The 275,965-nt window shown below is 49.1% G+C and overlaps 1 protein-coding gene across 10 annotated transcripts; it reads left to right on the top strand.

The window, feature by feature from the left end:
* Window positions 1-57,046: 57,046 nt before the first annotated feature.
* PCBP3 (poly(rC) binding protein 3) lies at window positions 57,047-268,583 on the top strand. 10 transcript variants are annotated; one of them, XM_060100337.1, is made up of 17 exons: window positions 57,047-57,211; window positions 138,847-138,885; window positions 213,789-213,924; window positions 235,587-235,739; window positions 241,318-241,472; window positions 243,459-243,482; window positions 244,657-244,689; window positions 245,051-245,167; window positions 246,011-246,142; window positions 246,943-247,071; window positions 250,133-250,207; window positions 253,122-253,163; window positions 262,427-262,505; window positions 262,942-263,001; window positions 265,826-265,878; window positions 266,662-266,831; window positions 267,972-268,583. In XM_060100337.1, exons 5-17 carry the CDS (start codon window positions 241,404-241,406, stop codon window positions 268,006-268,008), a joined length of 1,020 nt encoding a protein of 339 aa, XP_059956320.1. In that variant the 5' UTR covers window positions 57,047-57,211; window positions 138,847-138,885; window positions 213,789-213,924; window positions 235,587-235,739; window positions 241,318-241,403; the 3' UTR covers window positions 268,009-268,583. The 10 variants fall into 10 exon arrangements, with proteins under 10 accessions (XP_059956320.1, XP_059956316.1, XP_059956312.1 ...); XM_060100333.1 differs by lacking the exon at window positions 235,587-235,739 and having other exon boundaries at window positions 262,430-262,505; XM_060100329.1 differs by lacking the exon at window positions 235,587-235,739.
* The last annotated feature ends 7,382 nt before the right edge of the window (window positions 268,584-275,965 follow it).

Genomic DNA, 275,965 nt, shown 5'->3' with positions numbered 1-275,965 from the left:
TGGCACAAAGGAGCGTGAGCCATTGCCATTGGCCAAGTCTGGGAACTGGCCCAGACCAGCAGCACGGCCCCTTGGGGAGCAGGACGGACAGCACCCTGGGACTGGGACAGGAAGGGTGGGCGCCCATGGCACACACAGGTGTGCACAGGTGTGCAGAGAGCAGCTGCCCCTGAGCAGGCCCACAGTGAGGATTGGAGCTCCGTCCCCCAAGTCCCTCAGGGACCCTGCGCTGGGCCTGGGGCGGGGTGGGGGGTGTCACTGGCCCGAAGGGGTCTCAGGCGGGCTCAGCCCAGCTGGGGCTGCAGTGTCTGGCTGGGCCATGGTGCCCAACAGCACCCCATGGGCATTGTCACCAGGAGGCCGCTCCTCCGTGGGAAGAGGGAAGGGCTTCCAGAGTCCAGGATGTGATCCTGCTGCCAGGAGCAGCCTGGACACCAGGGCACAGGGTCCCAGAGGCCCCACAGGTGCAGCTGGCTGGAAAGTGGGATTGCCAAGCAGAGAGATGTGCAGAATCAAGTGGCTTGGGGCGAGCGGTCATTTTGGAGGATGGATCTTGTGCTTCAGTCATTGTAGATTTAAGTGGTTCTCTTGGCTTTAACAGTCTATTCGTCAGATGTTTACGTTCCGGCTCCACGCAGGATCGGAGTAGCTGCCACGGGGTGACAGAGGGAGCAAGAGTTGGTCCCTGGGGGGACCCATGGTCGGGAGGGGTCAGGAGGGGCCCGGCAGCGCTGAACCACAGCCTCACCAGCCTCAGGCTCCAGTCATGCCTGCTCACAGAGATGTCCAGGGTCTACTGCCCCACAAGACCCCTCCCCTCTCAAAGGGGAGCTCAGACACGCTCAGCAGTTGTAGTGAATGACAGCCCCCAGCCCATACCTGGCCCACCCAGCCCTGTCCCCCCACGACGGGGTACCCCAGCCTGTCAGCTCCAGGCGTCCCCAGCTCACCACCTCCTGGGACCACCCCCCCCAGAGTGTATCCCCTCCCCCTTCCATCCCCTTCCCTCTCCACCACCGGGTAGAGCCCCGCACCCCAAGTCGAGGTTGAGATAGCAAGGGGCCTGCTCACTGCTCTCCAGGCCAGCCTGCCGAGGTCCCAATCCGGGGCACGACTCTCCCTGGGAGGACTTCAAGGGAGGCTCATCTTTGGGGGTCCATGGCGCCCAGCCTCCCAAAGGGCTTCTCCCAGGCTTCGGGGGGCAGATGGTGGACTTCTCCCCGCTGCCAGCTCCTGCCCAGGCCCCTCGGGCTCTGCGGGGACACCCTGGCCTAACCCAGGGAAATGGTCCATCCCCGAAAGGAGGGCCCAGGGACGGGCTGCGGGGGTGGCCTTGAGCTGCGCCGAGGAGAGAGTGCAGAAGGAAAGTGATCCTCACAAACCGGAGGAGCTGACTGTCTTCGACAGCAAAATGCCCAACAAGGGGGGACAGAAAGGAGACAGGAGCCAAGGTGACCCGGGCTGAGTGAGACCAGACTGAGAGGTGTGGGAGCGTGGAGAGAAGGGGTGGGGGGAGAGAGATGGAGAGACATGGAGAGACCGCAGTGGGGGGACCAGGATGTACCGGTGGTGCTCAGCGCGGGAGGGACACAGGGCCCTGGACCCGCCCAGCACGCCTGGGCCGCCCCAGGCTCAGGGCCCCTTGGGGAGCCTGTGGCCTCTGGCCTGGTTGGCGAGTAGGATGGACCGTGCCTTCCCCCAAGCCTCGGCCTCGGTATCATGTGTCACCTCTGGAAGCAAGGCTGAGACCAGATGCCAGCACACAGAGGCACACGCACACATGGGCACACACGCATGCCACAGGCACCCCAACAAGCACCTTCTGGAAAGATTCCCTCAAAGGCACCCAAGGACGCAGCCACCACAGGGTCAGGCCAGGGGTCCGGCTCTCGCCCTGAGGCACTGGTGCATGACGGATCGGCCCCGAGTGTCCTGCGGCCCCGCGTCCTGAGCATCTGTTCAGCCCTCACCAACGAAGTGTGTACTGCGGTCTCTGGTGCCCAGAAAACTTGGATGAGGACTTCAGGAGGACTGAGGCCACTCACAGGAAGAGGGACCTGGGAGTCAGGGCACCTCTGAGGCTTAGGGCCCACAGTCGTGGGCAGCATTGCTTTCAGATGGAGACCAGGAATGTCTGCGCTGGGGGTTCAGGACGTCAGGGAAGGGGCCTTGTCCTCCCCCAGGGGTGTAATGGATGCTTGAGCGCCCTTGGCTCCACTCCAGGGTCACGGAGCCTCTGGCTGGCGGGGTTGTGTCAGGACAGGAGTAAACAAGCTGAGACATGTCAGCCAAGGTGGGTGTCGGGCTGTTGGGAACACAGGTCTCTTTGAAGGTGCACGTGGTCCAGGGGGAGGTGGGGGAGTCATCGCCCCTTGGCTTTGGCCCGTGGATGACAGGCGATAACAGGCGGAGGTCTGAACTATGCACTGAGGTGGGACTTGCCCTGCCCACTCCTGCCTCTCACCCAGACCCCACCTGGTGCAGAAGTTCTAAGAGTCATGGTATTGCACCGGGTACAGGAATGTGCAGGGAGGATGCGGCCACATCCAGCCGTGGAGGGGACGCTGACTCCTGTGGGCAAACTCAAGAGATCCCCATGGAACATGCATAGTGAGTGTGTGGAAGACTTAAGTCCCACTGTGAGCAATTTTGATCCTATTTTTTATATAAATTGCAGTATGCATAGCGAGAATAGACACTTTTCCCCCACAATCCCATGGAAAAGTTTAAAAGATGACCCAAAATCAAGCTGCAAATCAAAGCTCAAACCAATTTCAAAAAATGAAAACTCGCTTAGGCCATGTTCTCAGATCTTAACTTCATAAAACTAAATATAAAGGATACCAAAAAGGCAATCAAATCTGACAGGTTGAAAATTTTCAACTGTTCTTCCAAGTGAGCCACAGGTCGAAGAGGAAATCAGGCTTCTGTGGATAAACACCCGTCACCAACGTGGGTGGGGCCTGGACAAATGGCCCCAGGAGAATTCTCTGTTAGATCATGTTCATCATTTCCTGGCTGTACTATTAAAGTTAAAGAAACATAGCAGTTAACTCAGAAGCTAGATCAAAAATGGGACAAAATGAACAAAAGAAAGTAAAAAAAGAATGAAATACGGAGAAAAACAGAAATTCATTAACTGGAAAGCAAATAAAACTTGATTTTTTAAAAATCCAAAAGAGAGCTCCTCAAAAAATTAAAATAACATGGCGTAGGGAATGCTTGTCAAATGCTTGTCAATTTGACCAAGAAACACAGTAAAAACAAATGTCCCCGTTGGGCTGGAGGACGGTGCTCACAGTTGGGGGTCTGTGCACAGCCCCTCCCACCGAGTGTGACAACTGAGGGAGACCATGATGTCTGGCAAAACCTCAGTCTGCAGAGACACTGCCTCTTCATTTAATGCAGTTCTGCTCCAGATCTCAGGAGGAGCTGTCTGTTTTATGAAACTCGGCAAATAAAATTTAAGTTCATTTCTAAGACTGAATAAGACAAAATAGCCAAGGAAACTCCAAGGAGAAGGGCCCTTCATAACTCACTTCCACACGGCAGTGGTGTTAGCAGTGGGTCCAGCCCGTGGAGGGAGCAGGCGAGGACCCCTGGCTGCTGCTCAGGTAGGGGTCCCCAGAGCCAGGCCCACGTGCCCCCCGGGGCACACCGGGAGATGGGGGGCCCCAAACCAGGAGGGTGGCTCAGACCAGCGGGAGGCATCCCCTGGGCCAGGTGGGCAGGAGGGCAACTGGGGGACACTGTCAGAATGCGGGGGAGACGGGGACAGGGAGGGCTGGGGAGACGGGGACAGGGAGGGCGGCGGGGTGCGGCCAGGTGCCGCTGTGTTCAGCCCCAACCACTCGTGGCCACCCCTGGAAATCCCAGCGCATCAGCCTGGGTTCTGCGGAGAGATCGACCCCAAAGTGCAGGAGGGATTCGGGGGTCTGCAGCCTGGGAGGGCGGCCCTGGGGCTGAGAAGGGGCGGGGGGGATGGTCTCCGTGGGAGATGCGTGTAAGTCACATGGAGTGCACCTGACTTTGCCCCCAATGCACCTCAAGGCTCCAAGGTCACCTGGACTGACCTGCGACCGAGGGCCAGGGTGCCAGCGCCCCGTCCACTTGGCAGCCCATGCTCCTGGCTGGGGAGGGTCCAGGCAGTAGCCCTCCCCATCACCCAGGTCTGCTCCCTGCCCCAGCCTCTTGTTCCCTCGGACTCCCTTGCTCACCACCCTCTTTTCCCGAGGCCTGTTTCCCTGTCAAAACAAGCTGGGGCTGGACCCCCAGGAGATGAGGGAGTGAGATGGGGGTCCCACGACCTTTCACACACTTAGGGCAGTGCAGGGTTTAAAGAATCAAGTTTATTAAGGTGCAATTCACATGCAATAAGTTGCAGTGAAATAAATTGAAGTATGCAGTTCAATGCCTTCTGACAGCACCCCGCCCACCTTTATACCCACCCGGATACAGAACACGTCCATCCATCCAGAGAGCCCACAGCCCCTTCCCAGCCACAGGCAAGGGCTGAGCTGCTTCCCTCAGGACAGGGTTTTAAGGGCAGAGGGTTTACTCAGGGTCGGCCGTGCACTCAGCACTGCTTCTAGGAGTCACTCAACTGTTCTTTCCTTGTTATTCTGAGTAGTTTTCATTATATGGATCCACCTCACGTGTTCATCCTTCATTCCTTGATGGACGTTTGGGTTGTTGCCAGTTTTAAGGATTATAAATAAAAATGCTTCAAACATCCATGCATGAGTTTTTCTGGTGAATGTATATTTTCGCCCCTTCTGAGTAGATGCCTAAGAGTGGACTGTAGGGTCTGATTGTGGGTGCACATTTAACTTTGCGAGAAACTGCCTGACTGTGTTCCGAGGCTGTACCATTGCCCCGTCCACAGCCCTGTCAACACTGAGTGATGTCACCTCTTTAAATGTCAGCCTTTCTAACAAACTGTCGTGATATGGAGCACGTTCCCATGTGTTCATTAGTAGTTTATGTATCTTTAAGTGCCATTCAAATCTTTTGCATATTTTAAAAAGAGGATATTTGTCTTCTCTTTGGTGAGTTGTAATGATTATTACGTATCTGAATACCATTTCTGTGTTAGATACATAGGATATTAATATTCTCCCCCAGGTGTGGCTTGTCTTTTTGTTTGCTTAAGTATCCTTTAAAGAGCAGAAGATCTACTTTTGATGAAGTCCAGTCCATCCATTCTCCTTTCATGAATATTGCTTTCTGTATCCTGAGAAATATTTGCCCATCCCATGTCTGGGAAAATTTTCTGCTATGTTTTCATGTATAACAACCCAGCACAACATGAGAGCCGTGAGTTCAGTTTTATTTGGGGACTTACTGAGGACTGTAGCCCAGGAGACAGCCTCTCAGTAGCTCTGAGGAAACGCTCTGAAGAGGTAAAGCGGGGAGGTCAGTATATACGTGATTTTGGTGAAGGCAGTATGTGCAATCAAGCACATATCTCGGTAGAAGGTTGCTGCTGGTCACGAGGAGCAGATGCCTGTGTTAATGGATTTACTGCTTTTCTAGGTATAAGAAGATGCAAGAATTGGGTTCATAAAATTTTCTCCTGAAAATATCTAACCATCTGACATCCTGTTCTTCCAGTTTTCCCAGAGCCCTTCACCCAGAGCACCTCATTCCTGATCTCTGCCCTGAACTCCTTTCAGGCTGTGTTAAAGGTCAGGACTGCAGTGGTCGGTGACCTAATTCTCATAGAACCAGATGGCGAATGACTGTTTAGTCATCAGGTTCATTGCCCATTTCAAATGAGTGTTGTGAAAATGGGTACCCAGTGGGTACCCAGCTGTTCTTGCACTATTTGATCCGAAGACTATTCTTTCCCCAACTGAATTATATTGACACTTTTGTTGAAAGTCAGTTGTCTGTGTATGTGTGGGCCTCTTTCTGGACTCTATTCATTCCCTTTGATTTTCTGTGTGTCTGAGCCCTCCCACTTTCCTCTTCTTTCTCAAAATTGTTTTGGCTATTGAATGTTCCTTACATTGTCATATAAATTTTGAATCAGTTTCTCAATTTCTACAAAATAAAAAACCTGTTGAGATTTTGATTGGATTGCATTGAATCTATAGACCAACTTTGAGAGAATTTTCACCCAAGCAGTGGGCCTCCCAATCCATGAACATGGTACATCTCTCCATTTTTAGATACTCTTTAATTTCTCTCAGCAATGTTTTGTAGTTTTCAGTGTAAAGAACATGCAATTTTTCATTAAATTAATTCTTAGATATTTTATGATTTTAATGGTACTGTAAATGGTGTTTTAAATTTTTTATCTACCTATTATTTGTTCCTAGAATACAGAAATACAGTTTATTTTTGTATGAACTTTGTATCCTGTAACCTTGCTAAGTTGACTTATTGGTCCTAGTATTTCTGGATTGCTTTCTTAGACTTTCCTGTACTCACGATCATGCCATCTGTGTATAGAGACTTTCACGTCTTCCTTTCCAATTGTTATGCCTCTATTTCTTTTCCTTGCCTTATCACTTTGATTCTCATGTGAGAACAAACATCCTTGCCTTGTTCCCAACCTCAGAGGCAAAGCATCTAGTCTCTGGTCACTAAGAATAATGTTATATGGAAGTTTTAAAAATAGCTTGTTTGCAGCCAGCGTCCACTACCAGTGATTTCCGGGCTGGATAGAAACCCCTCTTACCCCCAGATGTTTCACGTAGCGAGGGTGTCACTCCATGTGGGAGAGAAGGCTAAGGACACCAGTGCTTCTAGAGGGTGAGAGGGTTCTTCTGTGTTCTGGAAATGAGAACCAGGCAGGGCAGTCTCTGAAATGGTCACATTCCAATTCTACTTTGTACTGGCTCTTTTCCACTGGTTATTTTAATGTCTTCTGAGCACTTTCCTATTATTACTTGATATTCTTCTTCTTCTTCTAAACAGCTTCGTTGTGACTCCATAGGGATCTAAATGTCCCTCATCTCTCGTTGGACAGGCTATTTGGCTATCACTTTGCAGCAGTGACCGTCGGAAGACTTGGAGGATGGGGTCAGTGTGAGCAGCCTGGGGTTCTCGGGACGCTGTGCTGCGGCTGCCCAGGGGCTGCCCCAGCAGGGGTGCTACTATAAGAGTGCTGCAGTGGGCCCTGCTCTGGGAGGGTTAGGGGATAGGCCACGGAGGGGGGATGAGCCAGGTGGAGAGGGGATGAGCGTGGCCCTCAGCTCGCTCCCAGGAAGACGGATGACCAGCTCAGCGACCGCCTGCCTTCAGGGCTTCATGGGGAGGTGGGCGGGGTGGGGGCGGGGCCTGGTGAGACTGGAAGCCGGGGGTGGGGAGGGGGACTTGCTCCTGGGCATCAGTGCTCCCCTCCCCCACCCCAGACCTTTGGGGCTCGCTGCCGCCCACCCTCCTGCTGGATGTTTTGGGTCTGCTTGGGGGCCGGGCCGGGCCTTCTCACTGACAAGGGGCAGCGCAGTCCCTCTGCTGCTCTCTCCACTGTGTTCAAAGCATCCAAACCCTCGGGAGACAGAGGGCTACTTACGGGTCCCCTGAGACCGGGGCATCGCCTCTGCGGAGCTGGGGGTCTGGGCTCAGCCTGTGGGCAGGGCGGGGGCAACGAGATGACGAAGGAGGCCCTTCTCCAGGCTGAGGGCAAAGAAGCATGAAGTCCACGGCGGGCTCGTGCTAACGATGAAAGACTTGCCACTGGGGTAAATCACACCTCCGTAAAGTTGTGATGGGCCAGAAAGATTGTGCTGTTTAGAAAGCAAACCCTGGGACGTCAGTGGGACCCCGGCTGGGCTGCACAAGCTGGGGGCGGGGGCAGGGCTGCAGGAGACACCACGAGGCTGCTAAAACCACATCCTGACACAGGAACTGCTGTGTGTGGAAGAGGCAGAGAGCAAACTCGGGGTCACACACGGCCGCTGTGTTCATACTTCCTGTGTGCAGGGTGCGTGTAAACGCACATGCGTGAGTGTGAGTGCGTAAAGAAACTGAGAGAGCTCGAGATCCCAGGTCCAGCCCCTAGAGACTCCAGGGTCAGTCGTGCTTCCTCCCCTCCCCCTTCCCTCCCCGTTCCCGCCCCTCCCCCTGCGGCCGTCCCATCCCCCTGCTGCCAGGTGCACACCCAGGTGCTCTCCCCTGTGGATCTGAGTCTTTGTCACCTGCTGGTCCCCCCCACCCCGGCCCCTCTTGCAGCCCCAGGAGGTAGGGACTGTCCCCCCTCCATGTCCCGGGACCCAGAAGAGGGGGCACTCGGCCCAAGTGAGCAGGCGCCGCCCCAAGGCCGGGCCCTCAGGCAGAGTGAGTGTCGTTGGCGGTTCTGTGCTGCGGGGTTCACTCCTCTGTTCAGAGAAGGAGGAACCAGAACGAACCACCTCAGGAAGAGCCTCAGGCGAGTGGAGCGGGCGGCCACCGCAGGCAGTGCGGCTCTGCCTGCTGCTGTGTGTTGTGTCTGTCCTGGGGACACTTAGGGGACTCTGGGGGACCAGGCTGGCACCGCTGCCCAGGGGAGCTGCTGGAAGGGCAGGCCGCCCACTTGGAGTTCGGCCCAGGGCCAGCGCCCGGCAGTGTCCAAGCGAGCAGAGACCCGGCCCCGGGGCGCAGACCTCCTGAGGATCCCGGGTGGAGGGACAAGCGTGTCGCCATCGTCCCCAGAACAGGAGGAGGTGCCTTGCCCAGAGCAGCCCCGAGCCCCGAGCCGTTCCTTGGCTCCCTGAGCTGAGCCCCAAGTGGGTCCCCCCGCTGTGCCCCTCAGGCCTGGGCTGAGCTCGTCCCCGCCTCGGGGCTCTGCCCGACACAGGGCCTGCCCGTCCGCCCGCCCTGCGCCAGCACCCAGGTGATGGCGGGACAGGTCACGACATGTACCACTGCTTTGTTGGTTTTTACACAAGACCTGGGGCACAAGAAGCTTTTCCTCCCAGCAGAGCTGAGCCAACAGACTCTCCCACGTTGGAAACGTGCGTATTCCTGGCACCGGCAGTCTCCGCTGTCTTCCTTCGCCCCAGGGAAGGAGCCCACCTGACCTTGGGGATAAACCCTGACCCTCTGGGCTGTGAGGCCGGCGGTGTCTGCCTTGGGCGGGTGACCAGCCCCAGCCCCGGACCAGGAACGGGCCCTCGGTGCCTCGTGGCTGGAGGGCAGTGGGGTGCTGGTCCCCACAGAAGGGGCGGGAGCGGGCCCTGCGCACCCTGGGATCGTCCTGCGGGCGCCCTCTGCTCATCCCGGCCAAGGGAACCAGAGACGTCGCACGTTTAAGCTTTGTCTGGGTGACAGGTCCTGCATCAGGTTGTAATGGCCATACCTCAGGCCGCATCCCCTGCCAACCCAGCAGGACGGAGTCCCGGAGGAGTTACGGTTGCAGGGTTGCCCCGTCACACCTACTGTCTCCACCCACCCCGCCAGCAGGGCTGGGTCCCCATCTCACCAACACCCTTGGGCCTGGCTATTATTATTACTTTTTTACTGTGGTAAAATATGCGTACCATGAAATGTACCATTTTAACCATTTTTAAGTGCACAGCTCAGGGTCACTAATTAGATTCACATTATTGTGCAACTATCACCACCATCCATCTCCAGAATTTCCATCTCCTCAGACTGAAGCATCCCCATGAAACAGTCACCCCCCCCATCCCCTCCCCCAGCCCCTGGTCCCCACCATCCTGCTTTCTGTCCCTATGAATCTGGCTCCTCCAGGGACCTAATGTAAGTGGATCAGATAGCATTTGTCCTTCTGTGACTGGCTTACGTCACTGAGCATAATGACCTCGAGGTTCATCCATGTCATAGCAGGTGTCAGAGTGTCCTTCCTTTTTTTTTTTTTTTTTGCAGTACGTGGGCCTCTCACTGTTGTGGCCTCTCCCGTTGCGGAGCACAGGCTTCGGACGTGCAGACTCAGCGGCCATGGCTCACGGGCCCAGCCGCTCCGCGGCATGTGGGATCTTCCCAGACCAGGACACGAACCCACGTACCCTGCATCGGCAGGCGGACTCCCAACCACTGCGCCACCAGGGAAGCCCTGTCCTTCCTTTTTGAGGCTGCATAATATTCCGTTGTATGGATGGACCATGTTTTGTTTATCTGTCCATCTGTCCATGAACACTGGGGTAGCTTCCACTTTTGGCTGCTGTGCTGCTATTATTTTTACTCCTATTATTGTTACTGACAAATTGATAGGTGAACCTTTTTGTTAGTGTTTGAGGTTTTCCCTACTTTATTTTATTTTACTTTTAACCTACCATCCAGATTTACCAAATCCTAACATGACACCTTCTTATCATTTTCCACAGAAAATCCAGGGGGTCAGCACTCCCTAATCGTAGCCCACTCTTCTTCCCTGAAGGGCCCTGTCATGAATTCCGGATTTATAGGGCTAGTCCCTGGTTTATGTTTCCAAAACCTGGTACCCTGTTACTTGACCCATTTAAAATATTTAAGTAAACGGCTCTGGAACTGGCTTCTCTTCTACTACCTTTTCTGAAAGCAAGGTGGCTGAGACGTGCCCTGTCTGGGACGTGACCACCAGGTGGCAGGCGACTCCTGGCCTTAGGGGCCCCGCTTCGCAGGCAGCAAGGCACGACAGGCACGCTTGGGAGCCTAAGGGTTGGGCTGGATGGGGTGCCAGGCAGGCCCACTGTGAGGGCCCTGGACCCTGGAACCAGCAAGCAGGAGGCAGGCGGGGAGGGGCCGTGGGGGTGGGTCAGGAGGGGAGGGGCGTAGCGGTCGAAGTGGAGAGTGGGCGGGGTGCAGACACCCCACCTGCTTCACAAGCAGCAGTGGCCCCACGAAAGGCAGATGCAGGGACACCTGTGGCTGCCAGGTGGGGTGCAGGGGGTCAGGGGGTCAGGCTTACCATGTGCCTGCCTTTCCAGGGGCTCTGCTCAAGGCAGTAGCCAAGTGGGAATTCTCCTCAAGTCGAGGGGCCCAGTGAGGTGCTTATTCCCGCCTCTGGGAAGGAGGGTGGACTGGGCCGTCCCACCACGCTGGGCTGCTGCTTTTCATGGACTCTGCATATGGCTTGCCCTGGGGGTCACAGAGAGGACACTGGTGGGACAGTCTGTTGGCAGAGGGGTCAGTGGGTAAACAGCGCTCAGAGATATGAGATGACGCCCACCAGAAGAGTCCACGGGCAGGAGCGTCATCAGAACCTTGGAAGCGGGTTTGCAGGAAGACATGGCCTGGAAGAACGCAGGCTGGGAGTCCAAAGTGACCCTCACTGGCCCATACCTGCCCTCACCTGCCCATGCTTGTCCTCACTGACCCTCATTCAGCCTTATCTGCTCATACCTGCCCTCACTGGCCCTCATCAGTCCTCGCCTGCCCATACCTGTCCTCCCCCACCTCACCTGCTCTCAGAGACCCTCACCTGCCCATACCTGTCCTCTCTGGTCCTCACCTTGCCCTCAGCTGCCCATACTTGTTGTCACGGGCCCTCATCTGCCCTCGCCTGCCCTTACATGCCCACACCCACCGTCACCTGCCCCTACCTGTGCTCACTGGTCCTCCCCCGCCCTCACCTGCTTTCACTGGCCCTCATCAGTCCTCGCCTGCCCATACCTGTCCTCACGGACCCTTACCTTGCCCTCAGCTGCTTTCACTGGCCCTCACCTGTCCTCAATGCCTCTCACCTGTCCTGACTGGCCCTCACTGCCCTCCTGGCTCTGGGACCCTCACTGACCAGGCTCCTCCCCCCAGGGGCCCTGAGAGCTGATTGTGGGTGGGCTGAGCTGTGTGGTGGCCTGAGGGTGAGGGCACCCCACCTGGAGCCAGGCTGCGCCCTGGCTCCTGAGACCAGCTCTTTCTGCTGGCTCTGAGCAGTCACCGCGTCCCTCGAGCTGGCGAGACCAGGCCGGGGGGGGGGGGGGGGGGGAGGAGGGGAGCAGCACAGGGAGGGGAGGGGAGCGAGCAGGGACCCTGTGCGCCCAGCGGAGCCGGCACCTTGCCTGCCCCGGGTGACCCCTTGCCTCTGCCCAAGGAGAGGCCTCAGAGCTTGGCTAGCCTCAGGCCGGGGGAGGGGGGGGGGACCGCCTCTCCGGCGGCTCCTCCATTGTTTGGGGGCGGAAGGGACGGGCTGCGGCAGAGTGACCTGGTGAGCGCTCTGGCTCTTCTGCTGTCTGGGGGCAGGAGCCCGGAGCCCAAGGGCACCGGGTCGTGGGTCAGAGCCTCGAAGCAGGAAGAAGCTGGTGCAGGGGGAGCACAGAGATGCGGAAAGAGAGGCCAAGGGTCTGCTATCTGACATTTTTATGTGAAAGCCCTGATTTTTAACTAATAAACGTTTTAAATTAGTTAAAACTGATTAAAAGTGATTAAATTTGTACTAATTAAAACTAATTGAATTCCATTCAAAGCACGGAGCTGACTGAAGCATCAGACACACGGACACACCGTCTACTGGCGGGTGGGCGCCGGTGCCAGCGGGAAGGGCCTGAGCCCGGAGGGTACAAGAGAAACGAATTGGGTTCAGCCGCTACCCATTTGTCTCTCCACGTTGCCAAGTACTTAAAAGGTGCCTCACGGCCGGTTTCCCCCAGTCCTGATTGGACAGGAAACGGGGGACTTCTGGAGTTGCTGGTGGACGGGAGCAAGGCCAGACCCCTCCACGCAGGCTGCTGGGGGTCAGCCGGCCTGCCGCTGCCTGGTCCCGGGAGCGTTGCCCACCGAGTGACCCCGTCCCCCTCCATGCCCCACCCCGCCTCCCTCTGTGTCCCTGGGCCCCTGCCCCTCCCCCCACGGCTCTACCCTGTCACCCCTGCCACACTGCCCAGGCCTCTGGTCCACATGGGGTGAATCCAGGTGCCGGCTGGCAGCTTTGTTGCCCCTACCTGGTCCCAAACCCCGTGCCCCCCACCAGGAACGGGGGGGACCTTTCAGTCTCTGCTCACTCACAGGGGAGGGAAGACAGCAAGCGTGGGGGGAGGCGGGGAGCCACTGGCACGTGACCGTCTGCCCCGAGTGACCGTCTGCCCCGAGTGACCGGCTCTGGCGCTGGCCCCCAGGAGGGGTGTGGCCACAGCAGAGGAGCCGAGAGGGGTTAGGGTGCAGAGACCCGTCCCGAAGTCGCTCACGGAAGCAGGCAGAGGGATGCTCGGGGCTGGGGCAGGGGTGGGGACTCATTCTGTGTCCTGAGCTGGCCTGGGGTTGGGTCTCCGGACTGACCGCCTGCTGTGGCCCCTAGGGCCAATGGAGGCCACGGATGCGGATGGAGCTATGTGAGTGCCCTTGCCCCTCAGGTGACTCAATCCTGACTCATCTGGGGCAGGTGGACAGCAGGTGGGGATAGGCTGGCACGGGGTGGGCCACCAGATACAGGATGGCGACACTCACCCTGGAAGGTGCCAGGGCCCTAGTGATTGCCGTCTTCACTGCCCTCTGCCCTGCTGTCCTGGGAGAATCTGATGGTCCACGGGTGACAAGAGGGGCGAGCTTGTCCAGCTCAGAAGAGGAACTGGCTTCTTAGTTGACAACACGGACCCTCAGCACAAGCAGAAGATGCCGCCATGGGAAAACTGGTGCGTGTGACCGCACCCCGCTGCCCTGGGCCTCGGTTCCCTGAGGGGGAGGCCGTGAGACAGGTGTGGGCGGGGAAAGGCCTCCGGTGTCTGACCCATTACTCTTATTACTCGAAATTTCAACACCAGCTCCGCCCTTGGAAGGTGCACCCCGGGAACACCTACTTGGGATATTTTTACAGCCTTGCTTTCAAAATGAGGCTGCTGGCGATCGCCCTCGCTCTGATGAGACAGTCCAGGGCCTCCTTGCTGCCGGGGAGGTTTATGGCTCACAAGCTGGTCTCTCGAAACCCAGGCGGGCAGGGCGGGCAGGACCTCAGCCGGGTGACCCTGGGACTCAGGTGCTGCCGGCTCCACTCTGCAAGCCCCCGGCCTCCAGGCCCTGCCCCTGAGCAATCCTGAACTGAGTCCAGAGGGCGGGAAGGACTCACCCCAGCTGCTTCACTGCACTGGGGACCCCGAGAGCCCCAGGGAGACAGTGGGGATCCTGGACAGGCAGCACGAGGCCCGCACGTAGTGATGGGGCCGGGAGGCCGGCTGGGCTAATTGGAGGCATAATGTGACCACTGTAGACGGTTCCAGGCCGGCCCAGCCTCCCCTTCAGATGCTCTGACCTCCCTGGGCCTCTCTTCTCCAGGGACCCGGTGCAGGGAGGCGCTGGCTGTTTCCTCGGGCCTGGGCACACAGAGGGCAAGGCCCAGCCCTGAGTTCTCTCGCTCCCTTGGGCCAGCTGTGGACACGATGGTCCTGCTGGGGTGCGGGCTATGCCCTGCCCGGCTAGGCTGGCCCCAGCGGAAGCTGCGGGGCCGTCTCTGGGCACCTTGCACCAGACGGGCCCACTGAGGCTGCCGGGTGTCAGTGACAAGCGACCTTCAAGCCTGGCTGCGGGTCAGGGGCCCGTCCGGGTGGAGCGTGACATCGCTCAATTCCTCCCCAGTTGGGGTGGCAGCTCTCAGGTACAAAGACCTTGCTAAGCAGCTGAAACACAGCATGGAACGGCCTGTGTGGTCCACGCGGCTTCCTTCCGAGGGCATCTGGCTGTGGCCGTGCTCTGCTTGCCCTGCCCTGGTCCGAGAGGGAGCCCAGAGGGCCCGGCCGTGGAGCCAGGGGAGGGTCCCACTGTCTCTCTGCCTCTGCTCCCGGGCTCTGTCTGGCTGGAAGCAGTGAGGCGGGTCCGGGGGTGAGAACAGGCGGGGGTGGTCACCCAGCCCCCATTGTCCACCTCCAAGTGGGGCACACCAGCCAGCTTGCCCTCGGACAAGAGGATGAAGCCATGTCCCTCACGGTGCTGTCCTGTCTCTCTTGAGCCTCCTGTGCACATTTATCAAGGGAACGCCGCATTTTCAACTTGGAAAAATGACTCTCACCTCTTCAAATAGTGCAGACGAGCAGAGGACGGCCCAGCAGCTGGGCCGTGTCCCCCTCGTCCAGCCCCAGGCCTGTGCCCCGAGGGCCCCACTGTCAACCCTGGCGGGTGACACAGCCTCCCCATCAGCTCCGATACAGAACCCGCCCTCTTCCGTGGTGGTCCCCAAATCCACACTTCACATGAGGGCTGTGACAGGGGCCATCCAGACACGCCAAGATCATGGGGGGGAACCTGAGCACAAGCTGTGGCATCTACGAGGCTGGCCTGCCACGGTCCCCTGGGGGCCCTAGACGTGGCCCGAGACAGAGGAGCAGCGTACAGTGCCCTCTGCCGACTCCCACTGGGGTCCCCTCCGCCCTCCTCATGGGGGATCCTGCACCCAGATGTCCTTCCTTCAGCCCAAACCCAGCTGGGGCTCCATCGACTGTGATCCTGCCTGGACCAGCCGGGTGTCTAAGGTTTCCTGTCATCTCCAGACCCGCTCTGTCCACCACAGTGGCCACTAGCTGTGTGCGTCCCGTCAAATGCATTAAGCAGTATTTGAAGTCTAGTTCCTATGTTTCAGGCCCTCGGTCCCATGTGAATGGCAGTGCAGACGTGGGCCGTTTCCATCACCGCAGACAGATCTGCGGGCAGCGCTGGCCAGAGTCCCCCTCCTCAGCTGCCCAGACACACTCCCTCGAGGTTTGAGCCATACCAGCCCTCCCCCTGCCCCAGATCTGACGCGTCCCCACCCAGCTTCGTGCAGCAGAAAGGGCAAGAACGGACACCGTGCAGGAGGTGACCACAGGGACCTGGGGCGAAGGAGATCAGGAGCTGGGCCCTGGCCTTCAAGGTGCAGCCGTTAGCCCAGAGGTCAGTGTCTGCCGGTCCTGCCTCTGCTCCATCCCTGGGCTGTGGCTTCTCCCGGGGAGGCAGGGGTGGCAAGCAGAGGGCGTGACGGGGCCCCCGACGTGTGAGCGGGCGGGAACGCCGGGAAGGGTCCGAAAGTCCCGTGGCGCACACTGGAGCTACTCCCTGCCATTGGCTGCAGATTTAGACCCCCCCGCGAGAGCCAAGTGTGACACTTGGAAACATGTTAGAATCATAAGAGAATTAAGTAAAGTAACTTGTTAAAAAATATGTATATGTGTGGACATGTCTAGAGTAAAGTATAAGGTGTTCAGAAATAAACCCAACAAGAAATGTACAGAACATATATGGGGAAACAATAAAGCTTTCGGACGGGCCTTGAAGTGAGTAAAAGATGTGCCCGGAGCCCAGGGGAAGGCTCGGTGCCGAGCTGCCTTTCCCCCAGGACGGATCTGTAGAGTCAGTACAAGGTCCATCAGGATACAAGGAACACGTTTTCTTCAACTTGGAAAGCTGTCTCTAAAGCTCATCTCTACGGATAAATGTGTGTAACGGAATTACTTTTTGTTTGCAGAAGAGCGGCTTCAGGGAGGAGAGCGGTGCTGGTGCGAGGAGCTGGGACGGGCTGTGTGGAGGCGGCTGACACGTGTCCCCGGGGAAGGGGCAGCACTGGGGCTCTCAGCCCCTGGGAGGAAGAGGAAGGTCGACTCAAACTTCACAGCACAGAGAAAACAGCTCCAGGTGAATCGAATTTTAACATGAACCTCAATAACCACATGGATCTGGGGAGGCCGGAGGGAGAAATCACAAAGGAAAAGACTGCCGGGCGTGCCTGCATCCAGCTAAAAACATCTTTAGGTCAAGAGCACCACAAGGGACTGCAGCCCCAGGCTCCCTGGGAGCAGGTCTGCGAGGAGCCGCCAGGTGGGGCTGCCGTCCTCAGGCAGTGGCTGTGTCTGCACGCATTTGCGCATTCCTGTGTTTGATGAGCATTGTTGGGCCAACGAGGAAGAGAGGAGCGCACATGCTGAAACACGGGCACGCGACGGAGATGGCGACGGCTCAAAACAAGAACTAAAAAGAGTCACGTTAAAGTCATGAGAAGGCCGTGTTTTGACAATCCAACTTGCAAAGATTTTTTAAAAGTTTAACCTATTGTTTCAGGTTTGTTTTATTTTTTTGTCTTTCTTTTATTGAATAGGTAGTGTATTTGCATAATTCAAATGTCAAAAAGTATAAAAGGTGATGCGGTGAATGTCTCCCTCCCACCTTCCCCCTCTCTGCCTGGGTCTCACTGTCCCAGCCCCGCCCCCAACAGGCAGCCTGGGTCCAGGGGCAGAATCCACCCCAAATGTGCAAGGTGGCACACACGTCCATGGCCCCCTCGTCTTCTGCGTGGCTGCTGGCAGACTGTGTCCACCTCCCCCTTCCCTCGGTAAAGCCTGGAAGACAGCTCCAAACCCACCCACAGGAGCTTCGATTCTCTTCTGAACAGCAGTGAAGAACTAATCACCTGGAACATTCACCATTTCACTGGTGCACAAGGATATTTATAAAATCCTTTCAAGGAAATAAAGTTTGCTGTCAAAGTGGCCCTAGTAGAGGTGGGGCTGGGGGTGCATGGAGAGGTTTGTTTTAACCATGACGCCCAGTTCTGGTGACGGTGAGGGCAAAGAGCGCTGCAGGTGTGAGAACACCCACATGTCAGCAGAGAGGGCCCAGCCCCAGTGGTCAGGGATGTGTGTGAACAGAGCAGTAAGGGGACCTGCAGGATCAGGGTGCAGGTTAAACAGCGCTTTTCACCCGGCTGACTGGCAAAGTGTGGGAAACTGGCCGGGATCTGGGCTGCTGGGACACCTCGGGGGTGGTGCAGTGTGAAGTGGGCAGCCGTCCTGCAGAGGGGCCTGGCGCTGATGGTCCGCTGAAGCCCTGGGGACACTGTGGCCTCCCGCCCCTCTCCAGGGTCACTTCCCCGTGGCCTCCTTCTCCAGAGCCACTCCGGACCCAGACCGCAACACAGTGGGGCCCCAGGCGAGGGGTGGGCTCATGCCACCACCTGGAGAAGGAAGTGGCAGACGTGCCGGGTGCTCACGGTGGTGCCCCTGCAGTGGTTGATCAGCCCCACAGTGTGGATGGCCACGTGAGCCACGTGGTGTTTGTCTGCCAGCTGAAGGGTGAGATCTGGATAGCACGCAGCTTTGGGTAAATGGCTTCTGATAATCACGACTAGGTAAAAAGAAGGAACAATTAATGACCTTCTTTATGTGCTGAAAATAACAAAGAATAAAATAAAAACGTAGGTACTTTGTTTTAATCGCTCGCCATCCAGTTGTAGTAAAAGCAATTCCTGTTGGTGTCACATTTGTCCTTCCTCATGACCCTGGCACGTTGATTTTACAGGGTCCCTTTGACCAGGATTGTACATGGCGTGTCTGGAACATGGACCACCACCCCTGTCCCCACTCCGCCCAGTGGGTATGAGCTACCCCGCTGGGTCCTGTGCTAGGATGGGGGTGAGAGCACCTGTGCAGCCAAGGAAGACAAAGCTTCCAGAAATGTGCACTAAATCAGCAAGCTTTCCCTCTGATTCTAAGACAAATTATCAGGCCTGAACCAAAAGCCACTTTTGTGGAAAATGACATCCAGTCAGCCCTCGTCATACACATTCCACACAGACACACATCCCACATCCCCCACACACACCACATGCTAAAGGGAAGTCCCATAACTGTGTAAGACTTAGGATGGCCTCTGGGAAGTTTTTCAAGAGACCAGCTCTGACAACTTCCAATTCCAGTTCAGATGGACTAACAGAGCCTAGACTTACTCTCCCACATGAAACAATGGAAAAAACAGGCAAATCTAGGAAGCAACAGTTTTCAGACACTGGAAAACAGGAAGCATAAGTGTTCCCTGAGATGAGAAACAAAAGAGGTGTGACCCAGAAGTGCCCAAGGTCAGGGCAGGAGAGTTCCTGCTGCAGCGTAGGGAAAGGAAGTCCAGGCAGAGCCCACAGGTTTCCCCGTCGAGGAAAAATCTGGGAGTCCAAGAGGTGAAGGTGGGTAGGAACCACAGCACAGGGTCCTACTTTGAAATGAACTGCACAGAGGAAAGTCCAGAAATCTGCAGAGGATCCCCATCCAGAATTCAGGTGAGCACAGATCAGTGTGTGTGCGAGGACAGTACCCGAGGCCAGGGAGAGGACCGCCAAAGGAGAAGAGGGGGCAACCCTCAGAGCGCACACAGCTCAGGGAATGGTGCTCACTTCCTCCAGTCAGAGTGGAAAACCTCATAATTCATGGGGCACTGAGCAGAGTTCATGGGGCGTCCAGAGGGTTTTGCCTCCGTAAAGGAGAAAAACAACCCTTAGGCTAAAGGCTGCTCTGATCTTGCATTAAAAGTTGAAAGCAAGTCTTGAGAGAAACAAATTGTTTCCAAGTCACTTAATTGCATTCCGGGACAAGCTCAAGCATACTAATAGGAACACAAAAGCATCCAATACAGGGAAAACATGATATCTGGCATCCAACAGAAGGTTATTAGGCATGCAAAAACAGCAAGAAAATATGACTGAAAATGAGGATAAAAATCAATCATAGAAACAGGTCCAGAAATGACAAAGAAGATGTAGAAAAAAAGAGGAAGCGTGATAAAGAGAGACACGGAAGATATAAAAGACCCAAGTCAAACTTGGAGAGATGAAAACTAAAATGTCTCCGGTGAAAAATACACTGAAGAGGAAGAGCAGCAGGTTAGACACTGCAGAAGAAAAGATTAGTGAACTGGAAGATACAGATAAAAATGAATAGAAAGCAGTGAGCTACGTGACAAGTTAAAGTCCTCTAATATTGTCACCAAAGTCCCCAAAGGCACAAGGACAAATATCTGAACAACATGAATGCACAGAACCAAGAATCTCACAAAACCTCAAGCACAAGAAATATTAAGAAAATAACACCAAGGCACATCATGATCAAAGTGCTCAAAACTAGTGACAAAGAGAAAAATCTTAAAACCAGCCTGAGGGAGGAAAAACACTTTCACACAGATGAACAAAGAAAAGAATGACAGCAGGCTTCTCATAGAAACAGTGCAAATGAGAACACAATGGAGCAACGTCTTTAAAGCACCAAAGGATAACTCAGCCAAGAATTCTACACCCAGGAAAAGTGTCTTCCAAAAATGGAGGTGAAATAGACTTTTTCAGATATGCAAAGACTGGAAGACTTCACAACAGTGGACATACATCATAATATTAAAGGAAGTCCTTTGAGAAGAAGGAAAATCTGAATCAGTACAAAGGAATGAAAAGCATCAGAAATGGAAAATACATGGATAAATAGAAAAGATGTCTTTTTAAAATCTCTTAAAATATAACTGACTTCTTAAAGAAAAAAATGGTGTATTATGGGGTTTATCACAAGCATAGAAGCAAAATGCATAACAACAATGGCACAAAGCCTGGGAGAGGGAAATGGAAATGTACTCTTGTAACATAATATTACTGTGTTAAATTAAGGATGTGTTCTATGAACCCTAGAGCCACAGATAAAAGAAAAAAAAACAAGAATTATGGCTAATAAGCCAACATAAAAGATATATAAAAAAAAAGATATATGAAACTTAAAAACTCTATTAATCTCAAAGAAAGCAAAAAGGAGAAAATAACAGATGAGACAAATTTAAGATAAATAGTAAGATGATAGATTTAAACTTAACCATATTAATAATCACATTGATGATCTAATGACCAAAACATTCCAATTGGAACAGAAATTGTAAGACTGGATAAAGAAGCAAGACCAAACAATATACTGACAACAGGAAAAACACTTTAAATATAAAGATACAAATAGGTTAGAAATAAAAGGATGGAAGAATACATACCATGATAATACTATTTAAAACATAGTTGGGGTGACTCATAACATCAGACAAAGTAGATATCAGAGGAAGGAACATTGAAAGAAATAAAAAGGGTTATTCTGTAATAAGAAAGGGATAAATTCATTAAGAAGACTTAACACCCTAAGCATTTATGTACCTAATAACAAAGTGTCAAAACACAGGAAGAAAGAACTGATAGAACCAGAAGGAAAAGTGGACAAATCAACCATTATGGTTGGAGATTTCAACACCCTGTCTCAAAAACTGATAGAACAAATGGACAGAGAATGTATAAATTCATAGAAGACTTGAATGATACTATCAACCAAATTAATATTTATGTCACCCAACACCAGCAGAATATACAATCTTTTTGCCGCACATAGATAATTTATAAAAATAGACCATATTCTGGGCCATAAAACAATTCTCAATAAATTTAAAGGATCCAATTCATTCAAAGTATGTTCTCCAACCACAGTGGAAATCAATTAAGAATCAAGAACAAAACTTGATAATCTCCAAATATCCAGAAACTAAAAACAGATATCTAAATGACCCACAAATCAGAAAAAAATACATAGGGAAATTAGAGAGTATTTTAACCAGGATGAAGATGAATACACAGCTTATCAAAATGTGAGGTTTTCTTTTTCTACTTTTTCTGCTTTAATTGGACATCTTACCTAATTCCATTTATGTCCTCTCTTAGCATATCAATTTTTCTGATATAAAAAAATTTTAAGTGTTAGCCCTAGAGTTTGCAGTGTACATTAAAACATGACCTAGTGAGGTTTATCTAAGGTTAACCTAAGCCCACTTTTAGTTAACACTGTACTGCTTCATGTACAGTGGCGGTGCCTTATAGCACAGTGTTCCCAAATTTCACTCCCATCCCTTATGCCACTGCTGTCGTTTGTTTTACTTATCCATATACTGAGTCACCTAAAACATTGTTATTATTACTACTTTAAACAGTTATATTTTAGATCAATTAAAAATAAGTGTGAAAAGGATTTAATTTACCTTTATTCCTTCTTAAACACTCAGTTCTTTATGTAGATCCAAGTTTCTGACCTATATCATTCCCTTCTCCCTGAAGAAGTTAAAAAAAAAAATTTCTTGTAGAGCATGTCTGCTGACAATGAATTCCCTCAGTTTTTGTTTGTCTGAGAAAGTCTTTATTTCTCCCTCCCTCTTGGAGGATAATTTCACCAGACATAGAATTCTAGGTTGGTGGAGGTTTTTTTTTCAATACTTTAAATATTCACTTCACTCTCTCCTTGGCTGAATGTAGATGCACAAATTCTCAGCTGAATGTTAGAAAATCAAGCCCCACAGTATGTAAAAAGGAAAATACATCATGATGTAGTGAGGTTTATCCCAGGAATGAAAGCTTGGTTTAACATTTGAAAATCAATTGATGTAATTCAACACAATAACAGACAGAAATTAAGAAAAACCATATAGTCATCTCAATAGATATAGAGAAGCATTCCAGATGAATCTTAAATGCATATTGCTCAGTGAAAGAAGTTAGTCTGAAAAAGTTACACACTATGTAATTATGATTGTATGACGTTCTGGGAAAGGTGAAACTTTTGTGACAGTAAAAAGATCTACGATTGCCAGGAATTTGTGAAGAGGGATTAGGGATTGGGAAGGTGAGGCAAAGGGGATTTTTTTCTAGCACGGTTACATTATTCTGTATGAAACTGTAATGGTGGATATACAACATTATGTATTTGTCAAATCCCATAGAACTTTACAGCACAAAGAGTACACCTTATTGTGTGCAAGTTAAAAGATCATTTAGGAGGTTGGGGGATCTCAGGATGGAATCCAGAATGTGATGAAACAATCTAAGTGTATCACAAATGTGTAAAGCATCCTCACTGAGGAGGGTGGGGCACTGACCTCCTTAGGAATGACCAATGTTGTAGACAAGTGGAATCTGTAAATCCAAAGGACAAAGAAACTATGCATAGGTTGATAAAGTTGTTTCCTGGGGACATGGGTTAATAATTCTGGTACTGCTATCCATGTATACTGTTACCGAATTGAGCTTGGGTCCACTCATCTGATGCACAACAAAGCCAAACTACTGACACCAGGTTGTGGTGAAGAAAAGTACAGCATTTATTTGCAGGACAACAAGCAAGAAGAATGTGCAGCTCTTGCTCAAAAGACCCAAATTCCCCAATGGCTCTTAGAGAAGGTTTTTTTTTTTTTTTTTTTTTGGTACACGTGCCTCTCACTGTTGTGGCCTCTCCCGTTGCAGAGCACAGGCTCTGGACGCGCAGGCTCAGCGGCCATGGCTCATGGGCCCAGCTGCTCCGCGGCATGTGGGATCTTCCTGGAACGGGGCACGAACCCGTGTCCCCTGCATCGGCAGGCAGACTCTCAACCACTGCGCCACCAGGGAAACACTTAGAGAAGGGTTTTTAAAGGGAGCATTAGGGGTGAGGGTTGCAGGGAGCATGGTCAGCTCAGGGACATTCTTCTGACTGGTTGGTGGTGAGGTAACAGGGTGATATTTCAGGAACCTCAACTATCAATTTTCTGGCTCCATCATGTCTGGATTCTACGTGCTAGTGGTCAGCCTCCACCTGGTGGGGTTTAGTTTCTGCAAAACAGTCCAAGGATATTCATCAGGATATTATCTACAGCCCTTGAGGAGGAAGGAAGTGTCCTTGACTTTGTTTTATGGCTAAAGTGTTATTATTTTGTTTTGCTTGACTGCTTTCCTTTGTTTCTGCATTTTCTCACTTTTCTTTTCCTTCTTTTTTTTTTTTTTTTCCTTTTTTTTGGCCATGCCACACAGCATGTGGGATCTTAGTTCCCTGACCAGAGATCAAACCCATGCCCCCAGCAGTGGAAACAGAGTCTTAACCACTGGGCTGCCAGTGAAGTCCCTCTCACTTTTCTGATTGAATTTGGTCTTTGGAAGTCAGGAGAGGCTTAGGTGGCTAAGGCTTTTCTACAAACAAGAAACAGGGAACACAGGGGTCTGTTCCTGGGAATGCCCTGCAGGGTCCTGCTTGGTTTCAATATTGGAATTAAACAATTAAGTGGATGAGATGATGGGAGCCAAGTGTCTCATTGTTTGAGGGGGAGGTTACACCTAAGGAAGGGGAGAAGGCTAGAATGATCCATGTGGTGGTGGATTAGAGTTAGAGGCATCAGTATGAACTCATGTTTAGCTTAATGAGAATGCAGATGGCTACATATGGAAGAATGTTAGGTACGTGTACAGGCATACCTCGAAAATACTGCAGGTTCGGTTCCAGGCACCCACAATAAAGCGAACATCGAAATAAAGTGACTCACAAATGTTTTGGTTTCCCAGTGCATATAAAAGTTATGTTTACACTATACTGTAGTCTATTAAGTGTGTGATAGCTTTATGTATATAAAAACCAAAGTACGTAACTTAAAAATACTTTATTGATAAAAATTGCTGATCATCATCTGAGCCTTCAGAAAGTTGTAGTAGTAACGTCAAAGATCACTGATCACAGATCACCATAACAAATACAATAATGATGAAAAGTTTTGAAAAATGTAACACAGAGACACAAAGTGAGCAAACGTTGTTGGAAAAATTGTGGCAGGAGAATGGCTTGACACAGGGTTGCCATAAACTTTCAATTTGTAAAAAACACAATGTCTGGGACTTCCCTGGTGGTGCAGTGGTTAAGAATCCGCCTGCCAGTGCAGGGATCACGGGTTCGATCCCTGGTCTGGGAATATCCCACATGCCGCAGAGCAACTAAACCCGTGTGCCACAACTACCGAGCCTGTGCTCTAGAGCCCATAAGCCACAACTGCTGAGCCTGTGTGCCACAACTCCTGAAGCCTGCATGCCTAGAGTCCGTGCTCTGCAACAAGAGAAGCCACCACAATGAGAAGCCTGTGCACCGCAACGAAGAGTAGCCCCTGCTCGCCGCAACTAGAGAAAGCCCGCACGCAGCAATGAAGACCCAACGCAGCCAAAAATAAATAAATAAAATATTTTAAAAAACCCAAAAAACACAATGTCGAGGTGTGCTTGTATACACATGGATGAATAGACACACATATACTTCCTTCTTTGTCAGCTGAGAGGGCCTAGAAGCAACCACACCCCAGCAGCAGTCAGCATACCAGCACCCAGATCTTGGTTTCTTACACCACTTCCAATGGAAGGGACCCGGGATCCCTGGAGAAACACCAACTCTCTCGGACAGGAGCAGGAAATGCCCGAGATGAGCCTGGAGCACCTTGTGCCAGAGAGGAAGGAAAGTGATCGGAAACAAAACACAACAGCCTCCATGGATGGGTGTGTCAAGGGGACAGCGGAGCCAACCGAGGGAGCTGCCAGGGGCCAGAGCTGGAGCCGGTTCAGCAACAGAGCAAAGTCGTACTGGATCATGGCCTGAAGTATAAAATAAATACCCATGGGTCCAAACGGACGTAAATGAGTGATTGATACGGAAACGGGGGGAAGAGGGAATCTGCTCTGCGGGAGAATCCACGTGGTTCTGCAGGCACTCCATCCTCGGGGAGCGTCCCCCCTCCTTGGGTGCGGGGTGTGCACGGCGACCTCCTTCCAGAGGACAGGGGGGAAGGGGGAGCAGCTGCACAGCGGAGAGACCTGACAGACACACCTGCGCCAGGTGACCAAGGTCAGCGTCCACGGTGCAGGTTACGTGACAGCACGCACCCCGGAGGGGACGTGATGAGAAGGGCCCTTCCCCTCTGTGGTCTTCACTGAGGGACGTCCTGAAAAACGCCTGACTGGTCCTCAAAACGGTCAAGGTCATTAAAGACAAGAGGTCTGAGAGACTGTCACAGCCCAGAGGAGCTCTGAGGGGACATGATGACTGAGGGGACCTGGATGGGGTCCTGGGACAGCAGAAGGACACCAAGGAAAACTGAGGAAGTCTGAATAAACTATGACTTAGTTTCATCAATAATAGTTTATTAATATTGGTTCATTAAATGTAACAAATATAGCATACTAATGTAAGATGTTAATAATAGGGGAAATGCAGGAGGTATGTGGGAAATTGCTGTGTTATCTTTACAGTTTATAAATCTTAAATTGTTACAAAAATAAAATTTCTTTTTTTAAAAGAAGAACAAAGTATACTAGGGGAAAAAACAAGCATTGTACCTATGGCAAATAAACGCATGGAAAGGTGTTATCATTCATTTGGGAAAAGCAAATTAAAAGCTCAGTGAGATAACTCTACACCCCACTAGGAGGCTAAAGTCAAAAAAGCCGACTGTGCCAGCTGCTGGCGGGGAGGTGGGAGCACAGCAGGCACAGCTGCTCTGGGAAGCACACGGCTCTTCCTTCAAATTAACTTTCAAGATACACCTTCCGTGGATCCGGGCATCCAAACAAAAGCCTGCGTTCTTAGCAGCTTTGTTTGTAATTGCCCCAAACCCGACCTCGGCCTGGTGTCCATCACTAGGTGACCTTGAACATTGGGCAGCCGTAGGTGGGGAGGCCGAGCAGCCATAAGGGAGGAGACGGCTGACCCTCAGCGGGGGCCTTGGAGTGCCTGTGCTGAGTCATGTGACGACGCCAGACCCAAAGGTGAACGTGCTGATGACTCCATTTATGTGAAATTCTGGGAAATACAGAGTAACCGTGGTGACAGGAAGTGGGTAGGTGGTTGCCTGGGGACGGGAGGTTTCAAGGGGCAGGGAGAAGCTCTGGGGTGACTGTGTCCATGATCCTGGTTCCAGTGCTCGACTCACAAGCCTGGACATATCACATCCCACACTTTAAAAGTGGGCAGTTTATTTGTGTTCTCAATAAAGCTGTGGGCAGAAACAAGCAATCCAAGAAGTTGGAATTTTGGCTTTTTGGTAAAATCTGTGAATTGTCAGTGTTACAGGCATGGGAACAGGGATGGAGGAGGCTTAGACCACAGTACTGCCTCTTGCTTTTACCCCCAAAGTGTGTTAAAGTTCTTTCTGGGCTTTAAAATGATAAATGGACTTTGAAAATGCCCGAATCTGCAAACACAAATAATAACTTAAAGTGGCACACACTGAGGGAAACTGGGTCATTGATTCAATTCCATCCAAACTTTTTGCACAGCAAAGAGCTCAGAGAGAGTGAGTCATAATTTTTAAGACAAACACGTCTTCTGAGTTCTGTCTTTGAACATGTCTCGTGTTTAAAAAATAAGCCTGCTAAGCGCTGGCTTCCCCGAGCTCTCCGAGTGGAAACGCACCCCGCCGAGCTTCTTGGCAACACGTGGCCACCTGCTTGCCGCCCTCATGGGGCTGACCAGATTTGGTCCCCTGCGCCTGGGTGGAAATTTCCAGAGATGTCTTTCCTTCCTCACATCTTTAATTTGTCAAATGGGCCTCTCTCGCTCTGGTTGCCAGGTTCACACAGCTGCCAAGGCAAGAGCTGGCCAGCATGCCAGGGAGGAGTTTCAATCTCGGAGTCAGACCAGACCCTCTTCCACCCACATGGCCCTGCCAGCCCGTCCAGGACCAGGACCCGGACCCACAGGAGTCTGATGGGGATGGGGTCCCCGTGGCGTGCTCGTCGGAGCAAGGTGCCTGCCCTGTTCCCGCAGGGACGAGCACGCAGCGCCCCCAGTGCGCCCTCCGTACAGCCCGGGCTGTCTTCCTCCTTTCAGTGTGAGAAGCAGGGAGGGTGCGGGTGCCTGTGACTCATGAAATGGCTCGTGCCCACAGGTCCCTGTGAATGAGCTCGTTTGGGGCAAGATTCTCTTCTATTCCTGCCGCCCTGACCTTGAGGACACAGTTTATTCCCTGGGCCCAACCTTCTCTTCTTTGTCCTGAGGATTCCCCTCCAGCTGAACATTCTAGGGCTCTTTGGATCCTGATTTGCTGCTTTCATAAAGTTTAAAAAAAGAAAGGACGTTTGTTTCCTATGATGTAAAAGTAGTTAAGTGTCGGCGAAGACACCAGCAAGGCTGAAAGCCTTACATGGGTCCCTGCAGCTTTGCTTCCAGGGAGAAGAAGCAAAATCTCTCCTAGTGTGAACTGTGCAGCTGGGTCAAAAGTCAAAGGTCAGGCTTTTGGGAACACGCCAGGACACAACAGCACCAGGGGCTGTTTTCAGCAGAGACAGGAGATTTAACCTGGACTCAGGGGTAAGGGATGCAGTTTGAGAACAGCTCCTGGTCTCCTGGGTCTGAGGATGAAGAGCGAGAAGAGGTAGACCCCACCCCACCCTCAGGCCCTGGATGTGGGTGTGAAGACTGGAACTAGCAGCTACTTTGACATCATGAGGGCAGCCATCCGGAGGATAAGACTGACAGGTGGAGGGCTGCATAAACAGATATTTGCAGGGATGGGTCTGGAAACCTAACCACTTCACACCTGAAGCCTGATCTACTCTGGATTGTCCTGCCACAGGAGGCAGGACTTATTAGCAGGTTCATGTTGAGACCAGTTTGAGTTGGGCATTCTGTTTGTTGAAACTTAGAGGGTCACATCTGACACTGGCTGGGAAGTGTGTTTTCTAGAACCAGAGCTGGTTGAACTCTCAGGCCACTGAAGCTGACCTTGTGCCGGTTCATTCATACAAGGAACAATAATGCAGTAACCCAGGACTGGCCCTGCAGGGGAGCATCTCCCGTGTGATGGGCACCTGCCAAATCCTCACGGGGAGGAATTCACTTCGTGCTCCAGCAGCGTCACGAGTAGGAGCTGTAATCCCCTTCGCCTGCAGAGAGGGAGACAGGCCTGGAGGAGGCACTGGGCCGCCTGCTGGGTCCCCAGCCCCCCCACAAGCCCCTGCACAGCACACACGTGGGAGGAGGGCCGCCGGGCGGACTCCGGCATCTGTTGATGAGCTGTTTCCCTTCTCTGGTCTTTTTCTCCTTCACTGGACCCATGTAGGATGTTTCTGGAGCTCCTGTAATCTGCACATTCCCAGCACAGGTCTGTCTTTCTCTGCTTTGATTCTTTAAAGCAACACAGTTCACATTCCACCTGCATGAACAGGGCCTTTCTCAGCCCAGGGAAAATCTTCCCAGTAGGTCTTTGCTTATTTTCTCTTCCATCTACATTGTTTCTGTTTATTCTTCACAAGTGTCTACAGTCCTTACTCGTGTGGGATTGTGTCTCTAAGAACTTTCATGGCGTTTACTTTCCTCTGCGTCTGGGCGGGGGCGGAGGTGGGAGGCACCCAACTCGCTGACCTGGTCCCCACCGTGTCTCATCTGCGACCACCCCCTCAAACTCTCACACTTGAACTTCCTGGGACGTCCACGTGCACCCTCCCTCTTTACCTCCGTCTCCTGTCTTTCTGGAAGGACAGTCCCCTCCCCCACGACCGGGAGGCCTGACTGTTCCCTCTTCTGCAGCCGAGCACGTCTGGGGTGGGGTCCGTCCTGCCTGCAGGGGTGATGGGGCCTCGGGATGGTCCCATCCCCACCGCAGGACGGCTTCTCCCCCACTTCCTGGGTTTGCTCGTCCCCAACGTGGAGCAATCTCCCTGACGCAACACCGTGACGGAGGGCGGGGGCTCGTGGTGTTCCTCCGGGACAGTGACGTTGTAACCAAGCAACACCCTCTGGGGCCTTCTCGGGACAGACCCCACCCCCCATGTCCTCCACCTGCCTCTTGCCTGAAAAGAAAAGCTGTGGTCTCCCAGGCCTCCCCTGAGTCACAAAATCCTGGCTCAAGAATTAATGCTTGAACAGATGTGAACATGTAGTAACAAAAAATAGCAGTTGGGTCAGAAGAACTGGTGACAATTTAAATAATACATCAGCCATATGGCATCACAGGATCTCTAGCTCTTCTCTGAAGTACCTAGATAACAGTGTCTGACGTACATTCCTGAATAGTTTTGCAGATACTAAAATCCCCACCAGATGGAAGAAGTTGACTGCATGATGGTCATGAGCACACAGCCCCCAGACTGGTCAGAACCAGAAGGCGATGACTGAGATTCCCGGAAGACCACCCTGTGACCTCACCACCAATCAGAAGAAAGCCACACACCCTGCAGCCCTCACCCCAAATGTTGCCTTTAAAAACCCCTCTCTGAAAGCCATCGCCACCCATTCTCCTTGCTCAGCCCTGTGATTAACCTTTCTCTGATCCAAACTCCTACATTTTGGTTTGTCTGGCCTCACTGTGTGCCCGGCACAGGGACTTGGGTTCAGCAACAAAATAAAGGAGTGAGCTGGGCATCCCAGGCCACCAGCCTCGGCTGGTCACAGGCCACCACCCCTGCCACAAGCCTGCCTCTGTCCCAGGGGGGTCTTCCCGGCCCTAAGCAGCCTGGACCCCCAACCCCTCCGCCCATGGGGGTCAGATGCCAGGAGCCGCAGGGCCACACTCCCTCTGGAGGCTCTGGGAGGATCCTTCCTGCCTCTTCCAGGTCCTGGTGGCTCCAGGCGTCCCTTTCTTCTCCTGGGCTTATAGCAGGCATCCCTCTAGTTTCTGTCTCCATCTTCTCATGAACTTCTCCCTGCATCTGTGTCTCTCTGTCCAAGTGTCCCTCTTCTTATCAGGACACTCAACTCCAGTATGACTTCATTGTAGCTTGATTACAGGACTCTGTGCGTGGTGTTTCAGAGCTGGCAGAGTCCGGCCGCACTGTCGACACGTCCTGCACAGCAGTGACCATAGCCACCTGGGAAGGATGGGCTGTGCAGGACTGGGGTGAGGACACCGGCCTCCTAGCCGCCTGCCCCGTTCTCATGTGGCCCTCCCTGACCTCAAAGGCTGCAGCCCCTTGGGGTATGTCACATGCTGGGGTCCTGCTCCCAGCGGAGCCCCCAGGTGCCCCCACCTGCCCTGGCAGCAGAACCGGCAGTGATTTATGCAGAGACGAGGCATTAGCTCCCTCTCTCTGCCCATCATCCCCCAGCTGCAAATGCAGCCTGGCACGTTTGCACGGCCCGATAAAATATTCATACCCCAGCACTGCCCGGATGGTCTGATGGGGCCACAGAAGGTTCTCTGCTCCGTCAAACTGTGGAACCCACGCTGGCATGCGGGGAGGCCGGGCAGACACACCAGGGCCTCTGAGAGGAAGGCTCCGATTGGGGCAGTAGAGGCAGCCCCAGGGAGCCTCAGGCAGAAGAGGACCCACGACGGGGCTCCAGGTATAAGGGGTAGAGTGGAGCTGCCCAGTCCACAGCTGGGGTCTCTCACCCCCGCACCGCTGGGCCACCTGCTGGGGTTGGACAGCCAACCCCTCCGGCCCCAGGTCCTGGCTCGTCCCGTAGCTTGAAGCCCGGGGCTCTTCACTGAGGGTTCTGTTGGGAGACCCGGGAGGTCATCCCTGGTACAGGCCCATCTCGCTGACGCTGTCCCTCCCTCTCTGCTGCCCTGGTCGCAGACCCCACTCCCTGCTGGGAGCAGGAAGGAACCCACCCAGCTGCCCACAGCTGCCACTGTGTTGGGACCACACTGCCCGCAGAGGCCACCAGAAGGGTGAGTACATCTTCTCCCACCTGGCAACTGAGGACAGGTGGGGTGGGAATCTGCCCCCTGCACTGCTGCACGGGCAGGGGCAAGGTCATGGTGAGGGTGGGGTGAGGGGCAGGGTGAGGCAGGGGCAGGGAAGGGCGGGGCAGGTCAGGAGGGTCTCCAGCAGGGGGGCTGGGTCCAGTCCTTCCCCACAACCTGCCCGAGCACCTGCTCTCGGGGAGGGGGGTGGCTCCACGTCCTGGGGTAAAGGTGAAGGAGCCACCAGGGCTCTGCACAGGGAGGCTGCGCAGAGAGCCCTAGAGAAGACCGAGGGCTTGCTGGGGGTCCGTGGCGGGGGGTCCGCAGGACGGCCAGGCTGGGGCTGGGAAAGGTCTTGCTGGGCAGGATGAGGTATGAGCGACGGCCGCGGGCACGGCGGGGCCAGTGTGGCTGGAGGGGGCGCCTGGGCCTCACGTGGGGCCCGTGGCCGCAGGGAGGACGCAGGTGCTGACTCTGAGAACTGGGAAAACGTAGGGGACGGGGGCAGAGGGGTATCGTCCGAGTTAAGTTCTAGGAGGGTCTTTCTGGTCACTGCATTAAGGGCAGACTGTAGGGGGAGGGTGGGGGCCAGGGAGGCTCTGGGAATAATCCAGAAGCCCTGATGGGGGCTTGGCCCAGGGGTGCAGGGAAGACGTTGGCAGGGTGGGGTGTGGGAAAGCTTGGGAGACGGGCAACTGGGTGGGTTGGTGGATTAGGCTCTGGGCGTGGGAGAAAAGGCTCTGCTGGGAGCACGGGCCTTCGTGTACCGCGGGGTGAGGGCTGGGCGCGTGGAGCCGCAGGGTCCGCCGGGAGGGGTTGCAGCGTGATTCGGGCCACGGGGCTGACGCGCCCCACGTGGAGAGGTGAGGAGGGACCCGAGGCTGAGCCCCGGGCTCACGTGCAGGGCGGGAAGCGCGGGTCCTCAGACGAGAATGCGTCCGGGAGAGGGGAGGGTCAGCTGCTCTGCTGGGAGGGAGGCCCCGCCGCCGTATTTACACAGGTGACCACGTGACCCACTTAGACTCAGCCTCCCTCGGTGTCCTGCTGCCCGTCCCTCTCCTTGGTGTCTCACAGTGACCCGGGGACGCCGTGGGCGGCTTCCGTGTTCAGGTCTCTGGTCTGGTGTGGTTGGCTACCGAGTGGCGGGCAGGAGACTGTGTCCTTCCCTGGGGTCAGCCCCCACCAGCCGGCGGGTCGTCCCGCATACCTCCGTTTCCCGGCGGGGAGACCCCGACCTCCCCACACCCGTCTCCCTGCCCCTGTACTTCTGGCTCTGCTTCCGCGGTCCGGCCTTTCTTCTGGCCCCATCCTCACTCACCGCTCTGCTTTGGGAAGCCCAGGCCCTCCTCTCCGCCCCTGACCTCCAGGTGTCTGGGCGGGAACCCACAGACACGCCCGTTCTCCACGCAGCGGTGCTTGCTGTTTCCAGTATTTGTTCCAGAGAAATCCTTGCACACGTGCACGCACACACACGCACATACATATGGATGCACAAGGGACGCACGAGGATGCACATTACCATAGTGTTTGAAATAGTAAGAAAAGGGAAACCATGTCCCTTGCCTTCTGCGGTCACACCCACCTTGGCACACTTGTGGCCGTAAACAAAGCCCAGGTGAAGCCCAGGTGAGGGGTGGAGGAGGCAGCTGTCATATGTGGGACCTGTTCAAGAGCAAAAGAAACCCAGTAGCGACTTTACACGTGAAAGAGGGTGAAAAGCCTAAAATGTAAAAAGTAGCTACATAAACCTGACAACGAATTAAAAACTAACACCTGCCGTCAGATGTGGTGGTCCCAAGAGGGTGGGATGACTTCACGGCAGGAAAACCTGCCTGCGCAGACCCCGGTTTGCAGGTCTGGCTGCTGCCACGCCTCGGGGACAGTTGTTTCTGCGCCGATGAGGCCGCTGTTCCACTGAAGCCGGGCTCGTGTTGTTGCACGTCCGTCTGTCAGCTGCGAAGGGAGACGTCTTGAACGTTCTGCCCCGCTGGATCATTGCTGCCTTCGGCGCTGCGGCTTTTCCTCCCGCGTGTTGAGACTGTGAGCTGAGCTTCCCGCTGGGCTGGGAGCTACTCTTGTGGTGGGGGCGCATCTTCTGTGCAGGGACCGCTGAGTCTCCAGTGGGGCCCCGGCCTCCGTGTCCCCACACACATGCGCTAGAGCTGTGACGCGCCCCTGCCAGCTTTCTCTGGGGTCACGCATGCCTGGTCTCTCCTTCCACATCTCGGTTCTCCCACTCTTATATTTAGGGTGTGTCTCCCACCGAATCCAGTCTGACAAGCCTTATCTTGTCACTGAAATATTCGGCTCTTTCACACTTAGCTTAATTATTTGGGTTCAGATCCACCACGTTACGTTTGTCTTGGTTTTTCCCACCCGTTCCCCATTTCTTCATTGGTTCTTTTTTATTCCAGGCTTATCCTCCATTAGCTGGCCAGTTATAACTTACCGTTCTTTCAGGAGTCACCTTGGGATTACGTGTGTCTCTGACTCGTTAAAGTCTAGCGTTTGTTGTCCTGTCACCTCCTGGGCGACCACGCCAGGACCCGGTTCTCACCCCTGCCCTCCATGTATTGTTCTTCTATGTTTTGTTTTGTCTTTTTTTGTTTTGGCCGCACTGTGCGGCATACAGGATCTTAGTTCCCCGACCAGGGATTGAACTCGTGCCCCCTGCATTGGAAACGTGGAGTCTTAACCACTGGACCTTCAGGGAAGTCCCTGTTCTTCTGTGTTTTAAATCTACTTACATTTTACACACTGCGACTTATTATTACTGTTTACAACATTTGCTTCTATTTATTTGTTTACTCTTTCTCTCCCTCTTCATTCGTTCCTCAATCCCCAGGCTTCCCTCTGGGGTCCTCTTCCTTCTGCCCGAAGCACTCCCTTTCATCCGTGTGTCTGTGTTTGCACGCGAGCCTGTGTGCATGTGTGCATGTGTGTGCGTGCATGTGTGTCTGTGTGCCCCAGCATGTGAACTGACCTGTCTTTCTGCCCTGGGCCCCTCTGGCAGAGCCATGGGAGCAGCAGCAGCAGGTTTGATCAGCTCCTGGAGATCCAGCTGCAGGGACTTCTGGGCAGAGGTGGACGGTACAGGGTGGGCATGGTGGCCGCATGTCCGGCTGTTCCCTCCTGAGCAAAGGAGGGGTCCACAGCTTTCCCCTTTAGCTCAGGGCTTGGGCACTTCAGCCCACCTGGGCAGACCCCCCCCCCAGGTCCCCAGGGACCAGAGGCCCCGGCAGGTACTCTTGGACCAGACGTGTAGCTGTGGGCCAGCGAGCCCCAGTTTGGGGAGTCCCCCTTGTAGCTGGCTTGGCCAAACAGGCCCTGGCTGGGGTCTGTGCTGCAGACCCAGAGAAGCATGCCCTGCCCAACCCAGACTATTGGGATCCCGCACGGGGAGGGTAGGGGCCAGCACTCCGGCTGTGCCCTCTGATGGCCCGTCCCTCTGCGTCCCCTCCCGCACTGCGACAGTGCTCAGTTAATTTCATTTTCAGGCAATACTTTAAAAACACAAAATCCTGACGATCAGCTTCTGCTTGACAGGACAGATGATTCTGATTTGAGTGGAAGCAGCCGTGTCCTGCTCTGAAAGGAGGTCCAGGCTGCTGACAAGGACACTGCGTGCGTTTCCTCTGAAGCCTCTGGAGCGAAGGGGCCCATGAAATATTTAAAGCAAAAGTGAACAGAACACCCAGCTGTAGACTGGGCTGGGGAAGCGCCCTTGCTCCCCTAGAGCCTGTGCGAGTCTTCGGAAGATACGCTGCTACCTTGACTGCTCCCGGAAAACTATTGAGAGTCTGGCAATGATCCCCCCGACGGGATTTGTGTTGGCCGCGCCTGGTGGCGACGTCCACGCGGGGGACGCGCTCATGCACCCTGTCCCACCTCCCCAGTCCCCAGGTCCTCACTGCCGCCCCAGGCCGCCACCTGCTGTCAGCACGTGTGAAGTGCATCCAGGTCTCACAAGGCCAAAGTGTGAGAAACGGGCCTCTCAGAATCCAGCAGAAGCACTCACGTCCTCTTCTGTCTTCCACGCAGATGTCACTGTTGGCTTGACCGCCAATCTAGGCCACAGCTTGTGGTTTTATATAAAGATAGACACCCCAATTAGGGGGAAATGAGCAAAGTTTGGGAGACAAAATGGTGTGGTATCTTGTGTCTCAGACCGGCAACGTGCCAGGAGTGCACAGACTGCAGGACAGGCGTGAGTGTCCATGTTGCTTGTGGACATGCAGTCATAAGCAGTGTCTTGATACGGACACGTGTGCACATGCCGTGTCACTGCACAGCTCTAGGGCACTACAAGTGCGTCCAAAGACCCTGGCCCCTGGTGGACAACGCCACTCAGAGGACACTTCAGGGAGGCCTGTGTGGTGTAGGAAGAGCTCAGGGGACCTGGGGACACAGCGCTGCTCCCACCAGGTGCCCTGGCTTTGGCTCCAGCCTCCAAAACATGGGACCCCCTAAGGCAGGAAGGGGTCCAGACTGCCAAAGCCAGGGCACCCACCCGTGACCGCCGGCACCCATGCTCCTTCCCAGGCTCGAGCTCTCATGGGCCTCCCGCCTGACCCAAAGCAGCTATCTCTTGTAACTGAAAAGTCCAGAGCCCCCTCCCTAGCGAGGGGCCACCCAGGCCTCACTGGCTTTCATTCGGGGGCTCTGGGTGGTGTGCATCCCTGCTGGCTGCACTGAGACCCCTTCCCATCCCCTGTGTCCTGGGATGCACCCTAAAGCTCTCCCTCATGACCTCCCTAAAGGCAGCAGTGGGAGCACAGGGAGAAAGGAGGAGGGGCTTCAGGTGACTGTGTGGGGACACATGGACACGGCACACGACCGTGCCACAGGGATGTGGCACAGGGACGCGGCAGGGAAGGGTCCCAGGAAGAGCTCTGTCCTGTGTGGCCCATCCTGAGGGCGTGGCTGGTCCCCCTCCCCTCCCCAGCGCCTCTGTGGTTAGGATCCATCACAGAGGGGGGTGACCCCCACCGCACCCCCGAGGGCTGGGAGGGGCTCCTCCCCACACCGACTCGTGGCTCCCCGTGGGCCCGGCCCTGCACCACGTCACAGAGGGGGGCGATCCCCACCACACCCCCGAGGGCTGGGAGGGGCTCCTCCCCACACCGACTCGTGGCTCCCCGTGGGCCCGGCACCACACCACGGACAGCGCTGTCTCCCTTGAACTTCAGGGGGATGGAGGCGCACAGCCTGCTCTCTGTTGGGCCTGACTTCTTTCAGCCTAATCTTGGGGAGCCCCGTGAAGCTCCATCCATGCATCCCGCCCTGCGACGAACCACGAGTCACGCCTGTTTTCCTCTTGCTGGATGCTGGCCTCGTTCCTGGCCTGGGGGTGTGATGAACAGGCTGCTCTGCACACTCTTGTCGAGGCTTTCTGTGGACACAGGCACCTGTCTCTTTGGGGTAATGCCCAGAAGGAGAATTGCTGGGCCATCGGGTGGATTTGACGTCACTAGAAGCTGTCAGGGTGTCCAGCGTGGCCGTGCCGTTCACCCCCACCCGGCGATGGGTGAGCGTTCCTGCTGCACTTGGTGTTGTTCGACGTCTTCACTTCCGTCATCCTGGTGGGCCTGCGGCGGCGTCTCACCGTGGCTTTCGTTTTCATCCCTCTGCTGAATAATGACATCGGGTTCTTTTTTTATATGCTTATTGGCCTTCTGGATATCCTCTTCTGCACACTGTCTGCTCAAGTCTTTGCCAAGTTTTTGTTGGGTTGTTTGTCTTTTTCTTATTACTAGTCGTTCTTTATATATCCTGGATAGACGTCCTTTGTCTTATCTTTGTGTTGCAAATATTTTCACCCCACTATTTTCTTATTCTTAATGGTACCTTTTGATGAGCAGAAGTGTTTAATTTTGATGAAGTCCGATTTATCATTTTTTAACGTTATGGCTGTGCTTTTATCCTGCCCGCGAAATCCTCAGCAGTGCCGTGGTCAGAAGGCGTTCTCCTCCGTGTCCCCTGAAGCTGTGCCCCTCCTCCCTGGGTCCTTCTGGTCTTGGACCATCTCAGGTTATTCTGTGCATTTGCTGTAAAATAAGGGCCACGGCCCCTACGTTCCATACTGAGTCCAGTTACGGCAGGACCGCCAACTGACAGTAGCTTTATGTCCCCATCCAAGTGACTGTGTCTGGGGCTCTTCCACCATCAAGTGTGTTATTTGTAGAGTTTCTGCAGATGCTGTTTAACAGACGGAGGGAAACTTCTGTTTCCAGCTTTCTGAGGATATATATACATTTTTTTTTTTTATCACGAACTGGTTGAATTTTATCCATTTTTTCCCCTGCACCTATTTCGCTGATAACAGGGCTTTTCCCCTTTAGTCTGTCCATAACATCGGTTGATTTTGAATGTATAAAAATTCATTTCTGGTGCAACCTCTCTTAGTCACTGAATTCGACTTGCTAGAACTGAGTTTAGGATATCGTGTGGTGTTGGTGGGGACTGCTGGCCTGTGGGTTTTGGTGCCAGGGCTGTGCTGGCCCCGAAGGTGGGTTGGGTGTGTTTCCTTGTTTGTTTCCTGTGGGAGCAAGTCCTTCCTTAAAGGGAAGCTCACCAGCGACCCCCCAGGGCCTGGAGTTTCCTTTGCAGGAAGGTGTTTAATTACAGGTTCAGTTTCTATAATAGTTACAGGACTTTTCGGGGGTTTTATATCTGCTTGTGACAGTTTCTGTAGGTCGTGTTTTTTCAAGGAATCCATCCATTTCTTCTGGTGTGAAGATCCTTTGAGATCCTTGTCTTAACCTTCTAACACCCATAGGCTGTGCAGCAACCACCTTTTCGCTCCTGAGAGCAGCAGGAATTTGTGACTTTTTTCTTATTTCCTTGTCAGTTGTATTAATCATGGAAAAGAACCAAGCTGCGCTGCTGTTTCATTATTGCAGGTGGTCCTGCCCTGTCCCCTCCCTCTCTCTCCTCCGGTGTGACCTCCTCTTCCTTTTCAAGCTCCTGGAGACGGTCACACTGCTTCTCCCCTCCCCACCCCGCTTGTCCATCTGTTGGCCTCAAGGCCTCTTCACTCCAAAGTGATGTGAGGGGCAGCCGTTCCTTGGGAATCAGGGGCTCTTGCCTAGATCCTGGCGAGCAGCAGAAGCTGTGGCTGAAGCCTTGGCTGGCACAGTAAGGGCCTCGCTGCATGGCATCAGGGAGGCGACAGCGCCCTGGCCGCGAGCCCAGGTTGGGGGGGGGAGGGCGGAGGGCACCCTCGGAGATGGGCGGCGCGGCTCTGTGCATGAAGGTGGGGTGACTGAGGACGCCAGCTCGGGTGGCCAGGGAGCAAATCTGAAGCTTATTTAGACAAGGAAGACACTTCAGCTCTTCTCAGGCAGCTATTAGCTGAGAACACATCACATCAAGAGCATCAACTTTTCAATAAGCTCAGAAGTGACTCAAATGCCCTCTGACAGGGGCTGTCTCCTAAAACCTGCAAGGGCAAAGATAAGATGTAAGTCAGAGCTTTCAAAACAGCACGAAAGCTCGGGGGTTGGGAGCACCACGTGGTTTTCCAGGGAGTGGAGTTGCAGCTCTGGCCACGGCCCGTGCCTGTCCCGCCTGTTCTCAGGAGGCACACTTTGTTCCTCTTTCACCAGACAGACTACCAGTGCCGGCCCAGGACTGTCCCCTGTGGGCTGTGGAGGTAGAGGACCAGGCCCTCGAGGACTGGGGCCTGCCTCCCAGAGGTCTGAAGAGTGCAGATAGGGGAGCTTCCTCTCTGCATTTGCATAGTTAATCTTCAGCCATGAGGCAGAAGCTAGCCTTTCCTGACATGTGAACGTAGAAGGCAGGCCACTCTCAGAGGCCCCACAAGGCACTCGCCACACCCCAGAGATGAGTGGGGGTCACACGGCAGAGGTCGCCGGGCATCCCCCGCCTGGACCTTCTCTGCCGTCCATCTGGGCTCTGGTCAGTGGATTCATGGATCATACAGTATAGCTCTTCGTAAATTTCATTCCCATCGTGGACGACTGCTTTGGAGGGCAGCTGGCTGATGCATGGAAAGACAAAAACTGGAAGCTGCAATAGAGGGAAAGGCATAGGTGATACAGTAGGGGCTTCACAAGTGTGTAATTTGAGTCAGCGTAAAAGCCGAAGAAATATTTAAAGAGATAATGGCTGATAATTTCCTAAAACTGATGAAAGATATCAAACTCCAGATTCAAGAAGCACCAAAATCACCAATCAGGAAAGCTGAAAGAAAATCTCACCTAAGAACATCAATAAAGAAGTGAAAACCAAGGACAAAGAGACCAAAAGAAAGTAAAAGAAAGGATTTTCATAACCACCCAGATAACTGATAAAATTCACCCCTTGTACTTTGCACACAGAAGGGCTGTGATCCTGGGTGGGTATTGGAGGATAAAGGAGGCTGAAGATGATGAAGGGAAAGATATGGGTAAATCCAGTGACCTGGATGCATAAAGCAACAATGATAGCTTATGGGATTAAAGAATACACAGTATTGAAATCACAGAGCACAGGATTGGACTAGGGTGGGAAACGGGCAGGAAATGGGTAAAGTGCCCTGAGACCCACCAGAGTCCTGCAGGGATCAGCTGCGCAGGCGGAACCCAGAAGAGCCGCCCAGCTGACGCTCAGTGCTGTGGGCTAAGTAGTGGTGGTTGATTTAAGATTTTAAGTTCTGAGGAGGTTTGTTATGCAGCAGAGCTGACTCATACAGAAAAGTCCTCCTAGGAGGGGTGCTACTGCGACAGACACCCCAATCCTTTGGCGAGCAGAGCAGGGGAGGTGATGAGTTTATTCTTAGAGGTGGGAAGCGTGGCCGCCCAAATGACTGGCAGAATTGTGGCCTGGGATGGCTCAGAAGGCAGAAAACGCGTCTGCCGAAGCCTTTAGCCTCCGCAAGAGGCTTCCTAGGCAGGATTGGAAAGTGTCACCTGGCTTCTTTGAGCCATCAGTGGTGATGCAGGAAAGAGAAAGAGGAGATAAAGAATAGTTCCGTTTGCAAGCCAACTTGCGAGGGATCCTAGAAAGGGGGGGCTTGCTGGGTTTCACAGCTTCAGTGTCTCAAACATTCTCAAAATGGTAACTGGGCTCAGGGGTAGTCCAGTCAAGGGGCAAGACCCCTCTGAGAGGTTGCAGGCACTGCTGGACCAAAGGGCTGCTGGGAGTCGTAAGGATGTGGCCCCTCAGAGATCGGCTCCCTCCCAAGTAGAGTGAGCAGGTGTGGATTTGGGGGCCAACGCTGGCTCTTTAGTTCTTCAGTCTTTGAATGGAGAGGACCCAGGACTTTGAGCCTGAGGCCATGGTCCAGCGGGGCTGGGGGTCCTGGGAGGGGCTGAGCCCTCTACACGTGGAGGGTTGAGAATAATTCGGGGCCAGAGGGTGGACTACGGTGGATCACAGCCTCCCTGTCCCCACCTGGTTCCCGCACTGCTCTGGGTGCCCTCAGACCGCGACCTTGGCTGGAGACTTACTATGGCCAGCTGGGCCATGGCCAGCGCAACCCGTGCAGAGATCTGAAAGCATTTTGCTGCTCTGGAGAGCCTGTAACTGCCACCCGTGGCCTCTGGAGGACCAGAGGCAAGGGGCCCAGTCACCCTGTGTCCCTGCTGGTCAGCCTGCTCATCCCAGAATGGGACACAGATCACCCAGCCAATGGCCAACACACCAGCTGGCACAGAGGCATGGAGAGTGCAGCCCAGGGTGACTCGGCCAGGCCCACATTCATGAGACACACACACGGCTCATGTTCTAAACCTCTAGGTCTGGGCGGTTTGTTACACAGCAAAGGCTGCCTGATAAACCCCCCATTTCACAGGCTCCACAAAAATCAGTTTCAGGGAGACTGTAGAACTAAAAATGAGAGACAAAACCTTTTCTACAAGATGATACAGGAAACTGGGAAAGTGTATGATCAGGATGTGTATTCATGGCCTAACTCTGAAGGCAAAGGTTGATAAACTGGGCTATATGAAAATTAAAGTCTTTTGTTATTTAAAAAACACCATTAACGGCTTCCCTGGTGGCACAGTGGTTGAGAGTCCGCCTGCCGATGCAGGGGACACGGGTTCGTGCCCCGGTCTGGGAAGATCCCACATGCCGCGGAGCGGCTGGGCCCGTGAACCATGGCCGCTGAGCCTGCACGTCCGGAGCCTGTGCTCCGCAACGGGAGAGGCCGCAACAGTGAGAGGCCCGCGTACTGCAAAAAACAACAAATAAAAATCACCATTAAGAAAGTGGGCAGACACATTACAGTGTGGAGCATGGTGCTCTCAACACACATCCACAGGCTGATAAAGTCCTGCAAACAAAGAAAGGAACCGGCAGAAACATGGCAGAAGTGGTGAACAGTCACTTCTCAAAGAGGATGTTCAAATGGGCAGTGAGGCCAAAAGCCTCACCCCCCATCAGGAGAGCAAATCAAACTTGAGGGAGACACCGGAGCTCGCCGGCTCGGCCCACGCAAGAGACTGGGGGCAACGAAGCGGCAAGGACCCAGCCTCGTGAGAGGTGGGCGTGACTGCCAGCAACCCATCTGCACCCCTGGAGAGGCGCACACACGTGCTCCAAGAGGCACGGGGATATTCACGGCAGCCTTACCTGAAATATTAGAAAGTGGAAAACAACCCACATGCCAACAGCAGTGAGCAGACAAACAGAGTCTATACTCCACATGACGGAACACAGACAAGAGTGGAGGACAGTGCGGCCACCACGGCACTCGTCCTGTTCTGTGGACCACACGCCCTCCCCGTGGGCTGTGGCATCCAGGCTGGGCCCCGGAGGCTGCCACGTTTGGCAGGGGTGCTGTGCATGTTGGCCATCCACGTTCTGCTTCCTGAGGTGTGGTGGCTCCAGTAGGGGCCAAGGGTCACCCTGTCCCACACTCGTGCACTTGCCCTGCGTATGGTGCACTGCAGGGAAAGTTAAAAACATGCGGACAAGCGTGCCACCATCTCACGCCTCCAATGGTGCAAACTTTTCAAGAGTTTGTTAAGACAGGGGACTTCCTGGCGGTCCAGTGGTTAAGACTTTGCCTTCCATGCAGAGAGTGCATGTTCAATCCCTGGTCAGGGAGCTAAGAGCCCACATGCCTTGCAGCCAAAGAACTAAAACATAAAACAGAAGCAACTGTAACAAAATTCAATAAAGACTTAAAAAAAAAAAGGTCCGCGTCAAAAAAAAAATCTGGAAAAAAAAAAAAAGTTTGTCAAGACCACAAAGCGTCATGGACCCTCCTGCTATCACATCATTCGGGTGAACGTCCCAGGTGAGGGACCACACTACATGCTAAAGTCATATTAAGTAGTTTAGATCATGGAAAACACACCCAGAACACGTGTAGCTGGCACACACGTGACTAGCATAGACCCCGTCTGCGAACCCTCCACCTCGCAGCACCCCTGCCAGCTGGTCCCACACCCCACTGCCTTCCCACCCTGCACCCAGGGCAAGCGATGCTGTGTCCATCCTGTGCCGGGCTCCAGAGAGGCGGGCACACCCTCTAGCCCCCCAGCAGACATAGCCACTTTCTCCCCGGTGGCGGCACCTGCCAATAACCCGCGCTGGCCTCGCCCAGCGGGACGGCCTGGGGAAGGACTGGGTTCTCTGCTAAGATGTGCCACCCAGTTACTTCTCTCACGCAGTCACCCTCTGGCTTCCTGCTGGAGCGCAGCCTCCAGGCCTCCAGTCCCCCCTCTCCACCTCCCATCCGCCGACCCCCGTGACCCAGCCCCGCATTGCGGTTTCCTTTGCTTCTCAAGCTATATTTAAGGACACAAACATCATAAAGCACATTTCAGAAAAGTTGGGAGTTTAAATTAAAATTCTGAATTCAATGGTCGGCCAAGACATTGTCAAATTTGTGGCACTTAGGACAAGCTTCAGTTTCTGGAAATTACGCTTTATGCATTGCGACAAGCCTCTGAGAGTGGCAACTGACCCCGTGCCCCCATGGCGTGTCCCAGTGTGGTCTCAGGCAGCTCACCTTCCCCTGGGCATCTGGTGACCTCCCCTCTCCTCAAGGGGCCTGGCCCTGGGCTGGGCTCCCAGGGTCTCTGCATATCTGTGTCAGAGCCTGTGTCTCCATGTGGCTTGTGAGGGGGGCCGTGTGGAGGAGGACTCCATGCTTGCTGGGCCGGTGGGGCTGGCGGGGCTGGAGGCCTCGGGAAGGTGGCTGAGAACCCTGCTCTCCCCCAGATGCTTCCTCGGATGGATGTGCGCCCCGTCGGTGTTGACGGGTGGGTGGGACGCAAACAGCACAGGTTCGCCAGGGCCAGGCAGGGAGTGGTGTGGACAGCAGGGTGCTTTGTTCAGCATTTCTTGAGCAAACAGGGCCAAGGTGTGTCTGCATCTGCGTGGCCCAGCCTGGCCTCCTCTTCCGAGGAGCTGGGTGTCTTCAGGGGATGGACCGAGCGCTGGGCTCTCATCCTCGAGGGACCGGCCCCACTGAGTGCCCACCACTCACCTTCCTCCTGGAGGCCAGCAGCCCTTCTCCCGTGGTCAGTGCACTAGCCCCCGGGCCTGCCACGAGTGACAGTGTCCCACAGACATGATGATTTGCAGCAGTGGAAAGTTACTCTCTCACCCTCCGGAGGCCAGAGGCTGATCAGGACCGCCGGGTGGAGAGCAGGGTGTGGACAGGGCCCGGCTGCCCCAGAGGCTCTGGGCTCGCCCAGGTCGGCGGCTACCAGCCTTCTTTGACTTGTGGCCACATCACTCAGTCTGCCCTCCCTCCGCGGTCATCCCTGTCCTCCTGTCTGTAGTCAGAGCTTCCTGCACTGCTCTCTTATAAGGGCACAAGGGCATGTAGGGCCCACCCAATAATCCAGAATGATCTCTCATCTCGAGATCTTTGACTTAGTCCCAGGCACATGGCCCTTTTCCCACATAGGGTCACACTTACAGCTCCAGAGATGAGGACATGGACAGCTTTGGGTGGCCAATATCCAGGGCCTCCTTCAGGCACACCTCTCCCTCTTGGGGCGGGCACAGACCATGATTCCAGAAACTTCCTTGCTACATCCGGGCTGCCAAGTGGCCTGCTCTGTCCAGGATGGTGCGTTTCCATGGAAATGCCTTTAACTCCAGCCAGCGTCTCCTAGCCCTGCTCCCAGCAGCTCTGCCACCGTTTCAATTGCATCTCCCTTTACTTTCAACTCGTTGATTTAAAGCTCTAGACTCAGAATGGGTCCTAGGTGTTCTAAATATCATCTCTCCCATAGACTCTGTTTTACAATTGGGGACCCCAAGGCCTGGGTGGGCCGACTTTGGCCTTGTTCCAGCCTCGTGTGGTGCATGTTCTGGCACATTCTGGATGCTGGGCACACAGTCGGGAATGGGGCAGGAGCTCCCCACCAGCCCCTCCACACCCAGAGCTCCCATTGTGGAAGGAGATGAGAAAGGCAGATGGTGACGTGGACAGCGAAGGGACACCCATGGGCCATGACTGAGATTAAAGGGGTGGGGCAGGGGACCCCCCGGGTGCCCCTAACAGTCGCCACCACTGACCAACCTTAGAGGGAAGAAGGGGCGGGCCTGCTGGCAGAGATGGAACGGCCGCTTCGAGGGGCTCCTGGGGCAGAGGAGGAAAACGCCCCAATCAGAGAGGTTTCCAGGCAACCTGCCCTCACACAGCACTGACCGCGGCTGGGAGACCCCGCAGAGAACCAGCCCCATCAGCTCTGTCCTGTTGTCGGGAAGGAGCTGCTAGGGTTTGGCCACCTTCTCCCCTCTCCTGTCCAGCCTGGTCCCAGTGAACTGCCCCTCCAGGCCGGCAAGGCCCCAGGTGCGCCAGCATCCCCGGTGGTGGATGCGTTTTGTCACCCGGGCTGGGGGAGAGGCCTGGCGGGAAGCGGCGTGTGCAGAGTTTGCAAACTGAGGGTGGAGGAGCCCTCCCTCCAGGCCCCTGTCCTCTCTCCCCGGCCTTCCGGCCTTTGCTCTGGCTCGAGAGCCTACCGGACAGCAGGGCGGCGGCCCATCTGGGTCCCAGGATGGGTTCACGGTCCTGCGGACACACACACAGCTGGAGGGAGCTTCAGACAAGGAGGGCTGCCCCCAGGACACGCGCCCCCCAGCCTGGCTGCCTGGCACTTGTTCCCGGGACGGCAAATGCTCTGCCCTTAAAGCGCTTCCACACAACGTTCGTGTGTTGCTGTTTGGTTCTCCCGTGAGCCTGCAGCCCAGCCAGGACGTGGTGTCCATGCCCCCTGCTCAGAGTGGATGCCTGAGCCGTGCGGCCAGAGGTGGTGACACAGGGAGTTTTGCTGCCCCCAGGACTGTGTCCCCCGTCTCGGGGGAAGGGAGAGGAGGAGGACGGGGTGCCTAAGGCCTGGCCTCTCCCCGCTGTGTGGACAGAGAGTGTGATCTGCCCCAGACATGTTGTCCCACACAGCCAGCAAAGCGCCCTTGGGAGGTAAGTAAGCACTGTCGCGGTGTGGGCCACAAGCAGATGCGGCTGTCGGGCGGCGGTGGCGTTTGGGGCGCATCAAACCCTCGGCGGCCCCGTCCGCTTGGCCCTGCATTTCATTACTTAACTTCTCATGTAACCAGGTCGCTTGGAGGGGTACGGATTTTCTGAAACTCAGGAAATAAACATCTTTGCTTTGCAAAGCCGCTCTCGGGGCAGAGTATGTGCCAGGCAGCTTAGGAGGAAAAATAAGCTTAAGCCAAATACTTTAGTTTCAAGTGACAGGCAGCGGGGGCACCATGTGCTGTGTTTCCAGAAGCGAGGGTTTAATCTGGAGCCCTCCCCTTACCGAGACATAAACCCCCGGAAAGGATCAGTCACTTCATCCCCGTCAAAGTCATCCACAGCTTTTCCCCCTCAAACATTTTAGCGCAAAGTTTTGTCCCAGAGTAAGTGTCATTTGTCATGATGAGCAGCGCATGGAGTGACAGTACAGCCGGGGCTGTAGGGGCCCAGCTTCTGCTGAGATGACTTGCTTACCCGGCTCTCAGGACTGAGATCCTCTGGGGGACGGTCCCTCATCTGGGGACCGCTGCAATGCTGAGCTGTTAATCCCAGGGCTTAGGAGGGCCTGTCCCCAGCTTTGAGCTGATTAAAATTCAGCATTTACAGAGCTTTAAGGGAGCAGACACCGTTGGTGGTGTGTGCCTGTGTTGCTGTTGCTTTTTTTTTAAGTAAAATGCAGCGATGAGCTGCCCACCCTCAGCAAGGTCCTCGGCAGGTGGGGGAAGGTCTGAGGGGATGGACCCAGCAGCTCCTCTCCTGAGACCGAGGTCGCTGACTTCACACGTCTGGCCACCGATACGCCCTCCCCGCCCACTGTGGAAGGACCCTCGCAATACCCACGCTTGGGGCCCCGGCCCCCCACCTTGTGGCTGCAAGAGGTACCCTGGGTGTCAGCGGGAGTAGCCTCCATGCTTGTTTCTCCGCCCTCCCCAGGGCTCTCCTGAGAACTGGGAAGCCCACAGATGGACGCTAACCCAGGGTCCAGCACCTTTACGGGCACTGAGGCCCCGTGAGCTGCCAGTGCCCGCCAGCCCACGCCTGAACGAGTGCCCCCCACATGTAGGGGCTTAAAGCAACAGCAATCACATGTCCCTGTCTGCTTGGCTCAGGACAGGACGGGGCTCCTCCGGGCAGCTCCCCCTCGCTTGCACTCGGACGATGGCTGGGAGACCACCGAAGCCTCGCTCACGGCTGAGCCCAGCCCGCCGCTGGGAGGACTCAGCCGCTGGGCTCCACGGAGCTCCCGCTGTGCCCATGTGTCTCTCCGAGGCCTGTCCAGCATGGGGGCTTCAGGCGAGCTTTGCCCCTGGAGCCTCAGGGCTCCAGGGGCAAGTCGCCCAAGAGAGAGAGCTGGGGAAGCGCTGAGCTGTCCCTCCCCACCTGGCCTCAGGCATCACGAGCATCACATACACCACGCCTGGCCCGAGGGGAGTGGAGACAGGTGTCACTTCTTCACGGGTGAGCTGCCCGTCCCGGAAGGACAGCGGGGCAGGAACAGTGGTGGGCTGCGCGCTCGCTCTCCTCGCGGCAACAACCCGGGCGCCTGGGGGCAGGGGTGGGACCCTGTTGCACACTGGCAAGTTCCTACACTTCAGCCGCAGAAGAACAGGAGGCTTCAGCAGCAACGACCGTGTGCTGGTACCACCGGCTTCTGTCTATTAACTCCACCCCCACCAGCCCCCGAGACAGGGGCCGTCACTGTCCCCGCTTTACAGGCAGGGATCACGTCCTGTGCTCGGAATGAGAACGAATGACCATCATCCACGTACAACTCTTGACGTTTTGTTCTCTGCTGTTTCCAGTTTTCCTCTCAGCACTTTGTGTATTTTTTTTTAACTATTTAACTTAAAAAAAAATTCTTTAATTCGATGAGTGGTCTTAAAACTTTTTTTGATCACCTACCAATCAGTAAAAAGCATCTGAACAAATTCCCCTCAATGTATGTGATCTAATTAAAAATATGTACATGATTAGCTGTGCTAAAATATTGAATACACTACAAAACGTATACTAAAATGAGAAAGGATGAGATAAAATGAAATAAACAATCTTTCAAAATGTTCATTTATTATTAAAAACACTTTATTTAACATTATTACTAATATAAAGTGAATAAGCGTGATGCTATTTTGGGAGGTTAGTGTGAACGCTTGTCCCTTCTAACATCTTGCTCCACCTTGTGAAACCTCAATTCCAAGCTCTCCTCTGAAACGGGCTTCTTTGAATACTCAGCTGCCAGAGCTAAAGAGGACACCCCCTGAAGTATGTAAATTCAAATAAAAGAGAGCATAATGGGCTGCACTTACAAAATCATGACACTGTTTCCATCCATCCACCAAACACTTTGGTGAGATTCAGCTGGTGAATTTCCATCTTCCCAGGTACTGATAGCAGTTCTTGCAAACTAAGAGTTGCATCAGTATATTTTTAACAAATGGATTCAAAACTCACTGAGTCTTTTTATTTGGAAAAATTTTTTAAACAGATTAGAAAAAAATGTTTCTATATTTTTAAAATGAGCAAATATGAGAACGCTATCAGTGACAAATTTAACAGGCTTTAGCTACCAAGTCACATGATATCAAAAACAGTTCAAATATTGGTTTTCAGAGCACAGCACCTGTTTCTTTTAAAGGGCAGTTTTAAAGAAAATTATTTATTTATTTGGCTGAGTTGGGTCTTAGTTGTGGCACGTGGGATCCTTTGCTGCGGTACAGGCTTCTCTCTAGTTGTGGCTAGCGGGCTCCAGAGTGCTCGGGCTCAGTAGTTGTGGCATGCAGGCTCTGTTGCTCCGTGGCCTGTGGGATCTTAGTTCCCTGACCAGGGATCGAACCCTCCTCCCCTGCATTGGAAGGCGGATTCTTAACCACTGGACCATCAGGGAATTCCCTAAAGGGCAGTTATTTTAAACTCTTAGAAACCTCACTTTTACCCAGAAGGGACGGATTACGTGAGCTCTTCTGCCTTTTGTTGAAAATGCTCGACAGCACCCAGCTCCCAGGCCTGACTAGGACACGCGGGTGTGCAGCCTGTTCTGCCTCCTGAGGTGGCCTGTGAGGCCTGGGGAGTGGCCAGGTTAGCAGCACTGTCCTGCCCCGCCTGTGCTTGTGGTGTTGGTGCCGTCTTCAGGCTGTGTGTGCACGGGTGTGTATGCATGTGTATCTGCTAAAGCACTTATAAAAGCGAAGCAGCACCGTCTGTGCAGTCACGTCAGTGGGCACAGGTCACCTGGAATGCGGCCCCTCAAACCCCTCTGGCCCTAGTCTGCCCCTCCCTGTAGAACCAGACGTCAGGGGCCTGGGGAGGGGTCCACGCGGATCCCGCACCCCTGCCTTGTGGACCACACCTTGGGGCCCTGCACCCGGGGATCCGCTGCCAAACTTCCTGGAGAGCTTCCCTGGGGCAGACCCGGTCGCCGGCGTGTCCCCCAGGCCCGCGGCGGGCCAAGGGAGGCTGTTTTCAAAGTGTGGCGGACAGAACTTGGCTGGGCGGGCTGGGTCGTCCACCCCGAGGGTGGGACATGCTGCGGGGAGGAAGAGAAGCAGGTGGGAGGGGCCCAAGGCTGCCGGGGCCACAGAGGAGCCTGGGCCCCCTCGGTAACCCCCACCGCCCCGGGAGAGGCCAGGGGGCAGAGCCGTGAGTTCATCAGGCTCCTTTCAACTCGCTTTTTTGTGAGCGGACAGTGTCCGATTCTGCCGAGGCCGCCCACTCACCAGTCACCACTCCAGGCCTGTCTCTTCCCTCGTTCCCCGAGGACTGCCCCCCATCAGCTCCCGGGATAACTCTGGCTTTGACTTCTCGCTTGTTTTGGACAAGATAAAGTTTTCCTTCCTCTCTTCCTTCCTCTTTTTTCTTTTCTTTCTTTATCTATTTTTTACTGAATGGAAGATTCCTTACATTTCATAGTGCTCTCTAGTTTCCAAAACACAGGATTTCATATAAGCCCATAATAACCCCCTTTCCCCCCACCCCTATACTGCCCTTTCCCCAATCCCTCTCCCCACTGGGAACCACAAGTTTGTTCTCTATGTCTATGAGTCTGCTTCTTTTTTGTTTTATTCACTAGTTTGTTGTGTTTTAGATTCCACATATAAGTGATGTCATCCAGTATTTGTCTTTCTCTGTCTGACTTATTTCACGTGGAGGGACTTATAATGCCCTCCAAGTCCATCCATTACGCAAATGGCAGAATTTCAGTCTTCTTAATGGCTGAGTAGGATTCCACTGTATACATCTTTCTTTCCTTTGAACAAGGCTGCAAAGTTAAAAGTTTATTATTGATGTTGGCTATTCTTAGCCCAGTTTCCCTAAAGTAGAGTCTGAGGCAACGGCTTTTGCGCTAACATTCCCTAGGTATTGCAGTCCCAGAGAAGAGGGGTCTGAGGCAGGAAGGCAGGAAAGCACATCGGGGAAGTCCCTGTGCGTCAGCGAGCTGGTTGCTCTGTCTTCAGGGAGACTGGTGGCCTCCGGGACTCTGACAGGTCTGTGCAGGGGAAGGAAGAGGGAAGAGCGGGTCTGTCTTTGTTCTCTGGTCCGTCTGCCCCATAGGTGTTTAATCTCTCCCTTTCAGGCGGCATGTGCATGGGGGGGGCATATCCTGGCGCATCTCACCCTTCAGAACGCAGGCCGGGGGCCTTCATCACGACCTTGAGGAAAGGCGCTGCTGAGAGTTACTTACACGTGGCATGAAGCGGCCACCCCGTGGACACAGCAACTCACGGTGGCCGCAGTGGCAGTGACAGCAGCCCAGCCCTGGGACTGCAGGAGCCAGGCCAGGGGCTGCCAGGGCACTCCAGCTGGACCTGAAGGGGTCCAAACACCGACTCCGTGACAGTCCAGCCCTTGCAGTCCCACCTGAGGACAGACACCCTACTGATCTCCTAGAGGGCTGTGCAAGTATTAATTCTTCAAGGTGTAGTCTAGTTGCAATCTGCTAAGTTATAGACCTGTTACCAAACCAAGCAGTAGGCCCTGCTGCACAGCAAGTCCCAGGCGGCAATCGTGCCCATCACCTCCCCCTCCACCCCATTCTCCTTTGCTGTCCCTCAGCCAGAACTTGGCTAACTGGAATTGTTTGCCCAGAGGAGCTGAGCCCTTGGCTGCCTTGTCTTTGACGAGCTGAGGCTGCTGCCATCGCCCATGTATAGTTACCACACAGCCCAGACACTGAACCGGCCCCACTGGAGCAGCAAACCGAGCTCTTTGTGGCATTCAGGGCTGATGACCCAACCTGTACAATAAGCACATTCTCTGATTGCTTGTCCACTGGCATAAGAAGCCCAAAGTGGCCAAAAGGCAGTGGTGCTTCCCGTCTAGTGGAGACCCTGGCAGAAGCACTCCCCACCACTGACCAGGGAATCAGGACTCCTAACCCAGCAGCGACAAGCAGCTCTAAATGTGCCGGCGGTCCACCAAGGGCCACAGTGAGAGGGGCCAGACTTGCTTCCGTTCCTTGGTTCCTGGAGCTCGTAGTCAAGGTACTAGGGTCTCATCACCATTTACTGACCGTTGTTACAGCACAAAACCTGCATGCTAAGGATGGTGACTGAACCCTGCAGGGTGCTGGTCCAGAGCCAGCGCCTCAGCTGAGCCATTAACAAGCCTTTCCATCATTTGCACTAGGTTGGCTGCTTCTGAGTGATGGGCACATGGTAACACCAGAGAATTCCAGGGTCATGTGCCAGTGTCCACACGTGTCCTCCAGGGGGCCACCCTCCACCCCTGGCATGGCTGGGACTCGGGAATGTGAAAGCGGAGACCCCTCCGCCTCCACCCTCAAGACCTGAGCTGGGGCCTGCAGCTCAGTGACCATGAGTTGAGATCCTCCTCGGCAGGGAGCAAGAGTGGTGGGGGACAGAGCCTCCTGTCCATCAGCCGGATCACCAAGCGTGGCACAGGGGAGGGAGGGAGACCGTCCTAAGGCTTGTCTGGATGTCGGTTTTGGGTACCTGCCTTGGCACCCTGCCTACTCAGGGAATCCCTCTGCTGCTCTGGTTCTGTTCGCATGGTCTAGCATGGACCCTGGCTGTTCATCTCGGGGCGGCCGGCAGGGCACCCTCCAGACCTTGCGATGATTTCTTGGTTGCCTTGCCTTTGTTCGTGGGTTTGCAGACCCTCAACCCCCCACCTCCCTGCCCCCTTGGCTGGTAATTGGAAGGGGGATTCACAGACCCCTCTGGGAGCCAGATCAGTTTGTGATCCCTGCATAGCAAGGGTTTTGTCCCCCTTAATTTAATTTTTAATGGTAATTTCTCAACATTTACATTCTTGAACTTTCACCTTAAAATTCTCATCAGCGGTCTTTGACGGCAGGAGTAAAGTCCAACAGGGTAGAGGGCAGCGCAGCTGAGAAAAGAGGACATGGCTGGAACCCTCAGAAAATCGGGACCCAAATAAAGGCAGGCTTGGGGGGCTGGGTGAGCCTGTCCCCTCCCCCTCTTTCTGTGACAGAATAGTCAACAGTTCTATGTGTTCAAATTTGTCTCCACTGATGTTAATTAGAGATGATTATTTATGTCAACAGAAAAGTTTCACGTGACCCTCAGCAAAAAAGCAGCTGATGAAGAGTCGTTTTAGAGCCTTAGGTGTACGTAGTGCGGAGACGGAGCTGTGTCTGCAGGGCCCACCCCACTGGCCACCGGCCCCCGAGATTTCCCTCCAGGCTCTTCCCTGAGCCCCGCACGGGAGGGAGCGAGAGCACCAGTGACCGAACAAAGACAGAGTCTCCCCTTCAGAGCCTGAGGTGCCCTCAGAGAGAAGGGGTGGGACTTCGGCTGCCACTTTCCCGCAGCTGAAAGTCTTCCGAAAATAAAGTCCGGATGACGTCACTGCTGCTCGGGGAGGTGTGTGCAGATGCGCGTTTCTTCTCAGAGGAAAAACGGGGCAAGACTCTTTTGTTTACGCAAAATATCAGAAACCTTGCAAAGGAGAAAAATAAAAGTGCGCTGCTCCGCTTGCAGTGGTGGGGGGGAGAGGCAGCGGAGGGCCTGGGGCTGGGGGCCTACAGCAGCTCCTTCCCTCCTGCCCTCTCTGTCTCCCTCTGTCTCTCTCTGCCTGTCTCCGTCTCTCTCTGTCTCTTGTCTCCGTCTCTCTCTGCCTGTCTCTGTCTCTCTCTGTCTCTGGCTGTCTCTCTCTACCGGAAGTGGCTTGTTGGCCCCAGAGCCTGTGATCTCGAGCTGGGAGGTGCAGTGAAGAGCAGCCGTGACTCACTGGCTCTGGTGTGCAGGTCTGAGAGCACAGAGGCAGCCAGCCCAGCGCCCTGGGGGTGATGAGAGCGCTGGGTAAGCCCCCAACCTGTCACAACAGACCGTGGAGCACAAATGTGCTTATTTCAGGCTAACACCCAAGCCGATGGGCTGGCGTTTCCTCTCAGGTGCAAGCAAGACCCCTGCTCACCTCCGCGGTGTGTGCCCTTCAGGGTTCAGAGCCCCTGCTTCCACGCGTGCTCTGAACCCAGCTTCCCAGCAGTGGGGTACCTTTCCATGTCCACGACACGGACAGCTGTGGCTGCCGGCCCGGCCCCTTGTATCCACAGGGTCCTCTGCTGGGTGTTGTTCGGATCTGAGGGGACTGGGTCCCACGGGCATGCAGTCGCCGGGCAGCCGGTGGTTCAGGCACAGGGCAGCTGTAGGGTGTGGTCAGCTGGCCAGGCCTGAAGAGGGCGCAGTGGAGTCCTGGCGGCTGCTGCACAGGCTTGCGAGCCCTTCTCTCTCTCCTTGTGTGTCTCCCTCGGATGCTCCCTCCACGCTCCCCTCTCCCTCCCGTGCACACTTCCAGCCATCACGTCACCCGAGCTGGGGTTCCACAGCTCTGCCTGTGGGCAGGTGCAACCCTCCCCCTCCAGTTATGGGCCAGGGATGTGGCCGGTGACTGGTCAGGAGCTACTCCTTCAGCAAGCAGACGGCGGGTGGGGGCGGGCCGCGGGGCCCCCGGATCGCCCCACCTCATAAAGTCACAGTGAGATGCTACAGCAGTGAGGTGACGTAGGGCGGGAGCAGACCTTTGGTTCTACGTCCCGAGGGAAGCACTTGTGTGCAGCCCGGGTGCACTCTCCTGACCAGCGCAGCTCGTGCAGGGACTGGTTTACTTGCTTTCTGATGTTCACTCATCGCTTGGCTGTCAGAGTCACCTGTGACCCAGCCCTGCCTCCCCCAGGCGGCTTTCTTTGCTGGGACAGTGGCAGCTCTGCAGGGCAGAAGGGCCCGGGGCTGTGGTCCTGGGAAGAGGGCCTTCTACCTCTGTGTTTGTGAAGGGGATTTTAGCAGCAACTTCTCGGTCCAGCTCAGCAAACTGTGTCCTTGTGCTCAGGCTGAGCATTGGGGGTGGTTGTGATGACCATGTGAGTTCTCACTGAGGAAGCCCAGTGACGCCCCAGACCCACAGAAGACTCAGTTCGAACGCTCCAGACCTCTCCCCCTGGCAGGGGTGCTGGGGGTTGTGTGTGAGGCCACCTGGGAGGGGGGCGTCTACACATCTGTGGGGACATTGGCACAAATCACCCTGGGACTGCTTTCTGTGCTTAGCTATGTTCCCGCCCTTTTAGCCGTCTGATCTGGGCCCCCGCCCCCGCCCAGGCTCCAGCCTTGATAACGTGTCCACCCCCCCCCCCCCACTACCACCACTGTCTAGTGGCAGGGGTGTGTGTGACAATCAGGAAGCCCGAGTGCTGTGAGACTTCCCAGGGCTAAGTCTGACATCATTCCCAGCAGATGATAATTACGCGGCCCATTCCCTCCCTGCTCCCTGTGCCCCCAACAAGACACCAGGGAGTTATTTATAAACACGGGCCCCTGGGTGTGCTTCTCTCGGAAAGGACAGCGGCAATGACAGTGATCTAGAGGGCAGCCAACGCACATCCACACATCCGCGGTGCTGGTGGAGGGGAAGTCCCCGGAACACACTGCAGAATTTGACCACTGGGTGGTCCACTTAGTGGGGATGAGGCCAGGCCTGCTCCAGGCCCTGGCCTAGCTGCTGTGGCCTGGGGGTGGAGGCTGCTCCCCTCAGCAGCCTGGCTTGCAGAGGTCTGCTAATCCGTGATAATATGCTGGCGACGTGGATTGTCTCGTGTGTCAAGGGCGGGAGCACGAGGTGAGCAGCTCTTTCCCTCCCAGGGTCGGCAGGAACTGGAAATAATTGAAAGTTGTTAGGGTCCAACATGCTGTCCCCAAAACACTGTCATTACTTTCCTAATGACTAACTGTGTCTCAGAAGGCGATGAGGCAGCTGAGAGGCCGAGGCTCCTGGAGAGGATGGGAAAGTGGGCGGCTGGCAGCCTGTAATCTGGGGGGGCTGAGGGTGCTCTGCCTGCAACCCCACCCTGCGCTGGCCTCTGAAGCAAGGTCCCAGGGTCCCTCTGGCCTCTCTGCCTGCAAAGTCAAGGTGAGGCTGCCAGCCAGGGCCACCAGTCGGGACACTGAACATCCCTCCAGGCCGGGCCTCTGGGGGTCCCTCCCCTGGGTCCGAGTCCTGCCCCCATCCCTTTTGTTCACTTCCTGGCATCACGTCTCGTGGGGCCAACCCGACAGGGCGTCCCCCTCTTTCTCCTGCCGCACCCCCTCCCTACCCCAGAGAGGCCCCTCCAGAACACACGGTTAACCATGCCTCCCTGATGGGACGGAACGTGACAGGTGCCCCTGCATGGCCGAGACGGGCTCCTAGACCCCTGCCTCAGAGACCCCCTTCTCAGGAAGGCCGCACGCCCCGGGTGTGGCCAGCACGCCCGCTTCTCCCGGGGCTGCCGCCCTTCCATGGACCCACCCACAGCTCTTCTACCCCACCCCCACCTGGGTCCTTTCTTTCTTAAAGCTTGTCTTTGAATTACACGAGTGACATGTGAAGACGAACGAGCACACAGCTCTTCTTGACCCGCCCCCATGCCCTCACTGACTGCTGCCCTGCATCTGGGGTGGACAGTGTGAACTTTCTGAGTGTAGCCCAGCTTTGCCTGCTTCTGGGTGCCAGTGGGGCCCCTTGCATACTGTGGTGAGGCTCCAGGTGCTATGGTCACTTCCACAAAAAGAAGGGGTCATAATGGTGACCTTTGAGTGGGTGGGCTTCCAGCGGCCCTCCTACCACCAGGTCATCAGCTTGCAAATGAGTTCACAAAGGAGAGGCCTGGGAAATGCCTCCTGCCCCAGTCCAGGGCAAACGGGTGCCAATGGGCCCGTGAGCAGGACTGCCTGCAGAGGACAAAGCTGTGTCCCCAGGCCAGTCCCCAAGTCCTGCCCTGGTGGCCTGAGCTGCTGGGTGCTGGGGTCAGAAGTCCCACCGTCCTGGAGGTGTCTGGACACCCGGTTGACCCCTCCTCTTCTCCAAGGCCTAAGGAGGCCGAGCAAGGCTGAGGGCCGTCCCACCGCAGATCCGGGGGGGGTCCAGCTCTGGACAGGGGTTCCAGGGGAGGGCAGCATCCCAGAACCCCTGCCCGCCTCCACGGCCCGGCCCCCTGCCGCGGTGCCTGTGACCTGGCTCAAGCCCTTAGAAGCTGCGCTGCAAGAAAGAATCCTATGCTAAGGACAGCCGCAACGCAAGGATGGGACATTGGGGTCCAGTGCCTCGAAAATGACCGTAATAGAAACAAAACAAAGCATATCGCAGTCCAGGAGGTATAGAAAAAGGGTAACGGAACAAAAACACCAGAGACATTCTCTGTCCCCTCCGGTCACCTGCGGACAGGTGTGCTGACCGGGCACCTGCAAACATCTATGCGCAAGCTCACCGCGTCCTGGGTCTGCCCGGCGGGTAGGAGGGCATGTGCGGCCAGACTCAGGGATTACTCAGCGCGGGAGGGAGAAGGGACACCTGCTGAGGGACCGGGACAGGTGGGGGTCCAGCTCGCGGCAGGTGGGGGGACGGCGGGGCGCAATCCCAGGCCGGAGGACTGCCCGCTTTCACCCTCACCACGGGACCTGGCACCCTGGGAGAAGCGGGGGCGGGGTCGCACCCCGGGCGGGTGCAGTTCAGCTGGCATCTCAGACCATCCAGGCCGCGCCCCCGCCCCTGAGGGTACCCGCCCTTCCCCCACCAGTGCCCTCCTCCCCGTGTCCACACCTCTTCAGTCCTGGGCCACGCCCCTGGCCACGCCCCCGATTACTGGCCCGCCTCCTGCCCTGCCCCCAGTGGTGGCCTCATCCTGCCTTACCACCCCTCCGTCCTGTTCTGGAACCCGACCCACCCCACCCCACCTGTGGACCCGCCCCTCTCCCCGCCCTCTTCCCCGCCCCGGCTGGGGACCGCCAGCTCCTGGCCCCGCCCCTTGCCGCTCACTTCCCCGCCCCGCATTGGGCTCCTCCCGGATCTGGCCCCGCCCCCTCAGTGACCCGCCCGTGGCCCCGCCCCGCCCCCTCCACGCTAATTGGTTTCTTTCTGCAGAGCTTCCTGAGCTCCGATTGGCCGAGCCCGTCGCCGTTCCGCCGTTCGATTGGCCCGCTGCGCCCGCTTTCGCGAGGACCAGCTCCACGGAGGGGCGGGGTCAGCCGCGGCGCGCGGCGCGGGATTGGTCGGAGGCGCAGAGGGGGCGGGCCCGCGCCGCGCGCAGTGCCTCGCCTGGAGCGCGAGGAGCTGCTACCGCCGCCTCAGTCGCCTCAGTCGCCTTAGGCTCGGTCGCCTCAGGCTCCACCGCCGCCGGGATCGCCTGTCCCCACCCCCCAGCCCCGCCCCGGCCGCCCTCCCGCGGGCCGGCCCGCGGGCACGCCCTCTGCCGCGGGACAGGTGAGTGGTCGCGGGCAGGGCCGGGGATCGAGTGTGGGGGAATCGGGGTCCCAGCCGGGGGACCGGCCGGGGTCCGGGGTCGGGGGTCGGAATCGGGGCCGGGGTCGAGCCGGGGTCGGGGCCAGGGATCGGGGACGAGAATCGGGGGTCGAGAGTCGGGGTCGGGGTCGGGGCCGGGGATCGGGAGTCAAGCTGGGGCCCGGGCCGGGGTCGTTGTGGAGCCGGGGATCGGCGGCCCGTGGCCGGGTTCGGGGTCAGTGCCGGGCGTGGGGCGCAGGTCTCGCCCGACTGAGCCCCGCCGAGAGCCCCGAAGACCCCCGCCCGGCCCGGACAAACTTGGACGGCAGCCGGGTCGTCTGCCGGGCGGGGCGGGGCGGGGCGGGGCGGGAGGCGGGGTCCGGGAGGTCCCAGCGGGACTCTGGGGCGCCCCCTCCTCAAGTTAACGCCCGGGCCGCGCTACGAGCTCACGAAATGTTCCGAGGACGGAAACTGGACGCGGGGAGGATTTCAGAGGGAAGTGATGAAGTGACTTCGGGCGAATGAGGACCCCGCCTGGGCTGCCCTGTCTCCCCTCCCCCCGCCCAAATCCAGAAGTTGTAAACAAGAACCGCGCTTCCAGAAACAGGGGAGTTAACGCTTGCCTGTCAGTAAACGTCCGCCACGGTTCTGCTCTGGACTTTATGGAGCTTACGTTTCAAAACGGTTTAAGTTTCGTCGCGTCAGGTTGAGGAGAGATTTGGGGGAAAGCACGTCGTCGGCTTTCGGCTCGGGGCGGGCGGGACGCAGGGGAGGGGAGGGGAGGGGAGGGGAGGGGAGGGGAGGGGCGCGCAGAGGGCGGGGGCGGCGTCCGGGACCACGGCGCCCGCGGCAGCAGGAAGGGGGTCCGTGCGGACGCGCTTTGTGTCCCCTCTTCTCACACTCCCGGCATCTGCCTCCTTGACTAGTGTCTGCGTCTCTCTGCGACCCCGTGTCAAAGCCAGGAGCAGGTTAGATGGGGCGGGTGCGTGCTCCTCCCGTCAGTTACTGCATTTTCTTCTTTTATTTGGGGGCGAGTCAGAAGGTGTTTCTTATTGTTCCCAGAAGTGTTCCGCTCTGGAAGTATTGTTTGCTGAGAGTGTTTATTTTTTTCTTTTTGCCCGGTGGCGTTTCTCCTTTTTTTCTCCTTACTACTCTCAAGTATATAAGTTGCACAGCAAATTTGCAAGTTAACAAAAAGCCAGGTCTTAAACCTCGTGCCTAGGGTGGATTATCTTCCCCCCGCCTTCCTCTGAGGCAACGCGGACTTCTGGGTCTCTTTGGCCCTGCGTGTCAGCTAACAGCACTCCGAGGTGATGAGGATTTATGATGCGTAATTCACGAAAAAGAATGTTAGGGTAGCGGGGCCTTGATGAGAGACCTTTCCGGACTAGACAGGGTAGTAAACCGACCCTCCAGTTCACACTATTCCTCTGGCACAGGCGCGCCCACGTCCTTCCGAACTTTAACTTGCTGTCAGCGGGTGAACTGTTGCCCCTTTTCTGTTCTTTGAACTTGGCTTTAGAATTGGGAACCAAAGGAAGTGTGCAGAGGTGCTTTCCTATTGAAGAAAACTGATTTCCAGTCCCCTCGTGCACGAGAACAACTCATCATCTTAAAACGTCTTAAGAGGTGTGCATTTTGGCCCAGAGACTGTTTGCAGAACAGTGACACTCTGGAGGGATTGTTGACAAGATCCAAAGTGATCTCACTGATCCTCCCATCAGAGGAGCTGGAGTAGTTGTGGGTAGTGTGTTCAGACTTGGAGATCCACCAGAAATCAAGGGGTCTTCAAATACAAGTGCAGTCTGACTGACTGACTGACTTTGGTCACTTTTGAGTGCTGACATTTTTCTCTTGTATGTAGGTGCTGTTATTTACACAGTGAAATTTCATTACAAGTGTGTTAGAATATATATAACTTCATGCATTTTCTTGGTTAATAGTCAATATTATAAGGTTTTGAAAAAAGGTTTAATGGTAAAAGGAGTTTTTTGGGTTTGTTTTTAACTGAAAAGATTGGATATCCTGTGTAGAATTCAGGGCTTTGGGACCGGTATTGCCACAGGTGGTGCTGATTAGTGGTGACATTGAACTTCAGAACATCTCTTTTCCAGATATCTTCATTAGTTCAGAGTTTGAGAAAATACACAGTTTTATGATTACATGTTTAAAGGTATTTATGAGAAAATTTCACCACATGGGCTCGTTTTGTTAGATGTTTAGAAAGAAGCTATTTTTTTCCTCTGATGTTCAGGGGAGGCTGAGAGCATGCCGCGTTTATATTTGCAGAAATTCCGTGAGGTCCTTGAAACAATCTAGCTATTCAAGGCTGGACACTGTTTCTGTTTCAACAGTTTCAGTTTCTGGACCTGTAGCCATGTGTCAATGGCAGAGTCATTCCTATTTTCACAGAAATCCCAGGGCTTTATTGTAAAAGTGATCACTGAAGCAGATCTTGGTAGATGAAAGTTGTACAACCCTCTGGAGAAGAAGGCTGTCCTTTGGGCCATAACAAACAAAAATACCTGCTCATGTATTGGAGACACTCCCACATTGAACATTAGGATGAATACTGTAGATTTTTGGGTGGCTCTGGTGTCTCTTAGCTCTCAGCTCTTGCTGCAAGGACTCTCAACAAGTATCCTGGGTCCACTGTCCATGGTGCTGAATATGTGTCGTTTATTTCTGTTTTCCCGTCTCAAATTTCCTTTCCAGCATGAGAATAGTTTTTGAAGTTTTAAAATGAATTTCAGAATTCACACTTTTACAGAAGAGTTGAACAAGGGAATTCTATTGAACCTGAATGGAAGCATGCCTTTTAAAGACTCAAGGCATGTTAATGTCTCTCTTTTTTTTCTAAAGTGCATAATTGTGCTGAGTCAACATTTACTTTTCTTTGCTTAGTCTCCTTCACCCCAGGTGAGAATTTTCTTGCTGGAGTATGGACATCAAGTAACAAACCATTGAAATTAAACGAGACCCTGTTTGCTTAACTAACACCCTCTTTAAAAACGTGCTCTTTATTATAGTATGTACATGTATTTGTATGTAGAGGCGATTTGTTTTCCCCTAAACAGGGTTGATTGTAACATCCCTCAGCGTCACCGGCATGGTGCTTCCCAGCCTTCCTGGAGAGGGACTGGAGCCCTCTGAGAATATAGTAGGGCTGTTGGGCAATTGCCAGGCCCTCGTGCTGTGTTGCAGCAGCATCTACTCAATTGCCTATAACTTTGAGTACATCTTTGTAAATCATTTTAGATAAATCCTTTATTTCTCTTGAGGTGGTCTGTTACTTTAGACTTGCCCCACAGGTTAGCAATAAAAAATAATGGGTGTCCCTTGTGGTACAGAGATTCTTCCATGTGATAATACATTGTGCATCAAACGAAGCAGTGGATTGTTGAGGTGTTTTTGTTATGAACATCTGAAATAGTTCTTTGGCCCTGTTAGCTGTACACTTAACCCAGGTTATTCTTTGACATCTGTTTTGTTGAGGGAAACCCAGGGCAGCTTCTCTCTGCCTCCTCCAAGTTTCAGAAATACTCTCTGAGTGCTACTGTTTCCCAGGCCCTGTGCTAGGATCTGGGAACCCACAGGGGAATGAGACAGCATTCATATCATCGAAGGACTCACCACGTTGGACTGAGGAAAGGACATGAAAACAGATGGTTACAGGGGGCCACACTCAGTGCAGCAACTGGGATACACAGAAAGCTGGGTTGGTGTGTTGAGGGGAAGTGACTCATTTAGGCTGGGAATCAAAGAAGGCTTCAGAGAGGAGGTGGCCTTTGTGCTGAGCCCTGGAGTTTGGGTTGTAATTGTTTGGGCATGGATGGGCACGCACTGATTAGAAAAAGGCCAGAAGGTTGGTGGTGTTGGAGGACAGGGTGTATGGTGCTGCTGAGGCTGGAGGTGTGGGGGACATTGTGAAAGGGTTGGGACTCTGCTAGAGGTGTGGGGTGGGGGGGTAGCGTTGAGGAGAGGTGTGGTAGGCACAATAATGGCTTCCCAAAGCTGTCTACATCCTAATCTCCAGAACCTGTGGACATTTTACATGTCAAAGAGGATTTAAGGTAGCAGTTGGAATGAAGATTGCTAATTAGTTGATTTTAAAACAAAGAGATGATCCTGGATTGCCCAGGTGGGCCCATAGTTATCACAAGGGTCATTAAATGTGGAAGAGGGAGGCAGAAGAGCCAGTGTCAGAGTGCTGTGACATGAGGAGGACTCTCCTCCTCAGTGCTGGCTTAGAAGATGGAAGGGGTCACGAGCCAAGGAATACAGGCAGCCTCCAGAAGCTGGAAAAGGCAAGGAAGTGGGTTCTCCAGCCAGGCCTCCAGAAAGGAACACAGCTATGCTGACACCTTGATTCTGACCCAACGAGACCTGTGTCTGACTTCTGACTTCCAGAACTGTAAGATAATTACTTTGTGTTGTGTTAAACCATTAAATTCAATGGAAAGTGTTTCAGAGCAGCTGCAGGAAACTGATGTAAGTTGGAACTCTGCTCTAGAAAGTTTTAGCTGGTGAAATTGAAGGAGGAAGTAACATGTTCAGATTGGCTGTAGAAGATAAACTGATGCAGGTGCTGTTGATGAGGAAGTTGCCCTAAGTAAGCACGGTTCTGATCCCCAGTTTCATCTCCTGACAAGACGGGCTTCTACATTGCCTTACCTGGCCTGCGTCCCAGTTGAAGTTTTCCTCTAAGCAGCCTGTCAGCCTCCACCCCTGCTAATTGCCATGTCCCACTGGTCCACTTTTCTTCTGTGCTGTGTACTCAGGGGAGAATGGATCAGGTATACATGTACACATGGGATTGTGGGGTCATAGGGCAGGCCCAGTTCCAACCTCAGAGCTGTTGTTAAAGTATTTTCCAAAGGTTTGTTTCTTCACATCCTTGCTAATCCTTTATACTTTCAGTTGTTTAATTGTTGTCTGTTGAGTAGATATAAAATATCTCACTTTTAATTTCTATTTCCTTGATTACTAGTGAGTTTGAGGATATTTTTTTACCCATTTATTGGCCACTTGGCTTTTCAAGTCTATAATTTGTATTCTTATATGGTTTGTCTGTTTGTTGCCTGGGTTGTTCCTTTTATAGCTTTTTAGATGTTCTTTATATATTCTGGATTCTATTTGTGTCCTGTTTTTTATCCTTTTAAAATCGCTATTTTGATGAACAGATGTTTAATTTTAATGTAGTCAGATTTATCAATCTTTTTCTTATTGTCTGTGGTTATTAAGTCTTATTTAAGAAATCCTTTGTTACCCCATAGTCATAAGATATTCTCCTCTTAAAAGTTTAAAAGAACTATTTTCTCTTCACATTCTACTGTGAACTTACTTTTGTGTGAGGCATGAGGTAGAGCTATGATTTTAGATTTTCTCCAAATGCACAACCAATTCTACCAGTACTATTTATTGAGGACCATCCCTTCCCCAGTGATCTGCAGTGCTGCCTTTGAAACCTACCAGACCTCACAAATGTGTGGATCTGTTTCCAATTTCTCCAAGTAAATAATGATAATTTCATTTCCTCCTTCCTAGTCCTTAAATCTTTTATTTTATTTTTTACTTTGTCTTATTCCCTTTGTTTGGACCACTGGACAAACTTGCATAGAAATTGTGGTAAGGCTATCCTAATATTGTTTTTCACTTTAAAGGCAATGTTTTCAAAGCCTTAAATATGAAGTTTGCTATATATTGGTAGATTCCTTTTACTAGATTAAGGATGGTCTTATCTACTAATTGCTTGATAAAAGATTTTTTAAAGTCATTAATAGATTTTTAATTTTATCAAATGATTTTTTTACCTATTTAGATAATTTTGCATCTTTTCTTCTTTGAACTCTGAGGTGAAATACTTTAATCTTCTACTTTTGAACCATCATTGATTTCTTGGGATAAACTCTACTTTGTCATGATATACTACATTTAAAAATTATTATTGGATCCAATATGGTAATATTTCACTTTTGATATTGGCATATATTTTCATAAGAAGTATTGACTAATAATCTTTTCTTGTATTGCTCTTAATCAGATTTGGTATCACTATGATGCTTCATCATCTCTGTAATAATTTCTGAAAGGGAGGGATGTTTGTTCCTTGGAAGTTTGGCAGTATTGCTTCTTCACTGTTCTAGATCTGGACCCTTTTAGAACATGGAGACTCTTGCAGTTAATCACTTTAGAAGCTGGTCCATTCTGCTCACATTTCTTTGGCTAGAGGGAGTCGTTCTGGACATGCCTAGTTTCAAATGGGGCAGGGAGGTAGAGTCTTCCATGTTCTGGAAGTTTAGGACCACTGGATACTGGTAAATATTAGTAATATTTACCACACTATAGAGGCGAATTGATGTCAGTGCTGCTGAATTAGCCAAAATTAGAACTGTCTTCCTCTCTAGGTCTTGTTCGTAGTTTTTGCAACTATGTTGCCTATCAAGGGACCAGTTAGAATATGAAGCTAGACATCATATTTGTTTGTGTTTCTTTTGAACAAACCGTCCTGCTGCTTACTTTCTCCAGAACCCACCTTGGGAATTCCTGCCTCTCCACCTCTCCTTACTGCAGAGGAAAAGGCTCCCTTTCTCATTCCTTCCCACAGATCTAAATCTCAGCCATCCTTCAAGGCTGGCACAGGACATGCTGAAGTTCTCTACATGAACCCTGACTTGTGCTGAATGCTCCCTTCACTGTTTACAGTACTGTCCTGCCTCAGAGCTGAAGAGGGCAGGGTTCAGTTGCGTTTATGAGTGGTTGATCAGAAGAGTCTTCACATCCAAGTGTAAGCTTCCCTCCTTTGTCTGAGCTCTGCGCTGGGAAGCTAGGTAAAGTGGACAGACTGTATGAATGAAGTTGACGCCACCGTGATCCCCTCCTCCTAGTATTCATGCCCTTGTATAATACCCCCATCCCCATTGAGGTGGGACCTGTGATGTGCTTCTAACTAGTAGAATAAGGCAAAAGTGATGGGATGTCAATTCCATTATTCCATCTTGCTAGAAACTAATTTAGAGATTCTCTTTGCTGGCCTGAGTAAGTGCCTCTAGGAGCTGAGGGCGACCTCCAGAGACAGCCAGTAGGAAGCAGGGGCCCTTAGTCCTATAGCAAGGAAATGACTGCCAACAACCCGAGTGAGCTTGGAAGCAGATTCTTCCCCAGTTAAACCTGTAGATGAGAATATAGTCCAGCCAACATCATGACTGCAGCCTTATGAGACCCTAAGCAGAGGACCCAGTTAAGCCTGTTCAGACTCCTGACCTACAGAAACTGTGAGATAATAAATGTGTTTTAAGTTGCTAAGTGTGTGATGGTTTGTTATGCAGCTGTAGAAGGGTAGTGTACCAAATCTGTACTCACCTCCCAGTTACCCTCACTAGAAGTGGGTTTAGGCTGATGAAGGGTGTTTGAATCTATTTGAGATACAGGCAGAAAGTATAAAGTACAAAATAAACATCATCTATAATCTTACCACTCAAGGATTGCCAATTTTTTCCTACTTTTATATATGTATGATATGTATTTCCTAAAGTTGGAATTCATTCCATGATATGTTTTATAAACAACTTTCTTTGTAGATAGTGAGCATTTTTTGTGTCATCATATTCTTCTAAAATATGATTTTGAATGGCTGCATAATATTTCAGTGGGAATCCCAATTTATTGAACCTCTTTCCTATAGCTGGACATTTATGCTTCTTTAAAATATTTACCATAATAAATAATGCTTTAATAAGTATCCTATACAAAACTCATGGTGTGTATCACCAATTATTTCTGAAAGATAAATTTCTAAAGGCAGAATTATCATGTCAAAACTTGTAGGTGTTTTTAAGCTTTTTGATATTTAACCATCCAGCTTCCAGTGTTTCTTTTAAAAGGATACAACTCAAGCGTCTGTTTCTGTAACTCACCAGGTTGGGATAGGACAGAACTATTGATTTTTGAGCATTTAGATTCCTGTTTTCTTAACCCTGTTTGCAAAGTGCTTTTAAATTATTCATTAAAGTGCAGTATTCTATTTATAGACACATTTGTGTATGAGATCGCTCCCTTAATGTCTGGGCAAAAAGCCTATGAATTGCTATTATCACGTCCCTATCTTTGTAAATCCTTTGTAAATCCTTTTCTACTCCTATCCACCCTTTCTTTGTTTTCAACCACATAGAGGCACTGAAACATATAAGGTCTTATAGCTCTGATGGTTACTCAGATGAAATGGCTGTTCTGAATGAGCCCTTGTTCTTCTCACCATTCTTTTAAATAGTTGACTTCAAAAAGATGAGAGATCAGAAGAATATTATGAATTCAAAAATATTTTTTTCCTGATTCATAAAATAATTAGTGCTTATTTAGAAATTTTATAAAATAAAGATTAACATCAAAAGCAGAATAAAAATCTTTAATTCCACCACCCACAGATGACCACTATATAAACATAACTTGTTCATACTAGCCTATTCTTTTTTTTTTTTTTTTTTTTTTTTTTTGCGGTACGCGGGCCTCTCACTGTTGTGGCCTCTCCCGTTGCGGGGCACAGGCTCCGGACGCGCAGGCTCAGCGGCCATGGCTCACGGGCCCAGCCGCTCCGCGGCATGTGGGATCTTCCCGGACCGGGGCACGAACCCGTGTCCCCTGCATTGGCAGGCGGTCTCTCAACCACTGCACCACCAGGGAAGCCCATACTAGCCTAGTCTTACAGTGTATTGATTAGATTCTGATGACTAATATTTTAGGGGGAATTTTTGAGTCAATGTCTATGAGTAAAATTGGCCCATAATTTTCCTGTAGCTGTTCACTGTCTAATTTGAGATGAATGCCTAGCTTATTAATTTGAAGCTTTTATCTTTTACTAATAATGTGCATTTAAGGTGGTACATTTCCTTATAAATAACACTTCAGCTGTATCATACAGAGTTTGACTTGAGGTATTTTCATTACTATTTAATATATGCTATGCACTAAATTGTTCCTCCCTCAAATTCCTATGTTGAAGCCCTAACCCCCAAAGTCATGGTATTTGGAGATGGGGCCTTTGGGAGATAATTAGGTTTAGGTGAGGTCATGAGTGTGAGGTTCTTATGACGGGATTAGTACCTTATATGAAGAGACCAGAGAGCTTGCTCTCTTACTGTCTTTCCTTGCCATGTGAGGACACAGCAAGAAGGCAGCCATCTGCAAGGCCAGGAAGTGGGCCCTCACCAGAACCTGACCGTGTCAGCACCCTGCTCTCAGACTTCCCAGCTTCCAGAACTAAATGAGAAATAAATATCTATTGTTTAAGCCACCCAATCTATGGTATTTTGTTATAGCAGCCTGAGGTAAGACAGTAATTGCCATTATGATATTTTTCTTTGATTTGTAGGTCATTTAGAAGAATATTTAAAAATTTCCAGACATATGCATATTTTCTTATTTTATTCTTTTCCATCACAACTGCATTGCCCAAAGATCTTGCTCTTTATTTTAAATCTTTTGAAATTTGCTGATGTGCCTTAGAGCAGAATATGGTGTATAAGTTTTCTCACATGTTCCTGTGTGCTTGTAAAGAATTAGGTTCAATGTTCTATATATTCTATTCAGCTAACTTGATAAGCATGTTACTCACTTCTTCTGTTTTCTTACTATTTTTTTGTCTGGTTGTTATATCCATTACTAAGATAATTACACACTTTCATTGTGATTATGGATTTGTCTTATTTCTTCTTCAGTTCTGTCAATTTTTATTTATATACTTTGAGACGATGTTATCAGGGGAATGCAAATTTAAAATTGTTATGTCTTCCTGCCGAATTCAGACTTTAATTATTATGTGTGGTTCTCTTTATCTCTAGTAATGTATCTTTAGTAAAGTATCTTTGCCTTTATGGTGTAATTGTCTGATGCTAATATAGCCACACCAGATTTCTTTAGGCTCATATTTGCATGATATCTTTTTTTTAAAATCATTTTACTTTCAGCCTTACTATATTTTTATACCTTAGATATGTCTCTTGTAAAGATTACACAGTTAGATTTTTTTCCATCCAATATGATAATTTTTGCCCTCTAATGGGAACATTCAACTCATTTACATTGAATGTAATTACTGATCTATTTGAGTTTAAATCTACAAACCTATTGTATGACACTCTTGTCCTACATTTTCTGTGTTTATTTTTCTCTCTTCTCTAGTATTATTTGAAACTAGTATTATGATTTTAAAAAATCGTTCTACTTTTCCACTATTTCTAGTACATTGGAGGTTATATTCTATTTTTCTTTCTTTTTGTGGTAACCGTGTAAATTAGATAATGTGTTATTAACTTATCCAGATAATGCCATTATACCTTCTTCCTGGACCATGCAGAGATCATTTTCTTAGAATACTTGAACTCCATTCACCCCTCCAGATTTATGTGTGACTGTAATTGTATATTTTAATTCTGTATGCTCTTTTTTTTTCTTTCTTTTTTTTTTTGTGATACGCGGGCCTCTCACTGTTGTGGCCTCTCCCATTGCAGAGCACAGGCTCCGGACGTGCAGGCTCAGCAGCCATGGCTCATGGGCCCAGCTGCTCTGTGGCATGTGGGATCTTCCCGGACTGGGGCACAAACCCGTGTCCCCTGCATCGGCAGGTGGACTCTCAACCACTGCGCCACCAGGGAAGCCCTGTATGCTCTTTTTAAACTCAACTAAGTAATATTAATCATGTTAGTATTGGGACTTCCCCAGTGGTCCAGTGGTTAAGACTCTGTGTTTCCACTGCAGAGGGTGCAGTTTCGATCCCTGGTCGGGAAACTAAGATCCCACATGCCGCGCAGCATGACCTCAAAACAAACAAACAAAAAACCACAAACAACAAAAAACAAACAGAAAACAGTGTTAGTATTTAACATACTGGCAGTGTTCATTTAGACTTATTCACCTCTTTATCCATTCTTTGCTTTTCATTGCTCTCTGACATTTCTGAACTTCATTTTGGGGTCATTTCCCTTCTACCTGAAGAGGCTTCTTTAGAAATTCCATTTTTGCTCATCAGCTGGTAGTACATAGACACTCTTGATTTTTTTCTAAAAGTATCTTGATTTCACTTTTTTTAATTTTTAAAATTCCTTTAATTTACTTAAAATTTTTCAGGATATAGTTTACATGCCATAAAATTCACCCTTTTAAAGTTTAGATTCAGTGGTTTTGGTATATTTACAAGGTTGTGCAACCATCATTACTACCTAATTCCAGAGCATTTTTATCACTTAAAAAGAAACATCATACCTCTTAACAGTCACTCCCCATTCCTCCCTTCCCCCAGCCCCTGGCAGCCATTAATTTACTTTCTGTCTGTAAGGTTTTGCCTAATATGTACTTTTCATATGAGTGGAGTCGTAAATAAGTTGCCTCTGGTTCCTGGCTTCTTTCACTTAGTATAATAATGTCAAGGTCCATCCATGGTCCACTGTAGCATGTATCAGTACATTCCTTTTTATGGCTGAATAATATTACACTGTATGGATATATCACATTTTGCTTATCATCAGTAGGTATACATTTGAATTTTTTCTGTTTTTTTGTCTGTTGTAAATAATGTGCTCTCAACAGTCATGTACAAGTTTTTGTATGAATACATGTTTTCAGTTCTTTTGAGTATATGCTTAGGAGTGAAATTGCTGGGTCAAATAATAACTCTACGTTTAACTTTTTGAATAACTGCCAAACTGTTTTCCAAAGATGCTGTACCATTTTACATTCCCACCAGCAATGCATAAGCGTTCCAGTTTCTTCGCATCTTCACCAACACTTATTTTCAGTTTTTTGATTATTGCCATCCTAGTGGGTGTGAAGTAGTATCTCCTTGTGGTATTGATTAGTATTTCCCTAAAGACTGATGCTTTTGAGCACCTTTTCGTGTGCTTATTGGCCATTTGTATATCTTCTTTGGAGAAATGTCTATTCAGATCCTTTGGCCATTTTTAAATTGGATTGTCTTTTTATTGTTAGGCTGTAAGAATTTTTTATATATTGTTTACCAATCCCTTAGCAGATATATGATTTGCAGATATTTCCTCTCCAGCTGTGAGTTGCCTTTTCACTTTCATGATAGTGTCCTTTGATGCACAAAAGGTTTTAATTTTCATGAAGTCCAATTTATCTATTTTTTCTTTTGTTGCTTGTGCTTTAGGTGTTATATTTAAGACAACGTTGCCTAATCCCAGGTCACAAAGATTCATGCCTGTGTTTTCTTGTGAAGTTTTAGCTCTTAAATTTAGGTCTTTGATACATTTTGAGTAAATTTTTATATATGGTATGAGGGAGGAGTTTCTGTATGTGGCTCTCCAGTTGTCCTAGCACCATTTGTTGAAAAGACTTGTCCCTCAGTGAATGGTCTTTTAACACCTTTTTTGAAAATCAGTTGACCATAAAATATGGGTTTATTTCTGGACTCTCAGTTTGATTCCGTCCATCTATATATCTATTGTTATGCCAAAACCACACAGTCATGAGTACTGGAGCTTTGTGGTAAGTTTTGAAATTGGGAAGTGCGAGTCCTCCAACTTTGTTGTTCTTATTTAAGATTGTTTTGGCTATTCCTGGTCCCTTGCATTTCCATATGATTTTTAGGATTAGCTTGTCAATTTCTGCATAAAAGGCAGCTGAAATTTTGGTAAGGATTGCATTGAATGTGTAGATCAATTTGGGAATATTGCCATCTTGACAGTATTAAGTCTTCCAATCCATGAACGTGGGATTTATTAGCTGTAATAGCTTTTTGTGGATTCTGAAGGTTTTCTATGGATATATAGAGAATTTTACTTCTTCCTTTCTAATCTGGTTGCCCTGTATTTTTATTCCTTGTGTAATTGCCCTGGTTATAACTTCTAGTATAATGTTGAATTGTTCTGGCAAAGGTGGACACCCTTGTCTTCTTCCTGATCTTAGGGGGAAAGCTTTCAGCCTTTCACCATTAATTATGTTGTTAGCTGTGGATATTTGTAGATGCCCTTTATTAGGTTGAGGAAGTTTCCTTCTATTTTTATTTTGTTGAATTTTTTTTTAATCACAAAAGAGTATTGTTCTTGTCAGATGCTTTTTCTAAATCTACTGAGATGAACATGTGGTTTCTGTCCCTCATTAAGGTGGTGCATTACATTGATTGATGTTCATATGTTGAACCAACCTTACCTTCCTTAGATAAATCACAGCTGGTCATGGTGGATAATCCTTTTTATATACAGTATTGCTCGACTTAGTTTGTTATTGTTTTGTTGAGGATTTTTGCATATGTATTCTTGAAGCATATTGGTACTTAGTTTTCTTGTGATATCTTTGGTTTTGATATCAGGATTATATTGGTCTCATAATGAATTGGGAAGTGCCCTTTTTTATTTTTTGGAAGAGTCTGTGAAGGATTGGTGTTCATTCTTCTTTAAATGTCTGACAGAATTCACTAGTGAAGCCATTTGGTCCTGGACTTTTTCTTGGGAAAAGTGGGAAGTTTCTCAATTTCTAAGACAATGTCTTTACCTGTTTTAGGTCTATTCAGATTTTTTATTTCTTGTTGAATTGGTTTTGATAGTTTTTGTCTTTCTAGGAATTTGGCCATTGCACCTAGGTTATGTAATTTGTTGGTGAACAATTGTTCATAATATTTCTTAATGATCCTTTTTATTTCTGTAAGGTTCTTAATTTCATTTCTGATTTTAGTAACTTAAGTCTTCTCTGTCTTTTTCTTGGTGCATATGGATAAAGTTTTTTGCTTTTTTTTTAACTTTTCATAGAAGCAACTTCTGGTTTCACTGTTTTTTTTCTCTATTGTTTTCTGTTTCCTTATTGCATTTATTTTTGCTCTAATACTTGTTTTTTCCTTCCTTCTGCTTGCTTTAGATTTAGTTTGTTCTTTTCTAATTTCTTAAGGTGGAAGGTTAGGGTATTGATTTGAGATATTTATTCCTTTTTAATATAGGTATTTACACCTATAACTTTCTCTAATCACTACTTTCGCTGCCTACCATGTTTTGGTATGTTGTGATTTCATTTTCAGTCATTTCAAAGTATTTTATAATTTTCTTTGTGCTTTCTTCTTTGATTCCTTGGTTATTTAGGAATGTGTTGTTTAATTTCCACAAACTTGTGAATTTTTGTTTGTGTTATTAACTTCTGAATTTCTTTCCCTTGCCATCAGAGAGCATACTTTGTGTGATTTCAATCCTTTAAAATATTGAGATTTGTTTTTCTAGTGTAACGTCTGGTCTCTCCTGGAGAATGTTCCATGTGTACTTTAAAATAATGTGTTTTGAAAGCTTGGCCAAGATGGTGGAGTAGGAAGACCCTGAGCTCACCTCCTCTCATGGGCACACCGAAATTACAACTACTTACAGTGCAACTATTTATGAGAAAGACTGAAATCTACCAGGAAAGATCTTCTACAACTAAAGATATAGAGAAGGAACCACAATAAGATGGGTAGGAGGGATGGAGTTGTAGTATAGTCAAGACCCGTACCCCTGGATGGAGGACCCATGAAAGGGAGAATAATTACAATTTCAGAGGTTTTCCCCAAGGTATGAGAGGTCCAAGTGCCACTTGCTCTCCGTCTTGGGGGTCTTGTATCAGGAAGACAAGCCCCCAGAACGTTTGGCTTTGAAGGCCAGGGGGCTAACTTTTGGGAGGGCCAGAGGGCTGCAGGAAACAGAGACTCCACTCTTTTTTTTTTTTTTTTTTTTTTTTTTTGTTTTTGCTGTACGCGGGCCTCTCACTGCTGTGGCCTCTCCCGTTGCGGAGCACAGGCTCCGGACACACAGGCTCCGCGGCCACGGCTCGCGGGCCCAGCCGCTCCGCGGCATGCGGGATCCTCCGGGACCGGGGCACGAACCCGTGTCCCCTGCATCGGCAGGCGGACTCTCAACCACTGCACCACCAGGGAGGCCCGAGACTCCACTCTTAAAGGGTGAACACAAAATCTCATATGCTATGGGACCCAGGGCAGAAGCAGTAATTTGAAAGGAGCTTGGGTCAGACCTACCAACTGATCTTGGAGAGTCTCCCAGAGAGGCAAGAAGCAACTGGAGCTCACCCTGGGGACATAGACAATGGAGGCAACCATTTTGGGGAGCTTGTTCTACCACCTGGACACTGCTGCTGGCAAGTACCATTTTGGAATCCTCTCTCTGGCTTATTAGCCTTGAGACCCAGCCCCACCCATGCCCACCAGCCTGTAGGTACCAGGGGATACCTCAGGCCAAGCAAATAGCTGGATGGGGACACAGCCTCATCCAATACCAGGCAGACTGCCGTAAGACCCCCCTGAGCCCATAGTCTCCCTTGGATATTGCCCTGTTCACCAGAGGACCCAGGACCCAGCCCAACAGACTGGCGCATAGACGCTAGACTCTGGCCCTGTAGCCAGAGAACCTGGGACCCAGATCTACCCACCAGTTGGCAGGTACCAGCTCCAGAAACCCCTGGGCACCAGCCCCGCCCATCAGCAGGAAGACAGTAGCACCAGGACCACCACAGCCCTGCAGCCTGCCATGGCAGGATCCAGCCCTCCCACAAGCAGGCTGGCACCAACCCTGGGACCCACTGAGCCCCTGCCCTGCCTACCAGCAGGCCAAAACTGGCTCTGAGACACTTTAGGCCCTTCAGGATCTGGCCCTACTTACCAGAAGGCCTACACAAACTTCGGGATACCCTGTACTCTGCAGCCAGGTGTATCAGGAACTGGCCCCACCAACCAGTGGTCCAAAACCAGCTCTGGGACCCCTGGGCCATGAAGCTAGACCCTAGGACCTAGCACTGTCTGCCAGTGGGCCAGCACTAGCCCCAGGACCTGGCTTCACCCACCACTGGGCAGGCACCAGCCCCAGGAATTCCTGGATTCTAACCCCACCCGTCAGCGGGTGGACACTAGATCTGGGGACACCTGCCCCACAGACACATACCCCAGAACCCACCAGTGAGCCAGCATTAGCCCTGGGAACCCCCTGGTTTCTGCAGCCACATCTGCCTTGTGACCTGGCCCCACCAACCAGTGGCTGCCGGCCTTTGCACTAGGCAGGGCCTGGCAACCAACCACAGTGGGGGTCACCATGTCTACCAGACCACCCACAGTAGTCAGCCCACCACAACAGAAGGATCCAGGTAACACACACTGGGGGCAAATCTAGATCATATAGCTCTGTTCACGAGAAGGGAGTCTTCTGCTGTGATGCATAGGACGTATCACATCTCCAAGGCTGGGAAAAGTAAAAACAGAAAATTAGGCAGAATGAGGAGACAGAGGAACATGTTCCACACAAAAGAACAAGATAAAACCCCAGAAGGAGAACTAAGTGAAGTGGAGATAAGCAGTCTACCTGAGAAAGAGTTCAAATAATGATCACAAAGATGATCAAAAACTTGGGAGAAGAATGGATGAGCAGAGTGAGAAGTTAGAAGTTTTTAACAAAGAGTTAGTAAATATAAAGAACGACAAAGCAGAGATGAAGAATACAATAACAGAAATTAAAAGTACACTAGAAGGAATCAACAATAGATTAAATGATATAAAGGAATGGATGAGCAAGCTGGAAGACAGAGTATTGGAAATCACTGAAGCTGAATGGAAAAAAGAATAAAAAGAAGTGAAGAAAGTTCAAGAGACCTCTGAGACAATATCAAATGTAGTAACATTCACATTATAGGAGTCCCAGAAGGAGAAGAGAGAGAGAAAAGGTCAGAGAACATACTTAGAGACAAAATAGCTGAAAACTTCCCTGACTTGGGAAAGGAAACAGACGTCCAGGTCCAGGAAACACAGAGAGTCCCAAGCAGGAGCAACCAAAAGAAGATCACACCAAGACACATTGTAATTAAATTGGCAGAAATTAAAGGTAAGAGAATATTAAAAGAAACAAGGGAAAAGCAACAAGTTAAGTACAAGGGAACTTCCATAAGACTATCAGCTGACTTTTCAGCAGAAACTTCAGGCCAGAAGGGAGTGGCATGATATATTTAAAGTGATGAAAGGGAAAAACCTACAACTAAGAATACTTTACCTGACAAGGCTTTCATTCATTTTGATGGAGAGATAAAAAGTTTACAGATAAGCAAAAGCTAAAACAGTTCATCACCACTGAACCAGCTTAACAAGAAATGTTAAAGGGACTTCTTTAAGCAAAACAGAAAAGCCCACAACTAGAAACATGAATATTACAAAAGGAAAAATGTCATTGGTAAAGGCAAAAATACAATAAAGGTAGTAAATCAACCACGTACAAAGCTAGTAGGAAGGTTAAAAGACAAAAGTAGTAAAATAGTCTATGTACACAATAAGTAGTTAAGGGATACACAAAACAAAAAGATGTAAAATATGATATCAAAACCAGCAATCATAGGGCAAGAGGAGTAAAAATGCAGGGTTGTTAAAATGCATTTGAACTTAAGAGATCAGCAACTTAAAATATGTTAAGCAACTTAAAATCATATATGTATAGCTGTATATAAACCTCCTGTAACCACAAACCAAAAATCTGTAATAGATAGACACACACAAAAGAGAAAGCAATCCAAAAATAACACTGAAGATATTCACCAAGTCACAAGGGAAGAGAGCAAAAGAAGAAGAAAGGAAGAAAAAGGAACTACAAAAACAACCTCGGGCTTCCCTGGTGGTGCAGTGGTTGAGAGTCTGCCTGCCGATGCAGGGGACACGGGTTCTTGCCCCGGTCCAGGAGGATCCCACATGCCACGGAGCGGCTGAGTCCGTGAGCCATGGCCACTGAGCCTGCGCGTCTGGAGCCTGTGCTCTGCAGTGGGAGAGGCCACAACAGTGAGAGGCCCGCGTACCGCAAAAAAAAAAAAAAAAAAAAAAAAAAAAAAAAAAGGCAATAAGTACATACCTATCAGTAATTACTTTAAATGTAAGTGGACTAAATGCTCTAATCAAAAGACTTAGGGTGGGGACTTCCTTGGTGGTCCAGTGGTTAAGAATCCGTCTTGCAATACAGGGGACGCTGGTTCGATCCCTGGTCAGGGAACTGAGATCCCACATGCCGTGGGGCAACTAAGCCTGCGTGCTGCAACTACTGAGCCCACGCACCACAACTACAGAGTCCGCGTGCACAACTACAGAGCCCACATGCTCTGAAGCTCATGCACCACAACTACAGAGCCCACACACTCTGGAGCCCATGTACCACAGCTAGAGAGAAGCCTGCCCGCTACAACAAAGAACCTGCATGCCTCAATGAAGAGCCTGCGCACCGTAGTGAAAGATCCCATGAGCTGCAACTAAGACCTGATGCAGCCAAGAAAGGAAGGAAGGAAGGAAGTTTAAAAAAAAAGACTTAGTGCGTCTGAATGGATACAAAAACAAGACTCATCTATATGCTGCCTATAAGAGACTCATTTCAGATCTAAAGACACACACAGACTGAAAATAAGGGGATGGTAAAAGCTATTCCATGGAAATGGAAATGAAAAGAAAGCTGGTATAGCAATACTTATATAAGACAAAATGGACTTTAAACCTAAGATTGTAATGAGAGACAAAGAAAGAAATTACATAATAATCAAGGGATCAATCCAAGAAGAAGGTATAACAATTGTAAATATATATGCACCCAACATAGGAGCACCTAAATACATAAAGCAAATATTAACAGACATAAAGGGAGAAAGTAACAGTTACACAATAATAGTAGGAGACTTTAACACCCCACTTACATCAATGGACAGATCATCCAGACAGAAAATCAATATAGAAACCCAGGCCTTAAATGACATTAGACCAAATGGAATTATTAGATATATGTAGAACATTCCACCTAGCAGAATACATATTCATTTCAAGTGCACATGGAACATTCTCCAGGATAGATTACATGCTAGGCCATAAAACAAGTTTTGTTAAGTTTAAGAAAATGGAAACCATATCAAGCATCTTTTCCCATCACAATGCTATGAGAGTAGAAATCAACTATAAGAAAAAAAACTGCAAAAAACACAGACACTTGGAGACTAAACAGTATGCTGCTAAACCACCAATGGATCACTGAGGAAGTCAAAGAAGAAATCAGGAAATTCATGGAGACAAATGAAAGTGAAAACACAATGATCCAAGATCAATGGGATGCATCAAAAGCATTCTAAGAGGGAAGTATATAACAGTGCAAGCCTACCTCAGGAAACAAGAATTCTCAGATAAACAACCTAAATTTACACCTAAAGGAACTAGAAAAAGAACAAACAAAATCCAAAGTTAGTAAAAGGAAAGAAATTATTAAAAATCAGAGCAGAAATGAATTAAATAGAGGCCAAAAAATAGAAAAGATCAATGAAATTAAGAGCTGGTTCTTTGAGAAGTAAAGGAAATTGGTAAACCTTTAGCCAGACACATCAAGAAAAAAAGAGAGGGTTCAAATCAATAAATCAGAAGTGAAAAAGAAGTTACAACTGATACCATAGAAGTACGAAGGATCATAAGGTATTACTACAAAAAACTATATGCCAATAAAATGCACAATGTAGAAGAGATGGAAAAAATCCCTAGAAATGTATAATCTCCCAACACTGAACCAGGAAGAAACAGAAGATATGTACAGACCAATTACCATTAATGAAATTGAGTCAGTAATAAAAAAAATTCCCAATAAAGAAAATTCCAGGACCAGCTGGCTTCACAAGTGAACTCTACCAAACATTTAGAGAAGAGTTAACACCTATCATTCTCAAACTCTTCCAAAAAATCCAGAGGAAGGAATGCTTCAGAACTCATTCAATGAGGCCAGCATTACCCCGATACCAAAACCAGGCAAAAATATCATTAAAAAAAAGAAAATCATAGTCCAATATCACTGATGAACATAGATGCAAAAATCCTCATTATAATGTTAGCAAGCAAATCCAACAGTACATTAAAAGGATGATAAACCATGATCAAGTGGGATTTATCCCAGGGAGGCAAGGATGGTTTAACATCTGCAAATCAATCAGTGTGGTACACCACATTAACAAATTGAAGAATAAAAATCATATGACCATCTCAATAAATGCAGAAAAAGCTTTTGAAAAATTCAACATCCATTTAATATAAAAACTGTCCACAAAGTGGGTATAGTGGGAACATACCTCAACATAATAAAGGTCATATATGAACAAGCCCACAGCTAACATTATACTCAATGATGAGAAACTGAAAGTGTTTTCTCTAAGATCAGGAACAAGATGAGGATGCCCACTCTTGCCAGTTTTATTCAACATAGTATTGGAAGTTCTAGCCACAGCAATCAGACAAGAAAAAGAAGTAAAAGGAATCCAAATTGGAAAGGAAGAGGTAAAACTGTCATTTTTGCATATATCATGATAGTATACATAGAAAATCCTAAAGTTGTCACCAAAAAACTAGTAGAGGTCATCAATGAATTTGGTGAAGTTCCAGTATATAAAATTAATATACCAAAAATATGTTGCATTTCTATGCACTAACAATGAACTATCAGAAAGAGAAATTAAGGAAATAACTCCATTTGCAGTCTCATCAAGAAGAATAAAACACCTAGGAATAAACCTAACTAAGAAGGTAAAAACCTGTACTCAGAAAACTATAACACACTGATGAAAGAAATTGAAGATGACAGACAGATGGAGAGATATATTGTGTTCATGATTGGAAGAATTAATATTAAAATGACCATACTACCCAAGGCAATCTATAGATTAAGTGCAATCCCTATCAAAATACCCACAGCATTTTTCACAGAGCTAGAACAACTAATTTTAAAATTTGTATGGAAACACAAAAGATCTGGAATTATCAAAACAGGCTTGAGAAAAAAAGAACAGAGCTGGAGGTATCATGCTCCCTGACTTCAGACTATACTACAGAGCTACAGCAATCAAAACAGTATGGAGCTGGCACAGAAACAGACACACAGATCAGTGGAAAAGATCAGATAGAAAGCCCATAGATCAGTTAGAAAGCCCAGAAATAAGTACATGCACTTATGGTCAATTAATACATGACAAAGGAGGCAGGAATATACAATGGAGAAAGGACAGTCTCTTCAATAAGTGATGTTGGGAAAACTGGACAGCTGCATGTAAAAAAATGAAATCAGAACATTTTCTTATACCATATACAAAAATAAACTCAAAGTGGATAAAAGACCTAAATTTAAGACCCCAAACCATAAAGCTCCTAGAAGAAAACATAGGCAGAACACCCTTTGACATAAAATGCAGTAATATTTATTTTTTCGATCTGTCTCCTAAAGTAGAGGAAACAAAAACAAAATAAACAAAGGGGATTAAGAGGTACAAACTACTATGTATAAAATAAGTAAGTAAGCTACAAGGATATATTGTATAACACAGGGAATAGAGCCAATATTTTATAATAACTTTAATGGAGTATAATCTATAAAAATGACAAATCACTATGTTGTACATCTGAAACTGATTTTTTTTTTTTTTTTTTGCCGTACGCGGGCCTCTCACTGTTGTGGTCTCCCCTGTTGCGGAGCACAGGCTCTGGACGCGCAGGCTCAGTAGCCGTAGCTCACGGGCCCAGCCGCTCTGCGGCATGTGGGATCTTCCCAGACCGGGGCATGAACCCGTGTCCCCTGCATCGGCGGGTGGACTCTCAACCACTGCGCCACCAGGGAAGCCCTGAGTTACTTTTTATAGCTCCTAATCTCTCCTTTGTGTTTTTGACCATAGCAAGTGTAGTGTTTTTTGTTTGTTTTTCCCAATTTTTTAATTGTAGTAAAATACATGTAACATAAAATTTAACATCTTAATCATAGCTCTTTCATCTTATAAAACTGAAAGTCTATACCTAATAAACAATAATTCCTCATCCCCCCTTTCTCCCAGCCCTTGCAACCACCTTTGCTTGGTTCTACTTTCTGTCTCTATGATTTCTGAGATACTTGAAGGCAGCAGTCCCCAACCTTTTGGCACCAGGGACCAGTTTTGTGGAAGACAGTTTTTCCATGGACAGGGGTGAGGGGGATGGTTTGGGGATGATTCAAGCGCACTACATTTATTGTGCACTTTATCTCTATTATTATTACATTGTAATATATAATGAAATAATTCTACAACTCACCATAATGCAGAATCAGTGGGAGCCCTGAGCTTGTTTTCACTTGCCACTTACTGATAGGGTTTTGATATGAGTGTGCAATCAATTGATTTATTATGGTCTCTGTGCAGTTAAACCTCTCTGCTAATGATAATCTGTATTTGCACCCACTCCCCAGCATTAGCATCACCACCTCAGCTCCACCTCAGATCATCAGGCATTAGATTCTCATAAGGAGCACGCAACTTAGGTCCCTCGCATGTGCAGTTCACAGCAGGGTTCGAGCTCTTATGAGAATCTAATGCTGCAGCTGATCTGACAGGAGGCGGAGCTCAGGTGGTAATGCGAATGACAGGGAGCGGCTGTAACTACAGAAGTAGCTTCACTCGCTCGCCCACTGCTCACCTTTTGCTGTGCGGCCCGGTTCCTAACAGGCCACAGACTGGTCTGTGGCCTGGGGGTTGGGGACCCCTGCTTTAAGGTACCTCATATAAGTGGAGTCATATATCAATAGTATTTATCTTTTTGTGACTGACTTGCTTCACTTAGCATAATGTCCTCAAGTTTCATCCATGTAGCATGTACCAGAAATTCCTTCCTTTTTTAAGGCTGAATAATATTCCATTGTATGTATATACCATATTTGCTTATCCATTTAATCTGTCGATGGACACTTGGGTTCCTTCCACATTTTAGCCATTGTGAATAATACTGCTATGAATATAGGTGTACAGATGTCTCTTCAAGATCCGGTTTTCAATTATTTTGGGTTTATATCCAGAAGTGGAATTGCTGGATCATATGGTAATTTTACATTTAAGTTTTTGAGGAACTGATACTCTTTTCCACAGAATGTCGTGTTTTTTTGTTGTAATAAAACATATAAAATTTACATTTTAAATGTATAGTTCTGTGGTATTAAGTACATTCACATTGTTTTGCAGCCATCATCACCATCCATCTCTAGAACTCTTTTCATCTTGCAAAATTGAAACTCTGTCCCCAATAAACAATAATCCTGGGTGAGAGGGAGGCTCAAGAGGGAGGGGATATGGGGATATATGTATACCTATGGCTGATTCAGTTTGTTGTACAGCAGAAATTAACACAATATTGTAAAGCAATTATACTCCAATAAAGATGTAAAAAAAGAAACAAAAAAACCCAATAATCCTCTCTCCCAGTCCCCTGGAAACTACCGTTCTACTTTCTGATTCTATGAATTTGACTTCTCGAGGTACCTCATAGAAGTGGAATCACACAATTTTGTCCTTTTGTGAATGGCTTATTTCACTTAGCGTAATGCCTTTAAGGTTCATACATTTTGTAGCATGTGTCAGAATTTCCTTCCTTTTTAAGGCTGAATAGTATTCCATTTTATGGATAAACCACATTTTGTTTAACCATTCATCTGTTGATGGATGCATGGATTGCTTCTACCTTTTGACTATAGTGAATAATGCTGTTAAACATAGTTGTAAAGTATCTGTTTGAGTCCCTGTCTTCACTTCTTTTGGGCATGTTTCCAGAAATGGAGTTGCTGGATCATGTGATAATTCTATGTTTAATTTTTTGAAGAGCCACCATACCATTCTCTACTGCAGCTGCACCAGTTTGCATTCTCACCAACAATGTACAGGATTCCAATGTCTCCACCTCCTCGCCACCACTTGTTATTTTCTGTTTCTTTAATATATCCTAGTGGGCATGAAGTGATATTTCACTGTGGCTTTGATTAGCACTTCCCTTATGATGAATAATGTTGCACATCTCTTTATGTGCTTATTGGCCATTGATAGATCTTCTTTAGAGAAATGTCTATTCAAGTCTTTTGCCCATTTTTAACAGGGTTGTTTGTTTTTGCATTATTGCAAGTGCAGTTTTTTGATAGTCCATATTGGGTAATTCTGACTTCTCATGTCTTTGTGCATCTGTTTTTGTTTTCTGTTGTTTCTTGCTCATGGTGTCTAATTTCTTTGCGTGTGCTAGACATTGTATCTGCAGAATTATTTTGAGGAATAATATGAGACCTAGGATGATTGTTTCATTTTTGGACAGGTTTTATTTTGTTATCGCTAAGGTTCTTTATTCTTAAAGAAGCCATCTTAATCCCAGTGCAAGCCTGAAGCCAACCAAATGAGCAAAACAAGGCAGCGGTGCATGGGAGGGCTGGTTTGCTTTTCAGGACTTCTCCACATTTAGGGTTTATCCCTTTGTTCTTCCAACACAAGTTGAAGGCTGGTTTCTCAGAGTCTGACTCATGCTTTTACTCTGTGCCTGTAGCCCCCAGTTTCTGGATTATTTCGGGTAACTTCAGCATCTATAGTAAAGCTTCCAGATGTTAGGACCTTACACAGAAAATTTACTTCTCCTTCATGTAATAGCCCACTGTGGATGTTCCTCACCAATGATCAGCTTTCCTCTGCATGGTGATTCGGGCCTGGCTTTTGACCTCTGTGGTCCTGCTATCTGCTAGGTTGGTAGCATCATCTAGGGCCTGAACTTCCTTTTTGTCCAGCTGGCAGATGGGGAGTACAGTGTGGAGGATGCACACATGCTTTTCACCCATGTTGGCCTGGACATGACATGTACAGTAACTGTAGATGTTCCACTGGGGAGAGCTAGTCACATGGCCTGCCTAGATGCAAGTGTGAGCTGGGCAAAGTGTAGTCCATGGTTAGCAGCTGCATGTCTGTTTGGTGGACAGTTACCTCTGACTCAGTCCTTCCCCTTGGCCCTGAAATATCTGTGCACATTCTTCTTTTGCAGCTGTACTCGTCTTCCCCAGGGAGACAAATCCAGATATGGCTCTTGAGGTTTGGTGACTGAACTAACACACAGGTTATCTGCTGCTCATACTGTTCACCAATGGAGCCAAACCACTGACAATTGCAATGGAAAAAACCTTCCATTTGAAAGGGGAGAAATGGAAGATAAACATCAGTTCTTCGTTCAAAGCAAGAGTGACACCCTGAGGACAGGTATTATGAAGGCGTCTGTCAATGACTATTAAACAGAGGCCACCAGGAACTCACCTGGCACCTGTGATGGAACAGGTTGGGACCATACACCATGGGGAACTGTGGGGCATTGATGTGAGAGGGTGTTAGAAAGAATCTGTTACAGGATTTGGGCTTTGGTTGGATGATTTTGGGGAGGATCGAAGAAAGTAGAGTGCTGTCAGTAAGCAGGGGCCATTTTATGAATGAGTATCTTAACAAATTTTATCTAAGGCAGGGTGGATTAGGGCGAGGCTAATGCTGCAATTGGTAAGGAAGCAGCCCTTCCACGTGTTAGCCGGGAGAGGCCACATGTGGTGTTTTAGGGCCTGGACAAAGTTCATGTTTTGTTTGTGCTCTGATGTGATGATGGCGATGGCGTGGTCTTGTCTTGGTCCATCCTGGTTCTACTGTGGTCTCGTCTGATTCTCTTACCTCTGCCCTGGGAGTGTCTGCCCAGACTCCTTGCCCTGACCATGGGAGGCTTTTCCTTGTCCTTTGTCCTCTGTGGGCACAGCCACCTGGGACCTTGGAGAGGATCTCTCCCTTGACGGGCGGGGTCTGCCCAGATTCCAGAGCTTGCTTCCGCTTGTGGAGTTTGGAGGCCGGGGATTGTTTTGACAGTCACTGACTTATTTTAGGCTTATGTTTCTTTGGCAGTAGAATTCCCCCCAGATTCTAGTAGCTTCTGATCTCTTTGCTTTCAGCAGTTCCATGTGCCTGTCCCTACACCCCGAGTTCTTTCCTAGTCATGACCCTCTGGTCTGGTCATTATCTTTGCTTTCTCATGCCTGTGTCTCTTTCTGCTCAGGGTATCTTGAAGGCATGGCTGTGGGTGGGAGAGAAACCCTATTATCTGATCTGTGTGTACAGCTGAGCCCTCTGTTTAACCAAGGAGTCTTCATGGGCCTATGCTTCTCAGAACAGTTTCAGCCTTACATCTTACTCTTGGGGTGCAGAGGGGGAGGCTTTTCCCACGAGGTGAGCCCCATGTTTCTGGACTGTCTCTAGGTGCTTTCTGGTCTCTCAAGTAGGCCAGTTTTTGCCTAAGCTCTTCTCTTGCTGTGATGCCTGTTTCGGCAGAGCAGGTAACAGTCACCCAGGCTGCTGGCACTCCTTTTTCTCCTGTCCCCGAGCTGGAGGCTGGGTGTGAGTGTAGTCTGCCTTCAGATGATCACTGCTTTGCAATGCATAAAATAGGGCTTCCTCATTACCAGCTGCCTGACAACGGTTTTTATTATGGCATCACCCCAGTTCAAAGAAGCCACTTGTGTCTTTTTTTTTTTTTTTTTTTTTTTCCTTTTTGCGTTATGTGGGCCTCTCACTGTTGTGGCCTCTCCCGTTGCGGAGCACAGGCTCCGGACGCGCAGGCCCAGCGGCCATGGCTCACGGGCCCAGCCGCTCCGCGGCATATGGGATCCTCCCAGACCGGGGCACGAACCCGTATCCCCTGCATCGGCAGGCGGACTCTCAACCACTGCGCCACCAGGGAGGCCCCACTTGTGTCTTAATTCATCTCTGTTGAAATATGTATTTAATGATAGAGAATTTAAAAGAGGAAAATTTCTGAACCAAACTCTTTGGGGACTGTTTGAACAATTTTCTATTTCTCTGTTTCACTACCACTTGGATGTGAAGCCATACATTCGTGGCTGTTTTCTAGGCAGACATTACAAGGGCACAGTATTGGAAGTTCATCTTTCTTGTTTTTAACTCTTAAAAGTTAAAAAGTTTTAAAGGCTGTTTTTAATCAGGCTTTTCTGATTTCTTATAAGAAGAAAAAATCAGATGCTTCAATTTTGGGGGACTGAATTGGGATATACATAAGATAAATAAAATCAGTGAAGAAAACCACTTTGAACCCAAGTTGCAGTGATGTCGAAAACTCACAGGGCACCCCTCCCTCTTTGCATTGTGGTGGCTGAAGCCTGGGGCCCTTCCCTTGCTCTGAGTCTGTCTCTGCTTTGGAAAAAGGAGGATAATGAGTACCTGGCCTGTATCCTCTTGGGGAATTCTCTTGTGGGAGCAAAACGAGATGACTGACATGCAAACATGTTGGATAGTAAAGCTCTCTGGGTATAAAAGGCATTATTTCATCCTGAAGTACTTTTGGGGATAAATAATTTATTGGCACACTAAGTTCATCCTCTGAGGCAAGGTGCTCCTACGATAATGTACCCAAGCCAACCTTGGAAACTTATAGCATCTCAGAGTGAGGAGAGCCAGCGGGCGTGTCCCTCTGTGATTTTTACTGAGTTGGGTGCTTTTCCAGGGAGTTCTGAGCTGTATTCATAATTGTCCTTAAGCAAATAGAAACAGTCCAAAGTGGTGCCCCTTCACACAGAGTGCAGTTTACAGAGGTCTGTAGCGTGACACAGTTAATAATCGCCCATGATACTTAAGTGCCCCAGACTGGTAGTTTGAGTTTTCATGGAATTTTAAACAGATGAGATTTTGTAATAGAGCCATGTTTCTTACTGATGTCTTCCAATAACCCCTTATGATTAAAGTGTTGCTGAATTTCCTAGACTTGACTAATTACCTCATTAATTAAACAGACAAATAATGAAGTAGATTATTTTGCTTACTGAGAATTTGTTAATCTTGAGGTAGCTGTACTTCTCGAGGTCCACTTAGGAAGCTGGAATTTTTCATCTAATGGTCTTTTCAAATTCATGTATTATCCATGTGATCAGCATGGAGACTGACATTGACAGAGGTGTTATTTTATCTCAGGGCACTGGGATGACATGTGGACCACTGGTCCCCACAGGACTGTGACCCTGGCTTCTGCCATCTCTCTTCCCTGCTTCCTGGAGTTCCTGAAACTGGGCTCCGGCCCCTGGGGACACAGCTTCCCGCTGCCCGGCATCCTTAGCTCTGAGGGGCTTCTTGCTCTTAGCTACACCCCACATGGTGTCTGTTATTTCTCTTTTCCTTGCTCTGGGCACCACTGCATCTTCTGGGCACAGCTTCTCCTGGGCGGATGGGGCAGCCCGGGAGCTGGCATAGTGTGCCCACTGCCCCAGCGTACTGCGGCTGGGCTCTGAGTCTCTCCCGTCTGGAGGACAGAGCACGGCGGGGCTGAGGCCCTGTGCTCTGCTGGACATGTGAGAGGAGCCTGGCTGTCAGCCCCCTTCCTTCAGACCCAGGAGGAAGCGCCTGAAGCCAGGGGCCTGGGGTCAGCTTGGTGAGGCCGGGGTCCTTGGCCGGGGCTGTCTGCCCGTGGTCAGATCTTGTTCAGCTGGGCACACCCTCCAGACTGGTCCAGGCTCAGCTGGGCTCCACCGAGGGTGCCCGAGGGCGAGGCCCGTCACTGTGATCTGCAGCACCCATTAGGCAAAGAACCAGATTGGAATGCCGAGCTGGAAGCAAGCCGCAAGTCCTTACTGAACAGAGGATTAAATTCCACCCTGAGGCGAGGACTCTCTGGTGAGCGGTCTCCAGGATCTCAGTTATGACCCCCCACTCCATAAGGCTCAGGCACGGAGCCGGCGCCATAGGCCTGTCGCTTCGCCTCTGAAGGCAAACCTGAGACTCCCAGTCCCTTGTCGGCCCTCTAGCACCCATAGGATGACAACAGAAGCTGTGATCTGTGGACCTTCAGGGTTCTCCAAGACCCTGTCAGGGGGGAGACACGATTCCCATGTTTTCATAAAGATCCAGAAACGTGATTTCCTTTCTCACAGTGCTGATCCCTGAGCTGATGGCACAAAAGTGATGGTGGGCAAAACTGCTGGTACCTGAGCCCCATCGCGCCGGGGGGCCGTGGGCGGGGGGCGGTCGGGCAGACTCTCATAGTTAGAGGCCTTCAGCACCACCACTGCACAGAGAGCCGCTTGCATGTGAAGCGAATGTCCTCGATGAAGCAGTAAGAATGATTAATTTAATTAAATCTTGACCCTTGGGCACATGTCTTTTAAATGTTCTGAGAGACAGACTGGGAGTTTGCACAATGCACGTCTGCAGATGGAATCACGGCAGTTGTTTCAAGGAAAAACAAGTGCTTATGCTTTTTTTGGGGTGGGGAGCTGAACTCGCCCCTCTTCTCATGGAACACGGTTTTTACTTTAAAGAATGACTGACAGACAAACCGTGGTTATTCAGACTCGTGTTTTTGGCAGACAATGTCTGAAAATTGGACTAAGTGAGCCTGTGACTTCAAAGGAAGTAACTGCTGGTGTTTGTTGCAACTGACAAAATTTGAGTTTTCAGTCAAAAATTAGAATTTTGAAAACTTGTGTCTGCTCTGGTGAGCTTGACAGCTTCCCAGAACTTAAAGATGTTTCTGATGAACTCAGTGGTTATGTTAACAAACGTGATTTTTTGACATTATATATTGAAATGTATTCAGGAAGATCCGCGTAACTCACTGAGCCAGTATTTTCCAAAATGACTAATGCATGATGTCACACCAACCATGCATGGATGAAATATATGTTTAGGGTGCAAGATTGCTAGATAATGGGTTTTAATGTTAATAAAAGTTTATTGATGGGTTTTCAGATTCCATGTTGCAAGTAACCTTTAAGAAATGACCACTTGCTGAGTTCTGATGTCATATCAAAGAATATCCATGATGATCTGATAAACCTATGCAGATACTCCTGTTTCCAGCCACATGTCTGAGTGAGGATGGGCTTTTTTCACATACTTTAACCAAAACAATGTTTCACAACAGATTGAATGCAGAAGCAGGTGTGGCAATCTAGCTGTTTTCTATTAATCCTGACATTAAAGAGTTCCAGAAATTCTTCTAATTTGTTTTTGTTTGGAAAATATAGTTACTTTTATTAAAAAGTGTTATTTTCATTGTTATGTAATGGGCTTATTATTCATTGTGAATGAATTACTGAATAAATAATTTTCAAATCTCTCTGTGTTAATTTCAAATAAATATCAATAAATAGAATCCATTTAAGAAATAATTTGAGAAAAGAAAGGGGTCCTGAGTCCAAAAAGTTTGAGAACCACTGGTCTGGTGTCATAGGAAACTGTGGTGCTTGAGTGGAAACGCCGGTGGTTTTGGTGAAGGACCTCAGGGAACTGCTGAGATGATGAGCTGTCACCAAGCACTGAGTCAAAGAGAAGACTGAGTTCTTTATTTGTTTTTTTTTAGGTGAATGCTAACAGGAAAGTGGGTTCAACTGAAAGACTGACATTGGAAAGAAACAGAGATTCATTTCAACTTTCATATTGTAAATAATTTTAGAAATTAACATCAGAATTTGATTTTCAAGACAAAACCCTACGAAAGCAACCAACTGAGCCAGCTTTATTTGTGAAATATGGAAATAAAGGCTTACTTCTCTAAAAAAAAAAAAAAAAAAGACAAAAGCCCTACAGGCAATTCTGCTCTGTGATGGAAAATCTATCTAACCCAGACTGTTCAGTTACTCAACAACATTTATTAGTACTAGCATTATTAGTGGGGTATAGACCTCTGTGCTAAGTGCTAAGAGGGAGACCAAAGGTATTATAGATGGTTTTTTTCTGATGCTAAGAGGTTTTTTCTTCCAGTAATTTATGAAGGAGAGAAGGTGGTTAGGACAAGTTCTCAACTGAAAAGCTGCGTGAGAAGATATAGGACAGAGGAGACAGGAAAGCTGTGCCTGGCTGCAGCAGCTGCTCTGCAGCAGGGCTCTGGGTGGCTGAGAAGGGAGTGACCCTGGGTCTGGTCCTGGAGCCGTCTGGCACGTTAGGTCCCCTGGACAGAGATGCACGTTTCACTGCCTGGTGTCAGGAAGCAGAGCTGTTGGCTGGCTCACTTGTGGTTTCTGGGTGCCAGTGGAGGAACAAAGGTGAAGAAGCATGCCTCTCAGCTGCAGGGTGGTCATCGTTGTTGGGGGCAGCACCTGGGGTGTGGAGGTGTGCCCTGTGCTTGCTCCTAGCTCTGCCTTAGCACCTCTCCCTGGCTGGTAGCTCTGGGCTGGTTCCATGCTTTTTATGGAGAGAACAGTAAAGTTTCTTCTAATGAGAACTGGGGAGTAGGGAATTCTGATTAATTGCATTTCCCTTTCAGTTCCCAGACCATCAGGAAAAAAGAATTTTAAACCCTAATATTAAGTTTCTAATTTATTACCTAGAATATGTTAAACGTGATTGAATCTTTCTAAAAAGACAGGATTTTGCAGGGCCTCAAGGCATCATTGACCATAGAGTATTACTATTCCCAAGTTCCTGAGAAATCTCAGCTGGTTTAGAGCTCCTGGCTCAGAGTAGAAGTGCCTGCAGGGAACACTGTCACTGTCACGAGTGGGTCCTGTCCCCAGCTCCTTGCTAGTAGAAACGAAGTCAGAGACCTGGCTTCCTGTCCCCGGTATGACAAGCTGCATGTGCCTTTGAACTCCCTTAAAGCCTGTGTCTCTTTCCAGAAACTGGGTGTCACTGAGGTTGGTGTCTAGTGACCAACAAGAAGACGGGTGTGTGGTTGAGATCTCTGCCGAGTTGAGTGGAGGGAGGGCACCTTGAACTCTGGCTTGCTTTCTGAACGCCGTGATCACCTCTCACTGAATAAGAGTCACTCACGGGAGTCTCAGCCCCCTTGTCCACACGCCCTCCCCTGCCAACACATACACACAGCCACACACACACAGGCACACAGGCACGGTCTCCAGAATGAAGGAATAATGACAGTGTGGGAAATGATGTGGAATTGTTAGCCTTCGGGTCACTTGGAAGAGCCCTGGCCACCCCTGTCTGGAGACTTAGCTTCCGATGCCTCCGACGCGTGGATTAGGTGACCTGTGCCCGTCTTAGTTCCCTCTGACATCTTTCATTTCCTTGGCACATGAAGGTTTCCCTCCATTTGTGGGCCATATCTGAGTTGCTATGTGGAGCGCAGGGCTGTGGCACTTGATGCTAATGAGCTGGCTGGTCTTTAAATAGCACAGCGCCTATAAACAGAATCACCTGTTTTACAGCCTGGTGTTGAAGAAGATTGTTCCCAGAGGGTTCTGAATGGCTGTTGGAGCATTAGAAAGGCAGTAAAATGCTCCTCACTCCGCCCCTTACGTGAGGCAAGACTGGCTGAGAACACACACACCGTATCAGAGACATTTCTTCTGGGCTGGGCCGGAATCATCCCTCCCAATGCATTACACTCAGGTTGCATCAGGATGAAGAATGGCCAGGCCAAAATCTCCTTGATTATCGGATCTTAGTCATTTGTTCTCTGAGTCAGCTTAATGGCGTGTAATGTTCACATCACATTCTTTTGGGGCCAGGCCAAGAACCAGCATGTTTGCCAGCGTTTCAGCAATGAGCTAATCAGGCTTTTGGCTCCTACATTCCTGGCCAAGAGCTCCGCTGGAATTAATAGTGTCACTGCAGCAAACCAGGGTCCTCGCAAAGGTTGCTCTTTATTTTCCTGTGTCATATGCTGGCCCTTGCTTTCATCAGATGAGCCGTAAGCCCCTTCTCTTCCAGAAGGTCTTCCCAGGCTGAGGCTCTGAGATGTGATGCTAGAAATTCAGCCCAACACGTTATTTACTGAAAAGCCCTGTCCTTACTGTTGCTGAGGATGTAAGTACAGGGGAGAGTCTTTCCACGTAATCCAGGGAGCATGTAATCCACTTGGGGGTGGGGCATGATGCATGAACACATGCGTCCTCAGTACTGTGAAGTGCCAGCCACACATCATCAGAGAAGAGCAAGAGAAGTATGTGGAGCTCCGGGGAGGCAGGCACTTTGGAAGGATGGAAGAAGGCCTTGGAGAGCATGGGCATCGCATCTGTGTCTTGGAGACTGTGGAATGCGGGCTGGCACGTGGGAGGTGGGCAGTAGGTGACAGCTGTCCTAGCTTTATGGCTACACTTCTGTTTTCTAACTAGTAAAATAGAAAAAAGTGTCTTGCACATCTGCCGGGGCCTAGCTTGTGAGACGACAGGGCACCGCCTGGGGAAGGTGCCCAGGCAGGGTGGGCACCTGGCGGCTGGTGCACCGTGACCGACATGTCTTGAGAGCCTGGGTGCTGTCCACCCTCTGCCACGTCTGCTGCCGCGGATGGAGGGAGCGCCCTCTGTGGTGTGTGGGAATGAACAGTACACGTCTGATGACAAAAGAGCCGCGGCCACATGCTCTGTCTTTGTCTTCCTCATAAGGTGCTCTAAGTAGGGAAACAACCTCTGTGATTTTTGAAAAGTGTTTAGTGTGATAAGGGGAAAAGTAAAAAAGTAAAAACAATGAAATCAATAGAGAAGGGATTCTCAAAAAGTTTGTGCCAGAGCAGGAACTCAAAAAGATGTTTAAAGGAATTGTTCCTAGCTCTGTGGGATCGCAGTGCACATCACAGATTGGCTCTCTATTCAACTCCTCTGCCACTGACGGGCATCTGGGGTTTCCAGTTTGGGGCTATTAAGAGTACAACTTCTCTGACTGTTCTTGTAGGTTTCTTTGGGCCAACATAGACGCACATTTCTCTTGCATATGTATCCAGAAGTGGAATTGTTGTGTCATAGGGTTGGTGTCTGTTTGTTTTTAGTAGGTACTTGCCAGACAGGTTTTCACAGTGGTAGAGCCGGTCTGCAGTCTGTCCAGAGATGCCTGAGAACTCCATTGCTCTGCATCCTCAGCAACACCTGCTGGTTTCTGTCCTTCTCATGTCTGCCTTTGTGGAGTTGTAGGCTGGTATCTCACTGTGGTTTTAGTCTCCATTTGCCTGATCACTGATAACGTGTGTTTTTTCCCACACCACCAAGCAATTCTTCAACATCAGCTGTATATCCTGTAGTTCCACTCCACTGTGACACCGTCTACCTGGAGACAGCATCTGAGTCCACAGGCCAAGGGCTCAGTCTCACCAGGCCGCCCCTGTCCCCCTTCAGATGCCAGTCACAAGTCCAAGTTGTTACCTGTGCTCCTGACCAACTGGCTGTAAACCAGAGGTTCCCATGACCCACCTCCTTGGGTTTGATTAATTTTTGCTAGAGTGACTCACAGAACTCAGAGAAACATTTATGTTACCAGTCGATTGTAAAGGATACAGATGAACTGCCAGATGGAAGAGATTTGTAAGGTAAGGTATGTTGCAAGGGGCTTGAAGCTCCTGTGCTCTCCGGGTCCACCGCTTTCCCCTCAGCTCTACCTGGTCACCGACTGGGAAGCTCTCCAAAGCCCGAAGCCTAGCCTTTTGGATTTTTATGGAGGCTTCGTTACCCAGGCATAATTGATTAAATCGTTTGCCATTGATGATGGAACTCAATCTCCAGCCCCTCTCCCCTACCTGGAGAGGTCCAGCCCTCTAATCATGTGGTTGGTTCCCCTGGCCACCAGGTCCCATCCTTGGGTTACCTAGGGACTTTCTAAAAGTTATTTCATTAACATAGCAAAAGATACCTTTATCCTTCTTTCACTTCAGGAAATTCCAAGGGTTTTACGAGCTCTTTGCCAAGAATGGGGATAAAGACCAAATATGTATTTCTTGGGGTAAATCACATTGAGCACTTCTTTATGTTATTGTCCATTTGAAGGTCCTCTTTTGTGACGTGCTTGCTCAAGTCTCCTGTCCATTTTTGGTTTGTTCTCTTTTTTAAAATTGTAGTGGTTTTTGTATATCCTGGAGAAAAACGTCTTCCCCCAGTGGGAAGCCTGTCTTTTCACTCTTAATGATGTCTTTTGATAAATAGAAGTTCTTATTAGTAAGTTTAGTTTATCCATCTTTTCTTTTATGAGTAATGTTTATTGTGTCTGGTTTAAGAAAAATTTGTTTACCCCAAGGCCATGACGATATTCTTCCGTGTCTCCCTCTAGAAACTTTATTATATTCCTTTAACATTTAGGTCCAGTCCAGTTGTATCTAGTGTGAGATATAAGTCCAGGTTCCCGTTTTCTCTGTGGATATCCAGTTCATCTAGTCTCATTTACTGAAAAGGCTATTTTCCCCGCCCAATTACAGGTGGTACCTTTGCAGAAGATCGAGTGCCCTTATGGATCAGGGTCCAGTCAGGAGATGGTAGTTACACCAGTAATTTGAATAGGGAACATTTATTATAAAGAATTGTTAACCAGCAAAAGGGATTAACTATCAAACAGGGCAAAGAGTAAGGTTGCTGTACAGAATACAGGAATAGCAGATGTAAGGAGCAGCCGCTACCTCTGGAGCTGAGGGGAAGTACCTGGAGGTGGAACAGACTCAGAAGAGGGTCTCCCAACACGTCTAAGATTCAGCATTGCTGGAGAAGTCATGGCTGTGACCCACTGGAGAAATTCACTGAGGTGCTTCAAGCTGGGGTTGGCTGCTGTGGTGCCCGTGATACACTAGGAAGTCCCCTGCAGGGATGCCTGCTGTACTCATTGAGAAACTGCCCCCTGGCCTTCATGCTACAGAGCAAGAAAAAAAAAAACAAACCCTGGAACCTGAAAGAGAACCCCCTTCCTCTTGAAGTGCTCTCTCCTGACAATGCCATGACTGTGTCAGCTGGCCGTGGAGAAATGTTCTTAGGGTCCAGCACTAGTATCACAAAAACAGAGCCAAGAAGGGTGATTTGGGGCTGAGAGGCAATAAATAGATAAAGGGCACACCTTCCATGTGTGGGGCTGTTTCTTGACTATGTTCTGTTTCATTGATCTGCTTCTCCATCTGTCAGAGCCGCTATACTGATTACTGTAGCTTTACAGTTCTCATCCTGACAATGGCTGGTGGGGTCCTCCACCTGTGTTTGTCTAGATTGGCCGCACTACTCTTAAGTTCTTTGCCTATCTTTATCATTTAAGAATCAGCGTACCAATTCCTACAAAAAATCTGTTAGGATTTTCATTGGCGTGTTTTGGTTCCATAGATGAGGTTAGAGGAGAATTGACATGTTTACAATACTCAGTCTTCTAAATCAAAGAATATGGTTTATTCCTTCTTGTATGTTGTCTTTAATGTTTTCCAATGATGTTTTGTTGTTTTTAGTGTAGCGGTCTTGCATAGGTTTTGTTTGATTTATTTCTGAAAAATTTTTTGATGATATTGCTGTTACTATATAGAAATGCAGGTGGGTTTTGCATATTGACCTTCTTCTATCCAGTGACCTTGCTAAATTTACTTAACAAATGTTGGTGTAATGGTGTGTTAAGATCTTCAACTATGATTGCAGATTTATCTATTCCTCTTTCTAGTTCTGTTTTTGCTTTGTATATTTTAAACAGACAATATTAGTTGCATACCAATTTAGGGTCTTATGGTTTCTTATTGAACTGACCCTTTTATCATTGTGAAGTGTCCTTCTTTTTCTCTGCTCTTATGTTTTGCCTTAAGGTATTTTTGTCTGATGATAATAAAGCCACTGCAGCTTTGCGTTGCTTAGTGTTCACGTGGTACAGCTTTTTCTATTCTTTCAACCTACAGTAAGGACTGTATCCTTACTTTCATTTTTTTAATTATTGTTATTTTAAAATTTTATTTATTTTTTTGGCGGCGTTGGGTCTTCGTTGCTGCACACGGGCTTTCTCTAGTTGTGGCGAGTGGGGGCTACTCTTCTTGCAGTGCGCAGGCTTCTCATAGCTGTCGCTTCTCTTGTTGCGGAGCACAAGCTCTAGGCGTGCGGGCTTCGGTAGTTGTGGCTCATGGGCTCTAGAGTGCAGGCTCAGTAGTTGTGGTGCACCGGCTTAGTTGCTCTGTGGCATGTGGGATCTTCCCTGACCAGGGATCGAACCCGTGTCCCCTGTATTGGCAGGCGGATTCTTTTTTTTTCTTTTCTTGCGGTATGCTGGCCTCCCACTGTTGTGGCCTCTCCCGTTGCGGAGCACAGGCTTAGGACGCGCTGGCTCAGCGGCCATGGCTCACGGGCCCAGCCGCTCCGCGGCATATGGGATCTTCCCGGACCGGGGCACGAGCCCGTGTCCCCTGCATCGGCAGGCGGACTCTCAACCATTGCGCCAGCAGGGAAGCCCCCGGCAGGCGGATTCTTAACCACTGCGCCACCAGGAAAGTCCCTGCATCCTTACTTTTAAATTATGCTTGTTTTGAACAGAATATAATAATTTTTATTCATTTTAGTTGGAGTGTTTAATCTATTTACATTTAATTTGATTTTTGAAATGTTGGGTTTAATTCTACCGTCTTACTGTTTGTTTTCTTTTTGTTCCACCGGTTCTTTGTTCCTTTATTCCCCCGTTCCTGCCTTCATTTGGATCATTCAAGTATTTTTTTATTTCATTCTTTTGATCTCCTGGATTCTTATTTATTCTTACATTAAAAGTTACCCAAGAGATTTCAATTACATCATGACTTATTACAGATTCCTCTGATATGGTCATATATTTCTGCTTCTATGTGTAAGTCCAACATGACATTATTTTTGTTTTAAGCAGTTGATATTTTAAAATATTTGTTCACATATTTACCCTTTCTGGCATTCTTCATTCTTTCCTGTGGTTCTATGCTTGTATTTGGGAATATTTTCTTTCAGCCTGAAGAACTAAAAGTATTTTTGTAGTGCAGGTCTATTGATGACAAATTCTCTTGACTTGCCTGAGAACACATGTAGGTTCCCTTCATTTCTGAAAATTAATTTCACTGGGTATAGAATTCTACGTTGACAGTTGTTTTCTTTTAGCATTTTAAATATGTCAGCATTTTCAACATGTTCTCTTAAGTCTTCTGGCTTTTTTAGTGCTTATTGAAAAGTCAGCCTTTTGTTTTGCTGTTGGTTCAAAGAAAAGGTGTGTTTTTTTTCTTTGCCTGATTTTAAGATTTTCTGTCATCGTGCCTGTGTCTGTGTGTGCATACCTGCATGTGCATGTGTTTTCTGTTGATCTTACTTGGGGTTCATGGGACTTTTTGAATTACGCATTGTCTTTAATAAGGCTTGGAAACTTCTTAGCCATTATTCATTCACATGCTGCTGTTACCCCATTCTTTTCCACTCTCTTTCTCATTACATGTATGTGAGACTTTCTGACCATGTTCCACACATTCTTATGCTTTGTACTGTTTTCATTCTTTTTTAATATTTTTTTCTCTCTGAAATTCAGTTTTAGATCCAAATATCCAAAAGTTTGGGTATTTTCTATTGGACCTGAGTTCCTCTAATTGTGTCTTTACTTCTGGCTGCTTTTCTTTTAAAGACATCCAATAAGTTCTTAATATTATATTTTTCAATTATAGAATGTCAGTTTGACTACTTTTCTGTAGATTCCAAGACTGTTGAAATTTTTAATCTTTTCATGCATTTGTTTCTCTCTTCCTGTTTTTAAACATTTTAATCAGTTTTTTCTTATAAACTTTAGTTACATAAATACACTACATACATTTAAGGTGTACAGTTGGATGAGTTTTGACGGTTGTGTACAGCCATGAGACAGAGCATGTCCGTCACCCCGAAAGATGCCTTGTGTCCATTTACAGTCCATTCCTTGTTCTGCCTTTGGGTCCCAGGAAAGTACATTTTTGTCATTTTAGAGCAGTTTGTAGTTTGTATTAATGTAATCATACACTACGTATTCTTTTTCTGTCTGGCTTCTTTCACTCAGCGTGATAATTTTGAGATTCATTCATGCTGTGGGTATCAGCACAGTGTTGAATAGCAGTGGTGAGTGTGGACAACCTTGCCTTGTTGCTAGTCTTAGGTATGAAGTTAGCTGTAGGTTTTTAGTTGGTGCCCTTTATTAGGTTGAGAGAATTCCTGTCCCTGGTTTGTTTAGAATTTTTATCATCAGTGGGTGCTGAATTTTGTCAAAGGTTTTTCTGCATCTATTGAGATGATCATCTGGTTTTTCTCCTTTATTCTGTCAATATGGTAAATTACATTGAATGATGAATGTTAAACCAACTTTGAATTCTTGGGATAAACCTCATTTGGTTGTGACTTTTTTCCTTTTAAAATATTTCTGGATTCAATTTGAGAAAGTTTTAAGGATTTTAGTTTCTAGTTACATGAGGGATAGTGTTCTGGAGGTTTTTTTCTTATAATGTCTGGTTTTGTTATCAAGATAATATTGGCCTCATAAAATAAAGTTGGAGTGTTCTCTCGTCTCCTGTTTTCTGGAAGAGTTTGTATATAATTAGTATTATTTCATTCATAAATGTTTGGTAGAATTTACCAGTGTAGCCCTCTGATCTTAGAGTTTTTAACTAGGAATTCAATTTATGTAATCAATATGGCCCTGTGCGGGTTATCTGTTTCTTTTTGAATGAGCTTTGGTAGTTGTTGTCTTTCAAGGAAATTTACCAATTCTTCTAAGTTGAATTTATTGCCTAAAGTATTTCAGGATAGTCTCTTATTATTCTTTTATTGTCTGTAGGACCTGTAGAGATAATTCCTCTGTCATTCTTGTTATTGATGATTTATACCCTCATTATATTATTATCTTGATTATTCTAACTGTGAGTTATTATACATTTATACATTTTGTTGATCTTTTCAAAGAACCGGCTTTTAGCTTGGATACTTTTCTCCATGCCTTTAAAAAATATTGTCGATTTCTGCTCATTATTTCTTTCTTTCAACTTACTTTGGGTTTACATTGCTCTCTTTTATTTTTTTTCTAAGCTCCTTGAGATGGACTCTAAGACCATTGTTTAGAAATCTCTAGTTTGTCCCTGATCTTGAGAATGGCCTTCCTGGGTCCTTGACCAAAACACTTACACGTCCCTGTCTCCTCAGCCCTGAAAGTTCAACCAGTTAAAAGATTTTGGGCTCCTGCCACACACTGATGGGTGCAAAATCTGGCAAATGACTTGAGGGGGAGATGGATTGGATACTTACTGCAGGCCTGTTTCCTTTAGTGTGACTTGGTCCCCTAAACATGTGAAGATATGGGGAGAAATATCAGTCTGTCTTGCTGGCCCAGTCCCCTGGCCTTTTGCATAGTCCCAGGACTCAGCAGTTGTCTGGTGGGGAGAACAGGCCTTGTGTTGGATGTTCCTTTAGTTTCCAGTCTGTTGCAGGCCTCGAGGCTACAAAAAAGCTCTGCTGGTTTTCCTTTCCTCCCATAGAATCCCTTAGCTTGGACCAAGCCTGATTCTTAGCCAGTGTTCAGAATTAGCAGCTTATTTTTAGCTTATCTAGAAGGGCTCTTCCTTGTGAGGAATTTTAATTCATTTAGTCTTCATTGCTTTGATGGTGTTAGAAATACAGCTTTTGAAACTTATAACTAAAAAAAATCTTCTTGCTCCATTGGTGGTGTTGGCCCGCTCTGACCACAACATTGTAATAGAAGGCAGAATCCCCCTCCCCTTTGAATAATTCATATACAATGAAATGCATCTATTTTAAGTATACAGATTAATAAATCTTGATATATGTATATTTCTTGTAACTACCACCACAATCAAGGTATAGAACATCACCCCAAAAGGTCTGGTGCCCCTTTCCATTCAGATACTCTTTTGTCACTGTTGATACAATTCACTTTTTCCAGAATTTCATGTAAATGGAATCATACAGTGTGTACTGGCTTCTTTTTTGTGTCTTGCTTCTTTCTTTCAGCATCTGTGCATTTGAGATTCATTCATGTTGTGTGAATGTGTTTTGTTCCCTTTACAGCTGAGTACCATTCCATTGTAAGATATGTTTGTTTATTGGCCTATTGATAGACATTTTGATTGTTTATAGCTTTTGGCTATTATAAATAAAGCTGCTATGGATACCTGTGTACATGTCCTTGTGTGAGAATATGTTATCATTTCTCTTGTGTAAATATCTAGGAGTGGAGAGTGGCTAGGTGGAATGGTAAGTGCTATGGAAGTGCTATTACAAGGATCTACCTGTTTTCCAAAGTTGTTGAATGATTTTACACTCCTTGTGGCCACGTATGACAGTTCCAGTTTACTGCCATTTGTATCAGTACTTGTTGTTGTCAGTCATTCTGTTTTAGCCATTCTACTAAATGTGTATTGGTATCTCATCCTGACTATAGTTTTTATTTTCCTAAAGACTAATGATAGATATTAGTATCTCATTGTGATCTTAATTATTTTCCTGAGGAGTAATGATGACAAGCTTCTTTTTCATATGCTGTTAGTATGTCTAAGCTGTTTGTATGTCTTCCATGATGTATCTGTTGAAATATTTTGCTATTTTTTAAATGGGTTGTTGTTTCCTTATTATTGAGTTACGAAAAGTTCTTTGTGTATTCTGAATACTAGTTCCTTTTTCATATATATGTATGAGAAATCTTTTTTCCATCTGTTATTTGCCTTTTCATTTTGTAAATAGTGTCATTCAAAGAGCAGAATTTTAAAATTTTGATGAAATAGAAATTATCATTTTTTCTTTTGATTGGTATATTGCTTTTTATTGATGCATCTAAGAAATTCTACTCTACCCCAAAGTCCAAGAAGAAGGATATTTTTCTTAGTTTTCTTCCAAAAGTTCCACAGATTTAGCTTTTATATTTAGGTTACCTTTTGCATATGGTGTTAGGTAAGGATCGAGGTTCATTTATATTATATATATGTATATAAATACCCAGTTCTTCTGACACAGTTTTTGGGAATCCTTTCCCCATTGAAATGTCTTTGCACCTTTATCAAAAATCAATTGATCATAAATGCTTGGGCTTATTTTGAGGTTCTCTTTTCTGTTCCATTTATAAGCCTATGTTTATACTAATATCACACTGTATTGATTACTGGATATCCAAAATCAGGTAAACTAAATCCTCCAACTTTGTTCTTATTTTTCCAAATAGTTGTGACAATTCTAGGTCTTTGCTTTTTTTTTTTAATTTTAGAATCAGCTTCTTAACTTCTTCCAAAAATTCTACTAGCATTTTGATTGAGATTGCATTGAATCTGTAGGTCAATTCAAACAGAACTGACATCTTAGCAATACTGAATCTTCCAATCAATGCATATTGTAATCTCTCCATTTATTAAGTCTTTAATTTCTCTCAGCAGAGTCTTGGGGTTTTCAGTATAAAATTCTTGCATGTATTTTCTTAAATTTATCCCCTCAAACATTTTGTGTTTCTGGATACTATTATAAATGGTAGTTTTAAAAGATATTCATTTCTAATTATTAGCTAGTAGATAATTGTTTTTGTATTCTGAATTTATATCCTCTACTTAGCCAAAGTCACTTATTAATTTTAATAATCTTTTTCTCCATGGTCTTGTCATCTGCAAATAAAGATAGTTTTACTTACTTATTTCCAATATGTATGCCTTTTATTTCTTTTTCCCACCTTACTGTCTAGGACCTCCAGTATAACATTAAATAGAAGTGGTGAGAAAGGATGTTTTTGTCTTGTTTTTTATCTTGGGGGGAAAGCATTCAGTCATTCATCATTAATTATAATGTTAACAGGTTTTTCATAGATCCGTTTATCAGCTTGAGGAAATTTTCTTCTCTTTCTTGTTTCCTAAATTATTTAAAAAATTTTTATCATGAATGTTTGTTGAATTTTGTCAAGTGCTTTTTCTGCACTTACTGAAATAATTGTAGATTATTTTTCCTTTGTTCTGTTAATATTTGAATTTTATTGATTGAACTTTGAATGTTAAGCTAACTTTGCGTTCCTAGGTTGAACTCAACTTGGTCCTGATGGACTGTCTTTTTAAAGAAAAATATATCTAGCTATTTTTCTGAGTTTGATTTGCTGGTACTTTTTTTTTTTTTTTGGTTTGAGTTTTCTAATCAATCTTTTTTTTCTTTTTGGCTGTGTTGGGTCTTCGTTGCTGTGCGTGGGCTTTTCTCTAGTTGTGGCTAGCAGGGGCTACTCTTTGTTGTGGTGTGCAGGCTTCTCATTGTAGTGGCTTCTCTTGTTGTGGAGCACAGGCTCTAGGCATGCGGACTTCAGTAGTTGTGGTGTGTGGGCTCACTAGTTGTGCATGGGCTCAGTAGTTGCAGCTCATGGGCTCTAGAGTGCAGGCTTAGTAGCTGTGGCACACCAGCTTAGTTGCGGCACACCAGCTTAGTTGCTCCCTGGCATGTGAGATCTTCCTGGGCCAGGGATCAAACCTGTGTCCCCTGCACTGGCAGGCAGATTCTTAACCACTGTGCCACAAGGGAAGTCCCTGCTGATATTTGTAAAGGACTTTTATGTCTGTGATCATGAGGGAAATTGTTCAGTTTTCTTTTCTTGTAGTATCTTTGCCTGGTTTTGTGACGGGATAAAGCTGGCCTCATTAAATGTATTAGGCAATGTTCCTTCCTCTATTTTTTGAAAGAGTTTGTGTTCAGTTGTATTATTTTTTTCCTTAAATTTTTGGTAGAATTCATCCAGGCCTCAGATTTCCTTTGTGAGAAGGTTTTTAGTTAAGATTTTAGCTTTTTAAGCTTTTCAGATTTTTGTGTCCTGAGTCAGTTTTAGTCATTTGTGTTTTGTAAGGTACTGATTTTTCTAAGTTATCAAGTTCAGTGACATCAAGTTTATCAGCGATAAACCGAGCATGGGCTCAGTTGTTGTGGCTCACGGGCTCAGTAGTTGCGGCTTGTGGGCTCTAGAGTTCAGGCTCAGTAGTTGTGGTGCACAGGCTTAGTTGCTCTGAGGCATGTGGGATCTTCCTGGACCAGGGATCGAACCCGTGTCCCCTGCATTGGCAGGCAGATTCTTAACCACTGCACCACCAGGGAAGCCTGTGTTTTTCTCGCTTCTTAAGGTAGAAGCTAAGATAAATGATTTTGGATTTTTTTTCTCTTCTGATAGTAGTATTTAGACCTGTTAAATTTCCCTCAAAACACTTTATCTGTATCCCACGTATTTTTAAAACTTTTCATCTTGAAATAATTATAGACTCACAGGAAGTTGTAAAAATAATATGAAGAATTCTGTGCATCCTTCACCTACTTTCCCCCAATGGTGACATGTTACATATGTATAGTACAATATCAAATTCAGGGAATTGACATTGATATATTGACATTGACATACCATTAACTAGAACACAGACATTATTCAGCTTTCATTGTATTTTTAACCTGCATATTTCTGTGTGTGTTTGTGTGTAGAGTTCTGTGAAGTTTTATCCCAGTTGTAGATTCATGTAATCAACACCACAGTTAAGATGCATAATTGTTCCATTACCAAAAGGACTCCCTTTGCCACCTTTTTGTATTTTCATCCATCCTGCATCCCATCCACTGTCCGTGACCCTTGAAAACTACTAATCTGTTCTCCATCTCTATAGTTTTTGTCATTTTGCTAATGTTATGTAAGTGGAATTATATAGTATGCAGCCTTTGGGGATTAGCCCTTTTCTCCTAAACATTATGTTCTTTGGGTACTTCCAGGTTGTTCCATGCATCAGTAATTCATTTCTTTGTATTGCTGAGTAGTATTCATTGTATGGATGTACCAGAGTTTGTTCAACCATTCATTTGTTGAAGGGCATTTAGATTGCTTCCAGTATTGCTACTAAGAATAAAGCTGCTATGAACATTCATGTACACGTTTTTCTGTGAACATAAAATTTCATTGCTGGGACAAATGCCCAGGAGTACAACTTCTGGGTCATGTGATGGTTTCAAATTTAATTAGAAACTGCCAAATGATTTTCCAGATTGGCCATATCATTTTATATTGCCACTGGAAATTTATGACTATCCTTGTATTTTGCTATCTTGTATGTTCATTTTCAGTCAGTTCAAGATGTTTTCTAAAATTCCTTGTGATATCTTCTTTGTCCCATGAGTCTTTTAGAAATGTGGCATTTTATTTACAAATATTTAGGGTTTTCTAGATAACTCTCTGTTCCTGATTTTTAATTTAATTCAGAAAATATATTTTGTATTATTTTAAACTTTTCCATGTTCACTTGAAATTATTTTGTATTATTCAGTTATTGGCTGGAGTGTTCCAAAAGTTTCAGTTAGGACAAATTGATTGATGATATTGTTCAGATCTTCTGTTCCCTTATTGATTTCATGTCTACTTGATTTATCAAGTACAGAGAGAGGAGTATTATATCTACTTTTACTTTTGTCAGTTATTGTGTGCATATACATGTAGTATTGGTATGTCTTCTTAATAGGTTAACATTTTTATGATTATGAAATGTCTTTATTTATGGTTAGTGTTTGTGTGGCTTATCTTTTTCCATTCTTTTTTTTTAACCTATTTTTACCTTTATATTTAAACTGGGTTTTATTTTAGACAGCTTATTGTTAGGTCTTGCTTTTACCCTGTCTTTGTCTTTTGATTGGAATGTTTTGACCATTTACATTTATTGTAACTTTGATATGGTTAGGTTTGACTCTACTGTCTTGCTACTTGTTTTTTTATTTATATCTTCTTTATTTTGGTGGCTACTCACCTGGTATCATTTTAATTCCTCCTAAAGAAAGTCCTCTAACATCTTGTTGCTTAAGTTTGCTGGTGACAAACTCTTTCAGCTTATATTTAACTAAAAAGTTATTTCTCCTTAATTTTTTTTTGGCCGTGCTGTGCAGCTTGGTTCCGCAATCAGGGATTGAACCCGTGCCCTCGGCAGTGAAAGTGCAGAGTCCTAACCATTGGACCACCAGGGAATTCCCTCTCCTTAATTTTAAAGACTTTTTTTGAGAGTAAAATTTTAGGTTTACAGTCTTTCTTTCAGCACGTAAATATTTTTAATCCATTGTGTTTTGGCTGTAAAATTTCTGATGAGAAACTATGCTCATTCTTATATTTCGTTTTTTTAAAGTTTTTATTGGAGTATAGTTGATTTACAATGTTGTGTTAGTTTCAGGTGTACAGCATCATTCTTATATTTCTTCTTCTGTGCTTAAGGTTCTCCTCCCACTCTTTGGTGCCTTAGTGTGGTTTCTTTTATGTTTATCTTTTATTTTTTGCATTTTATTCAACTTCTTCAATCTGTGGGTGTATAGTTTTTTAAATCAAATTTGGAATATTTTCTGCCATTATTTAGGTGCAATCCTCTGTCGTCTCTATGTATTGCCTTGGTGGTTCAACTGGAACTCTTTCCTCTTGCTGGTCAAAATTCTAAATGCCGCCCAGCTCTCTGTTGAACATTGGAAGTTGTTCAAGTTTTGCTTTGCCTCATTGAGTTTCATGTGTTGCTTAGAATTTGGCAACAGATGAAGGTGACCCCCCCAGTGCAGATTTTTGGAGCTCTTTTTATGTGGCTCCCTTGTCTTCAGAGCCTTCCCTCATATCTCCTCTTCACAATCTCTAACTGCCTCAGCTTCCCTGAGCTCTCATATGTTTCACCACCTCAGTAGGCTGTGGTTTTCTTCTTAGGTTCCCCTCCTTGTCATGCAGTCTGGTAAGTGCTTTCACTGACAAAGGGCAATTATGGGGTTTGCATTTATCACAGTTTTGTGTAGCCTGTTGTCCAATGTCTGAAATCAGTTGTTTCATATATATGTTTTTTACAGTTTTCTGGTTGTTCATAGCAAGAGGATAAGTCCTACCCTGGTTACTTCATCATGTGCAGAAGCAAAAGTCTCCTCTCTTTGTTTTATTTATTTATTTTTTTGTGGTAAAATATACATAACATAAAATTTACTACTTTAACCATTTTTAAGTGTATAGCTCGGTGGTATTACAATAGCCAGGACATGGAAGCAACCTAAGTGTCCATCGACAGATGAGTGGATAAAGAAGATGTGGCACATATATACAGTGGAATATTAGCCATAAAAAGAAACGAAATTGAGTTATTTGTAGTGAGGTGGATGGACCTAGAGTCTGTCATACAAAGTGAAGTAAGTCAGAAAAAGAAAAGCAAATACCATATGCTAACACATATATATGGAATCTAAAAAAAAAAAAAGGTCCTAAAGAACCTAGGGGCAGGACAGGAATAAAGATGCAGACATAGAGAATGGACTTGAAGACATGGGGAGTGGGAAAGGTAAGCTGTGACGAAGTGAGAGAGTGGCATAGACATATATACACTACCAAATGTAAAATAGATAGCTAGTGGGAAGCAGCCGCATAGCACAGGGAGATCAGCTCAGTGCTTTGTGACCACCTAGAGGGGTGGAATAGGGAGGGAGGGAAAGAGATGCAAGAGGGAGGGGATATGGAGATATATGTATATATATATAGCTGATTCACTTTGTTATAAAGCAGAAACTAACACACCATTGTAAAGCAACTATACTCCAAATAAGATGTTAAAAAAATAAAGTCTATAATTATTAAAAAAAGTGCATTCACATAGTTGTGAAATCATCACAATCACCCATCTCTAGAATGCTTTTCATTTTGTAAAACTGCAACTCTGTACCCATTACACAATAACTCTTCATTCTCTCCTCACCCCCAACACTGGAAAACCACCATTCTACTTTATATCTCTATGAATTTAACTACATTAGGTACTTCATGTAAGTGGAATCATACAGTATTTGTCCTTTTGTGACTGACTTATTGAACTTCCCTTTGTTTCTTTTTAAAAAAGTATATCATTTGGTCTTTGTTTATAATGTTAGGATGATAGTTTGCAATACTCAGAATATTTAAGCTAACAAACTGATATGGGGGAGAGTGGGAGGGATATACGTTGGTGTTTTTTTGTTATTTGTTTTTTTTTTTTTGGTAGGGGAATAGACTTCTGTGTGTTTTTATTTCATAGCTTGACATAAACTTAACCTCATGTAAGACACTTTATAAATGTTGATGTTAGGGAATTATACTGTAGCACTGCCCATTCATATTCTTTTGGTTTAAAGGACATTGTTCACTGAACTAGTAATTCTCCATCTTGCTTAAGAATTAAACTTAGATCTTTTCCTACCAGTGCCACCATCTGACTTGCTTAAGTTTCATTAATACCTCATATCCTCTTAATTACTTCTATATGATCTTATTTTTAAAAAGCTTTCATTTATCCTCATGATAGCCCTTTTCAAGATATAATATTATCTCCTGGGAGAATTCTGTCCTGATTTCCCTCCATTATATAATTTTTCCTTTCCATTGTGGTATTTCATATATTTGTCTGTAATCTCCTCTCAGAATCCAATATGCTTATTATGTTTATGTCTCTCCCTACAAGTCCTATTTCCCTATCTCCTTACTTTGTTGTTTCTAACCCAAAGCAGGTACTCAGTAAAGATTAATTTAAGGAAGAAAAGTCATCACTATCCTCAATTATAGGTGAAGTTAGTGACTCACCTGTCTCAGGTCTTATTTATTATCTCTAATTTCTTCCTATTCTTTTTGAAACCCACTGCATCTGGATTTCCCTCTTTCTCCACAAAAACTTTGTCAGAATCACCAAAGACCTCCTTGACTTTGCTAAATCCAGTGGTCAAGTATTAGTCTTCATATTGACCTATCAGCAGCATCTGATTTGAGTCATTGATCCCTCTTCCTTAGAACACTTTTTAAAAAAAATTAATTAACTTATTTATTGGCTGTGTTGGGTCTTCCTTTCTGTGGGCTTTCTCTAGTTGCGGCGAGTGGGGGCTAACTCTTCATTGTGGTGCACGGGCTTCTCATTATGGTGGCTTCTCTTGTTGCAGAGCATGGGCTCTAGGCACGCAGGCTTCAGTAGTTGCAGCACGTGGGCTCAGTAGTTGTAGCTCACGAGCTCTAGAGTGCAGGCTCAGTAGTTGTGGTGCACGGGCTTAGTTGCTCTGCGGCATGTGGGATCTTCCTGGACTAGGGCTCGAACCCCTGTCCCCTGCACTGGCAGGTGGATTCTTAACCATTGCACCACTAGGGAAGCCCAGAACACTTTCTTTACGTGGCTTCTGGGACACTCCTCTCTCTTAGCTTTTCTCTTAGATCTCTGATTGCTTCTTCTGAATATCTTTTTGCTGGTTCCTTTCCATATCCCAATCTTCATTGGAGAGTTCAGGGCTACATCCTTGGTACTCTTTTCTTTTTACCTCATTCCCTCAGTGATCTCATCTGATTTCATGGCTTTAAATACAGCCTGTACCCTGATGAATCTTAAATATATCTTTCTAACCTGAACTCCAGGCTCATGTGCATAAGCCTATGTAACACTGCCATTTGGCTGTATGATGGGCATCTCTTATGTCATATTTGTAAAACAACTCAATCATTGTTCTTTTCTCCTAGTCTGCTTCTTCCTCAGGTTTCTTTATTAAAGTTGATGGCAACTCCATTCTTCCACTTGTCAGGCTAAAATCCTGGGACTCATCTTTGACTTTTTTCTCTCATATCCCATGTCTAATATATCTGCAAATTTTGTCTGCGCTTTCTTCACCATACATTCAGGATCTAATTGCTTCTTACCACCTCCACTGCTATCACCCTGGCCCCAAGCCACAATTATCTTTCACCTAGATAAGCTCATTAGCTTTTTAAGAGGTCTTCTTGCTTCAATTTTTGCCCAGTTACAGGTGATTATTCCCATAGTAGTCAGCATGATCTTTCTAAAAATGTTGGTTAACTTCTGCTTCTGGGAAGATGGAGTTGATGTGCTTTTTCCTGTTCCTCCTTCTAAGTACAACTAAAGATCCTGGACATTCTATATTAAACAAACATGGACTCTGGACGATGATGATAAAAAGTAGGCCACTAGGGGCATCAGGACACAAGGGTGACATGGCAGTGAATTCATTGGGTATTCTCTTTGCCATATATATCACAGATGTCAATCTGAGGAGCTGGCAACCCATAAATACCAGTGGGCATAGAAAAAATGCAACAGAATCCTGCTTTCTCTAGCCAAAGGACCAGGAGAGAGACAGCCTAGCAAAAAAGAAAACTTTTAGAGAATAACTGCCCTACTCCAAACAAACAGCACAGAAAATTTTAGCCATTTTTTCTTCAAGTACTTTTTTAGTTCTGCTATTTTTCTCCACTTCTTTTGGGATTCTGATGGCATGATTGTTAGTTCTTTTGTCATGGTGCCACAGGTCTCTGAGCTTCTGTGTATATATTTATTTTTTCAGTCTGTCCTCTCTGTTGTTCAGAGTGAGTAATTTTATAAAATTCTGTCTTCCATTTCACTGCTCCTTTCTTCTGACTCTTCCTTTTTTGCTGTTGAGCCCATCCATTGAGTTTTTTATTTTGGTTATTGTATTTTCCAAAAGATACAAAAGGAGTGAGCACTTCCCAATTCATTTTATAAAGCTACTATTACCCTGATATTAAAGCCAGAAAAAGACATTAAAAAATATAGACCAACATCATTCATGAATATAGATGCAAAAATCCTTGGCAAAATATTAGCAAACAGAATTCAGCAATACATACAAAGAAGTGTACACCATGACCAAGTGGGGTTTGTACCAGGGATGCAAGCCTGGTTCAATATTTGAAAATCAATTAGTGTGATATGCCATATTAACAGAATAAATAAGAAAATCAAATAATCATATAACTCAATGTAATGAAGCATGTGACAAAATCCAACATCTAATTAAAAACTTGCAGAAAACTAAGAATAAAGGAGAAGTTATTCAATTAGATAAACAGCATCTACACAAACCTACAGCTAATATTATACTTAATAATGAAAGACTGAATGATTTTACCCAAAGATCAGGAACAAGGATGTATAGTCTTATTCCACATAGTCCTGGAAGTTCTGACCTGTGCAATAAGACAAGAAAAGAAAATAAAAGGCTAACAGATCAGAAAACATGAAATAAAGTTGTTCATATCTGCAGATGACATGATTATCTGTGTGGAAAATCCCAAGGAATCTACAAAAACAAAACAAACCTCCTCCCCTAAATCTAGAACTAATAAGTGAGTTCAGCAAGGTTGTAAAATACAAAATAAACACACAAAAATCAATTTTGTTTTTGTATACTGTCAATGAACATGTGGACACTCAAATTAAAAATGCAATATAATTTCTGAAAAATAAACAAACATGTAGGTGTAAATCTAGTAAGACTTTATGCTGAAAAATGAAAAATCCTGGTGAAAGAAATCAAAGTGTACCTAAATAAATAGAGAGACATACTATGTTCATGGATTGGAAAATTCAGCACAGTGAAGGTGTCAGTTCTTCTCAAATTATCATACAGGCTTAATGCAGTTTCTACTAAAATTACAGCCAAAATTTTTATAGATATGGACAAGCTGATTCCAAAGTAAATGTGTAAAACAAAGGAACCAGAGTGCTAAAACTATTTTGAAAAGGAAGAAAAAATGAGAGGAACCAGTGCACCCAGTTTCAAGACTTATTTTATAGCCACAGTAATCAAGACTATGTGGTATTGTTGGAAGGACAGACACAGAGATCAGTGGAACAGTATAGGGAACCCAGTATAAAAAATAGCATACAAAACCACAGAAGTATGCCCAAATGATTTTTGAGAAATTATTTTCTCAAACAGTTTTGAGAATTGCAAAAGCAACTCAATGGAAGAAGCATAACCTTTCCAATAAATGGTGCTGGAGCAATCAAACATCCATAGGCAAAAAATATGTACCTCAATCTAAGTTTCACACGTTATACAAAAATTAACTCAAAATAGATCTCAAACTCAGATGTAAAATGTAAAACTATAAAACTTAGGGAAAAATAGGAGAAGTTTTCACATTTTAGGGCAAGGGCTGAGCATAGTTCTCGGACTTGACACCAAACATTATCTGTAAGAGGAAAATTGATAAATTCAACTTCATCAAAATTAAAAACTTTTTCTCTGCAAAGAACCTGTTAAGAGGATGAAAAGACCAGCTACAGACTGGGAGAAATATTTGCAAATCACATATCTGAGAAAAGACTGGTAATGGGATATATGAAGAGCTATCAAAACTCAACTTAAAAAAATAAACAATTCAACTAGAAACTGTGCAAAAGATGTGAGACATTTCACTGAGATACAGATGGCAGATAAGCACATGAAAAGATGTGCAACGTCATTAGCCACTCAGGAAATGCAAATTAAAACTGCAATGAAATGTCACTACGCAAACATCAGAATGTCTAAGATTAAAAAAATAGTGATAGTAGCAAATGATGGTGAGAATATGGAGGAATTGGATCTCTCAAACATTGCTGGTGGGAATGTAAAATGGTACAACCATGCTGGAAAAGAATTTGGCAGGTTCTTATAAAACTAAACTTGTGGACTTCCCTGGTAGTGCAGTGGTTAAGAATCTGCCTGCCAATGCAGAGGACATGGGTTCAAGCCGTGGTCCAGGAAGATCCCACATGCCACAGAGCAACTAAGCTCATGCGCCACAACTACTGAGCCCGCGTGCCACAACTACTGAAGCCCACGCACCTAGAGCCCATGCTCCACAACAAAGAGAAGCCACCACAATGAGAGCCCCATGCACTGCAGTGAAGAGTAGCCCCCAATCACTGCAGCTAGAGAAAGCCCACGCGCAGCAACGCGCAGCCCAACGCAGCCAAAAATAAATAAATTAATTTAAAAAAATGTTCTCAATTCAAAAAAAAAATAGAAAACTAGTAACTACCACACAACATAAAACTCCTGGGCATTTATCTCAGAAGAAAACTACGTTCACACAAAACATATTCTCAAATGTTCATAGTAGGTTTTTTTTGCAATAGCCAGATACTGGAAACAACCCAGATGTTCTTCAGTGGATGAATGATGAAACAAACTCTGTCACATCTAAGCCACAGAACACTACACAGCAACAAAAAGGACTGAACTACAGACCCACGAAACAACCTGGATGAATCTCCAGAGAATTAGGCTGAGTGGAAAAAGCCAATCCCAAAGTTTACATATGTATAACATTCTTGGAATGAGAAAATTATAGAAGTGGAGAGCAGATTAGTGGTTGCCAGGGGTTAAGGAGGAAGTGGGGGTGGGAGGGATGTGGTTGTGGCTATGAAAATGAAACATGAGGGATCCTTGTGGGGATGGAAATGCTCTATATCTTGACTGCATCAATGTCAATATCTTGGTGGTGGTATTGTGCTTTAGTTTTGCAAGATGTCACCGTTGGGGGAAACTGGGCTAAGGTTGCATGGATTATCTCTGTATTATCTCTACAACTGCATATGAATCTGTAATTATCTCAAAACCAGAAGTTTAATTTAAAAACATAGGTTAGATCGTGCCATCCCTCTGTCCAAAACTCTCGAGTCTCCCTGTGCCCCTCATAACACAAGGCAAAGTGGTCGCACGTTTCACATGACCTGGCCTCTGCCTGCTCCCAAGCTCACTTCCTGCCACACGCCCCAGCTGACGTTGTTAACCACGTCGGCATCCTTGCTGCTCCGCAGACACCAAGAACATGGCCAAAGCTGAGACTCATTTTACTTCCCTTTTTACTTTGCTTTCTAGGGAACTCGGGTTTCGAGACCAACAATTTTAAATTCAAATTTATGGAGTGCCTACCAAGTGCCAGGCCCTGTAGGCTCTTGGGCACTGTCAGTGAACAGACCAGATGGAGACCCCTGCCCCAAGGAGCCTCACATTGCCAGGAGAGACAGACACTGTGAACAGGGATTGTAATAAAGGAGCCACTGGCGTGTTGTGAGGGTAGTGCCGGGTGGGGGTGGGGGAGGGTGGAGTGCAAGGCTGCCGTCGTTGAGCAGGTGACATCTGAGGACAGGCTCGGAGCAGGTGAGGGAATTAGGCAGGTGGCTGTCTGGGGAAGAGCGTTCCCAGAGGCAAGATGGCAGGACAGCCAGGTGTGCTGGAGGTGGTGACTGAGAGCCCAGGGCAGCTGGGGCCGGAGGCTGTGGTGGGCGGGGCGAGGGGGAGCAGGGCTTGTTGGGCCTTTGAGGCCAATGGGAGAATTTGGCTTTTACTCTTCGGGAAATGGGGCGCCATTGCAGGGTTTTGAGCAGAGCGGTGACATGAATGGACATAGGCTTTAATGGGCTGACTCTGCCTGCTCTTTCAGGGCAAGGACAGGATGGGGAGCCCGTTAGGCGGCCATCGCATTAACCCAGGGAAAGGGCAATGGCGGTCTGCACCAGGGTCGTGTGAAAGTGATGTTTTGATTCTGGATCCTGTTGGATGGTAGAGCTCACGGTAGCTCACAGTCAGACGGGAGATGTGGAAAGGAGTGATTTGGGGCCAGCTAGCCTGGGAGGGGGGCATTCAGTGGTTACGGGCAGGGAAGCCCTCAGGACCCCGGGTGGGGAGTGGTGGGTGGCCCGAGGTTTCTCTTTGGACGTGTCACATTGGAGGTGGAACAGGCCACTCACTGCAGGTGAGTCGGGGTTTGAGAGAGGACTAGGCCGCGGAGACAGAGGTGTGGGACTGGTACGCAATCACACGGATGGGTGGATGGGGTTTCCAAAAGGGTACAGAGAGGGACAAGGACCTAGGACTGAGGCTGGGCCCTCCAGTGTCAAGAGGTCAAGGACACCTGCCGAAAGCAGCAGGTCAGGCGTTGGGGGGAGCCCAGGGAGCACTGAGCACACGGGTGACTGGTGTCAGACACAGGGGATGCTCGAGGGGGACGCTGGCAGCAGGACTGGGCAGTATGGAATGGCTGGGGCTGGGAAAAGGGCAGGCAAAGCCGGGAGTGAGAGGAGACAGCCGTGATTGTTCCCACGTTTTCCCACCAAAAGAATAAGGCACATGGTGGTGGCGGGCGTGGGGGGGAGTGGGGCCAGGAGCAGGGATTTTTGAACTGCAAGACATTCTGGCTTCTGTTGGCGGTGGTCAGCGGGCCTGCTGCGAACCAGCGGCTGCAGGGACCCCCCTGCCCTGTCTGCATGCACTCCTTCCGACGCAGGCGTCCAGAGGGACTCCGGGAGGAGCTGTCTGCAGCCGGCAGGTAATCGGATATGGGAGGAAGGTAGACATGGGGACGTAAAACATTGTCTCCGTGAAGGGCAGTCGTATTTGAAGATTGACAGGAAATTCATAAAGGGAATATGGAGTTCCATTTACAACAGCAGGAGAGTGCCTTGTCCATAACTTCCTGACCTCTGGAAGAACAGAAGTTGCTGCTGGCAGAGTTCCAGAACATGAAAATGTAAAATGGAATTGAATAATCTCTCCTAAATCAATTTTGTGAGCCAAATGACCTACAGAGGGATGTGATATAGTGCAAGAGTGCGGCCGAGCACACCTGTCTGCTGAATACATTAGGACAATTGATTTTGGAGATGACGAAGGCTGCTTTCTTGGGTTCCCGGGGCCCGGCTGCTGCTCTTTCGTCAGCTCCTCGGAGGCCGTCTTTGGGAAGTGTGCCGCTTTTTCTGGTTTTGCTGAGCTGATCACAGAGTCTGCCGGGGATCGCCTGGGCCAGGGGTGGACAGGTGCTCTGGCCCAGCAGGAAGGCCTCTGCTGGCCCCTCTCATCAGCTCTGTGCTGCTGTCTGCATGGTGAGGTTCTCGACTTTGCTTCCTGAGTGTGAATCACTCTCGTGTGCTCTGCGTGCTGACGTCCTTCCCCACCATCAGCCACGAGCCTCGGTTAACCGTGGGGGAGCTCGGCTGTGTTGGCCCCTGGGGTTGAGCAGGGACGTTGCTGTTGGCACTTACTCCTGGGAGCGTCTTTGACACAAGGCTCCCCTGGGAGTCTTGTTGCTTTCCTTTGGCTGGTTTTGTCATAGTCAGGGCCTAACACGCTGGTGTGTGATAAGAGTTAATCATTATGGTTTTCTCAGGGTATATGTAGCACAGGGAGATCAGCTCGGTGCTTTGTGACCACCTAGAGGGGTGGGATGGGGAGGGTGGGAGGGAGATGCAAGAGGGAGGATATGGGGGTATATGTATATGTATAGCTGATTCACTTTGTTATAAAGCAGAAACTAACACACCATTGTAAAGCAATTATACTCCAATAAAGATGTTTTTAAAAAAAGAGTTAATCATTGCCACTGGTGCTGGTCCCCCCTCCCCCCACCCTTCCTCTCCCCCCTCCCCACCCTGTCCCTCACCCCACATGCAGTAAATGCTCTAGAATGAGGAGAGGTTTTAGCTTAATCAGCAAGTGCTGGTTCAGTTAGCACAAATCCCAAATGGCACAGGAGGGCCTTTTAGCAGCTTAGATTAAGAAGCTCCAGCCTGATGGAGGAGACTGTGCTGGTCCACGTGGACACGTAGGGATGGGCTCCCTGGCTTTCAGAAGATGTCAGAAGACGCCAGTGAATTCCTGTTCCTTTTCTTCTTCAGTTTGAGACTGCTCCAGTTCCCAAGGGGACTTAACTCTAGGACTAGGCTCTGTGTTCATTTTTGAAAAATCAATACTTAGCTTTGCAAACTTGGATCAAATAGAGGAGAAAGTGCTTAGAGGGAGGTCGGTTAAAAAGACGACAGAATCTCACGGCTATGAGACTTGTCACTGTCAGCGCACCTATTTGTTCTTTCTTACAATTTCTATTTCCAGGGCCTTGAAGCAGTCTCTGTTCACTCTCCATGCGGGCTGAATGTGCACACACGTTAGTAATAGCAGGAGTGGGAAAGAAAGAATGCTTTCTATTCTCAAATATTCCCTGACAGAAACCTTGGAATGGAAATCCCTTTCTGTCTCTAGGGATCTAGGCCAGTGCTTCTCAAACTTTACCGTGCACGTGAGTCACTGGGATTCTTAAAATGCCGAGTATGATCCAGTAGATGTGAGGCCTGGGCATCTTCATTCCCAGTGATTTCCTCTGGCCCCACTTGGAGAGGCTCAGTCAGCGCACGTGAGCCGCCCCCGAGGCATCACCAGGCTGATGGCTGAGGGCAGTTGGCAGGTAGAGGTTGCAGCGTTAGGAGCATGGCATCTGAATGCTGGAGGTGATCTCCAGCTTCACTGTGTGCCCTCTGCCTGCCTGTTGTTAGGCTCCAGGGAGGGATTGGGGGAGGGGGCCAGGGTGGGCTGTGCAGGCCGGTGGCTGACAGAGGAGCGGCGCTGTGTGGGTGCTGTGCCCTCCCCCGAGCGCCCTGGGAAGTGGCCGCCACAGGCGAGGAGGACACTGACGCTTAGAAGAGTCGAGAAGCTCGCCAAGGTCGTTCTACTAGTAAATGTGTCAGGATTCAGCCCAGGCCTCTGCAACTGCAGAGCCCGGTCCTGCTTCACCGTGAGTAACAAGCCAGGGGGCCGGGGCCGGGGCAGGTTCACCTGACTTGGTAAAAGCTGCCCCGGAGGAGGACCGGCCCTTCCCTCTTCCCCTCCTCCTCGGGGTTACAAAGGCGAAGGCGAAGACGGACAACTTGAAAGGCTCCAATTTGGAAATGGCTGAGACCGGTTCAGTGGGAAAGGAGCATACTTAGGCCCACAGTGTCGCTGTGGGGAGACGACAGGCAGCTTGCCGTGACAGCGAGGGTGGGGCTGTGGCCGAGGAAGGTGCCCCTACAGAGGCTCTGGCCACCTTGGCGGAGGAAGTGACAGCGGGAGGCCAGCACAGGGAGTCCCCGTGCCTGGGGCAGTTAGGTTAGGTAACGTCCAAACACCCTGTCCGGTTCCCTGGGGAGACTCTTGGGGACCCTGTGGGCGCCTGTGGCCTGTGACTCTCTGAACCCTCGTGCCACCCACCGTGGATCAAGCAGCCAGGGAGGGAATGCCACTGTCTTTGCTGCGTGACATTTAGGAACCACAGAACATTTGTCAGCTGAAGGGAATCCTCCTGATATCCAGGAAATAAAGTGGAAGGGACCGCTTGCAAGACAGAGCTTTATCCAAGTAACGTTAATGAACATAGAAAATCAGTGTCTCATTGATGCAGGAAAAGAAAAACCAGCAGCTGGAGCTTATGGGAGGAGGGGTGGATTTACTACAGTAAAGGGTTAATCCTTTCAAAGGTTCAGAAATACTTTTAGGGAATTAATGTCCAGGATCTAATGGCATATTGATGACTGTGATGCATGTGGTTCCGTAAAAGCTTTTAGACCCTGGCTCTGTTTCAAGGGCACAGATTTAAGATGACTCCTGATCTTTCTCCATATAGGAAGAATCCTTTGCTCCCCCAGGAGCATCTGTGCTGTTCATGAAAATGTCGACCTGACCAGGGGCTCTGCCCATGGCCGGGCGAGGCCCTGGGTGTCAGCCACCTTGCCGTGGTGTCCCTGGGCCCTTGAGCAGAACCCGGCCTGGCTGCAGTGCCCGGCAGGTGGGAGTTTAAAGACCGGCTCCCTTGCTTGCTGTCTGTGGAGCTTTTGGACAAACCATTGAGCCTTTCTAGGCCTCAGGTTCTATATCGGGAAAATGGATATAACAGTCCCTGTCTTGTTGAGTTGGTGTGAGAAGGGCCTGGCAGGTTGGGAGTGCTCAGCAAAAGGGGGCTGCTGATAAGGCAGTGGCCAGCAAGCGCCAGGAGCATTTAATAGTGTCCAGAATTGATAGCCTGCCTTCTAGAATGGTCGGTGTCCTATGCCGATATTCAGTGTAAGAATTTGAAATATTCTTGAAGCAAAGCAGGTGCTTTGTTCTGCTTCCGTTAAAACTAAGCAGATCACATACCTTGGGGAGGGGAGACACTTTGCGTCTTAGGTACCCTGCCAGTTACAAGGTGCCCAGACGATAAAACCTGGAGCGTTTCCTGTAAACTTGGACCTTCTGACTTCTGCAATGTCAGTGTCCTAAGATCCATGACAAGCTTTCTGAATTTGACAGTACTGTAAGAAAGTTGCTGTTGAACGTGACTAATGAAATACCATGACCAGACTACTGAACACTTGGTGACCTTGGTCTTTTTTTCCTTTAATTGCTGTTTTTATAAAAAAGAAACAAAACTTTTCTTTAGAGCAGCTTTAGATTTACAGAATTATTATAAAGTTAGGACAGAGGATTCCCACACCCAGTTTAACGTTTTACATTAATCAGGTATATTTGTTATAATTAATGGACCAGTGTTGATATGTTATTATTCACGAAAATCCATGCTCTCAATTTCCTTAGTTTTTCCCTAATGTCCTTTTTCTGTCCAAGAATACATTGAATTGTCATGTCTTTTTAGGCTCTCCTTGGCTGTGATATTTTCTTAGACTTTCCTTGTTTTTGATAGAGTTCTGAGGAGTACTGGTCAAATATTTTGTAGAATGTTCCTCTATTGAAATTAGTCTGATGTTGTCCCATGATCAGACTCGGGGTGTAGGTTTTTGGGGAGAAAGTCCACAGAGGGGAAGGGCCTTTCTCATCACGTCCCGTCTGGGGTGCATGCTGTCACGTGACCTACACCATGGACGCTGACCTTGGCCACTTGGCGCAAGTGAGTCTGTCAGGTCTCTTTGCTGTGCAGCTGCTCCCCCCTTCCCCACTGTCCTCTGGAAGGAGGTCGCCGTGCACACCCCGCACCCAAGGAGGGGGGACGTTCCCCCAGGACGGAGTGTCTGCAGAACCACGTGGATCCTCCCGCAGAGCAGATTCCCTCTTCCCCCGTTTCCTTATCAATCATTTATGTCCGTTTGGACCCGTGGGTATTTATTTAGCCTTTGGTTTAGAGTCCTGTGCTACTTTATTTTATTGCTCAGATTGTTCCAGTTTTGGCCAATGGGAACTCGTTCACTGGCTCCTGTGTCCCTTTGATATGCCCCGATCACTGAGTGCGTGTGTTTGCTCTGTTTTGTTTTTGTGTTTTGTTTTTTGCGGTACGCAGGCCTCTCACTGCTGTGGTCTCTCCCGTTGCGGAGCACACGCTCTGGACGCGCAGGCTCAGCGGCCATGGCTCATAGGCCCAGCCGCTCTGCGACATGTGGGATCTTCCCGGACCGGGGCACAAACCCGCGTCCCCTGTATCGGCAGGCGGACTCTCAACCTCTGCGCCACCAGGGAAGCGCTCTGTTTTGTTTTTAAGCATGTCTTTCCTTTCTGGTACTGCAAGATGCTCCAGGCTCATTTTTTGTGGATCCTGCCCCTGTCCTAGAAACCAGGAGCCTGGTACCTTTGATCAGAAAATGGTATAAAAATCCAGTGTCTGGGGGCTGATGTGGATGTTGCTACTGAGGTATGGTTACTTCTAGGCACTCCTGGATGACAGCGCATGGGAGATGTGTGTACATATTAACCTGTGTATCCAGACATATCTATCAATACTTCTGTAGGTAACCATCCGTATCTGTATTAAGCTAAACATCAGTTCATGCTGACATTTCCAGCTCCAGTTCACCCAGCATGGGTTGTTCTAGCCTCATCCCCTTCCTTAGGTGTAACCTGCCCCTCAAACAACGAGACACCTGTCTCCCACCATCCCATCCACTTACTTAATGGCTTAATTCCATCACACATGCCCAGCAGTATCAGAACTGTCAACTTTCATCCCTTGGAAAACAACTTTATCAACTAGAGCGCAGCCTCAAGTATAGTCCCTTTGCCTTTCCTCTTACAGACTCCACTCATTTCCAGAGTTACTCACACCAGCACCGTATTCCCCATCCCCTTCAGGGGGGCTGTTTCAGACATTTGCAGTACTGTTGAAGTCTTCTGTCACATTCCACATTCCCTCTTGGGATTATCCTGACTTCCTAAATGCTTTTTTTAAATTGCATACATTAAGGCTTACTTTTTGTGCTGTCAAGTTCTGTGGCTTTTGACAAATGCTTACTGTCTTGTAGTCATCATTACAGCACGATACATAATAGTTTCACTGCCCTAAGAATCTCATGTGCTTCACCTATTCATTCTCTTCCCCGAGCCCCAGATAACCGCTGATCTGTTTACCATCTCTACAGTTGTGCTTTTTCCAGAATGTTATATAGTTAGAATCATACAGTATGTAGCTTAGTCAGACTGGCTTCTTTCACTTAGCAATGTGTATTTAAAATTCATCTATTTTGTGTGTATGTGTGACTTGATAGGTCATTTCTTTTTATTGCTGAATAATATTCCATTGTACTAATGTACCGTGGCTTATCTGTTCACCTATTGAAAGATGTTTTTGTTGCTTCCAGCTTTTGGTGGTTATGAATAAAGCTGCTATAAACGTTTGTGTGCAGGGTTTTTTTGGACATTAAGTTTTCAACTCACTTGGTCAAATACCAGGGAGCACAATTGCTAGATCACACGGCAAGGCTGTATTCAGTCCCACTAGAAATGAATGAGAGTGGTTTTCTGCTTCCTTGCCAGCATTTGGTACTGTCGGGTTTTTTTAGATTTTAATAATTCTAAAAGGTGTGTAGTTGTATCTCATTGTTTTAATTTGCAATTCCCTAAGTTCCCCAAAATTGCAATTTTGCTGTTTTTCATTTGGTGAGCCAGTTCTGAAGACTGACTCTCTTCTACCACCTGCAAATACAGTAGCCCCCGCTATCTGCCGTTCTGCTTTTCAGTTTCACTTACCTGAGGTCCAAAAATATGAAATGGAGAATTCCAGAAATAAACAATTCATCATTTTATGAATCCGAGTAGTGTGATGAAATCTTGTGCTGTCCTGCTCCATCCTGCCTGGGACATGGATCATCCCTTTGTCCAGTGTGTCCTGCCCTTCAGTCACTTGGTAGCCCTCTCTGTTATCAGATGGACTGTCGCAGTATCACAGTGCTTGTGTTCAAGTCACCCTTATTTGACTTAATACTGGCCCCAAAGCACAAGAGTAGTGATGCTGGCAATTCAGATATGCCAAACAGAAGCTGTAAAGTGCTTCCTTTAAGTGAAAAGGTGAAAGTTCTGATCTTAATAAGGAAAGAAAAAAATCGTATGCTGAGGTTGCTAAGATCTACGGTAAGAAAGAATCTTCTACCCGTGAAATTGTGAAGAAGGAAAAAGAAATTCATGCTAGTTTTGCTGTCACACTTCAAACTGCAAAAGTTACGGCCACAGTGCATGCCAAGTGCTTAGGTAACATGGAAAAGGCATTAAGTTTGTGGGTGAAAGACAAGAATAGAAAACGCATTCCAATTGTTGGGCCAGAAAGCGTGACGCTTGTAGGAAGCCTTCAGCAAGGGATCCCCCGAAACGAGCGACACCAGCCATTTACTGCAAGTGAAGGATTGTTACACAGATTTAGGAATAGGTTTGGGCTGAAAAATATAAAATTACTGGAGAGGCTATTAGTTATTATTATTAATCTCTTACTGTGCCTAAATTATAAATTAAATTTTATCATAGGTATGTATGTTTAGGAAAAAACATAGTATACAAAGGGTTCACTACTATCATGACTTCAGGCATCCACTGTGGGTCTTGGAACGTATCTACTGCGGATAAGGGGGGACGGCTGTGAACTCTTTCTTTTCCAAATGATTTGTTTCCAAGTCTTCTATTGACAGTGTGAACATTGGTTTGTGGTCAGCATTTTATTCGCTTGAGCGAATCTACATTCATATACAGATTATGAAGATCCATTTTAGTGAGAGTTACTTCTGTATAAGTTATGTTGAAACATTGCTGCCTTTGCAGTGACAAATACACAGGTTGTCTTCTAGCACTGCGTGGAGTTTGCGGATGAATGTATTATCTAGACTTTAGGAAATTCCTCCAATAGTAATATAATTCCAGATTTCAACATGCCACCACTGATCAGAAGTTGTCCTTGGCATCCTGCCTCTTTCAGGAAGGGTCAAGGCACTCGAGCCCTTGCACCACACATTCTGGGTCCTCTAGCTTCGGCTGCAACCTGTGTTTCTAGCTGAACCCACCACTTCTCCTTTTCCCCTTGTTTATGTTCCAGCCAAACTGGGCGGAGCCCTGACCTTATCCTTGCTTTCCGTCTGTCAGGACTGCCCCTCTAAACTCTGCGTGTCCAGTGCTGCCCACAGGCCTGGCAGAGCGTGCCTCGTCCATCCACGCAGCTTTCCTTATCTGCCCAGGAGGAAGCATCGTGTCCTGTTGAATACTGCAGCTCTCTGCATATTACCTTGGCAAGGTGGGGGGCGGCGGGAGACTTTTGCCCACCTTGCATTATGGCTTTCGGGTCCCCACGTCCTCTCTGCTAATGAGGGCTCTGCGAGTCCTCTCCCCTAATGTGGGGCTCCCTGCATCCTCTCCCCCAGCAGAGTGGGGGCTCCTCGAGGCTGTGCCCCTTGCTGGGCCCCGTGCCAGACCTCTCTGGAACATAGCTCAGCAGGACCCCTATTGGCTGTTGCCGTCCTGCCCTCTCATGAGGGGCTCCTGGGGTGACGGTGTGTATTACCTAGGTGGTGGTGTCTTAGAGACGACAGTGGCAATGAGAATGACACTAAAGATGGGCAGCCATGTGACTTCTGATCTACACTGACCTGGCCAGGGGCAGCAGAAGCCCTTGAGCCAGCTCAGCCCAGGGTTCTCCTGGGTGCCCTGTCGTCATATGCAGATGCTTTTCTTCACAATCTGATTCTTTAACCCCTCCTAAGCCCACTGTCCTGGCTCCGTCCAGATTTCTGTTTTCTTCCTTTGTGTGTTACGTGCTCCTTGTTCGCTTGGGGAAGGGGGCCTGTTGCCAGGACAGCTGCAGGTGGGACGTGCCCAGGACCACATGGTTAAACTCCAACTGTGTTTGTATGGTGTCTCAGTTTTGGGGTTGGGAGGGTGTAAATGTGTCATGTTTTGCCATCTTGCTTTATCTTTTCCCCGAAGGGCTGGTGGCCTCCACACCTGTCGGGAATGCGCTGCCCTCGCTTGTGTGTCTCGAGTCTCTTCCATGGGACTGATGGTGCCCCCACTTCCCTCACTCCTTTGGGGTCTCATCTACTCTCTGTTCTGACAGTGCGCACCGAGGCTTCCCCGTCACCCTTGGACTAGTTTGTCTCTGCCTCTTTGACATCTCCACTTGTAAGGCTTATGAGTATCTCAGACATCACATGTCCAAAGCTGAACTCTTGAGCTTCCACCACAGCCCCGATGTCTCATTGCTGGAGCTGAAGCCTTGGAGCCGCCCTGACTTCACTTCTTATCTCAAACCCACATCCAGTCCTCCAGGAAATCCTGTGTTTTAGGGTGCCCAGCAAGTTGATGAGGACATGAGGCTCTTAAGATTGGATTTAAGTGACACAATACAAAATCCACTCAAATGCTTTTAATAATATCATCTGGGAGGGAGTTTGATAATTTATATAATGTAAATATACTAGGCACTGAAAACTGGTATCGACTGTTAGCGTCAGATGAACTCATGTAAAGACAGAAAAAATTTTAATATAAGATTTATAAACATCATTTATCATTCTGATAAAGACAGAATGATTCTAAATTTATATATTTGTAATAACTAAAACTCAGATTATGTAGAAAAATTGTCCGATTTGCAAGGGTAAATTGATAAATCTGCAATCATATAGGCTACTTTAATGTTCCTTTCTCAGGAATTGATAGATCCAGTACAAAGACATAAATAAAAGATTTGAACAAGCTCTATCTCTTAGTCATATAAAAAAAATGCAGCCATTATGGAATATGTAAGTTCTCAATACATGTGAAGTATTTTCAAAATCTGACTTTGTATTTGGTCACAAAGTAAGTCTCACATTCTTTCAGGCTATGTTCTCTGACCAAATGAAGCTAAGTCAGAGTTCAATTATAAAAGCACAGAGAAAGAAAGTTTATATATTTGACATTTAAGAAACTCTAAAAATCGTTCAAATTAAAGTGGAAATGACAATGGGAATATTCAGCTTGACTGACTCCAGCGATGTAAATTAAGGCTTGTAGAATGTGGCAGTACTTAGAGAGAATTGTATATCCTGCGAGTTATGTGTTTGAAAAGATTAAAGTCTCAAATTGATCAAATAAGTGTCCAAATTAAGTTAGGAGAGCAAAAGAAAGTAGAAGGAAGGAAATTACAGCAGTAAGAACAGAAATTTTTGAAACAAAAGTATAAGTAATAAAATAAAAAACTGGCTGTTTGTAAAGAAAAACAAATTTTCAAACCCTTGGTAAGATTGATCAAAAAATGAAAAGAGAAATGTCTATTTAGGTTTTCTGCCCATTTTTGGATTGGGTTATTTGTTTTTTGGTTATTGAGCTGCGTGAGCTGCTTGTAAATTTTGCAGATTAATCCTTTGTCAGTTGCTTCATTTGCAAATATTTTCTCCCATTCTGAGGGTTGTATTTTGGTCTTGTTTATGGTTTCCTTCGCTGTGCAAAAGCTTTTAAGTTTCATTAGGTCTGCATAGCACGGGGAGATCAGCTCCGTGCTTTGTGACCACCTAGAGGGGTGGGATAGGGAGGGTGGGAGGGAGGGAGACGCAAGAGGGAAGAGATATGGGGACATATGTATATGTATAACTGATTCACTTTGTTATAAAGCAGAAACTAACACACCATTGTAAAGCAATTATACTCCAATAAAGATGTTAAAAAAAAAAAGAAAAGAGAGGGCATAAATAAACAATATTAGCTCTATCTTGTTAATAATGTGAATAATCAATATTTAAAAATGACATTTGTCAATTAACTGCAAAACCAAATCCTGACAGGGCTTCTCATGGGTTTTGAAATGCTGATTCTAAACTACCGTAGAAGAGTGAGGAGCCAAAATACTAATTACTTCTGAAGAAAAATAAGAGGGACTTAACCCTTTCAGATGTTAAAGCTTATTATAAAGGTGTAACATTTAGAATCTGCATTATTAGACCAGGGATAGGCAACTATGCCAGTGCACCAGAGTTGGGAACACACTCACAACCCCCGTCCACACACACTCACATGCACCCACACCTACCCACCTACCTACACATACCCACATACCCACACACCCAGCTACACCCACACCCACCTGTGTCCACACTCCCCCACATGCCCACACCCAAAGGAATTCATAATGCTGGAGGTTGCATTACAAGTCCATGGGCAGAGGATGGATCGTTTCATAAGTATTGCTGGGATAATCTTCTGCCTATATGTAAAGATAAAATTAGATCCATACCTCATGCTTCATATATGAGACTGAATTCTAGACAGAATCAAATCCTGAGTGTGAAAAGCAGAACTAAAATTTATAGAAGACAGAAGATTATCTTTGACATCCGGGTGAAGACAAATTTCTTAAACCAAGCACCAACTGTAAGGAAAAAGACTGGTTTATTTGTCTATATGAAATAGAGAAATCATCTGTATGGTAGAAGATATTTATAGAGTTAAAAGACACACTACAGGCAGGAGGATACATTTGAAAGTCATATAACCTGAAAAGGATTAATATCAAAGATCTAGAAAGAAAAAGCATACAATGGATAAAGGCTATAAAAAATTCAAAATGAGGAAATCATAAAGGTTATAAATGTATGAAAACTGATTTTTCTAGTAATCCATGAAATACGAATGAAAACAATGAGAGACCATTTCTTATTCATCTGATCTGCAAGCGTGAAGTTAATTAATAAGTATCGGTGAGCTGTGGGTAAATGGGAACTCTTAACACCTTGCTCCTGAGAGTACAGGTTGGTATAACCACTTTGGAGACCAATTTGGTTACATTAGTAAAGTTGAAAATGTGCACACAATATGACCCACCAATGCCATTTTCAGCATTTGCTCTAGAAGATGTCATGAGTACCTGAGGATATGGTCCTACAGTGTTTGTAGTAACAAAACAGTGGAAACTACCTAACTGGCCTCAGTAAGTGGACCCAGACATTGTTTTTGTTTACACAGTCAAAAGTTATTCAGCATTAAAATGAATGAATTAGATCTTTGTATATCAGGATGCATAAATCTCAGTAACAATGTTAACTGTGAAAAACCAAGCTATAAAAGTATGGGTGCTGTATGGTATCTTTGATTTTGGATATTTACATAGCCAGTAAAGGTATAAACACCTAAATATGAATGATGATGTGTCATCTTTAGATTATGTTTCATTTTAAATAGAGATCTGAAGCAAATAAAGCAAAATGTTGACAACTCTTTATTCTTCATGGTAAGTTCATAGATGCCCATTATGTTTATTTTATGATTTGAGATTTAATTCACATACCATAAAATTCACTTCATTAGAGTGCATAATTGAGTGGTTTTTGGTGTATCCACAGAGCTGTGCAACTATCACCACTGTCTAATTTCAGAACATTTTCTACAACCCAAAAAGAAACCTCGTACCCATTAGCAGTCATCTCCCATTCTCCCTTCCTCAGTCCCTCAGTACCATTATTCTACTTTCTGTCTCTCTGGATTTGCCCATTCTGGGCAGTTCATATAAATGGAGTCATACAGTACATGATATTCTGTGTCTGGATTTTTTCACTTAGCATAATATTTCCAAGGTTCATCTATGTTGTAACATGTATTAGTACTTTATTCCTTTTTATGGCTGAATTATATTCCATTCTATGGATATAGCATTTTGTTCATCCTTCCATCCACTGATGGATCGGGGTTGTTTTTTAGCTCTTGTGATTAATGCTGTTATGAACTTGATGTACAGGTTTTTGTATGAATATATATTTTTAATTCTCTTAAGTAAGGAGTGAAATTGCTGAGTTACAGGGCAACAATATATTTAACTTTTTGACAAACTGCCAGAGTGTTTTCCAGAATGGCTCCACCATTTTGCATTCCCACCAACATTGTATGAGGGTTCCAATTTCTGCATATCCTCACTAACACTTGTTATTGTCAGTCTTTTTGATTGTAGCCATTCCAGTAGGTGTGACATGGTATATCATTGTGATTTTGATTTGTTACCCTAATGACTAATGATGTTTCAAATCTTTTCACTTGCTTATTGGCCATTTATATACATTCTCTGGGGAAATGTATATTAGAATCCTTTGCCCATTGTTTAATTGAGTTATGTATCTTTTTTATTGTTGAGTTGTAAGAATTCTTTATATATTCTGGATGCTAGTCTCATCAGATTTGTAGAAAGTTTCTCCCATTTTGTGGCTTGTATTTTCCCTTTCTTTATTTATAGACTACTTTGAAGCACAAAACTTTTTAATTTTGATCAAGTCCAATTTCTTTTTCTTTTTTTGTGTGTGATTTGCAATTTTTGTATATTTATTTTAAAATGTTTATTATTTATTTATCGTTCTTCCAGTTTTATTGAGATAAAATTGGCATACAGTTCTGTGCAAGTTTAAGGTATACAGCATAATGATTTGACTTACGTACATCATGAAATAATTATCACAATAAGTTTAGTGAACATCCATCATTTCATATAGATACAAAATTTAAGAAATAAAAAAAATGGTTTTCCTTGTGATTAGAACTCTTAGGATTTACTCTCAACAACGTCCATATATAACATACATCAGTGTTAATTATATTTATCATGTTGTACATTACATCCCTAGTAATTATTTATCTTACAATTAGAAGTTTGTATCTTTTTAAAAAATTAATTTTCACTGGAGTATAGTTGATTAACAATGTTGTGCTAGTTTCTGCTGTACAGCAAAGTGAATCAGCTATACATATACATATATCCCCTCTTTTTTGGATTTCCTTCCCATTTAGGTCAGCACAGATCATTGAGTGGAGCTCCCTGTGCTATACAGTATGTTCTCATTAGTTATCTATTTTATACATAGTGTCAGTAGTGTATATATGTCAATCCCAATCGCCCAGTTCATCCCACCCCCCGAAGTTTGTATCTTTTGACTGCCTTCATGCAATTCTCCCTCCCCATCCCCTGCCTCTGGTAATCACAAATCTGATCTCTTTTTCTATGAGTTTGTTTTTGAAATATAATTGACCTACAGCACTATGTTAATTCCTGTTACACAACATAGTGACTGTATATTTCTATACATTTCAAAATGATTACCATAATAAATCTAGTTATGATATGTTACCATACAAAGATATACATAATTATTGACTATATTCCCCACACTGTACATTTCATATCTGTGACATTTATTTTGCAACTGGAAGTTTGTACCTCTTAATCTTCCTCACCTATTTCTCTCTTCTCCTTACCCTCCTCTCCTCTGGCAACCACCTGTTTGTTCTCTGTATCTATAATTTTGTTTCTGTTTGTTTGTTCAATTATTTCATTTTTTGAGATTCTACATATAAATGAAATCATACAATATTTGTCTTTCTCTGTCTGACTTTTTTAACTTAGCATAATACCCTCTAGGTCTGTCAATGCTGTCGCAAATGGCAAGATTTCATTCTTTTTTATGATTGAGTAATATTCCATTGTGTATATACACCACATCTTCCTTATCCATTCATCTATTGATGGGCACTTAGGCTGCTTCCATACCTTGGCTATTGTAAATAATGCTGCAATGAACATGGGATGCATGTATCTTTTGTAATTAGTGAGTTTGTTTTCTTTGGATAAATACCCAGGAGTGGAATTGCTGGATCATATGGTAGTTCTATTTTAAACTTTCTGAGGAACCTCCATACTGTTTTCCACAGTAGCTGCACCAATTTACATTCCCACCAACAATGTACTTGGGTTTCTTTTTCTCCACATCCTCACCAACTTGATATTTGTTGTCTTTTTAATAATGGCCATTCTGACAGATATGAGGTGATATCTCATTGTGGTTTTGATTTTATGGTGATGAGTGATGTTGAGCATATTTTCATGTGCCTGTTTGCCATCTGTATGTCTTCTTTGGAAAATTGTCTATTCATAAACGCTGCCCAATTTTTAATCAGGTTGTTTGGAGCTTTTTTGATGTTGAGTTGTATGAGTTCTTTATCTATTTTGGATATTAACCCCTTATCAGACGTATTAATATCATTTGCAGATATCTTCTCCTATTCAGTAGGTGACCTTTTCATTTTGTTGATAGTTTCCTCCACTGTGCAAAAGCTTTTTAGTCTGATGTCGCCCCATTTGTTTATTTTTGCTTTTGTTTTCCTTGCCTGAGGAGACATACCCAAAAAAACATTACTAAGATGATGTAAAAGAGTGTACTGCCTGTTTTCTTCTAGAAGTTTTATGGTCTCAGGTCTTACATTTAAGTCTTTAATCCATTTTGAATTTATTTTTGTGCATGGTATGAGAGAGTAGTCCAGTTTGTTTCTTTTGCATGTAGCTGTCCAGTTTTCCCAACACCATTTGTTGAAGAGACTGTCATTTCCCCATTGTACAATATATTGTCTTCTTTGTCATAGAGTAATTGCCCATGTAAGTGTGGGTTCATTTCTGGGCTCTCTATTCTGTTTCATTGATCTTTATGTCTATTTTTGTGCCAGAACCATACTGTTTTGATTACTGTAGCTTTGTAGTATAGTCTGAAATCAGGAAGCATGCTACTCCCAGTTCTGTTTTTCTTTCTTCAGACTGCTTTGGCTATTCGGGATCTTTTGTGTTCCCATACAAATTTTAGGATTATTTGTTCTAGTTCAGTGAAAAATGCCATTGATATTTTGACAGAGAACGCATTGAATCTGTAGATTGCCTTGGGTAGCATGGTCATTTTAACAATATTAATTCTTCTAACCCATAAGCACCGTATATCTTTCCATCTGTTTGTATCATCTTCAGTTTCTTTCATCAGTGTCATAGTTGTGTGAGTACAGGTCAGTTACCTCCTTAGATTTATTCCTAGGTATTTTATTCTTTTTGATTCAATTGTAAATATGGTTGTTTTCTTAATTTCTCTTTCTGATAGTTCATTGTTAGCGTATAGAAACACAACAGACTTCTGTATATTTGTATTCTGAAACCTTACTGAATTCATTCTTGAATTTTAGTAGTTTTTTGGTGGCATCTTTAGGATTTTCTATGTATAACATCATATCATCTGCAAACAGTGACAGAGTTAACTTTTCCATTTCCAATTTGGATTCCTTTGATTTTTTTTTTCTTGTCTGATTGCTGTGGCTAGCACTTCCAATACTATGTTGAATAAAAGTGGTGAGAATGGGATTCTTGTCTTGTTCCTGATCTTAGAGGAAATGCTTTCAGCTTTTCATTGTTAAGTATGATGTTAGCTGTGGGTTTGTCATATATGACCTTTATTATGTTGAGGTATGTTCCTTCTCTACCCACTTTGTAGAGAGTTTTTTTTTTTTTTTTTTTTTTTTAATGTGGTACGCGGGCCTCTCACTGTTGTGGCCTCTCCCATTGCGAAGCACAGGCTCCGGATGCGCAGGCTCAGCGGCCATGGCTCACGGGCCCAGCCGCTCCGTGGCATGTGGGATCCCCCCGGACCAGGGCACGAACCTGTGTCCCCTGCATTGGAAGGCAGACTCTCAACCACTGCGCCACCAGGGAAGCCCTGTAGAGAGTTTTTATCATAATTCGATGTTGAGTTTTGTCAAAAGCTTTTTCTGCATCTATTGAGATGATCATGTGATTCTTATTCTTCAATTTGTTAATGTGGTGTATCACATTGATTGGTTATGGATATTAAGCCATCTTTGCATCCCTGGGGTATATCCCACTTGATCATGGTGTATGATCCTTTTAATGCATTGTTGAATGTGGTTTGCTAATATTTTGTTGAGGATATTGCATCTATGTTCATCAGTGACATTGGCCTGTAATTTTCTTTTTTGGTGATGTCTTTGTCTGGTTTTGGTATCAGGGTGATACTGGCCTCATTGAATGAGTTTGGAAGTGTTCCTTCCTCTGCAATTTTTTGGAATTGGCTGAGAATGATAGGTGTTAACTCTTCTCTAAGTGTCTGGTAAATTTACCTGTGAAGTTGTCTAGCCCAGACTTTTGTTTGTTGAGAGTTTTTCTAAATTACTGATTCAGTTTCATTAATGGTAATTGGTCTGCTCATATTTTGCTGGTTCAGCCTTGGGAGATTGTACATTTCTAGGAATTAGTCCATTTCTTCTAGGTTGTCCATTTTATTGGCACTTAGTTGACCATAGTAATCTCTTAGGATCCTTTGTATTTCTGTGGTGTTAGTAGTAACTCCTCTAGTTTCATTTCTGATCTTACGTATTTGGACCCTTCTCTCTTTTTTTCTTGATGAGTCTGGCTAAAGGTTTATCAGTTATGTTTATCTTTTCAAAGAACCAGCTCTTAGTTTCATTGATCTTTTTTTTTTTGTCTCTACTTCATTTATTTCAGCTCTGAGCTTTATTATTTCTTTCCTTCTAATAACTTTGAATTATGTTTGTTCTTCTTTTCCTACTTCCTTTAGGTATAAGGATAGGTTGTTTATTTCAGGTTTTTCTTGCTTCTTGGGGTAGGCTTGTATAGCTATAAACTTCCCTCTTCTAGATTCTTAATTCTCTTCCACTGAAATGTCTACCTGTATATCATCTATACTATATCATCTATATCTATCTCTATTCAGATTTTCTACTTTTTCTTGAGTCATTTGTCAGTTTCAGGCCCTCTGCTATCTTCTTCTGCCTCAAGTCATACAAACAAACGACAAAGAATTTTTTTTTTCTTTTTGTGGAAAGTAGTGTTAGAGGCTAAAATCTTGACTCCAGGGCTACACATAAGTATTTGTGGTGGCCCTGAGTTCACATTGATCCCCTCCCAATTTAATTCGATTACTATTAGGTCATTAAAATTTTTAATTCTAGGGCTTTCCTGGTGGTTCAGTGGTTGAGAGTCCGCCTGCCAGTGCAGGGGACACGGGTTCGTGCCCCAGTCCTGGAAGATCCCACATGCCGCAGGGCGGCTGGGCCCGTGAGCCATGGCCACTGAGCCTGCGTGTCTGGAGCCTGTGCTCCGCAACCGGAGAGGCCACAACAGTGAGAGGCCCGCGTACGGCAAAAAAAAAAAAAAAAAAAAATTAATTCTAATATTAAAAACACCTGAATTTCTTATTTTCTACAATATATTTACTTAAATTTGTTGACTCTTTGGCCATAAATTAGTTATGTGTCCTTTTTTATGATCCTCATGTGTTCCATTGACTCTCATCTAGATGCTTTGCTGGTGACTACTGAGTAGGTGGTTTACAAAAGGGACACAGATACCAACAACCACGAAAAGGTGCCAAACCTCCCTATTAGTGGACAAATGCATGCACATCATTCTCTGACCGTCCTATCAGCATATATCTTGAGAAAGTTTATACACAGGAGTTTTGGCAAGGAATCACAGAGACTAGACTCTGAGATGTCAGTACTTTGTGTCTCAGAAAGTGACTGAAGGGAGACAGTTTCTGAAGGGCTCTTTGTCCTTGTGTATCACAAGCTTTAAAAACATTTAGGCACCTGGCTTAAAATTCTACTCTTAAGCACTTATCTTCAGGAAACAATCAGATAAGCATTACATTATGTACAGAGGATGTTCATTACATCATTAATTTAAATAATTAACAATTGGAAGCACCCCAAATGCCCAATAATAGATGATTTAGTAAATCAGTTATTGTACTTCTACCACAGTAGAATATTAGGCAGCAATTAGTGTTTATAGGAATGATTCATGACATGGAAAAATGAGCCCAGAATATGAAGTCAAAACACAGGTAAAAACAGCATATTTGATATAAAATTTAGGGGTGTGTGTGTGTGTGTGTATTTTAAAGGCCTCAAGGAGGTACAGCCAAAGGTTTATGCTGTCTGTTTCTGGGAACTGGGATCACAGCTGAAACCTGATTTCACACACTTCTGAATTTTCTAAATTTTCGTAAATGAACATACACTGCTTTTATAGTTGAAGGAGAAATAAGATTTTTTATATTAGAGAAGAATTATGTGAAAATTAGTCTGATATTTGATATGCAGAAACATCGTTCTAAGCATAAAAGCAACGCAAGTAATTTCAAATAATAGATAAGTTTGATTTTCATAGACACGTTTCTTTGAATATCAGTAAACAGTATTAAAAGCTAAAACAAGCTGTTCTAAACATTTTCTGCAAATATTACAGACAGATATAGTACGTTGTTCTGAAAGCATATGTAATCTCTCTCATTTTTAAAGAAATACATGTACATGCATGTTACAATGAGAAACTACCAGAAGAAAATACACTCTACTGCTGTCAGTGCTTCTGTCTGGGAATTGGAAGTACTTTTAAATATGTCTCTTGTGCTTTTCTGCACTTCCTAAGTTTTCTGCATAGAGAATAAGCACATGTCCTGCGAGGATCTAAATTGTTGTCGTAAAGAGCAGGGCTGAGCACATGGCTTCTGTCCCTGCCAGGACCTGCTGTTGCTCAGCACCTGCACTCCTGGGGAGGTCCAGGGCAGGGGCGTGCACAACTCACTCTCTACCACTGGGTCAAACGCTTGTATTCAGGGAGTTGTCTAGAAAGTGTAGTAGATGTACTTTAGGCAACTTCAATACCCTGGTGAAAGGCCAAGCAGATTTCTTGTGTCTGATTCTGGTAATGAGAGTGACCCACTCAGAAAACTGAGAAAGTAAAAATAACAAAGTTTAAAATTTTAATTTAATAAGTCCCTGTACTGAGATTGAAACAAAATCCTTTTGTAAATTCTTGCAAGTTGGTAGTGAATAAAGCCCATCAGCATAACTTAAAAAGACTGAATCATGGGTGTGCACATCCGTATTTATATACATCGAGTGTGATCTCTCGTAAATAGGAAAATGAAACAAAAAATTACCTCATTCCGGGACGTGGGTGGCTGCTGTGAGCATGACACTGAATTTCTAAGCGGAGGAAATGTGCAGTCGGGTGTGGGGAAGGGTGAAAACCTGCTCTCACAGGCCAGGGAGCATGCCTGGCACGGCATGCAGGATGATGCTAGGCTAGAGGTCAGGCAAGGGGTTCTCGGGCTCTTAGCCTCTGCGTTCCTTGGTGATCATGTCACCACCATGCATTGGCCTTGAGATGCTATTTTTTGATGTGGAGGAGTAAAGAAGTTCAACCTCTGGCTGCCTCCTTCTCTTTTCTGCTGAGACCATCACCAGGAGTGTAATTACTTAGAAACAGTCATTGAATTGGTGGATTCTGTGATAGGAATGAAGCTGAATCATCCTTGCCCATCCTGCCCCCAGAAGCTCTTTTAAACTCTAGTTACCCCGACTTCTTGTTGGCACTGCAGGACTCTGAAAGTGCTCTGTTGGAGGGGGTGAGTTAGTGAGACACTCCATCCCCCAGTCTGGGGGAATTTGGTCCTCTTGAAGTCAGCTCTTTGCTATGGCCTATTTAGTTTTGGGTAAAAGCAGTGGCATTCGCTCTTCTTCCTTTATTGAGATCTGTCAGGGTGTGAGTTCCCACTTAGCAAAAATGGGACCATGAGCAGATTCTGAGGATCTGCAGTTCCAAGGGTGTCCCGGTGTGAAACCTCCAGCACTACCCCGAGTCGTCATTAAGTGGAGAAAGAGTATCTGTGGCTATAGACTGGGTAGGTTCACCTGGGGAAGTGAGTGTAGTCAGCGGGGAGGAGCCTGTGGCTGGAGCTGCCGGAGGTGGTCCAGGGCTCTTGCCCCAGCCCCCGCTGTGCACTCTGAGGCCTTGGCAGTGCCCACCCCGCTCAAGTTCCCGGGGCCCTGTGCTTCCTCCCCTCTGTGCATCGAAAGCTTCTGGGAGCGCTTGATCCAACCTGGGCTTCCTGTCCCTGGTGCACTGTCTCCCTCTGGGAAGTTTGTGTCTCTTTAGATTTCTTCCATCTTGACATTCAGGATTTGGAAGAGTGTCTCCATGTGACCTGCATGCGTGCCCCACTCCTGTGCTGGCTTCTGGCTGGCCTGGATGACATACTTTCCTCTTTTCCCACCAGCCTATCTTTGCATGTGCTTATCTGCCATCAACATGCTTTCTTTGGTGAAGGATTTGATCAAACATTTTGCCCATTTAAAAAATTAGGTTGTTTGTCTTCTTGTTGAGTTCAAGAGTTCTTCATATATTCTGGATACAGTCCTTAATGGAGTACATGTTTTGCAAATATTTTCTCCTAGTTAGTAGCTTGACTTCTCATTTTTATGTATATTTTGAAGATCAGATGTTTAAAATTTTCATGACATCCCACTTACCAGTTTTTTTCTTTTATACATCATGTCTTTTGTATCATACTCAAGAATTCTTTGTAAAACTGGAGGTCTGTAAGATTTTTATTCTTATTTCTCTTATTCTTTCTTTTGGAAGTTTTATATTTTGGCTATGACATTTAAGTCTATGATATATTTTTAATTAATTTTGTATAGGATGTGAAGAAAATGTCAAAGTCCTTTTTTTTCCTTTTCTTTTTTGTATATGGTATCTAGCTGTTCTAGCACCATTTATTAAAAAGAGTATCCTTTACCCATTCAGTTGCCTTGGAACCTTTGTCAGAAGTCAATTGACTTCTGTGTGTTTTAAGGGAACCTGGGATTTGACTTAATCAGGAACGGTAAGACAGGCAGATATAGAAATGACTGGCATGAAGGAAGAAGTTTATACTCACAGATCTTTATACTCCTAGAAATAGGAGGCAGGGTGGGGCATTCAGGGCCACATGGGGAAGCACCAGGGTCAGTCAGGAGTCAGAGAACAGGTGAGGCAGGATCAGCAGACTTAAGATTGGCTAGTTTAAATAATTTCAGCAGATCCGTGGGCATGATGTCTGGTACCTGACCCTAGGGTGATTAGGTCAGGTGGATAGTGGCCCAGAGAGTGAGGGCCCCATAGAGGAGGTGGTTGGGGTGTGGGCTCTGAATTGGATGGTTTGTATTTGAAAGGTGCCCCCAGGGTGAGTTGTTTATCCTATCTCTAGAAATTGGCTAACTCTAGGAGGGCTGTTCCTCCTGAATCAGCAAGGTGCAGATGTCAAAGCACAAGAGCACGAAAAGTTAAAAAACAAAACAAAACACGGTTAACAACATGCGGACTATTTCTGGACTTGCTATTCTGTTCCTTTGATCAATTTATTTATCTTTATGACTGTAACTTTATAATAAATCTTGGAATAAGTTCTCCTACTTGGTTCTTTTTCAAAGTTGTTTTGGCTGTTTTATTTTCTTTGTATTTCCATACGGATTTTAGAATCAGCTTAGCCTGCTCTGATTTTGATTGAGATTGCATTGAATTGATAGATCAGCTTGGTGCAATTGACATCTTGTTGGACAGAAGTGCTAAGAGGGGACATCCTTGCTTTGTCCCTGATCTTAGGGGAAAGCATTCAGTCTTTTACCCATATGTGTGACGTTAGGTGTAGGTTTTTCCTGGAGATCCTTTATCAGGTTCAAAAAGTGCTCTTATATTCCAAGTTTGGTGAGGATTTTTTTTCATGAGTGTTATTGAATTTTGTCAAATGCTTTTTCTGTATCTTTTGAGATCATTATATAGTTTTTCTTTTTTTCTGTCTGTATGGTCCACGCATATAAACGGTTTCAGGCATACCTCAGAGATACTGTGGGTTTGGTTCCAGACCACAGAAATAAAGCAAATATTGAAATAAAGCGAGTCACATGAATTGTTTTTGTTTCCCAGTGCGTATAAAAGTTATGTTTATACTATACTTTAGGCTATTAAGTGTGCAATAGCGTTCTGTCTAAAAAGCAATGATACCTTAATTTAAAAATATTTTATTCCTAGAAAATGCTAATCATCATCTGAACCTTCAGCGAGTTGTAATCTTTGTGCTGGTGGAGGGTTTGAAATATTGCAAGAATTACCAAAATGTGACATAGACACATTAAGTGAGCAAATGCTATTGCAAAAATGGCACTGATAGACTTACTTAATGCAGGGTTGCACAAACCTTCAATTTGTAAAAAACACAATATCTGTGAAGCGCAATAAAGTGAAGTGCAATAAAACAAGGTTGCCTGTATGTTGATTTTTTTTTTTTTAGTATAAAATCAATTGCTTTTCTGGATTGAAATCCACTTAGTCATGATGTATTTTTTTTTATATTGTATGATTGGATATGCTAAAATTTAAGAGTTTTTGCCTCTATATTTATGAGGAGTATTGGCGTGTTTACCTATAGTGTCTTTTTTTTGGTTTTGGTATCAGGTTAATTCTTGCCTCATAGAAGGATTTGGAAAGTGTTCTCTTATGTTCAATTTTCAGGACAAGTTACTAAGAAATTGGTATTATTTCTTCCTTGAGTGTTTCTTCCATTGAAGCCATCTGGATTGGCTCTTTTTTTTGGTGGGAAGGTTTTAAACTTGAATACATTTAGAGTTATCTGGTTTTCCTTGAGTGAGGTTTTTTTTTTTGTTTGTTTGTTTTTTTTTGCGGTGCACGGGCCTCTCACTGTTGGGGCCTCTCCCGTTGTGGAGCACATGCTCCGGATGTGCAGGCTCAGTGGCCATGGCTCACGGGCCCAGCTGCTCCGCGGCATGTGGGATCTTCCCAGACCGGGGCACGAACCCGCGTCCTCTGCATCGGCAGGCGGACTCTCAACCACTGCGCCACCAGGGAAGCCCGACCCTTGAGTGAGTTTTGATAGCTTTATTGTTCTAAGAATTCCATTTAAGTTGTTAAATTTATTGGCATGCAATAGTTCCTAACATTCCCTTATTATATTTATTTTCTTTTTACTGAAGTGAAATTCACATACTACACAATTAATCATTTTAAAGTGTACAATTCAGTGACATTCAGTGAATTCAACAGTGTTGTGCAACCACCACCCAGTTTTAGACTTTTTCAAAGTCTGAGACTTTTTCATCACCCCAGAGAAACACCCCACACCCACTAATTAATCACTCTCCATATTCCCCTTTCCCCATCATCTGGACACCACTAATCTGCTTCCTATCTCTGTGGATTTACCTATTCTGGATATTTCATGTAAACGGGATCATACAATATGTGACCTTTTATGTCTGGCTTCTTTCTTTGAACATAATGTTTTCAAGGTTCGTCTGAGTTGTAGCATGTATCAGCACTTCACTGCTTTTTATGGCCACAGAATATTCCATTGTTTGGACATATTACAATTAGTTTATCCATTCATTCATTGATGGACATTTGGGTTGTTTCCGCATTTTGGCTATTGTGAATAATGATGCTATGAACAATATCTGTTTGATTCTCTCTTTTCAGTTCTTTTGGATGTATACCTAAGAGTGGAATTGCTGAGTCATATGATAATTCTGGGTTTTGCTTTGTGAGGAACCGGCAAACTGTTTTCCACAGAGGCTGCACAGTTTTACATTATCACCAGTAATATATGAAGGTGCTTATTTCTCCATGTCCTCACCAACACTTGAGTGTATATTGTGTTGTTATTGTATGGAGTGCCCTAGAAATGTCAGTTATGTGAAGCTGGGTGACAGTGTTGTCTGAGTTCCCTATAGCTTTTACTGACCTTCTGTCTAGTTGTTTTGACCCCTTTATTAGTATGTAATGCCTTTTTTTATATACTTCTGATAATATTCTTTGCACCAACATCTACTTTTTCTGATGTTAATATAGCCATTCCAACTTTCTTTTGATCAAGTTTAGCATGGTACATCTTTTTCCATCCCTTTTATTTTAATCTATTTGTATATTTATTTTTAAAGTGGGTTTCCTATAAATATTGTATAGTGAGGTCCTGTTTTTTATCTTGTCTTAAAAATCTCTGTATTCTAATTAGGTTGTTTTAGACCACTTATACTTAATATGATTATTGATATGATTGAATTTAAATCTATCATTTTGCTGTTGGTTTTCTACGTGTCCCATTTGCTATACGATCCTCTTTTTTTTCTTTTTTTGACTTATTTTGGGTTGAGTACTATTTATGATCAATTTCATCACCTTTACTAACTTATTAGCTATATTACTTTGTTTTTAGAAGTTGCTTTGGGATTCATTGCATATATCCTTAACTTATCACTGTCTGTCTTCAATTAATATTATACTAGTTCACTTATAGTATAAAACCTAAAAACAATATACTGCCATCTCACTTCTCATGGCCTTTATGTTACTGTGTCATGCCATTTTACTTCTACACTGCTATAAACCCCACAATACATCGTCATTATTTTTGCTTTAAATAGTCCATTATCTTTTAAAACAATCTTACAAATTAAGAAAAAAGGCTCATATTTATTCATGAATTTTGTTTCCAGTGCTTTTCCTTTCTTTTTGTAGATCTAGATTTCCTTCTGATATCATTTTTCTTTTGTATGATGGACTTACTTTAATATTACTTGTAGTTCAGAAGTGTTGGTGATGAATTATTTTAGCTTTTGTTTATTAGAAAAAGTCTTCATTTTGTCTTTGTATTTGAAAGTTATTTTCACTGTTTATGGTATTTCAGCTTGACAATTTTTTCCTTCATTACTTTAGAGATGTCATTCCATTGACTTCTGGCTTGCATTGTTTCTGGGAAGTCCTTGTCCACCATGTCTGTGTTTGTCCCTCTGTACATAATGTTCTTTTTTCTCTGGATGCTTTTAAGATTTCCTCTTTGGGTAAGTTGATTACGATGTAACTCGATTTGATTTTCTTCATGTTTTCTTCTGCTTGGAGATTGTTGACCTTCTTGGATTTATGGGTTCATAATTTTCATCAATTTTTGAAATTTTTTTGTCATTATTTCTTTAAATACATTTTTGTCCCATCCTGTTCTTCCCCCCTGAGTTTTAAATTACACAAATATTTCTGTGTTTTTAGGGAAGAGGGAGTCTTTCCCTATGTTTCATTTTAGATCATTTCTGTCTGCACAGATTGTTTTGTCTGCACGTTGACTAATCTTTCCTTTTCTAGTGTCTAATGTGATGTTAATGCCATCTAGTGTATTTTTCATTTCAGATATATTTTTCATCTCTAGGTGTTTGATTTGGGTCTTTTTAAAAATGCTTTTCATGTCTCTCCTACATGTTATGCTTTCCTCTATCTTCTTGAACATATACAATGTGTTTATAATGGCTGTTTTAAGGACCTTATGTGCTAATTATTTCCTTGGGTAATTTTCTGGTTCTTTTTCTTACTGATCAACTATCCTCATTATGAGATATATTCTCATGCTTCTTTGCATCCATGGTATTTTTTAAATGAATGAAAGACATCATGATTGTATATTGTTGGGCTTTGTATCCTTTTAAATATTTTAAACTTTCCTCTTCAAATGTATTTGTTACTTGGAAAGTTTAGACCCTTCAGCGGCTTGTTGTTGAGCATTATTAGGCAGCACCTAGTTTAGCTGATGCTCATGTGGCCCTGCCACTGGGGCTGTGCTCTTCCAAGTGCCAAGCCCAGTGGCCCCCGTGTCACAGGTTCCCTAGTCTGGTTGTTGGGAGTGCGGTCCGTTCCTGGAGCTGCAGCAGTCACAGCGATCCTTTGTCCTGCTTCTCGCTGCTGTGCCTCCCCTGGCCTCAGGCACATGCGCTGATCAGCGTCTGGCACAGGCCCGAGCGAACTCCCGCCAGTCTCTGGAGCGCTTCTCAGCTCTCTCCTTCCTGGTCCTCTGCCCTGATTCTCACTGCTGTTGCCTCCGTGAACCTCAGCTGTTTCCTCATCTCAGGACTCGCCCAGGTTTGCCTAGGTTCCCCCTTCCTGCACTGTGGCCTCATGACCCTGCCAGAGCTGTAGGCTGGGCAACCAGGATGCATCATCACATGCGTTTCCTCCCTCGGGGTCATTGTCCTGTGCTCCCTGTTGTCCCACGTCTGAAGACCCTTGTCTCATGTCTTTTGGCTGGTTCTTCATTGTTAGAGGCTGGAGAGTTCCTCCTCTTCTGTCATGGCTGGAAGTGGATGTGTCTAACGTTCGCGTGGTCTTCAGTCCTCACTGGACAGATGCCTCTGGGCTGCCTGGAGGAGGCTCGGGCAGAGCTACTTACCTGCCCGTAGAGTCTGCACAGGCCGGGCTCGGAGGGCCTGCTGTCTGGGCAGAGCCCTCTTCAGACTTGGAACTGAGACCATGTGGGGGGGCATCTGGGTGGGGGGTCCTACCTGCACCTCATCGTGGTCTTCTCCTTACTGCTCCCCACAGACTTAAAGGGGTCTGGGGGTCAGCGCTGCCCTAGACTTCCACCAGGCTTAGGACTGTGGGCCAGGGTTCAGGGGAGCCTGGGCTCTGAGCGTTTATTGGTACCTTTTAAGTTCCAGACTCAGTTTAGAATCTAACCACCTTTCATGGGATTTTTTTCTCTTGGAGACTGCCTTCGCCCTTCCAAATAACTGACTTTGACTACATTCTTTTAAAAATCTCTTTAGTTTGATAAGACTTGATATCTAAGATGATAGATGATTCTTTGGGTTATTTTCTACCTATGATTTCCAGTTATAATAATTTTTTTAACCTGTTTACAGGGCTGCCTACAGACAGAGAAGCTCTTCACATGGTTCCATGTAAGTACTGCTTCTTATGATGCCATTGGAGAGGTATGTCTTTAAGTGATTCCTTCTACATCAGTTGAGCTGTAAAGTCGTGCTTGCATATGAAGCCGTGTGTCTTGCTGACTCTCCTTATGGCCTGGTTTCATGTCACATGAGGCATGTGTTACAGCTCAGGTGCAGCAGCAGTGTCCATGATGCGCACATTATCCCTTCTGGCTTCTGTAGAACCAATATTTAAAAAGAGGGAGCTTCCTCCTTTTGTTCTAACCTTTCTTCTTCAGAGTCAACGTGACTAAATTGTCCAGCAGGGGCCTGAGAGCCAGTTGTTAGCACGGGCGGAGCGGACAGTGCCTTTGTCCCGTGTTACAGCAGTGACGAGTGTGTGCTGTGGCCATGATGGCGTCGTGCACCACGGGCACCTCTTTGTGGCCGTGACTCCAGTTTTGCAAAACTACCTTGAAAGGATTTCTTTTAAATTTATCCTTAAGATGCCTTCGTTTTTCTGAAGCTTATAAATGTTATTTTCTAAAAGTTTTCAGTGGTCTTGCCCGGAAGGCTGGTGTGTTCAGGCTGGCGGCTGACGTCATGCAGTGCCGGCTCTGCTCACGTGAGCGCCTCACCGTGCCCTGCAGGGCAGGTGCTGTTGTTCTGTGCACTTCTCAAGGCTCGGGGGGACGACGTCTCTGTGCTCTTGGGTGGTGAGACAGGGGTCTGAGCCGAGGCCTCCGACCTCACGGGCCCGCGTCCACATCGCGATGGCAGGATAAGTGGGAGCTGCCTCGATGACGGGATGTGGGCTCCAGAGTTGGTGTCTGCCCTTCTCTTCCTGGTGGCCTTGACTGCTGCCCTGAGTGGCCGCCGTGGGGTCCGGGGCTCAGCCGATCCTGATCGGAGAGCACTCGCTATGAGCACCACAGTGACCTTCCGGTCTTGTCGCCTCAGTCCCCTCAGGAGACATGAGGGACGGTGGCGAGGAGTCAGGGAGCATGTGCACACGGGGACTTAGGGCGGGTGGGTAACTGGACACCCGACAGTTGAAGGGGAAAGTTCTTAGGTAACAAATTGCTTGAGCAAAGACCTTAATTGCCCTTTCATTCATTCAGTAAATATTGATAGGGCCAGCCACGCTTCTGGAATTCCAGCTTCCTTTATTACATCTGTGGGGGGTCACACAACATAAAAGTAATAAGCAGATGCATCACGTAGTGTGCCAGGTGGTGAGCTTGCCGGGGAGGAACAGAGAAGGGTCGGGGTCAGAGGTGCGAGGGCAGTTGATGGGGGTCAGGGCGGCCCCTGGGAAGGGGCATCTGAGCAGAGCCTTGGAGACACCGGGGTGGCCCCTGTGGGTGGTGGCGGGTGAAGGGCTCCAGGCCCAGGGGAGCCAGCGAGCGAAGGGGCGGGGCCCAGAGATGAGGGCAGCGGGGACACATGGGGGCCCTTGGTCACTGCGGGCAATGCTGCTGAGTGTGGGAGCGGCGAGCGGGTAGTCTTTTTTCTCCGTGTTGGATTGTTTTTTCAAACTAAAGCTGTTATAATACCTGCTTCTTAGAGGACATCCAAATCCCAACTGGCTTGGGACCAACTTTGTAATTGTGCAAATCTGGATCTAATTTTCACAGAAATACCGAGAGAAGGGCCTCTGGAACTCAGGCATATAAACAATACCCTGTGTGTGCTGGGCCTCTCTCTCCCCTAGACTTTGGTGTTGCCCACATCCCTCCCGCTGGCAGGCCTGCAGTTCTGGAAACAGCCAGCATGCTTGGGTGGGGCGGGCTGGCCCAGGCTACTCCCCCTGTGCGTGTGCAAGGCCCCAAGGGCCTAGTGTGGGCGCTAGAGGAGGCCCTGGCACCCAGGCATAGGCAGAGATAGCCGGGCAGTGCGAGCTGGCAGGACTGTGATTCCATGGGACTGCGAATCCCCTGAGGCTTGGTTAAGGAAAGGCAGCAGGCTTTTTATAGGGCGCCTGTGGCCTCTTCTGTGAGCGGGGAGGGAGCTGTTAGGGGCACTGAGCTGGCTGGAACAGAGATGAGTCCGCTTCCACGGCAATCTTAATCTCGATTGAGCCCTGCAGAGTCTTCCTGTGGGATTCCTGGGTGGGGGTGGGGGGTGACGAGCCAGAAGGGAACTCATCTGCAGTGGATGTTCCCCAGAGGACGTGGTGGCTCCGGAAGAACTTGTTTTTCCATTTGCACATCTTCCGAGAACTTTCCACACTTCCTTAGAGTCGGGCAAAGGGCAGGGAACAGCCGCAGACAGGCCTTTCCCCACCGCTGTGTGTGCCTGTGCTCAGATCCGGCTGGGACCCTGACCCCGGTTTGTTTAGCGGGGACCTGGGCTCCCCCAGCCTGCCCCATGCTCGGGGCTGGGCCTTCGGCCACACTAAGACCAGGGAATCAGCAAATAGTGATAACGAAAAACGTTGTTGAAATTTTTATTTACTTTGAAGTCTTTTATTCTTTGTAATACTGAGAAAGATTATTTGCTTTCTAGGCTTCCCTCCACCCCCGCCTTGCATTAAGATAATGACTTTCACTACACAATTGGAAAATATGAAAAAGAACTTTAAAACTCACCTATAGTGAGGGCAGACAGAGCCCCCCGACAGGCACTCCTCCAGCAGGGCCTCCTTCCCCCCACACTAGCCGTGTCCTTCTTGCTGACCCTCCACCTGCAGCCTGTGGTTCACGCGGCAGCCCTGTAACCACCTTCTCACAAACAACCCTGGTCCTTCCTGTCCCTCCACTGTCCCCTCCATGCAACAGCAGTGTGGTGTTGCCCGGGAGACCATGCAGCCCTGAAGACTGGCCAAGGGCCTGGGGGACCCCAAGCCCGCCCCAACCCAGCCTCGCCTCAACCCCTAGTAGGTGTGCTTTTATCTGAGGCCCTTCTTGTGCATCTGATCTTTCTTCCTCAGATTTCTAATGTAATCAGGTTTCAGTCTCAGCTGATGACCGCGCCTCGTAATTCAAGGAGAAAAGCGGAAATAGGAAAATTGTGGAAAGCCTGATTAAAAAGCAGTCAGACTCTCAGCCCCGCTCCCACACCTGGACAAACTGCTTCCCCACCCTGGCTGCAGGCTGGAGGGTGGAGCGGAGGCCCCGGCACAGCAGAGGGGACTGTCCTAGACAGGAGGTGGGGCCTCGCTCAAGTGGATTCTGGAGCCCTGTGGCCCCAGCCCCTACCCAGCCGGTCCCCAGAGCACTGGCAGCCTGGGGTGGGCCTTTGGGCGCGGGTTGGTGGAGCAGGCAGGCTGATGGGCTCAGGTGCTGCCATTAGGGTTGGGGGGGGCAGGGGGATGAGGCTCCGGGAGAAGATGGTGGGCTGCGTCCTGCTGTGCTTGAGGGATCAGAGGCCGGTGGGTCCCTGGCTGAGAGTTTGGAGGTAAAGTAACACTAAGTACATAGAAAATTATGCAAACGAGCAAGCCTCTCACTCACTCCAGGAAACACATGTACAAGAGGGAGATGCAGTGTGAGGTGTGAAGAGCAGGTCCGGCGCTGCCTGTGGTCCCTGCTGACAGCCGGTGGACAGAGGTGTAGCACTTGGAGGGACGGGGGGAGGGTGTGGGTGGGGTGGAGGTTCACCCTCAGGCTCTAGGAGGAAGCTAGTGGGTGACACACAAGACCCTGGAGTCAAGAAGAGCCATACAAAGCCGGTCATTAGAACTGAGGAGAGAAATAGCAAAAGAGGGAAAAAGAGCAAGACGCCTGTGGGGCAGAGGCGGGCAGAGGGCAGGCGACACGGCTCCCCATCAGCTCTGTGGAACTCTGACGGTTAAAACTATGTACGTTTATAATTTTGTTAAAAATAAAAAGTAAAAGGTTATATTGCAAATGCTGTTTCACACCCCAGAATTTGAAAGCAGGCCCCCAGCCCCTCCGCTGTCTGCTTCTGCCAGGCCGAGCTCCCCTGCATGGCCATCTGGCCCTCCCAGCGGGGCTGTGTCTTCGCCACTTGGCCAGATCGTGTGGCCCCTGCCTTGCTGAATCTGGTAGAAGATCTTTCTCCTTGGGGAGCTGAGCTCTGCAGCTTTAGGCCAGCAGGGCCCCCCCTTCTGGTGTTGTGTTCTTTCAAAGGCTCCAGGACCCTGTGCTCTCCTGGTTTTGCATGTTTGTTGTGTGTCACCTCCTCCTGCTTCCCCCGCCTCCCCACCACGTGTGAGCCCGCCTTGACGCACAGCACATTCTCGGTGCTCAGAGAGGACCCCGCTGATGGTCGGTGCTTGTGGACTACGGGGTCCAAGGCACTGCTGCAGACATTTTGTTCTGTTTCACTCCAGGTTCTGCCTCTGGGGTTAAGCTGCATGCCTACTTCTGTGCTCTGCTTTTAAACAGAATGGTATACGGCAAAATGTTCCACGTTACCATTTGAAAACATTATTTTTAAAAGGTTGCATAGTTTCCACTATATGGATGTAGGTATTCTTTTGTTAAATCACTTCATTTCTGTTCAATATTTGGATTGTTTTCAGATCTGGCACTAGTGTCGGTAGTCGTGAGGTGAGTTTCCTTGTGCATAACACGTCAGTCTCCCCCTTCCCGAGGCGGTATTGCGGTGTTTGTCCACGTGCAATCCTGGGTCAGAGGAGAGGGACACTTTAAAAGAGGCGTAACGTGCGATTGCCCAGTCGCTCTCAAGATGGTAGATTACAGCAGCGTGAGTGCCTGGGCTCCTGGCCCCTGAAAACCTGAGGCTTTATGCATCTCTAAAAGCCGAAAAGAAGTACAAGCGGGTTGAGCTTTTCAACTAGAGCTGGTGTGTCCTTCCTCATGATTTACTAAAGACATTCAGCTTTTATGTTTGCGGCTTTTATTTTCCCCAAAGAGTCATTCACCTTTTAATCTGACGTTGGCGTTTGGAGCCATTACATCAGTATTTTCCTCTGTGATATCATCTTCTGTGGCATTTACATTTGGAAAATCCTTTCCGCTCCTGAAATGTGGGTAGTCACTTCTGTTTTCTTTTCTGCTTTTACTTTTTGCATTGACATGTGTAATCCACTTGGGATTTAATTTGATATATGTTATTGGGTGAATATATGTTATTTGTGCTTACAGATATTGAAAACACTATTTATTAAAAATTACTTCATTTTCCCAGTGATTTGTGCTGCTACTTTTGTCCTATGTGTGCATCTTATATGATAACGTTGCATATACTAGTGTCTATTTCTGAATTCTCTAACTGATCTGTTTGCTCTTGTGCTAGTACACTGCTTTATTTATTTTAGTTGTATGGTATATTTATTTTGGCTATTCTTGGCTACTCAATTTCTAGATGAACTTTAGGATGATTTTCAAGTTAGAAAGCTGATCAGATTGGGATTTCATTTCAAATGCATCAACCTATAATTTAAATGGCAAACAGCTGATATTTTAGCAATATTCAGTTTTTAAAAGAGGAAGATATTCTATTTCTTCATTTATTCCGTTATTAGCCTTCTGTTATATTTTATAGCTTTCTTGCTGTAGGTTTTCTCTTTTGAGCTCTTTTCTAACTTATTTATATTATCTATTTATTGTGATTGGAATTTTTCCTATTACATTTCTCAAATATTTAATAATGTATAGGCAAGATATCAATTTTTATGTACTGCATGCGGCCATGCTTTTAATTGCAATAGGTTTGTCAGTTGAATTTTGACTTATTCCTGACTTGACCCAAATGTTTTCACCGTGAACTTCACAGTGCTTGCCGCGGCTGTCTGTCCGGTACATCGTGTTCATCAAGTTACACAAGTTTCCTTCTGTTGCTCTTCTATTAAGTTGTTTTTTGAAATCAAAAATAAAAGTTGCATTTTACTAAATGCTCACTGCTGTTATTAAGATAGTCACAGGATTTCCTCCTTTTATCTCTTAGTGTAGAGAATTCCATTGATGAAATTCCAAGTGTTGATTCTTGGAATAAATCCTGTTAGGTCTTACTGATACTTTTTAATCTCTTCCAATTCTAATACCTTTCCAGTATTTTATTTGGGCTAGAATGAGGGTTAATAATAGGGTTAGGGCTGGAGTTCAGGCTAGTACTAGGATTGGGTTCGTGTGAACCTTAGTTATTGTAAAGGTTCATGTGAGCATTACGGTGTGGACCAGGGTGATATGCTCTCTACGTTTCTGTGTCGGACCCAAGGGAGAAATGCCCTGGGGCTTCAGGGAGCCTGGCTCCGACCTGAGGGCAGCTACTGTGGAGCCGTGAGTACCGAGAGCAGCAGCTGAGCCCATGGGGGACATGACTCTGCTGGCCCACGGAGCGCCCCAAACACGGTGGCTTTAATGTGGTCAAGGTCGGTTCCCTTGGCTGTAACAGGCGTGGGGTGGATGGGCTGGGCTCCACGAGGCTCCCTGCCCAGAGGCCACGCCCACCCCCACGCTCTGGGTGGCCTGTCACTCTGTGGTCCTCCCTTGCTCTGTTGTCTTGACCTCTAGCTGCAACTACTCAGCCGGTGGGAAACAGAAGGGGCGCGATGGAAGGCAAGCAACTGCCTTTTCAGGATGAGAAGCCCGAGTTATAGCAGCTGCGTCACAGTCCACAGGACTGCCGCATGCTAACGGTGTTCTGTGGCACCCAGTGGGTTGCGGCAGCGCTAACGCAGGACAGCTGTGTGCCAGCAGCGGGCTATGGACCAGGGGTGCACTAGCCGTGCGCCGCGGAGGTTCCCACACCCCCGGAGGCTGGGCCAGCGCTGTGCAGCCACAGCTCTGCTGCCACGGAGGAGGGAGAGGGGTCTGGGGGAACGACCAGCCATCTGCACAGGCAGGGATGAGGTGTGTGAAGTGTAAGAGGAAAGGACAGGCAGAGGAGCCCACCGGCTGTGAGGGCGGGAGGGAGGGAGCCCCACCCGGCCGCTTCCCGGCCCCAGGACGCTGGCAGCGGTTCTGGCATCTGTGGTGCATCGTCCTGCCGCCCCCCTGCCCCCGCCACGCCAAGATAGCAGGGCCTGCAGGACGGGGCGGCGGTGGGCACCAGCCACTGTGGAATCGTGGAGACGCAGAGCTCGTGCTCCACGAGGGAAGGCGTTTCCCCATCCTCTGGAGGAGCTCGAGGAGCGAAGGACGAGTGCGGGGGCTGCAGCGGCGCGGGGCTGACTCTGCGGCTCCCCCGCCTCCCTTGCAAGGTTCTCACTCGCTCTTCCTTCCGCCAGGTGCCTCACAGGCCTGGCACCTCCCCTGGGGTGCTGCCCTACTGGGCCCACCGAGGCCTTAAGGCACCTGTTCCCTCCCTTCCTTCCTTCCTTCTCTTGGCTTTTCTTTCTTTTTCCGTCGAGCAGGTTCAGTCTGGGCTCTTTTTTCTGCCCTTGGAGACGCTGGCGAGTGCTGTGGCCCCAGAGCAGCCTGGTGTGAAGGGCTGATAGGGTTTCGCGGGATGACTCATTCCTTCCTCCCTCCTCTGCCTGCGCGTGGCCAGGCTGTCTGGCGGCCCTGCGCCAGAAACAGTGATGGAGCCGGAGCTGTGTGGCTGGCCCGTGGGGCCGGGGAGGCGTGAGGGGCTGGAGGACGAGTGGCCGCTGGGTATACTTCAGACAAGCAGGAGCCAGCCTCTCTGTGTGCTTTATTTACAAACGTGCCGCGCGTTCAGTAGGCAGCTGGCGGCTTAACCCTTGCTCTAGAGAGACGGGGCTAGGTGTGCCCCGGGGTGGAGGGCTGTGCCTCACCTTCAGCCCTGGTTAGAGCAGCCTGGTGTTTTCTGCCCTGGGGAGTGTGTTGCACGGCCACAGGGGCCAAGGATGCTTCTACTTCTCCAGTTAAACAGACTAGCTCTGCTTATTCAGGCCTCCATGTTCTTTCTCCGAAACTCAAGTGGCACTTATGGGTTATACCATTCGGTTTAGCGTGCGCTCCCAGGCACTCTGGCATCAGGGAGGCTGTCTTCTCTTTGATGTGAGGAGTAACCGTTGGTACGCTCCAGTAACGCTGAGCTGGAAAGAGGTTTTCAGTGTGGGCCTTCACCTTGTCCAAGAGCTCTGGCTGTTTCACTCTTTCAGGGCACAAGGCTATCACCCCCTGTAACCGAGTCTCTGTGCTTGATTTTACCCACCTGTCTCCCAGCTCTGCATCCTAGCATGCCTTTCATGAAAGGCCTCAGCACCACTGAGTGCACGTGCTCCGTCTGCGTGGAGCCGGGGCCTCAGGCCAAACCCAGCAGGCTGGGTGCAGCTGGAGCGCAGCTGTTCCTGGGCGCACAGCAGTGAGCTCTTCTCATTGTCCCCTGTATTAATTGGGCAGAGTGTGGGTGAAAATCATGGGAAGAGAACCTTCCAGTAGGATGCCTCCTGGGCCAGTGGAGTCAGCCTGGGGGTCCGGAGACGGGTTCTGCTTCCAGCCCTTCTCCCGGATCACCCTGTGACCTTGGCACCTTGGCTAGGTCATTGTCCCCGTCTGTGCTGCTTCTCCATCTGTGAGACTGCATCTCCTTACCTGTCCTGCCCAGTCCCAGAGCAGGAGGTCCAGGCCATTTAAGCTTCTACGGAGAGGGCAGGGAGCGTCAGGGTCTTTCCAGGGGTAAATATATGACCGTATGAGAAGATGGTCATAGTACTTGCTGTGTTCCAGGCAGAAGTTCCTCCCTGGGTCCCCACAATTCTCCAAGGCCTCTGATTAGCCTGTTTTGTCAGCAAAGAAACTGAAGTCAGCACCAGAGCAGAGTCAAGTCCAGAGCTCCCCTTCCAGACCTTCTTGTAACCCCTTCACTTCACCACTATTAAATGGTATGAAGTTCAGACTTCAAGTCTCATGGCCAGGTTATCTTCCAGGAAATTGGGCCATTTTCCGTTTTCACAAGCAGTCTTGGAGAGTGCCTGTTATAGCCCAAGGTAACACTGTGCGCTGGTGCAAAAGGTTTTTCTTTTTGTTTGTTTGTTTTTTTTCTCTATCAGTGAAGTTTTTTTTTTAATTGAAGTATAGTTGATTTACAATGTTGTGTTAATTTCTGCTGTATAGCAAAGTGACTCAGTTATACATATATATATATATACATTATTTTTTAAATATTCTTTTCCATTACAGTTTATCATAGGATATTGAATACAGTTCTCCGTGCCATACAGCAGGACCTTTTTGTTTATTCATTCCATATATAATAGCTTACATCTACTAACCCCAATTTCCCACTCCATCCCTCCCCAGTCCCTTCCCCCTTGGCAGCCACAAGTCTGTTCTCTATGTCTGTGAGTCTGTTTCTGTTTCATAGATAGGTTCATTTGTGTAATATTTCAGATTCCACATATAAGTGATAGCATATGGTATTCGTCTTTCTCTTTCTGACTTACTTTACTCAGTATAATAATCTCTAGTTGCATCCATGTTGCTGCAAATGGCATTATTTCGTTCTTTTTTATGGCTGAGTAGTGTTCCATTGTATATATGTACCACATCTTCTTTATCCATTCATCTGTCAATGGACATTTAGGTTGTTTCCATGTCTTGGCTATTGTGAGTAATGCTGCTGTGAACATTGGGGTATATGTATCTTTTTGAATTAGAGTTTTGTCTGGATATGTGCCCAGGAGTGGGATTGCTGGATCATATGGTAATTCTATTTTTTGTTTTCTGAGGAATCTCCATACTGTTTTCCAGAGTGGCTGTACCAACTTACATTTCCACCAACAGGGTAGGAGGGTTCCGTTTTCTCAGCATCCTCTCCAGCATTTGTTATTTGTAGAGTATTTAATGATAGCCATTTTGACTGGTGTGAGGTGGTACCTCATTGTAGTTTTGATTTATATTACCCCTATAATTAGAGATGTTGAGCATCTTTTCATGTGCCTATTGGCTATTTGTATTTCTTCTTTGGAGAATTGTCTCTCTAGGTCTTCTGCCCATTTTTTGATTGGGTTGTTTTTTTGTTGTTGTTGAGTTGTATGAGCTGTTTGTATATTTGGAATTTAAGCCCTTGTCTCGCATCATTTGCAAATATATTCTCTCAGTCTGTAGATTGTGTTTTCATTTTGTTTGTGGTTTCCTTTGCTGTGCAAAAGCTTGAAAGTTTGATTAGGTCCTATTTGTTTATTTTTGTTTTTATTTCTATTGCCTTGGGAGACTGACCTAAGAAAACATTAGTAGGATTTATGTCAGAGAATGGCAAAACGTATTTCTTTTTTCCAGGTTGAGAGGGAAGAAAGTATGGTAAGGTGAGGACTGAAGATGTCCACTGGATTTGGCGTGCCTGAGAGGGAAACTCAGCTCAGTGCTGCCAGAGGATGCCAGGGTCACTGGAGAGGGAGCATGTGGGGGTGGCTGTTTAAATATCTGACTCTGAAAACATGGGTCTAGGGGAGAGTTGTCTGCTTGTTTTTTAACAGGAGCTATTTGAATATGTTTAAAACCTGAAAGGGAGTTAGTAAAGAAACAAAATTTGAAGATTAAGGAGACAGAGCCTGGAATGCTGCTGAGATGCTGGTCTCCAAGGAGTCTGGCAGTGGCGTTTGGGTTTAGAGCACAGGGGCTGCTGTTTGCCAAGAGTGGGATGTTCTCTTATGCAGTCAGGTACCAGGCTTTGACCCTCAGACCATGCTCCAGTATCTTCTGTGGGTTCAGTGCCTTCTGGCAGTGCGGCTTCCTTCCAGTCCAAATCCAGTCCAGATCCAGTCCAGGGTCTGGTCTTGGATCCACTTGTACTTGGTTGTCTGGAGTCTTTAGTCTCCTTTAATCTGGAACATTTTCACAGCCTTCCTGTCAATTTTCTGATATTGACATTGTGAAGAATATGGCGATATATATTGCAGATATTTTTTTCCATTTATTTGTCATAAATATTTTCTCATGGCAATTTTGCCGTGCCAAATATTTTTATTTTTTATAAAGTTCAATTTATCTATCCTTTATTGCATCTGGGGTTTTTAGTCATAGCTGGATAGCCGTTTCCTACACTCAAATTAAAGAGAAAATCACTCATATTTTATCTTAGTACTTGTGTAGTTTCATTTTTTGTTTTTTAAAAACTTTTCAGTATTTTTTTTCTACAGGATATTTATTTTATTAACTTCTGTTCTTATTTCCTTCCTTTTGCTTTTTGGGGCTCATTTTGCTATACTTTTCCTAATTTATATTCGATTTTTGCTCATTGATATTCAGCATTCTTTTCATATAGGTAAGCATTTAAAATTAAACATTTCTTTCTAAGTACAGCTTGTTGCAGCGCACAAAATAAGATATATAGTACTTTTATAATCCTGAATTTTATGTTTCTACTATGACTTCTTTTTTGACTTATGAGTTATTAACAAGTGTTTCTCAATTCCAAACACATGGAGTTTTAAAAATATGTTAATAACATTAAATGACACAAATGAACCTATTTACAAAACAGAAAGAGACTCATAGACTTAGAGAAGGAATTTATGGTTACCAGGGAGGAAGGGCGTGGGGGAGAGATAGTTAGGGAGTTTGGGATTGACATGTACACACTGCTGTATTTAAAATGGATAACCAACAAGGACCTACTGTATAGCACAGGGGACTCTGCTCAATATTATGTAACAACCTAAATGGGAAAAGAATTTGAAAAAGAATAGGTACATGTATATGTATAACTGAATCACCTTGCTGTACACCTGAAACTAACATAACATTGTTAATCACCTATACTCCAATATAAAATAAAAAGTTAAAAAAAAATAGATAAGCAACAAGGATGTATTGTACAGCATAGGGAAATACAGCCATTATCTTATAACTTTAAATGGAGTATAATCAATAAAATTTTGAATTACTTTGTTAAAATATATATATATTATGTTAAAAATATACATTGTTGGGCTTCCCTGGTGGCGCAGTGGTTGAGAGTCCGCCTGCCAATGCAGGGGACACGTGTTCGTGCCCTGTTCCGGGAAGATCCCACATGCCGCGGAGCGGCTGGGCCCATGAGCCATGGCCACTGAGCCTGCGCGTCCGGAGCCTGTGCTCCGCAACGGGAGAGGCCACAACAGTGAGAGGCCCGCGTATCGCCAAAAAAAAAAAAAAAATATATATATATATATATATATATATATATATATATACATATATACATATATACATTGTTATTTATATATACAATATTTTTCAATATTTTAATTTCTTGGTTCACTGCATTGTTGACAAGGTGGTCTCTGTGTTCATCGTCTTTCACGTGCATGGAGGATGGCTCATGTGTGATCAAGCATCAGAAATGTTCTGTGCTTCAAAGTAGAACATATTCCGCTGGTTTGGAGTATAAGATCTATGTATGTCCACTGGATGAAGCTTGGAAATCTTGTTTAAATTTTTTCTATCCTTTTAAATATTTTTCTCTAACTGATACATCAATCACTGTGAGAGTTGTGTTTGAATCTGCCAGTATGATTGTAAGTTTGTCTTTTTCTTATATTTCTGTTCATTTCTGCTTTGTATAAAATGTTGACACTTTCTTGGAGGGTACATGCACGTCTGGAACTGTTGTAATATCTTACTAATAAATTGAGCCCTTTTATCTGTACGTGGTGTGGTCTATATCTGGTCTTGCATCTTTGCCTTAAAGTAAATTTTCTCTGATATATTTGCCCAGTATATATTTTTCTTCCTCCTTCTTTCAGACTCTTTGTATGTTTTAGCTGTATCTTTCAAGATGGTATCCAGTGGATTTTTTTTTCCTCTCTGACCATCTTTGTCTTTTACAGATTGGAGAGTTTAGTTTACTTTCATGTACTTTAATTACTTATAGATTTGGACTCCTTCCTACAATCTTAATTTGGGCTTTCTGTTTAGCTCAACTTTTTAATGTTTATTTTTACTCTTCACATTTCTGATTGACAGATTATTTTTTTCCTCAACAGTTTTCTCCTTCACTGTATAATCTTGGCTTCTCTTATTTTCATGTTTGTCTTACATGTGTACTTGATTTATCAATGTTTAAAGTTAATCAGTATCTTTAACCATATCCCAAATGATACAAGAATCTTAAAATACGTTATCTTTGGTTATCCTCTCCTGACTCACATGTTATTTTCATTCTCTGTTGTTATATATTTAACGCCATGCAACCCTCTTTATATTACACCGTCACTGTCCGTTTAGATGTGCTCACGCCCCACCACTGTCTTTGCTCTTCATTTCTTCTTGTTCTTTAGATGCTGCTGCTTCTAAAGTGCATCATGGTGAGAGTGTTAGTAGAAAACAATTTTAAACTGAAAACCTTCTTTATTTTCCTTTTATGTTTTATTTTTAATGTTCAGAACATATTTTATTTAATAAGTCATTCTGAAGTTGTTTTGCCTAAGATTGCTTTCAAAAATGAAAATCAGTTCTAATGGGAAAAATTGGCATGCAACATACTCTTCTTTAGAAAAAACTTTGTTTACATGTTCAAGAGTAGTGATATATCTTTGCCTTGTTAAATACATATATGATATTGCCATAATGAAAAGGGGTATCGTAGGAATAGTTCAAGTATCCAGTAAAAAATTAATGTTGAAAAACCAACAAATCTTTTCAGTTCTGTTCTGGAAGTCTAGTGTGTTGACTTACTTGTTGGATCCTTGCCAGTGGGAGGGGGTTTTTTTTGTTGTTTTTTTTGTGTGATTATTTTTTCACTGCCTTATTTTCTTCTCTATGGTTGTTTAATTTCGGCTTGCAAATCTACCAAAATCTGCCAGTGTCTCTATTTATGACTCCTAGAAATTATTTTAAGTTTTCAGTAGCATTTTTTTTAATTTTCATTTTTTCTCTTGTTACAGCTTGAAAATCCTCATGAGTTTTATGTTGAGCATGATATCTCTCAGTGCCCTAAAGGCATAGATGGAACTTGCCATGGATCCTAGTTCAGGCTTTAGTAGGGGCTGAAAATTCAGTAACAGAGCAGCTGGTAACAGTTCCCACTCTTAGCTGAAAGAAAATAAAACAAAAATGTCTTGAAATAACTTTAAAATTATCTTTCACTTTAATTCTTAAAAGATATTTAAGAAAGATATTTCTTAACTTTCTGGGTGGAAAGTTACTTTCTTGGAGTTGGCAACCATAATATTCTGCTGTCCTTGGCTTCCGTGGCTGTGGAGAAGCTACCTTTTAATCTAAATGATACTCATTTAAGGAATTTTTGAAACTGGTTACTTTTAAGATCTTCTCTGTCTTTGCTGTTATATAGTTTCGCCATGGTGTATCTAGGTATAGATTTCTTTATGTTTATCCTTAATGGGAGTCATCTTATTTTTTTATTTTCACATCAAGTTTATTGAGGTATAATTTATGTAGTATAAAATTCACTTTTTTTAGGGATACAATTTTATGAGTTTTGACAAACATATGCAGATATTAGCTATCAACACAATCATAATATAGAATATTTTCCCCACCCTCAAATTCCCTCATGCACCTTCTCCCTTCACCTCAAGCCCCAAACACTGATCTGTTTATTGTATCCCCAATTTTACTTCCTCAGAATATTCTATAAATGGAATCACGGTATGTAGCTTTTTGAGTTTGTTTTTTTTCTGCTTACCCATAATGCTTTTGAGATGCATCCATATTGTTGTTGTCACATTTAATGAATGTACCACAATTTTTTTATCCATCCACTGCTTGATGGACATTTGAAGATTTACAGTTTCAGGGATCATGAATAAACCTGCTGTAAACTTTCTCACATAGGCCTTTATGTGGATGTACGTCCTCGTTTTTAATAGGTAAATACCTAAGAGTGGCTTTTCTAGGTCATACAAGAAGTGTGTGTTTAACTTTGTAAGAAACGCCAGAGTTGTTTTCCTAAGTTACTGCACTATTTGGCATTCCCACAAGCATTTGCTCTTGAAATGTTAGCTCTCGACATCAGTTTTTAAAATCTTATTCTTTCTAGTGGGTGTATAGTGGTATCTCATAGTTTTCATTCACATTTTTTGATGACAGATGATATTGAATATTTTTCCTATGTTTCTTTGCCATCTGTGTGTCTTCTTTGGTGAAATGTCTGTTCAAATATTTTGCCTATTAAAAATTTTGTGCTAATTATGTTATTATTATTGAGTTGTGAGGGTCTGTTGCATACTCTAGATACCAGTCATTTATGAGGTACATCTTTTCCAAATATTTTCTCCCGAAGTGTGGCTTGAGTGTTTATTTTCTGAACAATGTCTTTCAAAACAGCAGTGTTTAACCTTGATAAAGTAAAATTTGTCAAATTTTTTTCTTTTATGGTTAGTGCTCTATGTCCTAGCCAAAAATTCTGTGCCTTCCTCAAGGTCACAAAAATTACTTCCTATTTTTTTCCTGGAAATTGTATAGTATTGGGTTTTACTTTTTTCCCCTCTGATCCATTTTGAGCTATTTTTTTTAATATGGTGCATGATATAGTTTCTTTTCTCCCCTGTGGACGTACATTTCTTTTAGCATGGTTTGTTAAGGACTGTTGTTTTCTCTGTTGTCTTTTCTTCTTCGTCAGTCGACGATATATGGGTGGATCTATTTCTGAACTTTGTGTTCTGTTTAATTGCTTTATTCGCCTCTTCTCTCACCAATACTGCAGTATTTTGGTTACTGCAGCATATTCCAGTAAGCCTCGAAATCAAGTAGGATGAGTCCTCCAATGTTAGTTTTCTTTTTCAAAATTGTTGGGGTTTTTTTTTTTTTTTTTTTAAACTGGAGTATAGTTGGTTTACAATGTTGTGTTAGTCTCAGGTGTGATTCAGTTATACATACATATATATCTATTTTTTCAGATTCTTTTCCTTTATATGTTATTATAAAATACTGAGTATAGTCCTCTGTGCTGTACAGTAGGTCCTTGTTGGTTATCTATTTTGTATATAGCAGTGGGTGTATGATAATCCCAAACTCCTAATTTATCCATCCTGCCCCTTTCCCCTTTGGTAGCCATGTTTGTTTTTTAAGTCTGTAGGTCTATTTCTGTTTTGTATATAAGTTCATTTGTGTCATTTTTTTTAGATTCCACATATAAGAGATATCATAAGATATTTGTCTTTCTCTGACTACTTCACTTAGGATAATAATCTCTAGGTCCATCCATGTTGCTGCAAATGGCATTATTTCATTCTTTTTATACCTTCTTACATAGGTTTATTCCTAGGTATTTTATTCTTTTTGATGTGATGGTAAATGGGATTGTTTTCTTAATTTCTCTTTCTGATCTTTCATTGTTAGCGTGTAGAAATGCAACAGATTTCTGTATGTTAATTTTGTATCCTGCAACTTTACCAAATTCATTGATGAGCTCTAGTAGTTTTCTGGTAGTGTCTTTAGGATTTTCTGTGCATAGTATCATGTCATCTCTTTTCCTATTCTAAGTCCTTTGCTTTTCCATATAAATTTTAGAATCAGTTTGTCAATTTCTACACAAAAGACTGCTGGGATTTTGATTGGAATTGTATTGGATCTAGAGATCCATTTGAGGAAAACTGGCATCTTTTTTGTTTGTTTTATTTTTGAGATAAAATTCATATATCATGGCAGTCACCATTTTAAAGTGTAAAGTTCAGTGGTTTTCAGTCTGTTCTTTAGCTTGTGCATCCATCACCACTATCTAGTTCTATATCGTCGTCATCACCCTTAAAGGAAAGTGTGACGACATACCCATTAATAGTCATTCCATATTCATTCCTTCCTCCCCGCCCCTGGCAACCACTAATCTACTTTCTGTCTCTATGAATTTGCCCATTCTGGACATTTCATATAAATGGAACCATATAATATACCACCTTTTGTGTCTGGCTTTTTCACTTAGCATAATATTTTCAAGGTCTGTGTATAATGTAGCATCTTTTAGTACTGTATTCCTTTTTGGGGCTAAATAATACTCCATTGTATGGATGCAGCACATTTTCTTTATTTATTCATCAGTTGATGGATATTTGAGTTATTTCCACCTTTTGGCTATTATGAATATTTACGTATAATTTTTTGTATGAATATATGTTTTAATTTATTGGGTTTATATGTAGGAGTGGAATTGTGGAATCATATGGTAACTCTATGTTTAACTTTTTGAAGAAATGCCGAACTATTTTCCAATGTGGCTACACCATTTTACATTCCCACCAGCAATGTTTCAGTGTTCCAATTTCTCTGTTTCACTTGCTTTTTTCCAGTTGTTTGGTTCTAGGCATTCTAGAGGGTAGGAAGTGGTATCTCATTGTGGTATTGATTAACATTTTTCTAATAACTAGTGATGTTAAGCATCTTCTCATGTGCTTATTGGCCATTTGTATATCTTCTTTGGAGAAGTGTCTATTCAAATTCCTTTTCTACTTTTTAATCGGGATGTCTTTTTTATTGTTGATTTATAAATTCTGAATACTAGACCTTTAGATATATAATTGATATAATTTTTCCCCCATTCTTTGGATTGGCTTTTCACTTTCTTGGTGGTGTGCTTTGGTACACAAAAGTTTTAAAATTTTATGAAGTCCAATTATGTATTTTTTCTTTGGTTACTTGTGTTTTAAAAACTTGCCAAATCCAATGTTATGAAGCTTTTGCCCTATTTTCTTCTAAGAGCTTTATAGTTTTAGCTCTGACATTTAGGTTTCTGATCCATTATGAGTTAATTTTTGTATATGGTGTAAATCAAGAGTCCAAATTCATTCTCTTGCATGTGGATGTCCAGCTGTCCCAGCACCATTTGTTGAAAAAACTATTCCTTCCTCCAGTAAATGGTCTTAGCAACCTAGTTGAAATTCACTTGATCACAGATGTATGGATTTATTTCTAGACTCTCAATTCGAAGCCATTATCTATACGTATATCATTATGCTAGTACTACACAATCTCGACTTCCATAAATTTGTAGTAGGTTTTGAAATTGGCAAAGGTGAGTCCTTTGACTTTGTTCTTCTTTTTCAAGATTGTTTTGGGTATTTGGATATTCTGTTTTTTTGTTTTTTAATTCCATATCATTGTTAGGATCAGCTTGCCCGTTTATGTAAAAAAGGGCAGATAGATATTTGACAATGATTATCTTGAATTTGTAGATAAATTTGGGAGTGGTGCCTTGTTAAAAATATGAATTCTTTCAGTCCTGGAACAGAGGACGTCTTTACATTTATTTAGGTCTCCTGTAACTTATTTCAGTGATATTTTTTTTTAGTTTTCATGGTACAAGTCTCACATTTTTGTTAAACTTATTCCTAAGTGTTTTATTATTTTTCATGCTATTATGAATGTAATTGTTTTCTTAATTTCATTTTGAATTTTTCTTGCTAGTGTATATAAATACAGCTGAATTTTGTACATTGATCTTATATCTTGCCTTATTGAACTTGTTTATTAGCACTATTTTTTTTTTTTACAGATTCCAATCCATATACTCTTTATTTCTTTTACTTCCTTTATTGCACTTACTTAGGATCTCCAATATGATGTTGGTTAGAGATGGTGAGGATGGACATCCTTGCTTTGTTTCTGATCCTGGGGGAACAGCATTCAGTTTTTCACCATTAAGTGTGATGATGGCTGTAGGTTTTCATAGATGCCTTTTATCAGGTTTAGGAATGTGTTAAGAATTTTTATCATGAAATGCTTGTTGAATTTTGTCAAATGCTTTTTCTATTGAAATAATGGTTTTCATTTTTAATCTATATAAATGGTAAATTACAGTGTTTGATTTTCAAATGTTGAACTAACATTACTGGGTCAAATCCTACCTAGTTATGATGTATTATGTGAAAGGGATTTTATTAAGGATGCTTGCATGTATATTCATGAGGTATTTGGGAGTGTAGCTTTCTTTCCTTGAAATGGCTTTTTGTGGTTTTGTTGTTCATGTAATTTTGACCTCATAAAATGAGTGGGGAAGTGTTCCCTCCTTTCTTATTTTCCGGAGGAGTTTGTGTAGAATCCATGTTCTCTATTTCTTAATTGTTATTAGAATTTTCCATTAAAGACATTTGAGTGTGGAGTTTTCTTTGTTGGAAAGTTTTAAACTGTGAATTCAATTTCTTTCACTGTTATGAGACTCTTCACTTCTTTGTGTGGATCCAAGTTTCTGTTTGATGTCATCATCCTTCTACTGGAGCAGCTTCCTTTAACATTTCATGTTATTTATCTGATATTAACTTCTACCACATTTTAGTCTTCTTCAAGGACCCCAATTACATCTTGTCAGACTTTCTTCCTCTATACTTCATGTCACTTAACTTCTTTTCCAAATTCACCATTTGTCTATGGTCTTTTGCTGTAACCTATAGTAATTATCCAGAAGGGAGCCCAGAGAGACAAAGCAATATAAACAGTGAAAGAGAGGATAAAAGACTTAGAGAGAGATTAAAAAGCCATAACGAATTCACTGGTGTTGAGAAGGAGAAGAGAGAGGAGTGGGGTAGAGGTAGTATTTGAGGAGCTAATGGCTAACAGTTTTACAGAATTGATGAAAGCCACCATTGTATAGTTTCAAAAAGCCTAACAAATACCAGTCAGGTGAAATGAAGAGAAATCTGTGTCTCGGCAAATCATGCTGAACCTCTAGAATACCAAAGACAAGTAAAAGGTCTTAACGTAGAGAAAAGAAATTGTTTGAAGAAGGAACATTAAGGCCATCAGTTGACTTTTAACTGCACCAATGGAGACAGGAAAATGGTTGGATCTTCCATGTGGTGGGAGAAAAGAAATCCCCCAGCATCCTGTACTTCGTGAATACGTTGTTCAGGAATGAGGACAAAATAAACACATTTCATAGAAACAGAAGCTGAGAGAGCTTGATACTATAGGCCTTCATTAAAAGCATTTCTAAAGGATTCATATCAAGAAGAAAGAACGTTTGCCTATATGGTAGTTACGAGATTTAAGAAGTTAAAAACAGAGAAAGTTGTGTGTTTCAGTTAATCCAAACACACATTAAATGTTTAAAGCAATGAGGCAAATGTCTGCTGGGCTTAACAACAAAGAGTTGAACTGAAATTCAGGAACGTCAGTGGGGAGGGAGTGGAGTTACAGGGTTTTAAGGTCCGGGGCTTGCTTGGGTGGAGTGTGAAGATATCAGACTTTGATAAGTTAGGGATTTATGTGATCATTTTTAGGGTAAGAAGTAAAAAGAAAAACATGTATAAAGTAGTGGAGGGAAGAATCTAAAAGATAAAGGAGACTTACAAGAAACATAAGGAAAGTAGAAAACACAACAAAAAAATGGCACATAAATCCATATATACCAAACCTTCTATAAATATTAATGGGCTCCATGCTTTAATGAATTGCACTGAAAGAATGTTCCCTCAAAGCTCCACTGTCTTAGCATTGGGTGTTGCCATGGTGGAGCTTTAGAGCTCACTCCTCATCCTTGGATTTTTCTAAATTTAATCAGAATATTGTTCTTTGGGTCCTCTATGTTCATTCTTTCTGGGATTTAAGGACCTCTTCTTCATATCTTTCACACTTTCTCTTTTTCCTTTCACTCTGCATTCTGGAAAGTTCCTTGGCTTCATCTTCTTTCTGCTTCATTCTGAAGCTGTGTCTATTTACACAGTATGTGTCCATAGGTTTTTATTTTGACAATATTTTTCCCTCTCAGGGTGTCTACTTGTTTCTTTCTCCTATAGGGAATGTATCCATCGCCTTGAACATAGACATTAGTGCTTATTGTTTGCTTGGTGATTTCTCAGATGACCACTCTTATTTTGAGCTTGGTGTCTCTCTTTCATCACATTGGTTTTCTTCAAATATTGTTTCTTTGTTGGCTGATGAGTTTTGCATTTTGAGAATGCCTGTCTCTGGTGAGTCTGGTAAGAAGTTGAGGGGTGTGTGGCCAGGTGTGGCTTGTCCCAGAACATCCTGCCTCTCTCCTCTTTGGCCTGTGTGGAATGGGCACCACCGCTGCCCTGGCGGGAAGTTGCTGTGCAGGCAGACTCCCTGACCGCATCTCCTGGCTCCTGCTCACGGTTGTGTCTGCTTCGCCATCTGACTCCTCCGTGGAACTCTCGGAACAGTCATTTCTCCATAGAGTTTCCCTCCTCTGCTTTCTTTCTGTGTTGTTTTCTGTTGCTGTGTATCAAATAGCCCACAACTGAGTGGCTTAAAACAACAAATATGTATTATCTCAGGGTTTTTGTGGCTCCGGAACTTAGGGGGCACCTAGCTGGTGGTTCTGGCTCTGGGTCTGTCATGAGGGTGCAGATGATGGCCTTGCTGTGTCACCCGAAGGTCGGCTGCGCTGGAGCAGCTCCTCCCAAGCTGGCCTTGTCGTGTGGCCTCGGGCAGGACTCCTCAGCCCCTCAGCTCCGGACCTCTCCCGAGGGTGGCTACTGTCCTTCTGGCCTCTGGTCCACTCCCCCGAAGCGAGTGATCCAAGAGGGGGAATGAGGAGGAAGCCACATCCTCGCCTTGGATGTCACAGTGTCCCTTCTGTGCCATCCCTTCTGGGGTGGGAGGGACACTGTTGTCTACTTTTTTCAGGGAGACTCTGTGGACACATCTGAAACCCCCTCCCTCTCGCTGAGGAAACTCTCCCGTGTCCTCATGGTCTGCAGGTCCATCTCCACGTGGCCCTCGTAGAGCAGACCAGTCACAGACCTTCAGCACGATGGCACGAGCCTGGGCTTTTCATGTCTTATAGGTGTTGTGGTTGTTTTCATCATCTTGTCTTTGGTTATAGGCTTTTGTCTACGTAATTTCATTTATAAAACAGTATGTGTCTGACTTTCTTTCTTGCGTTGTTGAGTCTGACACACTGTTCTTTGAAGTTTCCAAGCGGGTCACTCTTGGGCAGACAGTGCTGCAGCGGGTGCTGAATCTTTTCTCCCTCTCACCCATGGTATTGCCAGAGACAAGATACAAATAGCAAGGGCATTTCTATTATTTAAGGCACATTTTGCAGTTCCCGTCGTGGAGTGAAATCGCATTTCCTTATTTCTGGGTTGGATGACATATTGGATGATGATTTATTTATTCAATATTCATTCACTTCTCACCGTGCTCTGATCACGCCCTGGCCCTGTGCGGGGCTCTGGGCACAGTTTCGGCCACAGCTCCCCGCTGCCGAGGCTCCGGGCAAGGGGGACACAGGCCCTTCAGTGTGGGCACTGTGGTGCCCGTGGTCGTGGGGAGAGCCTCGATCGAGGGCTGTCTGCATGCGAATTTCATGTCTGCTCTCCTTCCTGTTCTTCCCCTGAACTCTCTCTGCAGAGTCCTTGGAAGATGACCAGGTAGAAGGAGGCAGGATTAACTGCAGAGAGTGTTTGCTTGAGGGCCTGTCAGAGCCGAGGATCAGAAGGAGGGGTGGTCCCAGATGTGGACGGCGTGGCTGCAGTGGCCCTGGCGACCTGGTGCTCAGGAGCTCTCACAGCTTCCCGCGTGGGCACTTGACCCCGGACCTCAGTGCCGTCAGCCCCGGGCGGGTGGTTTGCTTTTCCTGGGCTGCTGTGGGTCACAAGCTCTGCACATCCATCCAACACACGACCTTGTTCTTCTCCCCAAGGGCTTCTCAGAGGACGCGCGCTCTTCTCCATTTGTCGTGCTCCTGGAAGCCTTCATCTGGTCACTGGTTCCTGGGGGTCCGGTCCTACCTCGTTCAGGATTTGCTCATTAGGCTTGATTTCGTCTGCATCAAACAACCAGTCAGCTTAGCTTCTAATCATATAATGTGTCTAATGCTGTACATGGCCTTCACCGTTAAAATCACTGAAGAGAAATAGCTTTATGACTGTGAAACTAGCTCTAGGCCCCACCCCCTGCTTTTTTCTTCTTGAAATCATCGTTTCTGTGATACACTTTCACAGCGATGACGGTGCTGAGCAGAAGCAGCTGGCTGTCCCCTAGTCTCCCCCTGTGTGTGGGCTGCAGAGTGTCCCGACCCTGTTTCTGTTCCAGTTCAGCTTGCTGCCGAAGCCCCTCTCAGAAGCCTGGCTTCGCGGGGTGCAGGCATTCACGGGGCAGCTTCTGCTGGACGTACCCGGCAGATGGGAGCCCTCAGAGAGTTTTCTGGGCGGGGACAGGCAGATGTGGTTAGTGCCTGGGGGTGGGGCACGGCATGGAGTCAGCCACCCTGAGGGTGCTTTTAAACAGTCATAGAACAGAAAAGTGAGCTTTAAAATGTCCGCTTCTCTTTGCCACATCCTGGTGAGGGAGCGCGGTGTCGTCGTTCTGTGTTTGCTAAGTGATGATCGCAAGCGTGGAGACAGATGCGAGCTTCCCGGGCGCAGGCTGGGGCTGAGCCAGAGATGCGGTGCCCCGGGAAGGAGGGGCTGGGGGTGGAGGTGAGCCCTGTGGCTGCTCCGGGCCCAGAGGCTCGCTCTGCACAGGCAGGGAGGGTGGCACCGGCCCAGGGCGCGCTGGGCAGGGCGTCAACTCCTGCTCCCCGTGGGCACGGCCTGGCCTGCCTGGAGCACCTCCTCCCCCTCCGTGCACGTGCCCTGCACACAAGGAGCCGCGAGCAGGGCCCAGCCCAGGGAACTATGGGGACGTGGGCACAGCAGGCCCAGCGCCGGCCTGTCCTGGCAGCTCCCCGAGGAGGCCAAGGACTTGGGCTGGGTGAGGGCCTTCCTCCTGCTGGAGAGAGGCCTCGGGCCACTGCCCGGGGTGACCTGCTCTGGAGGTGCCTGTGGCCTCTTTGCTGGTGTTTCTCCCGCACTGACTCACTCTGAGCTCGTCGTGGCTGGGTCAGCCCTGCCTGCCGGTGGGCCAGCAGTGGTTGAATGGGGCCTCTGCACCGGCCCCGTGTGGTTGGAGCGACCTGCTCAGTCTCTCCAAGTTGAGGGTCATCTGCCAGCCCCCTGGGGCTGTGGGGAGGGACCAGGCTGCAGGCAGATGCCTGGCCCAGAACCTGGCCCAGAAGGTGCCTTCGTTGCGGCTCCTTCCCCGCTCCCGGCCACTTCGTCACAGGAACAGCTCCCAGTAGAACCCACGGGTCTCTCCTGAGCCCTTGTGGAAGAGCAGCCCCGTGTGGCCCTGCCCCTCCCGGAAGCGTCGGGTGCCACCGGTGTGCCTGTGTCCTCGAGGCTGGCCCAGGCTTTGGCACTCGGCCCAGGTGTTGGTTGAGATGAATGCTGGGAGAATCCAGGGCACTGCTGACTGGGGGAGCGGAGTAGCTTCTGTCTAGTTGGCAGTTAACCTTGGCCAGTTCCCTCCGTATGAATCCCAGCTTCCCCATGTGTACTGAGTGACCTTGACCTCTGCAGGGGCTGGTGCCAGGACTCAGGGAGCTGCTACTCATGCAGCCAAAGCAACCTCTGTCATCTGCTAAGATTCCTTTTTAAAAGAAAAATTAGGAGAAACATTTAGCGTGCACATTTTATGTGCATTAAGTGAGTTGATGAGCGTTAGAGATTTAAACAGGTTTCCAGATGCCAACCGGAAATAAGCGTGTGTTCGTATCTTGTATGTAAAATAAGACAGCAATCTGTGTGGAGATCTACGTGTGTCCCTGGCATGCGCACACTTCTCCCGCACGCCCCCAACCCTGATCCAGAATGGCCCCTGCCCTGGAGTCTCTGCCAACCCTGGGAGCGGCCTGTGCCCGCCTCGTTGGAGGAACCATCTTAATTACTGCTCTCTCTTGAAGGCTCAGTCCGACGCCAGCTCATTTTGCTGGGGGCTGGGATGGCATGCGGTGCTGTCCAGCATAGGTCCGGCTCTTTGGGGTGGTGAGAGGTGGGGTGCATACTCCAGGTGGACGCAGCTGTGTGAGCCGACAGCCCATGTGACCACTCCAGGGCTGCTGGGATGCCGTGCGGGCTGAGGGCAAGGGAGCCAGGCTGGGCCCAGGAGACCCTCCCAGCAGCAGCTGCACCCTTGGATTAGCACGAGCCTTTGGTGGGTGGAAATGACGTGATCAGATTTTTTCTTAAGAAAACTTATGTTCCTGAAACAGAAGTTGGTAGAAACAATAGCTTAAAATATTAGGAGGATAACACACATAAACAGGGGAAATTGCTCAGGTTAAACCCAAGTCAGCAACTGCACAGAACAGCTGCGTCCCCGCCAGAGGCTTCAATGAGGTGCAGGGCTCAGGGGGCTCCCTGTCTCCCCCACCCACCCTGGGCTGGCCTCGTGCTCCGCGGCAGAAACGCTTCCTTGAGATGGAGGTTCCTGCGGGTGGAGATGTTCACTTTTAGAATATTGTTGCTTGACTTCGCTTTTACTCACAGTAAATTGCTGAAGGCATTTCAGTTACGCAGTGAAAATCATTAGCAGAATGCTCGTTACTTAGCTTCAGACTGTGGGGCATAATCATGCTTTCCGACGGTGCAAAGCAGATACATTTGAAGGGAGATTTATTCACATTTTCCAGTATATCATTATCACATTCTTGTGTGATAGTTTCCTGGTAATTCAGCTTGATTTAGTAAAATATATCAGCTCCACTTTTCTTTGTAAGTTGTGGGGATTTAAGTCTGTTTAGCAGAGGAGACAGTGCGGGCTGCTCAGACACTCCCGCTTCACGTGCTGGTGGCTGAGAAGCTGGTAGTTTCACTGCCCAGCGGAGAGGGGCAGGCAGGAGTGCCCCGTCCCCACCAGCGTGGCTGGGCTCTGCCACCGCGGCCGCCCTGGGGGGCGAGCGCGAATCCGCAGGATGCAGCGGGCGTGGCCTGTTCCAGAAGCTGTCCTGCGGGCCCTGCCATCTCCTCCCTCCTTCATGAGGCCCCGCGAGGTGTCGGGGCCCCGGGGCGGCAAGGCCTTTCCCACACGGCCCTCTGCGTTTAGTCTGTGATTTGAACCCTGTGGGTCTGTGTTTCCACCGTCTCCTTGGGGTAGGCTCTGGTCCTCCCACACCCGTGCCTGGGGTGCGGGTGATGCCACAGGTGCTCCCCACCCAACGGCCCAGGCGAGGGCACAGCCCCCTGTGTGCAGGGCTGGTTGTGGGTCCCCCAGGGAGCGCCTCGGGGCGGGCAACTCTAATCCCATAACCACCACCCTGGCAGCTGCTGTATTTGTGTCGGCAGAGAGGGAACTGGCATTTGGAGGATTTCGGTAACTTCTTGAAAGTGCTAGAAAATGCGAGTGCCCAGGGAAATGCGGTCGGCCTGGCGCTGCTTCCCCTCTGGCTGAAAGTTCTCATTCGGGTCCCAAAGCCCTATACTTCTCTACAGCTTGTCTAGAATTTACTTTGTCTAAAGCTATTTTAAAGTCTATTATAACTTTGTTTCTTGATATTCTTATTGCCCTTGCTTTTTAGAATGCCATCTTACAATTTTTTGATCTCTTGTTTCATGAGTTTTTGTTTTCTTCTTCTGAAAGCATGTGACAGGCTGCTGACTAAAATCACTTATGTTTCTTTTTGTACATATTTCTGAACCTGTGTTCTTCTTCTACTTCCTGCTGTGTTTTTGTGTTTTCTTTATGGGCAGAATTTTTTTCATGGCTTCAGTGTTTTTCCGTTTGCTCCTCCCTGAAGGAGAAGTCAGTCAGCCTGTCTCACCTGTGCCCCAAGGTGTATGGCCATATCCTGCAAGCCCCTCATCGCTCACCTGCATCCTCTCTTGGGTGCTTGGACTTTGAGCTGGGTGACAGTTCCCTTGGGCTGGGCCTCACATCACTTTGGGAACCAGCAGCCTGTAGAGTGTTGAGAGGAGGCTCTGTGGCCTCTGGATCCTGCGTAGCACCCCATTTGGCTGGGACACATATCTCCCCACCCCCAGCCTCCACACACACTGCCCTTCTAGAAGGGCTTCAGAGGGGCCTCAAAACTCCCAGCCACCCGTGCTGTCATCTTAGAGCTGGCAGAAAGGCCTCCCCGTGTGTGCGTGTGTTTGTTGTCCTGATTTCTTTGCTTGATTCATTAGAAATTGGGGTGGTGGGGAGTAAAAGGTGCCCGCGCTGCCCTCCCACGCCACTCAGAGGGCTCATTCTCTGCTCTTGTGCCGTCCGGGGTTTGTGTTGCTGCCCTCATGACACTGCTGCTCTTGTCGCCTTGAACCAGGCTTTGGATTTTGTAACATTAATCTTTTCCCATGTCCGTGTCCAACACATGATATATTTTGAGGCCAGGACGCTGGGCTAAGTAATAATTCCACACAGGGTGCCCTAGGTGACGTGGTCAGTGAATTCACTGCAATTTTATTTGGAGCACGTGGTGAGTATTCAGCGAAGGTGCAGAGATTCAGGTTGACTGCGAACTCAATTAGCCGTGCGGTGTGGCTGGCGGCTAAAGAGGAGACGTCAGTCCTGAGCACTTCCTGAGCAGCGCGTTGTCCCTGACAAGGGAGGGGGCAATGTCCCTAAGAGTGTGGCTGTGATAACAACCACTGTTGGTGCAGATCCACCCGCTGTGCCAGGCAGAGCAGAGCGGTGAGACCTGGGAGTGGCCAGCACACCGGGTCCTGTGAAGCGTTAGTGTCCCGGTTCCAGGCTCTGAGCCTGTGGCTCTGACCCTGGAGGGCTTGGGTGTGTGGGGGGAGGGGTGGCAGGGCCGAGAGCAGGGAGACAGCGGGGCTCTGGGGCTGAATGCAGTGTAATTGGAGCCCGTGGTGGAAACCGAGGGACCCAGGCTTAGGCTTAGGGTGAGGATGAGGAAAGGGGGAGGTTGAGGCTCAGGGTGAGGAAACACTGTAAGCATTTCCGAGGCGGATGGTGAAAGGCGTGGGTGGTGAGCTCTTTGTGGGCCGAGGCGCTGAGGGGCCGTGTGGATGGCCCACCGTCAGAGATGACACAGGGACGTGGTCAAGCGTGGGGTGAACCCCGAGGACTCTTAGGATCACCATTCAGTTCTTAGGTCATGTCATCACGTGGACTATTTTAGATGGCAAATTCAGCTATATTCATTTCCTCTGGTAAAACATATCTGAGTTTAGTTGTTATGTTTGAGGGAAATAGGACAGTCCAGTTCAGTACTGTCGGTCCTGTTTAGTACAGGAGAGAGTTGAGTATGTTTAACGTATCAGGTGGGCGTTCTCACTCAGCAGTAGAAACTGGTGTGAATTGCCCCAGAATCCCCTTCCCTTCCCTTTCACTTGGCTTCATAAGTGGCTTGAACTCTTTAGGTTAAGAAATAGGTTTTCCATTTAAGATTTGCGTTAGTCTCCAAATATTAGCTAAATCAAGACAGGTGCAAACCCTAGATGTTGGAACACAACCAAGCCTTCCTCCAGGCCAAATGGACCTGGTTTTCATATTTTCTCTGGAAGTCCAACGTTTATGGAAGAGGTCATATTTTCCCTCATATCCCCTTGGGATACACAGTTTTCCCAGTGCATTTCTACTCTGTCCACCCATCACCCATCCCCTGGAAACCCTGATGAATGACCTTCCTCGTCTCTGTTTTCCCAAGAGTTGCTACTTGAGACAGAGGGAGGCGGCAGTGGCCGTAGTCATCGCTGTCTTCACCACCATAGAGGCGCGTTTAAACATGCCTCCTCTCCCTCTAAACTTATTGTCCAGGACCAGTTGCGCCAGGATTCAAGCACGGCGGGGGGGCAGTGTTTGAAGGAGGGTTTAATTAGGAGGAGGGTCATGTTTGAAGTGTACACAGAATATCTACTGTGATAGAACCAATCTGAGCCATAAAGTAAATTTAAATGATTTCACGTCACACCAGGTATGTTCTCTGACCATGACGGAATCAAGCTAGAAGTCAGTTATAGAAAGCTATCTGAAAAATCCTCAAATACTTGCAAATTTAACAACACACTTCTAAATAACTCATGGGTCAAGAAGAAACCAAAAAAGAAATGAAAACTGCATATTTTGAAATGAATGAAAATGAAAACACCACATATCACAATATGTGAGGTGTAACTAAAGCAGCACTTAAAGGAAACTTAAGAGTATGAAACACATTATTAGTAAAGAAGAAATGTCTCAAATTAGTGTCTTTAGCTTCCACCTTGAGGAACCAGGAAAAGATCACATTAAAGTAAGCACAGTAAGGGAAATAGTAGGAATCAAAACAGAAATTAATAGTTGGAAGCAAAATAGAAATTAATGGAACTGGAAACAACAGTGGAGAAAATCAGTGAAAGCAAATGATTATTCTTTGAGAAAATCAATAACATTGATGAACCTCTAGCCAGACATAAGAAAAAATGGATATACTATGATTGGCCCTATACCAACACATTAAATTACTTAGTTGAAATGTATATATTTTTTGAGAGAAAGTACCAAAGCTAACTCAAGTACAGGTTGATTATCCTAATTCTATATATATTTAAAAAGTGAATTTTTGTTGTAAACCACCTCCTGTGGTCCAGAAAAAACCTCCAGGACCAAACGGCTTTACTGCTGAATTTTATTAAATATTTAAAGAAGAAATAATGCTAATTCTATATAAACTCTTCCAGAAAATTGAGAAGGAGGGAATACTTCCTAAATCATTCTGAGTCCAGTATTACCCTAATAACAAAGCCAGGCAAAGACATCAGAAGAAAAGAAAACTGGGGGCAAATATTCCTCATGAACATATATGAAAACTTTACAAAGTTTTAGCAAATCAAATACAAAATACAGAAAAACTAGTTGAGGTTTATCTGAGGAATTCAAAGTATCTTTTACATTCTAAAATTAATCAATATAACTCACCATATTAACAGACTAAAACCAAAAAAAAAACAGTATCATTTCAGTGTATGCAGTAAAAGTATTTGATAAAAATGTAACACCCATTCCAGACAAAACCTTTCAGGAAACTAGTAATAGAATGAGGCTTCCAATGAATGACATCTATGACAAATCCACAGCTAACACCACAGTAATGGTGAAAGATTGAATATTTCCCCCTGCAATCGAGAATAAATCAAGGAAACATGTTCTCACCTCTTCTATTAAATATTTTCCAGGGGGTTCTAGCAAGTTCAATAGGAAATAAAAGGCATTGAAATTAGAAGGGAAGAAGTAAAACTATCTTTATTCTTGGTCGACATGTTTGTCTATGTAGAATATCCTATAGCATCAGAAAGAGGCTTCAAGAATAATTGGGTTTAGCAGGGTTACAGGATACAAGATACACAAATCAACTGTATTTCTCTATAATATCAACAAATAATTAGAAATTGATAAAACATTATACCTAATAGCAAAACATTGCTGAATGGAATTATTGAAGACAAATCAATGGAGAGCTACACCTTTGCTCAAAGACTCAGTATCGTTAAGATGTTAATTCTCCTCAAATTGGTCTATGGATTCAGTGGACTCCCAAGTAGAATTCAGGTAGGTTTTTTTTGGTAGAAATTTGACAACTAACACTACTTGGTTTCAATGATTTATTATAAAGTACAGTAATCAAGACAGTGTGTTGTTGGTGTTAAGACAGACAAATTGATCAGTGGGTCAGAATAGACAGTCCAGAAATAAACTTACACATAGATGGTCAGTTAGTTTTCAACAACTGTGCCAAGGCAATTTAGTGGGAAAAGGGCTAGTTTTGTCAAGAAATGGTGCTGGAATAATTATACATTCAGACGCAAAAAAAGGGAAAAAAAGACCTTTGATCCATATCTCCCATCATGTATAAAAATTAACTTAAAGTAGATCAGAAATCTAAAATTTTATACATCAAGAACAAAACATGATGTATTTTTTGTGACCTTGCACTAGGCAAAGTTTTCTTAGTTATGACATTAAAAGCATTATCCATAAAAGAAACAAGGTTATAAACTGGACTTCTTTAAATTAAAAAAATTAAAATTTTCTGCTCTCCAAAAAACAGTGTTAAGAAAATGGAAAGACAAGCCACAGACTGAGAGAAAACACTTGCAAATCTAATTCACCTGGAATGTATAAGGGACTCTTAAAATTCAGTACTAAGGAAACAAACAACATAATTAAAAACGACCAAAAGATTTGAACATCCACTTCACCAAAGAAAATACGTGGATGGCAAGTTAGTACCTGAATAGAAGTTCAATAGCATTGGTCATTAGCTACATGCAAATTAAATCCACAGTGAGACACGACTTGGTGTGGCCCATCTACTGAACGCTGGCAGAGATGGAGACCATCTCATACTGCTCGAGAGAATGCAAAGCGGTACGTGTGCTTTGGAAGACATTTTGGCAATTAAGCCAAGAAGCTAATCCAATAAACACCCACCAGGCATTCCACTATTAGGGGTTACCCAAGAGTAGTGAAAGCATTTATCCATACAAAGCTCTGAACAAGAATGTGTGCAGAAATTTGTTTTTAATAGCTGAAATACTGGAAACATCTCAAGTGTCCATCCATAAATGAATGAATACACAAATTATGGTATATGGTTGCACAATGACATTGAGGAATCTCAAAAGAATTATGTTGAGTAAAAGCAGTCAGGCCAAAAGTATGTGCCCAGTGTGCTTCTATTTATAAACTTTTAGAGAAAGCAAATTCTGTAGTGCTGGAAAGCACGTCGGTGGTTCCTTGGGGCAAGGTGTTTGCTGCAAAGGGGAGAGGGAGGGATTGCAGACGGCCACAGACAGCTCTGGAGTGTGCCTGTCCGTTATCCTGGCTGTGGCGATGATTCCGTGGGCGTGTACACATGGTAAAACATTTCAGCATGTACACAGCACATGTATATTTTATTATATGTCAATTACATCTCAAAGCTGATTGTCTGATTTTTTGCGAGAAAGAAAGGAGGACTCCTTTTTGGAGCAAGATAACATCCAGAGCTTAAGTTATTTTCAACCACAATGTCCAGTATTTAGTGAAAAATTAAAAACAGGACCAAAAACGAGAGCTAAAACGGATGAGAAACAAAACCACAGATGACTTATAGAATTGCACTACCAGACAAGAACTTTAAAGTCATGAAGAGGGCTTCCCTGGTGGCGCAGTGGTTGAGAGTCCACCTGCCGATGCAGAGGACGCAGGTTCGTGCCTTGGTCCGGGAAGATCCCACATGCCACGGAGCGGCTGGTCCCGTGAGCCATGGCCGCTGAGCCTGTGCATCTGGAGCCTGTGCTCCGCAACAGGAGAGGCCACAGCTGTGAGACGCCCATGTACCACAAAAAAAAAAAAAAGTCATGAAGATTATTGTCTTAAAAAATAGAATAGATATAAGAATATATGAAAAATAGAGAATTTCAAGTGAAATCATAATCTATGAAAAGAATCCTATGAATTTAAAAAATATAGGATCTGAAATGAATAATTCAGTGGACTCTGTAACAGAAGACTGGACACAGGCTTTGTGAATTGGGCGGCACTTCAGTGAAGTATATCTGTGTTGAAGCACAAGAGAAAAGAGAACAGAAAAATACAAATAGAATGTGAGAGACTGTGGGGCAGAGTCAGAAGGTCTAATGTCGTGTAATGAGTGGCCCAGGAAGGGGGGGGGCAGATTTCAGAAAAATACTTGAAGATATAAAGGCCATGGATTTTTCCAAAGCATTGAAGATATTCATGCTAGAATCATGAAACAGCTGACCCTGAAATGAATAAATAAAGAAGCAAGCAAACAAATAAGCGAAAGTAACTTTTCACATCTAGGCATCATTGCTTGACCCTTGAAAACTACAGCAAAGAAAATCTTCAGAGCAACCAGAATTAAAGATGGCCCATCATTCTCAGAGTCTGCAATCTGGCGCGTGTCTGGTGGCCTGTGCGTGCACACGCCACTGTGGGGTATGCATCCTGAATGGAACTGCCACACCCTTGCTTATACACATCTTCCGCTCTGCTGGCTGATGCCCCAAAGTCTGTACTCACAGCAGCAAAATACAGACCTACCGCATGGTATGACGGTTCAGGCAATCACCTTTTCCCATTGCTCTTCAAAACGACACCAGATTTTAGAGAGCAGCACCTTTTTTTCCCCTCCATACAATGACTTTTTTACCCAAAAACAAATGAAGTAAACAAGCTATACGGAGTGGTGTTGTAGCACTATGGCTTCGAAAGAGGGACATTCACCAATTCCTTGATAGGACCTTTTCCACCAGAAAACATGGAACGAGTGTCCTTGTGCACCGTATCTGGATGAGCAGCCAGCAGCCTGCGTGTGTCCATCCGTGAGAGATGCACAGACAGCACCTCTCACCACACGTTGTTCTGCTGTCTGCTTCCATGCATCTGGAGGTGCCGTCCTGCCGGGACAACACTTTGCTGTGCTGGAACTCTGTTTGTAAAAGCCCTCGGAGTGCAAAACAACCATGCGCCTCAAAAAGGTTTATAAATTGGTGAAGAAAATAGTGCAGAAATGAGGATGTGCCTTCCAGAGTGACCCCTGGACCGCTCTCCTCCAGCCGGGAGCCCTGGCAAGCCCCGCCCTCCTCCGGCTCAGACCGTCAGCCTTGCTTATGTCATGTTTGTGCAAGTGCACACTCCGCTTGTTTACTTCTGAGCTATTCATTACTGTTATAAGTTTGTTTTCACTGTTCAATTGAAGTATTTTTCTACCTGTAAAAATGGTTTGGTTATCTTTGGTTGGGATTGAATGCATCATAACTTTTCTATCATAATTAGTGGATACATTTTTTTCTCCTGTATAGTAGGAGTTTCAGAACAAAATAAGAGCCTAAGTGACTGGAAGGTGTTTAAAAGTTCCCACTGCACCTCACCCTTGCCAGCACTGGGCAGGGTGTTTGTCAGACTGCTATATTTTAGGCAGTGTAGTGGGTGTGTATTTATACCTATTTTTGATTTTAATTTGCATATCTTTGATTACTGTGAGACTGAGTACCTTTTCATGTGCTGATTGGCCATTTGGACCTCTTGTTTTACGAAGTCCTTTTCTCAGTTTTTACCCATCTTGCTCTTTATGTCTACAGCGTTTATAAGGGAGAGCGATCAGGCTGGCCCCAGGTGTTTCCACGGCAGGTTGCATGCTAGATAAAAGTGTAGCAAGGTATACAAAATCTTTAGGAAAGAAAGAATTTTCTCAATAATACATTTTCAAACATGTGAGGACCTAGGGAAAAGTGATGCTTATGCACCCTCGCTGAAAGGGCTCCTTGAAGATGGCGCTGGACTCTGGACAGCGCAATGGACTCAGGGGTGAAGGGGCACAGGAAGGATGGGGGGCACCCACAAGCATGGTGCACAGGGATACGTCGAGGACGGGATTCTCGAATGGCAGACCTTCACGAGGCGGCAGCAGCAGTATTCACAGTGGTGACAAGGAGGGAGCCGGGGGTGGGGCTTGCAGAGGGGACAGAGAGGCGCCAGCCGCGCGCTTCACGCTCTTCAGGCCGACTAATCGATGCATAGGGATTTTAGAACATCATCCAAAGTGTCAGCAAAAGACCCAAAAAGAGCTAGGTGAGGGCTCACAGCGGGTAGTGGGGGAGGGTGTAAATGTGGTCACTCCTGAGTCATCCTTGGTGAGTCATCACTAATCCTCTTAATGGACAGAGGCCCTGAGCAGGGCTTTCCCCACCACACCCAAAGTACAGATATTCAGTAAACAAATTAAAAAGGAGCTCAGCCTCACTCAAGATGGTTACATTTTTAAAGTGTCAAGCAATTAAACTGATGTGGTAATATTTTTCATCTTGCAATTTGTCAGAGTGTTTGAGGGTGAATCCAGTGGCTGGAGAAAGAGCACGCAGGAATTTGATGGGGATATAACTTGCAGAGACCTGTGTGGAGACGAGTTTGGTTAACTTCTCTGAAATCAAAAGTGTACAGTATTTCTAGTCTCATGCCGAGGTGCCTCCGAATGTGTTGGTTCAAAAAAAAAAAAAATCTAAGATGTACTGATGGTGAAGAATAACATGCCGGGCGCAGAACAAGACATGCATTTTCCTTCCATGTGCACAGAATGTGTCTGGATGGACCCACCAGGGGATGTTAATGGTGCCTGTGAGCTCAGAAATACGAGAGTCTTTTCATTGTTTCAGTTTTTACTCTTTACATTCAAATATCTATAGTTTTGAACAGTTATGAAAACCACCCAAGACCAAGAAGAGTTTTAATAGTTATTATGAATAAAAAGAATCTATATGCATTGCCAAGTTCATGTCAAACTCATGGTACGTTAATATTACTTAATAATGAAAATGTGAAACGTGCAGTAACTCACCCATGGCTCTGGAGAACGCAGAGGGGCGGAGAACGCTCTGGCACCGTTACTGCTCCTACGTAGAAGGGACACAGGGTACAGTCACGTCAAGCGCCGTAGAGAGAAGTGAGGCCTACACGTGCCGCGCCCTCGGGAGGAGTAACCCCCGCTCTCCACGAGCGCACGTGTCCCCGAGCAGCCAGCAGGCCGGGAGGGAGTCCGCCAGGTCCCCGGGAATCGCCAGCCCCGTGACCCTGCCGCGTGCTTTCCTCCTCTGAGCCTGATTCCTCTTCTATGAAGCGGTGACGATGACACCTGCTTCCTAACCCCACGAAGAGTGCGTGTTAAGTGAATAAACGTGAAAGTGCTTAGAAGTAACAAAGTGCTGAAGAAGTGGTAGTGTCTCTTCCTTTTAAAGAGTTTGCATGTTTTCATCAGCCAGCCTGTATTTCTGGGACACAATTCATTAGGTATGATTAAGATGATGGCTAGGTCTTGAGGTTCATCTGAGACTTGGGAAGAGTTTTGCTGCGGCTTAAGCCCACTGAGGAGCCTCCCAGGTGTGGGTACCAGGCATCCGGGGCAGGCCCTCCTCAGCTGCTTTGCTCCATTAGAGGAGCAGTGGTGCTTGGCCGGGGCCCACAGCACCCTGGGCATCTCTGACTCTTTAAATGTGGTACCAGATTTTTTAAAACGTATTTCTGTTATAACAATTGAGAATGGATGCAAAACAGATTTAAAGTACAAAGGTGTTCCGTGCGCCTCCAAACGTGAGAATGAGCAGGAACTGGGGCCGAGCGGGATCTCGGGCCGTGCCGAGTTCATTGGGTAACTTGACGCTTTTCCCTTGCTTTTTGGTAGATGGACAGTGTCCTCACCCGCGGGGGAAGCAGGTGGGCTGGCAGGACAGGCGTCCACGGGCCGGGAGGAGGAGACGCTCCCAGGTACTCTCGTCTACCCCGCTGGTGACCTGCCTGCCCGGCCCCTCCTGTTCCAGCAGCGGCGCCTGTGACCCGTGCCCCTCCCGGCTGCTCTACCACTTGTGCCCTGCCTGCACCCCACCCCAGTGCCTGTTGGTTGCCCCACCTCAGCCTGGATCCTGACCCTCCCCTCTCCCACCCGGCTCGGGGCCTGGTCCTCACTTCTGGTTGCCCCTTTGCTTGACCACTTCTTCGGAGAGTCTTAACCCCGAGTTGCACCCTGACTCCCATTAACCTCGCTCTCCACGGAGCACGTGGAGAGGCCCTGACGGGGGCGGGCTCCCCCGCTGGTGTTCGCACCCTCTCAGACCTGCTTCTTGTGTGTTCGTTTCCTTTAACAGGGTGGTTTATAGTGAACTGAGAAGGAACGTTGGATTCTTGCAGTGATGCGGTCGGGAGTGTGTGGTGCTGTCCCTCCTCATCCACACAGAATGCTCACCCTGTCACTGGCCACGTGCGGGTCTCAAAGGTTAGAAGCAGAGTGAAGGTGACGAGATGCTTCAGAAGCAGAGCTGATTTGAGGAATAATTTTAAATGAGGCTGGAAGATAGGGTTGCTATCCCGGAGGCAACAGCCTCACTGGGCAGACAGATCAAACCCACGCTCTGCACCAGCTCTGGTTCTGGGCAGGGTCGGACCCAACAGCAAACACACTGACGGGCTGTCCCCAGAGACGGCGTCAAAGGTAGACTGCACGCCTAAGAAGTGGATAAAGGAAAGGGGAGAGCAGGAGCGAGCGAGTGCGTGTGCATGTGTGCGTGCGTGCCCGTGCACTCAAGTGGGAGCGGCCTCACTGAGAAGGTGACATTGAAGTAAAGGTGAGGGAGTGAGTCACAAATGGAGAAGAGCATTCCGGGCAGAGGGAACGGCCAGTGTGAGGGACGTAGGTGAGGAGGCTGGAGAGCAGCCGGGGGCAGCCTGGCCAGAGCCGTGAGCGGGGTGGGGCTGCGGGCTGGGGCCTGGTAGGAGCTTACACTCTGGGTGGAGGGGGGCGCCTGAGCGGAATTCGGTTCTTGAAGAATATACCTCTGGCTCTGGGCAGAGAATAGACGCTCAGGGGACCCTGGCTGGAAGCAGGGACCAATGAGGAGGCTTTACCTGCGCCCAGGTGAGAGTGGTGTGAGGGGGTGGCGAGGGCCAGCCAGACTCGGGCTGTGTGTTGAAGGTAGAGCCTGTGTGAACCCCGGAGAGAGTGGAAGTGACCTGAGGGGCAGGGACAGTGGCAGGACTAGGGCTGAGGGCAGCTAGGACAGTGTCTCCAGTGCTCGCGTCAGTTCGGCAATGATTGGCCTCTGGACGCGTGCAGGTGAGATGCTGCCATTCGTGCACCCGTCAAGCACACAGCTAGACAGATGGCACTGGAGCCTCGGAGAGAGGATGCACGGGGGGCGTGGGCTCGTGCGGACGCCGTGCAGGAAACGCTGGCACCACCAAAGGGGCGTCTGCGGGAGGAGAGAGGCCTGGCGTGGACCCCAGGAACCAGCAGGGGGGTCCCGGGCAAGTCTTCGGAGCCGGGCAGACTCCATCCCTGCTGTTGGTGGGGAGGGAGAACTGGGCTTCCAGCCGGTGGCCTGGAGGGGACAGGAGCGAAAGTGGGGTCCCATGGAGGAGCCGAGAGGGGCGGAGCTGGGTTAGCGAGGACGGGGCTGTACCGCGTTGCCGCAGCGGGGAAGGGAGGGGGATGCGGGGGGAGGGCTGCCGATGAGCAGGTACGGGGCCCGCCGGGTCCTGTGCGGGCGGGAGGGGGACAGAGGGACCGCCCAGCCACGAGGGTGGCGTCTGGCAGCGATGGACATGCCGGGGCGGCAGGCCTGTCCCAGGAAGCCGAGCGGGGAAGTGGGAGGTGAGGAGATGGAGAAATCGGGGTGAGATGCGTGTCGTCCTCAAGAACAGCCAGTGTTCACCCGTTTGCGACATTCAGGAAAAGAGAACCTCTTGTGGGTCAACTTACGGTTGAACGTCTTCCGGTTCATGAGGTTTGTGCAGGGATGCCTGGAAGACTGGGGGCCCGGCTGGGCCAGGGAAGGGCAGCGGGGTGGCGGGAGCCCCGGCCTGCATGTGGTCTGCGGTGGGAGCCGAAGCGGCCGCCCGGTGCGGGGAGAGGCGTGGCGTAGGCAGAGGCCACGGGGCCGTGGAGCTCCCCAGGCGAGGACGAAGGGAGCCAAGCGCAGGCAAAGAGCCCACGGATGGCGACTCCAGGGCGGGACGGGGAAAGGGACGGGCGGACCTTCCTGCTGGGAGGGGTGGGACAACAGGCATGGCCGGTGGCCACAGCTGACTTTCTCTCCAAATTGGTGGCAGCTGTAAGCTAATCTCTATCAAAGTAGAATATGTTAGAAAAATTTAAAAAATACAACCACCTTTTCAAGTTAGAGAACAGTACTTGGTTTCCATGGTAACTGCCAACCATTTAACTAGGGCAAGTGTTACGTGGTGACACAGGGTAATTACAGACAACAGGGAAATTGCAGGGTATGTCTTACATAAATACAGAGTGGCTGCATGGTTAGCTTCTGCTCCTGAAGCAAAGCTGCGGCTGTTTCCGGAGGTCTGCTCCAGAGCCTGTCCTCGGGCCATCACTGCTCGGGCAGGGCCCGCCCTCTGTCCACGCTCTCTGTTACCTGTGAGTTCCGCTCTCCTCCCCTCTCTGCGCTGGGGCCTCAGGCAAGTCTTCCCCAGGCCCACTTGACCTGTGCCTCTGCGGGGCCTTCCCGGAGAGGTGGAGGCCACACACGGGCCCCAGGCTGCGGCCGTTGAGAGTAATCTATCAACCAGAACTTAAGAAGGGTGTTTCTAGACCTTTTATCAACTGGCTATGAAAGAAACCCTAAATACGGTAAGAAGACAGGAGAGTCAGAACACAAACCAGTCTCTTGCAGATTGGAACAGGACGGTTACTTGTGAACGTTCATCTGCTGTCAGCTCTACCAGGGTCCCCCCAAAGACAGAGACCTTAAGGCAGCAGCAACAGTAGAATCCTTGCTGAAACAGGGGTAACTGAGTCAGAGGCTCAGACTTTTGGGTAATTATTAAGAGATAGAAGCAGATAATGCTTGTGGATGAAAACATCACAGGAGACTCGTGCAGAGCCTGTTGCAGGTAAGTATGAGGACTCAGACACTCGGCCCAGAACCAGTATCCATGGCAGGTGAGTCAAGCCTCTCAAAAGCAGAACTGTGGGCATAGCCAAGAGCTGTCATGCATTTGAGGAGAACCAAACAGCAGGAGAAGTACCAAATGCAACAGAAGAACATATTTAGGCGAAGACTTAATGGCGTGAAGACAAGAATATTCATAAAAGAAACAGCTCCTTCAAAAGAAACAAACAAAAATTTTGGAAAGCAAAGTTATCAAAATGGAATAATCAGGATGGTTTAAATTGCAGAACACACAGAAGTGAAGAAGGGATTAGTGATTGGCCAAATGAACCAAGGATTTATTCCAGAATGCAAACCTAAAGGACCCAGAGCTGTTCCAGAATGCAGACCTATAGGACCAGAGCTATTCCAGAATGCAGGCCTGTAGGACCAGAGCTGTTCCAGAATGCAGGTCTCAACCGTTGAGAGGTGGAGAGTGTGAGAGAAAAGGGTGAGACTGTGAGGACTTTGAGAAGCTCTCTTTTCTGTTGATAGGAGTCTGAAAAGCAGAGAAGGCTGAAGGAGGATGGTGAAACACATCCTGGAAGAAGCCTCTCAGGGCACAGAGCGTGTCGGGGGTAAAGTGTTGAAGGGGGGTGGGTTTTGGGGGTTGAGGGTATGGTGAGAAACCACAAGGGCCCGAATACAGTGGGACAGAATTTCGGGACAGGACCAAAGAGAAACCTCCAGAGTGGCTGGCAGGAGGCGCAAGGGTCTGGCTCTCAGTTGGCACCAAAGTTCTCTATGACAAATGTATAGTTTAGAATTAATTGGATCAATATCTTCAAAGTACTTGGGGAAAAAGGATTCCAAACCTGGAATTTGAGACACAGCCAGGATTCAAGTCGAAGGGCAAAGGAAGGGTGTTTCAGACAGTCAAGGACTCAGAGGTCTCCAGCCTCACCCCTAAGACTCTGAGAAAATGAAGAAAGATAGCCATCGACAAAAGAGATTAGCATTTGGTTCCACTGATAATGGTGGGAAAGAATCCAGGGTAGCACGTAGCTACTCTAAATAACTGTTGGTGCCTATTGGTATGCAGATTAAAATGATAGTTGAAAAAATCTTGGTAGGTTCCAGTGTTTTTCTTGTCGATGGTTTGTTCAGCGGTTAGTTGTGATTTTGGTGTTTTCGTAAGAAGAGGTGAGCTCACGTCCTTCTACTCCACCATCTTGTTTCTGTCCTACAAACCAAAAAATCTTATATATGTGCATTTATATAGTGATGAGAAGAAGAGTGAAAGTTCATTAAACATCAGTTCTTTTTCTGGGGGAATATGTAGACACTATTCAAGCCTATAGTGTATGAATGTGCATTTAAACACGTTAACAATGTACCAGGAGCCCCCAGTCACAGGCACAGATTGTGCAGCTTCAAATCTTGTAGAGGAAAAACTCTGGAGCAAAGAAAACCTGATTAAGTCACCAAAAAAAAAGGTAGAGAAGAAGGAATTAGAAATCAAAGTAAATGTATAAAGCAAGACATCATGTGGCATTAATTCAAATATATGTGAAATTTCTCTATTAAAAGGCAAAACTCAGATTGTCTTAAAATTGACACAGAAACAGAAAATGTATTAATGGGAGGAGTACTAAGCAAATGGTAATCACTGGAAAGCAGGCCAAGCAACATTATTTTCAAGAAAAAGATAAAAAGCATTAAATGGGACAAAGATACTTCATTTTGATAAGTTATAATCCTCTAAGAAGATATGATACTCATGAACTTTTATGTATATAATTATGTAGCTGTAAAATTTATGAAGGAAGAACTTCTAATAGGAAATGGACAAATCCAGTACCATAATGGGAAACTTTAATTGAAAAATCAAGAAGACAAAAAAATTCATATGGTTATGAAGGATTTGAATAGCATTCTTAACAAATTGTGTTCCAAATGCAGGATATACTTTCCTACTTTCCTTTCTCCCTCCCTTCCTCCCTCCCTTCCTTCCCTACTTTCTTCCTTTCTATTCTTCAAACACACCAGGACCATTCACAGATATATTTACCATGTATTTTACTTTAAAGGAAATCTAATTTTTCAACAGCGGAAATCATTAAGTACAATAAAAATGGAAATTAACCACAAAATGATAATCAGAAGTAACCCAGACTCCATTACATATCTAGAGATTTGGGAATGCTTTTAAATAAAAGCATAAATTGTATAAAAAGTAATGAAAATGAAATAATACTGCATATCAAAACATGAAGGATGCTGTCAAAATACTTCTCAGGAGAAAATGTTGGAACACTGGAACCACTTAAAATAAATGAAACAACCCTATGACTCTAACTGTTAGAGGACGAATTACAAAATAATTCAACGCAAAGTAGGAAAACTTAAAGGTAGAGATGAATACAGCAAAATGTGAACACGTGGTGTTCAGTGCAGTAAACACTGGTAAAGGAACGCGAAACACTTAAACTGTTAGCAGCTCTGATAAAGGGGGAAAAGGCAAAACTTTGAAACTTGGGTGACCAGGAAGTAGATGTAACTGCAGATATGAAGGCTATTAAAACTTACAGAGATATCTATTTACAACTCTATGCAACAAAATTGGAAAATATAGATGAGATGAATAATTTTCTAGAAAAATGTAAATCAACAGAATTGCCGCATATGATGTAGAAAGTCTGGATAACTATGGGAATGACTGAAACGGTGCTCAGAGTCTGCACTCACGTGCCACTGAGGTCCTACTCCACAGCACATTCTCACTCATCCAAAAGGAAACATAATTCTTAAGGTATGCAATTGTTTTAGAGAACAGAAAAAGTCAGAAGTTCCCTGAATCATTTTATAAGATCAGCAATGTTGTGATATAAAAGTCACGCAAGTAATCCTAAAGTAATCGATAGGTAACTCTGCCTTCTGAGACAGATGTGCAAACCCTAAATAAAATGTTAGCAGGTCGAATCCAGCAATGCATTCAGTTTTAAGTACCTCTCTAGTTTTAAGTACCTCTTTGATTTAAGAGGAGTTTTGAGGAGCTGTGGTTTGGAGAGGTGCCCGGTCGTGCCTTTGTCCTCTCTCTGCTCTGTTACTGTCTATCTGGCGTTCTTGGTTTCCTTCTCTGTGTATCACTCTTCTTGAATTCTTCTCATTGCTTTATTTGGTTTTTGACTTTTAAAAATGTTTTCTTTCTTCTATTTTCCTCTGTTGTGTTTATTCAATCTCATGTGTCTTCTAATTTCATCCTGATTTTGAAATATTTTTTCATTTATTCTTGATTCTTTCCTGAATTCTATGACCTAATTTTTGAGTTTTTCTAATTCTGATTTATAGTTTTTCATCTCTTGCATCATTATCTTAATGTCTTTTAATCAACTTAAAGATATTATAGTTTTTCTATTTTTGTCAGCATGGCTTTATGATGTGTGTTTATTGTCAGTAGGGTTGTTATTTTGTTTCCTATTTTTTTTGTCTTAAAAAAACTTTGTATGATATTTAACATCACATGAAATTTGTTTTGCTGAACTTTTAAGAAGGGAGGTATTGTTTATAACAGCATTGCTAATTTCACAGCTCTAGAATGCCCTCTTCTGTTACTTTTATGAAGGTGAAGTATGAGGACTTGCTGCAGTTAGAGTGTGTCTGGTGGGAGCTGCCTGGGGGGGCGGAAGCTGGTAAAGGCCTTGTGTCGCCGGTAAGTGCTCCGGTTTTGATAACTGGTTTTGTACTCTGCCTACCCAGATGCCCTTGGTTTTAGAAAATATGCTCTAAAGTATTTGGGGTCAAGGCAAGTTCTGTCTTGTAGTCACTCTCAGCCGGTGTGGATTGATGGGGAACAAATATGTGTGCGACAACCAAGCAGGCCTGACTGTGAGCAATGGGGGGACAGTTAAGGGACCTGCAGAAGTTTGTTGTAATGTTCATGCAACTTTTCTCAATTCCACATTACATCCCAATAAAAAGTTGTCAAAAAAGTAAGTAAAACGAATTCTTCAGTGGAAAACACAGTGGCCCTTCTCCTCTGGGCAGATCTCCTGGGAGACTCGGGAGGCGGGGAAGCCAAGGGGCAGCAGGTGGGGTCCCAGGTGAGCCAAGGGGGGCGCCAGGCTCTGGGCCGATGCGGGGGCTGATGTTTCAGTGTATCAACACTTTTCTCAAACTGGAATTTTAATTAAAACAAAATCAGTGCCTCAGAATGTAATAAAAAAATCTAATGAGAAGAGGACAAGCACCCTCTTGAAGTGACATGGGGTTTCGGGGCCCAGGAGGCCCAGAGGGCGGCTGGTGAGAGCTCCTCCCTCGGCCCCGTGGCCGCCTCCCACTGTCCCGAGGTTACTTGTCCCCAAGCGCGAACCGCCGAAGGTGTGCGTGGCTGGTTCTCTGCCGACTCGGGCTGCGCCCGGAGTGGGTCTCTGGACTCGCGGGGTGCAGCGCTGCCGGCCGGGCCGCGTGGTGGGGAAGCCGGGTGGGGGCGGGGGCGGGGGAGGTGCTCGGGCGCTTCTTGCCCGGGGCTTTACACTCGCACCCGAGCCGAGCACGTCCCCACCCCGTCCCCCGCAGCGGCCCCACCTCGTGGTCGTGGAGATCAGGACCCCTAAGCCACCCGGGTCTCTGAACCCTGGGGCCGAGTGAGCCCCGTGCCGGGGAGGTGATGTCTCTTCTTGTGGCGTCTCCGGGGAGCTGGGAATCCAGCCGGCTGACGGCGGCGCGGTGGCTCACCAGGCACACTTGTTCCCGTTTTGTGCCCGAGAGGCTCATCTTGAGATGCGGGCTCCCTGGTGACCTCGAGGCCCCTCTGCATCACCCCCACAGCCGGGCCTGACCACCCCGCCCTCACTCTCGGCTCCGTCGCTCTGGCCCCCCTAGGCCTCTGCCCCGTGCCCAGGGCCGGGTGCCACGCCCCCGCGCCCCTGGGTCCCCCCTCGCGGCCCCGCCCTCGGCCTGCCATCCACCCTCCCGCACCCGCGCCTGTCTGGCCCTGGCGTCCTTTGGAATCCAAGGTCCGGGACCAGCGTGGTTCTTGTCACCACTCCCCCTCGCCTGACCCTGGGAGGTCTCTGCCCACAGCGGCCCTGCTTTCCCCACCGCTGGTCTCCAGCACGACCATCTGGATCTGAGCGCTGCCGGAGGAGAGCGGTACCCGGGTGATGTCAGCCGCGTGTGGCCCCAGGCCGGCCGCCCCTCCCCACGGGTTGCGGCAGCCTCTCGGTGGGAAAGGAGGTGCCTGGGCAGAGGGTCCCCCAGGCGGGATCACAGACGACCCCAACGGCTGTGCCCCCGCTGCGCGTGCCCCTCTCCACACAGGCTCCACACCTGGTGTCAGGCCGCTCGCTGTCGCTTTGTCTCCCGCCCTGGAAGCGCCCTTTCCACGCGGCTGGTGACAGTGGACTTCGGCAGGCGCACCCTGTTGTGTGCTTCTTGCTCGTTCTCTGCCCTGGGCTGTGGTTTTCTCTGGACAGTGTGGCTTTCAGGACGTCGCTGCAGCCACTGCTGGGCTGCGCTAGCACACGTTAGGCTCGTGCAGTCAGACGAGGTGAGGCGGCCCAGCCGGAAACAGCGACGCACCCACACCGTTGTACCCGTCGCCTACCGGAGTTCAAAGTCATCACGTTTACAAACTAGTCACGTTTGTAACTATGGCGCACCTCCCTCCCATGTCTGGTCGGTCGTCTTGTGGTGCCGACTGTCCCTCTGAGTCTTAGGGCCACTCAGGGCCTCCAGGGCAGCAGCATGGAGAAGGGCGCACAGAGGCGGCTGAAGCCAAGCTGGGACCTTGGAGATAGTGCTGCCCACCTCCCTGCTGTCTCCCGCTGGAGGAGACGGCCCAGCCACAAGGCCCACCTGTCCCCCCACTGCCCCCAGCCCGCCCGCAGGCTCCTGGCCCCGCGCACACGGGGACGGTCAGACGTGTTCTCCCCAGAGCACAGACCTTCCTCTCTCCCCAGGCCCAGAAGATAATTGGGTCCTGGTGTTGTTTGGACCCGGACGCTTCCAGAAATAATACAGTAAACGCAGTCCTCACCGTGCTCTGTTCCTTCCCCTCATCTCCTGTTCTCACTCTAGAATCATCCTGGCAAAATCAGGCTTAAAGTGCCTCACTTGTCTAACACTTTGCAAATTACAGAGTGCTTTCATGTCGCTGGAAGGTGGGTATTTTCTCGTTTGTATTTAGAATGAGGAACAGAGGCTGAGAGCAGCCGAGTCTGGGCATTAGCCTGGGGGTCGAACTCAGGGTCCTCTGCAGAGCAGGCCCTCAGGAGCCATGTCACTAGCCGGGAGTCACCAGGCCCCAGAGAGTGTCTCTGGGGGTTGGAGGAGCCGATGCAGCTGCGTGGGTGCCAAGTCCTCCTGCAGAGCCGCCTCGCTGCATGGTACTCTCTGCCCCCACCCCTCCTCCTCTGTCGCCCTGGCGGCCGACTGGACCTCCCTCCAGGACCTCCCACTGGGGAACATACCAGAAGTCAGCCCAGGACAAGGTGTGGTGGGCAGGTTTGTAGGCTTTCACCCCGGGCTAGAGGCCTTGCTGAATTCCCCCCTCGAGAGTGAGTGGCATGTGGGACGTTGTCCCGTGATTGTGTCGCGTTGCCTGGCAAAGGGATTTTGTGGATGTCATTCAGGTTTCTAGTCACCTGACTTTGAGTGACTCAGAGGGAGGTGCCCTGGCCTAATCTCAGGAGCCCTTCAGTCTGGGTCTGGACGTGGGAGGTGGAAGAAGACAGAGACGGGAGGTGAGGGGGATTCCAGCGGGAGAGACCAGGAGATGCAGATGGCGTCTGGGAGCCGGCCGATGGCCACAGAGACACCCTCCGCCTAGAAGAGCCCGGCTCCCAGGGAGACCGCAGCAGTGGCTGAGTCCTGTGTGAGTGAGGACCAGCCACCCCAGGTCCAGGCCTCTGCCCCTCCTGGCCGTGAGCTGAGAAGTGGGCACTGTGTTCAGCCCTAAGTTATGGGGTTTGCTCTCCAAAGAGAAAGCTGCACACCAGCAGGAGTGGGGCCCAGTGGGGTGGCATTGTGCCGGGCTGTGTTCTGTTTCTAAGGATTAGCTGGAGTCTCAGGGCCATTTACAACTAACCCAAATCCCTGCTGATGAGAGATGCCGCCTTCATCCCAGTCACTTACGGTCCACGCTCCCCCTCCCACCACAGAGCGCTCTGACCCATAGCATCTCAGAACTTGTCCCTGCCAAAAAGCCAACTTCTGACCCGTCTTATTCCTCACCTCTGTGCTTCCAGAGGAGCATTGCAGTCCTTCTGTCACGGATTCTGTGGCCTCCCATTTCAGTCACACCTCCAGGCTGGGAGGGAGGCCCTTCCAAGTGGGGGCGTGGCAGGCTCTGCCCACACCCAGGCCTCACCAGACCCCGTGGTCTCCTCGGTGTGTTGCGCGGTCCTTATTCAGGTATCCTTGGCTTCTTTTGTAAGTATTACTGACGTATAGGAGAGATACTTATTCTTGCATCTTTAGTTTATAATCTGTCATCTTAGTAAACTACGTCCTATTGGGTCTCATAAGCTGGGATGTGTTAGGTAGAGAATTACATTATCACAGATGACAATTTTAACGCCCGTCCCTTTTGAGTATCTATGGCTCCTCGTTATGTTTAATTTACTCACCGCATGGCCTGACTCTTTGGAGTAACATTGAATTGCAGCCCGTCCTGTTCCTGTTCGGCCAGACCTCCACCTCCTCCCTGCCCCAAAGCTGCCAGGTGCAGCGCACGCCCGACCTGCCGGGTTCTAACAGCAGTGAATTATTGACTGTTCTGGTGCTCCTTTCTGAAAACCTCTCGGCCCTGGGCTGTGACCACCCAGCCCGCACGGCCTCCAGACGCTCCTTTCCTGGGCCCCGTGGGCTCTCCTCGTCCATGTGTCCGCGAGCCCACTGTCCTGGGTTCTCCACTTGCAAGACGTGCGTGTGGGCTCCCCCCGCCTAGACGCATCCCGGACCGCCAGACGTCCCCCCTCGCATCCTGGGCACCTGGAGAGCCACACCCCGGACCTGGCTCCTGTCCTGAGTGCGGGGAGCCGCCAGCCCTGCCCCCTCGCCTCCCCCCGCCTCCCCATATCCACCACGAGCCCAGGGTCCTCGGTGTGCTCCAGGCACCTCCTCATGCTCGGCCTGCATGCAGACGGCAGAAAGGCCGCAGGTCAGCGAGGCAGAGGACGAGGAACGACAGGAAGCCTCCAGAGCCTCTGGGACGAAGTGCCAGCCGGTGTCCACATAAGGGACCTGCCTTCCCAGGCAAACGGAGCCGGACTCAGGGAGGCTTGACAAGTGTGCTGAAGGGTGCCCGGACACTGACCGGGCACCAGACCCGGCTCCCACCTGGGAGAGCAGCGGGGCAGTGTCCAGGGAGCAGCGGCCCCGCTCCCCGGGCTACACTCGAGAAAGAGCAGGCCTACGCACCCAGGAGACACACGTGAGCAACTCCCTGTCAGACTGGGAGGGGCCGGTCAGATGAGGCTGGATGTGTAAATACACCGCGGGCACAGTTAAGCGTTGATCTGCGGGCACCAGCGGGGCCACCCTGATGGCACAGCCCTGAGTGTAAGCGGCAGAGGGGTGGTGCGGATGGTGCCCTTGGTGCCCATTTTCTGAACCCGAGATGCGACGGGAGGTCTTGTTGGGGCGCTGTGTAGCCTGGCGGGAGCGCGACGGCAGGGCCTCTGCGGGGCACAGCGCAGAGGCCAGGCGGCTGGAACAGTGGCTTTAGTCTTGTGCGTGTTCCACTCGTTTGAAAACAAGCGGAAGCAAACAGAGTGCAGCGTTCGCATGTGTTAATTCTCAGTGTCCAGCGCACTGCTGACTCGTAGCGTTTAGTTCTTCTGGGTTTGGAATACTTCGTAGTGAGAAATGAAAACGTTTTCCAAACTAGACCCCACGAGCCTCTCATGAAGGGAGCCTTGCGTCAAGCCCGCCCCTTCCCCCGAGGGCATCCTGACGGGACTCACGCCCGCCCACCGCTCCGGGGCTGCGGGTCCCCGAGCTCCACCAGGCCTGGCCCCAAGCCCGGGCTGCGTGCGGAGGCTTCCCAGGGCCTGCGGTGCTCTGTGCCTGGACCCAGGTGTGGACTTCCTGGGGCCGTGGGTTGAGGGATGTCACCAGGAGCTCCCCGAGGGCCCCGCTCAGCCCGGGCCTGCTGGTGTGGGGATCACTGAGCTGGGTGGACCCTCCTCCCTGAGCTCTTCCCTTCCTTGGTGGGGGCGTCCAGTCTGATAGGGTCACCGTGGTACCCGGGGGTGGGCCCCCAGGAGCAGGGAGGGTGCCCCACCGAGCAAGGCCAGAAGCTGGTCTTGGCCAGGGCTGGCAGACTCGGCTGCCCGCTGTTGGAGCATTTCTCGGTTTCCTCTGCAGGACAGGCCTGGAGGTTACAAGGCACCACGTCCCTTCCGTCCACCATCGACGGTGAGTGCGGCTCTGAACGGGCCCTTCTCTCCCCACGGTCAGCGCGCACGTGTGGACCTGGTCACCCTGAGGGTCACACGGTTTCCCAGGAGGGATGGGGAGCCGACCTCATTTCCCCTTAGAAGTTAGAGGGCATATAGTGAGCGACGCGGGCGCCCCCGGGCTGCTCTGTGCAGGGATGTCTGAGCCGGGCCGGGTGAGCGCCGGCCTGAGTCTTCAGAGAGCCCTCCCCACCTGCCCCGCTGCCCTGTGACAGCAGCCGTGTCCCAGCGGCGGGCCTAAGGTTGTTTCCGGTGTCCTGTGGGCCCAGGCAGCACGGCACAGGGGCGCCTGTCAGGGACCCTGGGCTGCAGGCCCTGCATCACCTTGGGGCTTCTGCCTCTTTGGCCCTTGGGTTCATTTTCACTCGCCCTCAGCCTCTGTCTCCCTCTTCCGTCTGTCAGTCTGTCTGTCTCCCTCTGGGCTCTCCTCATCTCTCTCACCCTCTGCTCCCTTCCTCTCCTGCCGGGGTCTCCGGCTCTCCCCGTGACCCTGCCTGGGCTGGTCAGGGCTGTCACGATGGCCGGGCATGTGGAGCCAGGTGCAAAAGGTGCTTTTGTGCCTCAGCTTGCTCCCCGCTCTCGACCCAGAACCACCCGGGTCCCTGCTGACAGCTCCGTGCCCCCGCCCCCTATGGACCAGAGCCAGCCTGTTTAGAGCCCAAGCAACTGCACGTTTTACAGCCTCACGTCCCTCCCGGGAGCGGGCCCCGCCACTGACCACACGTGCGTCCAGTTACCACGAGGGCAGTGGGAGTGGCAGTGGGGGCAGGGAGGGCTCTGCGGCCCTAGAGGGACAGGGCCCCGTGCCCAGAGCCTGGGCCCATCCTCCCTCCCCAGCACCTTGGTGTGTCTTTCCCTAGAGCAGAATCTTCCCATGAGTCACACACAAGATGGTCCACGGGATCCAGGGACAGGTGCTCATGGAACTTACTCTCTGTCCCCTTCCCACAAGAAGGCCCCATGCTGCCAAGGCCCGGGCTCGGTGCCCCTGAGCCCTGGGCAAGCTGATTTAAGGCTGGGGCATGTGGTGTCACATCAGGCCCTTCACTGAGGTGTGCCACTGAGTGGGACTTGTGGGAGGTTTGGGAACAATGGTGCACCCTCTCCAGAGGGACCAGCTTCCCGGGATGACATCAGGCCCAAGGTCTTCCTGGCTCTCAGATAAACAAGTGCTCTGGTCACTTTTAGTCACAAAGTAGCCACTACAGTAATTAAAGTATTCGGACTCATGGGCTTAGTTAAGGCAATGCTAGCTGGTACGGTGGCACAAACATGATATATTTTTTCTTTTTTTCCTGATTCTCGATGATGGGGGGAAATGATTCTGTTTCAATTTTAGATCCTACTTAAAATAAGGGATAGAAGGAAAGAGGATGAATATCTTCTAAGTTACTGAAGAAGATAACAAACAAAACGTCCAAGACCTAGCTCAGTATTTTTATACCTGAATGTAAGTGAAAATATATTTCATATAAGCCAACAATATTAAATAAGGAAACAGAAAAAAACCATAAGGGAGAGTTGACAGGTAGGATTAATTATTTAACTACTGATAATAAATGGAAATTATTAAACTCTCCTACTTCAAAATAAGCAGCAATTAAACTGTTCTATTTCAGAACAGAGGTTCTCAGATTGATTTGGGAAATGGAAACAACCACATGACATTTAAGGCAGACAGACCTAAAATAAAGGTTAGAGTCCTTGAATTGTGTGAGGAAACAGACACACACATTGCTGGGGGTGTAGAGCAGTGCTGCAGCACAAGGCTGAATCGTGCCCTCCAAATTCATGTGTTGAAGCCCTAGCCCTCAGTACCTTAGAATGTGACCATATTTGGAGATGGGAGTCTTTGGTGAAGTAAGTACGTTAAAATGAGGTCGTTAGGGTGGGTCCTAGCCCAACATGACTGGCATCCTTATAAGAAGAGGAAATTAGGATGTGGACACGTGTATGCACAAGAGAAATGATCGTGGGAGGACATGGAGAAAGCAACCACCTACACACCAAGGAGAAAGGCCTCAGGGGAAACCAACCCTGCCCAGATCTTGATCTCTCAGACCTCCAGCCTCCAGGACTGCAAGAACATAAACTTCTGTTGTTTAAGCTGCCCAGTCTGTGGTATTGTGTTGCAGACACCCAAGCTGACTAATACAGTACTTATGGAGGGGAACTTGTCAATGTCTAGAAAAGTTTCATTTGCGTTTACCCTTTGATCCTATGGTCCTATTTCTAGGACTCTATCCCAGAGCATCACTGGCAAAACTAGGCATGAACCAATAGGTATAGGAAATAGGTATACACGTGGGTATTCATTTTAGCACTCTGTTAATAGCACACGATGGGAACTGATCCATATGTTCATGTATGGGTTGAGTACATTGTGGTTCACTTGTACAGCGGAGTACTCTGCAACTAGAGGAATGGAATGAAGGGTATTTCTGTATCGCGGTTTACAGGCATCTCCAGAATACATTAAGTAAACAGAAAAGCAGGGTGCAGACTTGTTCATGGTATTCCACCCTTGGAAGGCAGATATGTACATATACAGATGTGTATGTATGTAATGTATTCATTTATATGTTTAACAACAAACAATGGGAGCCTTTACCAAACCAGTTCTTTTGGTTACTTATACTGAAAGGGAGGGACCCAAAGTGGGCAGAAATGGGGAGATTTTTGTGAATGAAAACCTTATTATATAATTTTGACAATGGCATCATGTAAAGATTTTTGGATAATCAATAAACATCTAAATCAAGAAAGTATGAGAAAGCCACTCCTAAATATTGAAATTATATGGAAATTAATTAGTTTAAATATATAAATGTATGTCAAGTTGGTGATACAACCAAATAGGAAAAAATTACTTCAAGTAACTTCATAACATGGCAGTTTTAACTCTATATTCCAGGTGGAATATTCTCTAAGGGAAAAAAAATAGTTCCATAGATTAATTGTTAGTAACAACATTATTACTGTTATTTTTAAACTGTTATATACATTTGGGTAAACCCTTTCAGTGTATCTCCATCCTATGCTCTTTTCTGGATTTTCTGTTTGTTTTTTTTTTTTTGCTAACCTTTTTCTTTTTTCCTCTCTGTCCTGCATTTTTTTTTTTTTTTTTTTTTTTGCGGTATGCGGGCCTCTCACTGCTGTGGCCTCCCCCGCTGCGGAGCACAGGCTCCGGACGCGCAGGCTCCGGACGCGCAGGCTCAGCGGCCATGGCTCACGGGCCCAGCTGCTCCGCGGCATATGGGATCCTCCCAGACCGGGGCACGAACCCGTATCCCCTGCATCGGCAGGCGGACTCTCAACCACTTGCGCCACCAGGGAGGCCCTGTCCTGCATTTTGGACCTTTTCTGTTGACTGCTTTTCAGGTTCACTGCCCTGGACTTCTACTATGTTCAGTCTCCTGGTAGCTCCACACAGTGATTTTTTTTTCTTTCATAGTTTGTAATTTTCAGTCTTAGAATGCATTTTTTTCTTTAACTTTTCATTCTTTGTTGAGATACTCCATGTCCCTTTTGTCTACCTTTTCCTCTATTTTCTATCATATAATCATCACAGCTATTTTGAGGTCTTTGTCTGCCAACATTAATGTTTGGATCACACGCAGGTCCTGATGATTGTTTCCTGGCTCACTGTGAGTCTGGGGATTCTCTTCTGTGTGCTTAGCATCACGGATGAAGTGCTGCAGGGCTCCCACGTGTTCCCCCTTTGTTCCAGCAAGGAATGAAGTGGTCCCCTTGTTCCTCTCAATACTTGAGTTTCGGCTTTGTTAGGGCACGTCTATTTCCATTTTGCCAGAGTCCCCGTCACCTACGTGCAACTGCTGCGGAAAGCTTGGTCTTCTCACTGAGGTCCCTTCACTCCAGCGCCCCACACTGGCTCCTGCTGAGCTGAGCTGTCAGTGTGACCCCCACTTCCCAGTTAGTTTTGGCCACCCCACCCTTGCCCAGAGTCCCAGAGTCTCCTTTTATGCAGACACAGGATTGATTCACCAAAGACCCAAGGGGGATTTCACACAGATTTTGGGTGCTCCTTCTTAGTCCCTATCTACAATCTCTTCACCCCACTTGGAAAACACCCTCAGGGACAAGCAGGATGAGTGTGGGGCTCACCTCCAGCCTCTACCTTCCCCAAGGATTGTGGGCTCCTGCTTGTCATCCAGCTCTTACCACGGGTTCCTGCCTGAGGCTAGGTCAACACCAGTGACTGCATCATGGCCTCATCCTAAATGCCACAACTTGTGTCTTGAAGGATCAAGCAAGTCAGCAGTCAGGTTGATGCCATTGGAAAGCAAGAGTTGTCGTGTAACAAAAAGATGTGTTTGTTGAGGGGTTTTGTCATGCATGGTGTTGAATTTTGTCATGATTTTTCCTGCATCTATTGAAATTTTAACTTTCTGCTAGATCCTTTTAATGTGGTGAATTATATTGACAGATTTTGCAAATATTTTGCAAAATAATTTTGCATTCCTGGTGTAAATCCTAGTTCTTCATGATTCTTGAATTTTTCTTGCTAATATTTTTGTGAGGAGTTTACATCTATGGTCATAAGAGATATTGGTGTGCCATTTTCATTTTTCTCACATCTTTGTCAGATTTTAAAATCAGAGTTATGCTTGCTTTGTATGATGCCTTTGGAATTACTTCCTCTTCCTCTATTTTTCTGAAGCAGTTTGTGTGAGGTTGGTGTTATCACTTCTTTACATGTTTGGCAGAATTTCCCAGTGTTTAGAGTCTTCTTGGTGGGAAGGTATTTGACAACAAATTCAACTTTTTCAATATTTACAGGGGTATTCAAATTCCTTTCTTAGTTTGTGTCAGTTTTAGAAGTTGTGGTTTTTGAAATTGTCCAGTTCATCTAAGTTGATATATATGTTGGCTTGAAGTAGTTCATCATAATAACCCCACATTATCGTTTTGACATCTGTAGGATCTGTAGTGGTGGCTTATCTTCATATCTCGTTTGTTTTCTCTCCTTTTCTCTTTAAGCATTTTCCAGTTTGAAGATTACTAACTTTATTTCATTTTTCTTTATTGTTTGTCTATGTTTTCATTATTTCCATTCATATTTATTATTTCCTGCTGTATTCATTTCCTATGGATGCCTTAAAATATTACCACAAACTTAATGATGTAAAACAACACAAATTTTTTATCTTAGAATTAGTTCTGTAGAGAAGAATTCCAGCACAAGTCTCACTGAGCTAACATCAGGTGTGGCAGAACTGTGTTCCTTTCTGGAGTCTCGGGGAGAATGCATTTCCTTGCTTTTTCCAGTTTCTGGAGGCCTCCCTCCCTTCCTTCCCACCTGCAACACTGCATCTCTCTCTGACCCTTCCTCCCTCATCACTTTTCTCTCTAATGCAGTCAGAGAGGCTCCCCACTTTAAAGAACTCTGTGGTTGTATTGGGTCCACCTGGATCATCCAGGGAAGTCTCCCTGTTTAAAGGCCTGTAACCTTAATCCCAACTGCAGAATCCCTTTGCCACAAGAGGTCACATTCACAGTTTCAGGGACTCAGATGTGGGCATCTTGGGGGTGGGCGCAGGGGTTATTCTGCTACCACACCTACATTCCACCTACTTTGGCCTTAGTTTACATTACTTCTAGCTTCTTAATGTAGAAACCATTTGTCTTTTCTAATTTAAGCATTTAGTCCTGAACTTTCCTTCTCAGTACTACTTTAGCTGTGTTCCACACATTTTGGCATGTGGTATTTTCTTTTTTTTTGCGGTACACAGGCCTCTCACTGTTGTGGCCTCTCCCGTTGTGGAGTACAGGCTCCGGACGCGCAGGCTCAGCGGCCATGGCTCACAGGACCAGCCACTCTGTGGCATGTGGGATCTTCCCGGACCGGGGCATGAACCCATGTCCCCTGCATCGGCAGGCGGACCCTCAACATCTGCGCCACCAGGGAAGCCCTGTATTTTCCTTTTCATTCAGTTCATTGTATATTTTAAATTTTACTTGAGGTTTCCTCTTTGTCCATGGATTATTATTCAGAAGTGTGTTAATTTCCAAGTGTTTAGAGACATTTCTGTTATCTTTCTGTTACTGATCTCTCATTTGATTTAATTATAATTACAGAATAAATGCACTGTGTGATTTGAATTCTTTTCAATTTGTTGAGATTAGTTTTATGGCCCAGGATATGGTCTGTCCAGGTGAATGTTCCCTGGGTGCTTGGAAAGAATGTGTGTCCTGCTGTTGTTGAGTAGACAGTTCTACAAATGTCAACCACCTCATCTGTGGGCTGGTGTTAAGTTCTTCTATATTGTTGGTGGTTTTCTGTCTAGTTGTTCTACCAGCTGTTGAGAGAGGGGTCTTATAAAGTCTCCAAATGTAACCGTGGATCTGTCTATTTTTCCTTTAGTTCTACCAGTTTTTACTTCATGAGTTTTGTGGCTTTGTTGTTTGATGCATGCATATTTAGGATTGCTCACTTTTTGATGGAGAGACTTTTTTTATCATTATGTAATGACCTTCTTTGTCCCTGATTGTTGTCCTTGCTCTGAAGTCTGCTGTGTCTCGTGTTAATGTAATCATTCCTGATTTTTAAAAAATAATATTTGCTTGGACAGCATATAGTTGGGTCATTTTTTTCATTAATACATTCTGCCAATCCCTGTCTTTTAATTAGGTATTTAGACCTTTTATATCATAATGTAATAATTATTGCCATGTTAGGGCTGAAGGCTATCATTTTATTGTTTGTTTTGTGTTTGTTCTCTGTGTTTTATTTATTTATTTATTTATTTATTTATTTATTTATTTATTTATTTATTTAGGCTGTGCCTGGTCTTAGTTGCGTTGCGGCATGCGGACTTCTTAGTTGCAGTATGCATGCGGGATCTAGTTCCCCGACCAGGGATTGAACCCTGGCCCCCTGCATTGGGAGTGCAGAGTCTTACCCACTGAACCACCAGCGAAGTCCCTCTCTCTGGTTTTTGTTTTTCTGTTTACTCATCCTACCTCCTTTGGATTACTTGACCATTTTTTTTAGAATTTCATTTTGATTCATCTACAACATTTTTGAGTATATCTCTTTGTACAGATTTTTTTTAAGTGGCAGTGTCTGCAGGCTGAGCAAGGAGCTGAACAGCAATGGGGCAGAGGTGTGGTTGTGGGGCAGTCACATCTTTTTGCCTTGTGGTCCAGCCCTGGTACCCCGCTTGCTGAAACAGCAAGCACTCAGCCTGCAGGACAGAGAGCAGGCCTCCTGTCCTGTGTTCACCAAGGCCCGTGGCTGAGAAGTGGAGGTGGGGTGCTGCGCCCTTCCAGTGCCCCAGGCTCTGGCTGGGCCCAGCGTGTTTTGCCTGCATCTTTGTGGAAAACGTTTTCACAAAAGCATTTTGAAAAGGGCAGTTTATTAGAATGTTAGGAATGGTAGCAAGAAAGACTGACAGTAAGCAGTTTGCATGGTAATTAAGATATGTTTTGTTTCCTTGTTGAATTTATGTAGAAATGAGCTGGAATTGGTAACAGGAGCACTTCCCCCTTTCAGAGCACGTTCTCGTCCTTGCGTCGTAGGCTCCTCCCCACAGACCTCCCTGGAGGACTCTGGGTGGAGCCACACCTTTTCCAGACACGGCAGTGCTGCTCCTGGGGCCTCAGATAGTGAAGGTTGGTGCTGGGACTGTGACCCCGGCCTGGGGTGTCGGGGCCTCACTTCCTCCTCTCCCTTTGATGCTTTCTGGAATGTTCCAGGAAGTACAGGGGTGTCTGCATCTGGCACATTCAAACTGACTCACACACAGAGCGTTTGCAGAAAGCTGTGTCTGGAGAAAGGTTTCTGTGGCTCAGAGAAGCTTGAAAACCACCTGCCATCTCGAAGAGACTGTTGTGTGACCAGGTGTGCCTGGGAGCACTGAAGACGTGTGTATGGTCACCTCCTGGGGCAGGCACAGGGGACCATGCAGGGGACCTGGGACTGTGAGGATTGAAGATGAGCCTGTGGTCTGGGTGGCCGCGTGGTGATCAGGCCGACCCCCAGAGTGGAGTGAGCTGGGAGCCAGGAAGTGGGACCCTTAGAGCACTGGGTCAGCACAGCCTCCAGGTGGGCAGAGCTGCTGCCCAGCGAGCTGTGTTTGAACTCTACCTTGGACAGCTGCGCACAGATGTCAGCAGCTGGAAAGCATGGATGATAAAGAGGGACAAATCTCGAGTGAGGAAGGCAGATGTAACCGGGGACCCAGGGTGGACTTGAGGTCCGGCCCTGATGACCTGGGAACATGGGGTCCCGTGCTGACCTTCATGAGCTGCATGGGGCAGCCGGGCTGCCCGGGGGTCTGTGTGCTTGGCTCCCTGTGGAACTGCATGCTCTGGGGGCCTGTCCACCCCTGTTAAAATAATTTACGACCCTGTGGCTGGGTGGGGAGGGAGTGCTCTTGACGCCGAGGGTGAGGCCTTCCCGATGAGTGTCCCGGCTGGGCACTGGGTCCTGAGAGGCTCCCACATGCTGGCCGAGGCTGCTGGACCAAGAAGCATCAGGCCTGGCCTCCACCTGCCAGGAGTATGCAGCAGGAAGACGGGCTTGGACACTGTCCTGCTGGGAAGAACCGCAGAACCACCCATTAACCAGCTAACCGGCTGTTCTCGACTGGAGATCTGGGTGTGACAGGTTTAGTCCAGCCTCCCAATCTAAAACACTTCCAACATCCTCACCCCTCCTCGGGACAGGCTGCGCAATGGTGGAATCAGTTCTCGCACCAGCTGGAGTCCTGGGATGACCTGGAAGGCCCGTCACCGAGCTCTTGCTGCCCTTGCCCTCTTCACTCCCACCCCCACCTCAGGGCCTTTGCACGTGCCCTGTGGGCTGGGCGCTCTGCTCCCTCCTGTGTTTGAGGTCCTTATTCAAAGGTCACCGCAGTGGGCCTGCCCTGCCCCTTTGTGAGGCCCACCCCCACCCTGTCCTGAGCGCCCTCCAGGCCGTGCTTAGCACTGGGCACTGCCCAGCGCCCTATTTGGACTATCTGTCTTGCCTGTCATCTGTCTCGTCCACTCAAACACAGCCTCCTTGAGGTGGGCGTTCGGGTCCTGTCCAGCACTGTTTCTAGGGGTGTGGGGTGTGGGGGGTATGGGGGAGTGTTCATGTCAACTCAGGTGAGACTCACAGTGACCAGGGACTTTGTTTTCTGAAAGGAGTGTAAAGCTGTGGGATCTCCCAGAGATTTAACCCTGCGGGAGGGGGTTCCCCCCCAACCCCGTCCCACTGAGCTACCTGGCCCTGGAGAAGGTGCGTGTGGATCACGCCTCCGCCTACACCCAGGGGCCGGTGGTCAGAAGAGAAGGACACTGCTTGTTGTCAGGGTGCTTGGGGAGGCCCCGTAGCCGGGAGTTAGACTAGGTTTGGCCCATGTTTCTGGAATAGTAGATGAGAGGCACTTTGGGTTTTGAGGGCCTTGCAGTCTTTAGCATCCAATCAACTCTGCCCTTGTAGTGGGCATGGCTTTGAACCGACACCGAAGGGGGCAGGTTTGGTCTGTTTTTGTGAATCCCTCAGAGAACTGCTTTCTTTGAAGAACTGGGATTTGGCCAGTGGAGCTCTGCTGCCTCCTAGTGGCTGGTAATTTTGCTGGATCAAGTCACACCCTTTCATCTCCGGGCCGCCTTCCAGTGAAGGAGGGACTGAGGCTTCTAGAATACCCAGATGGGAAGCGCTTTTCCCACCCCGGCTGAGTTCAGGCGGTTCTGTTGACCAACATCCTCCCGGCCTCCTTGGAGAGGCCCGCGTAGGCGCGTCAAGACTGGCCCCAGAGCGGGGCTGAGGGTCTGCAAACGTGGGAAGTTAGTGGAGGGCGGGGGCGGCTGCCCGTCCTCGCCTCCACCGCAGCCTCCCCGCCTGCCCGTGGCCATCGTCCTCTCGTGCTCCAGGTATCTGGCCTCTCCAGGGAGGGCGGGCGAGCCGTGAGGACGCAGGTGGCAGTGCAGGGAATGGCCCTGGAGGGGACGCGGGGGGGTCCAGGGCTGCTGTGACCTCTACCCTCCCAGAGCTCCTTAGCCCACCCGGCTAGTCAGGTGTGAAGGATACGACGTCTGGTCCAACACACTGCGGACTGGCGGGACCGTAGGGCTTGTGCACAGGCTTCAGGTGAAGGGCAGGTGGGGGCTCGGGGCGGGGGTGGGTGGAGGCCAGCCTGGGCTGCATACGTCCGGCCCACTCGGTGACCTTAGGCTTCCCGTCCAGGGGGCTTGGTCAGCAGGAGAAGGGGCTTCAGGCCACTGGAAGGGGGAGCCCTGTGACTCGAGGGGCAGCGCCCTCAATGCAAGGCAATGGGCGGTGAGGCCACTGCACAGACAGGCACGGTGATGATACACCACCTCACGCCTCGGCCTGTGCCTCCGGGGGATTCACTGGCAGCATGGACCTGAAGTCAGATGCCTGTTACAGAAAGATGGTCCTGACTGGGCAGCGCCCAGGGCTGGGCAGGAACAGAGGGCTGCACCCGCACCCCCTCCTGCCGCCCGCAGGCCTTTAGGCCAGGGGCGTGTCTTAGAGCCAGTGAAGCAGGGTGGAGAAGGGGCCACACGAACCTGGCACAGGGCCTCTGGCTGGGAGGCAGGCACGTGACCTTTGCCGAGGATGGCGACCAGCCTTCCCCGTCCCCAGTGGGCTCGAGGACCAACTGGCCTGTGGCCAGGCACGGGCTCCCCTCACCAGGCTGGCCCACAGCTGAGCCTGCCCGTGGGCATCACTCCCGGGCCCAGCATGTCCTGGGGGCAGTGCTCATGGGCATTTGGGCCCCTCCTCTCCTGGCAGGGGAGCAGGCGGGAGCAGACCTTCCCCACCAGCACCGCCCCATCCGACCATGGAGCTCGCTCTGCAGCAGGGCCCCAGGTCCCACCCGGTAGTCCCAGGCCTCAGTGTGGGAGCCATGGTCCCAGACCAACGCCAGGCAGGGGGGCTGTGTGCAGCCAGTAGCATCGTAAGGAAAGTTGGCGTCCTGCAGTCCACACTGCTGCGATTGGAACTTTGCACTCACTGAGTTACCTATACTTACCTATTGGCAAGTCACAATTTACGGGTGTTGCTGTTTCTCAAAGTAATAAAAGTAAAAATATCATCATTAACCGAAGTGGCCAGGTTATGGGAGGATCAGTGAGACATGAGGGGTTAGTCTGATGCCATTACAAGGGCTTTGGAGAGGGTGTTCAAGAACGTGGGGAAATGTTCAGTACGTAAATTCTGGTGCGTCTGGACCGACGGCTTTCTCAGGCCATGTCCTGTGAGGGTGGCGGCCCCAGGCCGGGCCCGGCTTCCACGACAGGGCGCCTTAAACCCCACCTGTCTCACCGGCTACCGACGAGGGTTCTGGCAACACCTCTGGTTGTCACGGAGCTTGCACACATCTTAGTCACACGTTGCCAGCGTCTTATTTTATCATGTAAAAGTCCTTTACATATTGTTTTCTGAAGTATATACTGCAAATATTTTCTCAGATGATTTGCCCTTGTATTTCGTTGATAATAGCTTTTTGAAAAAAGGCTTTAGAACAATTTTAGATTTGCAGGAATGTTAAAAAAAAGACAGCACAGAGATTTCCATCCGCCCACACTTAGTTTCCCGTTATTAACACCTATGTCAGTGTCGTACACTGGTTACAATTAAGGAGCCAAGATTGAGACATTATCACCAAACTAAAGTCCATTCTACATTCAGATTTCCTCAGCTTTTCCCTAATGTCTTTTTTCTGTCCTAGAATACATTGAATTGCCTTGTCTTTTTAGGCTGTTTTTGGCTGTGATACTTTCTTAGACATTCCTTGTTTTTGATGACCTTGACAGTTTTGAGGAGAGTGGGCCAGAATTTATAGAATGTCCGTCTATCGGGATTTGTCTGATGTTTTTCTCATGACTGGACTGAGGTTATGGGTTTTTGGAAGAGCACAGAGGGGAAGGGCCCTTCTCATGACGTCCTGTCCTGGGGTCCAGGGTCCATGCCATCTCATGACCTACACTGTGGACACTGACCTTGGTCACCTGGCCCAGGTGTGTCTGTCAGTCTCTCCACTGCAAAGACACTCTTTGTCCCCTTGGCCACACTGTCCTCTGTGGTAGGAAATCGCCATGTGAAGCCCACACCTAAAGAGTGAAATAAGAATATACTTTTACTCTTGAAATTGTGCTAGAATCTGTATTGGGGTAGTGTGTGAAGTTAGATCCGTCTCGTCTTTTACTTTTTGGTCTCACACTAATGGTGCTATAGCACCTTTGTTAAACCACGTCTCAGTTCCCCAAGGGTCCTAACGTCCCGGCGTCTTCCAGTACCTTACGTGCCCGGCCTCCAACTGGGTCCATCCATCTCACCGCAAGGCTCTACCAGGAGCACACGGTCTCAGTGAGTGTCTTTTAAAATTGGCTCTTTATTCTTTTAAGTGACCTTTCACCCGCTCTGTGAGGGTTCACGCAGGTCCAGCTGGGTTTGGGTTGGGACTGTGATGAGTCTTCACGGTGGAAATGCGGCCATTTAACCCCAGGCCCCTGGCCCTTCCTTCTAGAGGGTTTCTCTGCCCCTCATCTGCTGCACCCACGGGCATGGGGCCCTGTTCTGTGATCCGCCAGGCCTCCCCGAAGGAGTGCAGCCCCTGCCTGCCTGCGGCCCGGGCTGGATGCGCTTGGAGTGCCAGTGCTCCTGGCCATGATAGGCTGGAAGCAGCGTCTAAATCCACAGCTGAGGGGGGCTGGGGGGTTCTTACCATGTGTTTCTAGATCTCTTGGCATGGGTTTTTCTCAGAGGAGTCCATTTTGAAGCTGAACAGCTGTATAACTTCTGGCATCTCAAGTTTGAATTTCCACCACCCCGAGAGACCTTTGTCCGCACATGTCCAGCACCGGAAGGGGGCTGGCAAGATGAGCTTGGGGTTCGAGGCGGAGCCAGATGTCCTTTCTAGCTCCCACTGATGACGTGTCTTGGAGGTGAAGCCCTGCTCAGGACTGAGACAGCAAGTTGACCCTCCAGGCCCAGAGGTGGCCAGGCTGGGGCCCTGCGGGGGCCGTGGGCCCAGGAGTGGACAGCGTGCAAATAAATGCATGGGTAGGTCCCATCCAAAAATACTGCTTCATTTTGCATTTTTCCTCAGTTGGATTGCTGCCTGCAGATTGAAATTTCCTTTCCACCAAAAAGGACCGCCTTTGCCGTAACCCGCTGCCTGGGTGCTCTCTGCCCCGAGAGCTGGCAGGAGGCGGAGGAGGGCTGGTCTCTGTGAGCAGCCACGGCACGCCTGTGTGCACATGCAGCCGCGCGCACGGGTGTCTCCACAAGCAGACCGGAGCAGGTAACGCGCTACGAGTGGTCCAGAGTCTCGGGTGACGTCTGTCCGCGTTGGTGAGCCGTGGGGCCTCAGCAGGCACAACCAAGTGGAACAACTGTTCTTTACCGACTGCACACTTGTGAGTCTTCTGCAGCCTGGAATGCTGTGTGCCCGTCTGCTCCCCGGCCTGGGCTCCTGCCCCGGAGCTCGTTCTTGTTTCTCAGGCTGCACCCACGTTGCCATGGCTCGCCCTCACCGTGCCCATCAGCGGCCGGCGCCATCCACCCGAGGCTCAGCAGGTTTCCATGTGTGAATGCCTCTCGATTTGTCATGTGCCTTCGGCTGATTTCCAGCATCCTAATGGTTATTTTTGGACGGTTTTGTCTAGTTTTGTGATTGCTTTTGGGGGACAGCATTCACCAAGCTCCTCATTCCACCTTCCTGCAGGCCATCCCCCTCATTATTTCTCTAGAATATTTTAGACAGTTCCAAGGATCACTGCACTGAACTGCAAATTGGTCTACAGAGCATCAGGGAGCTTGAAACATTCAGAGTCTTGCTGAATTTTTTGAATCTCTTGTTCCCTTATTCTTGTACAATCTTCCCATCCTCCAGGAGGACCATAGGGCACTAAGCCAAATCATATCAGAAAGAACAGCTTTCAGAGGCACATCCAGTTCTTAAACTCAATCATGGAAGCGGAGGGTCACCCTGACGTCATGGCCACACGCCCTGTAATGAGATTTTTCAAATCAGGTTTGCTGATTCCCAGCAGCGCGTGCCGGGTGGGCCTGGGGTCGTGCGGGAAACTCTGCCTCCACAACGGAGAGCTGTCGCCCTCTGTGCTGCTTTGTCTTCACGGTACGTGGCGGGAGGGGAAATCCCTGAGGGGGCATCCGCAGCAAGGACAGTTCCTGTGAAGAATCCAGGGTCCGGCCCCCAGGCTGGTTTCCTGCTTCGTCATCTCCCATCCACCTTCTTTTCTGCTCCGTCCGTCACTTCTGCAGGAACACAGGTGACCCTGTGTGTGTGTGTCAGGTGCCTCAAGAAAACAGCGCAGGACCTTTTAACAGAAAATGTGTAACTGAAGGTAGGAAAAGAAAAAACAGCGAGGATGAGACAAGTCCAGGGAGCGTCAGTCGTAGCCATAAACCTGAGTGGGTGAACTTGGCTATTGAGAGATACACGCACAGGGACAGGTTCACACAGCAGTGTGGACAGCCACGAGAGCAGCTTTCATCACGTGACGAGGAGCACAGGCCGGCCGCAGGGACACAAAGCCTGTCAGCAGACCTCTGCTCCTGGGGAGGCGGAGCAGGTGCACTTTCCCTACCCCGGTGGGGGCCGCTTAGGGCCCGGGTTGAGCTGCAGAAACAAATGATCCTCAAATCGTATAAATACACAGTTTACTTTTCATTCTCTTGGGTCGGCGGTGGCTCTTTCTGTGTTGACTTCACCCCCTACCCAGGCTAATGGCACAAATTCTCTCTGGAACATTCCCGGAATGATGGCAGGGGGAGGAGAGAACACGGAGAACTCTGCTCTGGCCGTGCAGCTTCTTCCCAGAGGAGTACTAGGTGGCCAGGCCTGACCTCAGCGCTGGGCGAGGCTAGTCCTCCTGGGGACAGGCGGGGAGTGTCCAGGGGAATAAATAACACAAACGTCTGCTCCCCTCCTGTCCCCTGCCCAGGAGAGACGGCCGGAGCCCACCCTCCACCAACGCAGGCACAGGCGTGGCCAGGCTCTCATGCCCGTTTCTTGGTCAGCTCCGATCTGCCTCCTCTTCCTCTGGACACCTAAGGACAGAGGGGCTGCTGACTGTCCACCTGCCCCAACATCCGTGGGTGGGTGCAGCTTGCAGCGACTCGGACAGGTCCCTTTCGATGGAGCAGAAGCAGGAGGCACCCGGCGCCCTGCATCCAACAGATGGGAGAGCCCGAGGGGCAACCTCCTCGCCAGGCCCCAGGTCTGGCCCTGGGGTCCCTCCTGGCCCGCCGGCGCACGTTCTCTCTGCGCCTCCCCACACCTCTGTCCTCTAGAGCGGGGTCTGGATTTCTGTATCAGACCAGACGGTAAATACCTGGGCACTGTGGGCTCCGCGAGGTCTGTGTCCATCGCTCAGTTCCTCCATCGCAGCGAGAAAGCAGCCCCAGACGGTACGCACACTCGTGGGCACGGCCGTGCACCGGTAGGACTTGCTTTACGAAACCAGACGGTTGTCTGGGCTGGGTTTCTGTAGTGTGCAGAACCTGTTCAGAGGTCCCTGCGCTCCTGGGCTGGGTGGGTGTCCTGGCCTGTGCCTGCCCCTCCCGTGGCCCCTTGGCCAAGACAGTGCCCACAGAACTTCACTTGGTGGAGTGCTGGCAGCTGCACCCCTGGTTCCTCCTGAGCACCCCTCTCTCCAGTCGGACCTGCTGCAGCCTGGGGTCTAGAAGGCTGCAGCCGTCCGTAGGGGGCTCCAGCCTCAGGCCTCCCCCCTTCCCAGCTGGAAATGTCACTCAGCAGTTTGGATGGAGGAGGCTGTGGACTGGGTTGTGTCCCCCCAAAATTCATAGGTTGAATCCCTATCCCCCACCATGATTGCATTTGGACGCGGGGACTTTAAGGAGGTTCAGTGAGCTCATAAGTGTGGGGCCGTAACCGATAGGGCTGTGTCCTGATAAGGAGAGGAGGGGCCACCAGGAGTGAGCCCCCAAGAGGCAAGGCCACGGGAGGACCCAGGGGGAAGACGCTGTCTGCCCGCCAAGGAGAGAGACCACAGGAGGGACCGGCCCTGCGGCACCTGACCTCAGGCCTGCCGCCCGCCTCCCAAGCCGACTGAGGGTGTGCTGGCCGCCTGCTTAATCAGATTCTTGTCGTTAAGTTGAATTTTAACAAGTGTTTGTCACCCAAAGACATTCTCAGTCTTACCCTCTGCTGCTGTGGTCCTCAGAGCATGACCCGTGGAGCCCTAGGGGTCCCTGAGACCCTTGCAAGGGACCTGCAGGGTCAAAAATGACTATTTCCATAGTGCTGGTTGCGCCTTTCCCCTCTCACTGAGCGCCGCTTGAGCTGGGGCAGTGCTACTGCTGGGGCCTGAGCCCCTGGAGGCTCTGCTAGGGGCCCCTGCGTTCTCAGCCAGACTCACCCAACCACGTCCTCTCGGGGCAGTGCGCTTACTCCTTGTATCCGAGAGATCCCAAGCCTCGGGCGCCGTCCTTGCCCCGCCTGGGCACCATGCCGTGCAGGAAGCACGGCCACTTGGGGGGACGCCTGGTGGACAGGTGTCTGGACTTGGGTATTGGACAGGCACTTTCTCAGAAATGATTGGGGTTACATCCGAGGGTTTTGCTGCCAACTATGACCTTTGAGGGCTCAGCAAAGCTAGACTTGTCCAAAATTTTTATCTGCCACTGTCCACTGCTCCCTCAGACCTGCAGACTTTTCTGCGGTGCTTAGTGGTGATATTAACAAGTGTGATTGTTTTTGGTATTGAGTGATAAAGTCTGTCCACATTTAGAAGACCTGCATGACTCAGTGAACCAGTTTCCATATGACCAATCATGCTTGGGTAAAAGACAATCAAAGTTTAGGGCAGACCAAGGCTTTTACAGTGTGACAGTGTCCAGAAAGTTCCTTGTGGTTTTTCATGTGGTTTTAGATTGCAGTTTGCAGCTAAGCTTTAAGAAATTACCGTCGCTGAGTTTAGGCGTGGTGATGACGCAGACTGTGTTCCCGGGCATCTGAGCAGCCCTTTCCCAGCCGCCCGCCTCCCTGTGGCCCGTTGTCTGCACGGACTTCAGCCAAAACCAGCGATCACAACAGAGTAAACACGGGAGCAGATATGAGGATCCGGCTTCTTCTACGAAGCCAGACCCTAAAGAGACTTACAAAAATAGGAAACAAGGCCACACTTCACACTAATTTTTTTGTTTGGGAAAATTTAGTTATTCATGAAGATTTACTTTTGTTAACCTGTGTCAGGTTTCTTATCGTTGTTTTTAAATGAATTAATAGATAAAATATTTAAGGTTGCTCAGTTTCAACGTCTAGTAAGGTGAATGGTGATACACACCCCCAGAAGGAAAAAAGCACCGTGGTGTCCCCAGTGATATAAGGGAGGAAAGAGGTTTAGAGACGGGAAGCTTGAGGGTCGCTCTGGGGGCAGAACAGCTGCACCCCCGGCCCCAGCCCACTCCCCACTCTCCCCGGATTCTTCTCCGCGGACCTTCCTGAGCTCGGTGTCGGAATAAAGATGTGCTCCTAAGTGCTCCTCCCTCGGGCTCTTGCCTGAAGCTGTAATCTCTTTGGGGAAATGGTCTGCTTCCTCCGTGCAGGCGGCACTTGTGCTCGGTACCACCGCGGCCTCTGCAGCCTCTGCCTGGTGCACCGCCCTGCGGCCCCGCCCGGCCCCACCAGCAGGTTCTGTAATGGCCAGCGTGGCCCAGCTGCACTGCAGTCACCATGAGTCCCAAGTCTCTGTGGCCTGCACAGGCCACGCGTCAGCTGAAGTCACTCTGGCATCTTCAGGATGCTTGTCACCAGGGCAGAGGAGTGGCACGTGTCACCCTGCTCACATCTGGCTGGCAGAGCAAGTACTTGGCCAAGCGTGCCCGGTGGGACTGGGAGCACCTCTGCCCCAGGGCGACGCCGAGTTTGTCCCCCAGGGCACGGCAGACCCTCTGACCTGAGGGCCAGAGCCGTGAGCCTGGAGAGAAGCCCTGCTCCTCCGTCTTTCCTGCCCCTGGACTGTTGATTTGGGGCCTGCCCACCTCCTCCGGGCGGCCACCCTCGGGCCTCGGCTGGAGGGCCACCTGTGTGAGTTTGCTGCCAACCCTGCAGGGTGCGGGCATCAGCCGGGCTTCGTCCCCACGCCGGGTGAGCGCGGCTGGTCTGCGGGCCTCCTGGTGCCCCTCTTTAGTCCCCTGTGGGCTCTGGTTCCCCTCCAGGTGTCGGGAGACACGGCCTTGCCCCTCCCATGCTCTACGCCACCCCCGAGGGAGTGGCGAGTCAGGGCGCTCCGGGGGTCCCAGGCATGTCGGGCTGGGCCGTGGTGAGAGGCTCTGACCCGTGTGCTGCCCGAGGCACCGTGCTGGCCTCCCCGCTCTCAGGGGGGCCTGCTGCGCACCAGGTTCCTCATCTCTTTATATTCTCACTCGTCCACAGTCTGCGTTGTGCCCCTACCCCAGGCCTGCAACGAGGGGTGCACAAGTGGAGAGAAGCGCCTTCCGGAAGCCAGTTGCTGGGTGAGGGCTGCAAGGCTGCTGGGGCCAGGGGAGTGGGCTCTGGAGGCCGGGAGTGGTGGCCGAGTTTGTGACATGGGGATGTGGGCGAAGGGCGCCCCGGGTGTGGGGGGCGTCGGCTGGGCTCTTCATTCTCTTAACAGGGTCTTTGGCATAGCAGAAGTGGGTAATTTTGATTAAGTCCCGTTTATCAGTTTTTCCTTTCATGGTTCATGCTGTCTGTGTCAAGTCTAAGAACTCTTTGCCTAGCCCCTAGGTCCTGAAGATTCTTCTCCTGTTTTTTTCCTAAAAGTTTTGTAGTTTCTTGCTTTACCTCTGTGTCTGTTAGTATTTGTGTGAGGTGTGAGGCTTAGGGCTAGGGTCCCCTGTCCCAGCACCTTTTGTTGGGAGACCACCTTTCTCAGTGGGATGCCTTTGCGTGCTGTCGGAGAGGAGCCAGGCCTCTGTGCTGAGTCTGCTCCTGGGTTCTCTCTTCTCGTCCTCTGATGTGTGTACCCCCCGATGCCAACACCGCACTCTCTTGAATACCGTAGCTACAAAGTAAGCCTTATCATCAAATCGAGCGATTTTTCCTGCTTTCTTCTTCTCTTCCCATATAAATTTTAGAATAAGCTTGTCTGTGTCTACAAAACCTCGCTGGGACTTTTGCAGGAACTGCGTTGAGCCCGCAGACCGATTTGGAGAGAGCTGATGTCTTTACTACGTTGAGTCTTCCATTCCGTGGACATAGCGATGTCTCTCCACTTATTTATGTTTCTTTGATTATTTCATTAGCATTTTGCATTTTTCAGCAGACAGGGCCTGCATAAGTTTCATTAAGTGTGTACCTAAGTGTTTCATTGTATTTCTGAGTGATTTTAAATCGTTGTTTTAAATTTTGGTTGATATATGTTCACCATTAGTATACAGAAATTCAGTTACTTTTCCTGTATGACTCATATTCCGCACCATTCTGAACTCACTTATTATTTCTAGGAGTTTTGCTTCGTTTATAGATTCCTCAAGATTTTCTAGGTAGAAAATCGTATCATCTGCAAATAGAGATGATAGCTTTACTTCTTCTTTTTCAGCCTAAATGCCTCTGATTTTTTTCTTGCCTGTTGCAGTGGCTGCAACTCCCAGTAACATGTTGGATAAGAGTGGTGAAAGTGGACAGCCGTGCTTGTTCCCAATCTTAGTGGGCAGCATTCATTCTATCACCATATGTATGATGATAGCTGTAGGTTTCTTATAGATGCTATTTATCAAGTTGACATAATTTCCCTCTATTCTTAACTTGCTGGTATTTTTTTTTATCATGAATTAGGTGTTGAATTTTGTCAAATGTGTTTTAATGCATCAGTTTATATAGTCATATGGCTTTTATGCTTTCGCTTGTTGATATGGTAGATTATACTGATTGATTTTTTTTAACATGGAGCCAGCCTTGCATATCTGGATAAATCCTACTTGGCCATGGTACATAACTCTTTTACACATTGCTGGATTCATTTGCTAATTTTTTTAAAGATTTATTTATTTATTTATTTATGGCTTTGTTGGGTCTTTGTGTCTGCGCGCAGGCTTTCTCTAATTGCGGCGAGCGGGAGCTACTCTTCGTTATGGTGCACGGGCTTCTCATTGCGGTGGCTTCTCTTGTTGCGAGCATGGGCTCTAGGCGTGCGGGCTTCAGTAGTTGTGGCTCATGGGCTCTAGAGCGCAGGCTCAGTAGTTGTGGCACATGGGCTTAGTTGCTCCGCAGCATGTGGGATCCCCCCAGACAAGGGCTCGAACCTCTGTCCCCTGCATTGGCAGGCAGATTCTTAACCACTGCGCCACCAGGGAAGTCTCTCATTTGCTAATTTAAAAAATATATTTAGTCTATTTGTGTGGATGTTCATGAGCGAGACTGGTTTATTTTTTTATTTTTTCTGTACTGTTTTATCTCCAGTTTTGGTATCAAGGTAGCAGTAGCCTCACAAAATGGGTTGAGAAGTATTCTATTTTCTATGAGGGTCTAAGGCTTATGTTCATTTTCTTTTAAATGTTTGGTAAAATCCTCCAGTGAAACCATCTGGGCCTGGAGATTTCTTTTTTCTGGAGTTTTTATTACAGGTTTTCATGTCTTTAATGGCTATAGGCCTATTGAGGTTGTCTCTTTCATTTTGATTGGATTTCGGTAATTTGCTGGTTGTTCAGTTCTCCCATTTCTTTGCTGAGGTTTTTAGAGATTTGCTTTAAGCATGTTCATACATGCTCACTGCAGCATTTTTGTGATGGCAGCTTTAAAATCCATGTCAGAGAATTCTAATATTTCTGTCATCTCAGTGTTGGCATTTATTGATTTTCTTTCCTCTTTCATGTTGAGATTCTCCTAGTCTCATTTTTGGTATGGCAAGCGATTTTTGTTTGTATCCTGGAAATTTTGGTTGCAATGTTATGACATTCTGGATCTTATAAAAATCTCCTGTCTTAGCAGGCCTCTACTGACATAGGTGGGGGAACCTTGTTCACAGTGGGCTGGGGTGGAGGCCCAGACACCCCTTGGCCTCCCCGATACCTTGAGCAGAGGGAGGAGCTCCTCGTTCCTGAGGGGTGGGAGCCCCTCTGATGTGGGCACGTGTGTGTGTGCACGCGTCCCCTGTCAGCTTCGCCCGGAAGGCAGTGTTCTCCAGGGGGGCGGGGGTTGGCTTTTCTTGAGACTTTTTTCCAGTGTTCTTTGGCATTTTTCGGTCACAGGTTTTTCCAGTGATGAGCCTAGAATAAACAGGAGGGAATCAAAACAAAACACAAAGGTGAACTCACTGTTGTGTCAGGCTTCACACCTCAGGACCCATCCAGGCACCTTCTCTCCACCTTGCCCATTTTTCTTAGGCTTGTTTCATGTTTAACACAGGGTTTTTAGTTGCGCTTAGCAGGAATGTAGGGGACAATGCGTCTGCTTCATTTTGTCCAGAACCAGAAGGCCTGGTGTTCCTTTTAATTACTCCAGTCATCTGTGCCTTCTGAATTAATTTTCTTGATCAGCGTCATCAGAGGGTTGTATATTTTGGGGCCTTTTTTGAAGAACCAAATTTTATATTTGTTCATTTTCACAATTGGTTCTTTTTTTGTAACTTCTGATCTATTCTTTATTATAATTACCTTCTTTCTATTTTCTGTGGATACTTTCTGTTATTTTTCTAACTTCTAAAATTGGATTTTCTATTCACTAGTTTTCTGACTTTATTCCTAGTATAGGCTTTTAAAAGCTGTAAGTTTTCCTGTAAGTTCTATTGTAGCTGAATGCTACAAATTTTGTCATGCAGCACTTTTATTATTATTGAGGTCTCATGATTTTCTAATTTCATGATGTCATTCCCATCCACTCCTTATTTAGAATCATTTAAAAAGTGTTATGTCCGGGCTTCCCTGGTGGCGCAGTGGTTGAGAGTCTGCCTGCCGATGCAGGGGACACGGGTTCGTGCCCCGGTCCGGGAGGATCCCACATGCCGCGGAGCAGCTGGACCCGTGGGCCATGGCCACTGAGCCTGCACGTCCAGAGCCTGTGCTCCGCAATGGGAGAGTCCACAACAGTGAGAGGCCCGCGTACCGCAAAAAAATAAATAAATAAATAAATAAAAATAAAATAAAAAGTGTTATGTCCCGGAGAGTTATAGAGTTATCTTTTTGCTAATGATTTCTAATTTAATCACCCACCGGGTGGAAGGCATGGTCTGTTGATTCCATGTCTTCAAAATTGGTTGAAACTTGCATTATGAGTTAGAACATTGTCAATTTTGGTTTTATTCTCAGAGAGTTTTAGGAGAATGTACAACCTCTAAATGTCAGGTGCAGCTTTACACACACACATGATATCCCACAACTCGCTCCGTGTTCACTGTCCTTGTGTGAACTGTGACGGGGGTGCCATGGCGTCCCCGCCAGATGGGTGGTTTGTTGGTTTGGCCCTGGGGTCGCTCCTCAGATTAACCCCTCGCGGGCTCTGGGGCATCGAGGCACTTCCTCGCCATCATCTCTTGGCTGGATTAGCTGGTGATCTCCTGAGTTCTCTCCCGGCTTCCTCTCCTGCCGCTTTTCACCTTCAGCCTGGTTTCCACACCAGCAGCCAGATTGCTGGTGTTAAAATATCGTGATTTATCAAAATCCTCTCACATCCCTGTTTCCCGCAGGTTCCACCTGCCCCCTCTTCAAATGGCCTAAAGCACCCTGCCCGCCTGCCCCCACCCGCTCCTGCCGCCCAGCTTCCCAGCAGGAGGGCTCACAGAGGATGCCCAGTAGAGAGCAGGACAGCCCTGCTCCCGGTCGTCCGATGTCTCAGACCTTCCGGTGGAGAGGGTGCGGACGGCAGTGGGAGCCGCTCACGCCCGCGTGCACATGCGTGTGTCTGCCTGTGTGCGCATGTGTGTCGTTTGCGGCTCGATGGGCCGCTTTCATCTGGACTGTGCCTGGGAGGGGATGCGCCGTCCTCGGGCTCTGGTCCTTTGAAACTGATTCGTTGTGGCGGCTGTTCAGCGAGCCGCCGAAAACCACTGCTCCTGTTGTCACTAAGTGGGTCGCACAGCGAGGGGCGGCCGCAGAGGTGAAGAGGGGAGTCGTGAGCCCTACTTTATCTCCTCTGTCACCCCCCTTTCCAGCACCAGTTGAGTTTTGAAAAGGGAACGGCAGAGCCTTCCCTCCGAGCCTGTCCCCGTCGCTCACCACCGCTCGCTCCGCAGGGAGCTCGGTGTCCCGCTCCCTGAAGCTGTGGCTGATGTTGGGAGAAGTGGGTCATGGCGCAGGCGAGTCAGTCACATCGCTCTCCGTGTTGCGGTCTCGTGGTGCTTCTTATGAAACCTAGTGCCAGGTCAGGCTATGTGTTTAGTAAACACGTTCCCTTCAGAGGTTTCTAGGGTGATACAAATTTCAAATCGAATGCCTTTTAGTTCATTAACTTCTGGCTTTCTTGCGCTGTCCTCAGAAACTGCTGTCGTGCTCTTTCTACTTTATGAGACTTGCTGTGAGGGTAGCCCTGTCTGCTGGGACGCCGAGAGTCTCAGGGAGGAGCAGGAGGGCTCATTGTCCTCTCAGTTCTCGTCCCCGTCACCCTCCTGGGTTGATGTCAGCATTTCTGTCCTGAAGAGTCACCCTTTCCCAAGAGGAAACCTCTGGGTGTCCCTGGGAACAGGAGTACTTGATTGGTGACAACGGTGCCACGGCACTTGAGGCCCTAATGCTTCCTCACAGACAATTCTAATCGTTCCTGCTCTTTCCACCCACTTCCCTGCCCCTCTGACCTGTGGAACCACTTGATGCCTGCAGGCCCCGCTCTTCCTAGAATAGGGGCGAATGGCCGGCTTCCGGGTGGCTTCTCCCCTTAGAGGCTGCGGTGTCAGTATCTCTGCTTCGCTCCTTATTTACCACGTTCTCACCACCTCCCAGACCCTAGGGCTGTGCTGAAAGCTGTGGTTGGTTCTTCTCGTTCCTCCTGACTTCTTAGTGTTTGTGGGTTTGTGCTGTTTTATTTTGTGAGCATCACTTCAGTGCAGTTTCTGTAAGGGTGGAGTAAACACATGTTAACTCTGTGATGTTTAATACGAGGTCTCTTCCACTGCCTTTTTTAAAAAAAAAGCTTTTGAGTATTTATTACCTTTGTTCCTTTTAATTGAGTATAATTCACATACCATACAATTCATATTTTAAAATTGCCCATTTTAGTAGTTTTCAGCATATTCACAAAGGTGTGCAACCATCACCACTATCTAATTACACAACGTTCTCGTCACCCCAAAAGAAACCCCACACCCATCCCATTACCCTCTCTCCTCAGCCCTAGGAGCCATGGGTCTACTTTCTGTCCCCATGGGTTGGCCTGTTCTGGACGTGTGCTGTAAATGGGAGCACGCGACACGGGGCTTTCCGCGTCTGGCTTCTTTCCCTTCTCGTAATGTCCTCAAGGTCCATCCACGTTGCCGCGCGGGTCAGCACTTCATCCCCTTCTTTGCGACTGAATAACATCCCGTTATAAGGATGCGCCACACTTTGTTTATCCACCTTCATCAATCGATGGACGTTGGATTGTTTCCAGTTTTTGACAGTTATGAGCAACACTGCTGTGAACATCCATGTACAGGTTTTTCTGTGGACGTATATTTTCATTGTCTTGGGTATATGCCTAGGAGTGGGGTTGCTGGGTCATACAGGAACTCTGGGTTTAACTTGTGGAGGAACTGCCGGCCTGTTTTCCAAAGGGGTTATATCATTCTATATTTCCACCAGCAATGTATGCAGATTCCAGTTTTTCCATATCCTTGCTGACATTTGTAATTTTCTGTTTCTTCTTATTATTATTATCGTTTTCATTATTATTACTATTATTGCCATCCTAAGTGGCTCATTGTGGGTTTGACTTGCATGTTTCTAATGCTGAAAGATGTTGAGTTACTTTTCCTGTGCTTATTGGCCATTTCTATATCTTCCTTAGAGAAACATATGTCAAATCCTTTGTATATTTCTTAATTGTTTTTTATTGTTGAGTTGTAGAAGTTTTATATATAGTCTGAATATTAATCCCTTCTTAGGTATCTGATTTGCCGATATATTCTATTAGGTAGGTTGTATTTTCACCTTCTTATTAGTGCTCTTTGATGCACAAAAGTTCTTAATTTTGATGAAGTCCAATTCATCTACTTTTTGTTGCTGCCTGTGCTTTTTGGTGTCATATCCATGAAATCATTGCCAAATCCAATGCCATGAAAAAATTTTTTCCAGTGTTTTCTTCAAGATGTTTATAGTTTTAGCTCTTAAGTCTAGGTCTTTGATTTATTTTAAGTTAATTTTTGCATGTGGTATAAGGTAAAATGCAAGTGCACTCACTCTTTGGTGTGTGCTATCAGTTTTCCTGGCACTGTAAGTACAAGACTTCTTTTTTTTTTTTAACTTTATTTATTTATTTTTTTATGCAGCAGGTTCTCATTAGTCATCTATTTTATTCTTATTAGTGTATATATGTCAATCCCAATCTCCCAATTCATCACACCACCACCACCACTCCCCACTTTCCCCCCTTGGTGTCCATGCGTTTGTTCTCTACATCTGTAAGACTGTTCTTTTCTAATGGGCAAGGGAGCCAAGACAATCCCTTGTTCTTCCATTGCTTTCTGATGAGTTCCCACTCGTGACCTCCAGGCCTCTCTGATCCTCCAATCGGTAACACGCTGACCCTTTTCCTGCACCAGTGGAGACACCGTCTGCCCCTGTGAAAGAGGAAGGCTTTTACTCAATGTCACCTTCATGGCATTTCCTTACATTTCGTATTTTCTCATTTATTTCATTTTGAACCTCAAGGTATTATATGGGTGAGATATTTTAGCTTGAAACAGACTCAGTGATGTTGTTTATTGCCTAAAATGGTTACCTGATTGACATGGAGAAAGACAGAGAGATTTAACGTGGGCTTCTCATTATGTTTGGTGCTGTGCCCTCACAATTCCAGATGTTGGATGCTGCTGTGAAGAGCCTTTTAAGGCATCCCTGGCAATAACGTGCTGGGGTCGTTACACCTGGACTTGAAAAGCAGCGAAGAGGATATGTTATGAACATGAGTTCTTGTGCCTGGGGGTGAAGTTTCCTGTTTGTGCAACAATGTGAATTCAAAGAGTGAAGAGTCAAGAAACTTAGACCAAGGAGAAAATGATGCACTCTGGAAAAGACTAGGTGGACAGATTGCATGCTGAAATGGAAGGGTTCAAGTGAAATGATTATACCAGTTGTAAAGTAGAAAACCAGCCGTGTGTTTAAGTTAATATATAGTTTCATAACTTTTAAAATCAGTATATATACATATAAATATACTAAATATTACAAGTAGAAAGTTGACTGTTTCACTTCTATTCTCAAAAGTGTATACAGTTTTACCAAGCACTTCTTCTGCACTGCTCATCTGTGCAGTGGAGGCCCCTCCGGTGCGCATGGGGCGGGTCCCAGGATGGGCTCTCACTGGCATTTCATCACATTCCATGCATCTCACGCCTGAATCTTAAGAAATGCTTGCTGCTCTGCTGAACACAAGAAAGAGGTTCTGCTGAAGCTCAGTCCCGCTGGACAAGGTCCTAATTCGTAAGCTCATTTGCCCCTGTGTTTTGTGTTTCAGGTCGGTGGGCTCCACGACCGAAGTTGGTCCTCCCGTGAATTGCCAGTTCTGGTTGTGATGCTCTAGGTCACAACGAGTGTGAACACACGCTATCTATGGGCCTGCTCTGACTCGTCCAGCCTGCTTATGGGGGAAGGTGAGTGGCTGTGAAACGGCCCTTGTCTGCTTGTCTGTTTACCAAGAATGTGTAGCAAAGTCAGACTCACCACGGAACATTAGAATGTGTCTGAAGTGGCACCAGGCTGTATTTTACCCTCTTTAGCCCGTGATACGGTGTCAGCTGGGAGTAGTGCCAGGGAGCGAAGACGAGCCATGAAAAAGGAAACTTTAAGAAAGGAAATCGATGCAATAATGTGATCAGGCAGGAACATCATTCCTGATCGGCTCTTGAAAAGGCACATCTAGAATTTGAAGAAGCAGGTTTAAGCTGAGGCAGAAATGTTTCTCCCTGGCTTCTTCCCTTGAATTTTTGAGGAACGTGGGATGCCCTTGAACTGTGTTCCCCTGTGTGTTCCCTGTTTTCAGGCCTCCATGACCTCATTCCACTAGGTGGGGAATCTGAAGAGCTGGGTCTGTGGTCTGCTTGCTTATTGGGTCTGTGAGGGACACTAGCCACATGCAGCGCCCTGTGCTAGCGCTGCAGGTGGCCTGGCCCTGCTGACCGTCCTGCCGTGTGGGTGTGGGTGCAGGAGCCCGTGTGCACGTGTGCAGGAGGGGGTGTGCCGGAGCCTGTGTGTCCTGTGTGCCGCTGTGCACTCCACCCAGCACCCTGAGGTCCGAGTTCTGCCCGGGGCTTCAGGGGTCCTGAGCCTGCAGTACTGACTTGCCCTGGCCTCGGTGTCTCACTGTAAATGGAGGCCTCCAAGGTTCCTTGCTCAGCTCTCATGCCTGGTCCTCTCCAGGCCAGTTCTAGTTTATTCACCCGTGCATTTCAGGTCACAAGGGCATTGCCAAAGGCCGAAGAGTGCATGCTAGGGTGCCTTATTCACGCGGGGCCGCAGAGGTGGCCACTGAGAAACTGTTTTCAGCTGTGGGAGTTACTAATCCGGGTTCACGACATACACATTGTACAGGTTCCGAGTCAACCTGTATCCCAGGTGGTTGTCAAAGAAACACGTGCATCTTTAAAAAGTCACCAAACTAAATAAGGGGTACAGGGCCCCGTCACCGACTTTATGAAATTTGTCTTCATTCTTTTCCACGGCAGCTTCTCTTCTGCCCTATCCAAATGTTGTCTGTCTGGCTTTGTTTTGCTTTTTTAATTGCAGCTCAGCATTTTTAATCCTGTGGTGTTTGACCCAATTCCATAAGCCTGCACACTGTGTTGTTTTGATCTTTGCTTTGTATGGAGGAAGGTTAAAATCATTTCAACCTCCAGGTGTCTATTTGCGTGAATGTCAGTGACAGGTCACTTGGAGGCGGCTCTGGTTTTGGACAGGAGCTGGAAGGAGTAGCTCCTTCCACACGACTGGCACGTCCCGGGCTGTTGTCAAGAGCGTGGCTGGTTATGTAAACCAGAGCCGTCTGACTGGGCTTCTTCGGAACCACGTGGAGGTGTAGGACAGGCCCAGACCACCCCCAGGCCAGGCTGCAGCTCAGCAAAGGCGGGGGCTGAGGGACCCCACCAGGCTCTCTGCCTTCCCCCCCGCTGCCCAGCCCCACACCGGGGGCCCCTGCCCTGCCTGTGGGCCTGCCCTCTGCCCGGCCACGTTTGCCAGGTGCCCCTGTGCTCCAAGGCCTGAGCGCCTGACCTCGTGTCGGGCACAGGGCAGGCTGCAGGGGTGATGGGTGGAGTCCAGTGAGACAGAGAAGCCCCAGCCGTGGGCAAGCGAGTGAGCGGCCGCTTAGCACGATGAACACGACTCCCCAAAGCAGGAGGCATAGTGCTCAGCGGTGTGGGTCCCCCCTTCCCGACACCCACGCTGAAGCAGCTAGCAGGCACAGCTGGCAAGGCTCGCCTGTCCTGCCCTGGCCTTGTCCCTGCCCTTCAGCCGCGTTCAGCCGGCTGTGGGCTTGTCAGCCCGACACCCTGGAGGCCACCATCCTCGGTTACCCCGACGTCCAGGCTGCACCTTCTGGCCTCCTGTGTGGTCCCCGTGCCCTCAGCTCCTTCTCTTCGGCCCATGACTCTGGTCCTTCGTGACCCTCTGCTCGCTGTCCCTTCCCTTGTCACTTCTTCAGGGACTCAGCTCCTCCTCCCCCAGCCAGCTGCCCCCGCGCAGAATCAGGCGGGGAGCCTTGGCGGCTCGTCCACCTACCGTGACCACCCCCACCCTGGCGGCCTCGCGGGGCCGCTCGCTCTCCTTGTACCACTCCTGCCCCCACCAGACCCAAAAGCCAGTGCCCAGTCCTCCCAGCACCCTCCCAGTGGCCGACAGGGGGCCCTCAGCAGCCTGTGCCCTATGACCGTGAGTGAGCCCGAGTGACAGGGCTGCCTTTTCTGTCCCTAACAGAGCTGTTGCGGGGACTGGATGAGCTGACGGCGCAGGACATATGGCAGGGCTCCTGGCATCCTCCTCCCCTGCCCAGCCACTGTCGCTGGCATCCCCAGGATGCCGGGCCCAGTGGGCACCGATGACAGGCTGCCCAGTGTGGGCGGGAGTGCAGGGAAGGGCCCCTCCTCACGGGGGTGCTGCCGGCTGGGTCGGTTTGTCCCCCTATCCAGAGCCTCAAGCACGTGTGTCCTTTGACCTTCTGTAAAGAAATATTCTGAGGCAATAAAAGACGGACAGACAGAGGTCCACCCGAAGAGTATTGTTAAAACACTGTTTAATATAACAATTCAAAACCCAGAATAGGGCTTCCCTGGTGGTGCAGTGGTTGAGAGTCCCCCTGCCGATGCAGGGGACACGGGTTCGTACCCCGGTCCGGGAAGATCCCACATGCCGCAGAGCGGCTGGGCCCGTGAGCCATGGCCGCTGAGCCTGCGCGTCCGGAGCCTGTGCTCCACAATGGGAGAGGCCACAACTGAGAGGCTCGCTTACCGCAAAACAAAAGAAAACAAAACAAAACAAAACAAAACCCCAGAATATACAGTCCTTACAGTTGACTATATCCTTATGCATGAAAATGCGTAAAATTAAATGCATAAAATCTTATGCATAAAATGGGATACCATGGGGAATTTGATCACTACTGTGTAGATTTAAATATAGTGACATACAAAAATATTTTGTATATAACATTAAGTGAGAAAAACAAGACAAACTTGGGTGGTTTGGGCCTATTTTTGTTAAAAAGTATAATGACACACACCTACTGGAAAAAAGTCTGACGAGGTCGACCTCAAAACACGGCACTCTCACTGGTGGTCTTTCTGGGGGATGAAGTCACAGGGCTTTTGCATTATATGCATTTTCCGGTTTTTCCCATAACGAACAGTCAGGCTGATTTGGCAGGTGCCACCCCAGTTGGCGTCACAAGGTGCCCCGCGCTCTGCGGGCTCTCCCAGTGGGAGCTCGGCACCACCCCCAGCAAAGCCAGGCTCGTCCTCCCGGACAGCGAGTCCTCTCTGCGCCGGAGTTTCCCCGCTACCTGGTAGGTGTTTGGCTTTTTCCATTGATCTGCATCTGATTTCGTGTGAGACGGCGAGGGGTGGAGGTGGTGGCACAGTCACAGGGCGACCTCCTCCTGCTTGGTGGCAGTGCCCGCTCTGACCGGGGGACCAGCTGCGTCCTCCACGTCCTCTCATGGGTCTGGGTCGGTCCTTCCATCTCGCTGCCCAGACCAGAGCCCCACCGTCGGGCTCACTCCTCTCAGGACGCCCAGCGCTCAGTGCTGTCTAAGCTCCTGTGCACAGCTGGCTTCCAAGGCAGCACCTGGAAGCCCTAAATCACAAGGAAGAGAAAGCTGGGGGAAGGAGAGGGTTTGCGGGTGGTGCCCTTTCAGACGCCTCGTCCTGGTGAGGACCCAGCCCCCGAGCGCGCAGACAGCTGACAGGGGCGGCAGTGGCTCAGCTCTGCAGAGCTGTGTTTCGATTGACACGGGCCCGAGGTCTCTGCCCCCCTCCTTTTCCAGGCCTGAGCTGTCGTGGCCGATGTCCCTGCAGGCACGGCGGTCTGTGCGGTGGCCCCTGTTGGGGGAAGGCGTCATTAAAATGACAGCGCATCCGCCAGGCACACCCCTCCAACGGAACGAGGGGAGCCGGGCGAAAAGTAGGTCACATGTGCCTGGTCCCATGTCACGAGGTCTCCAACCTGAGGCCAATGGGATCTGTAGCCTCCTCTGGTTTAGAACAAAACCGCACTCTAATTTTTCTCCTTTAGCATTTTTATCTTCTCTAAACGGGGAGAGTGACCATCTGTCTGATAGCCACATCCATCCGGCCCTGCCCGACCGCGCAGAGTGGCTTTGTTCTGAGGTAAGGGGCTGCGGGCCCGGCCGAGGCCACGCTGGGCCCGGCCGAGGCCATGCGGAGCCTGGACAGCGGGTGTCCAGGGCCATCCAGCTGGGCTGTGCCCGGTGCTGACGGAGCGGGAGCATGGGGTCCTCCCCGAGAGTTCCAGACGTTCCCCTGTTGGGTCCATCAGACAACAGGGCTCCTCTTTCAGGGTCAGGGTCACTGTTGGCACTCCAGTGTTAGTGAGCTATTACGTAGAAAACAAACAGGTCATTTTTCAGCTATTTGTGCTCCTGGGGCAGGTGTGGGAATCTGATCCTCCCCTCGGAGAGGCCGGTCATCCCCGGGGCCCAGGGCTCTGTTCCCTCCTTGGGACCAGCACCTTTGTTGGGGAATGTCCACCCCTGCGGTGACCAGGTGAGCCGTTGGCATCCACTGGCATGAAATGCACATGTTAGAGTAAGGTCGATGCGTGTGTGTTGCAGCTTGTGGAGCACACACACTTTTGGAGCTTGATGCTAGATGAGAAATAACACCCTTCTGTTGTCCCTGGGGGGCCAGTGAGCATGATTCCTCTGTGAGGAAGCAGGGAAAGGTACAGTACTTTAAAAGTGTTTGTAAAACTAACGTGAGTTTTGTAGCTTATAAATAACAAAAAAAATTTTTTTACCTGTCCTATAAGTGAATCAAAGTATTCCATTAGTTCAGGGTGTCTGATGAAGATATTTTGCAGGTAATGAGTAGAATATAAAATGTTTGCAATATCTGTGTAGTGGGCTGGCCGCTGGTGCCGTATTTAGACAAACTATATGCTCTCGTTAGGATTTCCCGGGAAAAAAATATTTCCAGAGTGGTTTGCCAGAAACCAAAGTTGTATGGTATTTGATTTGAGTGTGTTCTACTGGAGAAAAGGGTTTTGCTTCTCAGAAATAAAATATTTAAAATGTGTATCTTAACTGGCTTTCTAGGAAACATAGGTCTATAGCCAAGTCCATAGAAGTGAATGTGGACACTGTAGATGATTAATTCCCCCACATTTGAGATGTAAAAATAACAGTTGCACCCTTGGTAACAAAATAAGATTTTCTCTTGTAGAAATATTAGGCATTTAGGGTGATACCCAGTTCCTTCCAACTGCAGCCTTTGAAAGAGTCTCGTGAACTATATCTAGAGGGCTCTTTATCCATTTTGCAATCTTGAAGAAAGGGAAATTTTTCTACTATTTCCTTAAGATAGAGCAGGAATTTTCAATCTTTCTTGTATTTGTGATTCTAAACCCTTCCTTTGTGCCTGGAAAAGTGCCCAGTATTTCAATGCAGTTTTCACATTGTCTCCTTTTCCTGTTCCACCTGAGGTACGTCCTCACGGCTGGCAGGATGGAGCTCGGTCATTGTGTGGGTAGCAGGTTCATGTGCGTCCATGTAAATTACGCCCCATAATTGGCTCTGGGGGGGAATAAGACCTGGAAGTAAACCTGCAGCCCAGCCAGTGTTAGGAGCACTGACTTGCCCTTTTTTACCAGCGGAATAGAAGATTGTTTTTCCAGAAACAACACAAACTCAGAGGAAGGTGCCCTAAGCAGAGGGCCAGTCTCTGTCCCCGGCACCCCTCGCAGGCTCCTGACGGCCAGCAGCTTGTCCTTCTGCTTACGTTGGCCTGGGCCGGTCTCTGACGGACATTCTTGGCTTTCCATCCGGCCTCGTCTGGGGACCAAAAGGACTGGGGGAGGAGCTGGGCCGCCTTCTGCACGCGCCCCCCGGGCCACCCCGCCAGTGCCCCATTGTCTCTGCGAGGCCCCTGCTCTGCGGAAGGAGGCGCGGAAAGCCACCGCTGTGAAAGGCACGTCGCCGGGCCCAACAGCCTCAGGAAGGTTTGGGGTCCCGTGCGCCCCCGGGGCTGGAGCCTTGGAAGAGCCGTCTTGGCTCTGGCCGAGGCGGGGGGCTTCAGAGGTTGGGGTCTGAGGACGGGCAGCCCGTCGGGGTGGAGCCGGTGCTCCAGGCGGTCCCCCGGGAGGGGCCCGGCTCCTTCTCCGGGGCATGCCCATATGACGCTCTAGAGGATGGTGCCCGTCAGTGCTTCTCCGAGAGGGTCCTAACCCCCGCCACCACCTGAGAACCTTCTGGAGAAGCAGTCTTGTCTACCCCCACCCGACCGCCTGAGTCAGGAGCTCTGGGCTGAGCCTGGTTGTGTGATCCACAGAACCTTCCTGGGGACGCTGGTGCCCGTGAGTGTGAGAGTCACAGGCGGCGCCACGCAGGAGCCAACGGGCAGACGGCGGTCGGCGGTGTTGGTGCCCGCGGCTGGGTGGGCATGGGGAAGGTCACAGCCAAGCCGTGTGTGTCCTGTTCCCCACGTGTGACCTGGCAGCAGAGTCTCTTGTCCTGCGGTGACATGGGGTCTGTTCCCTGTGTGCCCTTCCCACATGGAGACCCCACTGCTAACAGTCTTGCCCGCAGCACAGAAACCAGAGGAGACACGGCCGCCCCTGCTGCCCAGGCCAAGCCCCAGGCGGCGGCCGGCAGCGGGGGACGGGAGGGACAGCGCTGGGCCTGCTCCTAGGCGGTCGCAACTTCAGGGACTCGGGGACCGGCGGGGGCAGGGCCGAGGCTGGGCTCACTCCCCAAGCGGGCAGCCCCCGCGCCGGGGGTGGGGGGTATCGTTAAGAACAATCCAGAAGAAGGCAAGAAAGGAGAGGGAAAGAAACCTGTATAAAAACACACCGCCGGGCAGGAGTAAGGAAGCCAGTGATGGATGTCGGTGGAGGAGACTGGTCTGGAGGGAGGTGGGTCTGTTTTGTTTGCTTTAATAAAAGTGGTAGAACAGAAAGCCTATTCAGTAAATGGTGTTGGGTCCATCAGCTATCTATTAAAAGAAGCTGAACACCAAGTCAGAAGTTGACCTCACATCAAACACAGATGCCTCTGCACCGAGATGATGAGCTGAAGGACTCAGGACGTGTGGCAACTTGGAAACGGCCTTTTCCGGGGACGGGCACCCCGCAGGCACTCGGCCCAGGAGGCACCGAGGGCTTTGCCCCAAATGGGAGGCCGATGCCCGGTGACAGAAGGCTCAGTCTCGCGTGACCATGTTTGCACCCTGAAGTCCCACTCGGGAGGGGAGGAACGACAGAGCACCGACCTGCCTTGCTCGGAGCTCAGACAACCCCAGGGACCTTGGTGGGAGGGGGGCTGCCCCCAAAGTGCACCCTGGGCGCAAAGCAAGCTCTCCAGCTGGGGCTGAGCCGTGATACAGAGTTGTTCCTTGTCGTGAGTTGGTGGTCACACCTCCTGGTAAGTGTGGGTGTGAAATCCAGCTGTGATTTAAGCTTTGTGCGTTTTACAGCCTCTAAATCATACTGCTTTTAAAGTCAAGCTGAGACGCACACGTGCTGTGATATTTATGCAAAAGGTCACGTGTGTCCCTAGGAAATGCTCAGAACAGGGCCCAACAACAGCGACCCCCCCCCCAGGAGTGGGCTTCAGTCTGCTCTGAGGCAGTTGTTTCCCAGCCCCCGGGATCCCGTGTCCCAGTTGAGAGGGGTCCACCCACACCCACGGCCCACTCTGTCACACTCACACCTCAGCAGGGACAGTTCTGCTGCCCTTTGTTTTGCCTTTTTATTCTGTTCTTTTTGCTCATTTTTAAAAGGATCCCACTGTTATTATAAAGCAGCTTTTTAAAGCAGCTCGTCTGGGTGACTGAGAAACTTGTTTTTCTGACTTTCTGAGGTTTAAATTGCCACAGAGCCTCCTGAGTGGCATCTGGGGGCCCGTGGGTGGCCGGACAGCTGGTGTCAGCTGGTGACACCCTCGGCTCCAGAGCTCCCTGCCTCAGACTGGGCTGGGCAGGCAGGGAAGAGGCAGGGTCCTGTCCCCCGGCTGGGTCCGCAGCCTACCTCCAGGACAGCCGCCTGGCCTGACCTCCAGAAGCACGGCGAGCTGACCGCTCAGAGCATCACCACTGTCCCTGTCCCCCAAGCGCAGTCCCCAGTCAGCAAGGACCCGGCGCTGGTGCTGAGGAAATGGGTGAGGGGTGCCGGGACGCGGAGGCAGTGCCCGCAGGCTTCGCAGGCCGCGCCCTGTCGGGACCCTCGGGGTAGGGTGGCGGTCGGCTCCGGCAGCTCGGTCCAGTCCTCTGTCCTGTTCAGCTCAGGTCCTGCTGTCCCCAGTCCTTGTCTTGCGAAGCTCATGTGACCCACTTCTTCCCGGCCAAGGTCGGGAACTAGACCCCGCTTGGGTGCTGTACGGGTTACCTGCGCCGTGTCTGTACTTGGCTTTACACATCTGCCTTTGTGTTTGAGAGGTGGGAATGGGGAGCCCCCTCCCGTGCACGCGCCTGCCTGTGCTCCCCCAGCACAGCTCAGAGAACACGCCAGGCCTTGCAGGGAGTGAACCGCGCAGGGCTTGCGGGATTAACGGGCCATCAGAGGATTGAAGTCCAGGGAATTAAATACATCAGGAGCATCAGCTGCAGGGCGGGGGGCGGGGGGGCCTCCCACTGGCGGTTCTGCCCCAGTGCTGCTCTCATCTGGAGGCCGAGGTGATACCCGGGCAGCCCTGGGGAGACAGCGCCCAGAACAGGGCCCAGCTCCTGGGAGGGCTGAGTCCGCACATTTCTGGTTCCCCCCACCCCACCCCCACTCTGGCCTCAGGCCTCCTGCCCTCAGCATCCTTCCCCGCCTGCTCTCCGGGGTCCTGACGGGGTCCTGAGGATGGGGGTGGTGCTGCCCTGAGGGACCCTGTGTGGCGGGGAGGCTGACCTCCTGGTGTGAACTGGTAGGAGGTGGGTTTCCCAGGACAGGCCCCCCTCCTTGGAGCCTGGAGAGGAGGGATGGCTCTGGGTGCGTTTCTCTGAGGACATTTTTCAGGCAAGTCCTGGACTGGCCAGCCTGCCTGCCGCCCAGGGAGCGGCCCTGGGAGGGGTCGAGGGCACTCTTTGGGCCCCTGGTTACTAAGTGAAGGAGTCTGTTCCTGTCAGGCAGCGGGGCCCCGCTCTGTTCTTGCCTTGTGACGGACGCCACCTCAAATCCGAGATGAGCTCCGGGAGGGAACCCCGACCAGAGTGCCCCCAACCAGCCTTTTTCCTCATAACTGGTTGGGTTTTATTTCTCCTTAAAAATCTCATGAGCTCAACTAATCTTGGCCTCTTTTGCTTTTCACGCTAACAGGGCAACACCCTTTCTTTTGTTATGTTTATCTGAAATTATTCCCTGATTCCCCCATTTTTCTTGGTATAAATTACCATCTATGTCCCTTTGTTGTAATAGAAGCTGGAAATAAGAGCTCTGTGTCCCCCTTTTCCCCAGTAAAAAATGGTGCCCGGGACACAGGCTTGAAACCAGTGCTTTGCTTTTTCGGGGCAGATGGTCTTGACCGCACTCAAGGCGCTTCTCCTGTCCTGTGTGGCCAGGGAGGCCGTGCGGTACGTGCAGTGCCTCCCAGCACCTGCCTCGGGGCTGCAGCCCAGTTCTGCGCTTCCCAGCTTGAGGCCTCGGCTCGTTCTGGCCTCCTGCCCCCAGCCCCCTGCCTGCCCCAGCCCCCTGCCCCGCATCCGGTCTGTGAAATGGAGGGGCACTTCCTGGCGGGGCTACAGGGAGGACTAGGCCTGGCACGCGGTAAACGTTTTATCAGCTTTAGGTATTGTTATTGTTTGTATGACTATTTAATTTATTAATCTTTTAATTTATTAATCATGTTGACAGAATTCCCAGTATTAAATTACCTGTCTATTCCAGGTGTAAACCTCACTGAGGTATTGTGACTAGTAGTCCTCCAATATTGCCGATTCTGTTTGTTAATATCTGACTCAGAGCTCCTAGCTGACCAGAGGCTGGAACTGCTGGCCCGCGGCAGGACTGGTTCCCCAGTGAGGGGCCTGCTGCCCGCATGACCGCGGCTGTGCCTCCGCCTTGGAGGCTCCCGGGGGCTCTGCCTGGGCTGCACCCGCCTCTACCCTCTGTGCTGTGCTGCGCACCCAGCTCATCCTGATGTCCTGGGCGGCCGCCCACCACACACACGTGCAGGGACACGTCGCCGGACGGTAGGGTGGATAAGCACGGCTCCGTCCCGCCGTTTCCCTCCCGCCGGCCTCCAGTCCACTGCACTGACATCAGGAACCTCAAGCTGTGTTTGGACCGACGCCTGCGGAGCACCAAGTCTGCAGACCCAAGGGCTGGGCTCCACGCGCTCCCGCCCTCGTCTCCGACGTCTCCTGACGCGCGGCTCGCCTGCACTTGGTGCCCCATCCAGATGTCCCATCCCCCGTCCGGGGGGGGGCAGGAGGGAGGCCGCCCACGCTCCCCATGGGGACCGTTCCCCAGCCTCTGGACCTTCACATCCCCTTGGCCCGGAGGCCGTGAGCAGCCGTCCTCTCCTCCCGAAGAGGCGCTTTCAGCTCTCTGACCTACTTGGAGCACACAGCCGACGGGCGGGGGAGGGACCGAACGTGGACTCAGCCTTCTGGACGGCCAGCGGACCAGCCTGCAGCTTGTCCACCAAACTGAGCCCCTGGAGGGTGAGGGCTGCTCCTTGCTTGGTCCTGCATCCCCAGCACAGGCCCCTGCTAGGAACCGAGCGTTAGATGGACGGTCCCTGCCGTGGCCAGCCTCCCACTGTGGCCAGAGGGTCCAGGGAAGGCAAACGGTGCGCAGACAGGCTGAGCACCTGCTGTGTGCAGTGGCTGGCGCACAGAGAAGTCGGGCTCCGGGAGCCACGGCCTCAGGAGGGTCAAGTCCACACACACCCAGGCCTCACCGCAGGACCAGAGTCGGGTCCAAGGGAGTCCCGCCATCTCTGTAACAGAGGTGTTCTTAATCTTGAAATGGGGTATTTGAAATAATTGGAATGTTTGCAAGCCATACGCTCTGATGTAGGTGACACCCTAGACCCTGGGCACTTCCCCAGATGTAGGACAAGAGTATCCCTGGGTGAAGCCCACACCTTCCCAGCAAGAGGAAAGACCCGCGCTCCATGGCCTCTGGAGCAGGGAGGGAGGTGAGCAGGCAGTGAGCCTCCCAGCCTGGCACGTTTGTCTGTCCGGACACCTGAGTGAGGAGCCGGCAGGCTGTGTGCAGCGCTCACTGGAGTCACGTTGTGTCGGCCCGAATGTCTTCTAACGTTACCTGAGACCGGCAGGAGCATTTTCCTGCAGGAATCTGCCCTCCTCCCCGGCCTCAAGGACATGCTCCACACTGTGAGTCCTCCAGGAGCCAAAAGCAGCCAAGAAGCTCTGTGGGTCCGTGCAGTCCTGGCCTCCTGCAGCCTGATGGGGCAGTGGACTGTTAAACAGGATAAATCAAGTGTGTGGGCCCTCCCCGCCAGGGCCCCTCCACGGTCTCTCCCCAGCACAGCTGAGGCCCTGGGTGCAGCTCTGGACAAAGCACAGCTAACGGGGCAGAGCCGCCGTGCGCTCGCCGCAGCCTTGGCTGGCGAGACTCCTCCAGCTGCCGTCTCTGGGCGAGAAATCTCGCGCTGACGCGTGCTGCACTGTAGGCAGCGTGACTGCTGTAAAAGGGCTTCTGCTTTAATGTCCAAGTCTACTGGCCCTCCCCCGAGAAGAGCACCTCAGGGCTCGGGCATCACATGCCACTTTCAAAGGTGGGTCTCGGGCCTCCCTGGTGGCGCAAGTGGTTGAGAGTCCGCCTGCCGATGCAGGGGATACGGGTTCGTGCCCCGGTCTGGGAGGATCCCATATGCCGCGGAGCGGCTGGGCCCGTGAGCCATGGCCGCTGAGCCTGCGCGTCCGGAGACTGCGCGTCCGGAGCCTGTGCTCCGCAACGGGGGAGGCCACAACAGTGAGAGGCCCACATACCGCAAAAAAAAAAAAGGTGGGTCTCCCTTCTTCACATCTGAAACAAACGCTGTCAGTGGTATATGTTTGACTAGTTCACCTGTCTGCTGGTCAGGCGTATGAGCTCTGCAGCCAACTTGTGGTCACTCAGTTTTGTGGGACTCATATGTAAAACAGGGCTGGGACTGGCCCTCCTGTGTTAGGACAGAGTGCATTTGCATAAGTGCAAGCCTGTGTACCGTGTGCGGCTGGCTGCACGTTATAGCTACATGTCTTATTAGGACAGTAGTTATTGTACTAGAATTCCTTTGATTTGAATATTCCTTTAAAAAAGAATGACTGGAAAATTTGCTTCATCAGAATTTCACTAAGTAGTACTGGTTATAAATAGATTTTGCCAATTGAATCAATATAAAAGATCAAATGAGGTTTTGGTTCTGGAGCAATGGCGTAAGCGACACCTACCAACTCACATCAGAGTTGATGGTGAAAAACTACTGCTTCCCCCTAAAATCATCAACAAGACAAGGGTGTCTGCCCTCACCACTCCTGCTGAACAGAGGACACAGCTCTAGCTAGTTCAGTATGACAAGTACATAAAAGAAAAGGCGTACAGATTGGAAAGGAAGAAATGAACCGTTTCTATTTGTAAAAAACACAATTGTCTACCTCGAAAATCCCATTAAGGCTACCAAAAAAAAAACTCCTGGAACTAGTAATAATTAGCAAGTTGTTAAGAAAACAAGGTCTACATACAAAAGTCAATATTGTTCTATATACCATCAATGAACAATCAGAAACCAGAATTCAAAACACACCATTTACAGGAACTCCAAAAAGTTATATACTTGCTATCTGTGTAACAAAATAGGCACAGCATTTGTGTGCTGAAAACTAGAAAATACTGATGAGAGACATCAAAGATCTAAATAAGAGGCCTCGGTGTTCACAGCCGGGACACTCAGTGTAACGGTGCTAGTGCTTCCAAGTGCGTCTGCAGGTTTCATGCATCTCCTGTCAGAGGCCCAGCAGGACTGTTTGTAGATGCAAACAAGATGATTTTTAAATCTATGTGAAAACACAGAGGAACTAGTTAAACCAAGAGAATTTTTTAAAAGATAGAAGTTGGAGTAATTTTATGTCACCATACTGCTGCAGTAATCCAGACATTGTGGTATTGGCGGATGGATAGGCACTTACATAATCAAACAGGATAGAGTCAAGAATACACCCACACACGTATGAACAACTGATTTTTGACAAAGGTAATAAAGCAATTTAATACAGGTAGGGCAGTCTTTTCAAAACGTGGTGTTGAAACAATTGGCTAATGCATAAAACAAAACAAAACAAAACAAAACCCCTAGACTTGAACTTCACACCTTACATAAGATTAACTCAAAATGGATCAAATATCCAAATGTAAAATCTAAAATTATAACCTATTTAGGAGAAAATATAGGAAAAGAAGGCTCGCTCATAAAAGATAAAAAATTTAAACAAAAGTCATAGAAGATAAAATTGAGAACTTGTATTTCCTCACAATTAGAAGCATTTGCTTCACGAAAGATCCTGTTAAGATATGAAAAGACAAACCAGAGCCTCAGAGACAATCATTGTAAATCACATATCCAGCAAAAGGCTGTGTCCACAGCATAAAAGCCAAGCCCTTTAACCTCCATGGAAAGAAAACAAGACAGTCCAGTTAGAAGATGGACAAAAGACCTGAGCACACACTTCTCCAAACAGGGTGAAGAGGTGGGAAATGTGCACCTGGATGGGTGTTCAGCACCGTTCGCTGTTAGGAGGAAGCAGATTCGGTCGCAAGGAGACGTCACCACCGTCTATAAAAATGGCTGAAGTAAAACACTGACACCCCCAAGTGCTGATGGGAACAGAGTGCTGGGTCTGTCTTGCCCTGGGCAGGGGCCTGGGGTTGCGGGGCAGTGGAGGGGTGGAAAACAGCACAGCTGGTCCTGCAAATAATTTGCCAGTTTCTTAAGAAGTTAAAGGTATACTTAACATATGATTCAATAATCACAGTCGTGCTTTGCTGTGCACCTGAAACTATCACAGCATTGTTAATCGGCTATACTCCAGTATAAAATAAAAAGTTAAAAAAAAATCACAGTCCTGGGTACTTATCACAGAAAAATGCAACCTTGTGTTCACACAAAAACACGCACCCTGTTATTGCCAGCTGCTTTATTTGTAATCCACCAGAGCCGAAACCAACCCAGATGTCCTTCATGGGGTAACTGCATGCACAAGTCGTGGTGCAGCCAGGCCCCCCAGCCACCAAGATGAACAGACTTCTGTTAAGTACAGCAACTTGGGTTCTAGACCTCAGGAGCAGTATTATGCTGAGTGCATTTGTTTGATTGGATTTACATGAAGTTCTTGAAATGATACAATTGTAGCGACATAGAACAGATCAGGGCTCGCCTAGGAGAGTGAGCGGCTATGAAGGGACCACCTACAGAACTCTGCATGGTGGTCCCACTTGTGTGCGTGGTTAGGGAAATCTATACACGTGATAAAATTTCATAGACCCATACACCAAAAGAAGGGCGTGTACAGACTGGGGCCACTTAGGTAATAGTGTTTGACCAGTGTCCCTTACTGGTTTTGCTAATGCACTGCAGTTATGTCAGATGGAAGCTGGCTGAAGGGTACACAGAAACTCTGTATTATTTTTGCAGCTACTCTTGAATCTAAAATTATTTCATAATTATACAACACACACGTATAATACACAGACATTAGAGTTGACAGTTATTAAATCTGAAATATAAAAAGTAAATTGTGTAAACAGATCAGTTAAAGGTAAGAGATGGTCAGAGTGGAAAAAAAAGCAAGATCAATCTGTGTGCAGCCAGCAAGACACCAACATGAAATATAATGCTCTTGGCAGGTTGACAGAAAAAGATATGTCATGTGAACACTGATCAAAACCAGGCTGGAGTGACTACACTACATGTCAGAAGAAGTAGGCTTCCGGACGAGACGGTGACTGGGGTGAGAAGGACATTGTGTGAATATAAAACAGTCAATTCTCCAGGAAGACACATCCACCCCAAATGTACATACGTCACCTAACAGAGCCTCAAAACCACACGAGACAGAACCTGATAGAACAGAGAGGAGGATAAATTCACGATTGTAGCTGGAGATCCGACTGCACTTCCAGTGACTGACAGGACAAGTGGCCTTGCAGGACGCCACACCTGGCCGCAGGAGGGCCAGGCTCGTGGCACACGGGGTGTTCCCAAGGTGGACCATGCTCTGTGTAAAAAAAACAAAAGCTTAACGAACTTAAAACAGTTGAAATCACAAAAAGTATATATTCTGACCAGAGTGAAACTGAACTAGAAATCAGTAACCAAAGGTAACTGAAAATTTTCAAAATACTTGAAAATCAAAACACGCACCTCTAAATAATGTGGGCAATGTGCTGTATCAAAGGAATTTAGGAAATATTTTGGAATATTGGGAAATAATATAATATATATAATAAACGCACATCTCTAACTTGGTAGGAATCAAGGAAGTCAGTGCCTCTAGAGAAACCTATGGCATGCAATGCTAACATGAGAAAACGTCTGCAAACAAGTATCCAAGCTTTTACCTTAAGAAACTAAAAGAAAAGAAAAGGCAAGCAGAAGGGAGGAAATAATAAAACAAGACCAGAAACCAATGAAATTGAAAACAAACTCACTTTTCAGATCGGACCAACTCAGATGAAGAGAGAATGTGGAAGAGAGGGGCAGCTGGGTTGGCCGCGGTTCGCTCTGCTTCCTGGTACTTCTCTGCATCCTTTTGTTGGCCTCACAAGACATGTTCCTTTGTGGGTGTTTCCTCTGCCCTCTCCTGGGAACTGGTGGGTTTGCAAACCAGCCTGAGCCTGGGAGGGAGGGGGGTAAGATCATGCAGCCGGAACGGGTCCCCACCTGGCCATGAGGGAGGAGGCCCCTGTGTCCCGGCTCTGCCCGGAAGCTGGGCCTCATCCTGCCCTCGGCGGTGTGTGTCCCCAGGGGGCCCCTCCCATCCCAACATACAGCAGACCCTCACTGGTGACCAAGTGAATGAACGAGAGTGGTTGGGGAAAAATGGAAATATCATCTTGGATGTTCCATGAGTACTTGAGTTTAGAAATCGCTAAATTCTGATTCCAGAATATCCTGTGAGGCCCTAGAAATGGAGCTGGGCTCGGTGTCCACTGCATGTGCTCACCCCGTCTTTAAGTAGGTACTGAATGGGCTTCTGCTCATGGTGGCCCCGGAATGGCACGGGGAACTGCTGGTTCCGTGTTAAATGGAGGAGATAAACGTGTCCTCTGCCCGCAGGCCAGGGCTGTGGTGGTACGGGGCACAGGAGAGGGGGTGCTAGCGGTTGGGGGTGCAGGTGGAGGCCTGGCAGGGAGTGCCCTCGGCAGAAGGGCCCAGACCCCGGGCTGGCTGGAGCTCAGTCTGTCACAGGAAGGGAGGCCACGGAGGCTGGGTGGAGGACAGCAGAGTGGAGAGTGAGGCAGGCAGTGATCTGTTCATTTCTGTAATTTTGTCATTTCAAAAATGTCGTGTAAGTGGAATCATACAGTGCGTGACCTTTGGGGACTGGCTTTTTTCACTCAGCCTAATTCTCCAAGGTTCCTCCCGTTGCTGAGCGCATCAGCAGTTTGTTCCGCTTTGCGGCGGAGTGGGTTCCGCGTGTGCCGTCCCTGTCACGCTGCCCCTGGCAGGGATGCACCGTGATTGGCTAACCAGCCACTGGATGAAGGTGATGCTTCCTGGTTTTGGCAATTACAAATAAAATCACAGCCTTTTGTGAGGATCACAGCCTTTTGTGAGGGCATAAATTTTTTTTTTTTTTTTTTTTTTTGTGGTACGCGGGCCTCTCACTGTTGCGGCCTCTCCCGTTGCGGAGCACAGGCTCCGGACGCGCAGGCTCAGCGGCCACGGCTCATGGGCCCAGCCGCTCCGCAGCATGTGGGATCTTCCCGGACCGGGGCACGAACCCTTGTCCCCTGCATTGGCAGGCGGACTCTCAACCACTGCGCCACCAGGGAAGCCCGAGGGCATAAATTTTTATTGCTCTATAATAAATGCCCAGGGGTGCAACCACCAGGTCGAATGGTAGTTGCGTGTTTAGTTTTTTAAGAAACTGCCAGACCGTCTTCCAAGTGAGCAGGCCACATCCCTGCAGCATCCGAGTGGCCTGCCCGCGGCTCCGCATCCTCTCCGGGCTTGGTGTGGCCACTGCTATTTATTCTGGCCGTTGTGACAAGCGAGCGATGGCCCCTCCCGTGGTGTTAATTTGCATTTCCCTGATGGCTAATGATACTGAGCGTCTATCTTCTCATGTGCTTGTTCACCACCTGTCTGTCCTCTTGGTGAAATGTCCATGTCTTGTGCCCGTTTTCTAATTGGATTGTTTCGTTTTTACTGTTGAGTTTGATCATTATATATGCTTTAAACTAGTTCTGTGTTGGGTGTGTGGTTTGCAAATATTCTCTCCCAGTCTTGGCTTGTCTTTTCATCCTCTTAATATGTTTTTGGCAAAGCACAGGTCTTCAGTTTTGACACATCTAATTTATCAGTTTTCCCTTTTGTATATCATGCTTTTAGTATCAAGTCTACGAATTCTGCCTTACCATGGACCCTTAGGATTTTTCCTTTTCTTTTCTGAAAGTTTCGTTGCTTTACGTTTTACATTTAAGTCTGTGATCCTTTTTTTTTTTTTTTTTTTGTGGTACACGGGCCTCTCACTGCTGTGGCCTCTCCCTCTGCGGAGCACAGGCTCTGGACACACAGGCTCAGCGGCCATGGCTCACGGGCCCAGCCGGTCCACGGCATGTGGGATCTTCCTGGACCGGGGCACGAACCCATGTCCCCTGCACCGGCAGGCGGACTCTCAACCCCTGTGCCACCAGGCAAGCCCTGTGATCCTTTTTGAGTTAATTTTTATATAAAGTTTAAAGTTTAGTTCAAAAAGTCCATTTTTGCCTACGGATGTCCTGTTGCTCCAGCACCATGTGTTGAAAAAAGCTGTCTTTGCTCCGTTGAACTGCTTTTAGATCTTTGTCAAAAATCAGTTGGGCATGTTTGTGTGGGTCTGTTTCTGGATTCTGTATCTGCTCCATTGGTTTTCTCCACCAACACCACAGCCTTGATTACAGCAGCTGTATAATGATTCTTGAAATTGGGGAGACCTGTTCCTTCTACTTAATTTTCCTTTGTCAGAATTGTTTTAGCTATTCTAGTTCCTTTGCCTTTCCGTATAGATTTTACAATGATCTTGTCTGTATCTCTGAAATTCTTGCTGGAATTTTAATAGGAATTATGTTAAAGCTGTATGTCAACTTGGAGAGAACTGACATCTTTACTATGATGAGTCTTGCAATTTGTGTTCTGTCTCTCCATTTGTTTAGATCTTTAATTTCTTTCAACATTTTGTAGTTCTCAGCATATAAGTCCTACACGTTTTGTTAGATTTACACCTAAGTAGTTCATGTCATCTGCAAATAGGGACAATTTTATCTTTTCCTCTCATTACCTTTCCTGCCTTTTTGAACTGACTGAACTCCCCCGACTGTGTGAGTAATGGCCGTGAAAGGAAGATGTTGTGCTTTGTTCTAAGGGGAAAGGATTTAACCCTAAGTGTGATGTTGGACGCAGGTCTTTTTGTACATGCTCTTTATCGAGTTGAGGAAGTTCCCTTCTATTCCTGTGTTTTTTCCTGAGAGATTTATCACGAGTGAGTGTTGAATTTTGTCAACTGCCTTTCTGCACAATATAATCAACTGATATCTTCTTTAGGTCTGTCAATATGATTGATTACATGAGTTGACTTTTAAATACTGCACCAGCCTTGCATCGCTGGAAGAATGGGCATAGTGTATAATTCTTATTATATACTGATGAATTCTATTTGCTAATGTTTTTAAAGGATTTTTGCACCAATATTCTTGAGGGCAGTTTTCTCCTTTTGTACTGTCTTTTGTACCATCTTTTGTACTGATTTTTGTATCAAGCTAATACTAGCTTCATCAAATGAATTGGAAACTATTTCTCTTCTCTTCCGTTTTCTGAAAGAGATTATGGAGAACTGGTATTAATTCTTCTTAAAACTGTTGGTAGAATCCTCTAGTGAAACCATCTGGATCTGGAGAATTTTTGCAGGGGAGTTTTAAATTATGAACCCAATTTCCTTAACAGTTATGTAGGGCTATTCAAATTATCAGTTTCATATTGGATGAGTTGTGGTAGTTTGTCTTTTTCAAAGAGTAGGTCAGTTTATCTAAGTCAATTTATTTGTGTAGAGCTGCTCTTAGTGTTCCTTTATTATCCCTTTGATGTATGCAAGGTTCTTAGCAATAGCTCCTGATTCATTCCTTACAATGATGTTTTGTCTTCTTTCTTTGTCAGTCGTCCAAGAAGTCTGTCAATTTTATTGACCTTTTCAAAGAATCAGCTCTTTATTTTATTGATTTTCTCTGGTTTTTGTTTCCAATTTTAATTATTTTTGTCTTATTTCCTTCCTTCTGTTTGCTTGAATTTATTTTGTTCTTTTTCTAGATTCCTCAAATAAGAGCTTAGATTATTGGTTTGAGACTTTTTCTCTTTTCTGATATATGTATTTTGTGCTATAAATTTCCCTCTAGGCAGTGCTTTAGTTGTGTTTTACCATTTTTGATATGTTGTATTTTTATTCAGGTATGTATTTTTATTCAGGTATACATTATACATTCAGGTCAACATATTTTTATAACCCTTGAGATTGCCTCTTTGACCCGAGGATTATTTAAATGGGTGTTGTTTTAGTTTCCGTGTGCTTGGAGATTTTTCTGTTATTTCTATTATTGATTTCTAGTTTGATTCTTTTGTGCTCTGAGAACACACCATATGATTTTGAGTCTTTTAAATTTGTTGAGGTTTGTTTTATGGCCAAGGATATACTCTGCATTGGTATATATTCTGTGTGTGTTCTGCTGGTGCCAGATGTGCTATAAATGTTGACTAGGTCCAGTTAGTTGATTGATGGTGGTGTGAGTTCTATATCCCTGCTGATTTTCTGCCTAGCTGTTCTTTCAGTTGTTGAGATGGTATTGAAATCTTCAGCTGTAATTGTGGATTTCTATATTTTTCCTTTCAGTTCTGTCAGTCTTCACATATTTTACTGTTCTAGTGTTTGATTCATACACTTTCAGGATTGCTTGCTATTGCTTCTTCCTGGGTTGACTCATCTTTATATAATGCCTCTCTCCATCTTTGCTCTGAAATCAATATTATCTGATATTACTATAGCCACTCCTGCTTTCTTTTGATTAGTGGTTGTGTGACACATCTTTTCCGATGAGTTTATTTTCAGTCTGCTTACATCTTTCTATTTGAAGTGAATGAGTTTCTTATCGACAGCATATGGTTGAGTCATTTTTCTTAATCCACTCTGCCATTCTGTTTTTTTAATTGGTAAATTTAGACTATTTACATTTAATGTAATTATTGAGATGTTAGGGCTTAAGTTTGCCGTTTCATTTTTTGTTTTCTGTTTGTTCTCCCTATGTTTTGTTTCTCTGTTTCCTTATTTCCTGCCTTCCTGTGGGTTACTCAACATTTTTTAATAATTCCATTTTGACTTATTGACAGTGTTTTTGAGTATCCCCTTTGTGCAACTTTTCAGTGTTGCCCAGATATTACATTATATACATATAATGTAGGCGTTGTGCTCGTGAAAGGAGGCATTGCCTTCACTTCCTCACCATTACTTCCCACATCTGCCCTGCCCCCAACTCACTGCCTCCTCCTGATTTCTTTCACAAAAGGAGAAAAGCAGGCCCCCGGGGTTATGTGGTTGGTTGGTTCCTATTACTGGCAGCCTCCCAGAATTCCTAACAGATGGAGTGGGGGAAGAGTTGGGGTGGGGATTATGACCAGTGGCTCCCAAACATGGCCTTGCTCAAAAGGAGTCTGGAGAACCTTAAATGAAGCTTCTAGGACCACCTGGGTCTCCTGAATCGGGCCCTGAGGGGTGGCACACACACACCTCGACTTCAGTGCCAAGGCCTCCATGCTCTGTCATTATAAGACGGCCAGGTGAGCCCTAGGCCACCAGCTGAGCCCTGGGATACCAGGTACATCAGTGTCTCCTTTCCCAGACTTGAATCTTGCAGGTACACCACCCTCCTGGGATGGGATGAACTGTGTAGCCACTGCACTATGGGCAGTCCTGGGAGTTGGGGCAACAGTCCTTCTCAGAGCTCCCCCCAGGAGCACACACAGCCCCCATGTGCTGCTGCCTGAGGACTCAGCCTGGCCTGTGACTGACACCCAGAGGGCTCCACATTGGGTGGGGGTGTCTCCCATGTGGGCCCAGCACTCCTCCCGTTCCTCTGGCTCCTGTATCACCATAAGGATTTCTTGACAGGCCCGTCCCTCCCTCAAGAAGGTGCCCTGTTTTCTTCTCTTTGTAGGACAGCACAGTGCCTGGAGCTTAGTAATCGCCCAGGAAATATTTGTTGAATTAACAAAGTTATTTATTACCAATTACCTACGAGGCAAATTTCAACCTGCGTCTTGCATTTATGTGTTCTTGTAGGAAAGAACAGGGGCGGGAGCAGCCAGCACTGGCTCTGGTGCTGGCCTTTGACACCCTGTCTCCTGTGCCCTATCCAGCAGGGCCGTGCCACAGCGTGGGGGGCTGTGTGGCCTCACCAGGCAGGTGTCCCTGGAGGGGCCACCAGAGGCATTCTCAGGAGTCTTCCCGTTGGGGATAGCTGCTCAGCGGCAGGAGAGTCCTCTGCAGTGACCAGGCATTTGGCCTCACAGGTAACTTCACCCTCCTGCCAGCTTCCTAAATGCAGCTTCAGCAGTTTACCCAGAGCCACCCATTGACGCTGACTTCTTAAATCCACCAGGAGTTTTAAGTGAAACGTAAATGAGTGTATTTTACACACGTGAACAGAACCTGTACATGATGATTATAAAGTTAGCATGTCAGATAGCCCTGATGTTTGCTTCCTGAATGTACCTTTCTCCGGCTTCCTCCTTGGACACCGAGAGTTGGTGGCTGGTAGGGGCAGCAGAGTGCAGGCCGGAAGGCTCAGAGGTCCTGCGGGGCCAGCGAAGCGGGAGAGGCGCAGACTCGTCAGGTGCGAGCGCTCCCCGCGACGGCCAGTGACGGCAGCAGAGACGCCACGCCCTCTGGTTTCCTTTGACTGGAGACGAGTCCAGTCACACAAGCCTGGGTGGGGTACGTTCAGAAATCGTCAGGACTCTGCCCTGCACCCCATCCTGCCCAGATCTGAGTGGGGGGACTGTCGGCCGGGCTCAGCGGGGCTCCTCCAGACTCAGGCTGGTCTTTTCTGCAGGCGGACCCCGCAGCCTGGACCAGCCGTGCAGCAAATGTGAGGCTCCCTCTGCTCCCCTAGTGTCACATCAGCCCGTTTTCCCTCCCAAGGGAATCGCAGCGCCCCCCAGGAGACCCGCTCTCCCCGCCGCTCGCCTGGATCTTAGTCTCCCCACCAAAGTGCAAGCGGCAGGACTTGGAAATGGCCGCAGACATGTGTTGCTGGACGTGCCCCTCGGCTCTGAGTGTACACCCACCTGTGGCCCCAACGTCCTTGAGGGAAGGATACGAGGTTTTATATACACACAGGGGATTGCAGTGTCACAAAACCTGCCTCCATGCCCCCAGATCTCCCCAGCCTGGCATCCTGGGGCAGATGCCCTTGCAAACCAGGGGGCTCTGTTACACGTGGATGTAGCACGTGGCTGCTTCCGCCCTGCCTGGGCGTTGAGGCCAGCTCCCAGCCCTGGTTCCCCCGGTGGCCTCAGTGCAGGACCCACACCAGGGCAGCCAGAGTCCTTCCTCGGGACGCCACAGACGTGGACTGAGTGTCCCTTCCCGGTGCTGGGCGACATCGCCGGGGACACTGGGATCTGTGGCAGGGCGCCTGCAGGCTTTCTGCGCAGGAGAGATCAGAGCAAACGTGAGACCTGGGTTGCGGGTGGAGGGCTGTGGGTTCCCATCCTGGGCCTTGTCCCTGCGGCCACCCTTCCCTTAACTCCAGCCTCAGGCTTTGCGTCAGCGGGACGAGGTGACTCGTGTCCTCCAGCTGAGGAGCCGAGCAAAGCGGTCGAAATGGATTTGTGTCTCCCGTGCACTGGAAGCGGGTGGTCAGATTTGGATGATTTCTTTATAGATGGTACTAAACCGAGGAGGGCACCCTGGCCACGGGCAGGATCCCGCCCACAGAATCAGGAAGAGCCGTGCGGCTCAGAGACGAGCCGGGCCTTCAGGTTCGTCTGAGGCAGCGCCTGGGTCTCCTCCACCCTTGGCTGCTGGGTGTGGCTGTGCTGCCCCCGGAAGTGACCAGGCGCCGCCGGCGCTCACTCTGTGACCCACACGGGAAGCGCTCTCGTCACTGTCACGCATTGTCAGGGCTGCATTCCACTGCCTGGCCCTCGACCCAGAAACGACGACAGTTATACAACCAGGGGACATGGACACTGATGTCATCGTTATGACTATACAGCCTGTGTTCAGGAAGCAAGAGGAAGGTCGAGCATGTTCAGTGGAGACGTGATGACACAGAAAAGGACGCGGGCTGGGCTTCTGGGGGTGACACTGCAGCATCCGAGATGCCAAGTGCGCTGGATGGTCAACAGCAGAGCGGCCCGTCCAGTGAGTCAGAGGAGAAATGGCACCTCACGGAGTGAGACACAGGGACAGAGGGCAGAGCCTGGCATGCCTGCAGGTGGAGGCCCTCCCTGTGCAGGGGCGGGAGCAGAATATATACTCGGGAAAACAATGGCTGCAATTTTCCGAATTTGATGAAAATTCTAAGACTCCAGATCCAAGAAGTTCAGTGAAGCCCCAAGAACAAAAACACAAGGCACAGCATAATAACATAATTGCTCAGATTAAGAGAAACACCTTTAAATATGCTAGAGAAGAGGAGGTTACGTTCAGAGGACAAAGGGGACACTGCCGTAGACCCCTCCGGACACAGTGCGGAGAGGAGGGAAGGCCAGCACGGCCCACCTGGAATTCTGCACCAGGTGAGACGGGCTTCAGAAGAAGGTGACTGTCCAGACACGCCCAAAGCTGAGAGAACTCGTCACCAGCAGACCTGCCACACACAAATATTAAGGGAAATTCTTACGGTAGAAGAAAAATGATAGCAGAGCTACATGGTTGAGCATGAAAGACACTTTTATTATTATCCAAATCCCTTTAAAAGAGAATTGACTGTTTAAATTTTAAAAACAAACTACTGTAGGATCTATAACGTAGGTGGAACTAAAATGTGTGGCAGTAACAGGGCAAAGGCCGGGAGGAGAAAGGAGAACACCCTGCTGTCGGGTTGTCCTGCACCCGTCAGGCGGCGAGGCCACAGCTCACGGGCTGAGTCAGGTTAGAGGTCTGTGCCTAAGCCCTGAAGCCACCGCCTGGGTGACAAAACCCAGAGTGGAGACTAGTAAGTGAATGAAGGAGACGAGGTGGAATCACAAAGTGTATGCAATTAATCCAAAATGTGGCAGAGGAGACATAGACACGGGGGGACGAAGAACAGATGGTGAAAGCAGAAAACACATAGTGGAGTGATAGACCTAAACTCAACCATATCAGCAATCACCGTGAAGAGTCCTAACACCCCCAATTAAAAGGCAGATTGTCGAAAAAGATTTAAAAGTTTCTGTAGGCAACTCTATGTTGCCTACAAGAAACTCACTTTGAATATAAAGACACAAATAAATTAAAAATAAGAGATGGAAGAAGAGACACCACGCTAACACTAATCAGTAGTAAGGTCGGGTGTCTGTATTAATGTCAAAGTCAGTTTCAGAGTCAAGAGTATTACCAGAGATGAAGAAGCATCTTTCATAATGGTAAAGGGGTCAATTCATCCACAGAACATAACAGTGCTAGATGTTACGATGCTAACGATGGAGCTTAAAATACATGAAGCAAAAAAAGATAGAACTGCAGGAGAAACAGACAAATCCACAATCACAGTCAGAGACGTCAACATCCCTACTCAATATTGAGATAAGTGGACAGAAAAGCATGCCCAGCCACCTTGCTCTACTGACATCTGTAGAACATCCCACCCAGTCACACAAGATAGACCACGTTCTGGTCCATAAGCAACTCTCAATCAATTTAAAATATCTCAAGTATTACAAAATATGCTGTCTAACTGTAATGGAACTAAATTTGAAATCAACAGAAGAAAGCTATCTAGAAAGTCTCCAAATATTTGAAAACTCGATAACACACTTCAAAATATCCCATGAATCAAAAGAGAAATTAAGTCTTTTGAAATGAGTGGACAAAAAGCACAAATATAAAAATTTGTGGGATGCAACGAAAGCTACATGTAGAGGGAAATTTATAGAACTAAACATTGTTTTAGGCCAAAAGTAAGATTTTAAATCCATGCCACCAGCTTCTTCCTCAAGACACTAGAAAAGAGGAATAAATCGCGGACCCTGCCCCCATGTGTCAGGATTTGGTAACAAATGGGGTGGGTCGGAGGAGGGATCATCGTGCCAGGTCTGGGCATGAGCAGAACACAGAGATGACAGCCCATCTCCGTGCACGTGGACTGGGGCGTCCGTCAGAAATCAGGGCGCCCAGGGAGTGGGGTGCAGGGTGAGATCTAGGCTCGGGTGCGTCTGAGGATGGTGTCAGCACAGAGAGGCATTTGAACCACGGACTAGACGGGCTTCCGGGGGTGGGGGGAGGCGAGGGGGGGGGCCCTGCCAGGCGCCATCAGGGGACCATGTCTGCTTCTCCTCTTCCTCTCAGCAAGTGGAGTAAAATACATTAAATCCCCAGCATGAGGAGGACAGAAGGAGGGGTCCTCGCTGGCGAGAGGGATCTGCCGGTTTCTGGACACCGGGTGTGGGGAGGAGCATGTCACAGGAAGAGGCCTTTTCTGCGGACTGGCCGCCTGGCTGGGTGTGGACGGCTGTACCCACAGGAGTGCACCTGCTGCTTCCTGCAGAGCATCGCTGGCAGCCACAGAGGTGGGAAGCAGGGCCAGCACACTTGGGGTGGCCTCTGATGGGAGGTGTCCTGGGCCCTGGCGGGATGGCCAGAGGATACCCCCACCTTCCTGGCACCCCTCGCCTGCCATCTCAGGGTGGGTTCTTCAGGGTCGGGGTACTGAGTCCGGTTGACCTGAACAGCCCCCGGGGCTGCTTCTGTGGCCACGGTCCACGGAGGCCTGGGATGCCCACTCGTGGCCACGTGAAGCAGGCCGGCACTCACTGGCCCGTGTGACTGATGCCGGCTGACAGCCTGCAGCCTGGAGCACCCCTGGCGCTCGCTGACCCACTTTCTCCACCGTGGGCTGGAAACATTTACATAACAGATGGCCCCAGACCCTGGAGGAGATGTTTCTAATTAAAAAGGAGGCGTGTTGTCCCCGCCTGGACGCCCCGCCGTCCGGTTCATCCGTGCAGGCACCTTAGCCTTGGCGCGCACCCTGAGCTTAGGAAGGGCTTTGCAGGGCTGCTGCAGGGTGTCTGCGTGGCAGGGAGCTGTGTCTATTTGGTGCCACTCCGATCGTTTGAACTCGGACCTGGACCCTGTGCGGACCTTGGGCGGGGGCCTCTTGGCTGTGTCCTGCACACCGTCAGGCTGGGTCACCCTCACACGCACCTCGCTCTCCAACCGTCCTTCAGGTCCGCTACTGTGACCATTCCTTGCCTGTAAATCTTAAAACGGAGCCTAAATGTTGCCTGGAGGGCAAAGTGCTGAACCGATACACTGCAGAAATTATACAATAAGCGGACCCGTGATATGGATGTAAAGCATTTTCTGAAAACTTTATAAAGGGGGACACTCAGCTGTTTGGCAGTTTAGTTAATAGAGACTGAATCCACTTTAGAATGAGGAGAACTGAGGAATCTCGACTCTAGACATAAAGGGAACACAGGTCTGTAATCTCCTGGCTTTTTAAGGGTGACGGGGAGGATTCTGGCACCAGTGTGGTGGGAAATGGGCAGATCCCAGGTGACAGCAGAGCAGACACTCCCCAGACACATGGGGGTCCCCAGGCTTGCTGGTCACCCCTTTTCCCCTCCAGCGGCTGAGGGAGCTGGTCCGGTGTCCCTCATCACAGACGTGACACTGAGGCCCGGGACCATGCGTTAGTCAGCAGTGAGGCCAGGTCACTCGCTGGCAGGCTTCCCCTGAGGCCCATCCCCCCTGCCATGTACCCCAGGCCCCCACAGGTGCCACACCGTGAGTCCCTGGACCAGCCCTTCCTCGTGCTGACTGGGGTGCCCGGGACGCCTCTGCCTTTCCCCAGCAGCGATGCTGAAGGCGGCAGCCCACCAACCCACCCGCCCGCCCAGGCCCGGTCACCTGATGTGTGCCTTCCCTTGCCAGGTGACACCATCTGGGCCCCATCTGTCCTTCCTCACGGCACCCTCGGCACCTTGAGCCACCTCCCCCAGCTACAGTTTGGAAGAAGGATGGAGTCCAAGGTCTCAGAAGGTGGCCTGAACGTGACCCTGACCATCCGCCTGCTGATGCACGGAAAGGTACGGGGGCGGAGAGGGGAGGGGAGGCAGGCCCACCGCAGGGGTCTTCATCTCATATTAGGCTTTTAAAATTCTAAGCGATCTCCGACTTATTCTCCTCCGGGACACTAACACTGACGCACACGTGCCGGCCGGGCGGCTCGGGCCCCTCACATGCACCGGTCGTCCCAGGGCTGCCCTTCCGACAGGCGCTCCCCACGCTTCCTTTGCCTGTTGCTTTGAAAGCAAAGTTCCTGCCCAGTTCTTCTGTAGAAAGAATGTCCCTCACTTTGGTTTTTTTCTGACGTTTTCTCACCGTTGGCAGGAGTGTCCCAGAAGCTTTCCTATCAGGTAGTCCAGATTTCAGGGTGTCACTTGGTGGGGGCACCTGCTGGGCACCTCCCCAACTCCTCTTCCACAGTCATCAGGGCGTCTTTGCTGGCGGGTACTAAGGTGTTGCGTGAATGTCCTGTGTGCCACCCTTGCTTCATTCATGGCTTCCTGGACGCAGGGTTTGCTGTTTTGCTCGCATCACCCCCCATGCTGTCCCCACACTGTCCCCGCACTGTCCCTGAACTGTCATTATTGATTTTGATGCTCACGTTGTCCCTGACTTGGCCGTGGTCGCCCCACCGAGCTGGCCTGTGTCCTTTTGGGGGGACCCACCGTTCTGACTGCACATCTTCTCTGCACACCGCTGTTGCTCCTCCTTGCTTTCCTGCTGGTCCTGGAATCAGCCGTTTCTGTAGAGAACCCAGCTCTCTTGAGTGGAGGCTGGTGGGATGGTATTAGAGCCCAGAGGTGGGCACATGGGGTGCTCACGGCTTTGGGGCTACTGTGGGCCCCAGACAGAGCTAGGGAATATGTGTTTGTGTGTGTGCGCGCACGCGTGCACTTGTATGTGTGAGTGTGGGTGTGTGTAGAATCATACACACCTATGTCTGCGCACATCTGCATATGTATCTCTAAATTGGGCTCCCTGAGTTCACACCCCCATTCCAGTCCAATAGCACAGGGTTCATCCTGGCTCCTCTGTCTGGTGTTTGTACCATAAGAAACCCAGGGGACGGCAGAGGCTGGCATCGTGCCTGGGGCACTGCTCTCCCTAGATTTCCGGAGGCTGGTGCTCACACCTAGAGCCTCCCTTTCCGTGATGGAGGGATGCTGACTGCCTTTCCCGCTCCCAGGGTGGGTGGCATTTGGTCAAGGTTGTCCGGAGCTGGGTGTGTACCGTGGAGGACAGTCTGAGGTCAGATGCATGGCCCCACCTCCAGCAGCTGCTGCCGCAGCAACTACCCAGCCCTGCCCCTGGGAGGTGACTGCCGGAGGGGCCACCCACCGCCCGTGCCCAGCTGCCCTTTGCTGCCACAGCCCCTGCTGCACACGCGCCCTCCTGGCCTCGCAGAACTGGGGCGTTTCCCCAGGACACTGCGGTTGCTGAGGGCTTCACTGTAATAAGGAAGATGAGTTTGACTGTGGGAGCTGCTCTCTGCAGCTCGAAGCAGGCCGGCCCCGCCTCCTTGAGGTGCCATGGCGGAGCCTCGTGGGTCTGTCCCAGGCAGGGAGGTGCTGCGACGGGCATTCCTGGCCGGGAGCGCGTGTGAACCATTGCGGGCCCCAGGCTTTAGAAGCATGGCGGTGTGCTCAAGAGTCTTTCAATGTTCTACCTTTTTTCAAAAAAGTCAAATAGCAATAGCAGCGCTAAATTTTTATACATCTCAAAATCACGGGGGGAGATTTTATCTTTCATCCATTTCTTGCAGGGTTTCCTTGAGGCCTTAAGTGCACAGGTGATACCTGTTGACATGTTTATCTGGAAAGCAGCTGGCCATTCCCTTTCTCTTTGTCGGTCAGAGGCAGGGCAGCCTGCCAGCCCGCTCCCTCCTGACCGTCCAGTCTCCCTTCCTCACTCACGACTCGGAAGGTGGACGGCCTCGCGGTGCCTGTCACAGGATTTTTGCTCCCTCTGCTCTATGACATCATCTTTCTGTGATTCTTTTCCTACAGGAAGTCGGCAGCATCATCGGGAAGGTAATTATTTTTTTTATTTTTATGTTTTTGGCTGCCTTGGGTCTTCATAGCTACGCGCGGGCTTTCTCTAGTTGCGGTGAGCGGTGGCTTCTCTTGTTGCAGGGCACGGGCTCTAGGCATGCAGGCTTCAGTAGTTGTGGCACGCGGGCTTCAGTAGTTGTGGCACGTGGGCTCAGTAGTTGTGGCTCGCGGGCTCTAGAGCGCAGGCTCAGTAATTGTGGCGCACGGGCTTAGTCGCTCCGCGGCATGTGGGATATTCCCGGACCAGGGCTCGAACCATTCTCCCCTGCATTGGCAGGCGGATTCTTAACCACTGCGCCACCAGGGAAGTCCCAGGAAGGTAATTATTGAGTGAACTCTGCCTCTACCGGGGTATCTCAGAGGGACAGTGAGGTCTGGAGCACCCCTGTGCAGGGGGGGAGCCGCACACGGTGTGTGCCAGGCGAGCAGTGAGGATCCCACTGGAATCCTGCCCTGTCGCCTTCAGGCTGCACCCCCATGAGGCTGGTCGCAGAGCTTCCCAGTCTCCAGCCCTGTGGGAGCTGGGGAGTCATCCCCCGAGGCAGCCCCGCCGCCCACCTGCCCTGGTGGCCAGTCATTCTTCCCGAGTTTGAGAGCTCAGGACCAATTCCCACGTGCATTCCTGGGAGCAGTCTCCCACCTCCGGCCTGAGTGGTGGTGAGTCCATTCTCAAAGAAACATTCCCCCGGGGAAAGTGAGCACTGGTTTGGAAGCTGGGTGCATGTAGGAGAGACATGGGCCAGGACCCCGCACCCCCATTCCTTGCGACCGTCTCTGGCTTCGCTGGACCCTCGTGGTCCCTCGTGGTCCCTGAATGGTGGGGGGACCCCCGGAGCTCAGAGTCAGGCTTCTTTTCACAAGTTCCTCGTGGGATCACCCGAGGGCCTGGTCCCCGCTTTGCTGGCGGTGAGGCTGGGGGATGGGTGCAAACCCGCCCCGTGGAGCAGGTGCCCAGGCCAAGCGTGGAACCGCATTGGGTCCCTGGGGCCAGGTCTGCCCACCCCACAGCCCGTGCCCTGGGCAGGGTGGTGGGCGGGCCAGGGAGTCAAGCATGTCGGGCCTGGAGCCCACCTTGGAGGGCTGGGGCGCCCAGCCTCCGTGCCTGTGGTGAAAGCCCGAGTGACCCCCTCCCTTGTCTGAACCTCTGTTCCAGAAAGGAGAGACCGTGAAGAAGATGCGTGAAGAGGTGAGTTGGCGCCCTGAGCTGCATGTTGTTTCTGGGAGGGCGGGAGGGAGGAGGCCAGGGCCTCCTAGCAGCTCTGCGCCCAGCCCCATGCGGCCAGGACCCGCCGGGAGCCCCGCATGGCAGGGATGTGAGTGAGGGGTGGCCATGCGGAGCCCCGAAGCACACACCAGCAGTTCAGGTGCCCTCCCGGTCATGACCGGGTCACAGCGAGCACAGTAGGACAGGACCGGCCATCGGTGCTGAGGCTCGGGCGCCACCAGCCTGCAGGAGTCCCCGGTGGCCAGTAGGCCCTAGGATCCAGCCCATTGCCGGCCCCAAGGCTTTTAATCCAGTTTCTGGGGTCTGCGTATCTCCCTCCCAGAGCGGGGCAAGGATCAACATCTCAGAAGGAAACTGCCCAGAAAGAATTGTGACCATCACGGGCCCGACAGATGCCATCTTCAAGGCCTTTGCCATGATCGCCTACAAGTTTGAGGAGGTAAGGGGTGCACCTAGGGAGCCCTGTCCCGGAAGAGGGGACCTCTCAGCCCCTCTGCCTCCTCTGCCTCCCTGGGGACTGCCCCCTCCAGTCCACCTGGTGACCGGCCAGGGTCCCTCCTCCCCCAAGGCCCCCTTCCCTCACTGAGCAGTCCCTCAGGGCCTGCCCCCAGAGCACGAGTCCTCAGGGAAGGCCTGGCACCGGCAGTGAAGCGGCCACGTCCAGGCCTCAGCCCTGTCCACAGCAGCTGACCCCCAATGTGTTTAGCTTGGCTCAGATGTGGACAGACAAAGGGAGACCCAGGCCCGGGAAATGTACACGCATTTATGTGTCTGTGCACTTTTGTGTACGTCTGTCAGTGAGTTCAACCTTAAGATTTTTATGTGTTTCTGGTATTTTTGAAATTGCTAAAAGTCATCTGGAGATGCATTTGGTGTCTTTACTCGAAGGGTGATCAAGCTGGGGAGTTAAGTCCTTCTGTCAAGTGGATCACCCTCTGTCCAAGCCCCTCTCTGCCCGCCAGGCCTTAGGGACAGAGGTCAGACCCTGAGTCCAGGCACCCTGGGGGTCTGCGCCCCACCCTGCGGCAGCAGCGCGACTGCCCAGACGTGCACGTCTGGGGGTCCCCTTGTGTTCTCCAGCCACCCCCCGTTGTCCCCTGAGCCTGGCCTGGCCTCGCAGCCCCTGTGACCAGCCCAGCCCGGCCACCGTGTCCTCCCGCTGTTCACCCTCAGCCGTTTGCCTCGTGCCTCTGCCTCCCCCTCGTCCTCGTCTCCCCGACCCCCGACCCCCGACGGAGCCTGCTAGGCTCTCCCGGCCGACGCACGTGCCTCTCCTCCCCAGGACATCATTAACTGCATGAGCAACAGCCCAGCCACCAGCAAGCCCCCGGTGACGCTGAGGCTGGTGGTCCCCGCCAGCCAGTGCGGGTCCCTGATCGGCAAAGGCGGCTCCAAGATCAAGGAGATCAGGGAGGTAACGAGCCCTCCCCGCCTGCCCGGGAGCCGAACACTGGTGGTCAGGATGTCCCTAGGGCAGAACACTAGCCAGGTCCCTGCAGACCCTGCAGCACAGAGCTTGCAGCAGGGGAGGGACGAGCCACAAGGCAGAGTGACCGTGGGAGCCCCTGCTGTGGGCGTCACGCAGAGGAGCCCAGGCCTGACTCCCGGGACGTGGCCGTGGCACCCCTCCACCCAGTCCTGGGCTCCAGGGCATGGGCTCTGGCCCCCGGGAGGCCCCTGCTCCCACTGCCAGGCCCCGTTTCCTAAGAGTCGCTGAGCCGTCCCAGCTGGGGTGGGGCTTGCCTGAGGGGCCCACCTTACCTTCACAAGTTCCTCATCCAAGGAAAGCCCGAGGCCTTCCCTTCCCCAAAGGATGGCAGCCCCCAGGCTTGATTCCTTCCAGGAAAGATGGCCACACGCTTTAGGCCCCATGACTGGGATCCATCTTCCTCTGTGACCTCAAACTCCACAGAGAGAGAGAATTCCACATATTTGAAAACAACTCTGTCTCCTGAGATGCCGCTCCCACATCCAGCGTCGCCCACCCTGCTCCAGGTCCACGGTGCCCTGGCAGCGACGGGCTGAGCTGGATGGGGCTGCCCCGGGGGCTCCAGACGGAGCGTGCGGAGGGCGTGGAGGGGTGACCTGGGGCAGCGTCGGGGGGTGTCCCAAGGCGTGCTGTGCCCTCGACACCCCCGGGGGCACCCAGGAAGTGCCGCTGCAGTGCACACTGCCCCGCTCGGTGGGGCCCCTTCCAACGTCTGGTCTCTCCAGTCCACAGGTGCCCAGGTCCAGGTGGCCGGGGACATGCTGCCCAACTCCACGGAGCGGGCAGTGACCATCTCGGGGACCCCCGACGCCATCATCCAGTGTGTCAAGCAAATCTGTGTGGTCATGCTGGAGGTACAGTCTGTCCACAAGTCCAGGGCTCCACGCCAACCTGCCCCTCACTCCGTGCCGGCCGGGGCTGCTGAGCGCTGGAGGCGTCGGGGCCCTGAGGCTTCATGTGGTCAGGGTCGTGTGAGGACAGGCCTCAGGGACGGCCTGAATGAGAGCTGTGCTGGGGTGCAGGCTCCATGGGGGGGGCAGCCGCCGGCTCCTGCCACCTCGGGTGGGTCGGTCGTCCTCACTGGGGATCTGGGGAGACCACGGAGAACGTGGGGAGCGTGAGCCCCTCCCCTCATTTCTGGAGTTGGATGAAGAGTTAGTGGTCCATGGTGTGAGGGGCGTTCAGCAAAGGGTCAGTCCTTAAAAGCGGTGCAGGTGTGCCCTGGGGCCAGGTCTGGGCTGGAGATGCAGATGGAGTGAAGAGGCCCACGCCATGGACAGGACCCCACTGCATGGGACCAGCCTGCGGGCATCAGAGACACCACCGAGGTACAATGGGCAGGACTTAGGAAAAGCACACGAAAATGCCCCAGCTGTGAAGACAGAAAGAAGTAAACGAAAGGATTAACCAAAGGAGAAGCAAGGAAGGCACAGCTGAGCAGGAAAAAACCTCTCTTGAAAATCTGAGGGAAAAACCCCCAAGATTTAAGTTTCAATCAATACCCAAACTGCTGCAAGATTAATTGAAGCTATCAATAATCGTTGCTGGTCTTTCTTAAGCTAAAATGAAGTCATCGTGCCTCAAACGCAAGGTTTCAATACCTGTGCTGGTGGCCTGGCCACCTGGGCCCTCCTCCCCCCATGCCCGAAGCCCTTGACGGAGTGTCTGCCTGAGGGGACAGCAGTCTCCCCCAGGAATTGGCCTCAGGGGGGGGCAGCGGGGGGTTCTCCCTCCTTCGTACTTGACTTGGTGTTAAAGCACCATGTCCAACTCCTTAGAAAAAAATTTGTATCGTTTTTATTTTCCTGAAGTATGATATTGGGAAATCAAAAATACTTTTCTAGATATTTTGTTCTGAAGCTTTCCCCACACGCTGGTCACGGTGAAGATCAGTTCTCTTCAGTCCCAGCGTTGGGACCGCGAGGGGCCGTGAGGGTGGAGAGCGAGCAGGGCCCAGCACCCCTAGTGCGGCAGATGCCCAAGCAGCCTGGTGGGCAGCGGTGCCTGGGCGAGGCGGGGTGACGTGAACCGCTCCAGGAGGGACGCCGCCTCTGATGTCCCCGACGAGGTCAGAACAGGACATGGTGGGCTCCTCAGGACCCCTCCCACGTGGCCTTGCTTGTGCCACGTTTGTGGTCAGACATGACCCCACAGGAGAGCTTGTCCCCGTTGGCTGTGGGGCGCTGGTGCCCCCAGGGCTGTGAAACGGTGAAGGCTGAAGCACACGGGCAGGCGTGATCGGTCCTCGAGGGACGGGGACGAGGCCTCCTGCCTTTGGTGTCATGAAGCCCCTGGAGGCCGGAGCAGCCACTTATGGGGGAGGAAGCGTCACCACAGCTAGGAGCCCCTGGTCCGATGTTAAATGAAGAGTGACTGGAGTTTCGGGCTCTGGGGTGGGGGCTCCGCCCATGAAATCACTACCGAAGGAGGGAGGGGCTGCTCGAGGAGTGGCGGGTCGGTGGAGAACGCGAGGGTCGGGGCTGCAGCCCTGGGTGGGGGGCGTGTGCTCAGAAGGCCTCCCTCCACCAGAGGTCAGCTCGAAGGGAACTGGGCATCATGGCCATTAGGGCCAGCGGAGGGCGGGCCCTGCTGTCGGCGGGATCGGAGTGCACCATGGAGCAAGGTGACAGTTGAGGCTGAGAAGTGGGGAGCCCACCCCCCAGCTCAGGGATGGAGTGGGGGCAGCAGCTGGACCGAGTCCTCCTTTTGCAGCGGAAACGGTCACTCAGGGCAGTCACGCTTCCTGCCCGGTGACCCCTAATCGTCCTGAGACCACAGAGAACCCCGCTGCAGAGGCGCCTGGACACGACCTCAGACGAGCCGGAGACGGAAGTATGGGAGCCCAGCGTCACCCACACGCGGTCAGCACACGGGCCCTTGAAGCAGCCCCTCTTGCTCTCCACAAGGTCAGGCAGCTGGCCAAGGTCACACAACGTGTCAAGGTCACGCAGAACATCCAAGGTCACACAGCAGGCCAAGGTCACACTGTGTTCAAGGTCACACAGCACACATCCAAGGTCACAGTGTGTTCAAGGGCATGCAGCATGGACAAAGTCGCATGATGTGGCTTGGGCTGCAGAGTTGAAGCTGCCAACCCCTCTGCTGTCCCCACCTCCCTGTGTGTGTCTTAGGTTGGGTCACTCTGAGGTCACACCGCCAGGTGGCTGGGCCTGAGTGGGCAATGGCCTCAGGAAGTCACAGCAAAGACAGGCTGCCCTGGTGCCTGAGCTCTGTCTCTGGCTGGTGTTGCTGCTGACTCAGGACTCCCGACAACAGCCCGGGCCCAGCCCTGTGGACTTTGCTCCCAGGGAAGACGGTCACCCAGGCAAGGGGACAGGGGAGGGCCTGATTGCTTCTGACCAAGGGGTCTGGTTGACATCATCAGGACCTGGCCGACTTCTGGTGCTTGAGAATATCATTCACCCCAAGATATGAATCCTATACTTTTGGACACAGAATAATGAAAGGAAATTGTAGCAAATTGCATCACAACTGTGGACTATTTCATTTGGACTCTAAGGTGCATTAAATGATGGCTCTTTTTTTAAATAGCGAAGTTGGATGTTTCTAACTTTCCCGTGATTATGCCGACTGAACATCAGCCCAGGCCACGCGAAGCCCCGGCACTGGCACCGAGTCCCCGGGGGCTCTTTCCCGAGGACTGAAGGAGGGGGTGCGCCCCTCTCAGAACGCGGCGCCTGTGCTGGCGCCTGGGAGGGTCACGTGCGCGGGCAGACGCTCCCCTGCCCGCCTCACCCGTCACCCGCCGCCTCCTGCTGGGGCTGTATGTAGGGCGGTGGTCCCTGGAGGACCTGGGGACTGGGGAGGGCAGGGGGGCTCGGAAGGAGGCCTCACGACTGCCAGGCTGCGAAGCTGCTCTAACGCTCTCTCTCCCTCTCCTGTCCCTTTTCCTAGTCCCCACCGAAAGGTGCCACCATCCCCTACCGCCCAAAGCCCGCCTCCACCCCTGTCATTTTTGCAGGTGGTCAGGTAAGAGCCGACCCGCTCTCGGCCTCCACTGCCAACCTCAGCCTTTTACTACAGCCCCCGCCGCTGCCCGTTAGTGCACTCAGGTTTTCTCCCTTCTCACGTGCACGTGTCCCCCGCGCACGCTGGACGTAGAGCTCTCCTGGCCCGCAGCCGGCCCTGGGGTGGACGCGGGCCACCGCGAGAGAGACCCGCCGGGCAGCGTCCGCAGACAGAAAGGGCCAAGGCGGACGCCCTGTGGAGTCTGGGCCCAGGAGGACCCTGGTCCGGGCTCAGGCCTGCTCAGCCGGGCAGCACCACCCGAGTCTAGCTTCCTGGTGTTTTTAGGAAACTCGGAGGCAGGAAGGGCTGGGAGCGTTCCCAGGGGTTTTATGACTCCTGGGTGGGGCAACTACGACTGTAAGAACCGGCCCCATCTCCCCTGAAATACACGTTCCCAACTTCCCACACACGAGTTCCCCCCAGGAGCACGGGAGGGACGAGACAAGGGTGAAGGAGAGGCCAGCTGGGCGTCCCGTTACAGGGGCGACCCTCTCTCTCCACCCTGCCCCACGCTGGCCGCAGGCCCAGCAGGCCGGCCATGGCCACTTCACACCCCTGCAGTTTTGGTCGGAGCCCCTGAGCTTTCTCTCCCGCCAGGGAGGGCCTGGAAACCAGGGGGCACGGAGATTTCTGTCTGAAGCCAGTGGTTGGCTTAGCGGGACCTGGAGGGACCGACGGGGGCCGTGCCCTGTCTTCTGCCCTTGGGCATCGGGCTCAGAGGCGTCCGCCAGGAGCTCGCTTTGTCCCTTCACAGCGGGGTCACGGCAGCCGCGGTCGAGGGACTTTGCAAAGGCCAGGCCAGTGTGCCAGGAGAAGCTCTGCGTCCAGGTGGCAGTGCTGTGTGCCTTGTTCAAGGGAGAGTTAAGACAGAGACTTCCCAGATGACCCAGGACGGGAGGGCCGTAAAGGCAAAGAGGCAAACACAAACTCTCCACGTTTTTCTCTGCTCTGTAAAAGAACATTGTCCGGTTCCTCTCCCGCTGAGCCCCGTGAGGTGAGGGCAGGGTCTGAGCTCCTGCGGCAGCGTTTGTGGCAAATTCCCGGGGGGAGGGGGCAGCGGCTCCAGCAGCCCCGTGGTTTAGGGCAGCCGCAGATGGCCCGCCGCGTTCAGAGCCCCTTTCCTGCCACGCATCCCTGATCAGTGGCAGGTGAGTTACCTGCGTGGCCTCAGCCCCAACATGCAAGCCACCCCGCGATGATTCCATATGGAGAAGCGCGGGCTTTATTCAAAGGGGAGGCGTGTTAACACGAGCCAGAGCCTGGCAGCCTCCCGGGCCCAGCCCAGCCCCACCCCGGCCGGCAAAGCAGGGCATCACCCAACCCCCAGTCAGGACAGCGAGGTCACCGCCACCGTGGGCTTCGCAGGGGCTCAGCACCTTAACCCAGCGCCTGTGCCCTGGGGACAGGTAGTGTGGCCAGTGACTGACTACTGTTGGTCGTCGGCGGGGGACAGAGTCACAGGAGGGTCACCACGGCGCTGCAGGTAGTGGGCAGAGGGGTCACTGTACCAGGCCCCAGGCCCTCCCCGCCCGCGTGCAGGATGCGCTGCACACCCAGGCTTCAGAGCCTCCCCCCTTGCCCTGTCCCTGTGAAGATGCCCGCACGTCCCCGCTGCTGAGAGGCACTTCCTAACATCCTAGCAGTTTCGGTCCGTAAAGATTTCATCCAGACAGAGCCTGTGACCTGTCGTCTGTCTGTACCTCTGCCCTGAAATGATGGTAGGCCGCCCGTGCACTTCCAGTAGAACTAGAAACCATACACCTGAGTGATGATAAGTCAGAAACTGAAAGTGTCTGGGATAAAGAACTGCCAGTCGGGGAGCACATGGGCAGCACTGTCCCAGGGCCTGTCACACTCGGGGACACGTTGGCGCAGTGCCTGGTCCCACGGCCCCGAGCACGCACAGCCTCCCCGATGTGTGCTGCTTCTGATCAGGTTCCTTTCCTTCCCACGAGGTGCCCGGGCCTCCCCCAGACTCGGGCAGGGGCTCTGCGCCTGCCCCACCTGCAGGCCTAGCATGGCTGGTGCCGCATGTTCCACGTCACCGAGTCCCAGTGGCAAGTCTTTGTCTTTACTCTCCCTCGACTCTGTGTGGTTTGTTTGTTTTTTGGCTGTGAGTTTCTGGAAGCATCTTGGCTGAGGGACTGTTGAGGCAGGCGGGGCGGGCGGTGGGAGAGGCTTCGGGGCCCACACACGCGCTGCGGCTACTCCGAGTCACTGTCTTGAAGGCAAGTGACACAGTGAAGGCAAAACAAGCCCCCTCTGGGAGCTGTGCCACCAAGAGCATGCTGCCCCCAAGTCACAACGGCCGCCCGGTCCTCTGAGGCTGGAAGACGATCGGCCAACCTGTGGCTGATTTGGGTGCATTTCTTACTTAATCTAGCGTTCGCAAAATTGGTTTTGAGTCACCTTTTAAAGTTTTCTGTTTTGTTGTTTGGGTTTCTTGGAGTAAATATGTCCTGAAAGTGTTTACTCTGATAGCCGATTAAATTCTCAAAGGGTTAATAATCAGTGACTCATAGCGAGGGTCAAGCGGCTTGTCCTTAGATACTGTCAGCTGAGGAGCAAGGGGAGAGTCGGAAGCCGGCTGCCTGGCCCTTCCCCTCCCCCGCCCCACCCCATCGTGCGTCTGGTTCTAGCTCCAGCCACCGAGGGACCCGGGAGGCTCGATGCCAGGACCCTGCCCCCAGTCTCTGCACCCCGGGCCCTGGGAGGGTCGCCTCTCCTACGTGAAGGGGGAAGGCCTTAACCAGAGGGCCCGGGGCCTGCTTGCAGGAAAGCCCTCCCCGAGGAGGGCCCTCGTCCCGCAGGGGAGGCCGCGGTGGGGGACACGTGGCCGCCGCTTCTCGAGCTGACGCTGTCTCTCTCTCTCCAGGCCTACACGATCCAGGGACAGTACGCCATCCCCCACCCAGATGTGAGTTTTTACTCTGTCCCTCCCCCGCTCTTCTCGTCACCTCTCCCCTCCTACCTGCATGCTGCTGTCAATCGCTACTAACATTAATATTACACATAATATTAATACCGTTCTCAGTGTTCCTGACCTGTGTCATATCCATATGGCCCTGAATAACCTTTAATCTCTTAGCACTAATTCTGCTCCTGTGGAGGACTTGGCCTGATGTCCAATTGTTTTGATTGGGGCTGCAGTCCGGCTATTCCTGCGCACATGGGGCCTCGGGCGGGGGCCACCGGGCTGCTCTGTCCCTGGCGCCTGCCCTGGTGGGCGGGGACAGCTTGGGCCCCGTGGGCACCTGAGCAGGCAGGTGATGTGCCATCAGCAGGTCTGCCGGGATACCTTGGATGGGCGTTTGAACAACTGGTGAAGCTACATGCTCCCTTTCAGGCCCTGGTTGGAGCAGGGTCCATGCATGCACGAGATCCAGGCTGTTGGGAGCCCGTGGGGCAGACAAGGCTCTGTTCCAGCGTTAGGACGCACCCTACGCCCGGGGCCGCTCCGGACTGGGTTCCAGCCTGAGCGCAGTGTCGCTGCTGGAGGACTGGACGCCCCGAGCGCACTGCAGGGGCCCGCAGGCCACAGGGCTGTAGAGAGGCTGGGCCGCGCGGTCTGCGCTGCTGGCCCGGGCAGCGGGGTGCGGGGAAGAGAAGGAAGAGGTGGGTGGGTTTGTGTGCCACGGCCGCAGGCACGGCAAGCTGAGGTCCGACCTGAGAAGTGTCCTCTGTCCTGGGAAGGCGGGTCCACGTGCGCTGCTCTCGGAGAGCCAGTGGGGGGCGGGCTCTGTCCAGGCAGAGGGACCGCAGGTGACAGCGATGCCCGCCCGTCTTGTGCAGACGCTCGCGCTTTTGAACTGGCAGGTGAAGAGCCGGCCACCTCAAGACGTAAAGTCAGGGCAGGGAGAGTTATAAGAACTCACTGACACTGAGTACATGTATGTATTGGAAGTACAGAGATTCAATTCACTATCATTGCAGGACATTTCTATTGAATAGAAAAGAAAAACCAACGGCTTTTCCTTTTTTAAAAAATCCTCATTAAGCAACACACATGAATCAAAAGTCAGAGAAAGCTGATGGAGACGGGGCTGGGGGCCGTCCTGATGCCACATGGGGGATGCCTGCCCTCCCCATCCCAGACGACAGTTGGCTGTGGCCCAGGGGACGGCAGGTGCTGGAACCCGGGGAGGGGGCCCGTCACCCATGTGGGGTGAGCAAGCATAGCACTGGTGGGGTCGGGACAAGCACTGTGGCGTGTGGGTTCCGTGGACCCCAATAGAGCGTCCGCATGGGGTGACGGAGATCAGAGGAGAAGCCGGTTTACAGGGTGGCACAGCCTTCACTCCCCATGGCTGGTGGTCTTGTGCCTTTGGAAAAGCATCTGTGCAAAAGCAGACTCAGAACTCAGCACACTTGGTGGTCTGGGCCATGAGGGGCGGCTTACCCCAGAGCAGGTCTGAGATGAGGCTCAGACCTGCAGCCCATGGCAGACCTGTGCTTCCCTGCTGCCCGAGGCCTCAGCGCTCCAGGCCTGAATTCCTGGTCTGAATTCCCTAGGCTAGGGCACACGCACCTAGCGAGGCCAAGGGACTTTGATTGGTTTGGTTGATTCGTTTTAAAATCAGTTGGTTGTTTTGCTCTTTCCATGTGATTGTCTCAGTATCTCTTAAAAATGGGTAGTTTTAATTTGTTTTCGGATTTTAAACTAATTTATAGCTCGCTATTACATGGTTGCCTCACTGAGTTTGATAGAGATTTGAAACACTTGGTTTTTTATCGTGAAAGGGCTTTTGTGCAGGACCCTGCGTTCCCCAGCACCGCACGTGTGATGGAGCAGCTGTTAGGACAGAAGAACAGGACCTTGATAAATGCTTTTCTTGCAGGAATGGAAAGTGGAAGACTTGGACCATCACTAAGAATCGTTCAAAACAAAATAAAATGGTGACGAGTGACCACGGCCAGGAAGGCAGTTTTATCTGAGCTTAATATTCAGTAGGAATTTTTTAAAAGCTTCATTTCTTAGAACGCAGATATAATAATTACAGGAAGTACTAATTTATTTTATAAGGTAACTGAATACACCATTTGAATATTTCAACCCCAGTGGCTGACGCACACCCCACTGTCATCTCAGCAGCTAATTCCTTCCTAAATCAGGCACAGACTTTGAGAAAATACATTTCTTAGAGCTGAGCATTTCTTCATCTAGAGCTAAAATGTGCGTAGTTTTTCCTGCCTTCTGGTTTAACCTATGAAGGAATCAGGGCCCCACCCTCACCAGTCTCCCTCCAGGTTCTCGCCTGCCTCGGCCCTTGTTTTACCGGAATCCTTCTGGAAGCTCATAGCTCTCGGGCATTCGGAGAGGCCAAGGACTGCTGGATGACTGGGCCTGTCACAGCTGCTGACCTTGGTCATGGCTGGGGGCCAGAATGCTCCAGGATGGCCGCCCACGGGTCCTGCCCGAGGGGTCGGGTGTAGTTTCAGACACGAGGAAGGACCATGGTGGCCACAACTCAGGACGCAGGAGCAGATGCGAAGCCGAGACAGACAGCACGGCCACCGCCGCTCCCTCCCACCGCCACTCCCTCCCACCGCCGCTCTCCCAGCTCCGCTCTTCCTGTCCCTGTACTGATCACACCAGGGAGAAACTGGTTTCTTCTGGGAGAAATCAGTCAATGCCAAGCATGCCCTCACGTGTGAATCTTATTTCTACTCTCCAAAGTTTCCAAGTCACTCCCTTACTTAGCATCCCCTCATTAAAGGGGTGCTGGAAGCGAGCAGGATCGAGACCAGAAGCCAGCCGGGCCGGCGGCCTCCCTGGGAGCCTGGGCTGGTGAGGACATGGGGTTTCGAGGGGCCCTCGCCAGAGCTGGGGGCCAGGAGCAGCAGAGCTGTCGGTCCCCGCGGCGCTGGGTCTCAGCAGAGGGTGTTGAGTATCTGGGGGTAAATGGGCGCCATGTTAGCCCGGAAGCTCGTTACTTAGAGAGTTAGCAGTGGGGAAACTGGAAACGAGTGAGCCATAGTAAGTAGAAGAAACCAGTGGGAGCGCACAGCTAGATCCCGTGCGGACGGTGGTCCCTGGGGCTCTGCTCACAGCGGACACAGCCGGGGATGGAGTGCCTTCCCCGCCCACCTCCTCGGTGTCTCCCTCCAGGAGCCCCCAGGGAGGTGCCATTGAGGCTACTCCTGGCATCTTCTAGTGAGAGCCCTGCACGGCCGCCCTGCTGACGCCCGCACCTCTGGCTCTTTGTTCTTCCAAGATCGGAGGATCTTGAATCCTCTTCTTTCGCAGCTCAGAGTGGCGGGGAGGCACCCCGGCCCCACCTGCCGCAGAGCAGGAAACGGGCAGGTTAGCTCTTGCCCCCGCCCCTCTCCCCGGTTGCGCACCCTGTCCTCGGAGCTGAGCTCTTCAGTGGCAGGACCCTCAGCCCGCCCCTCCCAGAATCAGAATCTGCATTTTCACAAGACCCTGGGTAACTTGTTTGCACGGAAAGTCTGAGAAGCACCGATAAGGAGGACTGAGAAGGGAGAACACAGGTCCGGTTGAAGCCCTGGGGTTAGCAGGTAGGATGGAGGGAGGGAAGCTTCTCAGAGGTGAGCGCAGAGGACTTCTCAGGATCAATAAGCAAAAAAATCCTCACATTCAGGAATCCCAACGAATCCCCAACTAGATCAACCAAAATCCAATTTAGACGTGTCCAAGCAAAGACCAAAGAGAATCTTCCAAGAGGAGAGAGAGAGAAGGAATATTGTAAAGGAGCAGTTGTGGTGGCAAAAGAAAAGCAAACAACTGTCAGCCTAAAGCTCAACCTCCAGAGGATCTCCCGAGTTACAGATGTTGTCAGACAAACAACTGTGACCTTCTAAGGGACGCCCGTCAGTAGAAGGAGAATGATCCCAGAAGGAAGGCTATAAATGCAAAAAAGAATGGTGAGCAAAAAGAATTACCATTTCTTTCCTTAACATAAGCACAAATCATAAAGAAAACATTGATATTTTTGACTACATTAAAATTTAAACATTTGGGTCAATGAAAACAAACTTTGTAAAATCAAAATCAATGCTATCTAATTGCTGGGATTAACATAACAGAACTAAATGGGCACCAACAGCATCCGTAAGATTAGGATGCGGCTGAGGGGATTAAAACATCCTTTAGGTCATTGTATCGTTCTGGAGGAAGGCAAAGATATTGAATTAAGACTAAATGTACATGTTAAAATTTCAAAGTGGTGACTATCAGAAACATGTTCACGTTCATAACTTCCATAAAGGTACAGAGGGGAAAGTGGGTGACAGGAAAAGATTAATCAGTACAAAAGAAAGGGAATGAAAAAAAAAGAAAAGAAACCCTTGAAGATCAGGACAATTAAAATAAGATGACAGAAATTAGTCTACATCTGTGGGTAATTGTGATCAAAGCAAGAGACACTTTCCAGTTAAAAAACAAAGGCTGTCAGAAGGTTTTTTAAGAAAAGCTAAACAAAGAGACAAGCAAACAAAAACAAAAAAAATATCAGTTTTTTTTTTCAAGAGACACACCTAAAGAATAAGGACCTAGAAAAATTAAAAGAATAGAAAAACTATTCTAGGAAAATACAATCCAACAAAACAATACACCATTATTATTATCAGTGGGGAAAAAAACCTTTACAGGAAATTACTTAGTCATCACTTATTGACAAATGCTTCACTAGAAGACAAAACAATTTAAGTTTGCACCTAAAACATAGCTTCAAACATATATAAAGGAAAAAATTAACAAACCATTAAGAGAATGTAACAGATGTTGCAGTGGAACTTTAACAGACCTCTTTCAATGAAGGCCAAGTAGACAAGTACAAAGAGATTCTGACAGTACAACGTGAGCCCGAGTTAACCGACGTGCACCGAACACTCCCCCAGCACAGCTACTGAATTCATGAAAACGTTTACAAAGCTTGATCACACACTAGACCGTAAAGAAGACACCACCTTTCAAAAATTGGAATCAGATAGATGACTTTCTCCCCATAGAGCAATTAAATTGAAATCAATAATTAAAAGGTGAATTTTTAAAAAAAATCTTGTCGTTATTGAAAGTTAAAGAAGACCAGAAGACCACAGTGAATGGAGAGACACACGATCCTCCTGGAAACGACACCAAAGATCTTCCCAGGTTGAGGTACGGATGCAGTACAATTGCACACAAAATCCCCGCAGGCTCTTTTGAATTTTACGTGAAAGAGCAAAAGCCAAGAATCATCAAGCTAGTCATGCAGACAATATCTGATAGGATAGTCTTTACAACGTAAACAGAAAAAAACCACTCCTTATGTACCAAGAACTTCAACACGAGAGAGAAAAATTTAGCACTTTTAGAAGAAAACAATATCTTTCAGTTCAGAGATCAGGGAAGGATTTCCTAAAACAGAAGAACAAACCATAAAGAAAATAGTGATGAATTCAACTACATTAAAAATTTTAAATTCTGTTTCTCTCAAGGCTCCATAAGGAGAGTGGGGAAAAGATCTTTTCAGCACATATGACTGGAATAGGATTAGTATCTAAAATACACAAGTTTATGTGAATCAGCGAAAAACAACCCAATAGAAAAATGGGCAAAAGACACAAGCATTTCACAGAAGAGGAAATAGGACTCGCAGACTAAACCACGAGGTGGCCGTCCCTAGATGTGAGTGCTGGTGCGTGGCATGTCCATCTGGTGATGACTCGTGGAGCTGTGTGCTTATGAATCCTTCTGACTTCAGTATTTGTCTGTGTTGAGTATTTGCCTATGTTTTATGTTCTGACACAGAGTTAAGTGGAAAAGGCAGTTATGGAGAAATGTCTGTGACGTGACGCCTGCCCTCTGGCTCCGCCCTCCACCCTCCCCTCCTATCTTCCCTCCCAGTGGTTTGTAGGCACTGGCCAGACTAGAAAGGCTGATTCTCTTGTTTTGTTTTGTTTTGTTTTATGGCAGAAATATCTCAAAAAGTGGGAAGTCCCCTTAGCACTTAGTGCTGCTCCCTCCTTTACAAATGTAGAAATGGAGGCAAAGTTAAGGCCAGAGCCAAGACAGACAGATGCCAGCTGACACCCATCCACCCACCCACTTGAGGGACAGGTGCTCCTCCAGGCACCACCATCTGGTCAGTCCTTCCCAAGATGTCACTTTATATTCCTGGCTGCCTGAGGGGGGATCTGTTTGCTGGTGTGGCCACTGTTTCATACAAAGCAGCAAATCCATTGCAGCGGGACAGGTCAGGGCCTGAAGCACTGAACTTCTGAGTGCCAGACTTTCCAGGTGCGAGCGGAGCCCACCTCGCGGGATATCTGGCTGTGCCTGTAACACGTGTGGCCAACAGGCTCATCCATTTAACTGAGAGCAGGTGATGGAGAGACCAGAGGAGCACCCGCGGGTGCAGGGGCTGTGGGTGGCCAGGTGGGGACGCCCCGCTAGTTTGCGATGTTCATGCACCCTCAACTCACGTGGGCAGCACTTCAGCCTGCCCATCCCTCACATGGCACCGGGCCTCGCAGACGGGGGCACGAGGCCCATGGAGACCAGATGTGCCCATCTCCACAAAGCTGGTCAGCGTTGGAGCCGACTCCGACCAGTTCTTCCGCCCCCAGAGCCCCGCTCTCCCCTGCCATCTTGACCAACGCACAGCAGTGCACTCTTGGAGACTCGGGGACAGATAGGAGAGGGCCCTGCCCTCATGGGGACCGTACCAGCCCGGCCGTCGGACACATGAGTGTGTGACGGGGGTAACATCTCAGACCAGGAGCAGAGAGCAGCCTGGCCAAGGCCCCTTAAGCCCTTCAGGTGCCACAGGGCCACCCCTCGGGCTCCCCGCTGGCCCCCGGCTCCCAGGTGAAGGGCTGGAGCCCCCAGGACGCCAGTCCCGCGCCAGGCGGCTCTTCTTGCACCAGTGCGGTGTCTGCACGAAATCCCAGTGACAGAGCAGGTGGCCTGCCTACGCTGGGCTGGGCTCTGGACAGCCAACTGGATGTTTCTTGTCTCCAGAGACGGGGTTTCCTCCTCCATCCTAGGAACTTGTGAGGAGACCTTAGACCCGGTTCCAGCGCTCCGTGCAGGTGGGCTCGGGGCGCAGACCCCGCCTGGTGTCCCCGTGACTCGGGGTGACGATGTGCTCAGGAGAGGCGGGGTTGCAGGACCTAGTCGGTGCCCCCACACACACCCTCATGCCCCAACGCCCATGGGTCCTTGCCACGTTTCTTACGGGCCCCTGGAGAGAGGAGCCGTTGCTAGGGTGCCCGAGCCGCACAGCAGGGTCTCCCACCCTTCAGCGCCTTCCCTGCAGGGTCACCTCGCCCGTGGCATGGCAGGTACGGGTCCCCTCACACCTCTTGTCCCCAAGACTTGGGTTGGTGTCCCCATAGCGGTGTTTCCCGGGTGTGCTCTTCTGACACCTTTCTCAGGGGGCTTCTGTGCATGTCTGCTCAGGCCACGCTTAGCCCAGTGGTCAGTCACAGGGCAGACCTGCCGGGCAGCAGGTGTGCTGTCAGCCCCCAGCCCCACCTCACTGGGGACTCTCAGAGCTGAATCTGACCCCAGGTCACCACGTCCCCTCCCCAGAGCCGCCAGGCATGACAGCTGAATCTGGGATGAGGCCGGTTCTCTCCGAGCAGGCCCACCCCCAGAGTGGGGAGAGGCCTGGGGTAGCGGAGGGCTGCTTTTCCGGTGGGCTTACCGTTTCTGGGGAGGGAGGGAGGGAAGAGACAGCCCTGCACTGGCAGATGCTACAGGAGCGGCCAGGAGTCACCCAAGTTTGGCTGCAGCGACAAGCCACTCACATCCCGGCGGCTGCACAGTGGAGGTTCTACCGGGAAGGTGTGCCCGGAGGCCACAGGCTGGGCACGGCTCGGCCCCTGGACCCCGACCTGTGGATGCAGGAGGAGGCCGGACTGGCCGGCCAGCACGCCACCAGCCCTGTCCCCATGGCCGCACCTGCCGGACACGTGACGGGGGGGCGGGCTCTCGGGAGGAGCCCCCGTGGGGCCGCTATGATCCCCCACGTACTGGGAAGGGGTGTTCAGCATTTGTTAGGAGAGCACGCCTGGCCCCTGGGAGGCCAGCAGCACACCCATTCCTCTGTCGCCCGAGGGCTCGCCCGTGAAGGCCAGGGACGTGGAGATCCCAGCGCTCGTACCTGCCCCCACCCCCGACACGTTCTGCAGAATGCGACCCATGTGGTGACTGGTCAGACCCTCGTCTCACCTGGGGGCGCCCTCGACACTCCCTGGGTGCCCACACCTGCCAGCCGCAGGGGCTCCGTGGAGGCCCCATGCCGGCCTCCGGGCTCTGGAAGCATTCGGGCTGGGCTTCCTTTGTGAAGGTTGGGAGTTGAGTGCACGTCCTGGAATGTCCTGGCCCTCTCTCCGCTCGGCTAGTGATGTGGGCCGGGCCAGTGGGTGAGCCAGGGCTACGGACGCGCCTGGAAGTCTCCAAGGCCGGGGGGTCCCAGCATTCAGACAGCCCCTATTAGGTGCCAAGGCTCACCACGTTTACCTTTATCTTCTGTTATTTGTTGTGTTTATTTAAGAAATGAAGCTCAGATAAAATAACTAAAGAAACTGCATTTCAAAGCCCCCACCAATGTCTAGTGGCTGGGGGATGGGGGCCAAGGGGCAGGTGACAAGGGATGGGGCATAGGCATGGGACCCCCCATAGGAGCCCTGCACCCTCTTGGCGGCCCTTGCAGCTCCCTCAGTGGAGCCTTCCAGCACTGCTTCCTGTAATCCTGGAGGCCGCAGGGGGTGGGCGGTGGGCCCCGCAGGTGGCCCCTCCAAGTCTCCCCATGGGTAGAGCGAGGGCCTGCAGGGGAGGATGCCGGCCATGGAGTGGGCCAGGCCCGGGGCCGGGGCCAAGTTTGCAGAAGAAAGCCAACCCACCGATGTGAGTGGGTCCCGCGAGTGACAGCGTGACGTTGAGGCACTTGGGGTCCAGCGGGTCCTGCTCTGCGGCTCTAGACCCTCCCCGTGGAGCCCGGGGGCCCGCCTGGCCGGGGCCCCAAGGGGGGAAGGACTCAGTGTGCCTGCCAACCGACCACGGCCCATTGGTTATCCCAGGCCAAGTCCTTGCGTGCTGCTGCGTCTGCCATGTGTCGCATGGCCCCCTTTCTATCTATCTGTGCAGACTTCCGTTACGCGTTTTTAATTTGGTGTGACTTGTACTCGATGACAATGACCTTCTTAGCTCTCATGTCCCTCCTACCCCAGCAGTTGACCAAGCTCCACCAGCTGGCCATGCAGCAAACCCCCTTTCCTCCCCTCGGACAGACCAACCCCGCTTTCCCCGGTACGTACCCAGCCGCCCTTTCTGACCTCCTCTCTTCTCACCTGGGGCCTTTCTCTTTCCGAGCGGTCTGTGTTCAGGGCAGTGAACGGAACAAGTACAGCTCTGGAGTGAGGGCCAGGGACGCGGCGCTGTGCACGCTGCCGCGGGTGGGTGGGGGTATCTCTGTGCGTCTCCGTGACGGGTCAGTCACCCTACAGCTGGCCTTCCTGAAGGAGACACCCACCTCCGCGAGGGTCCACCCCGCTCTCTGCTGCCCACTGGCCGTCGGGGAGGCCCTCCTGCAGGATGTGGTGCACCCGCAGGGCGGCTCGCCCGGGATGGCACCCCCGTAGCTCAGAGTGGAGCACCAGTCAGACTTTGAGCTTCCCTAGTTGAAGTGACCTTGCTTCTCTCCTTGAGGGCAAAACATTAAATCTGTTTCTTCTTTGCTCTCCAGGAGAAAAGCTGCCTTTACACTCCTCCGAAGAAGCTCAAAATCTGATGGGCCAGTCGTCAGGTAAAAGAAAACCACGCTAAAGGGAGAGCAAGCAGGCCAGGAAGGGACCTGGCGGGAGGAGGGGGCAAGGGGGCTGCTGGCCAAGCACCTCGGGGAAGGGACGCCGGCGCCACCCAGGGCCGGGGCCCAAGTGGCTGGCCCCCGGTCTGCACACGCGGCTCCCAGCTTCACCCCGTTCCTGCTGGGAATGTGGTCGGTCGGCTCTGACTGGACTCGCGGCACAGCTGCCCTGTCATCCAGAGGCCCCGCCTGTGTGTCATTTATTCTCCCAGTGGCACAGCATGTGGGGGTCTGGAGTGAAGTGCTGACCACGCTGTGCGCCTTCCAGAAACGTGTTCCACGGGAGATGAGATCACTGTGGGCTGGATTTGCCCTAAAACGCTCCCCGGACAGGGCAGGGCAGGGCGTGGATCCGCAGGTCCTGTCGCCCAGGCTTGGAGCAGTGGGCGCAGCCCGCTGACAGGCCGTTGGGGAGCAAAGCCCCTGGAGGCATGTGGCCCGGACCTGCCAGGTTCCCTGGGAGGGAGGCGCCCCCCACGCTCCATCCCCACCCACACGGGCCTCGTGAAAGCCTGGATCAGAGCAGAAGAGTGAGTGCCGGCTAAAGGGGAAACGCAGGAGAGGACTGTGTGCAGCGGTCGTAGCTGTCACCCCCGCTGGTGTGTTCCGGGCCTCAGGGTGCGTCCGCCCCTCACCCGTCCCTCAGGACCACGTGGGCCCAGCTGAGACCACGGGGCCCAGGAGGCGTCTCTCCAGCTGGGACCCCAGCTCTGATGCTTCATGCGCTCACTGTGGGCTTCTTCTCAGCGCAGCCTTTAATTAAGTTAATGCAGAATTGAATGAGTGAAAACTAGAGAAGAACATTTCTAGAACGTTTCTGATTGTGGAACTGGATACCAACCTTTACAAAGTTACGTGTCTGGTGATAACACATGTTTGGGTGTCTGTACAGTTTATAACATGATTGCAGATAATTTCCCAGCCATCGTCTCCAGGAGACGACCTGGGGACTCTAAGCGCCAGGCTTACCCGGGACACACGGCCCCCACCCCACCCCGACACGGCCCCCCCACCACAGCCTCGGGGACGTGGGACCCGTGTTCACATGCCCCTGTGACGACCTTCCTCTCCAAGGCCCTGTGGGACCCAGAGCGCTCACACACCACACTTGCACACGCACGCGCACGCTCCCGCCACGGCCGCGGGTCAGGGAGGCTGGGCGGTGACGAGAGGTGTCTGCTGGTCGTCCTCACCCTGAAGGCCACGCCACGCCGCTTCCCAGGCAGCTGGGGTTTGTGTTGGGGAAGCAGCGTTCATGACTCATGAGAGGGAAGCTCACCACTGGGTTTGACTTCGGCACCTTTTAGAAGAAGTCCCCTTGATCAAGAATCATAAGCTAGGTGAACAGGTGTGACCCCCCAGCTTGTGTCACCCAAACCAGGAGGCACCGCACGGGACTTGGGACCAAGGAAATCTCTTAAGTGACATTTTAAATGTCACTAAAGATTGAATGTATGTAGATGGTTGAACAACTAAGTAACTGTATTGAAAATACCTTTATGAAAAGAGATAAAGAACAGAAACTCCAGGTTTAGCTGCGTAACAGAAAAATGATGGAGGGTCTGGGGTGAGTCAGTTCGTTCAGCATAGCTGAGCCCCGTGCTCCGCAGGCCCCAGAACAGGCCCAGTCTCACCGGGTCGCTGTGTCCTCGACACCGATGGCCATGGTACATCTGGTTCCGGGGACACACATGCCATGAAGGAGGAGGCCTGTGGGGCCGGGGGCCGGGCAGTCGCCTTTGTTGGGACCCCTCGGGGCCTTGTGGGAATTAGCCTGAGGGGCAGAGGCCAGGGAGGGAGGAGCGTGGGGTGGGAAGAGGGCTCGGGTTCCAGGATATTCCGAAGGTGTGTGAGTCGGTCCTGCAATAGTGTGCCACGGGGAAGGTGGGTGGAGCTGGGGGCTCCGGGTCTGGGCCGAGCTGCGGGACCCATGACACTGAGACACGCGGGTCTGGGGCAGGAAGAGCGGGGTCTCGGCTGTGGGCTTTGAGTTTGAGACGCCTCCTGACGGGATGGAAGCGCCTCGTACACAGGAGTGTGTCTGCCCCGGCGTTCACCCGCGAGGGCAGACCCTGCCTCCCCTCTGGGCCCCTCACAGCCCCCCTGCGTTTTGTGGTCACTGTTTCCAAAGTAAGTGTGGATCTTGTCCTTGAACCCTGAGAGGCTGGCTCTGATTTGGTGGGTGCTGAGCTGACATTTGTAAAGACAGAAGCCGGGCGTGTGATGAGCTGGGCCTGGGTCTCAGCCCAGGACGCCCTGTGGAAAGGCACGGGCTCCCCTGCCCGGCTCTCGGGCCTCCCTGCCCCCTACCGGAAGCGCTGCCCGGGGGCGGGGGCCGCAGAGCGTGGGAGGGAACAGGGGCAGCGGAGGAGGCCTGCTGTCGGGTCTGGGGACGGAGGGTGGGCACCCAGGACTGGCGTGACTAGTGCGGCCCGTACCCGGGGCGCCAGGCACAGCCACCAGGGTGTCTGTGAAGGGCGTCTCGAGAGACTACACAGCACAGCGGACAAGTGACATCATGTCGCGCCCAGAACAAAAAGTGAACCTGCATCCTGCTGGGTCCCTTTTCCTTGTTTGAGAGATGCTGGGGTCAGGAGGGTGGTGGCAGTTTGGGACTGAGCGCTCACAGGCCCCGGCCCCCGGCTGTGCAGACCCTCCCCTGGGCAGCCCTGGCCCTGCCTACCTGCCGGCCCAGCGGGGCCGAGCGCCGGGTGCCGCGGGAGCGGCCTTCTGCCCACCTAACCATCTCCCCTCGTGTGCCCAGGTCTGGATGCCAGCCCCCCCGCCAGCACTCACGAGCTCACCATTCCCAATGATGTGAGTACGCCGGGCCCCGCCCATCCTGAGCCCGAGTGTGCCCCTCCCCCTCCCTGCCCTGGTTAAGCAGCTTAATGCCCATGGGGGTGGGTGATGTCACCCCCAAGATACCAGCCAAGGAAGGAGCTGGTGGTGCTTCAGGGTTGACTCGGAATTCAGATGCCGGAGCTGCCTGGGGACCCCGGCTGCCCCCATTTGAAGGCCCTGCCTGGTTCAGGGTCAGCCCTGAGGGTAGGTGGCCCAGAAGTGCCCCCTGGGCCCTCGGAGGGCCTCCCACACTCAGTTATCTCCCAGCCATCCTCTGGATCCCTGGTTTATCCTAAGAATGTTGACTCCGATCCCCAAACCAAGACAACAGAGCGGGTGTGGGGCACGTGTCCTAGAGGGGCAGCTGCCTGAGGGCAGCATGGTGATGGCTGGGGACACCGCCTCTCCAGCTCCCGTGTCCACTCAAACATACATCCCTCCAGCCCGAGGGCGTGGCCTAGAGGGGCCAACATGGCCTCGGGCCCACAGAGGGCGCTGGGCCAGGTGATGTGGCCGCCTAACCGCTGTGTCTTGATTTGTCGGGACTTGTTGCGGTCGAGGCCAAGCGGAGGCCAGGCACCCGCGGCTCCCGTCCTGCAGCAGGAGGCGGGTGGGCGTGCCTCTTCCCTCTGGAGCCTGTGACGTGCTGGGGTGGGCGGGCCAAGGCGGTGCTCCTGCAGCTTCCCCAGCGGCCCGGCACCGCCCTCGGGCTGCGGTGGATCCTCCTCTAAGAAGTTCCTCCGTCCTTTCTTCCAGCTAATAGGCTGCATAATTGGACGCCAGGGGACCAAAATCAATGAAATTCGACAGATGTCGGGAGCTCAGATCAAAATCGCCAATGCCACGGAGGGGTCGTCAGAGCGCCAGATCACCATCACGGGGACCCCGGCCAACATCAGCCTTGCTCAGTACCTCATCAACGCCAGGTGAGGCCGGTCAGCCTGCACGGGGCTGCCTCCCGGGGCTTCTCTCTCCCGGCTGGGTGTGGGGGGTGGGCGCGGGGGGGGCGGAGCGTGACGGGGAGAGTCTCCAGGTGGACGCGGGCCCACACGGTCCTCTGCACTCTCACACCTGACCTTTCACCTCCGGTGGTGCCCGCACGGCCCCAGACAAGTCGCCAGGCTTTGGCGCCTTAGGCAGCAAACCGTGGGGAGCCCAGCGTCCACACGGACTCGGGGCGTCTGAAGCCAAGCCTCTGGGCCTCACTCTTCACAGCCACGGGGAGCTGTGAGGGCCAGCCTGCGCCCTGCCTGTCCCTGTGCAGTGGGAGGGTCCGGGCCCTGTGGTGGCACCACCAGCCTCATAGCTGCGCTGCCAGCTCCGCACACGCGGGAGGCCCCCGGGGTTTGGAGCTGCGGAGGGGCTGCTTCACTGGCCTTTCCTGGGACCTCCGGCCTTCTGCCCACGGGGACAAGCTGGGGGTGGCCTGGCCAGCACCTGCCCTGTGCCCACCCCACGTTCTCTGCTCGGCAGAGGCCTGGGTCTGGGGTCATCGAAGGTCAGCATAAAAGGCTCTGTAGTTTCAGGGAACAGGTCACTGGGTTTCTCTGCTCTCACACATCTGTGGTTGTAAAGACCCCCCCACCCAGACACTTGGTGGGCGGCTGTCAGGGAACGGTGCAAGGGTCTGAAGTCACGCGCTAGGGCAGAGGGAGGTCCTGTGGCTGGAGAGCCAGGGCAGGGCTCCGGGGCATAGCGGGCCCCTCCCTTGGCCTCCCTGCTGAGGGCGACCACACCCAGGAAGCCTCCAGAGCCGCGGCACAGAGGGCCCTGCGTGCCTCTCCCCGGCAGTGTCACTCCCATGCCCCTCCCGGCAGTGGCTGTAGAAACCGTTGTGGCAGCCTGGGCCTGTCCTGGTGGCTGTCGTCACCCCCCCATGTGGTGACAGGTACACGGGCCCCTGTGGCGGGGAAGGAAGGCCCCGTGGCTCTGGTCCCCGGTCCTCAGCTAGTGGCCACTGCGCTGTGAGCCAGGACCGTCCATGGCAATGAAGAGGGAGGGGCTCTAAGGACTCCTCCGTCTGTGAGGACATGGTGACCTGTGCCCTGTGCCCTTGTCTCTTCCAGGCTGACGTCCGAGGTCACCGGGATGGGCGCGCTCTAACCCCGCCGACGTCCCCACCACTCGCCACCTGTGCAGACCGCCCACCCCCTTGCAGATATAGAGGTTTCTTTACTACAGAAGGTGTCTGTGCCCTAGAGATGCACCCACAGCGCTCTGTGTCTGTGAGCCCCCGGCTCCACCCCGACGCTGCTCCAAGTTCACTTACGCCCGTCTCCTCACGCGTTGGCATGCCGTGTTCATTATTTTAAATGCTTTGGGGCCACTCTCATCTGTGACGTTTTAGAAACGTTGTTCCTTAGTGTCCGTGTAACTGTTTTAAGACTTGGTTTGACATTTGGACGGCGCTTCCGGCAGCCCCAGGAGCTGTGGCCGCAGGGAGCTGCCCCACCCCGGTCCCTCGGCCTCGGCTCCCGTGGCCACGTGGATCAGCGCCGGGCAGGGTGCACGTCTCCCTTTGTCCGAGGGCAGGAGAAAGGAAGGCTTGGGGTCCTGACCCGGGATGTGGGGCAAAGCGGGGGTGCTGGGCCCCGGGCATCTTCAGGGCTGAGAGTGGGGACCGGCCGGAGGCGCCTCCGCACCGCGTCCCGGCTCAATAAACGTGTGCGCTGCCCCTCGGTTCTGGCCCCTCTCTGTGCCCCCCGCGCTCAGACGCCCGCCCCCCCCCCCCACGCTCGTGCGGCCGCCTGCGGCCCAAGGAGCAGCTCCTTCTCACCCAAATCGCGCTCCCACCCTCTCCCACCTTTAAACAAGTCATTGTCTGACTTCCACGAGTCTTCTGGTTTTACTTTTGCAAAACTGCGTGGGGGGCAGCGATGCAAACCCCAGCCCAGCGTCGGGAAGTAAGGCTGCTGCCCCGCCACGCCCCGGGCACGGTGGCCCCTGCGCTTCCCAGAGGGAGCCCGCACGCACCCTCCTCCCGGCTCAGCTCGCCTGTGCTCACCGAGGAGCCCACTGCGCCCCTCTCGGCGCTGAAGCCCTGGAGGGCCCAGGCCCGGGGCAGACAGCTCTGCCTGCTCGTGTCAGAGGTGGGCTCAGGGCCCCGAGCAGGTGGGCGGCTGGCCAGGTCAGCCCCGCGGGGGCACCGCCCTCCCCGCATCGCTGGGAGTCCGCATGGCCTGAGGGCCTGCCCTGGTGCCCGCCCCTTGGCAGGAGCCCCTCCTTGTCTGCCCAGCTCCCTGGGCTCCGGCCAGGCCTCCGGTGCTCGGGCCGCCCAGGCACACTCCGCCGCCCTCCCGGGCGTCCCCTGGTCGAGGTTGGGTGCGCAGCATAGCGGCGCCGGCCACACCGCAGGCCCAGGGTTCGGGGCTGTGGTTCACTCACGCACCCACCGGCCACGTGCCGGCCTCGCTCAGGGCCTGGGAGGTGGCGGGGACGAGGTGGACACTGGCCTCCCTCTGGGCCCCTCGGTCAGCTTTGGGGTGGCGGGTGGCCGGTAGGCAGGGTGAGGAAGTGACTTAGCGAGCCAGAGTGGCCGTGGGCAGAGCCAGCCGTGAGGAGGACGTGGGGAGTGCAGCGTTAGCGTGGGGCCCGGGAGGTGTGGCCCGCTGTGCATGCGTCCGGAGGAGAAGAGCAGCGGGAGGGGCGGCCGGGACGGAGCAGCTGCAGCGGGGGCGGGAGGGCACAGGAGTGAGGGGGGCCAGGGGAGCCCAAGGCATCCGAAGGAAGAATGAGCAGGATTCCCTTGGGATCCGAAGTGTGCTGTGGAAGAAAGAGGGTCCAGGCCACGCGAACGAAGGCTCTCGCTCTGAGCCCTGCAAAGGCAGTTTGCCCTCCATGAACGGGGAGGCTGCGGACAAGGGCCGGGGAGACAGGCGCTCGGTCCTGGACGTGTCAGTGGAGATGTGCCAGCCCCACGGTCCAGGCGGGAGAGGCCGGGAAGCAGCAGGCCAGGCACCATTGGAGGAGCCCCGAGGGCGCCACGTGGGATGCTCCCAGAGTCAGGAAGAGGGGCCTCACTCGTGCCACGCGGTGTGGGGCCCGGCGTGGGGCCCAGAGGAGATGCTCGTGTGCCGGGCACATCACCAGCCCCGGCAGGTGCCCGGCACCCGGGGGAGCGGGGCCCCTACGGAGCTGCCCACGCTTCCGTGTCCACAGATCCAACTGCTGTGGCTGCGCGTCCAAGTCTCTGTTGGAGGTGAGTACCTAGGAGGGAAGTGACTGGGGCACGTGACGGGTGTATCTTTAACTTTCAAGAGTCTGCTAACCTGGTTTCTACAGTGGCTACGCCATGTTATGTTCTCTCCACATTGCGGCGAAGTTCCAGTCGCTCCACATCCGCAGCGGCATGTGGTGTGCTCAGGCTTTTTAATATCAGCCGTTCAAGTGGGTACGCAGTGGCAGCTCACTGTGGTCTTAATTAGCATTTCCCTTATAACATGATGTTGAGCATCTTTCCATGTGCTCATCTGCCCTCTATCCTTCTCTGCTGAGGTGTTTATTCAAGCCTTTTGCACGCTTCTTAATTTGGTTCTCTTATTATTGAGTTTTATTTATTCATTTTTTGAGAGTCCATGGGCATTTGTTTTTAACACAGCTTTATTGGAGTATAATTGCTTCACAACGCTGTGTTAGTTTCTGTTGTACAACAAAGTGAATCAGCTATATATATACATATATCCCCATATCCCCTCCCTCTTGAGCCTCCCTCCCACCCTCCCTTTCCCACCCCTCTAGGTGGTCACAAAGCACCAAACCGATCTCCCTCTGCTATGCAGCTGCTTCCCACTAGCTATTTTACATTTGGTAGTATATATGTGTCAGTGCCGCTCTCTCACTTCGTCCCAGCTTACGCTTCCCCCTCCCCATGTCCTCAGGTCCATTCTCTACGTCTACCTCTTTATTCCTGCCCTGCAACTAGGTTCATCAGTACCATTTTTTTTAAGATTCCATATATATGTGTTAGCATATGGTATTTGTTTTTCTCTTTCTGACTTACTTCACTCTGCATGACAGACTCTAGGTCCATCCACCTCACTACAAATAACTCAATTTCTTTTCTTTTTATAGCTGAGTCATATTCCATTGTATATATGTGCCACATCTTCTTTATCCATTCGTCTGTCTATGGACACTTAGGTTGCTTCCATGTCCTGGCTATTGTAAATAGTGCTGCAGTGAACATTGTGGTACATGACTCTTTTTGAATTATGGTTTTCTCGGGGTATATGCCCAGTAGTGGGATTGCTAGGTCATATGGTAGCTCTATTTTTAGTTTTTTAAGGAACCTCCGTACTGTTCTCCATAGTGGCTGTATCAATTTACATTCCCACCAACAGTGCAAGAGGGTTCCCTTTTCACCACACCCTTTCCAGCATTTATTGTTTCTAAATTTTTTGATAATGGCCATTCTGACCAGTGTAAGGTGAAACTTCATTACCCTCACCAAAGTGGGTATAGAAGGAACATATCTCAACATAATAAAAGCCATTTATGACAAACCCACAGCTACCATCATACTCGAATGAAAGCATTTCCTCTAAGATCAGGAACAATTCAAGGATGCCCAATCTCACCATTTTTATTCAACATGGTATTGGAAGTCCTAGCCAGAGCAATCAGATGAGAAAAAGAAAGAAACGGAATCCAAATTGGAAAGGAAGAAGTAAAACTATCACTGCTTGCAGATGACATGATACTATACATAGAAAATCCTAAAGATGCCACCAAAAAACTAGCAGAGCTCATCAATAAATTCAGTGATGTTGCAGAATACAAAATTAATATACAGAAATCTGTTGCATTTCTATATCCTAACAACAAACTATCAGAAAGAGAAATTAAGGAAACGATCCTATTTACAATTACATCAAAAAGAATAAAATACCTAGGAATAAATCTAACTAAGGAGGTAACAACACCTGTACTTGGAAAACTAGAAGACACTAATAAAAGAGTTTCAGAAGACAATACAAACAGATGGAAAGGTACACTGTGTTCATGGATCGGAAGAATTAACATTATTAAAATGTCCATTCTACGCAAGGATATCTACAGATTCAGTGCAATCCCTATCAAAATACCAATGACATTTTTCACAAAACTAGAACAAATAATCCTAAAATCTCTGTGGAAACACGAATGACCCCAAATAGCAAAACAATCTTGAGAAAGAAGAACAAAGCTGGAGGTATCACACACCCTGATTTCAAACTATACAACAAAGCTACAGTAATCAAAACAGTATGGTACTGGCACAAAAAGAGACATAAATCAATGGAACAGAGTGCAGAGCCCAGAAATAAACCCTATATGGGCAATCAATCTTTGACAAGGAGGCAAGAATATACAATGGAGAAAAGATAACCTCTTCAATAAATGGTTTTGGGAAAACTGGACAGCTATTCAATACATGCAAAAGAATCAAATTGGAGCACTTTCTTACACCATATACAAAAAGAAACTCAAAATGGTTTAAAAATTTAAGTGTAAGACTTAAAAACATAAAAATTCTAAGAGAAAACATAGGCAGTATGCACCTTGATATCAGTCTTAGTAATTTTTTTTAGATATGTCTCTTCAGGCAAGAGAAATAAAAGCCAAAAGAGACGGACTGGGGCCACATCAAACTAAAAAGCTTGTGCATAGCAAAGAAAATTATCAACAAAAGGAAAAGACTGCCTACTGATGGGGAGAAGATATTAGCAAACAAAATATCCAATAAGGGGTTAATATCCAAAATATACAAAGAACTTATACAACTCAATAGCAAAAAACCAAACAACCCAATTGAAAAATGGGCAGGGGATCTGAATAGACACTTTCCCAAAGAAGACATGTAGATGGTCAGGAGACACCTGAAAAGATGCTCAACATCACTAATCATCAGAGAAATGCAAATCAAATCCAGAATGAGATTTTTTTTAAAAGCCACAATGAGATATCACCTCACACCTGTCAGAATGGCTATTATCAAAAATAGAACAACTATCAAGTGTGGGTGAGAGTGTGAAGAAAAGGGAACCCTCCTACACTGTTGGTAGGGATGTAAATTGGTGCAGCCACTATGGAAAACAATATGGAGATTCCTTTAAAAATTAAATATCCATATGATCCAGGAATTCAACTCCTGGGTATTTATCTAAAGAAAAAGAACACTAATTAGAAAAGATATATGCACCCCTATGTTTATTGCAGCATTATTTACAATAGTCAAGTTATGGAAGGAACCCTAGTGGTCATCAATAGATGAATGGATAAATAAGATGTGGTGTGTGGGTGAGGGTGTGTGTGTGTGTGTGTGTGTGTGTATATATATAATGGAATGTTACTCAGCCATAAAAAAGAATGAAATCTTGCCATTTGCCAAAAGGATATTTTGCAAAGTGAAATAAGTCAGACAGAGAAAGACAAATACTGTATAATTTTGCTTATATGTGGAATCTAAAAAACAAAACAACTGAACAAACATAACAAAACAGAAACAGAGTTATAGACACAGAGAACAAACAGGTGGTTGCCAGAGGGGAGGGAGGTGGGCAGAGGAGAGAAATAGTGAGGGAGATTAAGAGGTACAAACTTCCAGTTGCAAAACAAAGGAGTCACAGGTATGAAATGCGCAGTGTGGGGAATATAGTCAATTCCTACGGAATACTTTTGTGTGGTGACAGATCAGAATTAGACTTATTATGGTGACCATTTTGAAATGTATAGAAATCTTGAACCACTATGCTGTGTAACAGGAACTCACATCATGTCTTAGGTCAACTCTACCTCAAAAACAAACCCATAGAAAAAGCGATGAAGTTTGTGGTCACCAAAGGCAGGGGTGGGAGGAGGAGGGATTGGATGAAGGTGGTCAAAATTGGTCAAACTTCCAGTTATAAGATAAATAAGCACTAGGGTTGTAACGTACAACAGGATAAGCATAATTAACACTGCTGTGTGCTGTTATGAGAGTTGTTAAGAGCTCTCATCACAAGGAAAATTCTTTTCTCTTTCTTTAATGTCGTATCTATACGAGATGATGCCATTCACTGAACTTACTGTGACGGTCATTTCATGATGCATGGAAGTTAAATCACTGTGCTGCAACCCCTCCACCTGACTGTGCTGTGTGTCAGTGGTGTGAGCCTGGTTCTTGTTTCTTTGGAGAATCTGCGCTCTCCATCTGGAATGTCCATACTTCACCCTAAAATATCCAGGCCCAAGTGCCCCACATGCCACTCCTCCATTCTACATGCCACTGGCACCTCTACGTGCACTGTTCAGGGCAGGGCGTTCACCTTTCTGTAGCTCTAGACAATGTATTTTCATTATTTCATTAGATAATTCCTCTGTCTGTGTGTTTCTCTCATTCTGTAACTTCTGTCTTCTGGAATTGATTGTCACCTCCACTCGGCACCCCTCTTAGTGGCTTTTTCTTTTCCTAGCTCTTCCCCAGCGTTCTGACTCCGGGGCCTGCATCTGATCCCCCGGTGCTCTGGTCAGTTCTTCAGCCTACACCGCCCTATTCTGAGTCCCGTCTGTCCGCTCCTCAGCTATCACACTTGGGATGGCTAATATGCAGCCACTTCTCATGGTTTCTTGCCCTTGTTTCACGTCGTTAAGTTTTAGGTGTATTTCTTTTTCTCACACTTATAGGACCTCGAGATCCCAGAAGGGTCAAGTCCAGCCCATCATAGATCAGGAAATAAGTCCAGGAGCAAGCAGGCCCCTCCCAGGATGACTCAGCCTCAGCCGCCCTGACCTCTTCCAACATCATGGTCAGTGTGGGGGGCAAACTCCTCCACTGGGTGTCTCCCGAAGACGAGCAGGCAGAAGAGGCAAAGGGCATTAATGTCGCAGACCTGGGCCCCGGGCCAGCCCTTCCAGAAGAACCCCGGTGGGTGACTTGGTCCTAGCCCGGGGCTCCATTCCCCACATCATGAGGGGATTCACTTTGTTCTGTTGCCGCTGAGTCAAGAGTGGGCAGGAAGAATATTTGCAGGAAAGCTGGAGGCTCTGAAGGGCTGTGACCCTAGGAGCAGCGACTCCGGAGGGCACTGCCGATGGCATGGGGACCTTGGTGGGCCCCGCCCACGTGCACCCCACCCCGCCCCCATCCTGGCGGACACCCAGCAAATGCTTGTCAGGAGGAGCAGGTGTGTCTGCAGAGCCAGAGCTTCAGGACACAGCGTGTCAACCTGTGTGACGCTGCGTGTCCCCCATGGCCGCAGCCCGTCCCTCTCACAGGGCAAGATCCATTCCTGGCCAGAGCAGAGCCCCGGTCCAGACTTTCTGTTGCATCAGAAGAATTGGGAAAGCAGAAGAAGACCAACTAGGAGATCACGGGCTGCTGGGTCAATTGTGTAAGGGATGAATGAATCTTCACGTGAATATGCTTATAATTACAGGCCTGCCCCTATCTTCACGTTGTGTTAGTTTCTGGGGCTCTCTAGAACTTTGTGGAGTGAATCTAGCTGCGTTTTGAACTACATGAGAACAAATCATGAGGCACTCCCCAAAATGTATTGCTCGTGACACAGCGCCTGCTTGGTTTCCTGTGAAAGTAAATGAATTCGGACACAGGAGGCGCTGTGGAAAGTTAAAGGAAAGCAAGCATCTTGTAAGCGGTGTAAGAACCAGGTCTGTTTATGGCTGAGTAATATTCCATTGTATATATGTGCCACATCTTCTTTATCCATTCATCCGATGATGGACACTTAGGTTGCTTCCATCTCCTGGCTATTGTAAATAGAGCTGCAATGAACATTTTGGTACATGTCTCTTTTTGAATTATGGTTTTCTCAGGGTGTATGCCCAGTAGACGAAATTGAGTTATTTCTAGTGAGGTGGATGGACCTAGAGTCTGTCCTACAGAGTGAAGTAAGTCAGAAAGAGAAAGACAAATACCGTATGCTAACACATATATATGGAATCTAAGAAAAAAACATGTCATGAAGAACCTAGGGGTAAGACAGGAATAAAGACACAGACCTACTAGAGCATGGACTTGAGGATATGGGGAGGGGGAAGGTTAAGCTGTGACGAAGTGAGAGAGTGGCATGGACATATATAC

Source organism: Mesoplodon densirostris, chromosome 5 (genome assembly GCF_025265405.1).
Source record: "Mesoplodon densirostris isolate mMesDen1 chromosome 5, mMesDen1 primary haplotype, whole genome shotgun sequence".
Taxonomy (NCBI): domain Eukaryota; kingdom Metazoa; phylum Chordata; class Mammalia; order Artiodactyla; family Ziphiidae; genus Mesoplodon; species Mesoplodon densirostris.
This window is presented reverse-complemented; position numbering and strand designations above follow the sequence as displayed.

Bases quoted from the DNA above. Each gene is read 5' to 3' on its own strand.
- PCBP3 (XM_060100331.1), top strand. The intron at 253,164-262,426 runs GTGAGTTTTTAC...CTCCTACCCCAG, and splicing joins ACGCCATCCCCCACCCAGAT to CAGTTGACCAAGCTCCACCA. The intron at 266,832-267,971 runs GTGAGGCCGGTC...TGTCTCTTCCAG, and splicing joins CAGTACCTCATCAACGCCAG to GCTGACGTCCGAGGTCACCG.